The sequence below is a fragment of the Glandiceps talaboti genome, chromosome 18, assembly GCF_964340395.1.
Source record: "Glandiceps talaboti chromosome 18, keGlaTala1.1, whole genome shotgun sequence".
In the NCBI taxonomy this organism is placed as follows: Eukaryota; Metazoa; Hemichordata; class Enteropneusta; family Spengelidae; genus Glandiceps; species Glandiceps talaboti.
In genome coordinates, this window is record NC_135566.1 from 14,942,026 (window position 1) to 15,230,000 (window position 287,975).

The 287,975-nt window shown below is 35.1% G+C and overlaps 6 protein-coding genes across 7 annotated transcripts in view; 1 reads left to right on the forward strand and 5 right to left on the reverse strand.

Moving 5' to 3' along the window:
• Positions 1-9,260: 9,260 nt before the first annotated feature.
• LOC144449015 (protein-tyrosine sulfotransferase 1-like) lies at positions 9,261-86,779 on the reverse strand. Of its 2 annotated transcripts, none has more exons than XM_078139414.1 (3): positions 86,642-86,779; positions 66,048-67,056; positions 9,261-10,737 (listed from the first exon to the last, which is right to left on the reverse strand). In XM_078139414.1, the coding sequence occupies exons 2-3, from the start codon at positions 66,917-66,919 to the stop codon at positions 10,353-10,355; spliced, it is 1,257 nt and encodes a 418-aa protein (XP_077995540.1). In that variant the 5' UTR covers positions 66,920-67,056; positions 86,642-86,779; the 3' UTR covers positions 9,261-10,352. The 2 variants fall into 2 exon arrangements, with proteins under 2 accessions (XP_077995540.1, XP_077995541.1); XM_078139415.1 differs by lacking the exon at positions 86,642-86,779 and adding an exon at positions 83,252-83,312.
• A 3,226-nt stretch (positions 86,780-90,005) lies between these two features.
• LOC144449149 (protein-tyrosine sulfotransferase 1-like) lies at positions 90,006-105,205 on the reverse strand. The gene is made up of 4 exons (XM_078139615.1): positions 105,130-105,205; positions 92,654-92,704; positions 91,157-92,130; positions 90,006-90,434 (listed from the first exon to the last, which is right to left on the reverse strand). Exons 3-4 carry the CDS (start codon positions 92,059-92,061, stop codon positions 90,107-90,109), a joined length of 1,233 nt encoding a protein of 410 aa, XP_077995741.1. The 5' UTR covers positions 92,062-92,130; positions 92,654-92,704; positions 105,130-105,205; the 3' UTR covers positions 90,006-90,106.
• Positions 105,206-108,867: 3,662 nt separating this feature from the next.
• On the forward strand, positions 108,868-131,222 carry LOC144449730 (conditioned medium factor receptor 1-like). Its single transcript, XM_078140308.1, has 9 exons — positions 108,868-109,032; positions 109,908-110,132; positions 120,602-120,738; positions 121,866-122,137; positions 124,660-124,839; positions 126,972-127,061; positions 127,746-127,890; positions 128,321-128,397; positions 131,071-131,222. The coding sequence occupies exons 1-9, from the start codon at positions 108,868-108,870 to the stop codon at positions 131,220-131,222; spliced, it is 1,443 nt and encodes a 480-aa protein (XP_077996434.1).
• Positions 131,223-134,707: 3,485 nt separating this feature from the next.
• Positions 134,708-219,905, reverse strand: LOC144448820 (tetratricopeptide repeat protein 28-like). The gene is made up of 15 exons (XM_078139124.1): positions 219,769-219,905; positions 198,388-198,702; positions 152,610-152,904; positions 151,509-151,634; positions 150,604-150,762; positions 146,484-149,300; positions 143,840-144,412; positions 143,097-143,338; positions 142,043-142,245; positions 141,335-141,866; positions 140,772-141,003; positions 140,241-140,317; positions 139,391-139,499; positions 138,542-138,649; positions 134,708-137,602 (listed from the first exon to the last, which is right to left on the reverse strand). The coding sequence occupies exons 1-15, from the start codon at positions 219,799-219,801 to the stop codon at positions 135,420-135,422; spliced, it is 8,004 nt and encodes a 2,667-aa protein (XP_077995250.1). The 5' UTR covers positions 219,802-219,905; the 3' UTR covers positions 134,708-135,419.
• A 2,193-nt stretch (positions 219,906-222,098) lies between these two features.
• LOC144449732 (protein-lysine N-methyltransferase SMYD4-like) lies at positions 222,099-240,495 on the reverse strand. Its single transcript, XM_078140309.1, has 20 exons — positions 240,320-240,495; positions 239,709-239,787; positions 239,296-239,399; positions 238,781-238,931; positions 237,569-237,591; positions 237,433-237,523; positions 236,892-237,015; positions 235,743-235,799; positions 235,342-235,396; positions 234,072-234,210; positions 233,506-233,633; positions 233,187-233,292; positions 232,317-232,529; positions 230,649-231,115; positions 227,435-227,508; positions 226,340-226,587; positions 225,674-225,740; positions 223,892-224,019; positions 222,692-222,801; positions 222,099-222,240 (listed from the first exon to the last, which is right to left on the reverse strand). The coding sequence occupies exons 1-20, from the start codon at positions 240,493-240,495 to the stop codon at positions 222,099-222,101; spliced, it is 2,682 nt and encodes an 893-aa protein (XP_077996435.1).
• An 8,042-nt stretch (positions 240,496-248,537) lies between these two features.
• LOC144449733 (atrial natriuretic peptide receptor 2-like) overlaps positions 248,538-287,975 on the reverse strand; it is a 42,168-nt gene continuing 2,730 nt past the window's right edge. Inside the window, exons 2-21 of the mRNA XM_078140310.1 lie at positions 272,843-272,949; positions 268,265-268,455; positions 266,937-267,047; positions 265,678-265,813; positions 264,726-264,853; positions 264,148-264,256; positions 263,552-263,594; positions 261,693-261,777; positions 260,537-260,728; positions 260,080-260,184; positions 259,272-259,343; positions 258,626-258,791; positions 257,956-258,105; positions 256,584-256,770; positions 255,871-256,011; positions 255,615-255,738; positions 255,345-255,413; positions 254,331-254,604; positions 249,785-249,876; positions 248,538-248,615 (exon numbers count right to left, since the gene is read on the reverse strand). Coding sequence (XP_077996436.1) covers positions 248,538-248,615; positions 249,785-249,876; positions 254,331-254,604; positions 255,345-255,413; positions 255,615-255,738; positions 255,871-256,011; positions 256,584-256,770; positions 257,956-258,105; positions 258,626-258,791; positions 259,272-259,343; positions 260,080-260,184; positions 260,537-260,728; positions 261,693-261,777; positions 263,552-263,594; positions 264,148-264,256; positions 264,726-264,853; positions 265,678-265,813; positions 266,937-267,047; positions 268,265-268,455; positions 272,843-272,949 — 2,560 coding nt within the window. The remainder of the gene's footprint in view (positions 248,616-249,784; positions 249,877-254,330; positions 254,605-255,344; positions 255,414-255,614; positions 255,739-255,870; positions 256,012-256,583; positions 256,771-257,955; positions 258,106-258,625; positions 258,792-259,271; positions 259,344-260,079; positions 260,185-260,536; positions 260,729-261,692; positions 261,778-263,551; positions 263,595-264,147; positions 264,257-264,725; positions 264,854-265,677; positions 265,814-266,936; positions 267,048-268,264; positions 268,456-272,842; positions 272,950-287,975) is intronic.

Sequence of the window (287,975 nt, forward strand, 5' to 3'; positions counted from 1 at the left end):
TATTTGGACGTTGTTGGTCGGAGTGAAACTGTCTCCCTTCGTAATTACACAGGGGAAACAGTAGTACTAGTACGCTATCGAAAAGACTGAAGTATTCAAGTTAGTTCTTGAAGTCTTTGCTACAGCGTATAGACTGCCTTAGGTTCGATTCGTTCTCGCACAGTGTCTTATTATATTGTCCATTGTGTGTACGACATTATCGTTTGTTTTATAGTGTTTAACTATTCGTAGTATTCTGAGCTTCTAGGGGGAGACCTACTACGATCCCCCATGAGAAGTGGACATAGCTCCATCTCAAGTATAATTCCTCCTATTTTTTACTGTCAAGATCATTTAGGTGCTATTAAACTATACATTTTTGTTAGAAATTTCAACCCTATGTATTTTGCTAATTACATGTTGGGTGTTGTATTGTAAAGCTTGGAAATTATTGCCCAAACGGGTCTGAATAGCCTAAACAATGGCTTTTAAGTGTTAGAAAACCTCCAGAGCTTGGGGGGGGGGGGGATACCGCTTGGACCCCATGAGGTGTACACATCCCCATTTCAAGCTTCCCCTTACCATGCTATTAAACTCCTTTTTGAGTATATTTAGTGTAACTATTATATAAATTTAGTATGATGTTATCTTATAAAGTATTTAGTCAAGCAGTCCACTATGAGTCACAGTCAAATGCCTGTCTTGTAAATATGATTTAGAATTAAGTGAGGGGGGGGGGGTCGGGTCAGCCTGTTTTTGGTTTTACAGAGAGGGGGGTGTCAGTGAATTTTCATCAGCTTGATGGAAAAAATCCACCGGAAAAACTGACTGGTCCCTAAGTGTAATTATCAAATGTCCAAATGATTGCTCATTCCAACTTTTTCTTCTTAGCAATTAAGTGTATTCAAATGAATTACATTTATGTTCATCTCAAATCAATTAATATTCTATTTTTTATCTGAATACTTGTAGTTATTAGAGAATCCAGTTTATTTTGTTTCTTGATATTTTTTGTAATCATCTAACACATTTATAGTATTGTGATTTACGTTTTATTTATTGTAAGCAAATTAGTATTGTGATTTGTTTTCTTTATTTAGACTGAATTACATCATATTGATTGGATAGTTGTCTTCTAGACCATTGATTATATGAACTTTATGCTAATGAATTTTATACAATGAACTTTATGCTAATGAACTTTATGCTAATGAATTTTATACAATGAACTTTATGCTAATGAACTTTATGCTAATGAATTTTATACAATGAACTTTATGCTAATGAACTTTATGCTAATTAACTTTATGCCAATGAACTTTAGCCAGTGAACTTTATGCTAATGCTGCCAATCCCAGACCCCAATTTAGACCCATTTTGACCAAAAACCAATACCCCATTTTAGACCAAAATACATAATCACCGATATGAAAATGTCAACCAGTGAAGTAGTGGGGGGAAATTCGGAACCAGTCGAGAATTTATTATGTGGTTCCTTCCAGGACTCTATTTTAGACGAAACAAAATTTAAAATTGTGTCAAGTGGACCCCATTTTAGACCGAAGGATGAATAACCCTACCCCAAAGGGCAGCACATATACCCAATAGGTGGGAGTACCATAATAATGCGCACACGTTCCAAATAGTAGAGTAAATAAGTACAGAAGTAGAGAGATAAGTCAGTTTTCTTGAAATCTATAAAATCTTACTGAAAGAAAGTACAATATGTACCTTAAATATTGGTTTATCAGTCAAAATAGAGTTTTATATAATAATAACAACGAATCACTCTATTCTACTCTTTTTTAACAAATTTTTTTATTGTTCCTGGATTTGCACTCTAAAAATGATGCAAACATAGAATGATAAAAAGCTAATTAACAAAAGTTCAAGGCTCAAAATCAAAAAGTAATGCTAGAATTATTGCAGCCAAGCCTGTTTTATCAGTAGAGTTTAGCAGAACGAAATGATGGTAGTTTGCATATATGGTTAATTTTTAAATTTGTATGTTTGTCAACAGAAACAACTCTTTTGTATTAAAGTCGTAAACTTTCTTTGCCACTGAGTCGCTAGTCCATTGATAATTATCAAATTGATAGTTTCGATCTCCAACTGTGATACATGTTAATATTGACAGAGTTTGCCAACCATGTTCAAAGCACAGACGGACAAAAAATGTTTAGGTTGGCAGCTAATTTGCATATTGATTAACAAACATTTTGCATAATGATATGTATCAATTTGCATTTGCATGTAATGGGAGGGGTTCATGGCAGTCATTACAGCTTTCTAACGGCTATCAAGCTATCTTTGAACAATTATTTTAAGCCACGTTGTCATTGAACAAAGATTGAGTTTTACCTTGCCTACCTTTCTTTGATGATTTATAGTGGAATAAACGGACTGAAAAGTAGGACAATGTTCATTTAAATAGTTGAAATAATTGAAAGAGATAAAGGACGATGTTGCTTGTTTTCCTTTTTAAAAAAGGGAATGAAAAAGTAGGAAAACTAAATAACTCAAGAAAAAAACTAAAGGGAGCCTACAGTAGTTATAAGGGGGGAGGGTTGGGGAATTAAGGGGGTCACATTTTACAAATTGGTTCAGTTTAGAAGGGGTGGGTCACATTTTACTTTGACTGATATTGTCAAATTTTTGTTTGTTTGTTGTTGTTTTTTGGGGGGAGGGGATTTGGCATCCCACTGCTGCTGCCATATCGGTTAGGGTTAGGGATAGTGTTAGGTTAAGGTTAGTGTTAGGTTAGGTACCGTAATATTAGACCATGTCAATCAAATCGCTGCTGACAACCATGTAGTGAATTAATTGTCAGTTGTGATGTCAGGAGAGAATTAAGTCACAGTGGGTCCCACAGGAGTAAAATGGCACAGTTGGGCAAGATATAAGGGATAATGTTAACATTGTGGAGATCCTTGGTCTTCACAATAACGGGAGCGTGTCCATCTGGTGTTTGGGAGTTAATTTTCTGGTCTTCAGCTCAGCCAATGAGGTATTGATTACTGTAGTGTTGATTTTACACAAATTCAATGACACAAAGTCACCGTGATAGTAGTTGCGAAATAACCAATACCTATAAAAATTTCAACATGGTGGCAGCGGTGGGATTAAGTCTTGTAAACCATTGATTCTGGGACTAGTGTCCTTTTCCATGTCGCACAGCATTTAAACCAATATGCTTTTGAAATATTTTGACAAGGGGAGGATCATGTTTTAGAGAAAGGAAATTGAGAGAGGGTCAATTTTTAGCACAATGGAATCAGGGAGGGTCATATTTTACAAAACTAACAATCCAGGCCTGATTTCCCTGATCTATTTATTTTGTTTGTTTGTTTGTTTGTTTGTTTGCATAAACACAACTAACTGAGCCTGAGCCCCCTGTGGTTTATCATTTAATAATATTATTTTACTGTTGGAAATCACACACTTTCTCTACAAAAGTTGACAAGGAACAGCAAAAATCAATAGCTTGTCGCTTGACAAAGTCCAGAATATTAAAATTATTGAAAGTAAATCAACGATTTCAAATATTGGAATGGATGTTGGATAAAGAGTAAACGTAACATTGACATTGCAATAAATTGGATATACAAGTCTTGCTCCATTAGTAAGAATTTCAGAACTTGAAGAATGTAAACATTTTAGAATTTTATGTGTATATTTAATTTATTTGACAGAAAATAACGATGGAGTATCTCACAGAAAAACTACCAGCCATCAAGATTTACTGTTCTGAAGACAGTACCTTCAAAGAGATCTCAGAATCCTTCCAATTTGAGAATGACTTTTATGGACAATCACTATTGGAACATGAAATATGCTATAGTAAGTAACTGCATTGTTGGATAATTTCAGAACTTACAAAGCCGCCGTAACAATGCTACCACAACATCAGGTCTTATCTTCCATATTCTTATGACTAGCCTGTTCACTGCACTGTTGACAGACATTGTTAGCTGTCGTACCTCCAAGCCCTCGTATATATCAACAGGGCGGTACAACAACTAATGATGTGATGCATCTCAAAAGCCCAGTGAACAGGCAGCATTATTAATGTGCCACTAACAAGTCCAAATTTAAACGAATCTTCAAAGAATGATTTTTGTTTTGTTGAAATCATACATCTATTGAAAGATTGGTAAATGTATTGAGTGGCTGAGTATTGTACACACAGTATATTTTACTCTTTTCAGGGTCTGATATTTTCCTAACCGGTCTTAATTCCATGTGGTCAAAGTTTGTGAAGTCACAGAGAGATGTAGACAAACTGAAGACGGTTGACATTCAGTCATTATCAACGTTGAACTAGAAGAGACCCAAAGATGGAATGAAAACCAGATATGTATACTCGGGTTAGCGCCCTCACATGGGCAAGTGCCCAGTGCTTTTGTTTAGACAATGTCTATTTTTATAATAGTATAAGGCTCGACTGTCTTGTTAGTGATGGAACAAATGTTGTATTGTTCCCATGATAGAAAGTATTGGCAGGTATTCTACTGTTGCCATACTCGTGGAAAACCTATTGTTACCATGGCAACACTGGTTTTTACAGTGATACCATTTCCTTCTGTTGAATTTATTGTTTACACCATGGCCATTTTAAATGATGAACTTTATGTATTAATACATACATCATATACATACATCACATCACATTGTGCCACGTAACACAACACCACACCACACCACACCACATTGCATTGCATTACATCAAATCACATAACACCACACCACATTGCATTACACCATGGCCATTTTAAAAGATGAACTTTGTGTGACATCAAAGCACATCACCCAACGCCACATCACACCACACCACATCACATCACATCACATCATGGTCTTTCTCATAATTACACATATCCTTGTAATATGGCATACAAGATATATTCGAGTAAAAGATAGAACAATATCAATACAATCTTTTAAAACCGATTGTCAAATAAAATGACAAGTGGGACATCATGGATAATATTTGTCTTTATTTTTCCAAAAATACGCATAAAATGAATTCCAATGTTCTTTTTTAGTGTATTTTTCCAAACAATGCTTCTATACAGGCTTCATAAATAACCAAGGAATGGCATCTGTATATATAGCAGACTCTGCACACAAGAAAAGATGGCTTCATGAAAAATGCTGAAGTTTTTATGCCTGCTCTCAATCGTCAATGATTTTACCCTGAACAAATCACTTCCTGATCCTCCATGCAATAAGAGGTATGTTCATTACATACACAGATGAAATGTACAAATAGTGAAATGTACAATTTTCAGATAAAAGAACAAATTTGTACACAGTAAAATGTGTATATAACAACTGCTTTAACATCACAAATTAATGGTGTTCATTTTTCTCGGGAAATGTGAACACTCAAATTCTTCAAAATTTGTTGATATCGGGGGTTGTAATTTGTATATATATAATATTTGACAGGTCGGTGTAGAACAAGGGAATGAACTCAAATATAAGGTAAATTCTCTATGTAATATGTGTGTATAGGTTGCGTTTGATTGATACTGGTATAAATGGATATTTTTTGTTGTTGTACAAGGTAAACAGACGATTTCAAACATTGTGTAGTAAAAACTTAAAAGTATGAAGGGTTTTTTTTAGCCATGAGAAATGTTTTTATGATTTTTTAGTTTTTATGTTTCAAATATTATGCATCAGAAAAAATCTAAAAGAATTTTTTTTTTGCTTAGAGTTTTTACAATTTTTGGTTGTTTCAAACACTGAATCAGAAACTAAAAGGCATTTTTTTTTCATCAACAGATAATTTTTAAAAATGGTTTTGAGTATTATGATGTTTAATAATATTGATTGCATGCTTTAAGTTGGTTTCAGAATCAATGTCTAAAATCTGATGTAGTGTACACATTATGATTTCTTTTTGGCTGTTACGTTTACTGTCGTTTGTTCTTTTGTGAGCACCCGTTACATACATCTGACACAATACCATAGGTTTTCCCTAGCCACATGAGAGTGATGGGTGAATTCACTCAACCAATGAAAACGCGTAATGCGCTGAAACATACGGATACAGTACTTCCGAGCACTCTATTCGAAAAGAGCATGAGCACAGACAATGACATTATTGTTATTGTTTGGTCATTCTCTTTCTTTCAATTTCAAACGTTGAGGGCTATATTGTAAGATGGATTCTGGTTGGCTAATTGTAACTACGAGAGTGAGTTGGGGAAAAACCTCAAAGAAGAACACACGACAGTAAACGTAAGAGCCAAAAAGAAATGGCGTCATGTACACTACATCAGATTTTAATAAGATTGGTCTCAGAATCAGATTAGGAGACAATAAGAGACTGGTCTCAGATTCAGCCTCATATAGTCGCGTATCGGAAAAATCATGATGACACCCAACAAAAAGCCGTCTAACAAGAAAAAAATACCTTTGAAAAATACAGGAAACAGTCCTGCTTAAAATGTTACTTCTACAGACTTTTAATAATATGATTAAAATCTTTCTACATGGCCAGGTTACTGATACATCATTGGAACTAGTGCCTACCAACAAACACATCAGTTGAACTTTGACCTACTACAAATGTCTTGGTGACAAGCTTTAATAGATTTATTTCAGGTAATTTTTTTCCCAAATAAAAATTGTGCAATCTAAGAGTTTCCCTCTCCCCCTGTCAAGTGGGTGGGAAGCGGGACCATTTCCTGTAGTCTCAATGGTATTTATTTCTTGTTTGACTGATTTTGTTGGATGTTTCATATCTGAAACTATGAAGTTGAATCTGAAGCTGAATCTGAATCTGAGACCAACTTCATACATGTCCTTTGATCATTGAAGATACCTTTTATCGTTTGATGACCTTGACTTCTACCTATTCTGCAAATCACAACTCAAAGTAAAAGTCCACTTCCTGTATGCGTTTTCAATTTATATATATACATGTATATATATATATCTGTCATAAACAAGTCAATGAAATATAAATCTGTCAATGAAATGTTTACTGTTTTTTTTGACATCACATATATATATATATATATATATATATATATATATATATATATATATATATATATGTGATGTCAAAAAAAAACAGTAAACATTTCATTGACAGAATTATTCAAAACTCTAAAGGTTTTTAGTTAAACACAACAAAAACTGCACTTTTTTTCTGTAATATACAGTAATAGTACAGATAGTTATTTACATGCTTAAAATGATTACGTATTTTGTCAGCAGTGGTGTATGTTCTCATCCAGCAATTTAACCATATAGGAATTCTTCACTGCAAATTGCACCCATTTAAAAGAAAAACACAAATTTTATTTATTTTGCACCATTTCCAAAGAATACACATGAAATTGTAGCGGATTTCGTCTTTCTAAAAATTCTACTCTGGGCAGCTTTAATTTGGTAACAAATGCATACTGTACAAGGAAAAGTAATTTTTTTTGGCATTTTATAGACAACAGTACTGTTAAAGGTGCTGTAAAAAAGAAAAACACGCACACTAGACTGTTTCCACATGATGACATGGAAAAATAAATAAATACAAAGAAGAAAAGTACAGAATGAAAATTCATGAATTGTATTCACTGAATAAAATCTTATAAATTTATCTAAAACATCCACAAAAGCTATAAAGAAGGCAAGATATTCCTCTGTGCTAAATTGGTGGTTGTGTACATTAACTTTTGAATGTGAACTGTGAGCTTGAAGATATTATATGAACAGTGCCCTCTGGTGATGGTATAAGTACTATGTGCATTGACTCACCACAGTAATTAAGTACATTTTTACCAAATCTGCACATGAAATTACTGTTCTTCAGTACTTACCTCAACTTTATGATAACAGAAATAATCTCTTAGAATGAATACAAGATTGTTTCTATATATTGTGATCAGACGCCATCAATTAAATTCCACTTGTCCGTCCGTGTGCAGGTAGGTTTTTTTTTGTACAGTTAGAAAAAAACCCACCATTTTGTTTTGCTCAAATTTCCATGGAAGGGCATAACACGGTATTCGGAGAGACCTTACAAATATCTTCAGAATATCTACATATAGGCCCTACTTCTAAATAGTTGTTTAAGGCAATCAAACTTTGATTTTGACATTAATTAATATATGTCGCCAGATATAGGTGAGCAAAGGAGAAAATGAACCAATAGAAAAGTGAATATTACAGGATGTTTTTTCCCCCATGTCTAGTCTGCCTGGTAGGTTTTGAGGAAATTCAAGGACGGCAAACAAAGTATTTAATTGATGGTTTCTTGTGAATGATTCCTAAAACAGCTGCTATTATTACTGTAAATTTTGTACATGTATTAATTTGATGTAGCAAGAATACTTTTATGCAAACTCTCAAAATTTCCATCGTTGTCAGGAGGCACATGTGGAAAAATTTCTTTAGCAAATCTTCACTTGTCTTTTTTTTTCTCACCTAGATGTAGCTTAAACTGTCAAGTAGAGAGTGTACTATGATAGAGACCCATGACGTGCAAGTATGGCGTATGGGTATTTGAGTGCTTGCAGTGTTCTCTGCGGCAGTACTGTCATGAGCTCAGCGACTGAAAGTGCAGCAGAAAACACTGCAAGCACTCGTGCAAATACCGCTGAGTACCCACACGGGCACTCACGCAACAAGGCTTTGTTATCATTACATTTACGTTCACACAAAATGACAAATTTCTGTAAAAAAAATGACTGATCATACACTTTTGTGTAGAATGAACGATCGTGTCTTCATTTGCATGCAATAATGTTTTCAGTATTGCACTGTAGTGCAAATACCACTAGTGTGTGCACACACTGGTACATATGTAATATTATGTTTTAAAATAAAACTGAATGTCAAATTTTCTGAAAGTCTGCCAGCTACTGTGGTTCATGGAGAAACTTTAAAAAAAAAAAGTATGTATTTATTATGCTTAAAGTGGCCATATGGATGAGAATTTGGTATTTATTTTGGAATTTTATTTGATAAAACAGCTTCACTATGTTTTTCTACTTGAAAAAATAATGTGAAATAACATATACTAAGTCTATGTTCATAACTCAATAAACTGCAAAACATTAAACAATGTATAAAATGTTTGTTATTGTACGTACAATAACAAACTTTTTACACTTTTTCCATCTTTTTGCAATATATTGAGTTATGAACATGAACTTGGTATATGCTCTTTCGCATTATTTTTTCAAGTAGAAAAACATAGTGAATTTGTTTTATCGAATAAAAATCCAAAATAAATACCAAATTCTCATCCATATGGCCACTTTAAAGCGGCACTAGCTACAAGTGGAATAATTTTTGAAACTACTTTAATGACTTATTTCTTCAACATTGTACACCATGAGGTGTATTGAATCATATATAGATAAACTTGTGTGCGTAGTTGTACACATAATATGGAATAAATCCTATCAAATGATTTTTTAGGGTCACACCCTAAAAACAGCGCCCCCAACGTGATCATGATTTCAACCTGTTACTGTATTACTATGAGATAAAACTGACCCCTAAATCAACATGTACAATGTCTAATTATTGGTACTTTAACTATTTTCAGTGAGTATATTGTTGGTTGTTTGATTAATCCTCCAGTTGCAGCCAGTGCATGCTAGCAAACCACAGTTACAATTTTTCAGAAAACAAAACAAAATTTCGTCCTGGAATTCACTGAAATCAATTTGGGATTAATACATGAAGGGTCACTTGTATCCATGGAGATTTGATATTCTCCAAAAATCTAAAATGAAGAGTACTTTTCAAAAATAAAAGATTTTCAATGCTTACAATTGTGTTTTCAACAAAAACTAGTTGTCTGTAGACAAGACAAAAACTGCAGCTCTTATTTGGTTATTTAGAAGAAATATTTAAAAACTTGAATGTAGACGGATAAAAGGTATGTGTATGCACCAAAATATAATTACATCTTTCAACCCTCCCACTCCCTTTAATGATGCTGAACCAGTCAACATAAACTTCACATGTTCTATTACAAATATTGGAGGGGTGGGGGGTGGTGTGGGCGTACAGTGTTAACATGGGTTATGGGTGTGCTCTTGGGTGCTGGTTTTTTGGTACTTTGGAAGTGGGTTTATTGGGGAGTGGGTTTCTAGGGCACTGTAAAGGGTATTAGATTTGTGGGTTACTCCGGATACTGGCTTTATAGGATACTTGGTTACTTGGGTTGTTAGATATTTGGGGTATTTGTTCATGAGATGGCCCTGTAAAAAAAATGTTCAGTAATACTACTATTAATACTATAATACTACTCTACTATTACTAATAGTAGAGTGAAGTTTATGTTGTCTAGATTCACTTAATGGGAGAAAAACCGAACATTTTTCTTTGTAGGGAACAAATTTCTATCAATACTTGGGTAGGATATCTCTTCTAAATCTTGGTGGTAGCCTGGGATCTTTTTCATCTGGAACACGAATTTTATGATCCTGCATTTTTTTGGGGAAACCTGGATCTTCTATGTAATCCTTAATGTAGGTTTCTTGAGCAACTTTGTCCACTTTGCCAACAAAAAATCCCTGGTTTGCTTTGGCACGGTTTGTGTTGTCTATAACAAACTGATCTGGAGTACCATATTTGGGCGGGTTAGCTCTGGGATCATAGCCCAGACGTGACAGCATCGGGGCAATGTATGCCATGTCGTCGACCACGTCTTGCGGTATATGCCCAACCCAGTTTGTAAGAGCATCAAGATTGACTGGTTTTACTACTTGATCTGTAGATCTCTCAACTCTGTAAGGCAAGAAAAGAAAAGATAGGTTTGAGAAAATATACCAAGATGTACATATTATACCATACAGGAGCTGCGTTAAACAAAAAATACGGAATATACTAGTATACTCTGGTCGGTCAGTGTCACAACAATGCATGTCTATGTCACTGATTCTGCTGTGTTCGAAATGAGCTAAAACGTTCAAATTATCATTACTTTTCCTGATTTTTCTTTGATAATACTGGCGCTGGTATAATTATGTTACACTCCAATAATTTTTCTTCATTCAGCAGGAAAATACTTGTGACCTAAGGGTTGTCACTACCCGTCCATCTATCAACTTGTAGTGACAAAGGCCCCTTAGGTCACTCATATTTTCCTTGGCTGGAGGAAGAAAAAATATTGGGCAATAACGCGATAAGGTCTAATTGTTGTAGAATTCAGGAATATGTCTATATTTCTAGAATCAATAGTTGTCAATTTTTTGTTTTAATTCTAGAAACGATTTACTGAGAAACTGCAGAAATAGTATAATACCATGACAACAATTTGATGGTTACATATTGAAGTATTAGTCTAGCGATTATTTTCTGACTTAATCTGCACGAGTGTACATGTAGTAGGGCGATATGTTGATTGCATAGGATTACTCTATTCATTTATAATCCCACGAGCTGCAGGCAAGAGTATTAAGTAGTCCGGGGAATCATACTAGTAAATCTCTTTCCATAAAGTGTTTATCACATGTTGGAATAATCCCTTTTACAAGTTGTTCCCTTAATAATCTACCTTCTAACATCAAATGCTGTTTTAAGTTACTACTAGAATATAACGAGAAATATTAACAAACTGTAATAAAAGTCAAGAAAACTATCCTGAGGGAGGGAGTACAGTAATTAGAATGTCAACACAAGAGCGAAGTTTAAAAATATGAAATACAAAATTTAAGGAATTTATCAAAAATTCATGTTTTTTGTTTTTTATGTGTTGAATTTGAAATTTGCGATCATCAATTCAAGTCACTGAACAAAATCAGCAAAACAGTACGTGAGTAGACTGGAACAATACAGACTGATGAAAGATACATGATACACATGATATAAACATACGAGAGTAAAGTATGAATCATGGCAACTTGCCAAGTTATCTTCTGCGTTTGTAAGACTTTATGTGTGACGACAAGAATGTGGGAGTTGGATCAATACAGAGAAGATACATCTAAATTTGAATGGAAATGAAGGAATTATTGTCTAAGAACAGATGTCATAGGAAATTAGACTACCAAGTTTTGAAAACCAATTTCCTGTCGTCTTGTCATGTATTTGTCAAGCGTTGTATGGACTGTATAGAAGTTATTGCTGGAGGTTGTGTGTGGCAATGTTACAGAAATTAATTATAAACTTATCAATAGCCTCAGATGAGTTGAAATATTTATAGGAAGGAAGTATTCATATCCTCTGGTGTAGTGCAAGTACGATGTTAATGTAGATGGCAATGTAAGGTAATATACAACTGGCGACATCAGACTGTGGCTGGACAGCACCAGTTACAAACAGGGAAAGCAAACAACTGAATTGGATTAATAACACTTCGCTCAGCGTGTTGGAAGAATAGAGACTTGTATTACACACCATGGTTTGACAAAAACAGTTTCATGGCCGCTTTATGTATACATGAAATGCCAGGAGAACTGGAAATTTGTTTGTGAACATGCACTACTATGAAAAGTGGCCATACAACTGTTCTTATCTGTTAGGGGTGTGTGGCCAGTGCTGGAAACCCCAGGTCCCATTTTAAGACCCACTTTGACCAAAAACCAATAATCCCCCATTTTAGACCATTACAGGTTTTTAAAAGACAAAAGTTTAGACCTAAATACATTTTCCTTAGGAGGCAACATTTTGGGGCAATTAATAGCAATTATGGTTTGAGCAATGGACCACATTTTAGACCAAGTAACCCTGTCAACATTATCAGACTACATAACATGTATACAAAAAGTCAACTAATACATACAAGTGTAATCATTGATACAACTGTGGTTTCTGTGTTTATATATAGACTTCACATTTATCTGTGTGTACAAGAAAATACTATACTTTAAATAGGTTGTCGGTGCTATGCAGTAACAAGAATGTCATACTTGCATTTTTGTTGTTTTGTATCTTATCTGACTGTGATAGCTTGGCAGTTTTATCAACTCCAATAACAGATTTTTTATGTAAAATGCCAATACTTGAAACACATCAACATTATTCAGAGTTTTGCACACACTTTTCCCATAGTCAACATAAAACGACCTAATTCTCACAAAAAGGAAAACTTTGTCACAAAGCTCCTGCGAGTTTAATTAGTTATGCTGCCCTCTAGAGGTGGTCATGCAACAATGATTTCATTCCATCTGGCAGTGAATGCATGTAGCTGGAAAACGTATGCTCTATTAAAGTAAGCAACTCAGGTTTTTTGTTACCACACACAAATATCAAAGGTGTTGTTGACAGTTTCAACTTAACAAAAGCACAAAGGTGGAATAGAATAAACAAAAATAGGATGTACTCCTACAGCTAGAAAGAAATAAAGATCAATATTGATAAAATATAACAATTATTCCTTTGAGATCAGAAGAAATGGTGCGGTGGGTATTTTACTCTTGTCAATATTAGAACAATAACATGTACCTACATGAAATAACCTGCTGAAACAGGATTTGTAAATGTTAGATTTTATTTACAGAAAAAATTGTTGTTTTTTATGCATGGCATTACACATATTAGCCATTAGTAGGAATACAATTATATATTGTACTAACCAATTACATTCAGTTTAATATTATTAACATTCAAAAGGCAACTACACCTTCCATTTATATATTAATCATAAAGCTAATGATGCAAAATTGTATCATATGCCTTCAATTTATCAAATTATAGTTTTTTAACAATATAGATACATTGTTGATATAATGGACCTGACATGTTGAGACATATCTACGGAAATAGCTTCGTCAAGACTCCATGGCAACAGAACAATTGCAGACGTCTGATCAGTGTGACGTGAGACACGTACTGATGATTAATAATTTATAAACTGTGTCAGTATCTGTAATTTACCTGTCTTTAAAAAACGGGGCAAATGTGTGACTTTTCCTCTGGGATGGTGTATAAATCATGATTACTAGTAATAGTGTGCAAAGCCTTCTTAATATTCTCACTGAAAGTGTAGAGTTAGAATGGTTTAATGCTGGCGTGGATGCGGTTATGTTCTGGTGATGTCCTAAAAAATGTTTACGATTAGGACATCTCCCAGTGTTTTTTTGCTCAGTTTTGTGAATCTTGGTATTAAACAGAGGAGGGAAATCTAGCAATAGTTGTATAGATTTCCAAAATAAAGACCTATGTCAGTTTAGGATTACAATTTGGGCAACAGAACCAGTTGTCTGACAGAACTATAAAAACGTTGGTCCAGAACATGAGAATGATTCTATTGGATCTTTATATGGTTTCAAAGCTAACACCTGATGCAAAAACCTGGTACTGAACCATGGGCCTTTATGACAGTTACCTTGTACCAGGATTTTGGTGGAAAACCTAGGTATGTGAAATAACCTTAAGAACGCATATAACGTATTTCCCTACCTACCACCTGCAATTAGCAAAACACAGGTACAGAACCCAAATATACTTTAGGGCATAGAAAGATATTAGCTATTACTAACTACCATCGACGAAAACACAGCCAGCAGAAGGGCACATTAAACAATCTAGTGGACTTTTTTTGTCTTTTTTTCTTTATAAATACTTAAAAGATACACCTAAATGATCAACTACAAATCAAGCACACAAAATTAAACAAATTCCCGAAATCATATAATGCTAAATTGTCGTCAACAATTTTTTCACATACTTTTATAACAACATCCAAACATAATGTCACTCTCTCTCTGTGGACATATCACTGAAACCTTTATTGCAATGTCTGACCAGTTTTGATAAGACCTCAGCTGAGTTCATAACCTCAATAATGAAACTGATCAGCAGAAAATTGAAGATGACTGCTTCATCACGATAGTAGAGTCTCTATAATACCACTTGGGATTTATCCAATCTCACGGGAACCATTCACTGTATCTATTAATAAAATACAGTAATGGATTCTCTCGAAATGAACATTTTATATTTTCGATTTTGACAGTGATCTGTGGGGGTACTTTTTTTCTTTACTACACCCAAGTACAGTGTAATTATATTTAGTAACTATAAATAGCCGTCTTTATACCTCCATGGAAATCTAAATGATCGCGTTATTAAGTAAAAGGAGCTATGATTACGTCATTGATGGAGCCAATCATGTTGTACTTCAATACATGTACATGTGACATGATTTGTGGACATCCAGCAATTAAACTTTGTGATCTTGGAGATTCTCAACTGAGTTGGAGTAATTATTATTTGGGTTAATGAAGCAATTGTTATGCATTTGGGGTTAAAATGTACTGTTATCTAGAGTTCAAATTCAAGGTAACGTTATCATGCATTTGGGGTTCAATAAAATATAATTGGTTTCTGGCAATGAAGATTTTGGGTCCATATCATTGTAATGGTGGGTATTTATGGCAATACATGAGGAAGGGGGAAGGGGGGGGGGGAAGCAGTTGTAAAGTGGATTCCTGCCTGATAATTGCATACTAGACCCAAGATAGCTTGGAATCTGCAAATTGCTAGTTTAAGCCTTACTTCTGTCATTTGTTTCTGAATGGCAAGATTTGAACCACTATTTGTGCTCCTGCCAACCGAGCTGTATAAATATGTACCTGGTAGGACAGAGGCTGCTATGTGAAGGATTGAGACAGCAGGAATTGTATTAAAAGTTGAGGAGTGTAGAGAGTCATTATAGGCATATCGAGATCTGTGTCTGGGATAAAAAATTGTGTTTTAAGCAGCGTTGATTACAAAAAAATTACATAATTTATTATCATTAATACGCTATTTGGGATCCCAACATTGGTCACTATGAGGGCCATAGCAATCATCTTTTTGTAGTTCTGAAAAAATGTTTTATCTTGACGTCATATCATGACAAGTGACAAGCTGTCACTTTGGACTGTATCTCTATCAACACTTAACCCCTAGGTCATATCTCACTTATTCAATTATCAAATCAGCATTCTCACAATACAGCTGAGGATATGTAATTACAGTTGTAGGTCAAAAGTCAAAGGTCAGGGAAGACACGTTATCTAGTCACTATGGGATGTTAGTTTTTATAAACCTTTCAATTTATATCAATGAACCCAGTCACTCAAACTCTGATACTATAATTATATACTTCAATATTAATTTAAATATCCCACCCAGCTGTATATATAACTGGAGCACCTGGTAGGTATATGAATACTTTAATCATATGCACTTATTGAGGCTGTAATGGATTGTACTTTTGCCAGGGAGTAGAGGTAGTATAAAGAACGTTTATGTATATTTAGTTTCATTTGATATATATGAACATCAGTTATTATTATCAGAGGGAGAGAGAGAGAGAGAGAGAGAGAGAGAGAGAGAGAGAGAGAGAGAGAGAGAGAGAGAGAGAGAGAGAGAGAGAGAGAGAGAGAGAGAGAGAGAGAGAGAGAGAGAGAGAGAGAGAGAGAGAGAGAGAGAGAGAGAGAGAGAGAGAGAGAGAGAGAGAGAGAGAGAGAGAGAGAGAGAGAGAGAGAGAGAGAGAGAGAGAGAGAGAGAGAGAGAGAGAGAGAGAGAGAGAGAGAGAGAGAGAGAGAGAGAGAGAGAGAGAGAGAGAGAGAGAGAGAGAGAGAGAGAGAGAGAGAAATTGAGTCAAGTTAGAGATAGACATCACATAGACAAAGATGACATGAACAGATAAAACATGAGATAGACAAGAACAAACAAACAGACAGACAGACAGACAGACAGACAGAGACAAAAAGCTGAGGGAAATTTGTCAGGATCTCATTATCAAGATTACAATAAATAATATTAGTTGAAATAACGTGTGGATTGCTACAATACAGCATTAACGACAACTGTTACACTATGAATGACTTAATAGTTTAAAGAGATACATAGGAAGAGTGAATCACAAGTTGTACATACAAGTATTCACACAGTTCATTCCTGTCTTATTTTACAGTGACACACACCATGTACAGACATCCATATCAAGGCTAGAGATATCAATCAGTGAAAACATGATATAGTTTACAATGACTCGAATGAGCAATTGCATGAAGCTGAACTGCTACTTTCAAGTTTATGTGTGCACTATATAATTATATTATTTAAAAAAATATCTATTATATGAACGGGAAAATATGGTGTGACCTGATATGGTAGTATGTTGTATTTTAAACAGGGGAGCTTCTACCATTAGTTGTATAGGAGAACAAATTATTAATATTTTGTAAAAAAAAAATATCTCAAGAATCAGTGGTCTCCGAATGATTCTAATTTGGTGAGATCATGAAATGAACAAATGTCAATGTCTTCAGCCAAGGTATATGTACATATGAATTCATTCAGCATGCAATTACACATGTAGCTGTTGCAGAGATAATATTGAAATGCAAAGATGACACAATAGCTTGATAAACACCCTCCCCGGGCAAGCTGTAAGCTTCCTGTGTTGAAAACCTAAATTGCATGGCTCACGCTTCAAAGTTTGTTGACCTCTAGAGAAACAAATGTACTAATATCATGAAATGAACAAACATCAACGTCTTCAGCCTAGGTATATGAATTCAAAGCAGTGCAAATACGTGCATCTGTTTCAGAGAAAACATTGAAATTAAGAATATGACATACAACTGACTAGCTTCAAGCTATTGAAAGTCAATCTTTTATAGCGCAAAGTTGTTAACGTCTTAAAAACGTAACCACTCAATGTTTCAGATTGGAAAACATATAAAAAAGATGTACATTTGTATACGGTATGTGGTCTTCATGACTTGAAGCAAAAAAGAAAAGAACCTCTCATTCCATTTCAAAGACATACATTATCTCAATAAATAAGTGATGTGTAGAATCATGGTACACTAAAATGATAGCGATGATAGCGATGATAGCATTGCATGACATTTAATTTTCTCTGTTTTTCTATTTGCAGTACAATCTTCACATCTCATCACTAAAATGAGTTTTTAGTGCTTTAGGCTGGATGAATAAAGATGTAGGTATATTAGTTTGCAGATGATTTTCCATCTACAAAATGACTTTGATAAGAGCTTTTTTTTGACATCAATGATAAAATCACCATGGACACCTGAGTAAAATTCAGTAAAATGACTCCAAATAAGGGCTATTGGGGGTGGGTTCAACCAATTCATGTAAAACTAGTTTTTAAGTATTCACTCTATTATAATTTACTTTCTGAGAGTAATGTTCTGATTTCATATGAAATAATGACATAGCCATGTCAAAATTGACGACGAACCCTTGCTGGAAACGTCAGCTGTCTTTAATAACTATTACATCAAGGACTGTTTTTACAACTTACTACTTCAACATTTTCTGATTTCATAGTTCAATAGTTCTTTTTTCATCCATGTATCATTGAGTTCTTGGTGGAAAGTTTTGTTGCTACGTTTCAAGACAGTTATACCATTTATAATGCATCAATTTTGCACTGTGTCTATTTTTGTGTTAATCTTCGTTTTTTCTGACAGTATTACAGTGGCACAAGTCGAGTTTATAAGCTTTACTACTCTAGTGAAAATACTTAAATAAAAAACACATTCCAGTATAATATTAATGTCAATGCATGTCTTCTATGACATTACAATTTTTGTTCTAACATTGTTAGAACTGTTGATTGAACAGTAGAGAGTTCCTGTACATTTGTATCTTAATATTAGGTTTGAGTTCAGTCAATTGCAAGTGGTGTTAAGTACATTGTGTATACATCAGTATGTAGAATACTGAGTGTACCTTTTAATATGCTGAAAAACTTGATTGCATAGTAAGAGAGTTCCTATATATTTTTTGATATGTACCATAAATTACATCATCTGATCATTTAAAATCGTTCTAATATGTTAATTTCTGCAGTATTCTCCTCCGACTCTTGTTTACGCTTGAAGATGATTTTAATGTATAGGAATTTAATGTATTTTTGAAATGTCAATATTTTCAATTCTTTTCATGGTTTTTAATGTCTATTTTGTTGTACTATGTATGTTTTTTTTTTTATGTATATGGGAGTGTATCCTGCCAATAAAGTTTAATAATAATAATAATAATAATAATAATAATAATAATAAGTTATATTTTAATACTAGCTTTGAGTTCAGCCAATTGCAAGTGGTGGTTAAGTGTGCTTCAGTGACTACAATACTTTTTAAATATGCAGCAAAAACTACACCCAAATAGGTATAAACTCAGCTTGTGCCCCTTTATGTTACATTAAAAACTTTATGCTTTGGATCGGATACATGTATATACTGAGTATCATTATAATATATATTACGGTTATTTTATATTTACTTATATCTTAAATATATTTATAATCTTTTAATATGTACAAACCATTAAAAATCATCTGGTGTTTATTATTTTACATTAAAATATTATTGTCACCAATAATACTGCAAAGTTTATTAAAGGGACACAAAATGTACTGGTGGATGAAAAATTAATGATAAATATTTTAGTATCACATTTTGTTTGTGCCAGTTCAATCTACCAGTTAATGTACAATAATACTGCAAAGTTTATTAAAGGGACACAAAATGTACTGGTGGATGAAAAATTAATGATAAATATTTTAGTATCACATTTTGTTTGTGCCAGTTCAATCTACCAGTTAATGTACTTTCACATGTTATTTTAATAATTGATGAACACCAAAGTGGATAGTTTTTTTTCCAATTTTATAAATTTTATAAACATTTTGTTTGACTGGTATTTGATATTGTTGTGCCCAATCCAATGTAGCCTTGACAATATAAGAACTTGAAAATTTAAGTAGAGATGAATTTACTAGTCAGAAAGTTATCACTTATCAAATCAAATAAATCTAATTTAAGCGTTTTTTAGTGGTCTAGAACTATATGTGTAGATTTGTTTTCAACAATCTCTATCTCCACCATATAGTTAAATGGCTTTCGCTAGCACAGCATTCCATTCTTACTACCAAAAGCAGTAGTTTAATCATTAATGCTATTGGTGCATTGATATAAACGTGATGACCTTATCACATAATTTACTTTACTGGAGGTTGAATTTGTAGTAAAATGAAGGAAGTAACCAATTGCAACTGCCTGTCTGTGTGTGATGGATTACTACTGACATGCACTGTTCAGCCTTTCCCCAGCAGGTGATTTAGCTAGATTTTCATTTTCATTTTCATTTTCATTTGACTATACATGGAGAGCAAGAGAAAGAGAGAGAGAGAGATCGCAGAAAATGAGTCCACACGTATAGTTCTAGCCTAACAGTTCACATGACAAACTGTCTGCCAAAATGTACTTCAATACAGAATAACAATTCCATTAGTATTAAACTATTGCTGTCGGCGGTAAGAACAGAATGCTGTGCTGAGAAAGCTATTTGACTATATGGTGGCAATGTAGAGCTCTTGGAAAACGAGTCCATACATATAGTTCGAGACTAACAGCTCACACGACAAACAGTCTGCCAAAATGTACATACAGAATAACAATGCTGAGGACCTGTCATCTCTCAGTTTCCTCAAATGAACGACCTTGATCACACCATTTCATTTCTCATAACATCTCATGGCACACTAGTATATGAATGAACAAATAAATTGCTTTGATTTCCTGGCTGAAGCAAAATTGTAATGCTTTTTATTGATTATACAGCGATGCATTGACGCAAAATACCATCTCGAAGGTGCTAATGTCTTGAAAATCACTACGTTAACTGAGAAATTAGTATCTGGAAAGTTGTTAAATGTGTAATGGTTATTTCAATATGTGAAAACTACAGTGGAAGTTACATCATTTTGTATTTATACTAAGTATCACACCTTGAGTGTTTGACAAATTTATGACTGCTCAGGTGAAAATTTGGAACAAAGAAAGTGTTGACATAATTTTTGGAATCTGAATAAACATTGATATGCAAGTACATGTGTATGTTTTGGTGAAATTTTCATAAATTCAAAAGATTGGCAGCCTCTGTATCCCGTGGGGATTTTGACATTGTCTCCTAACTAGCATTTCCCTAATGCTGTCTTTATGTTACATCTTTATGTTACATGTAATGAAGCTACAGAAAGGCCACATTTCTTATTATTGGGTATTTTTACTTTTAATACCCACTGCAAAAATGCTGATGTCAATAGACTCACCACATGATTAGAATCAACTTGGAGATAGATGGACATTTAAATGGGACATTATGAATATTAACGAACCTTTCTCAGTAGACAGGAGTAGCCAATCACCAAGGGACATATTTCATGATTGATATAAAAGTATCTGTGATGGGTTGAATGTCACTCAGTGAGAAATTGTAGTCTAATTTTAGGTTTGAATAAACGGCCATTATGGGAAACGATAGTTGTGATGGGAAATGATCGTCAAAATCACCAAACGACTAGATACTCATGATACTAGGCTTAGGATTCTCAAGTTATCTTTATAGTGTGTCTGACAAGAACTGGGTACCAAAACGGGTTTTATTAATTCAAAACTTACGATGTTTCAATCCTACATGTACACATAGGGTCTGCATCAGGAAAATTGGATGTAGCAGAAAAACAGCTTTGGGTGACTACACTGCCAAATAAAATACAAGTGTGTGTCCAAAATGAGTATTATATAGTTATAATAGCTATAATACTCACTTTGGACACACACACGTCTTAATTACAGAGTATTTCTATACAATTACTTGAAATGAAATCTCAGAAAAACAGTAACTACGATTACATGTAACTCCCTTCAAAATGAAGGTTTCTAGATATTCACCAGACAAATACTGAATTTATTCTATGGTTCAAAGACAAAGAAATATTTCCTGATCAATGGCCATAAACAATTTCAAACAATACAGCCTCTATTTATAACATCATCAAAACAAATATATATATATCACTGCCACTCAGAATTTGTCAATTTTAAACTATGGTTCAAGACACTGAGTGGACATCTCCTGATATATAGCCATCAACAATTTCTAACAACACAGCCTTTATTGATGATATTAACCACAAGTTTCATTCACTCACTTTACTGCATTTTCCAAAAGGAACAACTTAATAAAGAGCTCATGTCAACTGTCTGAGTTCTTGAGAGTTCTCGAGAGTACCTCGATTGTAATACTACCTAATACGATTACACATAGTTCATAAAATTCAAATCTACATCAATTCTACTCAGCCTCTAGAAAGCCTAATGATGTGACAAATTACAATTTGTAATATAATACCTAAAGACTACAGCTATATTGCGACTTGAAGTTCATTCTATAATTGCAGCTTAAATCCTGGAGTCCTCTATATTAAGTTTTTCCCCGAGACATTTTTATTCACTTGAGAGTCAAATTGGAAGCTACATCTACAATCTATTGTAATGCATGAGTTTGCAAGTGCATGTTGCTATTAAAAGTCTTTAAAATTTAAAAATAAAACGAGACTTTTGACTGTGCTGACTTGTGTGAACATCTCATGTTTGAAGCCTTGCGTAGTTTAGAAACTAAGCTTGGCAGGCTTGACTTTCTACGACCTCTCTCTTTCTCGGCGGAGAAAGATCACAGAAAATCAAGCCTACCATGTATAGTTTCTATACTGTGCATAGACATTTTGATACATATATACCACCAAGCTGTTGGAATTTTTTACTGCAGTGTAAGATATTATATCTTGTTGTTCAGCTCTATGAGGCTGCGCAACCAATGTAAGACCTAATAAAACAATTTGTGTGGTTCTGATTATGCTTAATTTTAGAATAGATGGAGTAAGTAGATTTTTTATCTTATTTTATTATATACTTTTTTTTTCATGTGAGTGTCTAGTTCGGGTTTTCCATTGTTTTCCAAATTGTCTCTGTGTTATTTATTTCTTCCGATTAGATGTACAGTTATTACAGACTGGAAGAACAGTTTTATATTGTCTTTTTAAGTTGGTCAGTTTCCGCATCCACTATTTTTCGTGAGACTTCACAATTTTTGCGATTTTATCATGTATTTCTTGAATATGTAAAATAAAAGTTTAGGGTCGGCAGTGAAAGGCTAAGTGGGGTCGGGTAACTGGAACCAAACAATTATTTTTTATAGGCCCAAGATGGCATCTTTTTGTTCTGCCCTATGATGAAGGCTGCACAACCAGATGCCTCTTGTTGTTCAGCACTATCGCTAGCTGTGCAAACACTGAAGTGACAACTGATATCATGGCACAAAAATATAGACTACAGTTTGACTAACAAATTGGCTTTCTCAATTAGCATCTAGGGAATAGTCAGCTAGAATTGAAGAGCCCATGAAACATATTGACTCGGGACTATCAAAAAAAAAGAAAAGTAATTGACATTTTTCTGTACTACACTTGTAATTTGCTCACATTAGCTTTTAATCAAAAAATTCTTTTCAAAGTAATTATTTGTAGTTTTACTATGGTGTAGGTCAAGAATACACTTTGTCAGTGACCTTGAATGCTAACAAAAACATGAATTGGGTGATACTAGCAATACTCTGCTGAAGCATGCACCTGTCTATTAGTCATTGATAATACAATGAACATTGCCTTTAATAAAGTCTACATGTACATAGTCATGACTTCTTAATTGATTGTCAACAAATGGTAAATTAGTGAGACTAAGTATGGATTTGGTTATGCATGGTTTGAGCAACAGGTTGGTAATGTTGAATTATTTATGTCTACATTTCACCAAAGATATATGATTGTTATCAACAAGAGTGGCATGATACAATTAATGAGTCCCCAAGACTCAGGTTTTACGTGACATTTAAGTCTCAACTAGAACCTGAATTATATTTACAAAGTATCCATATATCCAGGTATAAAATAGCATTAGCTAAATTTTGTTGCTCAAATCATACTTTAGTTATTGAGACTGGAAGACATGTTGGTAACGCTACATCGGACAAAACAAGTATTTTTGTGAAAATGAAGGTCTCAACATTCTTGAAGATGAACTGCATGATTTGTTATTTTGGAACTAAGAAGACTAGAAGTAGTAAGAGGCTTAGTCTGTCCTTGCTTACGGCATCTTAAAATTCACAAATAGCAGTAGGATGACAGGTATTTCCTGGACTTTATGTCTCCCTTTATCTACACTCAAGTTGTAAATTTCAAGAGAGGATATAAGAATGTGTTAAACTTAAGGTCATGTGAAACATGAGAATTGACTCACGTGGACAGGAGAAAATAGCTAATACTGAGTATTTCAATATAATGGTTCCAAATTGTAAGGTAGAAATAGATGTCACTTCATATTTCCTTACCTTGACGCCTACAATAGACAATGTACTCAATATTTCTAATCCAGAACACTAATTACATGTAGTCTCATGTATGGTATCATGATTCACTAGTGCTCACAAAAGAACAAATACCAGTAAACGTAACAGCCAAAAAGAAATCGTGAGATGTACACTGCATCGGATTTTAATCAGATTGATTTCTGCTATACTGCAAGAGAATGTGTGGTTGTATGAAAATTATCACCCCTCGTGCTAACATATCACCCTAGAATGGGATTGCTTTCTAAAATATCAACCTGTGAAACCTTTGTTTAAAACAGTACGAAGCATGTATCATTGTATGTTGAGATAAAAACAAAGCATCCATAATCCTACATTTGAGGTTGCCCTGAAGTAAAATAATGAAGTTGAGGTTGCCCTGAAGTAAAATAATGCCGAGTGGCTTAACCTTTAGTAGAGACATGCCATTTTTATAATTATGATGTACTTTAAGTTACAAGCTGACATTTGGTATTTCATTTGGCATACACTTCAATACACACGCGTACAATTTATTTCATCTGTATAATACCATTTTCAGGGCTAGCTTTTATCCTGACATATCTTCCCTGGAGGAGATTTGGAAAATCTGTTATGTCTCATGGAACCAATTTCAATAAACAATTGAATGACGTGTTTTCCATTCTGTTTTTGTTCTTGGTTAAAATGTTTCATTTTTTCAAGTTGAGAAGCGATTTCTTGACATAACACCATCTGAAAAGACACATACATGTACATGTATCCTGGGGCATGTACATATGACTACATGTACACTGTCACAGTACACACACCATGGCTATTATTCTTTAACACATCTTTTTTTTTTAAGTTTAAGGGTTGTTGAGGAAATATTTTTTTTCATGTCTTCTGAGCAGCATCAAAAAGACTAATTTCTATGTTGAAAGGGCAAACCCATAACTTTCATGAGCTAATTTAGATGAACAACATGGTGAAATGATGCTTTCTTTCTCTGTTGTTGTTCTCAGTTATAATCTTTCTGTGCTTGAAGCAGCTTCTCTGTCAAAGTGGCAAGGGCAGTTAATAAGTTCATCGTAAACCTTGATATGCACAAGAAATAGTTACTGGACCATACACATCAGTTATCCATCACATGGATCCCGCTCAGATCCTTGAGGGAGTATTGCATGAGATTAGCAACATTATACACAGGATGTCTTGAATAGATTTCAAAATTGGCAACGCACAATTGTAGATTCATGCATCTCACGACATGCAATAACTGGCACAATATCCTAAATCACAAGAGAGTCACAGCCAGGAAGGTACAATGTATATTAAACTTGCCTTGTAATTTGTATAACATCAGGAAGTAGCAAACTAACCATTTATTTTTAGATTCCTATAATTACAAAAAGATGTCAAATTTGCTTCATTGTTGACTTGAGGTGTACAATCTATTTCTATGTTAGCTGATAGGTCAAAAACGTTTCAATTCAACTGCTATACATGTACACGATACAATTGACAGCCTGGAAATAGCTGTACGACTACTAATTTGACATTTCGGAATGTGTCGATGTAAAAACGTTTTATAGGTAAAATGACTATACTTCGAATTCTGAGGTCTAATTTCGATTATTCATTTCATCCAAACCATCAAATCCCACGTAAGAAGAAGACATAAAATTTTTTATGTGCTATTCATTTATTACTATATTTCTTCTTGGAATATTACTTTTTTATGTCATTGTCAGAGATTTTCCCATTTAAACGTGAAGGCAGCAAAGTTCATTCCTCAAGATGAAAATCTAATTTGCCTCACTCTGCGAACTTCAAACTGTAAGATTACAATATAGAATACAATCAAACACAGCTCTTTTTTCATTTCAGATGTCTATTCACTGGTAATATTACCAGACCAGGTATTACAATTAATTAGAAATGTTTCCTTTTTACTATATTTGGCCTTTTCCACTTATAATCTGACAGATTCTGAGTGAATTGTGAGAGATTACTATTATAGTATTCTTCTGCTCAAATAAAACACGGTTTATACATTAAATTCTTGTTACCAGTTAATTTGAAAAGAAGCATCATGTTGGGGAGCCCCCAGACTAAGAAAATGAAGATTAATATTTTTTTGAAAAGTTTACCTCTATTTTATTCTTGTAATATTAGTATAAAGGAATGAAGAACTAGTGCATGTTAAAGGGCACAATGTGAGTTTATACATGTTTAGGCATAGTTTTTACTGCATAATAAAAGGTACTCACATTATTGTACTTACTGAAGCACACTTAACCACCACTTGCAATTCACTGAACTCAAACCTGGTATTAAGATATAACTCATAAATGATCCAATGTCAATGACATAATTTATGATACATATAAAAAAAATGTCCAGGAAATCCCTACTAGGCAGTCAACTGTTCTAACAATGTCAGAAGACAATCGTAATGTTACTTGCATCAACATTAACATTATACTAGCATGTGGTTTTATGTATTTTCACTTCAGTAAAAATGCATATAAACTCAGTTTGTGCCATATTAATTATTTGAATGCTATTTGCCTTTGTGGAAATTTCTTGTGAAGGAATGCAGTTATAATGCAAACAATTTTTTGAATAATAACTATCAATTAGGCTATTAAAATAATCCTCTTCTAGTTGAATGTTGTTGCTTCAGTTCTTCGATACTTGGTAATATTTAATAAACTTAATCATGCTCATATCATATTTCATAAATGACAATCTAAGGACAACAGCTGTATTTAACTGTAATTTGATATCTGCATACAAAATCTCTCTCCATATGTCACATTGTTAATAACAATATCTATGTGCTAAGTTGTGGATCTAAATATTGACATCATGCCAGTACGTGTTTGGAGAAGCATTATGAATGAGATAAAAATTACTTCATCTCAACTCATATATATCAGTGTTTTTGCTGAGGTTGGGGAACCCCGCTACCAGAAAGCGGGAAAGGGATAAAAGTTTTAAAGTTACAGTCGACTATGATAATTTTGTTTGAAGTAAAATTACTAGGGAACTCTGGTAGATTTTACCTGCTTTACAACCCTTAACAAAAATGTTCTATGTATATATTGTATATATTAAAGTATTCCTTACTCAATACAGGAATTAGGAATATTGCTACTAATATTCCAATCAGCATAATTTTCTCCAGAGAGACGCTTTTATTAATATTGTACATCTTTATTTATGTATTCTAATCTATATTTTCAAAATTTGAAAAATTGATCATTAACTCATTTGATAATTAACTACAATGTATGTATTACATCATTCTGAATTTCTATTCATATGTTTAACATTGATATTTCTGAGGCAGCAACCTATACTTAGGATAGGTACGAATTTACAGTATCTGAAAAACCATTGTCTGTTTGCTGAATATATTGTCACCACAGGATTTTTTTTTAAATGAATAATTCGTTATTAACCTAGTTTATGCACCGCAGTAAAAATAATGCTCAGTAATAAGAATACTGATTTCTAATTTACACAAACTTATAATATTTTTGAAGCAGTCGATTGAATTCTCCCGAAAACTGATCAATATGCATATCAATACCTTCAAAAATCCTAATTGTGTATAGGCCCTGAAATCATCGACTTTGACATATGCATGTACACGTAACTACATACTCCATAATGGTGATATTTTGTTGCGTGCTGGAAGGCATACATATATCATTACCTTTATTATCAGTCTGTCGAATCCCCTGCAATCTAAATCAAATGAAACCACATCGCCAACGGAGACAGCTGTCAAACAAAGCTAGAGATTAGGTATCCAATGCATGTGGGACTTGAATAAAAGTTCATCTGAGTCAATTCAACCCCAAATGACATTGTACTTCATTTCGTATTAAAAGATCATCAAATCACTTGATATTATAAGATTATAATTCAGAAATATTTGCTCTGAAGGCATGTAAAATGAATTTTTTTTTGGAAACCAGCAGAAACTCTGCATAAATGTTGGCTGTTTTAGATTGGATTGTTTATCCTTTTCTACATTAGCTACTGATGAATACTTCTATTAGGTTTCAATCTTACAGGACAGGTACATTTTGTACACTTTCTGGTCATTTCATATTCATAATCATATTGTTTAGGATAGGAAGTTACTTTTGACTTATTTCACAAATAATGTGGTCCCTAGAGTCTCCACGACACATGTTTCCATGACAATGTTTTATGTCACAAAATGTCCTCAGGGTAGTCATTTTGGTACTAAGTATAGGAAACCAAGTCAGGATATTACCCTGGCTGATAGTATTGGTTAAGTGCATAAGTTTCAAAGAGTTGCCTATGTATCTGGTTTAGTACGGTTTTCTCAAAAAAGCTCACATTTTGTATATGTATGGTCAGTGTTCAGTACCTATTAATACATTAACCCTTCCAAAAACACAAGGACTCATATAATCACTTTCGTCAATTGCTTAAGTTTAAACCAACATTTTCACACAAATTAGCACAATAGGATAACTTCTCAGATTAAAGTTGCAATGTTGAAGTACGTTTTACATTTTGGCGATAGTATTTGGCTTTGAATTAGTTTTAGACATAAAAGACTTTGTATGACTAATAATGGCTGGTTATAGCTGGTTCTCAAGATCTGATTCCAGCAACTTATCTTTCATTGAGGACATACTGCTGTCTAGCTGCAATAATTGTAGCGTTTGCTGTGATTTTGAGGGCTTTTTTCGTCAGTTTGTGTGCCTTTTTACTTTCCGATGTTTCACCCGAATCAAACACTACAATTCCTGTAACACAAACGCAAATAGACGAGTTCATGTTGAAAACGTGAGCGAGATGTCAGTGTACTGCACGTTTCAAAATGCTGCATGCGTTGCTACATTTGCAGATTTTGACGGAATTGGGGTACCTCTGAACACTTCTTGGGTCTTGAAGGCTCTGTAATTAATGTTGGCGTTAGGAAATGTCAGAATTTTTGCCAGGTAAGGCGTAATTTAGCAGAAAAATCCGCCCAACTTTGCGATTCAGATCTGAATCGCTTCCAATTATTTGTGTTTGGCGTTATAACTTATAGGAATTGTAGCGTTTGATTCGGGTTAAACATCAGAACGTAAAAGGCACAGAAACAGATGAAAAAACCCTCAAAATCACAGCAAACGCTACATTTATTGCAGCTAACTGCTGTCCTACTCCAATGGTTTGTCTTGTCTATTGTCTTCATATATGACATACATGTAATCTAAACTCCAGTATATGTATGTACAAAATGTAATCTAGATTATTCTAAACAGAATTAAATGCAACTAACATCAAGTTTTCTAACCAAGAGGGAACAAGTTTCCTAGAAGGACTTACAGCAAACAATGCCTGCTGTAAATCTGACTCCTTAAGTCATTATACAGGGCTGAATTTAATACCCCAACAAAAGTAAGCTTTATGCAAGACTCTTTCATCCAAGCCATCTGGTGAAACATTCACATACCATCTGTATATATATAGCCTAAGTGGCAACCTATTGAACACAGCATCTCAGCACCATATTTAGCATAGAATGTGGCAGCACAACACACAATTGTTAGCAGAAATAACAACTACTACCATCCTGACTGGTCGTTGAATAAAGATGTAAGCATATGCAGGTTTCATATTACATTGGGTCTCTTTCATGCAACACGCAATTCATTGATTGAAGGGATCTGTATTCCCCCATAAGGCTTCTTCTAACCTGTTGCTATGCAGTAAACTTGTCTACTTTCATGCTGAAAATTCATCGTGGCAAAGTCAGCTTTTGTTTTATTTGTTTTGTTTTTCTAAACCATCTGTGATTTTCATATAATATAAGTTTTCAAGTGAAATCAGCTATAAACAGAAATCAGCAAAATGTTGCACTTAAAGATTAAAAGTGGAAAAAATACATACTTAAAAGTTTTAAAAGAAGAAACTTGACTTTGAAGGAGGTACACAAACATCAAACTATTACATTCTTGCACCTTCCCTCTCAACTATCGGTTCAAATGTATGAGAGACAAAAACTTCCTTCGTTAGGACAAGCATACAATGCACATTCGTTTCTTAGACCTACTCGATGAGTATTTCAGCCACTTGGCGCCACATACATGTAGTCTTGTTAAATCTACAAAAACCTCAGGGGAACACTATAGATAGTATTTTGAACATTTCACCAATCCTGAAGTACATTTGTACTTTAAAAGCAACACAACCTGCTCATTAAAATGACACCAAAGGCATTTTGTGTTTTTTTAGCATTAAAATGTTTGACTACAGATGAAAAACAAGCATACATGTACATGATCAAAGCGGGGTGTTTTGCTTTAACTGCATTTATTGTTCAATCATCTTAGTTGGTAGATATTGAAATTATGAAGAATTCACAATTAGTAATAATATGCGAGTGAAATCAGCTTTGTACTTTAATACAAAAGAAAACAACTATTCAAATAAAAGAGTCTGGACTAATTAAATATTGACATTTAAAATGATTGATTACTTAATTTACTAGACTGCTGTCGACAGTCGTGTCGTTTTTGGCACTCGCTGTTGCTAATTAGTATGCGGTTATAGTATTGCTCCGGATCAGAGCGAGGCAACGACTTTAGTTTTAGATAAAACATAGCAAAAAAGGCATGAGTGACTGTCGACAGTCTATTAACTTACTTTCTTTCAACCTAACCTACCGGATAACTTGATTCTCTGTAGGAAAGAACTAAAACCTGAAGTTGAATTAACTCTAATCCTGCCACAGTCACTATCTGTCTATATGTTATAAGTCTTTCTTTTACATGCACTTCACCTGGATGGGGATAATTTGCCACCTTATAGAAATTCCCATGAGTTATCGGGTATAATATGTCAGTTATATGATGCAAGATACAACCTAAAAATTGCATGGCTTTACGTTTAAGCAAATTGTGTTGGATACATTGCAATGATAACACTGTCATTGGACTTAAGGAATATTTCATACACTATTAACAAATACACAATATTTGGTAGAATTATGATATTAAAAGTGTGAATACATTTGCTCTGCAACATTTATAAGAATGGGCTCAGTCAGCTTCATTTTCAAAAGTATTGCCAATTTATGGACGGAAAAGTTCACATTTTTATTTCAATATTAAATGTGGAAAACAAAGTGTTTTTCTGATAACATGACCTCAGATAACAGAATAGGTAGGTTGGGATTTTATTTTTAAATTATTTTATCTTTTAATTTTATTTTTGAAAAATATTGCTTCAACCCAAAGCCAAAAGATATGTTGGTCAGGTCACCCCTTCTGTGATAGTTTAATGAAAATGTACAGACATCACTGGGGAAAGAAGACGTACATGAAGGTTGAGAAGACAGAATTTCTCATCTCTTTGTTTGAAATGTTTTTTTTTAACATGTTTACGGTTGGCGGCTTAAACTAGGATCAGTCGGGTTATAGGAAACATACAATTATTTTTATTTGGCCTAAAGCGTGTCACAACTAGCACTCGTTGAGTACTTTTCAAATGACATTCAAAATTCCTAAGGCCTTCTTAATGCATGAAAAGTTAAACAGAGCATGAAAAGTGATATGCTACCTCAAGGGTTTTTGCTACGGTTGCGGAACCCTGGTAACAGAAAGGAGGAAATCTGATAATACTGGTACAGTTTCCCCATATATTATACCATAAATTTGGTGGGAACACCAGTAAGATGGGGAACTCAGGTAGATTTTACCTTCTTACTGACGTCAAGAAAAACAAGGTAGATTTTACCTTCTCACTGACGTCAAGAAAAACAAGGTAGGGAATCCTGGTTACCTGGTAGCTTTTACCTCAGTACTTTAATACTGTCCTTAACAAAAACATTGGCAGGGTACCCTGGAAAAATGACTGGGGAACTCGGGTAGATTTTACCTTCTTACTGCCCTTAACAAAAACATTGGCAGGGTACCTTGGAAAAATGACTGGGGAACTCAGGTAGATATAGATTTTAACTAACCCTACTCTAATACTGTACATGTACCGCCCTTAACAAAAACACTGCTACCTGTACCTAGACATTACTAATACATTATCTAGTATGCATAACTTTTTGCACTGAAAAATTTGCCTGTCTTTAAAAGGGTACTATCTTGATATAATTGACTTTCTTTAAACCTAACCTACTGTGAGTTAAACTATTCAATAGGAAAGAGCTAGAGGCATGGTTCAATTAATTTGCTTATAAAAATTTCCATTAGTCATTACGTTTTATTTGATTAGCTCTAAAAAGGTCACATTTAACCAGCTTTGCTTTCAATAATTTGCTTTTCTTGTCGTTTCGGAAGTAAATATAGTCTCTGTGGCAGTCACTTTAGAATTAGAGGTTGGGAATACAGAAATCCAGACAAAAAGTCTAGCGAAACAACTCTCAGAAGAAATTATATAATACTGAACAAAGAGTAGATGTAATTTGGTTTGGACTTTAATATCAGACATTTAAATTTCACTAGTTAATTTAATATCTGTACAATTTGATAAATTTCTACTTAAGGTTTCAACATGCAATGAAACCTCCATTCTCCCAAAATATAGTACCATGCCTGAGCCAAGTTACTGTCTTTGAACAGAAAATCTGGAATATATACTCTGGTCGTTCTTGTACATCACAACACGTGTCTATATCACTGGTTTTGTAGACACGAGTCAAAACATTTCAAATCGTGATTAATTTTCCTGGTTTTTCCATAGCAACAACATTTGTGAACCTAAAACAAACAGACTTAGATATGTTGTGTGTGCTTGTTGGACATGGAATATGCCTCCAACAATAAAGGATTGGTTGGGTATGGGGGATCATATCACGATGAAAATGGAGTCTGAGTTATGGCTTTGGACATGGAAAATTCACAAACAAAATGGCTGCCAGGCAGCCATATTGGATCGTATCACGACGAAAATGGATATGCACATGTATGTCATAGAACACTGTCCTAATACCAACTTTGAATAAGATCTGTTCAAGCATGTCTGAGTTATGGCTTTGGACATGAAAATTCACAAACAAAATGGCTACCAGGCAGCCATATTGGATCGTATCACAAAGAAAATGGATATGCACATGTATGTCATAGAACACTGTCCTAATACCAACTTTGAATGAGATCTGTTCAAGCATGTCTGAGTTATGGCTTTGGACATGGAAAATTCACAAACAAAATGGCTGCCAGGCAGCCATATTGGATCGTATCACGACGAAAATGGATATGCACATGTATGTCATAGAACACTGTCCTAATACCAACTTTGAATAAGATCTGTTCAAGCATGTCTGAGTTATGGCTTTGGACATGAAAATTCACAAACAAAATGGCTACCAGGCAGCCATATTGGATCGTATCACAAAGAAAATGGATATGCACATGTATGTCATAGAACACTGTCCTAATACCAACTTTGAATGAGATCTGTTCAAGCATGTCTGAGTTATGGCTTTGGACATGAAAATTTACAAACAAAATGGCTGCTAGGCGGCCATATTGGATCGTATCATGACAACAATGAATATACACATGTATGTCATAGAACACTGTCCTAATGCCAACTTTGAATGAGATCTGTTAAAGCATGTCTGAGTTATGGCTTTAGACAGGGAAAATTCGCAAACAAAATGGTTGCTAGGTGGCCATATTGGATCGTATCATAAAACAAATTGACGTGCATATGTATGCCATAGCATGTTGCCCCTGTACCAAGTTTGAAAAAAATCGGTCCAGGCATCTCCAAGAAACGGCTGCGGACAGACGGACGGACGGACGCACGGATGGATGGACGGACGGACGGACGCAAGCACGGACAGACGGAACCCAATCCATAAGTCCCCGTTCCGGACTTCGTCTGCGGGGACTAATAAAGTAGTTCCTTGAATATAATGTACATCAAACATTGATGATTTATGGAACCACTCATTCACAAGTTGGAAGTTGTGGTCACCATAATGAACCATACTGGCAACACATGAATGTGTCAAAATCTACCCCAAAAGGTCTTTCCTGGTAAATTGGTTACAAGGTTTCTGGAATCAAAATAACACTTGTCGATGTCGAATCCCGTTGAATACATCCATGACTTCCACTCACAAGTTTCTTTAATATGTCATTTCCATGTACACCTGGTGCATGAACTCTCTACAATGGTATTATTTTATCTGTGTAGATGAGAAATTATTTCATCTAGGCAGGTGAATAGTAACAAATAAATTAAAAACTTTGAATCTCACCAAAATGCTTGAATAAATTGTCGCTCAGTGTCCTCAAGTCTTTTGCAAGAAAGGGAAGTAATGATGTTTATATATTCCATACACATGCTTGACTTCAGAATATTGTCCCAAACAAGTGGTAAAGTGATGTTTTGTATTAATCAATCAATCAATCAATCAATCAATCAATCTCTGAATATATGCCGTACCAATTTCCACTAAGATGTAGAGTTCAGAGGTGCAGTAGTCAGTGAGAATGCTCTGGAGAATAGATATATCTTGAAGGTGTTAGTTGTTGGTTTTCTGTCATATTTCTAACAGCAATGTATTCCTTTGAGTGCAGCAGTGTGCCCTCTAAGCCAATTTTACATGCCACTGACGTACACAATGTCTAGTGATGCACCAAGATTTGGTGTTTCCTTATCTCTTACTATGTGGTGACTCACAAGAAATCTTTATAGCTTTCATCATTTTGACTCACAACAACAGAATTTAGCTATCATTGAGGGGCACACATGGAGTGCAGCATATGAGAATGCACATCCAACATATGACACTAGTTTTTTTTTTTTAATACATTAACACAATGATTTATTTCTACTTCTGTCATATGAATTTACAATTAAACTGTCATGAAGTAACTCATACCGACTACATGATCCATTTAAGTCAATAAGGGTTGAAATTATCTAATTTTGAACACTATAAAACATTTAAAACTGAAACATGAATACAAAGATCGATCAGATCTGTTGTACAGATATCTTACGTTACTACATTCATACTGTGATTGCCTTACCCTCGAATGTCAAATGCCATAATCATATGATACATTAAAAAGCTTTTAAAAACCTGTCACCAACAAATAATCTATACTCCTGGACTGATACTTCCGGTAACACTTTTACAATAACAGTGTTTCTTAATCAATGTAACCTATCTGTTGATACTGAATAAACTTTGTTTGACCTTGTCAAGTCTGGAGATTAATTCCTATCTCATCTGTAAATTTGTAGACAGAATGGTTATGATATTGCACACTTTGAAATGTAAATTGCTATCGACTTTCAATACACCCGACTGCAGCCATCAAAGATAATTTGCTATTTTAATGTAAGAAGTTACAACTTAGAGTAAATTACAGTATGTGAATAAATTTCAAGTATTTTGATATTTTTTTACACAATTTTAATAATTACACTATCTTGACATCTTTTTGTTTGAATATATTCTGGGCTTATTTTTATATATTCTGTGGTGAAAATGCAAGAATCACGTTTACACTGAAGGAAATATGAGTCCAAGTGACCACTGATAAAACCCTAAGTACATAATAATCCTGCAGGAATGTCTATTATCAAACCTATGTAATTCATTATTCAGTGCTTATTTTCTTCAAAATGTATGTCAAAACTTCACAGGAAACACACATCAATATATGGTAGGTATTTCTTCTGTTACAAATTAAGTGTTTTCGTGAGATCATAGACCCTTGTGTCTATGGTGAGACGGAGGATGGATTCAATAGTCATTACTTCAATATATTTTCAGATTTGTTCCTTATATAAACAGCAATGAGAATTTACTAAGTCTTCATATAATTGTAAGTCTACACAAGATATTATAATAATTCATAAAAAAAACTTATTGAACATTCACCATACAAAATTCACTATATATCCTGATTCGTACAAGATATGATACATTCATACAAGATTACTTCCTGGTATATATATGTAAACTTCCTTACTCTCGGTAGGACATAAGAAGTTGTCTCACAGGAGATGAGAGTACACAAGGTCACTACAACTTACAATGTATGAATTTGTTTGTTATTATAATCTTGGATATATACTGAAGGCACTAAATGTGATAATGACCTTAATAGACTGGTGCCATTATTCCTGTACATATTCAAAGACTAATCAGGTGAACTCATATCAATTTTTTTTTTTTTATATATGATTATTATGATTGTTAGTATGATTGATAACCAATACTGGTTGGAGTTGTGTTTTATCTATAGTTGTATCACTGGGGAGAACAGTGCTCCATGCAATATTAACAGTAGCAGAGTAGCAGAGCATTGCAGACTTAAACCAAAAAACTAAGGTCGTGTGTGTGTGTGTGTGTGTGTGTGTGTGTGTGTGTGTGTGTGTGTGTGTGTGTGTGTGTTATCTGTCTTTTCCTAATTGCTTGCCGGAATCATGTAAAAAAAACCTTCAGATATAATAATAACTAGAAATTATATAAATTTGTCATTTGTTGCAATCCTGTCAATAAGGCTACTTGTAAGGTTTAACATCTATAAAGTTACAGTGTAATCTCTGTAATTACTGACTTGTTGCCATGGTTACTGCAATCACTCATCATTTTAGGTTCATGTATTATTACAGTAGGGCGCATGCCTTAAAGGAAAATGCCTTTCCAGGAAATGAAGACATTTTCATAAACTATGGGTTCTGGAGAATCATTCCTTTACAGGGTATCTTTGCTATGGGCAGTGTGCCCGCCAAGCCAATTTGACACACTCCTGCTGCACATAATTTCTAGTGACGCACCAAAATATGGTGTTCCCCTATCTCTTACTATGTGGTGAGTCACAAGAAATCCCAGTTTTTCTCATTTTGACTCAATGTTTCAACTAAATTTGGCTATCATTAGAGGGCACACTGGCTATGGGCTATTGCATTATGGGAGTCAGCAGAAATAATGCCTTCAAGTTGCACACTGAATATTCATGAGACATGTTTTACACTAAAGGGTATAGGAATTTGGTCTCATAGCAAGGATACCCTATAAAGGCACAAGATCAACTTGATGTTTCTCTGAAATTGCAAGTAATTGTACATTTGTAGGTGATGTAAAATCAAGAATTTCAAATGACTCTCCAGAACCCATAGTTTATGACAATTCTCTCTATTTCCAAAATACATGAGGCAGCTGGGAAAGCAACGCATTCATCAATTCGTTGTTTACAAGGAATTGCTGTGTGCATATACATAATTACAGGACCTTGTGACATTGTCAGGTGTGTTGCAAGGACCTAACATATTGAATTTTCTTCAACTCTTTGCAAGTTGCTTCTCCCATTGTTTGATGAATTGCCCTTTGTCACCAACCCATGGCGTCACAGCAGTAACCTTTGACATGTGCTCATGTGTAAATATTCTATTTCAGCTGGTATTTTCTTTCATACTTATCACCAGTATATACGTTTTATGAATTTTTGAACACCATTTTATTCGTAACTTTGATACAAATATTAAAATCAATATTGTTTTTACAAGTTTTCATTCATTTTTATTGGCATACATGTAGCAATTTTATAACTTTTTTCTTCTTCTAAGTTACTGCTACAAGAAGACTTGATATTGTAACTTTTATATGTCTAGGCATGTGCAACAAGTTGATCTAGTGACTTGCCAAGCAATTAATTGCTCTCTGAACACATTCAGTCATAGTTGCTTGCCTTGTTGTCAGTGACAAATTGCTCAGACACTGAATTGCATCGTCTGACTTGGCTTTAAAGTAGACAATTAAACTTGCATGAAAAATACATACCTACATGCTTTGAAGGAAAGCAAACTTAACAGAAATTTCTCTAAATGATGCGGATGAAGAACTTGAATGTTAATACAACTGGCCAGATTTATATTCTATGCAGGTAAACACGAGGCAAGATATATGGCAGATGTTGAATGTTGTATGTAGAATTATTGTGATTTACTGTCTGTCTGTCGGCGTATACTCTCTTGTGTTTTCGTATGATTTTCACACTTTGTTTGTACTATCAGGCAAGTGACTAAAAGTAATGAATAAATCACATTATATCATTATACATGTATAAGTAATAATAATCTTTCATATGGGTTTTTGCGGACCAAGGTTTGTATGGCGGAAGGGCCTGAATTTAGGAGTAAGCCGTACTACTGAGGTCTGCAAAACTCATATTCAGGCCATAAAAGTTTTATCACCTCCATATATAACCCATGTTGTGGTATGGAAACACAATTTGAAGCAAATAATCATATAAATTGACATTGAAATATTAAGAAATTAACAAAGCCAAATCAGTGAGTGAATGGATATCAACGAGTGCGCCACTTGCCATATTTGGACAAAGTGTGCTGGGGCGTGATATGGAAAATTATTGTCCAGGTTCGGGTACAAAACAACTTTTTGGTACTTCCACTTTGCAGAAAGCTGTGACAATCAAATACGAAATCTTGTTTGTAATATTTCTATCAATTAATGCAAAAAACGAATTGTTAGTAAACACATAAAAGGAAATTCCTTGCCATAGTAGTATACTTTTTCTGGCTTTTGAAAGTAAATTTAAATCATGTAATGTTCAGTATTCCATCCACATTTGTCTCGCAAACCTGGACTTGATGTAAAAGAAAGGACTGACATGATGATACTGAATACAGGCAGCTGCTGTACATATTATGTGTATTGATTACAACATATTTATTTCAATTATATCCGAGTCACTATCCAAAATATACAAGTAAATGTAGGTATGATAGTATGACACTCAATATCTTTGGTATGCTTACACCAATTAGACAACATTATTTCCAGAATTCTGTCTCGTAACAGGCATTTCATTTGTGAAAATGTACACGGTTTAATCTGTAAGGTACACCCTCACACTGCACATCGGCCAACCCCTAACCCCTGTGAGAGGAGGCTGATGAGGGTGAAACGTCACGACGTATCTTACAGTCTAGTACAAGGTATACTCATCTCCTTTTTTTGAAATATTGTCAATGACTGATGATGTTCTGTGCTAACAATGAAGTGTGTAAGATCACCCATGACTTAGCTAAATTTAAGACTTGCGTATATTCCGAATTCCTAGGCTGAACAAAGAAATATATTGTGGAATACCATCTAATTATAATACTTATTATTCAATTATTAAAATTATATTATATGATGTACATAATTGTATGTGTTTTCATAGAATAGTAACCTGTGTGTGATTTATATACATGACATGTACACTGATCATACTCTATGAGTTAATAGAAAAATTGTGTATTTATGTATGTACATGTACACTGTATGTGTTGAATCATTCATGATCAACATACAAAAATTATACATTTTAAGGTATTTCTATTCCTTCACCTGTCACAATATTAGGGCAAATTGCAGATGATATACTGTCCATAGTAAAATATACAACATTGTAAGGAACAGCCTGAGTCTCAAGAGAAATCATGTGTTGTAAATAAAAATGTCAGTAACGTACTAAACAAGTTAGAACTCTTTCTAATCTTTCCATAATCAATCTGTGAAAAGACATAACACGAGGTTTATGTCAGCGATAGAATAGTGTTCCAAATAATCACCTTTTAGTATTAAGGATAAATAAACCCGGAAATAGATTTTTGCACCTTGCATCATAAATGACATATGTACAAATGTAGGCAACAAAACTGATTTAGGGGCAGACACAGAAGGTTGTTCAACAGCAGGGAAAAAAATACAAATTGATCATTTTAATCGACCCCTCCCCCCTATCCCAAGATGACAGTTTAAAGGTACATTGTAGTTATACTACCGTAACAGTACGTACACAACAAAACTGATTTTATTGGGGCAGTCACAGTCTGTGTAACCTCAGAGAAATGAAATTTGTTCATTTTAATAGGCCCCCCCCCATCCAATATGACAACTAAAAGTATAAATACAAATGTAGTATGACACTAGATTGAAGTTGTCATCCATGTCTGACGTTCATAAATTGTTGTCATTCGGTAATTATACTTAAGGTTTTTTTGCAGTCTTCATTTTATTATGATTAGTATTTGCTGTCAGAATAAGATTTTTGTGGTATAAATCGTCATTTTTACAATGTAGAATTTAAATATCTTTTTACAAGGTCTGAATTTTTTTACTCCTCCTGATTTGCATTTCATTTATAGCTGCTTTCTTATTGAATTGTGGGATTTCTCACCATCCAAAGAAGTTGACAGTTCCACAGCAACATGATATAGCGAGTGCAACATGGCCCTGTCACGTAGTCCCAAACCTGACTGGATCGCTGTAGCAGTGTGTGTGTGATTGTGTGTATATGTCTGCATTACAGAAAAATCGCTGGGAGCAATTCCTAGCACAAAAAAAATTAAAAGAAAAAAAAATCCAACTATATTAAAATTCTGCCTTCTTCCCCTCCTCCCAGCAAAATTTGCTATAATACCCACTTTAATTAACTAGACAGAGATATGTATAGTCCCACAGAGATAAAGAAATAAGAGGTACAATACTAATGATCCTTCTAGGCGTCTCTACTCATACCCTGTTAATTAGAATGCATGGTTCACCTTCATGGTGACTACTCAGCTTAATTGTTTTGAGTAAATTTGTCCATGATTGATTATATTGTAGTGTACTTGATAATATTACTTGGCCTTTGGGCAGACTCTATATTGTACTTTATGGAGACATTTCCAAACTGCTGTAACAATATTAGATTTGGGCGACAATTTACAGGTATATGTAAGTATTGAAATACCTTCATCAGCTTGACAGGGTCAATTGCTACAGGTGCTCATTTAGATCATAAGTCCATCATCACTCAAGGGCAAGTACATTTCCTTTAGATCACTCCGAAGGGCAAGTACATTTCATTTAGATCACTCCGAAGGGCAAGTACATTTCGTTTTAGACTATTCAAGGCAGGTACATTGAAATTAACATGTACACTTTTACAATTGCATGTAAAATTTCACCCTAATGTAATATTTTGATAACAATCATCAATTAGTATACAGGAAACTGAGCCCATGAGGGACAGCCCTCATCGGACTTCCTGGGGAACGAGCTGTATAATAAATATATTTAGTACACAATCAATCTGATTAAAATCTGGTGTATTGTACACTTCACGATTTCTTTTTGGCTGTTACGTTTACTGTCATTTGTTCTTCTGTGAGTGCTTGTTACATACATCTCACACAACACCATAGGCATTCCAGGACCCAATCTCGGACTTACGAGTAGCCAATCAGAATCTGTCTTACAATATATACACACAGATTGAAAGAAACAGAACCACCAAACAATAACGATGACATCGTTATCTGCCCTCTGTGCTTGTGCTCTTTTTGAACAGAGCGCTCTGAAGAACTGTACCCATATGTCAATATGTTTTGGCATATTACACATTCTTATTTGTTGAGTGACGAATTCACTCAGCGTGTGCTTTATTTGGTAAAGGAACACCTATGGTGTTGTGTCAGATGTATGTAACGAGTGCTCACAAAAGAACAAACAACAGTAAACAGCCAAAAAGAAATCAAGAAGTGTACAATACATCGAATTTTAATCAGATTGGTACACAACGTAAAGTTATGTACAAATGTAGGCAAGCTGAAGAAAACTCAGTCGGAGTTTCTCTTGTACCGGGATGATTAATTTTACCACCACTTATGTGCTCATGTACAACCATCACAATTAGTACTCACCAAGATCAGGATATTCACATATGACATACATGTATGTGTATTCATTTACAGAGTTTACTGCGATTTTGATACTAAATTCAACGTAAATGTGTATAGTATACATATTATTGTCTGTATAGTATACATGTATAACATGATACATCAACAGACGAGTATGGATGTCTTGCCTCAAAATCTATGATAAGAATTATACATGTAACATGTGCACGACAGCATATGATAGAAACCTATCTGATGTTCAGGTACGTGTTATGAGTGCCGGGAAGGGATGGGGGTATTGATCACTTGAGGACTAGTTGTAGGGAGATTAACAATTAACAGTAGGATATTCCATCCACTTCTGAGTACTACCAGCATGTACAGGTAACAGTAAAAAGAAACACAATATACATAATAAATACATTACTTTAAAGACATACGGCCAAGCTTTCACGATTGCATTTTAGGGCCTCAATAGAAACTGGGCTGACCCTTTACCACCATGCATTGTCTGTGACACTTATTCAAGTTATTGAATTTTGCACACAGTAAAAATATTTTATAATAAAATTGTTACAATTATATTCTAGTCCGAATTATAATGCATGTAATATAGAAAACTGAGATGAATTTATCCAAACACACAATGTACATTAAACCATACACAAGCCAAGTTGAACAAAAAATATGGAATATATACACTGGTTGCTCTATGTCACAACAACATGCGTCTATGTAACGAAAACGTGTGTCTACATCACTGGTTCTGCTGTGTTCGAAATATGATGAGTCAAAACGTTCAAAATTGCCAGTACTTTCTCTGATTTTTCTTTGATATTACTGGTGCTTCATTCAGCAGGAAAATACTTGTCTCGCGACTCATAGTGACAAAGGCCCCTTAGGTCACTCGTATTTTCTTTGGATGAACGAAGAAAAATATTGGGGAATAACATCTAGTTAATACTGAGCATGACTTTCAAGCACTTGCTGGAACATTTTTAGCCTTAATATTGAGGACTGGACAAGTTAACAGAACTTTGTGAAGACTAACTTTATCTAGAATTATTACCTGCGATGTAGCTAATTTTAATAGCAAGAGTTAAAGTTATAAAAGTAGGTACATTAATAACCTGCAAGAGAGACCTGTGAATCTACCTATCGATGGATATATACTGGTTATTAAAAACAAAAGAATTTTTCCACTAAAATTCCTAGGAAAGTAACTGGCAAGAAATTGCAGCGTAGTCTGTTATTTTTGCCATCGACCTAAATTTTATCTAAATCCCTTCACGTGCAAATTGTTTTGAATCATTGAGAAAAGCTTACTAGGACTTATAAAGTGAGATATAATAACCACTGACAGTTTTCTATAAAAGGGTAACAGTTGTGTGCACATATGCTAGTGGTATACCGAAAACAACATACCTACATCCCAAATGATATGCAAATGAAGGCATGATCGTTCATTGTACACAAAAGCGTGCAATCGCACAGTATAATTTTTATGAAAATTTACTGTTTCTTATAACTAAACCTCATTCGGTGTGAGTTCTAGTGTGGGTACTCAGAGGTATTTGCACTTGTGCTCGCAGTATTTTCTGCTATGCTTGAGAAAGTACAGGTGCGGAGAACAAAGTTGCAAGCACTCGTGCAAGCACCCCAAGTACGCCACACTTGCACTCACGCGGAATGGGATTCTGTTTTATGATTGATGATTCCAGTAGTAAAATACAAATAAATGTCTGCAGAAATGTTATAATAAATGTAACTTTTTATTGATCTGATATCCTTGGATGATATCAATGACAACAATCAGTTGCGATAAGTATCTTTCTACGGCATCCTGTCACTGTCTACTTCAGTTCCTGTAGTATGTGCACACTGTACATAATATTCATGAGCATTACACATTCAAAATGGTAATTCATAAATTTGACATGCTTGTTTCATTAAAAATTTATTGTCAAAAATTTATGACAGGATTTTAAATAGTTAAGTATGTACAGCAGCATCAATCACAGAGATAAAATCGATTTAGATACTAATATTATTTCTAGTAATGTTCCAGCGGCAATAATTGTACGGGTACTGTCCTCATTTTGAGGTTGTTGTTTTCTTCATTTTTTTTTTTAATTCCGTTGTTTAACTGCACAATAAATGTTACAATTCCTGCTGGGGAAACTCAAATAGATGAGATCACGATGACAACGGGAGTGAGATGTTAACGTACTACCCATTTCAAAATACTGCAGTATGTGTGTTGTACTTTTACTAATTTTGACGGGATTGGGGTACCTCTGAACATTTCTTGGGTCGTGAAGGCTCTGTAATTAATGTTGGAGTTAGAAAATGTCTGATTTTTTGGTAGGTAAGACGCAATTTAGCAGAAAAATCCACCCAACTTTGCGACTCAGATCTGCTTCATATCCATCTATTTCATTGCGTTAACATTTAATTATCGCGTTCATTTCCAGTTAAACATTGGAATGAAAAGCACAAAAAACATAAAAAAATCAACCAAAAAACCAAAATGAACGGTACAATCACATGTACTGTAGCTAGTAATGTTCATGACAATTGTAAAAAGATGTGTAACTTTCATTCAACTCACACAGTTTTTGAACGTATACCCTCTTGTTAACAGTATAGAAACATAAAGGAAATCAGAATGTTTCTGGAAAAGTCTTTATCCCTCTGCCAGTTGCATTAACTTTGATTTTAAATCATTTCTAAATGTCAGGAAATGTCAAGATTTTATTAAGTACAGGATGGGGTGTATTAAATGTATCTAGTGTATAATTATAGACCAACGTTGGAGGGTCTATGGTATATTAAATGTACCACACAAAAATTGATGGATCTATAAACTCCAAAGGTCACATATGGACAACACTAAAACAAATTGTACAGAAAATACTGTTAAATCTAAGACAATAAATTACAGGTAGCCATGGCTATGGCAAACCATACTACTTACAAAATTCACTGTAAAAATCTCCTTGTCTTGTGCCAAGCGCATACCCAGAACTATATCAGTAGCTACCACTGTAACATGTACAACACACAAATCATAGATGAAGTTGAAGGCTGCTCACATTCATGAAATGTTGTGTTCCACACATGGTTTACAATCCTGATAAAACGTTCAAGCTTGAAAGCAAGGACAGAGTTCAAGTTTCCTTCATGCAGGAACCCAACAGCATACTACAGCCAAATTATGAGTACATCACAGACAAGATTATGCATCGTCCAGATGTAAATATGTATATATGTAAATTGAACAGGCATGTTCACCATCATTAAGCCATCTGGTTTTAATTAATATGCTAATTCACTAGTAACTGATTTAAATACATTTGAGTAAATACTCGGCCATCTGGTTATCTAATAATCTAATTCCCTACTTACTACTTTCCATACAAAAGTAAACAACATGACCAGGGTCAACCTCAAGTTTAAAGTCAATGACAAGGTCATTACACTTCACTTTAATAACATCTCACCACTTTGTGACGCTATAAGAATCGTTTTAGAGGTCATAGCAGGTCAGACTATTAATCTTTGTTACAGCTATATTATCTTAATTTCACCTCCAGCTCAAAATTTCACTTGTGATTTCTTTTTCAAAAAAAATAATCTACTTTGCTATTGATTATTCTGTCTAGTGTTAGCGTTACATTTTCATTTGTATTGACTTTAATGTAAGAGTGCACATGTATGGAAAGTCAATTTCTAATTTAGGCCCCCCAAAAATTAATGTTTATTTAGTTCCGGTTAAACCCGACCCAACCTAGTTTTTCAGTGCTGAGCCTAAACTTTGTTTTAGGTATTAATTTCGAAAAAAATATTGAAATGGCAACAATTTTAGCAAAGTCATGAGAGATTTGATGACGTTATTGTCTTGTGAACAAAACAACATGGCAGAATACAGTGTAGCACACTGATAATGTTTTCTGCGTTATCATACGTAAAGTGCGAACACAGTATATTGCCATTAATATATTAAATATTATTATTAAAAAATTACCGCACTGTGTGTTTTAACCTAATTTTTTTTCGGATCTTTCTCATTCATTAAGAGATATTGTTATAGGCTTTTTCACATGGTTGGTGTACCCTCCCCCCACACTAGATGCAACTGGGGTATAATTTTTTTTCAAGCAAATAACCAAAGAATATATTCACTAAAAATTATTAAAATAGCAATAATTAGACATTGTACATGTCAATTAGAGGTCTATTTTATCTAGAAGTAGTAGAGTCATAAGTTGAAATCAGGATTCGTTGGGAGTGCTGAATTTTGGGTGTCGACCCGGAAATCAGTTTGATTAGTTATTTTTCACCATACTAATGTGTACAGCTACACAAATAATTATGTTTACCCACAGGTGATTCAATACTGTTCTGGGTGTACGATATTACAATTAAGTAATTATACATGTATTAAAACAGTTTCAAAAAATGTCTAAAAGAATCATAATGTTACATCTTTCTGTATACTAGTATTGTTATCGTTTATAACACGATTGACTTAAAAAGAAACATATAAATATTCTACACGAATATAGCAGTACTTTAAGAGTAATTCAACATTCCTAATTATTTCAATTAATAGAAAAATTGTTAAGAATAATGAATTTGCTATACAGACATAAAAGTGTCAACGTGGCTGAAATCTCCCCTGCATTCATAACACAAATTGCATCATTCATTCTTTTTGATGTGTTCGAGCACGTTGCCGGATTTAAAAAAAAAGAAGCTATTCAATCATTTTCCTTTCAAATTCAATATTGTACTTAAGTATTTTTTCCTGTTCAGCACATTACCATTATAATTTAACTTCTTTTATTCCATACCTTCATCAATCATTTCATATAGCAAATATTTTTAGTACCTTGTTGAATTCTTGTTTTATGAGTGTAATTGTGTTTTCTCTTAATACAAATCGAGTGATTTATTGAACCTACTGAAAGTGTAAATTTACAAAAAACAGTATGACTGCTTTTTTGTCAATTATTCTTGTGGAGACATGTTATGACTGGAAAGAATAAATCAAACATAATTTTTGTACACGTCGCTGTTTGATAATTGCTTGGAAACTCATTATTCACTCACAACTTACATGTAATATAAACATAGTTTTGTAAATTTAATCGTTTTTTTTTATATTTGACTCTCGAGGACTTGTTGGTTCCTGTCGTGACAAAATTCATAATTGAATTTTAAGCTAATTATACAAATTCATATTTTTTCCTTATAATAATGTTTACAAAACTTATATTTGAAATAAATCAAAACATATTCTATATAATTATTTATATCAATATATTAAATAAATTTCAGATTAATTTCGGAAATTTTGAAGGCTTTCGGAAAACGTCAAACCAAAGCAAGCATTAAACACAGAATGTATATGTTCTAATATTACTTAATTTTTGTATCGATCTTTATTTTGTTAAAATTGGTCAACGTTTAAAAATTCAACATTGGCCAAAATAATGGCCATTAGTTTTGCAATGTTGAATTTTAAACGTTGATCCGAATTTCAACAAAATAAAGAAGATTTAGTAATATTTAGGACATAATACATTCTGTGTGTTTTATGCTTGCTTTGCTTTGAAATGTGAAAAAACAGACCGAAAGCCATCAGAATTTCTGAAATTAATCTGGAAGGTGTATACTATGTGAATTACAAAGGTTATAACACACAAGCAGTTCAAAGTTGTTAGCATTAATACTAGTATGTGTTTATAAAACTTCAATTCTCTATAAAACACATAATTCTATGATTCTACCTGCTCAGCAATGAATACAATTATCGTCGGAAAAATATAATAAGGGTAACACAAACATACTGGCAACTGTTGAGGGTTTATTGAAATACACTTCCACAATTTATCCTGCAAAAAAGCTTACAGTTATATACCTTCGATACAATCTGAGACTAACTATGGATCAAAGATTTGTACCTTTCAAATGTCAATTCCTGCTGAAATCTACAGCGGGATCATACATGTACAATTTCACAGAATTGCATTCGTATCCTGGATCTGATTCCGAATCAAGTCTTTGGCAAAGTAAACTGATATTGTTGACTTGAAGTCAATTCCTGAACTTAATCTGGTCAGAATCGTATACTATTTCCCTGAATCCGATTCACAACCTCAATCTGATACTAATCTTAGCATGTATGAATGTATTTTGAATCTAAATCTGCTCCAATTCTTATATGAACCTGGACTGTAGCAGCTTATTACATATATATACTGACGTCAATCTGATTCTGAGCTGACCACTGTGTAGTTATTCCCCTCTATCCTACTCACAACCCACGTTAAAATCCGATCCTGATCTTTAGCAAGTTGCTAGCAGTGTACTATTTCACAAAATCATATTCATAATTCGGAACATCATCCTAATCTTAGCAGTGCCAAATCCCATTGACAAATTCAATCTGATTCTGAGCTCTAATAGTAGTTTACTATTTCCTAGACTCCCACCCAAAACCTAAATTTGATCCTGATCTTAGTAAAGCTGTTATTATAATGGTGTGTAAGCACCTGCAGGATAGACACTTCTGTCTAAGACTCACCATGTACAAGATACCTATCATTTCTTAGTAATCAGAATAAAAGTATTGACTTTTCAACGTAAATCTCTTCTGCCAAAATTCTGTCCGAAAATTCTCAATATTTTACAAATTTTCCTTTCACTTTACCTTTCTTTTGGACTTGAAACCTAAATCCTCATTTTTTATCACTTTATATCAAAATTTTAGTTTAAAATAGACTACATTCATGTAAATTTTCTGGACAAAAATTCTAAATATTTTATAAATTTTCCTTTCACTTTACCTTTCTTTTGGACTTGAAACCTAGTAATCCTCATTTTTTATCACTTTATATCAAAATTTTAGTTTAAAATAGACTACATTCATGTTAGTTTTCTGGACAAAAATTCTAAATATTTTATAAATTTCTGTTTCGTTTTAACTTTATTTTTGACTTGAAACCTAGTAATCCTCATTTTTTATCACTCTATATCAAAATTTTAGTTTAAAAAAGACTACATTCATGTTAATTTCAGTTCTGGACAAAAATTCTAAACATTTTATAAATTTCTGTTTCGTTTTAACTTTATTTTGGACTTGAAATCTAGTAATCCTCATTTTTTATCACTCTATATCAAAATTTTAGCTTGTAAGAGTTTGCATTCACGTAAATTTTTCATTTAGATTGTAAATGGAATCTTTGTCTTTTCTTGGCATCACACAAATCACCATTTTAGTTTCAGTTTTCACAATTGATATGTATCCGAAAAACCCTCTCAGAGAATGTTCACTGATGAATCATACCATACACAAATTGTCCATAAAAATAAATACTATGCTTAAATGAACTATTTTGAAATCCTTAAAAATGAACTATTTTGAAATCCTTACAAATGAACTATTTTGAAATCCTTACAAATAAACTATGATGAAAACCTATACTTTACATCTTGCCATTTTTTTTCCTGCAAACACAGTGTGATGTCTGTAAGTTTTACTTAGATTACACACTAATTGCTGTTATTCTGATCTGACCTTTATTTCTCTTTCCAAACTAAACATCAAAATGGTATATAAAGGTCATTGGATGTTGGAAAATATTGTTGTTCCATTAAAAATGTATCAGTTCACTGCAATTGAATATGTAAAGCGCAATTAAATTGTAAAGCGCTTTGAGTACAAAGTAGGAAAGCGCTATGTAAAAACTAACATGATTATGATTATTAATATTCATTCACGACTTTCCTTTCAAAAGAACCTCACACAGGGAATTTTCCTTTTGATGTTGAAAATTCTGATGAAACACCATTCAGCCATTCAATTTCAAAACACTGCTTATTTTCACACTTCACACAATGGTGCATGTACATATAGGTTTACTTTTACTATTTGCCACGTGAAAATATACAAGATGTAACTTGGATTATAAGGATATTGGGTTCTCTGTTCTGTGCTGTTATTATTGACACAGTATACAGAATTAAATGTAAAGAAATGATACGGATGATTAAGTGGTCAGGTTTTTGTTTGTTTAAATTTGATTGTAAGATGAAGATCCACATGGTAACCTAGCAACCGTTGCTCTCACAGCACAATTAAAGGATGGATGAAGAAACATATATCCTGTGCAAACCTTGAATGATGTATAAGAACACAATGTATTTTCACAGAGGAAATACAGTTGAAACTTGTCTAGTTCCTATACGGTATCATTATGATGATTACACATCCACTCACAGTTTATAGAGACCATGTTGACATCCAGACTATAGTTGAAACTTAGTGTTCTGTATTACTATAATTTTATTTATAGTTTTCAATTTAGATAAAGTTGCGTCCCTGCAGACTTCATTCATTGGATAACAAGCCACAGTATAGACTCAATTCATTTGGTGGAAGTGCATGTTTGCATGCCGCACCACACCTCTGGTATACTTATAGACACTGGAATTACGTCAAAAGCTCACTCCTAATGCCTTCAGGAAACATATCTATTCAGCAGAGCTTTCAACACACAACTGTATAACACATCTGAACTTTACTTTAGTATATAAGACACTGGTGCTTTATAAATGACTTGACTAACTGAATGATTGAGCTTACTGTTCTTCTAGCTGCTGAAACTTCACTGAAATTTTAAAACGACTCCAAAAAAACTATGTAACAAGATATCCCCATTATTTTTTTTAAATATTTGAAAGAATGATAACGCTATTTGAAATTCATTAGAATAATATCGTTCATGTCAAAATAAATAATAAATTGAATTTCATTGACATGTTGGTTATTTTAATGATGACACATTTCCAGGAAAAAAAAATCATCCTCAGAGTTAAAGATAACAGGTTTGCAACTCTAGTCTGAAATCAACGATCATTACAAGACATTTCAGTATATTTCAGTATTATACCTCATAAAGCAGGCAGCTGGATAGCCAATAATCCTGGCAAATGGGGGAATTTGTATTTTCAATTCCACATCTAATAACAAATCCAAAACCCCCATTCGCAAGGATTCCCAGCTAGCAGTTGGATGACAGGGTGGATTCCAGGAACAATATGGTGTATCATATTTTTATGTTACAACTATAAATGGTAGCAAAATATTATGTTTGTTTTAAAATTATTTGACAGCAGTTGACAAATTATTTCATGTTTTATAATAAAACTGTTAATAATTCCCTAAATTTTGTGTCACCTGTATATAATTGGATTGTTATGAGAGGCAACCACTATTCATTTGATATCACAGAAGTGTCTTGACATGACCATAGTTTCATTGGATACCTGATATATATGCATAGCTACAACTTATACTTCACCTAATAATTCAATTTTGATAATTGGCATTGCAGGCAAACTATGACAATCAATTACGTTAATGTCATGAAATTAATAATAACACATCAGTTTTATTTAATGATTTTGATGATTGAAATTTTCTCCTTGACACAGTTTGTTATATTAAAACTGGTATTATATTATAGCATTACCAATTCCAGTGAATTTTGTGACGTCATCGCCGTACATTATTACTGATAATGTACTCCGTTATTGGGCATCGCGGCCCCGGAACGAGCATAACAATACAAGCTTATTTGTTCTGTTTCTTCATACGACTAGGTATCTTTTCGAAATGTATGTTGTTACTTATGATTGTCATTTCCACTGTGTAAAAATACAACGCATTCATGAAACAAATTTGTGTTCACAGCAGTTCATTGAAGTGTATATGTATGTGTACGTGTACGTACGTGTGTCGCTATGATTAGTATTCAGCTTCCGGGCCGAACATGGCAGACGATGTTCAGCGCTGTGTATATTATACGTTGTTTTGCGTTTCTCGGTCTACAAATTCACTGGAATTGGCAAAACTATAAAATAATAACAATAATGTATGCCCTCCCAGTCCATAATGGACTCAAGCAAACTTTGCACTTTGTCGCCTCGCCCATTATGTCGTTCAAAGTTTGCTTTCGTCCATTATGGGCTGGGAGGGCGTACATTATTGTTTAAATAATGGCACTACTTATCAGATATAATGTCAATTACTGTATTCTGAGAGAGAGAGAGAGAGAGAGAGAGAGAGAGAGAGAGAGAGAGAGAGAGAGAGAGAGAGAGAGAGAGAGAGAGAGAGAGAGAGAGAGAGAGAGAGAGAGAGAGAGAGAGAGAGAGAGAGAGAGAGAGAGAGAGAGAGAGAGAGAGAGAGAGAGAGAGAGAGAGAGAGAGAGAGAGAGAGGGGGGGGGAGGGAGAGAGGGAGGGAGAGAGAGAGAGAGAGAAAGAGATAGAGAGAGAGAGAGAGAGAGAAAGAGAGAGAGAGAGAGAGAGAGAGAGAGAGAGGGGGGGGGGGGGAAGGAGGGAGGGAGGAAGAGAGGGAGGGAGGGGGAGGAAGGGGAGAGAGAGAGAGAGAGAGAGAGAGAGAGAGAGAGAGAGAGAGATAGAGAGAGAGAGAGAGAGAGAGAGAGAAAGAGAGAGAGAGAGAGAGAGAGGCAAAAGTAGGCTTCATCAAAATGTAATCATGTTTTAATGTACATTATCGTTGAAACCAACAGCCTCTTTTACGACACCGTCTAAGACATACCATCAAGATATTTGATATTTCACAGTGTCGTCAAGGAAATATCAGCTCTGGTTTGAGAGAATGATACACATAGGCATCTTAGGCCAAAAAAAGAGAAAAGAATTGTTTCTGGTCAGAATAGTTTGTCTAAAATGGTGCGACGACGTGATTTAAAAAAAAAAATTCTCAACAAACCTGCCACTCAGTCTACTATTTATGGCAGTTACTGTTCTTTTTATTTAGTACTTTAGAGCAAGTGTGTATGTAGGGCAGATGTCATTTACTTGTTCATGACTGACTCTGCAGTTATCTTCATTGAAGTAGGGAGGGTTATTTTTGTGTTTCCCTCTGATCTGCAAACTGCACATGTAATTACGTGATGCACGCGCTGACCAGAAACAGTTCTTTTTTTGGCCTTACTTCTTGCATTGCTTGCACTCTTCGCTCCTACATGTACCTCGGTATTACAGTTTGGACTTCAGCACTGTAAGTGTTATGTTGTGTTATGTTATGTTATGTTATGTTATGTTATGTTATGTTATGTTGTTATGTTATGTTATGCTATGCTATGCTATGCTATGCTATGTTATGTTATGTTATGTTATGTTATGTTATGTTATGTGCTCTAGACAATTCTCAGTATCTGTAATGGTGTTTTATCCCTCATGATAAATGATTGGAAAGTTAAAATACATGTAAGTGTTAGTACACATGTATGATATCTAGAAATGTTATATATATTTGCCATGACTGGTTATTGTCAGCTCATTTCTCTACTACCAGCTGCATAAATTAAAGCATGTGTCACTTCCATCATAGCAATTTCAAACGATAGGTCGCTGAGCTTTGTAACTTTGAAGTGCAAATGACACTTGATGTCAGGTGTTCCAAATCATTGAAAAGAACGACTCAGACTTAATAGCTAGTTTGAGTACAGTTGTACAGTTGCCTGGCAACCATTTTGAATACAAAGAGGACTTACATCACTCTATTACATGATTAAAATATGGTGGCATTTTTTTTTTTAATGACTGTAGGGAGCAATTTAGTTTTACTCTCGGCTAGATATTCAATATTGGGCTCAAAATGTCATGGCTAGTATAATTGAAGTCGAACATTTAATTTACAATCGAAAGAGGAGATGTTCTATTCAGTAACTGGGTTCAATAGAAAAATGAAAATTATGATAAATATTGCTCAAATGTATAACCAAAAGTTTAAACTTTCTGTAAGAAAACATGCAGGCAAGAGATTACAGAGTCATAACAAACATAGCGCCGATGGCATTGTAGCACAACTGTATAGTTTGTGTGTTATGTATTAAAAAATGTTTATCTACTTGCCAACCATCCATGTTGTCATTTTTGAAATATACATCACTATTTCACTGTTGCTATGGGCATGGGCTAGTTGCAAGGTATATATGTGTTTACTTGCCAAATGTTTATCCATTTGCCTATCCAGCCCTGTGTTTATCTTTGCAATATACACCATCATTTGACTGTAACTATGGGCATGTTCTTGTTGCTAGGTATGTATATGTCCATTTTTGGAATGTTTATTCATTGCCTATTAATCCCGCTTGTTATATATATCTTTGCAATACACTCCATCAATTGGCTGTTGCTATGGATGTGGCTTTATTGCTGGGTATATTTGCATACATTTTTTGAATGTTTATTCACTTGTCTATGAATCCCTGTTGTTATTTGAAATATACACCATCATATGATTTGCCTGTTGCTATGGGCATGGTCTTGTTGCTAGGCATATTCGCATATAGTTTTTTTGTTGTTGAAAGTTTGTTCACTTGCCTACCCATCCCCATTTTATACCTTTGCAGTATACACCATCTTTTAGCTGCTGGTATGGGCATGGTCTTGTTGCTAGGCATATTTGCATACATTTTTTGAATGTTTATCCCCTTACCTATCTATCTTTGTTGTAGATTTGGAATTAAGGATTTTGGACCAAAAAGACACATTTTTATACCTACATGTAATTTGCATATTACTCATGGGTTCATCATGTCATGAACAATCTTCATGTATACATTCCTAAGAACATTAAACCAATCTACCCAGTACTTTTTGACTTAAATTTTTTTGGATAAAAAAATGACATTTTTTTTACCCAAAATGCACATCTCTGATGTGATCATTTTCATTGAACAATTCTCCATCTCCATCAAATACCTTGAAGCAATCAAGCTGACAGTTTTTGACTTTAATTTTAAGTCATTTACACACACACACGCATGCACGCACGCATGCACGCGCACGCACGCACGCACGCACGCACGCACGCACGCACACACACACACACACACACACACACACACACACACACACACACACACACACACATGCATACTTATATAGACATTTTGTGATGCCTACAGCACTACTGAACTACCTCAGTGTTCAGTTGTGCTAAAAAGTATTTCTTTTTCTTTGGGAATACTAGAGTCAGGGTGATTAAGTACATTTTGTAAATACCATTATTGATTTCCATATCACGTACATGTACCATAATTACATGTACAATGTAGGTGGGAAGCCAGAGTAAAAAATACCTCTAGGGAACTCACGACCAGGTAGATTTTTATCTACTTACACACGTACGAATACACTGTCAATATGCCGACATACACAGATATGCTTCATTGTTAGGTACAGATGTAAAATTTTCTTTAGATACAGGTCTGAAGAATCTTTTTTACCCTTTTGCCAAAATTAACTAAAATGTCACAGTTGTAATACATTTTTTTTATACCTGTATGTTAATTGTAAATGTAGCATAGAATGTGGAATAGCATACTGTCAGAATTACTTGATGAAGGTAAAACTATAATAAATGACATCATTAAATCAATCAATCAATCAATCAATCAATCCATTACACTCTACATACACTAGCAGAAGTGTGATATGTTATAAAAGAAGATATACAACAGAATTATAAATTTGTGTATTAAACAGTACACAGCAAAAACAATAAAATATCCAGATCATACAAGGATTGTATTATTAGATATATTTTTTGTACACAAAAGTATCACTATCAGAATGACTTGAAATGTAATAACAGATGACAATAAGATGCAGTTATACTGCTTGTCTAGGTAAATGTGACTGTTCAAAAGGTCAGCAGGAAACAGAGAGTCACATCTCTAGTAGCATTAGTAGCATTGAGCCAGTGACATCACGCAATCCAATATAGTTGCAGACTTCTTGATTTGCAATGACGCTGACAAACCTGTCTGTCTGTCTGTCTGCCTGCTGATCACAGATGGAATGATCAACCAATCACATTAACTATTCAGCTGGGTGATTCATTGGTTTACAGGTCGACAAATATATACCTCTGAAGATTCAATTCTCAATTGTAGCTGATAACTTTTGTCGGAAATTTGTAACTCAAATATTGCTAGTAGTCTGATGGTTGTACAGTATATGTAATGTGTCTTCATTCTAATGAGACACTGACTGGGACACTTCGAATGCATGTACATGTAATGTCAATTTTGATTCCTATCAAGGTATACAAAACACTTGGGAAAAGAACATTACATTGCATCTCAGTATATCTCCTGCCATCAGACAGATCTTATTTTTGCCGCATCTAGCTTTCGTGCTTTGCCAACACAAAACAGCTTGGAACTTGAGACCGGGCAGGATCACTCTTCAGTAATTTGGCTATATTTACTAATTATTATGGGATGTTTCATGTTCAAGAGCCCTAATTTTTTTCTAAGTCATCGATTCTGATTGGACATTATTTTCACTGGCTTCACTGTTGACCAATCATGGGGTGTATCTTTTATTGTACAAAACATGTTACTCTGACTGTGTAACTGGAATAACTGATACCTGCACATAAACAGTTTTTATAAAAACATTTTCATTGTCATTTTTTTGTGTAAAAGAGAGACGACAGTAAAAAATAATAACAATTATTTTCTGCATGAATATGTTCTTTGTACTGAGTAGACAAATTTCTAAAACTAGATTTGAATTAAACTTCACGGTCTCCTCTAAAAAAAATCGGACAACTGATACTTGAGCAAAATTTGTGTAATTCTGTCATTTGTTTCCTGGTCAACCCAATTTTAGCCTTAAATTTTGGTACAATAAAAGATACATGATGATCGGTCAAAAATGAAGTTTAGTGAAAATAATATCCAATCAGAATTGATGACTTAGATTGGTCCCTTGAGCATCAAATATCCCATAATATTCAGTGAATGTAGCCAAAATATCAAAAAAATAACATGTATCACTGAAATCAGCCCAAATTTTCATTTATATTACAGAAATGATTTCATTTGCAACAAACGTGAGTCTTTTTTTTGCTACAATAGTAGTGAAAGATAAGATTTGAACCGCTGTACTCGAAAAGTTATGGGTCAACAACTTTGCACCCTTCAGCTACAACAAGTCACTTTCACAACAAATGAATAACTTAATAAATGATTCAATAAATAATTGACACTGGCACCAACATGATTGCTACTTGAGGCAATTCTATGAAATATTCATGTTTGTAATCCACTATTAAACTCATATCACTGCTGGACACAATCTTCACTTTATATCACCTTTGCTATCAGTTTCCCACTTCGTTTCATCATTTCAAAATAACTTACATGTACCTTTGTTCGTTTTACGATATATATTTTTCAGAATGCCACGTACTCGATGCATGGGTGGGGTGAGGTTTTTACCTGTGGTAATTATTAAAGCCTTTGTAGGAGTGTGAAACGATGTGACAAACCCCAGACACAATTTTTTATTTCAATCAAAAAGTTATAACTGATTTTAGACAACATATTCTTTGGTAGAACCCAGCTGGAACACAGACTACAATGTACATGCACAGTAAATTATACTATTGGGATGCACAGTCAATTATATACCATTGAGATGCCTATATGAACCCCTACCTGATAGGTCTGTCGAGTAAGTGAATTTTTCCTATAAATACATGTACCTGTACATTTGGCAGAAACAATTATAATAATCCCACCCCATCCATGCATTGAGTACATGGCATTCTGAAAAGTTATTTTGAAATGATAAATTGGGTGACTGATAGCAAAGGTGATGTAAAATGAAAATCGTGTCCAGCAGTGATATGAATTTATAGTGGATTACAAACACAAATCCCTACCTATCGGGTAGGGGTTTTTAAAGCAAATCCAAACATAGATTTATTTAGTCCTGTTTCCGCCTTTCGGTGTGTGCTTCAGGCTGCATGTTTTTAATAATTTTTCCTGTTTTGTTGTTTTTATTTCTGTGTTTGCCTTTTTTTGTCATGTCACTTCTTTCTGTTATTGTTACCCCTTGTTTTTCCTTATTTGTTTCTAAAGGTGCCTGTAAATGGGCTTTATGCCCGTTGGTTTACCTGAATAAATAAATAAATAAATAAATAAATAAAAAAAGGAAAACTATTTTCACATTTGGCACTTTCCACTGATGAGCAAAACATTAAAACAGCTAACATTTGCTGTAAAATATGAAAAACACAGGCAATCAAAGGTAAAGTTGTTGTGTTCTTAAGTGGTACTGAAAAGTCTTGCATGACACAACCAGCATCCTTACTGCCATGGTGGGTATAATACACAAACATATCATTTCAGAGGTTCTATTTCTATCTCTATATTATAACAGAGAATTTTGAATAATTAATCTGGAGAGACAAATTTTAAAAAATTGACAAGATTTATCTAGCTTGAAAACTGCTTTCTCTTCTGGCTATTCTTAAATACATGCATCAAAATTAAAAGATTACCCCTGTCAAAGATAAAACTTACTAAATTATCTCTACTTCTCCCCTCATACATATATATTTTGTATGTGGTCCTCTATAATTCAAAACAACTCAAAAAAAGATTTGCTTGCAGCTGTCGTCAACTTTGTTTTTCTCAGCTATTTTTGTTCAGCTTCAGTATTTGCGTATCTGTGTATTTGATAATCCGGTTTTTTTTGGTTGTTAATACAGCATGTTACAGATGCAGATGTCGAGACGGTTTGAAAAAACATCTTACAAACTACATAGTGCTTAAAATAATAGCTAATGCCAGATATTGTAAACAACTTGGGTACACATTTACTGCAAATGAAATATAAATGATACAATGGCATATGTTATTAGGTGTAAAAAAAAATGAGACATTGATAAATTTTAATCTGCGTATATTGATTAATATTTCAGAGTGTCGTGGCCGCCCTTTAAATTAATCAAAATGTAAGAAGAATATTAACCAGCTTTGTATGTATTAATCAGGTAACCATGGTAAATGTGAAGTTTTGAATGTTTGTACAATATACTCTCTTTAGACTTCTCCATATTGACACTATCTGTGGATACTGTTGCATATTTTCTGATAATATAAGTTGTCAAAGTTGTACGTGATATTTGTACGCTGACAAATTATATGTTATTCCCCAGTGTCTTTTCTTTGTTCAGCCAAGGAAAATATGAGTGACCTAAGGGGCCTTTGCCACTATGAGTCGCTAGGCGAATAGTGATAACCCTTGGGTCGTGAGTATTTTCTGGCTGAATGAAGAAAAATATTGGAGAATAACATAATTATACCAGCGCCAGTAATATCAAAGAAAAATCGGGGAAAGTAATGACAATTTTGAATGTTTTGACTCATATTTTGAACACAGCAGAACCATGATGCAATGGCCCACATTACCCTATAAAGGCACAAGATCAACTTAATGTTTCTCTGAAATCCCATTGCAAGTAATTGTAGGTGATGTAAAATCATGAGATGACTCCCCAGAATCCATAGTTTATGAAAATGTCTATTTCCTGGAGTGGTGTTCCCCTTTAAATTTTGTCTTTAAACCACCTTCATGGTCAAGAGCACATTAATTTGTCATTTTAAAGTGGTACTAGTAGTCTGTATTACTGAGGACCCATTTTTAATGATCAAAATTTAGTGTATCATGATAATAAATAATGATTATGATATACATTATAATCAAAATCAAACTCAGAAATTAATATACAGTCGCCATTTGTGCAGTGCTCTAGGGTTATGGGAGTAGGAGTAGAGGAAACTGGAGTATCAAGAGAGAAAAACTGCATTGTTTGGTAGGAACAAACTGTCAGATATCCAACTGCAATAAGGATATGATATTGGAAGTAATAACTTTTACTAGATCACCTCATGACACTTTACTTAACTTTCCCACCAAAGTACGGAAACAACACAACATTACCAGATTGCCTAAAGTCCTTTACCAGGGAATTTCAAACGTTATACTTTGTATAGATAAATTTAAAAGGCTGTGCACACATTCTTTTCCACAGCGATTATACACAGGTCAGCCATGTTATAATCTTACTAAGAGACTGAACACAAGGAGGACTAAAAGCTATTTGAAAAGCAATCCTTTGTAATACTTGGAAATCAATCTACCAATTCATGTGATGTGTACGTGCATGAATGAGTGTTCACTGAGTTCCAGCAAACTGAAGAGCTTTGCATGAGTAAGTTGGTCAGTTCGTTTATATGTATGCAGTATATATGATACATTTCCAGTCTAGTTAAAGTCGTCTGAATAAAAACATTATAGATACGATAAACTATGCACGCAAAAGGTGGATCTATTTATTGCTATGTTTCTTCATGACCCAACCGACCTTATTTCTTGAATCTGATCAAAGATGACAAAAGTATATAATCTTGTCTATGGCTTGATTATTAACATGTACAACTTCAGTGGTAAAATGGCCACACCACAAGTATGTACTCTGATGAAAATGACCATTTATCACTGAAATCCAGCCCTTCAGTACAATCAAATGGTTCACATCATTCTGATTTCTAAAGTCATCCTAGTCTGTTCACTGTGCTGTCGAGATACATCGTTAGCCGGTCGTTCCTCTCAGCTCTCGTATTCACTTGAATGATATGTGGGCTAGGAGGTATCTTGATAGTGGAGTAAACAGGCTAAAGGCATCCAGACTGTTGATAGTATCATTATGAATTGAAAAAGTCAACCATAATGTATAAATACTTCTTTTTTTAAATTATCTTTTTCAACCGATTCACCAACCAATCATTTAAAAGGTTAGTCTAGTTCCTATTCATACATGTATGTGTTATGATTACTACGATCATCTCCACACACGTATAGTCAAAGTTGTTATTCTAGCACAGAAATCTGTGCTTACTCCTGACAACGTTGATGTAACCATGATGATGTTTATATCACATCCCTTAGGTTCAGACTGGAGGGTACAGTTCTATAGTAAATATCACTGCGATTAGCAATTGTCTCAAGGAAGTAACCAATTACAACTGCCTGTCAGTTTGTGATGGATTACTACTGACCTGCACTATTTACCTTTGGTCCAGCAGGCAGTTTACCTAGATTAACAGTTTTTTGGGCATTAAACTTTGACTATACAATGTACATGACTGGAGATGACCATAGTAATGGTAATGCATACGTATAGGAACTAGACTATTAAAAGATATGATGATGAGAAATATAAAAGAAGAAGGATCCTCCATTGATACTCTTTCAACCTACATTTTGTACTCCGGGGATTACACATTCACCTTTCAAATGACATTCGGCTCATCATGATGAGTAATTCAATCGAAATTCTGCTCCCTAACATGAACCTTGAACGTATACACTAGTATACTAGTCATGACTATTACCATCTCAAATTTCATTTAATATTAGAACTCAGTTTTTGTATAGAACTCAGTTTTTGTATTAATATTAGAACTCAGTTTTTGTATACCCTTTCGTATAGTTTTACATTCCAGTTTCAGTTTTAGATATTTTTTATTTTTTATTCCATCGTATTTTTTTTCATTTTTACTTTTACTACCCTTAGGTCTCTTGAGTGAGATTGAGATTGAGTGTAATTTTTAATAAAGAATAATATATATATTTTTTCAGAATCTAGAGTTTTGCTGTTTTGCTCTTTCACAACCTTCGAAATCAACTTGTCCAATTTTTCTTAGATGAATATACATGTACAGTTGAATCTTGGATCATTTGAATAAAATCCACTATCACTCTCACACCTGAGATTTCTTATCTATCACAGTTTTCAGAAATTTCCTGTATTCAACATTATAAATACTGGTGGTAAAGAATTAATAGCACAACTGTGTAATCTTGATACCAGACAGTGAATATGATGTCATAATACACAACTTGCCGGTATTTAGATATTATTCCTTACTATTTTTCTTCATTCAACTGGAAAATGCAAGTAACCTAAGGGGCCTGGTCACTATGAGTCAACACATGAATTATGACAAACAAACTTTTAGGTCACAAATATTTTCCAGTTGAATAAAGAAAAATATAAGGGAATTAATATATAATTATACCACCTCAAGCATAAATTTATTAAATATTGGGAGAAATAAATAGTGAACATTTCTATCCATATTTCGAGGACCTCAGAATCTGTGATGTACACAGGTTGTTGTAACATAGGACAACCAATCCATATTTTCTGTTTAAAGGCAATAACTTTGCTTCAGCATGGTCTAACATATTTTATTCATATTTCGCATGATTTTTCCACCATAGTTTTTCTATTTCTCATGTCAACTCTGATTTTTTTTCTTGAGAAAGAGTTATGTTAATAGTCAGTGAGACATTATACAAATCTCGGTCCGTGAGACATTATACAAATCTCGGACTACGAAACTAAACTAATCAGTGACATACTAAACTATTCTTGTCAAGTTCTGTATGACGATCATCTCTAAAGACAGTCTGTATATAACTGTTCAGATGTCGTGAAGACATACAAAAGTAGCCTGACGCCTTGAGATGTCTATCTGTGTTGCAAATCTAAGCTAATTAACTTTTTCTCGTCCATCAATGATTGACAATAGTTAGTGAATGCATCCACTATGCACTTCAATCACAGATAGTATACTATTGAGATGTCTTTTGGTTATTTCTATCCATAGTAAGTATTCATGTACATGATATGACTGTATTATGTACCTATACACAAATACTAGTCATTATCCGGCCCTATCTTATAATTTCCATGTTCTTCTGAAGTAAGATGAGGTTTCATTGATAGCTCAAAAAGGATCATGTATCATTGATAGCTCAGAAAGGCATCCACTTCGAGACACTTCAGCTTTTCCTATGTCATTTTATATGCTACAATGACTGTTTTATCTTCACTTCAATCACATGATTGGACCTTGAAATTATCGTATCTTTGAAAATGATTTTATGAAAAGACTTAAATTCAACCACTCTATATGTAAAGCCACAGCACATCAATAAAGAACAGCTTAGACTCGAGTAGCATTTGTCTGAAGAAATATTCAAAAGTCACTGTCAGCAGTATCCTACCTGTACAAACAAACAAACCCTACTTGACGTATTTGATAGAACAAGACATTCATAGCAACAGTCACTTCAGAGAATCCAGACAATTGGGGATTTTGAATTTTATTTTCCCCTCTCGCCTACAATGATGCACCGTTTATGAGGGGAAAACAAAATTCAAAATCCCCAATCGCCAGGATTCTCAGCTACTCTCCAGAGAAGTAATTCCAACAAAAATCACTATATGAAATTTAAAAAAAAAAAGGATATATGTTACCATACTATCGCCCTGACTGAGCCACTGACACTGGTTCATTATATAAACCACCTAATAGTTCAGATCATTAAGTCTATTTGACACACTTAAAGTGGTTGCTAAGTTCACACATTTTCAAGATCATCGTGTGAAATTTCTAAATAAAATCTGGGATACAATTTGGTACATCCATCCTGACAGCTACACATAGGGATCATCAGATCACCATCTACAGTCATAGGTGACATCATTATACACTGTGTAGACTATTTCAATATTTGACACGTTTGGGGTTCAACAATAGTCCATGATAGCAATATCTATTTCAAGAGTCTCTCTAGTGATATCACGCTATTAGTGGACATAAAGTGGTGGCTTTAAAGCTGTTTGACTTGATATAAGTGACAGAGTTCTAACAACGTGCGGAGTCTACTTCCCCTTCTATATAAAGTAACAATAATGATTATAGTAATAGGTTAACGTTTTTTTTATATAGCGCTTTCCCACTCTGTGCTCAAAGCGCTTTAAAATAAATACCCCTGGCACGGATCATCTGTGTATGTTTAAAATGACTTGGGAAGTTAATCAGGCTGATAGAGTTGTTTGAAAGTGCTGGTTTGTTGCTGGGAAATACTACATACTGCCCCCATCATGTAAATCTTTGACTAACTTACATCTGCAGATAACAGGACAGTTTTTGCCTTGTCAACATTCTTCCAAAGATCAGACTAAAATTAATACCATATATACTAAATTATATCAAACTGTATGTTGGATTTCGATTTTCACTTTTATTTTCTGTTCAAGAGGACTCTGAGTCAAATGTCTTGAAAAAAATTATATGTTTTGTTTTTCTCTGACAAAAACAAACTTTAAACTCTTTTATCTGTAACAAGTGATTATAGTGTACACACCTGTGAAATATTTCAGTCAGGAACAAACTGACAGTGTTTACTAGTTTACTGGACAGGTTCATTTGGTTTCCAGCATTAAGCTACATTTGTAGTCAATATATTTTTGTGGCAATATTCCCAGACTGTTAATTGTGACAGGGTACTTATACTATGGCTAGAAGTGTTTATAGTGTCATATACATGCTTGTACTACTTATGATGTCATTTGTGAGTGCATTAGCTTTGGAATACACAATTATAGCATGTCAATGAACAATGCAAGGTACATGTACGTATCAATGACTAAATGTAAAGACAGTTTCATCAACTATACGACAACCTAGGGCTTCTGAGTAGTAAAAGCAATAAAGTATGTACACTTTGTAGGACTTCGGTACACTTTGTAGGACTTCGGTACTCTTTGTAGGGCTTCGGTACATTGCAAGTTGTAGGGCCCCAGTCCCCAACTCTCTATTTATAACCCTTGCCAATCCAGTGTAAATACATGTAGAGACAGCATACTATTACATTTGCTTTTAAATACTAAGTTATCAGCCCAGAATCATGGTGTCTCTCAATGTAATCAATCTGTGTTTAATACCAATAGACCTGTTGCCGGTTCCAAGATGCATTGTGCGTTTCTCCATACAATGCCATGTATTGTGTACGCGCTGAGGGATTTGCACTCGCTACTCAGGGGCATGGTTGTCACCTGACTGTACCCTGGGTTTATCAGTAAAATCACTGTCTGTCATTGATGCCATTATGTCCTTGTTCTATAAAATCACTCGTAATCAAAGAGGTTAACGTGTCTTTCCATCATTTCCTGATGAAAATGTTATTTCAAACGTAACAAAGACAAAACAAGACTAAATGTAACAACTATAAAGCGACATCCTCTAGCGCAATGCATCTTGGAACTGGAAAATCGACTATACAAAGCACTTGTCAAGTTTGTCAGAAAATGACTCGAGAATATTAATGTAACCATAAATGTCACAAAATGTCTTGGTCACACTTAGAGCTATAGATAATGGCAGTTGTGGCACTCTCATTACTCTCATCAGTTTGCTGTACGTTAGCTGACAACATTGTTTATAATTACAAATTGACTACAGTTGGAAAGGCCACCTACTAGTCTTATAACTAAACTAGTGTTATTTTACACTTGATGTGGATGTTATAAATAAATGATACTGTCAAGCTGGGGGAAAATGCTTTAGTTGGGTGTTAAGAGTGGTAATTAAATAGCTATTAAATTATTTTGAAGATGCACAGATGTTACACTATTTCGCATCTTACTTTCATCAGAAATTTTGTTTGCAACTGACTTTTAAATTGACACAGACAGTATAACACCTTTTCGTAGTAGTAGTCAAACATGTCGCAAAGTTGTCATTAATTCATGCAAGAATAGCGATAATCAACTGGGGTTATATTTTAGGTGGAAAACACAGTCTGTGAAAAAAAAGAATTTGGGAGTAAATATATGAAATACCCAACACAATGTCATTGAATTTCTAATTTCAAACTAGTAAATTGTTTGAAAGTTTCATAGTCTTTTCTTCTCACATCTTTGAAGACTTTTGAGGACGTATCTTGTTTTAGAGTTTCTATTAAAGTCGTTTATGAGAGATTATTATTTACAGCCATGTATTGTGCTTGTACTACGATCCACTTAAAGAGTGGTAATTTGTTTTCATCATACAGAGGAAGGAATACACCAAACGATTGAATACAAATACTATTAATATAGAGTTCACACCAGGGACCGAAAGGATATAAGATGTATGATAAGGACAGCTGAGTATGTACCGGAATACAGACCATGGAAGGATGGTTTTGTGGCCATGGATAGCTTTATGGAAATAGAGACCATGGATGGCTGATTATATAAAATGGAAAGACAAGACATTTCTCTGAGATGAACTGAAAATCATACTATACAGTATAGTCATCAAAATATGACAAAAGAAGGGAAATAGAACCAGGTGGATGTAATCATTGTAAATACATAATGTAGAGGTAGGAAATTCACAGCCATTACTTCCAACACAAAATACATGTATTGCTGTTAACATATAGGATATATTTTATGACTTACTTTGAAAGTGATATTCCACCTGGTTTTCCGATGGCTTCTTCATGATGTAAAACACTTTCATCCCATTTAAGGTCCAGGAACTGCAAGATTTTTTTCATTTCTTTTTCTGGGTGAAGTACAAGTTGTTCATAGTGCACAGGGAGGCAGTATGTCTGTCCAACTTGCATGCACTGTGCATACATATTCTCAATGGCTAGGTTCCATTTCTGAAGGCAGTCCCTGTAGTTGGTGATATCAAACCCTGAGATTGTCACCTTCCGAGATATGATTGAATGTACAGTGGCACGTCCGTCCCGCACCATTAAAATGTACTTGGCATTTGGGAAGAGCTCTCTTAGATACGTCATAGATTTGAGTGTAAATGGGTCTTTGTTACATAGCCTTGGCGCTGGCTCACCATGTTTGGCTATCACCTCAAGTATAAAAGCAGCTAAAGCATCATTAATTACTTGGTCCGTGAGCCCCGCTTCCATTAAACGATTCCATTCTTTTTGAGATCGCTTCCACGACTGTCGCATACCAAGTAGCCGTGGTACAAGTCTCGTCTCTTCCCCACATCGAACTTCGTCATGCGCGTCTAACATTGCACGCATTAAAGTCGTACCACTTCGGGGTACACCTCCGATGAATATAAGTGGCATATCTTTGTGATAATAATAAGTTTCGTCATCTTTTTTCGCTGTCACGCCTTCATTTTTTGGCACCATCTTCCCCTTGTAGTCTGCAATCTTGTATGGGTTTCCGCACGGCCAGCCTCCATTATGTAGATACATTACAAATAACAAAATGCCCACAATTATGATTAAAAATCGTAGGTTGCTGTGTCTGCCTATTTTACGATGTACCATGGTGGCAATATTTAAAGTTAACATCAAGTACAGTCAAAATTAGGACTAGGTTTCCGATTTAATTGATTCTTGACAAATGGTATTCTTTCAGCCTCGTTGGATAAAATATGACCACGATCACACTACCCTGTACCAGCCCTGCACAAGGATTCGCATACACTCTGTAAACAGAAACAAATAGGTAGTTAATATTAACGCGTGCAGAGAAACTAAAAATCAAATACGTCAAATACGAGGAGCCAATCAGAAGGCTTATGATAATTTATCATTTTAAAAGTAGAAAATGCATCATAGAAACTCTGAGAGATATACATGTATAATTGAGGAGATGCTATGATAATTTTTACTGTGCACAAACCATGTTGGACAAAAAATATGGAATATATACTCTTGTCGTTCTACATCATGACAATGCATGTCTACATCACTGGTTCTGCTGTGTTTGAAATACGAGTCAAAACGTTCATAATTGCCATTATTTTCCCCGATTTTTCTTTGATATTACTGCAGTGGTATAACTATTTTATTCTCCAATATTTTTCTTCATTTAGCCAGGAAAATACTCATGATGTATTTTCCTTGGCTGAATGAAGAAAAATATTGGGAATAACATATTAACACACAATGTTACATATATATATAACCAACTGAATATGTCTCCTTCTTTGTGATCAGGTTTTAAAAACAGCAGTCTAAAACTCCATTGAACAACCACATCAAGAGTAAATACATACAACAATAGATGCCATAAAATTCTAACTAACTTACATATACAAGTATAACAAACAGTGTGATATTCAAGATTCTCTCAAAACTGAACTAAATATACACAGCGTCATCATCAAATCTGACAATAAACTTGTTCACAAATCTGCTAGTTTTTTTTCTTACAATGAACATACTACAAAAAAAAACTTCATTTACAATCTGTATATCAACTTACATGATTCAAACAATCTTCAAGAGAAAAGTATGCATGAGTGGTGATAGAAAAACTGACGTGTCCAAACAGAAAAACACTTGATTATATACTGAACTCCCAGGGTTTTGTTTTTTTTTCAATAAAGTAACATTTGGTATCCATATGCCTCCAGTAAATATACAATATACATTTTAACTATTTTTTTTAATGGTGTACTACACATTCAGTATTCCAGAATGAAAAGGCTCACCATCTGTACCGTACATGTACATGTATATATGTGTGCTACATGCAACATCTATCAGCCATTTTTGCCACGCATACATGCATCAGCTTTGACCAGAATCAATATCTACATTTTCATCCAATTTTTAGCGAACTGAACTGAGGTTCAACAGTGCTGTAGGCTTGATATTACTAGTAAAAATGTATGCAAATATGCTGGCAACAATACCATGCCCATAGTGATAGTCAAATGATGTATTTTGCATAGATTACAACAGGGATGGATATTCATATGGATATTAACATGGATATTAACATTTTTTTTTTGGACAATAAATAAACTCTACAATTGTGCTACAATGTCATTGGCACTATTTTAAAAATACTAACAGATATTTGACCATTCTGATTCAATAAATGAAGACATCTAATATTTATTTCATTTTTGTTTGTTTGTTGAGTTCGGTCTAGTCAACATGCAAAAAACGCTAATTCAAAGTTGTTTTCTTGATGACTGTGTAACCAATCCATGTCTGTTGACTCATGTCACAATTAATACAAAAACAACTCTCACTGTGATACGATGAACAAAGATTCATCTACATTTATCAATAGACATATTGCCTGTTCCAAGAATTAACTTTTTTTGTGTGGTGCCAGTGGACTACCAATTGGTAGTCCAGGATAGTGGCCAATATTCCCATATTCTTCAACTGCAAACAGAGTTCCTCTATTAAAAATATGTGTAAAAATACTTTCATGTCCGTAAATCTTTCACCCTTTAAATCATTGCATAATCATTGGTAGCCTGAGTGGGCTACCAGCTGCAAATTATGGTAGCCTTGTGACAAGACTTGGTAGTCTGTGGACACAGGACTACTGTTAATATTGAGCCCTGTTGCGTGTCTCTCCATACAATGCCATGTATTGTGTACGCAGTGAGGGGTAATTTGCACACACTACTCAGGGGGATTGTTGTCACCTGACTGTACCCTGGGTTCACCTGTAAAATCCTTCTTTGTCATTGATGGTGTTTAGTCTTTGTTCTATAAAGTCACTCACAAATACATCAATATGTCTTTCAATCATTTCCTGATGAAAATGTTATTTCAAACGTAATAAAGACAAAACAAGACTAAATGTAACAACATACGTGGCAAAGTCCTCTTGTGCAATGCATATTGGAACCGGAAAATCAACTATTGCAGATATCAACTTGTCAACCAAGTGTTAAATACAAAATGACAAAACTGCAGATCATGTACATAGACATGATTATTTCACAAGAATGTTCTATACATCTCTAAAACAAATACCATTCTTACAAGTATCACTTCAATATTTGTGATTTCATAATTATTGCATTAATTCTTATACATCACTTTCCATCACTGTGTTCAAAGTACGTTTGAGATGACTATCCCGGGCACAGACCCATAATGGCACAACAACTCTTTATACAATGTACTACTTCAATTACACTGTGAAGCATACAGTTGGCTTGACTTGTGCATAATTGGGGTTAAAATCATTCCCAAGGACTTTAAGTTAACCATTTTGACAGAAATGGCAGTGGCAATTCTCAAACCTACAGCCTGGGGTTCCCAAAACCAGCCAATCAAATATATGTGTATTTGATAATTCACAACAAAAGTTGAAAAACAAGCCCATGGAACATATGCAAAAAATAAAATATACGCCTTGTTCTTTCTTCCATTATGTCTCAAACAGTCTCAAATGATTTGAGAAACTGGATAAGGTTGGGCTTTACGAAGACACGGATATTATTAAGGATTATTGTTTCAAGTATGTCAACTGAAGATATCAAGGTATAAACAGAGTATTTACAACTCTAAAAATCCCTTCTCTGATTTGCTTGAGAATCTGTTACATTGTATATATAAAGACTATTAGAGACTCGAGTATCTATCTACAAGACATGCTATCTGTAAGACTGACAGATTCCAAAAGTATGTATACACCATACATGCTGTCATTAGCTGATTGGCTGAGATTCAGGTAAGGTTCACTTTCATTAAATTGTGTTATTCTTGTTGCTAAGCGTTATATTTATAGTTCAAAGTTTAGAAAACAAAAAACAGATTTGATGGCATAAAAAAATACTTGCAAAATATTCAGATTGTAGAGTCTAATATTGCAGTTAGAAAAAGTCAATTAAATGCACATATTAAGAAATTGGAACAGTTTTTGAAATGGATAACTTAAGAAAAGTTTCTGAATACAAAATGTAAATATTTCGTGAAAAGAGTTGTATTTTTGTAATATGTATATTTTGTAAAAGCTCAATAAAAATGCTATTAAATACAACATTTTTTTTTTGAAATGTCTTTGACGCTGACAGGTTTTCTTGGTTAAAGTTAAGATATTCTCACGATGGTTTTACAACTTATAGGCACTGACACAAATTACGAGGGGGGGGGGTTCACTATCTTTCATACAAGTGTTTGGGGTAGCTATTTTTGTGTGGAATGATAATTTTGAGCACAGACATTTCAGCTACAGAGGAGGGGGCTAGGGTCAGTAATCTTTGTGCAAGGCCTGGGGTAGGAGGGGTTGGGGGGTTGGGTGTCGATCTTTTTCATGCACTGAAATACATGCCCCCACCTGTAATTTGTGTCCAGTTCCTTATCTTAGATGTGTTGACCATGGAGTTTGACTGAACATATGAAATGACAGTCTTCATGTACATCACTCAATACATTTGACAATAGAAGTTTATAGTCATTTACATGTATATTAATTTTTTCATATCTATATTAAATTCTGCGTGTCCCAGGTGAGTGGTCATGTTTTCTGTTAGAATAGTTAATCATTGAAGTATAAATGCACCGTTATATTTCATTACCATTTATGCAAACATATAATTATAAAAATGCACAATAATTCAATACACCATCCATTTGTTCTTAGACACTTTGACAAGTGCATTCTGTTGCATCTACTGTTAGTCATTGAGAATTTTATTGGAATGACAATTTCCCCATTGTGGTCCATGTAGTTTGTACATAATTATGTACAAGTAGATGTACAGGTCCCTTTCTCCCACCATAGTTTGAGTTTTGAAGTGAAGTGTGTGTGTGTAGGTGTGTGTATATGTATGTATGTATGTATGTATGTATGTATGTATGTATGTATGTATGTATGTATGTATGTACATGCATACGTACAAATGGACATGTATGTATGTGTTTGTGTGTTTGTGTGTGTGTGTGTGTGTGTGTGTGTGTGTGTGTGTGTGTGTGCACTGTGCATGAATATCCATGCTTTTGATGGAAAATAAAAAATAGTGATAATAGCAATTGGATATGACCATCTAGGTAACACTATCGGTACATATACATGTACATTCAGTGGTCAGGAACTAATATCTGTAATTTGTTATATACATTTGTACACTGTACTATGTAAATCATTCTGTGTAGAGGTAGTTTTTAGGGTATTAAATGTAATCACACTGCCAGTTTTCTGAAAGAAATTACCAAAATATCGACATTATTGTATATGATTAAATGCATTGCTGGCCACCTAATCCATTCATTGCTAAGACTACTCGTGGTATTCTTGCATGGTCTATTAGGTATGGCAAGTTGATGAAAAGTGTTGTCAACTCTTGGTTTCTAAGAAGTCCATAGAAATGTACTGGTAATTGTATTAGCTATAGGGTTTGCAGAGTTCATTTCCTATCCTTAGAACTACTGACATTCCCATGTTGATTTGAAGGCATACCGGTACATACATACATGTACTACCCAGTGTGTCCTCTAAGCCAATTTGATGTGCCACTGACACACAAAATTTCTAGTGACACACCAAAATTTGGTGTTCCCCTATCTCCTACTATGTGGTGACTCATAAGAAATCCCTTTTTTTTTCTTTTTGACTCACAACAACAAATTTGGCTATCATTAGAGGACACTCTGCATGTACCATAATATGCAATGTATAATGTAAACAGAGAAGCAAGCAAGCTGATACACTTTACCATTTGCCTGAGACAATAAGTCACGCATGCATAAACAAATTGTGATTCACACCACTGAAGAAGCCCTGTACTGAGAAAGTTAACTATAGAATACTGGTTTTTTGAAAAAAGGACACAAAATAACATTTGCTTGTACTCCTTGCTACAACAAGTACTTCTGAATCATAAAAATATCTATGGACTATGGCCAAGTATCAAATTACTATAGCATAAGTTTTCATAATGGTAGAACTTAGCCATGCATAGCTAAACACAACCAGGTACAGTGTACTGCCTTTCGATATGCGTGAGTAACCACAACTGACAAATTTCACGGCAGGTGTGTATACCCTTATACATGTACCTACAGTATAATGCCCTTAGTACTATCACACTGATGCAACGATATCAAATTCCCATATCTTTTTTTCTCTATGGTATTATTTCCATTGGAATAAAACAAGTTTTCAACATTCAAAATATTTAAGATTAACACATATACATGTATTGTCATCTTTCTATCATTCTGCTAATAAATTATTAATTTTTTCATCTATTTTTATTTAATAGTTTATTATATTTCATCACTACATGAGACATTTATTCGTTTCTTTTTATATTTGGAAAACTGTAAATAGTTTTTATCAGTTTGTCTTCCTTTGTTTTATATTACATAATTCATTAATTCATGGGTTTATCAGTTTTTTTAGAGAAACAAAAATATTGTTGTGTTTCTGACAATTTGACTAATTAAAGTCATGTTTGGTTTGTTTGATTATATCGCTCTTTAATCAGTACGTTGTAATTCAAAACCATCGTGAAAATATTGAAAATAAATAATTCATACTAAAATAAGTGTGTTTTTGTGTTGCTACATCGATTGTGAAGCACCTCATATTACAAGAACAAGTCTCTGAATGTGATGGATATTAGGAGACAATTAAGTAACAACTGAATACAAGGCAGTATGCTTGACTGGGTCTCACGAAGGGTGGCTTCGTTACGACTTCCTTCAGATGCAATCCTAGAGTCAAATTATGATAATTTATATGGCTGGATTATACTTGACATTTTAAAGAAACAGCTGCTAAGAAATATACTTGCACTGATGCACACATAATGTACAAACCTTATCCGATTGGCACTGGGATGCTCTTGTATGGAGTACACACAAATGTAAACTGAACTGAAAACTGCTTTCTAGCATTTGGCTAGCTCTGTGGTACGGGAGCGATCATTATTTTAATATGGGGGGGGGGGAGATTTGGAGGAATCATAAGGATGTTGAAAATCTGAGTTACTTCCCACCCCAGTGTAGAGCATAAACTTTGACTACTCCCCATCTAGCATGTACATTTTGATTTTGAGTACATGTAATCCCCCCAACCCCCGTGTTGCTCCCCTAGACACCGAGCACGAGTATTTTAAGTAAACCCCATCCCAAAGTCTTGCAGCCACTAGATTTTTCAAGTAAACAATCCCCTAGTCTTGCTGCTAGACCCCCAGGCTATTCATCTCACTGTGAATGCAACTGAGGGTCACTAGTGAGGGCGATCGCCCTCAAGCTTGATTGCACCTTTCAGGAAAAAAACCTGAGGTCTAGCAGCTAGACTACAATGTAACAATCCCCTCCCCTGCCATAAATAATGACAGTTCCCTTAAACACCACAATGACACACTAACACTTCCATTGTATTAATTATGTATGTGAACATTGCTAGGACCAGAATACAACAATATAATCTTGATTATATTATATCATATGGCTTAATCAGCAAGCGTGGTAAAATGCACAAAAATAACTTACACAGAAATTATGTGAATGCAATTCTTTAGCAGACTGCTGATGACTGTTTACATCCATATGGAATTTTCCACAAAGAAATTTATCATCTGACATCAAAACATGTAAAATAATTTTACATTTTGTCATAAAAATTTGAATGATTTAAAGAAAACAGCACATTTCTTTCATTAGTATGATGAGAACAACGAATGAGATGATGCAATTCATCTTTTAATCACATTTGGAATAAATTAACAATAAATAATAAATTATTTATAAAAACTTGTTATGAAGAAATGTCCTCGCTCTTAAAAAAAAAAAAAAATTGAAAATAGCGATCATTTCTGGAATAACCCTTCAAAAGTCCACACACTTCTGATATTGTGTTGGATAGATATTCATATTTATATTATACATGTATTTGTAAATATCCCACGAAAAAATCCTTTTATCTTAATACTCCTTTTTTAATATATTGCCATATTAGAGGCTGATCAAGATATAACATCAGACTCGTGCTTGGTTATTAGCAAATTACGAAGGGATACCTTGATATACTGATCATCAACAGAATATTGTCAGAAATAATGCACGACGGCGACAATCAAGGTTTTCGCTTTAAGATAGACATACTAAAACTTTTATTATGACAATGTTGGTATAAATGATTAAATGTACCCGTATGTTAGTTTAATTGTAGTCACATGTACTGAGGGTGGCAGTTCTGATGAATTTCCATGATCTTGTGATGTACATTTTGGAGACTTCCAGTGTTTACAACGGTGATTATACCGGCGCAACAGTGGTACCGTTATCACCCACTTGTGTAATCTACCACATCCACCAACAATAGTTCTAGTTTGTGTCTACCTTTACTAGTAACCTGAAACCTCTCTTGCCGCTGTAGTAATTGGTTCAACCCTTACACCATCAATTTATCAATTTGTGACAAGAACAAGGTGTTAACACAAGGTGCATGCATACAGTAGGCCTAAACAATAGCCTGTACATGTATTTAACACTGAATATTAGTGTTTTTTATTTGATTATGCAACCCATTCATGTGTTATTTTCACCAATGTATGTATATTAAACATACACCTTACAGCTAGACACTGGAGGTACCACAGTGCTGGACATGAAAAATAGCTCTAACTAAGGTAATGATCGTAAATAAATAAAAACATGAAATTAAACTTGTCCACTCTACACGTCTGTCTCATAGAGCATACAAAAATGTACATTCTGACTCAAAATTCTTTGTGTTCATTGGTGTTAATATTTTTAGCAACCAATCCTTTTTTAATTATACCCATGTGTACAATTTATCACCTTATAGTATTATAAATTTAGCAAATACATTGAATTCTATCTCTGACAGCTTTTATACAAATGGTCTATACAATTTGCAATAATTACTCATTTACTGTTGATACAATGATAGCTAGATAGTTACACTGTTATCTGTCCTTTTATTGATAGTCATTTTTAGGATGGTACATTGGTACCCATCTGTGTAATCATATCTTGTATGTTTTTATCATAAATGAGCTATATTTAATACAAAGGCAGTGTATACATTTACCAGCACTTTCACTTTTACATTAATTGGAAATTAAACAAAAGATGACATGAAAACATAGCCACATACACATAAAAATAGAATATCTCACAGCCTGGCTATAACACACACACACACACACACACACACACACACACACACACACACACACACACACACACACACACACACACACACACACAATGTTGTGTCTGTCATCTCACAGCTATTGAAAACAAAACCATTTGCTCTTTTTCTGAAGTTTCCTGGACTATATACATTTTGTAGTTGTATTTTGGCATGTGAAAAATTTGGCAGAATGGCAGCTTAGGATTTGACAGGTGTATTTAATAGGCCTTTCCAAATTTTGCCATGGTGGTGCTCTACTTCCTGTCTGTGTGTACCTGGGGGTATACATGGTATGGGTTATTCGATTAATCACAGAGCACTTTCCTCGATATCTGAACAATACGAAAACATCCCTGACTTACACTTCTACAGAATACCAAGGGACAAAGTTCTTAAGAAATGGTACTATGAGGTGATGATACCCCAAATTTGAGCGAGGGTGTTGTATTCTCAATTTCCTGTTTGCAATCTGGAATGGCCTATTTGGTGGACAGTGCAAGGGGAAAGTAGACACTACTTGTAAATAACTCATCCAGTCGGTCTGATGTACATCAGTGCAACTGTTGTTGATACTTTTCATAACAGCTGAATATCGAAATATGACAGCTAGAAAACTATATGTTACCAGGGAAAAAGAAAAGGGTTTTGTCCATATTCTGCTAAAATAAACCTAGCGCTGAAAACATACGACTACAGTACAGTATCTAGTTGTCTGTTTACTTGCAGGCAAACAGACAAAGAAAAAATATACAATGTAATGTGAGTATATAATGCTACATACGTACTAGTACTGGTGACATGACTATTGAATGAATCATAGACTACTGGTTCAGAATTAACAAGCTGCCAGTGTAAACCTTAACACTATGATCCAGTTAAATAGTAATTATAGATGGAAATCTGCTGTGGGCATAAAGCCTCCGCTGGGTTGGGTGTGAATTTTTCATTTTGAAAACCCCAAACTCGGCTTCTCCTGAGATTATTTTGACACAATTTTGTCAATTCAATTGTTGATGTTACCCAATATTATTGAGGTAACGAACAACTGCCAGTGAGCATTAGTTCCATAGCAACCAAAAACACCATAATATTTTACCATAAATTTCATAGTTTTGGGACCAATTGCAATAAATATATTCATTTTCATAGCCAGAAATTTATTGCTGACAGTCAGTTGTTTTAACTGGCTTGCAGCTATTTTCTACATCACTGCCACAGAAAATGTTTTATGAAAGACTTGACTATTCAAAGGCTTTAATGGATTGTATGCTCCTCAGGAAACATATGAAGTTGACAAAGTACCATATATACATAAAGGGATGTTGTGCCGTTTTAGGTCCATGAAAGAGGTAATATTCGTAAAGTACTTTGAGCACAATACAATGTGGGTGAGCACTATATATAAAACCCTATGTCATTATTTTCAATACTGTAATATGAATACTTGTACTATATTTGCTCCAAAAATTCTATATTTGCTCAAAAACTTGGTTGATTTTTCAAATAAACCCTAAGTCGCTTTTTGGTAACATCAAACTTGAGAGTATTTTTTTTTCAGGGTACCTGTACCTTTATGCTTGTGTACCTTTTTATGAGTATTTTCCTAATATCGGGATATTTTTTTTTTAAGTTTTCAAATAGAGTATTTTTGCTGTCTTTTATTTTTATTTTGTTTTTTTTTTTCAATCAGTTGTACAGCGCATTGTGATTATTTTATAAGAAATAAAAGATTGATTAAAGATTACTACAAAGGTCAAAATAACAATATCTAAACTAGAACGACAACATCTTCTCACCTAATTGATTCAATTTCAATCAATAAAATCTATCATCTGTTTCATAATCTGCTTTCAATGACGATATTCAAGGTTTTCCCCCTTACAGTTACAGAAAGTATTTTTTTCTCTAGAAAAAGTAACAAACAAGGCCTGTTGAATATATATATATATGATGAATCTACACAGCTTGTAATTTTTTTTGTATATAAAATGCACATGTGAACAATAGCCCACCAGAACATCAGTGATCCTCCAGTTGTCCAATCATTATGGCAAGTGTTTCATGTTTTATGGAATACTTTATTCCTCATCTGAGACATACATGTATATAGTCCTGATGACGCTAATGATACAATAGCCCTGATGACATTAATGTGACAATTGCCCTGACGATGCTAATGAGATGTTGACACAAAATTTGAAATTTGCTTCAATGAATTTCTTAACTCTGAGTAAAATATTTCATTAATAACTATGAACTCAGAGTCTCTATTCATTCTTGAATATTGTTTCCATTCTAAATACATCTGAACTAATGATGTATAGTTAATTTTTTAAAACAGTTCAACATTGTCTGCAGATATAATGCCATACTATTAATCAGTGTGCCCTCTAAGCCAATTTGACGTGTCACTGACGCACACACAATTGCAATGCTAGTGACGCACCAAAATTTGGTGTTCTCCTATCTCTTACTATGTGGTGACTCACAAGAAATGCCACGTTTTTATCATTTTGACTCGCAACAACAACATTTGGCTATCATTAGAGGACACACTGCTATAAATACTTACAAAGGATAGTGAAATTACATATTTAATGGTACAAAGGTACGTACCAGTATTTTTTGCTCACTTTTTAAAATGTCACATTGTCAGTAGGAATAGGATTACGTTATTGTCAGTCATGAGTGATGAACATAATTTGAAACTGTTAATATTTGAATGCATGCATTAGGGTGGTCACTTCTATCTTTATGTTTCTCCTGACATGACCAAATCTAAATTCAATAAAACAATTTTTTTTTAATCACGCCCTCTATGGCAAGATAAAAGATTATATCATTGACTCTAAGATGGCAACGCAAAAAGCACATATTTAAGCAAAGAAAAAAAAGTTTATTTATTGTTGTAATTTGGGTCCTCTCATAAAATAAATAGTTTAGAGTTACATTCTGATGTTTGTAATAAATTGTCATCTCTAACTTCTAAGGCATCAAGACTATTTTAAAATGTGTTGAATTAAAAACTTCATCAAAATGTATTTACTTTATTTTTTGGTTGTTAGGCTGATTAACATAAAATTAAAAAAAGGGTTGAGCTTATAATAAACAGTTACTATATACTGTCACACTACCACATGTATCTGTATTACATAGTAAATATAATATTTGGGTATGGCAATACCAAAATTGATATTACAGATATGGAACAAGAACAACAGTTCAATATAGGATAAAAAATGCAATTCTTTTAGTTAGGCCAGAGGACCCCCCCCCCCCCCCCCCCCCTTCAAACTAAATTGGCCAAAATTGACAATGTCTCAGACAGTACAATCAATTTCAAATAAGTATGTACAATGTATACAGTATGTAGTACATGTGTATGTAGTGCTATGAATACAAAGCCTGTATGAAGTGCGAGAAAATAGTTCCTTTGTTGACACTTTACTGTATTTTAGTGACATGCATTTACTATGGTGAAAATTCTTCCATATCTCAATTTGATAACATTTTTTTTAGATTTAGGGGTATAAATTACAACTAGATTCATTAAAAAGCAAAATTGTTTTTGTAGGATGACAACTATGATGGCTCACCCCTCCCCCACCCCCACCCCCCACATTAACTGGAGACAGTGCTGTCATCTATGGAGCATCACACTCAGGCAATGCATCTTGATTTATAGGAAAACGATACCATGATCTAATTTGCTTTCCTAATCAATTAGTTTAATTTCATTTCTGAAGAAATATAACCCAATTGGTCTCAAGCTGGGTAAAATCATTCATGTGTTACAAGTGCTTTGCACTGACTAATTAAAACACAACTATGGTTATGGTGGCATACATAAAAAAAAATTTGGATGGCCTCAATCAAGTACCGGTATAGTGACTTCATTAAAACAAGTAAATGGTTAGTAAATGGTTCACAGGCATAATTTGGATGAATACATTTATATGCACTATACATAACAGAACCAAGTTGAACATTTTCAAACAAAAAATATGAAACTGTAATCATGATAATGGGCATCTATAGTTCTGTGGTCCTTAAATTACGAAACAAAAGGTTCAAAATCACAATTATTTCCTCTCGAGTTTTAAAAATAAATTGTGTTTATCTTATACCCCAATATTTTTCTTCATACAGCTGGAAAATACTTGGTTTTCTTACGACTCATTTTTAAAACTCGTAGTGACAAGGCACCTTAGGTTACTTGTATTTTCCTTGGCTGAACGACAAAAAATATTTGGGAATAATGTCTAAGTATGCATCTTGAATGATCACTATACGAGGGCAACACAAATAGCTCTGTTTCTTAAAGGGACTGATGATTGTCCCAAAACAAAGTGTTGGGTTACTCCTAGGCCAACGGAAACTCACAAACAGCCACCATGATGTGTTTTATAACATAACAGATACACCTACTTCAAAATTACTTAGGAAAGTGCATGGTTCCTTAGGGATTCAATGTGATGACATGAAGGCTGTCCTCACAGCACCACGGTAATCTGCTGGCAAACGTTACTCATTCATTTACATATTTTTGTCTTTTTTCTAATGCACGGATGACAAATTTGTCTTGAGAAATTTGATTATTTCTGTGGATTTCATTCACACTTTACATCAAGCAGGCAATTCCCATTTCAATAACAACTGCTATGAAAAACATTTGAAGTTTATAAAATGTCATCATTTTTTTTATGCTAGCTAAAGTATCATTTTGAAGAAAATGACATAGGTGTCCAACCACATTAGATGATCAATATCATGTGACCATACATCTACCAATCATGTTGCAAGTAATGGCTGAGATGTGTTACAATGCCACAACACTTGGATAGTTGAACCTTTGGACTGGGACAATACTTTCTCCAATCCTTGGATTGCCAAAACTATTCAACATCCTTAGGCAGGTCGGAGATTTTGACCTGTCCTTGGCCAGCCAGGAGAGTTTAAACGCTATGAATGTCAACACTTTGGAGTGGTTTATGAAGACTCAGAATAGCTTGGGTCACATATACACTCATTTATACATTCATGATATCTTAAAACTTAGTACACACATAATAAATTTGTTCAAATTTGAAGGATGGAAACAAACTTACCATAATAAATAAATTTGGCATACATTTGTATATACACAAAAATCGTTATTTATCACATACACCATTTAAAGTTGCCCCATAAGGATGAGGAGTTGGTATTTATTTTGGATTTTTTACTTTATAAAACATTTTTATCATGGCTTCCTACTTGAAAAAGCAATGTGAAAGAACACTGACCAACCAAGTCTGTGTTTGTAACTCAATACATTGCAAAAAGCTTATAAAATAAGTAAAAAGTTTGTTATATAATATGCTATTGCAATTTATTGAGTTACAAACAAGCACTTGACATATGTTGTTTCACATTAATTTTTCAAGCAGAAAGCCATGATAAAATTGTTTTATAGATTGAAATCTAAAAATAAATTTCAAATCCTCATCCATATTATGGCCACTTTAAAACATTCGCATGCAAGAAATACCTTCTTCCTGGTAATAACTCCTAAAATCCATAATAAGATTCCCCAGCTGACAACGCTACATGTACTACAAGTCACAAGTGACTACTAAAGAATCATTACATGTATGATTAAAGTCGATGGGATTTCTAGTCTCGGTTACCCAGACACTCCATTGGGGGAGGTCTTGTAGGCAGAGCCCCCTGCGGCAAGAGTCTGGGTAACCGAGACTATGGGATTTCAAGTGACAGAAAATCAATGCTGGGTTGATAAGTATTTGTGTAGGGATAAACCTGGGTCATAGACAGTTCTACTTCACATCATGATCACTTATACTCATACTAGATTTGGATATGAGAACTTTTGTTATTACGGTGGGAGTGCCATGGCCTCTCAGTCTCTCTCTCTCTCTCTCTCTTTCTCTTCAGCCTATAGATCCATGTAACTTACACTTAATTGTATGCAAATTAAGGAAGGGCACATCATTCAGGCCATTTGATGTCAATTTTGGCCGCTAAACATGAAAGAGGATACATGATAAAAAATAGGCAAGTGTGACCTCTGCGTTATACTATCTGAACTTCACATATACAACGTTCTTGTAATATCATCAGATATCAATGCACTCTTATGTTTTCAACTATATTACTGTAACTAAATCCTCTCTGATAAGGAAAGTTTTACGAACAAGTCCATTACTAACAATTTTGACTATCTATGCATACTTTCATAGTAAAATGAAAATATAAAAGTAATGTAATTTTGAATGTTTTGACTCATAATTTCGAACACAGCAGAACCAGTGACATAGACGTGTGTTGTCGTGACACAGAACGAACAGGGTATAGATTCCCTAATTTCAGCTTATGCATGGTATAATGTAAATTTTTTAAATAGCTTTGAAAAAAAAGTTGTAGCTTTTTAAAACCATACATAAACTGCCCAGCTTTACTTTTGCTACATCTGTGATCTACACACTAAAACACGAAAGCTTAAATTTATCATATGATTTACTCCATATCACTTAGACTGTGCAGATATTGTTTCATGACTCTCGTAATGTACCACACATTTATTAAGATAACAAACACTGTAAATATGGAATGGCCGTTAACCTTCTGCTTGTTTAGACAATTTTAGAATATTTGTGACAGTCTCTCAATGTTTCATTGAGAGACTGGTCCCTGCAGTATGAACTATAACTGCATATGTTATAACTTATATACAGGGTATGACTTGTATGGGATGATAGTCTTGAAAGTTTATATATCTGTCTGTCTGTCTGTCTCCATCTATCTATTCATTTCTATCTCTCTACATCTATCTCTCAATCCGGCTGATCTTCCGTCAGTCTGTCCATCCATCCATCAGCCTGTACTGTCTACAAAGAATCTCTCAATCAATCAATCAATCAATCAATCAATCTATCTATCTAATTATCTATCTCTCTATCTATCTATCTATCTATCTATCTATCCATCCATCCATCCATCCATCCATCCATCCATCCATCCATCCAGCCATCTACATGTATCTATATATCTATCTATCTATTTATCTATCTATCTGTGAGTCTGTGTACTTCTAGATTGATTTTAGTATACTATCAAATAGAGTTGCTTCTAAGTCCTAGTACATTTATAACATACCCATTGGCAGGCAATAACTTTATAAACCATGACAAAACAACTGCTTGGCCCCTTGAGATCTGAATACATGGCTCTGTCAGAAACATCAAATGTTTGAACGTTTTATAGAGTTACTAAATGTTATTACGTTCATAACGAATAGTTGGGAAATGGAAGAAAAACAACAGAAGAATGATTCGAACACACGCAGTTTCATTTTGATATCTTTCAAATACCAGTCTAAAAATATTCTATATACATGTATATCACATCTGCCATAAATCAATTTAATTTTTTTTTTAAATTGATATCCCCTACATCTATTTAAACGACATGTAGTTAGCACTGAATACATTTCTCCATTATTTGAGTATTTTCACCAGTTTGGAAATTTGTGGGCACACAGAAAAAAAAAAATGTTTTCAAAAACATTTCTATACATACATGAAATGACACGTACACGTACGTCCTACACTTATCCCATCTGGAGCAAATAATTTAGACAATACATTTGTATATACTTGCCAGGCTTTAAGAACTGCTTGATGGTGATTATAAACCTTTACATGAAGAATGAAAAAAAACAAAATATGGTAACTATGGAAAAAAAAACCTACCGGTACTATGATAACCTCGAGCAGCTCAGGTTGGAAGTTCTCTACAAATGATCAAAATGTACATGTACTTACACGTATAATGATCGCTCATAAGCTTTTCTTTTTGACCAGGAAGCAAATCAACAAAACTTGACCAATAAGAGTATGTGTTACATTTACATACAGGTTTTTAAAAAAATTTAAACCAATAAGCATAACTGTTACAAATTCATAATAATATGCATATATCTTTGATAAGCCAATCAGAATAACTGTCTGATGATTGATTCACATGACACATAAAATGTAAGTCATATTATTAATCATTTCTCTAGCCTTCTGGATGAATGTCATCTGCATTTTGTGGTCATCAATAATTCTCTTTTTTCTTCTAAATTCTGAAATATTTGATAAAATATTTAATTCCTAATGGTATTCGTGTATTACTTTTAAGTAACAAATTTTCATTCACAGGACAGGTGTGCATATATTCAGACGACACAAAAGATTTCTTTCTCAAAAGACATTCTCAATAATTCATACAAAGTATAGAAAAGAATATTCCCTTTTCAGTTACAACTCATTTTTTTGGCTTAATTAATAAAAATAAGCATTTAAAATTTATGATGTTACTTAAATGTAAAAATTGTTTCTTATATCATAAAAGACTGGTTGCCAAGGAAACAGTCATCTGCATCATTCAAACATTCCTCATCACCACTATATTAAGTGACGTCGACGTTTAATTACTTCCTAAACTGAGTTCGTGTTGTTGGAAAAAAATGTCAATGTCTTCATAGTGTGGACATAAATTAGTGAGTAAATACTAAGGAAATGTCAGTTTGCTTTCATGGCTGTCAGCACGTTTGAGCATGAACTTTTTTCAACAATGTTCAATGGAGTGACATTTACAACGTTAAATGGTGTGACATTTACAATGTTGAATGGAGTGACATTTACAATGTTCAATGGCGTGACAAACATGTGTTGTGCAATACTTCATTTTAGACCTTCAAAAAAAAAATTGTTTGGTTCCGGTTACTCGACCCCCACCTAGTTTTTCACTGCTGACCCTAAACTTTTTTAAATATTCAAGAAAAAAATAATAAAATTGCAAAAATTGTGAAGTCTTGCAAGAAATAGTGGATAAGTAAACTGACATCAACTTTAAAAAGACAATATAAAACTGTTCTTCCAATCTGTAATGGCTGTACATCTGATGAGAAGAAACCAATAACACAGAGACCATATATGGAAAACAACGGAAAACATAACTACCTGAACTAGACATTCACATATGAAAAAAAATGTATATATAAAAAATAAAATAAAAAATCTACCTACACCACCTATTCTAAAATTGAACGTAATCGGAACCACATGATTTTTTTTTTTTTAGACATTATCGCTATTTACGGTTCATTTTCACACAAGGTTCACTGAAGGAACTCTAAGATACTGTTACAGCAAACATACATGCCATAAATATTACGTTAATTGTTCTCATAAAAAGCTGACGTCTAGACATGATCATTGATAGTAGTGGACACAAATGCCACTCATTTTGAACAGACTCATGAGCAGTTCTCAGTGCTTTTCTCAAAATGACACTTATACCATACTTATATATATGAGGGACCTTATCACCTCAATGGCTGTAGTCTTAGGCTAAAGAAAAATAAAATGGTGTGGTTCCGACAACACCAAATTTCAAAACACAGGGGGACGTGGGTAGGTAGCGAATATTTTTTTTTCTTTTTGATCTGGTTCAGATTGTTACTATGTATGTAGAGGTTAACAGAGATTCTCATCGATGTGTACATGCTCACATTTTCAGAAGACATTGTGTGCTTCACTGTATTCTGTTGTTCAATATTCTTTTTCAAATTACCTTTAAAGAAAAAAAAACTTTTTGGGTCGGCAGTGAAAAACTATATTGGGTTGGGTTATCAGAACCAAACATTTTTTTTTGAAAAAAAGTTGTTTAGTTCAGGTTACCCGACCCCACCTATTTCTTTCATGCCGACCCTAAACTTTTTTTTACGTATTCGAGAAAAATAATAATAAAATCGCAAAAATCACGAAGTCTCACAAGTAATAGTGGGAAACTGACAGCAACTTAAAATGACAATATAAAACTATTCTTCCAATCTGTAATGGCTGTACATCTGATAGAAAGAAATAAACAGCACAGAGACCATTTGGAAAACAATGGAAAACCTGAACTACACACTCACACATGAAAAAAAATATACAATAAAATAAAATTTACCTACCCCACCTATTTTAAAATTGAATGTAATCGAAACCACACAATTTTTTTTTACGCCATACTACAATCTAACCATCAATGATGACATGTATTCTAATATATCAGATGCAATTTGTCTTGTCTTTCTGTTATGAGAACCTTTAAAACTAGAAATAAAGGTGTCAAATTATGTAATTTGCATTTTAATTTGTATTAATCTTGCTATCAGTATGCTAATAGTCTTGAACACAATATGGGTTGTCACTCATTTTCATTTTGGAGACTACATGTATATTGTACTATCCCAGTTTCATTTTGTTTGTACATGTGTGATACTACAATATTTACTGCATTAACTACATGCCTTTCAAAGCACGATATAGCATGCAAAAATTGACACTAAATCCATGGTGTAGACGGGGGGGGGGGGGGGGGTTAAAAGTGAGTTTAAGCAGAAATCAATATTTAAAATCAATATTAATATTTGTACAAACTGTTTGGGATTTTCACTAATAGACATTTCCTGAGTTGTTGATTTTTTGTTTTGACACATAAACAAATGGGTCTTCCCTTTATGGGTCAACATGATGACTGCCTGGCACTGATGTTTATTTTTACTATTTTTTTTCAAAATCATGCAAATTAATTGGGTAATATGGGAAACACTTTCTCAAAAACACATGTTCAAATTCACATATTCGTAGTTTTCAGAACACTGCAAATTTTCTGTGTCTATCGTCAGTCTCTGGGTCACTTCCTTGTAAGTTGTACACATATTTCTTACAAGTGCATATACTGGTACGAATGCCAATTTGACATAACTGTTCGACTTGAATAATGTGCCTGCTAAGACTGCTTGCTGTGCACGAAAGCGGAAGCGGTTCCTGTCAAATCATACATCCTGCAAATAGGCTACATTTTCTGATTCACAGGACGAATGTTAACCGTTTAAAGCAATTGAACAAGGCGTTATAAAAACCCATGTTTACGTTCAATACACTACTATATTACTGTAGCTCACAGTCGTACAACGTTTATTCGCATTGTAACGTAAACGAATTGGTGAGTTGAGCACAGTGAACTCTGTCTTCGCAGCGACTTGCCACACAAATGGTTGGCAATTTAGTAAAAGTTATACACGTACACACTGAAATACTTACATCTATCCAGCATGTTGGATTTCTTTCACTTTGAACGTCATAAACGTGTGAAATTCATTTAAATGTTGCCTTCTGCTTTCTTGATCTCATGTGTAGATCAGCGATTGTACATCATCGATCGTTCGTCTGATGGCTCTGTGACCTCTGACCTTATCTTTTGATTTTGGAAGTGCGCATGTGTTGTCGTAGGTGGCAGTACTTCCAAGTACTTCAACCAAGCCCGGCTTGACGCGTAATCTTGCTTTTGTATGTATGTATGTATGTATGTATGTATGTATGTATGTATGTATGTATGTATGTATGTATGTATGTATGTATGTATGTATGTATGTATGTATGTATGTATGTATGTATGTATGTATGTATGTATGTATGTATGTATGTATGTATGTATGTATGTATGTATGTATGTATGTATGTATGTATGTATGTATGTATGTATGTATGTATGTATGTGAATGTTTGTTTGTTTGTTCGTTTGTTTATTTGTTTGCAAAATGATATTAAACTTCCGTAAACAGTAAGACATCTCGTGTGATGACCAGAGCATCTTCGATCATACTTTTACACCGACATTTTTCTAATAATCGTCATCATGTATGCATGTTCGACTCCTTGGATCATGGATGTTACATTCATTCGTACACAACTTCAGATGAATGTTTTCCAGTTCTGTGAAATCATTGATATTAAACAAGAGTAATAACGCTACATATTGTTGGGGGCGCTGTTTAAGGAAAAAGCTGGGGGGGGGCGTTTACGTTTACTTGGTGTACTGTAATATAGCCTTGTAGGCATTCAATTTCAGTTGATAAAACAAAATTCAAATATCCTATCTTCACTGATCTTGTTAAGTTACGTTGTGGTGTACAGTATGAAATTGGCGGCAAAATTAATGACGTTTGTTCAAAATCAAGACGTTGTTGCAAATTAACACGAGGGTCATTCCCATGATTTGCCTTGGTGTTTTGAATACTGTTTTGAATTTTTACTCAATTAATACAAACCTTTCATAAGCACAATCTATTTTGATCACGTTTTGACAATTATGTGATTACTAATGAGTGGAGAGTGGTGCATACTAAAATATGCTTAATTTAGCATACATTTTAATTTGGCCAATTTTTGTCACATTTATCACGATCCGGGGACTGGGGAGTACTTCATTATAATGGGGTCGTGGTTCATTTTCTGTACGTACGTACGTGTACGTGTACGTGTCTGTGTGTCTGTGATATGATAAATAATTACGTCTGTGTGAATGGGAATACATCTAAGGGAAGATAAAAACAAACGGAGAGATACAGACAAATACTCGTATATTTTATTCAATGAATTTCTCTCTTTTTCACGAAAGATATGGTACAATTTTTTGAGAATTATTCGATAAGAATAATGCCATGATATTGTTCTGAGCCAAACATGTAAATTTTTATACAAATATTATAATGAACATAATTTATTTGACTCGGCTACGAAGGGTCATAGTGTCATGTAAACGTTGAAAAGCAAAATTCAATATGTAATGTAATGTCTATTTTAGTGTATATACATGGATTCAATGATCCAACAACTCACTCAAGACTCAAGGTATTCATATTAGAGAAATGCTATAGGCTTCTGGCAAGGTTTAACTGTCTAATTTGAAATGTACTCGTCAAAGAACCAACATCAACATAAAATGGACCATTACAGATACACAGTTAAAAGATTAGGCATGTATTTAACTTAAATCCTTCTCAAACCTTGAGATAGACTGTAAGATACGTCGTGACGTTCCGCACTCACCGGGTTGGCCGATGTGTGAGGGCGCCCTGTCACGGCGAACCTTACAGCCTAACCCTGCGGATCCAGGAATGAATTTAACTTAATTTGTCAATAAGACAGTAAAAATTACAAAGACTATAAATGTAATCCGTCCAATTGTATATACTTAATCCAATTTTTTGTTAATTTTGAATTCTTTTGGCACACGCTTTATCAATTCTCAATGTATAAATAAATAAATAAATAAATAAATAAATAAATAAATAAATAAATAAATAAATAAATAAAGACATTATCGTCTGCTTACACAAATGAGACGAAACACTGTAACCTCTGTTTAAGAGAAACTATGTATAATCAAATACAATGCTGATATCGATAAAAGCATGCTACTGAACAAAAAAATCTGAATTAGTCTCCAAATGTCGCCATGAAAATAAATATTCCCTTACCAACGATAGAAGTAAACCCCCGGAAAGATCTAGGAATAGTTTAGTCCGATCATCTTGTTACTCATTGTACACACAAATATTTACGTGTACATATCGACCTTGACAATTTCAATTTTATCAGTCGCCTGATGATCGCTGAGGAAGCGTGAAACTCCGACTAACGACTTATAACATCCCTATTCTTTTGAATTAAGTCTCTCTCTCTCTCTCTCTCTCTCTCTCTCTCTCTCTCTCTCTCTCTCTCTCTCTCTCTCTCTCTCTCTCTCTCTCTCTCTCTCTCTCTCTCTCTCTCTCTCTCTCTCTCTCTCTCTCTCTCTCTCTCTCTCTCTCTCTCTCTCTCCACACACACATTAAAATACACACATATATACTAGTATATATGTGTGTACATATGTATATGTGCGTGGAATTTGATATTATTTACCTGTTAGCTGAATCAATCAATCATTCAATCAATCAATCAATCAATCAATCAATCAATCAATCAATCAATCAATCAATCAATCAATCAATCAATCAATCAATCAATCAATCAATCAATCAATCAATCAATCAATCAATCAATAAATCATAAATCATAAATCAATCAATAAATCAATCAATAAATAAATCAATAATCAATAAATCAATAAATCAATCAATAAATCAGTCAATACATAAAAAAATAATTAAATAAATAAATAAATAATTAATTAATAGAAACTTTGATTTTTAAAACCAAACATTCTCTTGTACAACAGTTTAACTTTTCTTATATGTATTGTATGGTTTCAAAGGAAACATTTAACTTGATATGGTATTTAATATTACTAAAGGCATTGTACTTCCTGTACATGCATCTAAAGTGTAAACACGGGTTCATAATGGAACACAATTTTACTTACAATCTAAATCAATTTCTGACTGTATACTGCCGAATAAAATAATGTAATAATCACATTAAATTTCGAATATATAAATAGATAGATATAGACTAAAATATTCATCATCGTGGGCGCTCCACTCATACAGTCACTTACACAACTGGAGCGCCCCCAACGACAAATCTTTCAATCTAATCGATATAGAGATATAAATAACTAAGTAAATGAACACATAAAAAAATCACAAATTATTTAACATTATATCTTCATTTACAACGGCTTAATGTTTATCATATTTGATAAAGTTGATATGGTACATGTATATGACATTACTGTTTAAAAAACATTGCATTTCGCGTATCTGGACGTTTATTCCTTCGTTTTCAAGTTCGTATTAGAATTCGACGGGGATGGAATTGCTTGGCCAATCTCAACGCCTCCTCGTTCTTTCGTACCCTTTCTTGGGCATCTTTGGGGATAGCACTGTCTGGAAATAGTTTATTGTCCTTGATAAGTATCGTATAATTTTTGACCATGTCGTCAGGCTGGCCGTACTCAGGAGGGTTCGCCATCGGGTCATATCCCAACTTCGCTAACATTGGTGCGACCTCTGTCATGTCGGCCAACGTATCCTCGGGAATATGCCCCACCCAAGTCGACAGCGCGCCTATATTTACAGGTTTCACTACTTGGTCTGTTGAAAACTCGAGTCTGTTGAAAATGAGAGCAAAAATGATGATTTAATTTATATATGTATTACAAATCACACCGTCTAATTATCACATCACCTCATCATGTTTTCAAGCAACACAATTTTCGTGTAACCTAGTACCTGTTTCTCAAAGTCATTACGTGTAATAATTTCATAGATATTGTACAACTTTGACGTATTGTATGTCATTTCTAAAAGTTTATTTTTAGTTTGTGAAGACACTCGTTCACTGTTTTCCTTCATTGCTGTAAAGTTGAACAAACGAAACAAACACCTGACAACTGCCCGAAGAAAACATTACAATATCTTCACTCTCGTGAATCTTGTCATTATCATGTTATTACCATTACATGTATTATCTCTATATCACTTACCATTCCCATTACTACTGTTTAGTCATGTCTTACAAAAATCTACAAAATGTAAAGATATAACACCATACTCGTGCCATATCACATCTTCTACCACTACATATTATCAGCACTATGATCGTCTATGTATGTATGTATGTATGTATGTATGTATGTATGTATGTATGTATGTATGTATGTATGTATGTATGTATGTATGTATGTATGTATGTATGTATGTATGTATGTATGTGTGTGTGTGTGTGTGTGTGTGTGTGTGTGTGTGTGTGTGTGTGTGTGTGTGTGTGTGTGTGTGTGTGTGTGTGTGTTTATGAGCGTGTGTAGATATTTATTATACATATTGTACTTACTTAGACAATGATATACCACCTGGTATCCCAACAGTCTCATGATGATAAAGTACATTATCATTCCAGGGAACTTTTAAAAATCTGAGAGCTTTTTTCATCCAAGTACGTGGATGTAGCACCAATTGTTCGTAATAAACTGGTAAACATCTTGAATCTCCTAACTGTAAACACTGGGCGTACATTTGCTCTGTGTAGCGGTTCCAAGTTTGCAGTGCGCCCCTGTATGAAGTCAAATCGAACCCTGTCACGGTCACTTTCCTCGTAATAATTGAATGCACAACGGCTCGTCCATCTCGTACTAATAAAACGAAACACGCATTCGGGAATATCTTCGCCAGTTCCGTCATCGTCAGCAAGACCAGTGGATCCTTGTTGCCTAGCAACGCTGCCTTTTCGCCGTGTCTCACAGTTACTTCCATGATGTACGCCCCCAACGCCGACTGAATAATATCTTCTGATACTCCGGCCTCCTTCAGTCTACTAGCTTCTTTGCCTGATGATAATATATGTCTATGCATTTGCAATATCATCGGAATTATTCGCGTCTCTTCTCCGATTCTGATATCAGGATGTGCATCTAACATTGCTCGCATTAGCGTTGTCCCACTTCTCGGGACACCCCCGATGAAAACAATCGGTCTTGTCCTGTCGTACTCGGGGAAATGACTGAAATCGCGAACTTCCCAATTCTCAGGAATTTCCTCGGTTTGATTCTTGATGATTTCTTGGAAAACCTTTCTCGCGAGTCGTCGTGAATCTTCGATTAGCTTTCGTCGATTTTCAAACCTGCTTGTGACTTCAGTGTCGTTGAAGTTCAACAACAAGCCGACGTTGATAACGAAGAGAACGAATACAAGTAGTCCTACCATCGATAGAAAGCTGATGACGCGTGCACGTCTCCCCATTATGATTAAATTGGTATCTCCAAGTCATTTAAGACGCCATAATATTCCCCATCTGTGTAATGACATGCCCTGCCAGGAAAATGATACAGCAAATTAATATACACAATATATTATACATAGTATTTTTAGCCCAGAGACAACTTACAATCTCAAGAAGCTCTAGCTCCGAAACCACTGGGTGTGTAAAGCTTCCATTCTTGCAAGCCATATATATATTTCTGCTGCATCAACTCTTGGCGGTGCCGTAAAAGAGGCTGTGTTTTGCGACGATGAAAGTAACTTAATATTTTATCATCCCTATCGTAATCTTTCTCTCTAGGTCTGTCTCATTCGGCATCTGTCTGTCTGTCTGTCTGTCTGTCTGTCTGTCTGTCTGCCTGCCCCTCTCTCTCCCCCTCCCTCCCTCGCTCCCTCTCTCTCTCTCTCTCTCTCTCTCTCTCTCTCTCTCTCTCTCTCTCTCTCTCTCTCTCTCTCTCTCTCTCTCTCTCTCTCTCTCTCTCTCTCTTTTTCTGCATGTACATTATGTACATTAATTCTTTAATTTTTTTTGTAAGTGTTCCCTTCACCGTTTAGTTCAAATGATAAAACCTACCCCTCTCATGTTCTCCTGATCTTTTACCAATTGAAATATTTATATCGCCACCTGGAAACGAAAATATACAGAACACCCAACATTAGTAAAAGATCTATCCGGGAGATCGATTAAACCTGTAATACAACGGCGAAAGAAAAAACTATGACAAATTTGGAAGTAGAAGAAATACAAAAAGATAAGGTTGTATTTTTCCATGTACCGTGCTCCAAGTTTATAAATTACACACACGTGTAGAGCCTGGAGTATGATATTATCGCTTCGTTATGATGCATAGCTTCGGTAAATTTCCCATAACATACATTCACATCCCTGATTATTCCCATGGGAACCATTCCGCGGTAGTACAGTGAATAAGCAATTTATTTTTCGGATGAGAGAATCCCTATCTCAGCCGTACCTGAGACATTTCGACCCCGTTTTTCTTTCTCATTTTCTGTTGGGTCAGAGAAGTCACATCTTAAACAGAGCGGAAAACATAGTCGAAGCATGGAAGTATCACCAACGTCGGTGATACTTCCATGGTCGAGATCGAAGTGAATTGAACATGTGTCACACACTGAAGTAGACGGCAAAATACTAGTATAGTCAATGGCAGCGTTCCACACGTTCCGGTATTAAACTTACCTGGATAAGTACAACCATAGGGGCGTGTAGTATTGCTTAGATTATTGTTTTCCTTGTCTCCAGACTAAATATAAGCAATAATTCGTGCCCCTGTGCGTACGACGACTAGTCCGTCTGTATTGTGCATGTGGTAAAACGCGTGGAGCGCTGCCAATGTCTAATTTTACAGCCTATATACAACAAGTACCATCTACTGTACATCGGCTATCTGACTCTTTTTATACACAGTCCCAGAAACCATACAAAACATGAAGCCATGAACGCCACGAGGCCAGCTTTGTCATTTGATCTGCGTAGATTTAACGACTCCAAATGTTTGTCACCCAAACGAGTTTACATGGAAACGGAATACTCGCACTAATAGGTAGGTTTCTATGGAAACAGATCTAGATGCTCTTTTCGTGAACCACTGAATTTTTTGAAAGGACTACGTTGCTTAATTTCCTTATTGACTCCTAGTGAGGAGTCACATCACTCTAGTGTATTAGTGTGCAAAGATTTATAGACCCATATACCAAATAGTCCCTGTCGCTAGATAGACATTGTTGCTTATTATTAGGAATAGACTTGCCATCAGACTTATTTATAGAATTATAGACTGTACATGAGAGAGAGAGAGAGAGAGAGAGAGAGAGAGAGAGAGAGAGAGAGAGAGAGAGAGAGAGAGAGAGAGAGAGAGAGAGAGAGAGAGAGAGAGAGAGAGAGAGAGAGAGAGAGAGAGAGAGAGAGAGAGAGAAGAGCAGTCTTGACCCTCTGATTTAAACCGTACGATATTTACTTGGTCGCTCCCATTCTTTGTTTTTGATGAAATACATCGTATATATTTTCCTGATATTCCTCTTAAAAATCTTGATTTCCTTTTGTACCTGACTGTGATGAATCTAGACAACACGTCAAAAAGTTAAATAATTTACGGTACAACACGAATATTTAGAGTAAGAAGGCTGATCACAACGCCGAAAGCTGTTAGTGGAGACCCCTCCAGTTTAAACTCGCAGTACACATGAATATTTCAACGCGTTTCCTTCCGAGTCGATATTCTTATACTCTTAAGATGCACGTTTGAGTTTATCACGTTCTTCAAACTTAATATTTTTTTAAGCATCCAGGAAGGTCTAGATCAATCTGATTAAAATCCGATATGCTGAAAGCCGCTAAATGCTTTATTTACCCCCATTCCCATAGTTTTGTGTGTGTCGTTTGTTTTTGTTCCGAGTGATCGCCGCCTTCCCACGGCGTAAATAAAGCATTCAACCGCTTTCCCCACATCGGATTTTAATCAGATTGGGTCTAGATATGATATTCGGATGACAGAGACAGAGGTATACAGAGAGATGCAGACATGGAGAGGGAGGGAGACTGGGACAGGGAGAGAAAAAGAACGCGATGTTTCACTTTTAGCCAACTAGCAAATCAACCAACAAGCTAAATGATCGACCAACCAACCAACCAACCAACCAACCAACCGAATCACACATATATACACAGAGCTAAACGTAAAAATGGTTCTCCGAGAGCTGCACATACTGGCGAACTGTCTGCTTCAAGGGGAGATCTAGACACCGTTCTGTAACACGAATTATAAATGAACTGTAGCTAAATAGTACCAACGATAGGCTTGCAAGTTGTTGTTATATCATACGTTATTCCACTCCACGACACTCTACTTTGATATCTTACGTCGAGATTCATTTTCTAATTAATTAATTAATTAATTAATTAATTTCATAAAATTGGTAAAACAATACAGATTATTATCAAAATGGAGGATATTCCAATGTAGACTACTGAAGGCGTTTGTGAATTCAGATATGGTACACACATGTACAGGTTTAGAAAAAGCGTTTTTCTGCTGGCTGTCTGAGTTAACGTTACCCATCTAACTTGCTGTGAATTCATCATACAAGGATCATTGAGATTTCATGTTCTGATGTCATACAGTATTTGTCGTTAGCTTGTCACTTCTCTCGCTCAGTAGACGCCACATCGTTCTATTGATCAATCTCGCCAATCCGAGAAACACCACACCACACCCTGATGAAAGTTCTTATACGGAATTATAAATTTTTCAATGGTAAATCGTGTATTTTATTTCATTTCATGTGTCTCATGTTTCCCTCCTTAACTGCCAGGTGCTGGTGCATCGGAGACACGAGTATTAATCGACAATGTATGGGTGTTATGTTTTCAGAGGGAGATGCATGGAAAGTAAAACGTGTGTCCAATATGTGTCATCGTTTCAGGGCGAGTTGGAAATTAAAACTAAGCTTGTCGCCAATACATCAAAGAACAGTCGATGACGTGGAAAGTCTGCTAAATCCCAGGCATTTACAGAAATTGGCAGAGCAAGATATTTGATAATCTTATCTGGGTTTATTGCTGACGTCAGACTTTACTAATACGGACCAAATACAAAAATCCCATGAGTCCTTTTCACCGTCATCCTTTAACATTGAAAAGACGGGTTCCCTTAACAGCTGGGTGCTTAGGATTACACCTTATACACATGTACGTGCGAGACTTTAAAATCTGCCATTTGGTTCGTTAAACACGTGTATTATAGAATGCAACAACCTGACGTGGTCTAAAACTATCCGTGACAAGTTGCATCCATCCTTTTGATATACTAGTAAGAACGGGATGTCTTTTAGATTTATGACATGTCATAGTAGTTGAATGGACGGTTATAATTTGTCACGGATTTAAACTTTGAAATAACTCAACACGACTCTTTATTAAGTTAGTTAATGACCAAATTCGGATTAGGCATAGATGTGAAAAACAAAAATGTTGGCCCTAGACAAAACGATAACCCTATCTTGGCTACACTCACAACATAACACTAATGTGAGAACCTGGGATTGAATTCCTGGTCTTTAAGACATTTTTCATGTAAACTCTAAAGGATATTGATTCCCAGTTCGAATATCACAGAACAATTTCAAACCCGTGTGTATATATGAGCTCAAAATATGAGCTCAAATATCTATCCTAATATAGAGGTAAGTGAAGCCCTTGTTTGTAACTTTTTACATGTGTACTATTGGGGTCTTAGGGGCCTCCCATCCCAGCTAGAAGCTCTAGAGTTCGCTTTTTTTTACTCTTAAAGGCAATGTTTAGGCCACTTTCAGGCAACAATTTCAAGACAACAACACCATGTAACTATTCTTTATACATAGGTTTGAATGACTGTTCTTTTATAAAACGTTCATGACATCATTACAGTATGAGGTCAGGGCATCTGATGGACGATGTCACTGGTAGGGGGAGTTGGAGTTCTTAATCAAAGAGTCTTTCAAAATCAATTGTTCTTCCATCGCAATCCAAAACACAATGACCCCGTCATTCAAAAATTTGAAATCAGGATGACCCCTTCCAATTTCAAATCCAGGGTGACCCCCCCCCCCCCCCCCCGCAATCCACCCCCCCCTTTCGGGCCGAAGAAAATGACCTGTGCCTAAGGAAGAAATAGCCTGACTTGTATGTATGTATGTATGTATGTATGTATGTATGTATGTATGTATGTATGTATGTATGTATGTATGTGTGTATGTATGCGTGCGTGCGTGCGTGTGTGTGTGTGTGTATGTATGTATGTGTGTGTGTGTGTGTGTGTGTGTGTGTGTGTGTGTGTGTGTGTGTATGTATGTATGTATGTATGTATGTATGTATGTATGTATGTATAGATGGGTTCATTGACTCATAAAGCTACATAATTCTGACAATAGGTCATACCTGATAGTATAAAGACACGTTAAAACCAGACTTAATGTATCATACTCTAGCGCTGGTGACAGTCTGGAAGTCAGAAGGACTGCAAATCTCCTTGGAATTTCAAGATATTATCACCACGGACAAATGTGGTACATTAACTCTGCCGTTTGTCTGTATAAAGACTCTTTACGGTAACCAAATTATATGGAATTTGAAGCTTGTATTCTCAAATCATTAATTAATATGCAAATGACTGATTACAATTAAAAACTACACCAGTAAACTATATCAATGCATGTAACCAAATTGTATGAAATTTGAAGTATGTATTCTTAAAATATACCCAAATTACTGAAAGTCATTAATTTTGCAAATGATACATTACAACTAACAGTTTCACCAACAAACATTGTAGAACATGTGCACATTTTTATGGTTGAGTTATGTATACGATATTGAATTTGAAGCATGTATTCTTAAGATACAGCCTAATTACTGAAAATCAAACATTATGCACATTTTACATTACAATTAAAAATTACATTATCAAACTTTACAGGATACATGCACTTTCTTATCATCAATGTATGTACCAAATTATATGAAATTTGAAGCTTGCATTCATAAGATATAGCCTAATTACCGAATATCATTAAGTATGCAAATACCTCATCCATGGAATGCTTACCAAAACCTTATCAGCTCTAGCCATTACCCTAAAGAATATGTGCACCGAATTTCATATGAATTCAGACCCTTTTTGAGAAAACGATGACAGACAAAGAGACAGACAGACAGACAGACAGACAGACAGACAGACAGACAAACAAACCATCCCTAAAATATAACCTCCCTAACGGAAGATAAAAATAAAAACCTTTCATAGATAGTATATGATTTTAGTACACTCCTAAAGAAAACATTCCTCAAGGAAAAGTCCATTCAAATTGTAATGGGGTGCATGGATGGGAAAATAATAACCCTATATGAAAGTATTGTTTCGAGTCATGATACTGAAATCTTTTTTTGCAATTCGTTGAGCTTTGCATATTTTACAAGAACGCACAGTTCACTACACAACGAGAACAAGGAGATGCGTGACGTCATAACATTACAAAAATCCATTAATATAAACAGACGTGAAAAACCCGGAGCCGTTGGCTTACTTCTCGCCACCCCACAAGGCATTGTATAAGAGGAAACAACGCCTGGGTCTTTCAGGCTAAATATTTCGATTCATTTCATTTGCTATACTGAGAGACTTTCTGTATATTTGACGTGTATATAATTTTGCCACCAACATGACCTCCATCACTATTCACAAGAGATGCATTTTTGTTGTTATAACTCGTATCCCTTTATATGTTCATGAACGTTTGGTACATGGACTTCGATTAGTTCCTCGGGAACTATTTTTCATGACCCTCACCAGAATTCTGTTTTGTACTGCTTTCAAAGAATGTATATTTTGTTTCCATTTTGTGGTGGAATAAATTTCAATTCAATTTAATTCAATAATATGAAAAAAAATGCATCTATGCTTGACAAACTGAATCTTTCAGTAAATAAATAATAAAAACGACACAACTTACTAGGTAAAAATACATGATGGGATACTGCACGACAGTAGTTCATTTGCAAGTCATTACAAATCGTACTTTAATACGTCACTTTTTGTGAACCGTTGAGGGGTATATATGAAAATATATCGACTAGTAAAGTTTATCCCCTAGTCACACAAGCAAATTTAAAGAGAGCGAATATTAAAAGAAAATAATGTCAGGGTTTAGATCAGTATAACATTTTTATATGAATAATTTAAACAGAAGGATTGTACACAATTCGTACGATATTGCATTTTTAAAATTGTTTAATTTAGATAAAAGGAATTTTGGATTGTCAGAGTGCCAAGTGTTTATATAATATTCATATATGAATTTATCAGTAAGATTTCACAGTAACTTGATAGTAGTATGTATGCAGGGAATCAACCATGGCATGAATATCATATTTACGCAATTACTTGATATCCACTGGCGATATGGAAAAAAGATATTTCAGTGGGAGTAAAAATTGTAATAATTATAAATTCAGATTGTCAAACTTGAAAATCAATAATGATGGGATCGCATGTTATTATGATTCAATCATGATCAGAACTAAACCTTTGAGATGATGCAATGACATACTGTTCGTAGACAACACTAGCAATACCCTTTTATGCCAATGTATATTTTTTTCATATGATAACATGCTACATTTGAGGTATATGGCTTCATTGGAAATAGCCTTGATTAAGAAAAAATACTCTGACAACTCGGAAGTTTATGACTGAGCGCCAGAAATGAATCGCCAACATTCGAGAAGGTATAAATAAGGATTTAAAAAATCCTACTTCGTTTTAAATGTCAAAATACAAGCGAATTCACAACATACACATTGATACTGATACACAATGGTCCAATGTCAAGATAACGTAAAGTCATCCTGATGGACATCAGTACAAGTTTGCACGGAGTCATCATGGCTCCGAAATGTAATATCCTTAACTCAACTTTCACAGTCTTCGTCATTTAGCCACAGGGAAAACACAATAGTGGGCATAAATGATTCACACATCGGACTTAGTGTTCTTTAGTTCTAGACTTCTCTTGAATTCCCATATTTTAAATTGAATATATATCTCAACGCAGAACATTTTAAGGAGATACGAAGTGTCATACTCAAAATCACCCATTAAAATACTTTCCATTTTCACGATAAGTTTACTTTCGTGTGAAAAGGTATCCATATTTGTCAAAGTTAAAAATATCACACCAAACAATATCATATGCGATGACAGCCGAAAGTGATACCACCGGTATCAAGTAAACCTGAATCTTACAGAGGAATAAATACAGTGCAAAATGTCTGTATTATACAGGTGAAATCCAAGTCACGTGCCTATTAAACCTAAGTCGCTGAGTTGTCACGATTTAGGAGATTGCAGTTATTACGGACTAAGGTACACCTGATAATTTTCCTGGGTGGTCTATTCAATGTATTGTGTTCTTCAATTACCTACGAGCTTATAATTAATCTGATTAAAACTAGTAAAAAATACAATCTATCTGAGTCATATGTTGTTTTCCTGTTCAAACCCTACATGTACATCTCCGTCTTCCAGTTCAAATCCTTCACTTACGTTTACATTTTCCTGTTCAAACTCTACGTTCAAACTCTACATCCTATCGCCTACACTGCTCCTTCAATTTGGAACAGTCTTCCCCACAGTCTTCGACACACTCACTCTAAGTCCTCCTTCCACTATGCCCTTAAAACTCCCCTATTTCAGTCTTAAATCTCACTCACTTGCACACTTCTCTCTGCATCCTTCCTATATGTTTTCAATTGTTTTTCTGTATCCTCTCGTTTTTGTTAATAGTTCTGTGTCTGTGCCTAGAGCTCTCCGGAGGACAGCATTATGAATTCTTTGTTATTATCATCATTATTTTTATTATTATTATTATTTTTATTATTATTACATTTACACCTTCCATGTACAAACGCTACATTTACGTTTATGTATTCCTGCCCAAACCCCACATTTACGTTTATGCCTTCCTGTCCAAACCCTACATTTACGTTTATGCCTTCCTGTTCAAACCTACATTTACGTTTACGTCTTCCTGTCAAAACTCTATAGTTATGTTATTTTGTTCTGTCAAAACACTGCATTTATATTTACTTCATCCAGTCCAAGCACTTCATTTATGTTAATTACTTAGTAACATTTGATGCATAGGTGATAAGGTGAGTGTACTATTGTAAGTTAATAAGTAAGTGGCAAGAGTCTAATTATGTTAGTAAGTAAAGTAGTTATTGAATTTATACTGTCAATGGATTGATTTGTAGTAAGGGTGTTAGCTTTTGTATTAAAATTAGCAGTATAAGAATATGATGCGCATGTTCAATTATAGATATAGCACATAGCTCATGGCAAACATTGTGTTCAAAACTAAAGCCATAATTTTATGTAATCAATAACTCCCTCATATTGTTGGTTTATGATATTGGCAACTTTTTTGTTGGCGCCAAAATGGCTTGATAGTTTGGGGGTTATGTTAGGCAATAGTAAAAGTTGGAATACAGAGAGACTATATCAGTCGTTTTAAAGAAATAAAGGCGAAGTATTTCGTAAAGCACTGAATCTCTCGAGGGGAAAATGTTCTCGAATGATATTCATATTACACCCACGAAGTATCGATATAATAAGTTTATACTGTAAAAGTATTATTTACAGATAATTACATTTTGGGTTTACATGTAGTATTCATTTCCTTGCTTTCAGGATGAAAACTTTACATCATACAGTTTAAAATGTCATTTCTCTATAGATACGTCAACGTTTATAGCTACATGAATTGGTATTCCAAGTATGGGACCGATGGTCTACGCTGAAAGGTTATGGATAGCGACTCCAGTTGTACATTATGTATACCATTATGTATGTAATTGGATGTGGGATGATTTTTCAATTATTTTCATTCACATTAATCCATCCTATTCATATCTCGAATATCAGCTAAATGCATTTCTTTCTATTATAGTATTTACCAGGTATTGAAGATGCTTATCACAAGCAAACAATCGCGTGTAATTGCTGAGAGTACACACGTACGTGGTGGCCCTGCTTACTGTTCAACAAGTGTCTTCGTATATCCTTCAATTGCACTTTTTTGTAGTATTAAAGTTTCAAACTTTGTACCAAAATCAAGTTCCAAACTCTGTACCAAAATCACTTACATTTAACAATTCGCTAATCTCGCATTTCTTCGTATAATTTAATATCGTCGGCTGTCCGTACTTTAGCACATCCCGTTATACACATTTCTCTCTATCAAAAATGATATACACGGTCAGAATAATAGCTAGAGTATTAAAAATGACCAACATCACTGGGAAACTAATACTTTACAGCCATCAACTCGAAGAAAGGTGAAACGGGGTCTGTCTCTCTCTCTCTCTGTCTAATAGAAATATATCCTTTGAGATGTCAGAATGGCTGTTGGTATTGTGCACCATTACACAGACAACGATTTATCAACAACCACTATTGCTTTAAAACATCAAACGTGATGTTCCTTAAAATTAGTAAAAGAAGTAAGTACGCATCACACAATTCATAACTTATATCTGCTTCATAAGAAATCCTCAGAATCGACAACATATTTTTACAAAGTCGTCCAGGTGTCCACGAGACATAACATGAATGATTACTCATTGCTTGGCTAGAGTTGAAGGAAACTGTGTCGTCAAATGAATGATTTGATATATAAAGTCTCCATTTTTGCTCGCACTGGATAAATCTATATTAACCTCTGACAAAATAAGAATTCTCTAAATTGCTCTATATATCACATAGTGTGGATAGGATTGGATTTAGTTTGTCTCTACCATTAGTATTATAAAATCGTTAATCTTTGTTACTTCTATTACAGCAAAGAGCACATCAAACGTCACATGATTAGAAAACCTTCGCCACTTCTATTACGTTCTGAGGTATGTATGTATGTATGTATGTATGTATGTATGTATGTAGAAAGAAATGCATAAGGAACTTGTGAGACAGTCCGAATAAGTAGATGTAAAATCCAACGTTTCGAATAAAAATTCTTTGTCAAGGTATTATATGTATGTATGTATGTATGTATGTATGTATGTATGTATGTGTGTATGTATGTGTGTGTGTGTGTGTGTGTGTGTGTGCACGCACGCACGCACGCACGCACGTATGTATGTATGTATGTATGTATGTATGTATGTACGTACGTACGTACGTACGTACGTACGTATGTATGTATATATGCACGTATTTATGTATGTGTATGCTGTGTGTATGTACCACTGGCGTACACATCTTTTAAACAGATATATAGGACATATATTTAAATGATTTAAAGCCGACCCCATATATATGTCTGCTAGTGCTTAAAGACTTATTGCTGTGTGTCTGAAGAATTAAGCTATCGTGTGCAGGTATTAGTTTTATGTTACAGACCTAAACGCGTCGATGCTGAAAACATTTCACACCTGTTAAAAAATTAAATGTACTAAACGTGGGCATTTATGTCATATACACATTTCTTGTTATAAATGGGGATTTCTTAGTGAGAGTATTAATTGACAAAATGTACAAAATATTGATATTTTGACACTAGTGGGATTTGATTTCTCGTGTTATGAAATATTGACGTCTCTACATTCCATGCGCCCTAGATTTTTATTCTGTTTACGGACAAATGATTATGTTTTAGCTTTTAAACACGTCATATCCGTACACAAATATTCACTTCCAAAAAGGAATATCTCGGACAAAATGCATGAATAAAAAACTCGACATCTCATCTGAATCAATACAAATTCAATTCCGGAGCACGATATTGAGATAATATTCCGGTGGTTATTATATGGTTGTGGTCGTATCACAAATTTGAAATTTGATTTGATGTAAAGAGATAAATACACCAACATCAACATAATCCATGTTAACGTGTTTATCTCTTTAGTGGACACTATATCCTCTACTCGACTTTTTACACACAGCTGTTGGTTTATGCTATAAAGCCATGCAGCAACCACAACGTAATTTGACGGCAATACATCACAAAGCGCGAACGGTAAAAATAAATTCCTTTACAGTAAATGTCAGATACTACATGACACAGTTGGTGCTCGTCGTCAGTAATCAGTCAACACCTCGTTACATATAATGTGATAATATGCTGTCATCGTCCTTGAATTCTCTGTGAGCATATGACATTACAAAATTGAAAGCTTGTATATAGCTATATATAACAGGTCATTTATGAACAACGTTTACCGTCGTAACACATAACGGCAATTATGGCGTAAAATGATGAATGCGATCCTCAAGTGAACCGCCATTTGTGTAATCATGCCGTCGCTTATATTTCTAAAGGTCAATATGACTTCGAAATTCGTAATTACACATAAGAAATTGGCTGAATTTACAATGGCCGTAATATTGAAGATAGAAAATGGTGAAAACGCTCATGTGTTTAATTTGAAAAGCTAATTAATGTTGTAATTTGTATAATGAAAAAAATACACATAACACGATATGTAGGCCTCCTCCTGATTTTTGTATTATCTACACGACTTTTATGCTTTTACACAGGCTGTCCTTATGAGATATGTGTTAGCAAACATTAAGACATTATCTGAATTTTAAATAAATTGAAATGGCCAACTTAGAACACAAATGTTGACACACTTTGATATAAAGTAATATTTCAATTCTTCCTAAAGCTAAATACTGTATGTACTACATTGGTTTGAAGGCGATGAAAGAATGGAATTACATACATTTGAATTTCAAAGTTGTGGCGTGTTTGATACAATATCTATCTATCTATCTATCTATCTATCTATCTATCTATCTATCTATCTATCTATCTATCTATCTATCTATCTATCTATCTATCTATATAATATATATACACACACTCCACACTCATTTTAGGAGATTGATGAAAGCGAATGTTATCAACACATCCTTTTGAAGATGAATTCAACAACTGAGGATAACAGTACGTTTTTAAAGCTAAAATTGATAACAAAGCAAGGTAAGTGACAGTAATTCGTCCTCCAATGTGATAATTAGAGATGTGTCTATATATTTTGATTGCACACGGATTGTTACTACGCGACTAATGCACGCTCACTCTATTTGCCAACTTCTCATCGCACAGTTAATTTGGAAAGATGGCGGGCACAGCGATTCTACAGTTTCATTTTAAACATTCACTTGATAAACTCGAAAGAGAAGAGAAACGACATAAATAGTTTGAGCGTGGTAAGAATCTTAATTTGTCCGTTACGACCGCACGGCACAGTAGCCAGCTAAAAAGGAGTCTTGTTGACAGCGACGTGCAGAGGTTCTATTAGTATTGTTTGCATCGTTTGATATGACTGGATGCCTTTGGGGTATTATACATTCTGAACGGTTGGTACCATTACTGTAAAAGGTCTGGACAGTGATGTAGTACAATAACAATTTGAATTTTCAATAAGTTACGTTTCCTGCATAAGTCTCAGATAATGTTATAGTCAAGAGAAATACCAACACTTACCGTTGACGCAGGCGTTATTCAAAACCGCTGTTTGATGGGCTGAATGAGAAATGACGGTAGTAGCTAGCTAGAAGTGTCACCGAACGCATTCTGTGATGGAACGGCACGTCTTGTGTAATGTGGGTTATAAAGTCTAATAGGTGAGTGTGCAAACAGATTAGCATAAACAGTGACTGCCACAGATATATATTACGGGGTGTTTAGTTCAATGAAATCGAAAGTAAGCATCAGAAAATCCGATGTTGGATTGACTGACTGCCTCCCTATTTGTTGGCAATGAAAAGGAAGGTCGCAGTTCGTACATAGATGCGTGGATGTATCAACTCTGACGTAGACATCAACATTGAATCGCAGACCGGTATATAAATCTCTAGAACGTGCTTGCTTTCTACATTTGTCGCTATCTTCCAATTTGAATAAAATCGACTTACTACGTACTAGACACGACTTAAGGATTTGTGCGATTCAAATCCCGGAGATTAGCTGAGTTCGATTTATGGATATGACGATACCGGATATATTTGTCTACAATTTATAGTACTTGTGAATAGGCAATTAACATGATTATTAGCACGAGTTTAAACAGCGCCACACAGTCCTACAAATTACACACCGTCAGAACACGTCAGGGGATAACGCTTTCCAAATGTATTATATTGTTCGTACATCCACCGGCTAAAGTTGCCTACACAATATCGACATCATCAACCAATCAACAGAATAGATAACTGGGAAAACAGATAATCATCCAATTGAATGAATGAATGAATGAATGAATGAATGAATGAATAGTTAACTGAGTGACTGCATAAGTGAATGAATGAATGAATGAATGAATGAATGAATGAGAGCCTTAGTGAACCAGAGTGAAATGCGTAAATGAATGAACGATCGAATGAATGAGTGAGTGAGTGAGTGAGTGAGTGAGTGAGTGAGTGAGTGAGTGTGTGTGTGTGTGTGTGTGTGTGTGTGTGTGTGTGAACTTGTGACTTTTAAAAAAATTGCGATGATGGACGTCCTTGAAGCTTAGCACTAACACGTTGGCATACCGGTATGTAGATTTACATAACACATTTCTATCCAATCATATAGTTTTAAGTTATATGACGTGTATGCTTTTTTATTTGAATAACAAAGTGAATGTATTTTACATATTTTGGGAGACGCCTACATTATGTGTTACAAACAAACAAACAAACAAACAAAATGGAAACCCCAAGGATAATCTGGCATCTGAGTAAAATAAATTCATTTGAAACTGAAAAGATAGACGACGCATTAACATTTGACGAATGAAGGCACTATGAATAATCCAAGAAAGGCTGACTAGTCGAATAAATAAAATAGTAACGGATGGCTTGTCGATTCAATAAATCAACAAGAATAAGGGTGAATGATAACATATTAAAATGAATTAAGGAATGGATTAATCAACAAATCGTTATATTAATAGAATAATCTACCTATCAATAAATCGCTATATTAATAGAATAATCTACCTATCAATAAATCGATATATTAATAGAATAATCTACCTATCAATAAATCGCTATATTAATAGAATAATCTACCCATCGACAAATCGCTATATTAATATATTATTCTACCTATCAATAAATCACTATATTAAAAAAATTGAATAATCTACCCATCAACAAATCGCTATATTAATATATTAATCTACCTATTAATACATGACTTCAAATAGTATATAACTTCAACAATCAACAAATTATCTTTTTATCTGAATTTCTGAGATGAGTATGTGTTATTGTGTATCAATCCAAGTATCCATGCCTCCTCATTCATTCCTCCATCCATATACCTCATCCCTCCCTCCCTCCTTCCCTCCCTCATCCGTCCGTCCACTCACCATTCAGCTATCAAATTGTATCACGTCAAATACAGTCTAGATCTCTCACCATCTATGTATCATGATGGTGAATACACACTGTGCACCACTATATTGCATATCAATAGTACTATATTAGTGGTTAGAAGGGTATTACTGTAATATGTTGAAGATCAAATTTGGATATACCGCACGTTTCATGTTAGTGTTATCACCTTCTCTTGTTGATACGAGCACGCAGAAACCAATAAGAAACTGCATATTTTACACTTTAAGATAGCAAGATTGCTACATTTTGTCTAAATAATATAAACCATTTAAACATACTTCTGATCGATGTAGACACGCGGTGCCTATGCAGACACGCGGGTGCCAATGTTTTGATGCCAGTATGGGGTTCATTTAGATACAATGTCGCAAAAAAACTATATACATTCAATCTTGCTACCTTTAAGTGTAGCATATGCAGTTTCGTATTAGTTTCTGCATGCTTGTATCATACAAAGCCAGAGAACGCTAACATGAAATGAGCAGTAAAAATAACACTCGTTGTCGTGGGATGATCCTTCGAGAACCGTTGCCATTCAAAATAGATCTTAAATCTAACTATACACGTAGAGCGTAAACTAATTGTACAATTATGGAATGGTGTTTTCAATCTCATTTCCTGACAGAACGGAACAAACGTCACCCATAATGTCGACGGAAATGGCAAATGTGCAATTAATGTGCAGAGTGGGTGGTTTGGTTTTGTGACGTGTGTTTGATCTATTGTCTCTCTCAGTTACACCCATACTATTTTTTTTCATTAACATGTTATTAAAACGGGATTCTGTAAGTCGATTGTGTCAGGAAGAAATTGTTATTTCCTGTGAGATTATCCCACAAGTCTAAAGAAGTACAAATATAAATATTTGGGAAATAATTTGCGAAATATGTATGTTCATAGAAAATATTGTTTTCAAGCTATATTTAACCTGTGTCTGTAATCTACCCATCAACGTAATAAATTACTTCATACATAATGAAAGGTAAGAATGCTAAAATTGAGCCATTCACACTTGAAAAGTATAACATTAACAAAATAGGTGTCAATCACACAAGTATTGAGGAATCGGTTTTGTTTGTGATATATTCAATGCAGTGAAACAAAATGTTAAATTAATATCACGTAAGGGGTGACATGATTAAAAGATCGATGTCAGGTAAACTGGACAAAAAAGAAACGAAATTGCTTCAATTTTCGCCTCAGGCAAACATTGATATTTCTGTCGACTTCTTTCACATTGAAAATGGTGTCGCATTACCTCAGACGAAACTGTAAAACATTACTTGGACATAAAAAAAAGACCCACTCCAAAAAACCTACAGGGCTTTCTTAAAACCAATATCGTTTTTGTTTGATGGAAATATTATTTTTGGTCAACTCTCACCCCATCCCAAATTATTAAAACGATCAATCAATTTCTCTTTGGCTTGTGTTGGTTGATTTGGTAGTTGGCTAAAATTGAAACATATCTCTCTCTCTCTCTCTCTCTCTCTCTCTCTCTCTCTCCCTCCCTCTCTCCCTCCCTCCCCCCCCCCTCTCTCTCTCTCTCTCTCTCTCTCTCTCTCTCTCTCTCTCTCTCTCTCTCTCTCTCTCTCTCTCTCTCTCTCTCTCTCTCTCTCTCTCTCTCTCTCGTGTATAATATGCACATGTGTGACCTTGCATAGTTACAATTTGACAGCATTCGTACGCATTTACGTTTTCTATGCTGCCATTGTGTAACATTGTCAATTCATAGTGTTCATCTGGTTGGTTGGCTGGCCTGGGTTCGAACGAACACTACTGGATCAAAGGTCTTTTGAGTTCAAAGGTCGTGAGGTTCTGCATCATCTATATGACAATGGCAGGGTTAGTGTCTGGATTGGCAGGATCAGTGATTAGTCACCCTTTCATAGCAATCGCAGCGCTAGCTGTCATATTGCTAGCCATCAGAAAGGTTTTGAGAACATTGCTGAAACCAAAAGTAGTAAACTTTCCACGGAAATTCCCCGCTGATGCAAACAAGGTAAGCTGCAGGGGAGGGGTTAAGTTTATACTAGGCGAGGTGTCAGTCCCGGTGTATCAGTATACTGTGTATTACTGATGTGTAAACACCTGATTTCAGGATAAAGGTCGCGAGCTGGAGGCTGGAGGTAACTCGTAAATGCATAGTGTTTATAATACAAATCTGTCAAGGATATTTAAATTTGTTTGTTTGTTTGCTTTATTTACACAGTTAAAATAAAGAATGTAATATTAAATCACCAACAACACCAAAATCCTGCCCTTGGATATTAACAAGCCTGTGTCAAGAACCTGGCTCGAGAGCTTCTATCACAAGTAGAAAATAAAAACTAACTAACTAACTAACTAACTAACTAACTAACTAACTAACTAACTAACTAACTGACTAACTAACTGACTAACTAACTAACTAACTAACTAACTGATTCATTGAGGAACTAATTGACTGACCAACCAACCAACCAACCAACCAACCAACCAACCAACCAACCACCCAACTGACTGACTAACTGACTAACTGACTGACTGACTGACTAACTAACTAACTAACTAACTAACTAACTAACTAACTAACTAACTAACTAACTAACTAACTAACTAACAAAAACTAACTAACTAACTAGCCAGTTACCTAGCTAGGCAGCCATCTAGATAGATAGATAGCTAACTATCTAACTAACTAACTAACTAACTAAGTAACTAACTAACTGACTGACTGACTGACTGACTGACTAAGTAACTAAGTAACTAACTAACTGACTGACTAGCTACCTACCTACCTAGGTGGCTGGTTGGCTGGCTAAATAACTTGAATAACTAATGAAAACAAAATAATTCATATAATATTCTAAAATATATGTGTATTATAAATCTCAGAATGCACAGAGGAACTTCTACCATGTAGGTATTGTTGGGGCAGGTCCAGCTGGTGCAACAACTGCCTACTACCTTGCCAAGGCGGGATGGAATTGTCTTCTACTGGAAAAGAAGACATTTCCACGTGATAAGTATTGTGGTGATGCAGTATGTAAGACAGCCATTGAGATTCTAATTGACATGGGAATTTACCAAGACCTGATCAGAGAAAAAAAGGCTCATGTGGTAGGTATAGAGTTGAAATGATATGTAAAATATAACATTATGTTTCTCAGTGCTATGATAACCAATGCTTTTGGTAAGGTTTGGCAACCCCAGGAACACTCGTGTAAAATGTGCATAGATTTCCATAGCTTGTACCAAAATCTTGGTGGGGAAACCCACTAACAGGAGAAATCTGGTAAAAATTTGCCTAGATTTCCACACCATGCAGCATAATTTTCTGTGGGAAACCCAGCAAATTTTAAACACTTGGGTAGGGTTTACACTTAATACATTATTCTGCCCTTTACATTGGATGACGATCACATGAAGCAAATCATTTCTTACAAGTCGGAAATGCTTCAAGTACGCTGACTAACACCTGTAAGTTAGACGTGGATTTACATACATACATGCTCAGCTAGCAATGCCATGGCAATTACTGCTGTGTCACATGTTTACATGAACTTGAAGGTTGTTGGTTTCACATATGAATGTCTCTTAATTAATCTGTAGGTATTAAAAGCACTCACTCATGAAATTGATGGCAAATTGATGTCAATTACTTAGTTGTAAATTAGTTTCTGTTCATTCCACTTTAATTACATTTAACATCAAAATGAACATGTTCATACCGTCAACATCACTAATTAGATCACTTCTCTGTTTTGTTCTTTCGGGAGATGTTCAGTTGTTAAAGTGCTATTGGATATTATACACTTGTTATGAGGACAGTAGTAGATGTCTATTCCCTCGAGGGCTGCTATGCATAATTTAATTCCCGAAGCTAAAAAGAAGATTGCTCTAGAAAGTGGAAAAACTCATGTGAAAAAGTCATGTGCTTTTAGGCACTATGTTGTATTAAAATTTCTAACTAGATGGATTATTTCATACAGCATTATATGCATATTTTTGAATATTCTATCAGATCAGGATTGAAGGTTAACAGAGTATGCACCTTGGTAATAAAATCCTCACCTTTTGCTCTAATTTTGTTAAATAACCCCTAAAAACCCAACTGCTGTTAAAATCAAGAAAAAGAATCAGGGGGTCACCATACAAATTTTTGACTCGGAGGTCAAAATAATATAAAAAACAAAAACATTTGAAACATTTTAGAATCCAATATGGCTGCCAAATACTGTTAACTATGGGAAAATAAAAGATTATCAATATCATTGTAAATAAGACACTGAACATGAATAACTTTTTATCATTATTTATTTCAAAAGGGTAAGACGAAGCTTTTATGGCAAAGTTTGAAGAAATTTGATTTAAGAAATTTTAGGAATTTTTAGAGAAATTCGTCCCGATATATACTTAATCAGCCGATATATTTATTGCTATCAGTTTATGTATGTCAATGATGACATAGTTACTTGACATTTGCTGCTTCACTTTCTCGATGTGATACACTTGCATTCTCACAAACTGAAGCTGTTATTTCTTCCTCGACACTGTGAAATAACAAACAACCTCTTGACGGTTCCATAAAAGAGGGTGTGGTTAATGGCAATGTATGCTAGCTTAATTTCTTCTTGTAGATTATGAGAATGAAAAAAGATCATTTATGGCTAGTAATATCAACACGTGTCTGAGGTTGACTTTTGACGTGAAATGAGTCATTTATCAGCTGAATTTATCAAATTCATACAAATATTAAATGTCAATCACCTTCTTTCAATGTAGAGCCAGTTTGATTAAGTAGAAATTAAAACATTGTTGCTAAGTTGCCTAACTACCATGGCAACCTGACGAGCTTAATTGCAGGTGACATCATTGAAATGGTTAAAATGATAGTTGAAAAACAGGAAACACAGCTGGGTTTCTCAGCAGACAAATTCTTAATTCAAACATGAACAGTTATCAATAAGTTGTCCTGCCTTGTCTCTGTGGATAATTGTCAGTTATGGAAATTACCCCCCAAAACACCAATATTCTCTGTCTCAATCACTGCAATTTTAAAAACATTTACATATACTCTATTACAGAGATTAAGCAAAGTCGACACTAATGGGATAAATCACACAAGCCATTGCTTTCAATGCCATGAAAACTTGCAGAAATGATTTGTTTTGCTTCCATGTCAGCTGTTGACAGGCTATAGTTTCCCATTAAGCTAGATAGACCCTGCCTCAGGTACCAATTTCCCTGAAAATAAAAGTCACGAAATCTGTTCAACCTTTGCTGTATACAAGCTTGTAACTGATGAGTTTTATAATACTAGTATTCGGTGGCCATATTGGATTCTAAAATGACTTTATAATTTGATATGATTTTAACTTTAAATTGTATGGTGATTTTGGATTGATTTATTGAAAAATAGTCTGATATCACCATGGTCTACAGAAGAGCTACATTTGAAATGCCAAATATTGGTGATTCAGAAGCAAATGAAACACATAGTATGTTGTGGATATAAGCCCCTGCATAGTCAGTATGCCTATTGTTAATGCTTTGGTACTTAAATGCTTCATGTTACACCACTGGAGGGTCTATGGTTACACTGAGTTCCTTGTGTACTTTGCATTATAATGTTTGGGAGAGGGTCACATTTTACGATCGGTAGTTTTGTGACCAAATTGAAGATTCAATGATTGTCAATTTGTTTTGTGTGTTTTGAGATAGATTGCATATGACTATAAGAGAAAGGTAACTAGCCAGTCTTTTACTGTTTGTCACTTTATATGTACAAATATTGCTTTCTTATACAGTCAAAATCATTTAATTTGTATGTATACATATAATGGAAATATTGATTAACATTCAGTATATGTAATTGTCGTGGGGAGGGTCATGTTTTAGAAAATGGGACTAAGGGGAGGGTCACTTTTTACAAATGGAGAATGGGGGGAGGGGTTCGTCATGTTTTTCTCATGTGTGATTTCCTCTGGCCCCCCTGTAAATACTGAAGGCTCCCTAAGTTTACTTTTTATTTCTTTATTTTTTTTTATTTGTATGAATTAATGGACCATTAGAAATAAACAAAAGCGATTCACACTGAACTTGATCCTCAAATTTATCACAATATAGGTAAGTTCTAAAAATCAAAGTCCGGGAAGTGCTGTTTATAATCACATTTGTTATAATTATTGGTGACGTGGAGTTACAATAAACCATTCTGTTGTTCGTTGTGACTGACATGTGTTCGTGTCAATCATGATCGAGTTGTATTCCACTTTAATAATACAGTGCCCAATATGTAGATTTTAGTAGATTTTACCTGTTTAATATCGCCCCTAACAAAAACATTGATTACCAGTGCAGTGGCATGGATCTAAAGTGGCTCAACGACACTTTGTACTTCCTCAGTTCAGTGGTAACTTGTTGTATTATATCATCGACTGAGACAGTTTGAAAGCTTAATGCTAAAAACTTTGAACTTCTTGTGTGTTATAACGTATGTACACCATCTGTAATCTAAGGTTTCTTGCTTGTAGGAATTAGTAGCATTTCTTTTGCGTTTGTGAAACAACAGAGTAACCACTCTGGTTGCAAATAACAAGGGAATATTGGATATTATGAATTTATTAGGTGCAACTTAATACATGTATTGTATAGGGGATTTCCTTTCTGTGAAGTCACGAAACAGCTTAAAGCTAATATCATTTTATGAAGTTGATAAATGTCATATTTTTCACATTTTATAGCCCTTGTTCAGTATTTTGATATTCATTTTATTCTTTCAGTCATTTCATAATTGATTAAGAGAAACCTGGATAATCCCTGGTATTAATGATTTATTCAAGACCTTGGCTCGGGTTAAATTTGACACGTTGAAAAAAAAATTTAATTGTGAATTTTGAATTTAAAGGCCTACTTTATTAAAAATCAAACAACAGTTTTTTGGCAGAGCTGTTGAAAAAGCTGGTCCAGAACAAATTAGTCCTTATATAGTCTTGTTCCTGACAACCGTATTCCGATTTTACACTATGTTACCAATCACACATTACAATGTTGTTACTCACATAGAATTCTGTGCTCCCCCTACAGCGTTCATATAAACATGATGACGTCTTCATGTCCCCAGGGGATTTCAGTTTCAGCCGACTCTACTGGAGCTGGAGTTCGGTTTTTACGGTTCACAGCTGTACAAAATGAATATTAATGAGCAACGACGACAGCATGTCAGTTTGTGATGGATAATATTACTGACATGCGCCATCTGTGCTTTGCCCAGCATGGGGTTGAGTAACGACATTGACTAGATGTAATGTGTGAAGATAACGTAGTGTAAAATTGGAGTTCAGTCGTCAGGAACTAGACTAACTTTTTAGGAACATTTTCTGAATTTAAAGATAGACGCCAAATTTGAAATATTGACGTTCATTTTATTGTTTACTGGGTGTTTGTTAAGATTAGCTCGATGATGGTCAAGGTTCACAAAAAAAAGTTATGACAGCTGTTAACAAACTAGATATTTGACACTAATACTATGTTCAGACTACAAGTGTGAGTCTCACTCTGAGGCACTTGTTACATACATCTGACACAATACCATAGGTTTTCCCAAATCCAATCGCGTACTTGATATGAGTAGCCAACCAGAGTCCGTCTTTCAATATAACACTAATGGTTTGAAATTGAAAGAAAGAGAACCACCAAACAACAACAATATCATTGTCTGCGCTCTTTTCAAACGCTCTGAAGTAGTATAGTATACGGCAGTGTAAAGTACTGTACCCGTATGTTTCAGCACATTATGCATTCTCATTCATTCATTGAGTGAATTCACTCAGCACTCGTGTGGAAAACCTATGGTATTGTGTCAGATGTATGTAACAATGCTCACAAAAGAACTAACGACAGTAAACATAACAGCCAAAAAGAATTAGCAAACAAGCACTCAGCCATGTACAAGCTAGTAGAGTACAAATAGTTGATCAATCAATCAATCAATCAATCAATCAATCAATTACATGCCTCCTTTCCCCTGTGAGCAGACATGAATATTTATTAGATGCACACTAAATATTCATGACTGCTAATACCTTATAGTATCGTTTAGATTAGATTCCGCATACAGACATGTACTAGTCATCCGGGGAAAAAGATAAAATTAGACCATTTTGTATTAGATTATCTTCAATATAAATTTTTATGACTTCGTTAATTGCTGGTCTTAATCATTTCCAAGGATAGATAATCTTGGTTTAGTTCCCGGTTTTAATATAATTCCATTGTTTGACACCCTTTAAGATACTAAAATTAGAATTATTTCCTTTCCTAATATCTGGTGTATTATTAAATATGTTCACAGCAATTTCGTAAAAATGTCACTAGATGCCATATTGTAAATGTCAATGTATTTCAAGGTGGTTGCCATGGTAATTTGCAATATTCGCTGGTTCTATTTCATATATTATTTCATATATATTGGTTTGGCTATATTCATGTTCCATATAGATAAAGGACTGATTCTATTACTGTACAGGCTTGAATATCAAATAAATCTCATGTCTACACCAACATTTTTAGATGTTTGCTGTTGTCATGCAATAATATGCAATGATGTGATATTAAATGCAGTAATACGTGATAATGTAATATTAAAATGGCCATATGGATGAGGTATATGGGTATTTTTTTTTATTTTTAATTTATAAAACAATTTTATCATGGTTACTACTTGAAAAATTGACGTGAAACAACATAGACCAAGTCTGTGTTTGTAACTCAATAAATTGCAAAAGATTAATAAAACATGTAAAAAGTTTGTTATTGTATGTACAATAGCAAACATTTTAATTTTTTTTAGCTTTTTACAGTGTATTGAGTTACAAGCAATTCAATATAATTGTAATTATAAATATAAAACACCAGCAGTGTATAGTATGTAGAAATAATCTTTGTAAGAAAAGGTTGATTATCTAACTTCTTGCATAGAATGATCATGTTCAATTGACTATTTTCTATGTACACAATACTGCCATAGGTGTCTAAAATCGGTGATCCCAAACTGAATCATTTATGAATGCTAGGAAAACACTGATGAGTTCAGCTGCTATGGATTCAAGAAAGGCGTAATGGAATCATATAGTTCCCCTGGCACTGTTTTACAACATATGCTATGGTGATATCATCTTAGTCTTGCTTAACAGTGTCGAATGCTAATCAAATATTCATGTCTGATATATGAAGTAATATCTTGACTTGGAGTCATCAGGATGATAATAAGAGATCTTCTTTTATTGGGTGTAGGATTACATAGTCTTAACACTTGCAGCTAAATATCGACCAGTGAAAGATGTCTTTTGTATTGACTTACTCAGGAAATTATATTTTTAGTGCCTCTGTCTATTTCTAACACCAAAATTATAATTTCAGCTCTATTCAAATTCATCTGACACATTTGTTGACATAGGTGTAATTTTTATGGTCGTAATTAATTTTTTTTAGAATTGAAAACTGAACAAAAATTTGATATTGTGAACAATTTTTTATTTCTTTGAGATAGTACCTTAAGCTTGGTGTAGCACGTACGTCAAATTATGGAGAAACGTGAATGATATTCTGAAAAAATGTGCACAGCTGATACAGAATGGGTGTGATGTACTGTAAATTTAGATTTTTTTCCACTATAAAATTTACAGTCTTCTGTCAATTCTAATTTCTACTAATTACCAGATTGGTACGTTTTGTTCATGTACAAGAAAGCGCATAATTCAGTACTTATTGTTGCGTTTTTAAAAAATTTTCTAGTGAAATAAGTGAAAGTAAGTCTTAAGTGAAAATCTCCACATTTACAGTTTATCTACAATATTATCATTCCTTGAATGTTATTGTCAAGTCAGTATGAAATTATTTTAGTTCAGTTGTAATAGGATTCATGAGTGAAAGTTAAGACTACATCACCTGCGAGTAATGTCATAACGATTTCATCTCAATTCACAAGTTTCATCAAACTGTTCATTTCTGTCAAGTGTCCAGCATCACTGCAACGCTGGTACTAGAATTATGTAATTTAATGTTATTTGAAGGAAGAATCAATATCATTTTGACATGCCATTAGAACTCAGCCATTATTAATAATTCATTACTAAAAAAGTCGTGCAGGAATATTGTCGTGATTAATATATAAAGCATCTTAAGAAATACAAGAAATTATTATCAGATGAGAGTGATATTAAATATTTGATAAAAAAGTTTCTGTAAATATATCATGAAATTTGTATGCATCATGACAGTTTGGTATCATTAACCATAAAATATGTAGTGTAAAAAATTATGTACAATTTCATATATCATATGTATGGACGGATATTTGTCAATGTGTACTTGTAGAATACAATAGTACTCAAACTGAATTTGAGGTAGCAGCTCAGACCTATCATACATACATACACATATGTATATACACTGAGTCAGACACCGACATAAATACATACACATACAACACACATACATGAACATGCATGCATGCATACATACATACATACATACATACACATGCAACACACATACACAGACATGAACATGCATACATACATACATACATACATACATACATATACATACATACATCCATACATACATACACAGACATGAACATGCATACATACATACACACACATACATACATACATACATACATACATACATACATACATACATACATAAATACATACAGATGTACATACATACATACATACATACACACATCCAACACACATACATGAACATGCATACATACATACATACATACATACACACACATACAACACACATACAACACACATACAGACATGAACATACATACATACATACATACATACATACATGCATACATACATACATACATACAAACATACATACATACATACATGCATACAACATACATACATACATACATACATACATGCATACACATATACACATATACACATACATACATACATACATACATACATACATACATGTACATACATACATACATACATACATGCATACATACAACATACATACATACATACATACATACATACATACATACATACATACATGCATACATATACACACATATACACATACATACATACATACATACATACATACATACATACATACATACATATACACACATATACACATACATACATACATACATACATACATACATGCATACATACATACATACATACTTACATATACACATACATACATACATACATACATACATACATACATACATACATACATATAGGAATGATAAATCTTGTAAGGACACTAAATGTGTTATCCATCATATTACAAGCAAATCTTGATATTAACATTAATTGGCCTTCCACTTGAAAACCCAGACAGTTAAGCTTTACTAGCTACAAAGATTAATAACTGTCCACAGTAATACAGAGCTGAGTAGACAGTCATGGGAAAACAATATTAATTGCTAACTGAGTAGTGTGTACAGCATAAATCCATGCCCATAAATCATTCAATGACATGTCCCTTAGCAAACACTGTGAGTAGAATCATTGATTTTATCTGAACATATATGGCAGGTTGCTTAGTTTATTGTAGTCTTGGTTACCCAGACTCTTGCCACTGGGGGCTCTGCCTATGAGACCTCCCCCCGAGTCTGGGGAAACAAGATTCCAACTCACCCACGCAGGAAGTAGGTACTTTTGCGACAAGTTATAACTTAATTCTCTAGCGAGTGATACATCTAAATTACAACAAATAGGCATTGTAAACCCATTTTTTTATGACTTGGAAGAAATGTGCGGTGAAACTCCTGGTGCGGGGGTAGTTGAAACATGGTTTCCCAAGACTCTCATCTGGGTGGTCTCATAGGAGAGCCCCCAACGGTGAGAGTCTGGGTAACCGAGACTAGTATTTTAAATTCTGAACACATTTCTTCTAAGAAATCTGGAGGATATTCTACTTGTCCAGACAGATTAGCTTATTATTGCCAATTCTCTGATGACATCTTATTTGGAGTATAAGTCTGTTGAGGATATGCAGTATTTAAAAATTGATTGAACTAACATAATTTATTTCGTTGATATAATATTTTCTGAATTATTGACAGAAAATGAGATAAAGTTATATCCTTTGAATATTGAGTGCAGTCATTCATTGAGATTATGAATGTCTGCCAAAGGTCAAAGTTCAAACTGAGGACTACAAAAATGTCTAGTGTAAATTTATATATATATATATATAGTACTTACATTATCTTTAATGAAGTGGGCGATTATTAAACGTTTTTTGTCAGTTTTGTTAAAGGTGCACTAGCTGTTATTGGAGTATTATTTTTTTTTGATCAGACATGAACAAAATATTTAGTCTAGTATTCACTGAAAATTGTTACAATACCAATAATTAGCCACTGTATATGTTAATTAGAGATCACTTTTATCCAGAAGTAGTACAGTAACAGGTTGAAATCATAATCACGTTGGGGGCGCTGTTTTTAGGATGTGGACCCAAAATTGATTTGATTGGATTTATTGTACTATATTATCTGTATATATACAGTTTACACAAATACATTTAGCTACATGTGATTCAATACTGTTCAAGGTGTGCAATATTTATTACGAGGAAGCCATTATTCAAATTTGTGTACCTAAACATTTGAACTGTTGAACTTTGTGATTATGATAATGATTTACAGTAATAATAATAATAATAACAGTAATATAACAATTCTAGTGAGGAGGATCATGGATATTGTCAACTGGGAGCTAATCAAGTCTTTGGTCCTGTCCAGACAGTAGTTAAGTCACTCATTATGGCATAATGAATTTTAGATTTGTGATTATCATCTGAATTACATTGTGGTTTTCTTATTTTACATACAGCCCTACTTTTATGCGTAATGTTACACTCAGTATATGTGAGTTAGATGCCTGTGGCAGTTTGTTTGAAAAAGATTGGATCCAAATATAGGGTTTGTAAACAAGACACGACTTCTACTGGCAAGATTTTTATTTCAATGTTTCCAGGCTTTACAGTGGATACTCAATGGATTCCTCAGGATACTAAATATATTTTAAAAATTCAAATTAATTACTGAATTCTCATCCACATGGCCACTCTAAATTATTCAGGCCAAAAAAAAATTGATAGGTTTCAGTTACCTGACCCAACCTATAGTTTTTCACTGCTGACCCTTAACTTTTTAAAAAAACATTTGGGAAATAAATAATGAAATCGCAAAAATTCTGAAGTCTCGCAAGAAATAGTGCATGCGGAAACTGACATCAACTTAATAAGACAATATAAAACTGCTCCTTCCAATCTACAATGGCTGTACATCTGATGAGAAGAAACCAATAACACAGAGACCATATGGAAAACAATGGAAAACATAACTACCTGAACTAGACACTCACACATGAACAAATAAACAAAATAAAACAAAAAATCTCCCTACCCCACCTATTTTAAACTTGAGCATAATCAGGACCATATAATTTTTTTAGGCCTCTTCTGAAATACCTGCATATTCATGTATATATATATATCTACTTTTATATGTTTTGTAGGCTGACAGTGGTGGTTTATGTAGTCCAGGTGGTTTAAGTTATGTTGGGAGAAGTAAAGAAATGCTGGGAGAAATACCAGCAGCTATTGCTTGTAAGAGAATCCACCTGGATAATGCCATTGCTATGGCAGCTAAAAGGTAAGTGTTGTGATTCGTGGTGGAGGGGGGGGGGGTTGGGGTTGGGGGGGGGGGCTATGTGTTTTGATTTTTACAAACTTAAAGACTGGAATTCAAACATTGGGGTTTGAATACGGATATTATGTAAATAATAGTGTAACATATATAGATACAATTTAGAACAAAAGTGTCCAACAGAAAGGTGAAGGTTACTATATGTATGTAGAAGGAGGACAAAGCTTTCTTTTGCTCCTTTCATGAAGATAGCAATTACTTTAAGTACACTGCAGTTTATAGTCGATGTACACTGATCCAGGGAAACTATCAGGAACAGCTGTAGTAAAAACTACTCCTGATAAATGGTTGTTCTATAGGGGGTTGTATTTACGTTCACCTTATCTGTCCTAGATTCTGTGTTTGTTGGACACTACTCGATCACTGTCCTAGGTTCTGTATTTGTTGGACACTGCATGAGTTTCATCGTATATTTTGCATTTGTCAGACACTGAGTTGTTTTCACAAGCATAAACAATCACCAATTCTTAAATCAAGTTAATCTCACTCACCCTTAAAAACCAAATAAATAATAATAGTAATAATGATATATTTTTTATTGCCATTATGCATTTAAAAAAATACCCTAGGAAAATGTTGTGATGTCACTTATAACAAACAAAGTTACAATTTACACTAGAAAAACATTAAAACTGGTGACATACGCCAAGAGTAAAACTGTAAAGACCATTAAAACTATACAATAGTTAAAAGATGACGATATATAGGTAGCTTAGACTATGATGAAGACTTCTACGAAGACTTAAATTGTATAATTTTGCTTTTACAAGATTTTTAAATAATTTCTTCTGAATCTTAGCCACTATGATGTATATTATTGAACTTTATTGAGATTAGTAATTAGATATGATCTCTTGTAATCTGGCATGTATTAGTATCAAATGGTAAAATGAAAGATTACAGATGACTGTGATATCTGTTCATGAAATTTATCTTGAAATTCAGACATTAGAAATCAAAATGTAGGAAATCATGTTTTGAGAGAACGATCGACTTTTGTCGAGTAATATTTATTAATATTAAAATTTGTAAATATTTATTTTGTACTTCATTCACATCTTCTCTATAAACAGAGCTGGAGCTGATCTACAGGAAAACTGTGGTGTTTCAAAAGTAGAATTTGACAAAAATGAAGGTCTGTGGACTGTACACCTAGAAGATTCAGATCGTACTTTTAAATGTCGTGTCCTTGTATGTGCTGATGGTGCACCTTCGAAATTGGGTTTGAGTTTGGGAATAGTGAAGACACCCCCTGGTGGTACTTGTAGTAGGTCATATGTTGAACCAGGCACTCACAAATTTAAAGCAGATGGCGTGGTGTTCTATAACAAAGGATTACTTCCAGGTAAGATTGGATGACAGCCTCAGATTGTTAGACTGTAGGAAACGTCGTGACGTTCAGCTTTCACTGGTGAAATCGGTGTTGACCGATCTGTGAGGGGCTCTAGGACAAACGCTGATTGCATAAATACTAAATATTACTATAATATTCAAAACTGGAGGTTGTAGGCTATCCCCCTCAAAAAGTCAAGCACATGACGATTCTCGAAATCAGCAACAATTTGTGTAGAACTCTGGAATCTGATTGCATAAATACTAAGTGATAAAACCGTATTTTTAGTTTTAAGTACACTGCCTGAACTCACGTCTTTCAAATGCACTATAGTAGAAATGCTAAGTAACCCTAAAAACATGCCTTTCTTGGTTGAATTGTGAGCCATAGTCCTACCGTAGGCATTTGTTTGGGGGCATCTGTCCTACTGGGGCATCTGTCCTATGGGGGCGTTTGTCCTGTTACCATGTGAGGGCATCCTGTCACGGCATACCCACTTACAGACTATGAGATTGTCTATATTGCTTGTGAAAATAGCACTGATGCATTAATATTTGATATAAAGTATGTAAATATATTATTCCTGTCCAAGACTAATTTACAGATGGATAACTTAGAGGTATAACACCATCACTTTGTTCGAATTTGTCTCAAAATATTGAGTGAAAGAAAATGGAGGTATATGAAATTGCTGCTCTCTTGCCTGAAACAAAAAGCTAAGTTTGATTCAAGTTCTATTCGTATACAAAATACCTACCACGATTCATAAAGTGTATTTTAAACAATTCGCAGTTTCTGAGGAAATGACATGAAAAATATCATTTTGGCCAAAGATACTGCTAAAAAAGTCAATAAAAAACTGACAACTGAAATTTTTGTCATGAGCTATTAATTTGAATGGACACCACACTCTATATATGTATATCAATGCAGTTCAACACAAAATAATGGAAGTCGCGACATCTATATTGTCGAAAACCATATGGCCTATTTTCAGCAACAGTAGAGTGTGCCCAATCTGTGAGAGTGGAAAAATGATGATGATTCGTGAGAGTATCAGACATACATCGATGAGGACTGCTGGCAATAACATATATTGTCTACTTTATTAATAAATAACAGAATAAATCGTCGTCTGATAATAAAATTGAGGTCAGTATGAGGTCAGGTAGTTCACTGACATGAACGCTTTCTGTTACTACAAATCATGAACAGAAAAATATTTACAGAGTCTCGGTGATTTGATTTTGAGATTTATATGTAGTCTGAATTCACACAAAATTAACAAATGCCGACAGTTTCATCTATAATGCAAATTTGTTGCAAAATTACAGAAATTCTGGAAGCACACTGCGGACTTTTGTTGATCACAGATTTATATAGAACTTATACTCAAGAACTTTGAGAACATAAACACAAGAAAAATTTGAGAACATTTTAACTCCAACCTGTTCCCCATCAAATTATCAAATTTTTTTGAGTGTTCCATTTTTTTCAACATTTTTTGATTATGTCAGTATCATGTGAGAAGTATATTTTCATGAAATTTTGCATATTGATGTAGAAAGTTACATATTGATGATGTGTTTTGCATATCCATTATGTTATTTGCATATTCAGTATGTTATTTGCATATTCATAAATGTAGAATAACATAAAATTGTTATCATTTATGCATGTTTTTAGCCTTGTAAAGCATGCTGGCTGAAATGTATATGCAGTGTCACACATTTTTTTTAGAGAAATTTGATTGCTATCGTGTTCACCATTATTGCAGACTTATTTTCTTCATAAAAGTAGTCAAAAGCAAGATATTCTGATAAAAGGAATCGGATATGATCAGTTCTTGCCTTAAAGTGCATAGAAAGATTACAGTGTTGGCCATCGTCAATTTTTTAAGAGCAAAATCTGGTTTATGACGGCACAGTGCAAGAATTATGCGATTACGAAAATCCTGAATAAAAAAGGTATAATATATCTCGGGGCTATGAATTTTTATGACAGTGTGAAAAGATGTATTAAATGTCAGAGGTTGTAAATAGTATGAAGATTGTAAAAAACTTCAAATAAAATCGCCATTAATTCTTAAAGTTCATCCTGGAAATAGCTAATTCGTTCAGAAAGTATATTATTCTTTTCTCTTTTTATTTGAAAGTGGCGACTTTCAGGGAGCTGATAGGGATGCTCAGCTAGGATTTTTTGCAATCTGCAACATGTTGGCTTTGTTCGGTATTGGCTCAAAATTATATTGTATTGTATTGTATTGTATTGTATTGCTTTAATTTCACCAATGTATAAATATTAAACATACACTGTGCAGACACTAGAAGTACCGTAGTACAAATAGCTCTAACAGAGATAAGGCGAAAAAAATAATTGTGTGTTTCTGATAACATGGCCTCAGAAAATAGCGTAGGTAGGTCGGGATTTTATTTTATTCTATTTTATCTTTTTAATGTGCCGGAGGGCAAGGGGCGTGCTTCCCCAAAACTGTTTTAAATGATTAAATTTCGATTTGATTTTCAATTTTGTAGGATATGCAGCGTTATTTCGTCACCCTGGTGACGAGCTAAATTATTGCGTTTACATTATTCCCGGAAATCCACGAGTAACCAACGAGGATCTGCCTTATTGGCACGAATACCTGAAAACTGACGATCCCAATATTAGTCGAGCACTGGGAAAGAACTTTAAGGTTGAAAGAATGAAAGCTGGTAAGAGATACACATAGATAGATCCTTTTTATGTTATCACTGAGTTGATGGCAGCAAGGTTGAGATTTTAGTAGTTTGGGTCAATATTTATTTAACATATTCAAAGATAAATCTGAGAAGGGAGATAACGCAGCAAATGAAAATCACAAAGCATGCTGACCACACAAAGTTGAAAACAGAAAATGTAATAATCAAAGATGGTTACAACCCTGTCAAAATAATTATCTGAAATTCTTCAAAAGTGACCATCTCTTTTCATATTTAGCGTGTCTGTTATTTGTAATGTTTGGGTCAACTTAAATAAATTCGTAACTTTTCGATTTGTAATTAAACTAATTTTGAGTTTTTAATCGAAAAATGACATCCAGGAAGTTTAACAGCGTGACAAAGAGATTCCTCCTGTGTCTAAGCAGTATTGAAATAAATCATTAATGAAATATGTTTTGGTTCAGTTAATTGAAATCTGCATGATTGCGATCGTGAAATATTTAATTATTGCATTCAAATTGAATTTGAGCAAAACCAAAAAGTGATTCACAAGTCTCCTGTACTGTATATGATTTTGAACTGAAGTATCTGAAGTTTGAGAATCTGTTATGCTAGTTTATTGAGTCGGTGAATTTCTGATCCCGATTTTGTAGTCTGTGTTTTTCTACAATAATGTCAAGGGATCACTAAAAAATACAAAACATGTACTCCCAGTTGCCGCGTAGAGATTCTAATATAGTTCATGGCATAATCACCTCTAAGGGGTTTACAATCAAATGATGAGGCTAACACTGTTGCCTAGCAACAGTGAGAGATGTTGGATTATTCCCTAAAAGGTCTCCTCTTCAGAGTACTTCCATGTAGTGCAGTAATCTTATGCCATGGAGGAAATCTCAGTGGACATTCCTTCCTGAAATGAAAGTAGGTTTTATAGTCTAAGATAACAATGACATAGTCAAAACTTGGTTTATACGCGTTTAAAAATAGAAAGATCTCAAGTTTGATAGATGGAGGCTAAGGTTTGTACATTTCACACCACTGAAAGGTATCACTTTTACTTGTCTGTTTCATCCAGCATCAATCTGATTAAAATCTGATGTGGTGAAAGTGGCTAAATGTGTTTATTTACCTCAGTCTATATCTTTGGGAAAATTGTTGTTTATTGCTGAAATTTAGGCTTTTTATGAAAGAAATGGTTCAAATGTTTCAAAACAAAACTGAAGATTTATCTGTTCACCAAAGCCTATGGTGTACTTAAGCCATTCAGTGCTACTGAACAGAACATTGCTCTGGAAATCGGCACTATAGAAATTTGATTGATTGAATTAATTAATTTGAGAATTTATTTTGAGTTCCCAGTGATTCTTATTGTCACTTTAAAAGATACAAATTATTGAATGCAGGAATATGTACAATACATTGAATTTTATCGGGTAATTGTAACCAAAGATCTCTTCAAAAATAATTGCTACAAGATAGAATTACTAAATTCCTATGTTCATATTACTACTCTGGCAATCAAGGTTTCGGTGTACTAAGCTAGACACAAACTAAAACTATTGTTGTGATATGTTGGTTTAAGCAATTGCATGGACATTGGTTTATTTACAGTACTCAGGGTAGGGTGGCATTTCTGATTACTTTTTGTGTACATTTTGGGGACTGTCAATGTTTTTACTGTATACATCCACACAACATATGCATTGATCTCTATCATCCTATTACAGAATTGAGCAAGTAACTAAGGAAGTGGGGTTTCTCATCTTTCTTATCACTGAATAATGTTTGTTGGCAATATTTACAAATGTGATAAAGCACTATTACATAACACATCAGGCAAAGCTTTGAAGCTCAATATCTAAATGTGAAGCCCCTAATGTCATATCAGTTGTTATCAGTTTTACTGACCCATTATCAGTGACATTGTAAATAGCTTTAGAGATGCAAACAATTTTTTTATGACACCCGACTTGGTTGGCTCACCAAGTCGGGAAAGTCGCACTTGAACCACTAATGCAAAAATCCGTCATGCACTTCCGTGATCTACCACATGCATCGAACAACAATACTTTAAGTTTGTGTCTATCTTAGTAAATCGAAACCTTGATTGACAGAGTAGTATCTCATGTCACTTTATTTGACAGCTAGTTTGAGATTTGGTGGTGAACCCATCTCTTACAGTGATCACCTGTTATTGGTGGGTGATGCTGCTGGAATGATAGACCCTATGACAGGTATTGTACAATAACATCCCATTTATTATTCTTGAGTTTCTATTCCAAAATATATTTCTAACTCTCAAAAATGCTTAAACGAGAAACACTACTCCAGGAAATAGAGACATTTTCATATAAACTATGGAGAGAGTCATTTCATGATTTTACATCACATACAATTACTTGTGATTTCAGATGAACATCAAATTGATCTTGTGCTTTGCTGTGTGGCGTTGCATCATGGGAGTCATCAGTAGAAATAATGTATTCATGGTTGAAACATTCATGACTCCTGAGTGCTTATTCACTTCAGTGTACTCTTTGCAGTGTCCGACGACAAAGAGAACCTATAAAGGCACAAGATCAACTTGATGTTTCTCTGAAATCGCAAGTAATTGTAGGTGATGTAAAATCATGAAATGACTCTCCAGAACCTTTAGTTTATGAAAATGCATTTATTGGACTAATGTTCCTCTTTAACAGTTTGACCAAATGTAGGAATATATGATTACCATATCTCCAGATTTCCACAAATATTACAGCAGAGACTGATGGCACCACTTCCTGAATGGCATAATTTGATTTTGTGAGACATCAAAAGTATCATTAGAGTAATTTTTCTATAGGAAGATATTACACAGCAAAGATGTGTTTAATAAACAAAATGATGGCTTCTGTGTTTGTGTATGTTGATATGTGTAGGTGAAGGTATCCACCATGCCATGGATGGGGGGCGCATTGCTGCCAAATTTCTTATGGAAGCATTGTCTCATGGTAACTATGACAACCAAGTGATGGAGATATATCATGATAGATGGATGGAAGAGTTTGGATCAGACTTTGCCTGGTAAGTGAGTTTCTTAAATCTAATTATCAACAGAGCAGGGTTTTATTGCTTGAATTTGTGATGTACTGCTGTTACTTCAACCTAAAATGTTGTTTCCTTTCTCAGCTAAAGAAGACTGAGTGATATAGCCAAAATATACTTAGTAAATTATTTATGCTTCGAGTTCAGAACTAATACAAAATATGATTGTTTCAATTATTGAAAACAATTTTTTTCTAGTATACTATCATCAGTCTTTGGCATAAATCTCAATTCAGAGAATACTACTTTCAAAGTGACAGAATAATGCCTTCAGAATACTAGTATTCAAATTTGAAGCTATTCCTCAATGGTCTTGTATCGCTACCTACTTAGACATGGGCAGTGTTGTACTGCCCTCTATAGAGTATACACAATATAATTTATCTTTTGTTTTTCTTTACATTTCCAGGTCCTGCCAGATAACACAAATATTGTACCGTTTTCCAATTCTCCTTGATGCTGCCACAGCAGCAGTTGCCAGAAAGGGTAAATTTTGTGCTAATATTCTCTTCGTCATTTTTGAATTTCAATATTATTTTTAACGAACGGCAACAATATCCATGTGTATTGGCTTACTGTATTAAGCTTAATGTAGCCACACAAATGTGTAATGTTGCTTTTTGCTTCCTGACTGATTTTTCTTCAAATTAAATTAGTTTGCCTTTTGTAGAAAACCTCTTTTCTTTGCACTTTATGAAGATGCCTGTTAACCATGATTTGCTGTCAATCTTAGCACCTTCTACTCTTTTCTGAGAATTTCACAACTGCCATCTTGGCAACAATTTTTTTTTTTAAATTTTGATGACTGGCTCATATTGTGACTCTCCTAGATGGCAGTATCTATTTTGCGCAAATAGGTATAATTCTAATATACTTCAAATATATTTAAACTATACTTTTATCATACTTATTTGGTGCAAATAAGTTTACTTTTACTATACTTGAAGTATACTTTACATATAGTGTATTTTGATAATGAATAACATGTACATGTTAAAGAATTTGACAGGCTGTCTTATGATATAAACAAGACATCTCTAAACATGTGCAATGTAGTTTATATATTCGTGTATATATCACTAATAACTATGACAACAGCTGTAACCTCTGAGACATACTGCTAGGTGTATGTTTTAATGCTGGATCATACATACGTAGTAAGACAATAAGGCCAACACAAATAAAGATCATTTAGTGTCCTTTTGATTCTCTTCAGACTGTATAGGAGGTACAATTTACCCCCCTTCAATTTTAAATATACTCTCCTCAGTTCAGAAGGTACAATTTATTCCCCTCAGTTCAGAAGGTACATTTTACTCCCCTCAGTTCAGGAGGTACAATATACTCCCCTCAGTTCAGGAGGTATAATATAGTCCCTCAGTTCAGGAGGTACAATAAATATACTCTCCTCAGTTCAGGAGGTACAATAAATATACTCTCCTCAGTTCAGGAGGTACAATTTATTCCCCTCAGTTCAGGACATACAATTTACTTCCCTCAGTTCACTTCTTAACAAGTTATTTTTAGAATGTAAAATGACTAATCTTCCTTGGAATGATTTTTAGCTTGGGAAAGTATAGGCAAAATTACATATAGACTTATCATCAAGCAAAAAAATATTCACTCATAAAAGATTACAATGGTGGCTATAAAAATAAAAAGGACAAACGGAATGGAGAGAAAGTACAAGTGTGATGGATAACACTTACAATTTAGTTTAACAGCCACATGTCACGACTTCCAACTTTCCCGCCAATATTTGAACAATTTTTTTCATAATTTTTTTCACTGCAGTTTAATACTTTTAGGCCAAAGTCACAAAAATTTGCTTTATTAAATCATTCTAATGAAAATTTGGGTTGAAATTTTATTATATTTACAAAATTTCATCAATATTAAGCTTCTATTTATGGCGACAATATTACGATAACAAATTTGAACAATTTCTTCATTAATATTTGCCACCTTTGAATTTATTTTTAGACAAACATTACAGAAATTTGCTTCATTAGAATCATGCTAGTGAAAATTTGGGTAAAAAAGTTTTCTAAAATTTCATCAAAATTTAGCTTCTACTTTTGTGTTCACATCTTTCTGGCAGTCAAATCACATGACAGTTGAAGACCTTGGAGAATACCCAAGGGTTTCGTACTTGCAGTCTGTTGACTTGAGTCTATTGATACAGCAAAGAACACAAACTTAATTTGCTCTCCATTTAACTCTCATGTTAGCTTGTGGGCTGAGTAAATGAAATGTACAAACTAACCCCAAGTCAATGAAATTATAGAACAACAAGTTGTATAAATAGAACAGATTTAATTACACGGTTGGTGAAATTGACATTTTCAGTGAATACATGGCTTAGACAAAAGTGTGAGTGAACAAACACCACAAGGGTCATTAATAATGGATGCACGGCTGTTCTATTTAGATTGTTGTGTGTTCATTGTGTGTCAAGGTGTCAGGTTGGATAAATAAAAACCTGTATTTGACTTTAATGACATTTCAACTCCGACGCCTCAATTGTTTTAGTCATGTCTCTGGTGTTTTTTTGAAGATCATTGAATAAATCATGCCACAGCTCACTCACACAGAGATAGACCCAAGAAATTTTGACAGCCTAGCTCTCATTTTCTGAAAACAACAGAAGTTTTGAAGAGATGAGAAAATCTAATGATACGCACACAAGATTATTTTAGAGTAAAAACCTGACTGACTAGTTTTTGTTTTTCTAATTTGAAATTATTGTTACTATTATTATTTGAATTCTTAAAGAAATGCACTACACTTTATGTCTCGGTGCATTGTACAACAAACGAAAAAAAAATGAAAATGATATAACTGGGCCAGGTACGAAAACACAGAAAAAAACCCCACCAATAAAATAACGTTTCAGAACAAATAACATAAAAAAATTGGTGGTCATAATTTCATTCAAATCCAAAGGATATAATTTCAGAAGACAGCTTTTCAACAAAATGCAAAAAAAAATAAAAAAATAAAAATTAAAAAAATCAGGTTCCGGTAGAAAAACAAATTACTCACAAAGAGAATCACACAATTAAAATGGGGAGTCAAATCTGTCCCTGCATTGTTATCTTTCCATTTTGTAATTTTTTGATTTATACAGAAAGAAATATGTCATTTTTCTTACCACAGGTGACAAATTCTTGACTCGCTGGGCAGATATCATGACAGGAAGAGTTCCCAAGATTCATCTGTTAAAACCTGAATTTGTCATAGTGATAACCTTTGAACTCATGAAGTTGATTGGGCAGAGACTGGTTGGCACCAAACCCAAGACAGAATAACCTTTCTCAATTTTTTTCTCTGAGTTTTTTTTTTTTTTTTTTTTAGAATAATGCAATAAATGCAAAGTGTCTTTTCAATGCAAGTCTTTCCAATTGTTAGTAGAAATTCAAAGATGAGTAAAACTTACCTATTAGTGTGTCTCAACTGATGACAAACTCTCATTTCAATGTCTGCAGCCAACATGATTAATGGCGGCCATCTTGCCGTCAGGTGATCGATCCATCAATTTTCATCATCTGCAACCAAATTATGTTTTCCCCACTGTCCTTTTTTGAAGAATCTTGCATAATGTTATATAATGTAAGTATTCTCTCAAGAAAAGGTCTCAGAAACCACTTACACCTTCCGTATTTGTCAATTACTGAGCAAGAAGGGAGAATCTGTCTGACGACTGCTTGATACTATTCTCTGGAGGTTTTTGTGTCCTTGAACAATTCAGGAAATACACTGCATTATTATTCATGTACAACAATTTTCAATTACACCTGGTCTAAATCAAACTCCCCTTTGATTGGCTGCCAAACAACTACCACATTCCACTGACCAATGGACATCCAGTATTTACAATGAATATTCATAGATTGTGAATATCACCTGTTATGAAATGATGTACTTTTGTTACAAACAAGACTACTGTCTTTCAGGGAAAATCATTTATTTGTTCACTGATTTTTGAAGTCTCTGAGTGCAATTTCTTCAAAGATACCAGACAATTAGTATGTCTGTTGTTAATAGAAAAACATCTGCTTTTTCGCAAATTATTTTTAGAATGAGAGAAATAAAAACTATTTCAATATATTCTTGTCATTTATTTTTACTACATAACCATTATGAGATAAAGTGTGAGACTTAATAATTCTGAAAGTGTAAATTTAATCACTACAATAAAAATATTAAAATAATTAATATTATTGCTTTGTGTTTATTTTCATGATATTGAATAGTACAAAAGCAAGTATATGGGATGAAAAAAATTCGTCAACCTATTTTGGCGGGAAAGTGCTAGGCAAACGTTCAAATTTTTGGCTGGAAAGTGGTGGGCAAAGGTTCAAATTTTTGGTGGGAAAGTGGTGGGTAAAGGTTAAAAATTTTTGGCGGGAAAGTAGTAAGAAGGTTCTAACAACTGTCACTTTGCATCCCATCATCAGTCAACTACATTGAAAGTGACACTGGTAGGATACAAATTTCTGGATATAAATGTTAAGAATATGAATCAGAATTTTCAAATATTTCAAATATGACTTGTTATGGGGTTGATATAAAGTATGTCTGTCTGTGTGTGTGTGTGTGTGTGTGTGTGTGCATCAGTGTGTCTGTGTGTGTGTGTCATTGGGTTGGTAGTATATGAAGAAATGCTGGTTGAAGTAACATTGTGTACATTACAGTTGACAATGTCCATCAAAATAATGGTCAACAATTACATCATTCATAACATGTAAGAACCTGGGATTGAAACATAGGCCTTTAGGTGGAACACTGCAACTTCATAGTTAGGTAATAATATTGGCACTTGTATCATTTCTACAACTAGATCATTCACAACGGGACTAATGTAAGAACCTGGGATTGAAACATGGGCCTTTAAGTGGAACACTACAACTTCATAGTTAGGTAATAATATTGGCACTTGTATCATTTCTACAACTAGATCATTCACAACGGGACTGATAATATAATACTAACATAAGAACCTGGGATAGAAACATAGGCCTTTAATATTTGGATTATTTTCAAGAGAAACAGTTAAATGCTAAATGCTGATACATATTGTAAAAACATCACAATATCTGAACCTCTGGCTCCTACATCAACACAAAATGACAGGAAAACCAACTTCATGTAAATTATTTGCATTTTTTATTAATTTAAACTTTCAAGCTTGGAATAACACTTGTTACAATGTCAGCATCAGTATTTTCATAATAATAATAATAATAATAATAATAACAATAATAGTAAAATTCTTCCAAAAAAAAAATTTGATACATTGTTCCCATGGTAACATCTACCTGTAGGGAAAAACCACAGGTTTGAAAAATATACCATTATACCAAATATATACAAATTTTTGGGTAATAATGTAAAAAATACTGTTAGTGTTGGAAGGTTTGAGGCCACTTTATGGGTTGCTTTTCACGTTTGAAAAACAGGCAAAAAGCACGGTTAAAATATTACAATATTTACAGGAAATATATTCCATTACACACACACATTCATGCTAAGAAAAGAAAGTTTTGATGATGTTGAAAAATACAAATTTTTGTGAATTATTACTTTATTTTTAGCATTTATGGCAAACTATAATAAATATTAGAAGTATGTATACTCTGTATTTTTTTTTTTTTTTAAAAATCAAATAATGTAGTGATTGTATTTCTGAATTTTTTGAAATTTTGTAATTGTGAGTAGTTGATAAAAAAATTCATTTTGTTAAAGCCCATTGAACGTATTGAAGGTTGTGTTTTTCACACTTTCTGATCGACAGGTCAAAGGTCAACTTTTGTGAATGGTGGCAACAAACAACTTGGGAGTTGCCAACAGCTTGGGAGATTTTGCAACAATGTTCCATTAAGTACTATGCAATTAAAATGTGATTTGAATGTAGCTTAAATTTCATTACTATTCTGTGTGTGAAATCTAAATAAGACAGCCCATACACAATAACCATATATACCAGTCAGAGGGTTGGGGGATGTCTTGATATTGGAGAGCGCCCTCAGTGGTGAAAGAAACCTGTTTCTGTATTTGCATATTTCCTTTTTATATGGCACAAAACAGATGCATTGTCAATAAATATAACTTTCTAAAAACAGTCTGACTGGCTATATACAGCATAATAGTTTATAAAACAAAACAAAAATGAATAATTGTAGTGGTGAATCTAAATTTGCAATAAATACCACAACATAATACTGTTGTATGTAATAATAATCCTTACAGTTGCATTTGAGCAACTTTTTCTCGTATTTTTCAGAACTTGTCTACTTTACACTGCTTGAAACAGGTTCATATAAGAGAATGGCATTGAAAATTATTGCAGACACTTTAACCACGTAATGTTAGCATTTTTGCTAAAGTTTGAGCGACTGAGAAGGCAGACATAAATTGATAAAGAGCATTGCATAGTTTTCTGAATGGTGTACTATCATTATTATCATTCTGGTGGGAACCCCCATAAAATGACTGGAAAACTTGGACAGATTTTGCCCATCATTTTACAATAACTTGTTAAATACATAGATGCAGGGATTTGCCATTATAATACTATATGTATATTAGAATGAACTGGGTTGTATTTTTGACAAAGGCTAGAAACTTTAATATGGCAAAAGTGACTTGAAATTCAACAAATATTTTAATGAATTTGTGAAGTAGACAGTCTTTTAATGATGTTACCGAGTTTTGTGAGAATAGCAAATGTATCTACAACAACATATATACTAAAGGTACAAAATTTTTTGAGATTAAGCATGAAAAACCCCCAAACAGTTTAGAATGTCTGCAATAATCTGCCTTTCTGATAACCTTTACTGCTTTGACTGTCAATCATGTTGGGTTAAAGGTTATATATCCAAATATGGGCAAAAGGGGCCTGAACAAGACTTATGATTGGCTATACTTTTCATTACCATGACAACAAATGAAAAAAAAGCTGTAACAAAACCAAAATTCACCACAAAGTATTAATTATTGAGATTAGGGGGTTTGCTTTGCTGGCCTTCATGGCATTAATAATACATTTTGTATCTATAAAATTTAAAATATATACAAAAATATTGTCAAATTTATTCAAAATTTGACTGTCGGTGATCAGAATATAATTCTCTGTGGCATAAACAGTATGCAGGTTACTAAGGCATTTTTTTTCTATATGTTACAGAGGAACAGATCATTCACCATATAAAATGTATTTTGGTTTTCACATAATTTTGGATATACTGTATATTTGATTACATCGTCAAGTCAACCTCAATTTCTTGAAGTAAACAAATAAGGCAACTTGTAAATTGGAAGTCGAATTTCTTCCGTAAAAAAAGTTGACAAATCAATAGTGTATTCTTGGTATGGGCAGGGTATTATTATTGTCTGTAAATGTCGTAGCACCCCTCTGGACATAACATAGATCAGTCTGTCTATTGAAATATGGACTTTGACATGATTTTTCAGGGGTGTGAAGCTTTACTAAATTACAGTGATCAACAACTGGATGACTGTAACTTAATATCTTTTGGCATTACTTTTTTACCAGGATATGATGGTTTCACTGGACCATTTATTTGACCATTTTCTTTTCTATGATGGTCTTTTGTGTAATGTAGTCCCCCATTCATATGGGTAAAGTTCAACGTCCTTTTAAAATCCCCAGTTTTCATGGCAGTGTCAGTATTTTTCATGTAATCATCATGTCCTGATGGTTCTTCAGAAAATTCCAAATCGCTAGCATCCATGACGAGTGCGGCGTCCTCTAAGAGGTCGGCTCTTAGACTGATGGGTTGTCTGCTTCGTGGTGTATGCATGGATCCAGTGCTGCTCTGGGAAGAGAATGAGTTTTCCCGGCTACGACTGGAATGATATGGATCTTTCCTCATGGGGGGTCCTCTTGCTGACGGAACATGTATAACACTCGGAATGGAGGAAGTTGAGGAATACAAACTACTGGTTGTGCTAGCAGAGCTTCCTGGTCTCGCTAGATGTCCGTAGGTATGATCCGGACTGATGTCAGTTTTAACTTTAGTTGGCGAATCTTGTCTCTGTCCTGGTTTGTACTCCGGTGGGGCGACGTACCCTCTAGGACTTGGCTCTCTCTGTTTTGGTGGCACATTCTCCATAGGTTTGCTATGAGTCCTTACTGGCAAGTTGGCCGTTGGACTTACTTTGCTAACACCAGCAGCTTGTTGGAATGACAACGGTTTAGTAGCATTTTCCTTAACAGTCGCCATGGTTGGCTTTTCACTTGCTGAGACACTTTTCTTATCATGTGTACTAGAACCACCAGAAACAGCAGTGTCGGTATGACGACGCACTTCAAGTCTCGATGGCATAACATTTGCTTGTTGAAGTGTGGTTTTACTGCTATCTTTGTCTCTGAGAGAAGCTTGGTATAGAGATTTCGGTGGCTTTGCCTTCACAGGTGGTGGGATCTTCTTAGATGCACTACTACTGACACTGCTGTTAGACGGTGATGGTGGTTGGTATTTCGGAGGAGGAGTTTCAGGAGGAGTTAGACCGCTATGTGAACTGCTGCCACTCCTTCTGGAAGACCTGTTTTCCCGTACAGTACTAGCTGTATCTGTGTCAGACAGTTCCTGATTTGTACGACTTGTGAGTTCCTCACTTACAAGTCTTTGAGTTCTCTTGGTACTTTTCTCTTTAGATTCATTACTCTGTATGTTCCTCTTTGGAGCTATTTCAGGTTTCTTTGACAATACTGGTGGTGGATGATTCACTTGAGGGCTGGCACTTGTCTCCTCATCTTCAGTTTCTTCAATCTCCTCAATTTCTGGCTCTTCGTCGATTCGATGGTTTCCACTTGGGGAGACCTGTCTCTGCATCATCTCAACAGCCTGCATATGTGCTCTAGTGTCACAGAGAACTTTGAGAGCGATTGCTTCAGGACCTTGAGGAGTTGTATTCACAGGTGATTGTTTGGTGCTCGGTTTGACAAAAGCACTAGGTCGAGTGCCATCAAGTCCTCCAAGTTTAACTGCAGCAGCTACAGATTGTTGTTTTGTTGCCGGGGCAACCTTAGGATAATCATCCACCAAGTTCTTCTTCTTTGCCTCTTTAGTTTTTGATTTGCCGCCATACACTCTCCGGCTGCTGGCAAAGATGTCCTCTTCCTCATTCCCTTCCTCCTCATTCTGGAATGTTGGATTTATAGTTCCTGTCACAGGTTTCCGGGGCGATGCCTTATCGATCAAGTTTTCCTGAGATCCGTGTTTTCTTGATTTTTCCTTCTCTGTAAGTCTTTCACCTTCATCCTGACTGGAATTCCTTTTCCGATCAAATATTGATGTTATTCTGGGAGTAAACTGGAGATCGCTGTCCATGGAATGTCCACTAACGTTCTGTCTGCCATGAACGGCACAATATGATCCGTAGTCATCCCGGGACATCCTGTAGGGCGTGGAATGAGCTGTTGGCATATATGGCGACATTTCCGCAAATGCACCAGATATTCTCCGTGATTTTGGCAAGTCGCTATCCTTCCTGTTAGATCCGGGTGAAGAACCTTTCAGTGAATGGCTGGATATGATGGACATTCCAGATGTAGCGGACAAGGAAATTCCAGACAGGGATGCTCCTGACTGGGAAGATGTCAGACTTTCTAGGGATGAGGATGGTTCTAATGGCAGTGTCTTCAAAGCTTCTGATGGCTCTGTTGGGAGACAGAAAACAGAAAAAAATCAGAATTGAACGAAAAAAAAAGAAAGATGCACAGTAAAAAATAACTAAGTTAACATCAGACCAATCGATTTCACAGAGATATCATGTTAACGATGCGTTGTAGACGATGTTCTCCTATTTGATGATGAAGACAAATGTGTGTACACACTTGCCAAGTGTACCTTGTTCCCTTTGTTTTGGTCAATAAACTGATGAGTTTAGTACTGTCTAGTCATGTCATTATTAAACACATGTTTTATCTTCCTGTTTGTATTTCTGTATAAAATCTCTATCTGGAGTCCCACATTTCTGCTCACTGTCTCTTAAACAGTGAGACTGTAAACAGCCATGTGCATATTATTACCAGATTTTAATACACCTCTCTCTTACATGTGTTCTACAACAATTTGGTAAAAAAAAAAGCTACTATGTTAACACTTGAAGTGATAAATCCTCTCTGTCTTTTATTTTGTTTATTTAAAATGAAAGTCAGAAAATTTGGAAGTCAGTTACAACTGCTGACATCAGACCGTGGATGAATGGCACCTGTTATAAACAGGGACAGTAAACAAATGAATTGGATTAATAACACTTGGCACAGCATATTGGAAGTACAGAGGATTGTATCACATTCCATCATCCTCTTTACATAATAGTTCACATTCACAAACAAATGTCCAGTTTCATAAAACTGTTCTTATCAAACCATGGTGTGTAATACAAGTCTCTGCTGTTCCAACATACTGAGCCAAGTGTCCAATTCACTTTACCTGTTTGTAACAGGTTCATATTTGTCCATGGACTGATGTCTGTATTTGTATTCCACAGTGATCAGTCTGTGTAGAGTAACTGGGACAAGATTTGATGATCTAGGTTTTTCTTTTAGTTAATTTGATTACCCTGTGATACTATCAGGCTGAGCATAACTTACCAAATACTGCTAGCAGGGATTGCAATGCAAAGTAGAGGATTCTTTTACTGGCTTGTTTACCACTGTGTAACAAAACTTCATCTTTACCCACATCTATCACATCAAAACCTAGAAAAAGTGGAACATAGAATTACACAGCTGTCAATATTGTGTGAGTGAGTGAGTGAGTGAGTGAGTGAGTGAGTGTGTGAGTGAGTGAGTGAGTGAGTGAGGGAGTGTATGTGTGCATGTACATGCATGCATGCATGCATGTTTGTTTGTGTATGTGACTACGTTTGTGTGTGTGAGCATGTATGCAGCATGCATGCATGTGTGTGTGTGTGTGTGTGTGTGTGTGTGTGTGTGTGTGTGTGTGTGTGTGTGTGTGTGTGTGTGTGTGTGTGTTGCCAATGTATTGATGTTGTAATATCACATTTCAAACAAACAGTTTACATAAATACTTCAATCCATATTCATATCAGATCAGACAATACCCAGTACATTATTACAAATGATGTTTACTTGTATTTGTAATGATTGTATCCGTTGGCCAAAACAAAACTACTGAAACAATACTGTCCTATTAACATGCATATGTTTTCCTTAAGACATCATTTTGGCATTCTGAGTATGACTATGCCCGTCTCAGTAAAGTGTCATTATTCAACTTCCACCCAATCTGAACCCCATATAGAAACCCTTCTGTATATACTATAATACGATTTGGGTTCAATATACTTTCTACAGACTTTGACCTATAGGTGATGAACTTCTTCAAAATCAACGTTAGCAATCCTAGGAACACCTAGGTTTGCTAAAATCTGTATTTTGGTCACAAGGATTGTTACAAGTTTATTATTGTATTCTTACCTAGAGCTGCAAGGAATTCATGACATCCTGGTGTTCTCCATTGTCTAACATTCAGTGGTACTTGGAGAGCTGAATCTTTCTCTTTATACTTTGCTATGGCTTGTTTCAGCTGAAAAACAAACACGAAGACATGATTATTTTTGTATAATCTAGTGATAATATAAAAGACGTATCTCATAGTACTTCGTCTTGCCATGAGTGATAGAAAGATATCCTTTGATGAACTATTTCCTACAATTTCAAAAAAACTGTCTTCGGTGTTTAACTTTTACATTCAGAAGTATCATCTTGTCTTACATTTATCTACTATGACTATTTGTTACTTCAATCTATAAAAATAATCTTCCAGATAATTTCTACAATGAGACTTGAGTTTATAAAATCAACAGATGTGGTTGTTCATCTCAGCCAAGTAATTTGATTTTTTTCAGTGTACAGAAAATCAATTCATTACATTTCTTATCATCTTTCAGATTCTTTTAAAAGTGGTTAACTGTGTTTGAGTACACAGAACAATATGTTAAGCAATCGTCTGAAATAAAATACTCTGTACTCCCAAAATTTTCAGACGGGGATGTGCAGCCCCATGCATAATTCAAAAAACAGACCCATCGTTAGAGATTTCCAGTCACAATCATCTGGTCTGATACCTTTATTCTGATGCTGTGAAGGTATTTCTAAAGCATGAAAACGTTTAAAATGTTGTGGTCCCATGATTATTTAAATGAAAAGTCAACCACATTTATGGATTTTTTCGTGAAAATGTGACCTATTTCTGTATACCTTTTTATAGGGGTACACCCCCCCCTCCCTCACACCCCCTATCTCAATATGCCACACAAAGTCTTACCAGTTTGATGATTCCTAGTGCTGTGTCCGGTGCATTCAGTAGTCTTGATAAACCTAGTAACATCTCTGGTGATAGGCCTGGAAAAAACAGAAATAAAGACAGAGTAAATATTTCATATCATTTCATTTCATATTATTCTGTGTGGACGAGTGTGTATGTGTGTAAATAAGAAGTTTAAGTATCTAATATGTTAGTGGCTTAATTCTATTTCAGATCATTCTGTCCATCTTGGCAGTAGTGTGTGTATATGTCTGTGTCTCACTGCATGTGAATGTATGCGTGCATGTGAATTCATGTGTTTACATGTTTTAAATGTGTGTCAGTGTGTACCATCAAATCAGACTTTATTTTTTCAATCTCGAATAGCTTTGCCTTTGTAATTTTGAAGTAGTAATGTTTGAGACTGGGGGAAAAAAAACTTTCTTGCCAAGATAAAAATAGCCAATGATCCTTGGTCTTCAGAATTTTTCAACATGCGTGGTAAAACAAAAGCATTATGTGTTTAGAGTATGAGGGCGCTATATAACTCACCAAGCAAAGCCTGCAGGCTTGCACTAGCCTGCATCAGTCTTTCTCCAGGATCCGATTGAGGGAAGAACACCGATGCTTTGATGTCATTACTGGCTGCTTCGAAGCGAAATCCTACAGACAGAAGAAGTTCCCGCCAGCCCTTAACAGGACCAACTTTCTTCATAATGCTCTCCTGAGTGGTGTACATAGGGTTCCTCTGTCCACGATGGATTCGCTGAAGTGACTTCTCAACCTGTGTGGTAAATGAAACTCTGACTGTCAGACTTTGTGTTGGGGTGCAGGTGTAATCTCACATTGATCATTGATTCATATTTTCACTTTTTATGATGATTATTATGTATTGCATGATAAAAATGATAATATCAGATTCTGGTACATTTTGTGAAATTTTGGTTATATATAATTATGTCCCTCTTTCTGGTTTCTGATGTAATGTTCCTCATAAGATTATGAACAAGAAACTCATATGAGTAATCACGTAGTAGAAAGGTTGTTGAAATACCGATAGTAGATTGAGTAGAAAATGGGATAATTATTACCGATGTGTTGAAAATACAACTCACCAGATGTAACAGAACTCTCATTGCTTCCCTACATTTTGTTGGTGTTGACATGATTTCACTGAGTGCATTTCCAAGCATCATGGTCTTGTTACTAAGTTTGACATCACCACCAATCAACATCAAACCGGCCCAGTTAGCTGGATGACAGTATTGCTTCACAGAGTGTATATTATGCATGGCGTCCGTCATAGCGTAACTCGTCTGGGCACCATGTAGAAGGTTCCCGTACAAGTCTCTCATGAACACCTTAGATACGATTTCCTTGACGGGCCAAAGTGGAACGAGAACACTTTGCGCCCCCGCTGTCAGGAAGGCTCTGACTAGACCGATCAGACCGTCAGATGTGATGTGACCGAGTCGAAGGTCTTGGTTGTGTGCACTGAGAACAACTAGTTTGGCAGACAGCTTTAGATTGAGGATATCAGCAGCTGTGAGAAGGAACTCATTCAATGCTGGCATGTCAGCATTACTCTCTAGATCACTTTCATCACTGTCATTGAAATCCATACGTTCAGCCAGACCGTGGGAATCACTGAAAAAAACAACAATACAAGAACTAGTGAGCAGTTGCAAGTACAAACAGAACTCTAAAATGAGCCTGTAGCTGTATTGGTGAATTCACAGCTTTTCTCTCTCAACAACTTTATCATTATTCTGATTTTTGTCTTCCATGTGATGTGAGTAAAAAAGTGAATACATTACACTTACCCTGTGAGATGTAGTGCGGCTCCCCCTTTACCAGGAATAGACATTTCACCCGGTGATAATATAATAGCGGACAGCTTCCATGAGATGTGAGTTGCAAAGTGAATACATTCAGCGTTACTCATTGTTTTCAGTACTGTTTCCTTTGTTGCTGAACTTCCCAGTAGTGGTTTGATACCAAAGATATCACCAACAATCCTGGCCTCCTGTATACACAAAACAAATACTCACACATTATATATCATTATTACATAATTATTCAACCATTCCATTTCAAATCTGGGTTTGTGGAAACTGAACCAATATATCATCGTGACGTAATTCACAACATATCTGAATGCACTATGATTCAACATGAAATTATCACCAAAATGAAACGTGCTGTAACATTAAAGTTGTATGTACCTCAGATATACCTCAAACTTGTACAGTTACTTTGTTCATTAAAACTCCTATCCATTCTCAGGTAAAGTCAAGAACTACATTCATGTTAAAATGATATCACATCAAGTTCTTCTAGAATCCAATATAGTTTGTGAAATAAAATCTACTAAGGGATGATTGCATGATGTCACACAAACTCAATAAACAAACTTCATTCATTTAGGGGAGGGGGGTTTGGCATTAACGCAATTGTTGGACTTCATATTTGCACGTCTAACCAAATTTTGAAATCTTTCATGCCTTCAATGATAACAGGTTCTGTATTTACTACTGAGATGTTGATAAGTTGATTAAAATTTACATCTAATGTGATATACAGTGCTGGGTTTCCAGTAGTATTTTACTGTGTTTACCATCATGATTTTACATTGCATCAATCATAGTGGTATGACTGCTACAATTTTCATCATGGTTTTAACATCATAATGTAAATGTGTTGATGTCAGACTTGTGAATGTTTGTTTAAGGGGAGGGGGAGGGGGTTTCTCCTAGACAAATGAAGTTCGTTTTAATATTGAGCTTGTGCGACATTGTGCGACTGTCCCTTAGAATGATGATGTCATTTGCAGGCAATCTAACCATAAAGCAATCCAATCAAATAGCTAGCACTAACCTGATCAGCATTGACAAGACTACCCCATCCCCATCTATCCTGTGCAGCGGGTGGTAGTTTGGGACTACCGACAATCAGTGCTGGTAGTGAACTAGTACTGTTAGATGAATGATGGCTAGAAGCTCTGATTCCAGCATTTAGAGTTCTCATTGATGGCACAACTCTCAGTTTAAATCTCTCATATAGACATTCCTGACTGGTGGAACTCTTCAGGACTGCAAACGGTACCAAGTACAAGTCACCTAGGAGATGGTAAGGAAATGGTTACGATATCATTCCACATATGCTGTCTTTTATTATATCATACACATATTATATGTATGTATGTATGTATGTATGTATGTATGTATGTATGTATGTATGTATGTATGTATGTATGTATGTATGTCTGTCTGTCTGTCTGTCTGTACGTACGTACGTACGTACGTACGTACATACGTACGTACGTAGGTAGGTAGGTAGGTAGGTACGTAGGTAGGTAGGTAGGTAGGTATGTATGTAGGTAGGTCTGTCTGTCTGTGTGTGACTGTCTGTGTGTGTGCATGCATGTGTGCATGTATGTAGGTAGGTCTGTCTGTGTGTGACTGTGTGTGTGACTGTGTGTGTGTGTGTGTGTGTGTGTGTGTGTGTGTGTGTGTGTGTGTGTGTGTGTGTGTGTGTGTGTGTGTGTGTGTGTGTGTGTGTGTGCATGTATGTATGCATGTATAAGAATGAATGAGTGACCTGTTTATTTGAAAACATACCTTGTAAGACTAAGACCAGCTCTCTTGGTGGTGTGGTTGGACCGTTAGCTTTAGGTAACACATCTTCCATGGGTTGGATTAATAACTCGTACAACGTCTTCAGTGGTGGTTTACCATTCCCTGATCTGCGTCGTGCCATCCCAAGTTTACCACCTAAACTCATCCCACCAAAGACACTTCCATTTAGACTCATACCACTCATTTGACTAAACAGACTGTTCAGGCTATGTGTACTGCTGTTTAACGTGTGATTACGCTGCAAACCTCGTACAAAATCACCGTCGCTCTCCGAACTGATCTTACGTCCGATCTCTTCTAAGTGTTGTTGGAGTAGATCGTCTGCCTCACTTTCTGTTTCACTTGTCACTTCACATCTGCCAGACAAAGATGGCTGCATATCTACTCCGAGACTTTCCCTTGCATATTGTATGTACTGGTCCAGTTGTGTCGATGTCGTGGAGTTCATGATTGTATTTATGGATGTGTTACTCTCCGAGGAAGATCGACTGTCGGTGGCACCTTCACCATCTAGTTCTAAATCACTGAGATGACATTCATGAAACTTGACAATGCCTGCAAGGAAGTACAAAATGAAATGTATTTTAGAAGTCATGTAGGCAAGTACATGCACAGTGTTTTTGCTAAGGATGGTAACTAGGTAAAATCTACTGAGATTCCCATGTCATTTTACCAGGGTTCCCAAACAAAATTGCCACAGATAGACTCTTTGGGGAAACATTGCCATTTTTACCCCTTCTCCCTTTCTGTTACCACCGTTCCCCAACCTTAGCAAAAACACTGAATGCATTTTAGTATGACACAGAAGTACATGAAAATACTTGAAAATTAAATTTTTCCAAAGGAACACATGGCATAGTCTGAAAGGTCTGGACATTGGTCCGGTAATGTAACCACTTGTGAAACAGCGCATTACATATGCCTGGATCTTTCAGGCTACATATGGCAATCCTACAAAATAAGAGATAACATCCCGAAATCAGTCTTTCTATTTTCCCGTTCAATACTAAGATTTTATACAAGATTCAATGTCAATAACAGTGGTACTTCAAATCAAACTTTAAAAAAAAATGCCAGCTGAGGTGGAAAATTAGTCAATAATTCTGTCTGGTTTTATACTCAATTACTGCTAATAAAAGCAATAATAGAAATGTCAGAAGCTTCGTTGGTTGGTATTTCACTGGACAAAGCATTTTTTGATGGAAAAAGGTGGGACTGAGAAAGGATGAGGCAGGGTTTTATTTGGTGAGGTTGAGTACCTTTGACTGTACTTTTGAAGTGTGTTTGTACTTTACTCTGTACTTTTAAGTAGTTTCTCATTTAATAATCGAACATATGCCTGTATAACTGCTTAATGGTATTGGGATTGGTGTGAAGGTAGACACGAAAAAAGAAGAACGAAATATGAAATTGAGAAGGAAAAAAAAAAGCCACAGGTGCATAGCTATTCAATAGTACTTATGTATAATTGAAACCTAATAGTTTTGTAGGCTTTCCTTTGTACCAGTCATGTTTTTCTCTCACTTCTTTCACGGCCTTCCAAATGAACACACAGAACTGAACACTTGTTGATGAGTACACCATAGTGAAAGAACACACACATACACACAGCAAAGAGGTAGAAATGTCAATACAATAACAACAAGTAGTACTCCATTAATTGTGTTAACACAATACTTATAGTTTGTGTTGATTTTAGAGCAGTACATTGTTCTCGTCTTCGTTATGTGCTCGAAATATTTTAGCCGTCTAAGACCACAAAACACTTATTTCATAAACTTATGCTTCACATCAAACACAGAAAAAGCTCAAGAATTCGATGAACCAACATTACAGTACTATAAATGTCATGTTCCGCAACCTGTCAGTTTGTTGGCCGACAACGAGCTGATACAAATGATATGTGTCACTTGACAATTAATTGCTACCCTGCGACTACTGTGCTGTCAGCCACTCAGAACACAATGCAATGTTTTCCCACATTCGAAAGAACTCAATGAAAAGTTTTCCCACCTCCTTGTAGTTATAAAAAAGAAAAAGCTAAAATACACTGTTAGTGTAACTCCCATGTTTAGTTGGGGAAAGCAAAATATTTGGAAACGCTGTCAACACATTGTGTGTTAAATTGTGTTATGGCCATTATAAGGTTACAATGTACTACTATTGTTTTTATCTAGGCCTGCAGAAAAACAAATTTCACTTATCTCATGGGTGGCAAAAACTACACAACACAATTTCTCCCCACAGATTCTATCGTTCCTATGTTTCAGGTATTATGGCTATTTGCTATTTTCTTAAAAGGTAAAGGTCAAATGCAAAATGTACTCATAATACACATTTATCTTTTATTCATAATATTATTATTTTTTTATTCTATATTAATAATATTCTGTAATCAATATAAATAAACTATGAATTATTGATTCAATTTAGAAATTTGGACACTTTGCTTGTATGAGGTATGAATTTAACACTGTAGTCAACTTTTGCGGAAAATCTTCCCATTGAGGTATGCAATACATGTATGCACAACTGTGTGACTTTTTTTTCCTTGGTTCAGAAAACGTTTTATGAACTAGCTATTGTACTAAATATTGTCTTGCAGCATAACGTAAAATTTACTTACCTTCTTTAGGAGTTATTAGCCACATGTAGAGATGTCCTGCAGCGATAGAATAATACAATATGGCCGCCGATTGTTTCTTGACGGCTTCTATGATCTGGTCCGTTGTCATCAACATACTGTCCATTGCCTCCACTAGATTATCACGCTGTTCAGTTTGTCTTTCAAGTAATAGATCAACAAATGCTCTAGTCCTGCCTCTTTCGGCTACAGCTAAGGCCTCATGTTCCCGGCCCAACTCTACGAGAACTCGTTGTAATGCCTGATATGACGCAGTTTGAAGGTCAAACAACGACAGCCGATAATCACTACTGAATTGTAACTCCCGACGAATGTTTTCAAATAATTCAGCTGCTTTGTACAACTGGTGTTGCGAATCCTCCAGGTTACTATTTGCCCAGAGCGCGAGTCCGAGCCGATGTCTGATTTTCGCTTCGTCCTCCTTCCGACCTAACTGATCAGCGATTTGTAAACCCTGTTGTAAATATGTAACGGCTTGAGAATAGTTTCCCAATGCATGGTGGATTCTACCAAGACTACTGAATGCTAACGTCTTGGCTACTCTGTCATTCATTTGTGCTGCGATACTTAAATGCTGTTCTTGGTACATGATTGCCGGCTCGTAATTTCCAAGAGATTCGTGAGTCACACCTAGGTTTCCGTACGCCCGTCCCTGGCATGAAGCATTATTCATATCCTCTGCAATAGTCAAGTCCATCTGATGATATTGCAAAGCCTTTTCATATTCACCCATTTGTTGATACACACCGCCGAGTCCACACGCACCATCAGCCTCGGCACTCTTGTCACGCAATTCCTGTGCAATTTTCAGCTGATGTTCCAGACATGATATTGCTTGTTCAAAATTACCCAGTAAACTGTGTAAACATCCAAGCTCACCGTACGCTGAGCCTTTGGCAGATACATTGTCAAGTTCATGGGCAACAACAAGACGTTTCTCAAAGCACACTAACGCTTGTTGTAGATTTCCCATAGATCGGTGGGCATTGCCTAGACCACGATAAGCACGATCCTGATCATTTGCATTATTGATTTTCTGAGCAATAACTAAATACTGCTCATAGTTCTTCACAGCCTCGTCAAAGTCACCAAGTGCTTCATAGCACTCTCCCAAATTGCCAAATGCACGCCCTCTATCGGCAACGGCAGTTGCACTTGTCACCTGTTCAAGAGTTGCCAACTGTTTTTCGAAGAAACCGAGGGCATCTTCAAAGTTTCCCATGTTCATTCGAGTAATACCCAGATTACCAAATGCTTGTGACTCAATCAGAGTATCTTTAAGTTCCCTACCTTTCTCAAGTTGTTGTTCATAACACTTATACGCTTCCTGGAATTTTCCTTGTGCCGTGTGCACAGCTCCTTGATGTCCAAGAGCTTTACATACGCCTTTCAAATCTCCTAATTCCTGGAATATATTCAACTCCTGTGTATGATACGTCAGTGCTTTGTTCAATTTCCCTATTTTCCGATGGGCAGCTCCAAGCATTCTGTAAGCATTTCCTTCCAGGTTCTTGTTTTTCACATTTTTAGCAAGAACCAACTGTTGGTCATAGAACTTTATAGCACCTTCTGTGTCCTTTCTAGCCATACAGATGTCTCCCAAATTTCCCATGGCACGGAATTTTCCTGGATTGTTTTTCAACTGATGGGCAATCGTGAGGAAGAATTTTTGGCAATCGTACGCCTGATTGTAATTGCCTAGAGTCTTGTGTGCAAGTCCAAGATTACAGTAAGCTCTCCCCATTGATATCTTATCTTGCATTTTCTTAGCAAGAGCCAAGTCTTGTTCATAGAAATGAACAGCTTCTTGGAAATGTCCCAGTGAATAGTGTGCATATCCAAGACAGTGATACGCTTTCCCTTCTCCCTCAACATCACACATACTTTTAGAGAGGGAGAGGAATTGTTGATACAATGGCACAGCTTGAGAGAAGTCCCCCTGTCCACTATAATAATTGCCGAGATTACTTAAGGCACGTGCTTCACTAGCTTTGTCTTTCAACTCTCTTGCAATATTGAGATGGCAGTGGTAATGTTCAAGAGCTCTGTCCTGATAGCGCAATGATTGATATGCGACCGCAAGGTTACCATGGGTAGAAGCCTCCGACCCACGGTCGTTTACCTCCTTTGATATCGCTAGTTCCTGTTTATGGTACTGAACAGCTTGCTCAAACTGTTGGAGTCCACTGAAGGCATTTCCTATGTTACCATATGCCCGACCCTGACCTGTACGATCACCAAGTTCATGAGCAATGGCCAGATGAGCTTTGTGTAATTTCAGAGCCATATCATATTGTCCTTGCTGCTGGTAAATAATTCCTAGATTTGAACATGCACGTCCTTCCATATTTTTGTCCTTGGTGTCTAATCCGATTTGCAGCTGCTGTTCATGGCAGAGTTTCGCACGATCTAAGTCATTCATACAACGGGCGGCATGTCCGAGCCCGGCATAAGCACGGGCTTCTATTGTCCTATCTTGAAGCATTTTCGCTATAATCAGAACCTGATTGTGGTAGTACATAGCTTGTTCGTAGTCTCTTTTGAAATGATAAGCACTTCCCAGGTTGCTGTACGCTCGTGCCTCCTCATTTTTATTGCCCAACTCTTTGGCAACGTTTAAATGTTGTTTGTGACATTCTAAGGCATTATCAAAGTCTCCCATAGAGAGATATACAGCACCAACATTTCCAATTTCTCGTGCTTCAAAAAGTTTGTCATTGAGTTGTCTAGTAAGGACTACACATTGTTTATGACTTGCTAGTGCATTTGGGTAGTCCCCTATTGCTGTGTACACATGTCCTGAAAGAGAAAAAAAAAAGGTGAAAATAATTCGAAAGTTTTAAAGTTGATCGACTCTACAAACAGCACAACACAAGAACTAACACATATTTACCTACTAGAGTCAGAAAATTGTCCATTTCAAGGGGATACATTTGAGTTGCTGTTTCCGAAATCATTTTCATTTGTCCGTTTGACACCTTTTTCCGTATCTGTGCATATCTTGGTGTCGAATGTACTCTTATTTACAGGTTGTGGTATGTTTGGTGGCCACATACTAACATTTCGACAATTGGTAACTATTTAAAATTCTGTAAGGGCCCTAAGTTATTGTTTGTATTACATGAAGGTATGCAGTGACCTAGATTCATCTTATTACAGGGCATCGGATCAAATTTCACAGACAGACAGCGAAAAACTTACAAAAACTCCTAATCTGTTTACTGAGTAATATCTGAATTATACAAATATTGGAAAAGCTAACACATTATAGCATAATTATTTACTTTTTAACTGTCTATATTTGCTTTTTCTCCGTTTCTGAGTTCATATCATGCTGAAATGTGTAAGTTACTAGCCCTAAGGGTGTCTCATAGTATCTTTCAAAGTGAAGCACTAACCAATACATCATTCTCTAGTTTGAAAACAGTGACTAAGCACAAACCTTTCAACGACATCATTATCAAAAGCTAAAAATAGGTATACTGGAATGCATATAACACAATTTTTTCCTGTTTTTTCAAACGTTTAATTTATCATATTTTGCATTTCCAAATGCAATATTGATAATAATAATAATAACGTTGGGTTTTTATATAGCGCTTTCCCACTCTGTGTTCAAAGCACTTTACAATTATTACCCCTGGCATGTATAAATCTATAGCTGTACAACGACCCTTTATACTTCATCAACTCCCTGGGGAGCATACAATTCATTGCAGCCTTAAGTATATAGGATTTAAGCATTCACATTGCAACCTCTATCCTACCAGGTCCCCAATTATACAGCTGGGTTGACTGAGGCACAGTTGTGGTTCAAATCTTGCCCAAGGACTTTAGCCATTCAGAAACACACGGCAGCGATGGGGCTAGAACCTGTGACCTGCAGATTCCAAGCCGGCATCTCTAAACATTCGCCCACCATGACTCCACTCCAACTCCATTTCTACACATATCCTCCAACTTTCTCAGTATGAACATTCACTAATTTCACAGGCAAAGCAGCTATTTTTCAAACATTGTTACAGGAACAATCATCCTTACAAAATATTAAAAGTGTAAGTACTTTCATGGTCAAGTGATTAAAAACAAAAGAATCTCTTACCAAGACCACTGAGGGCTTTAGCAGCTACTTTTCTGTCTTTCTGTTTCATAGCAAGGACCAGCTGAAACCTGTTGTGTGTCAGGGCTTCTTTGTAACCACCCTTTGAAAAGTAAGCTGACCCTAAGTTGCCATGGGCACGGCATTCACCATCATTGTCACCTGTAGAATGGAAGCAATATACATATCAATACATATCAATTTTTTCATAATAACATTTACAAGCAAACCTACACAATAACAAGTTGAAGATTTTCATCAAGTTTTACAAAATATACTTTTACCTTCCAAAATTCATTAAAAATAAATTTACCATGGCATCTTAACACAATGTTCACTTGTAAGCTTGGTTTAGTTCTAAATATGCATATAACACTTACTCTTGGGGCAAGGTTGCTATGTGTTCACGGTTTTTAAATTTTTTTTTTGAAAGTCTTTCTTTCATGACATTTGACATACTACACACAGACGTTATATCTGATTGATCTGTCTTGTCACATTGTGTAATGAAATATACTGCCATCTAAATAATCACACATTTTTCACATCTTTCTAAAGTTATTTTCAGATATCTGTTATTCTATATGATGGAGAAATTGTGCACATCATGTACCGGTAGTATTTTTGCTAAGGATGGGACAACTTCGTAACAAAAAAAAAAGAGGGGGGGGGGGGGGGGGGGTATTAGTAAAGCTGACATAGTTGTCAATACAGAGTACCATAGATTTATTAGGGAACCCCAGTAAAATGACTGACGAACTCAGGTATTAAGGTACCCTTAAAAACACTCATAGGGAACTCATAGGTAGAACTAGAACTTAGGTATTCCCATCCTTAGCAAAAACCCTGTAATATCTTCATGAAGTGATAGTTAAACACAAAAACTTCAGTTGATTAGGAATACTTACCTAGGGACTTGGCGACGGCTAGATCTTGCTGCATGTATGAAATTGCCTTGTCTGTATTGCCTAGACCCCAGTGAGCACTGCTGAGAGCTGAGAACACCGATCCTCTGAGTTTGAGACTGCAGGTACCTAGTAAGACCAACAGAACATAAGAATTTCGGTCAAACATTTGTCAATCAAAGTGTGGATTAAACAGTCATCCATACATTTTCAGAACTTATCTCTGGTATTTTAGGGTGAATCAAAATACATTGCTAAAATAAATATTTCCCTACCCTTTCAGTTGTAATAAATCAGGTTTTTGTATCAGACCTATGACTCTCGTAAAAATATCTTAAGTCATACCACTACCAGTAACTAGCAGTAACCTTAATAGGTAAACTAGTCATAATCAAAATTAGACTAAACTCCAGGTATTATGTTTGTAATACCATGATAAATACAAACCTACCACATCGCATGAATATAACATCGTCAAAAATTCTCCGCAAATGTTGCATTAGTTTTCGTAACTGCATAGGTAGACATTTTGTCACATCGAAAGATTGACGGACGTGTTGGATGGTGTTGACTGTTTTGTAGCCAATCAGCTCTCTTGAAATAGTCACATGACATCAATAGTTTCTACACTGTTGGGTTTCCTAAGATTTCTATTTAGTATTCATGTGGTATATACCCACAGGTGACGGAAAAGTCAGTGCTATAAATGTAAAGGTCACAAGGTCACTGATTGTTGCCATAGTAACACCTAGATGCACAGAGTAGTTGGTGTTGAAAGCTGTACATAGATTCTAGTACTGTCGATGTACTCATTTATTTTGAGAATTTTGATGCTCGAAAACTTTAATGGAAAGACAATTTTTCACACTTTTATTTTGGCATCTAAAAATTGTTGACTACAGGACTGTAGTTGTTATGGTTACTTCACTACTGTGAATTGATAAACAGTTATAGAAATAAATAAATCTGCCTGGATTTGCACATAATTTAAAAGTGATTCATTTTCATATTCACCGTTGACACTGACAATTAGTGATGTACAGCAAACTTATACAGCCTCTGTGTAGTAAAGACTGTGTTATTCGTATGTTGAGACACACTTACCAATTTTGAGAGCTGATTCTAAAACCACCAATGAAGAGGAGTGGTACCCTGCAGCTAGGAGTTCTTGTCCTATCACAGAAATAACAACAAATGGACTTTTCTCTAATTTCATTTTTTCTAACTGTCTGTATGTCGGTTCTAAGGTTGCCTTCAGAGGGGACTTCATTGCAGCGTCCACTAGACCCCCTAATAGCTGTAAACTCTTGAAATCTTGGGCCAGTCCTGAGGAGAAGGCAGCTAGGGCATCGGCATGGCGACCCAGGTATTGTAAAGCAACACCTTGGCGATAATAGGCCTGTAAACAAAATTAGATAAATATTGTTAGAATTAATAGTTTTGAATCACAGGTATTGTAGTAATAAGTAGTGATGAATTTTCAGTACAAAATAATATTTATCATTTCAAATCCAATCACAAAATTCACTCGGTCAGAATCATATTCCCTTATTTATTTATTTTCTATGAGATAAAATTACGTTGGATTGTAATAATAAGCACATGTAAGGATGAGTTTTTAGTAAACGTAATATTTATAATACCATGCACAAGCCAAGCTGAACAAAAAATATAGAATTTATACCCCGGTCATTCTGTTACGACAACGCATGTCTACTTCACCGATTCTGCTGTGTTCAAACTAAGCGTCAAAACATTCATTATTTTCCCAAATTTTTCATTGATATCACTGGTGCTGGTATAATTTTGTTTTTCTGATGGAAAATACTCATGACCTAAGGGTTGTCACTACTTGTCAAGCGACTTGTAGTGACACACACCCCTTTAATACATGTAGGTCACTCATATTTTCCTTGCTTGAACTAAAATAACGTTCTAATTACTTCAATTTCAAAGACACAAATTCTCTTGATCAGAATCCTTCACTCTATTTTTTTCACGACAAAGAAGCCTGCTACTGCATAATTTAGCTTGCAGCAGATAATCATTTACTAGATTCTGTATCAAAGTGAAAGATTAAAACCCAAGAGATAACACACACTAGTTGTATTAGAATCTCATCAAATGTCTTAGCATTTCTTTAGCTATGATTCAGAACTTGATCATGTGATTTCTGTCATTAAAATTTCATGAGAAATGGATTTTCCAAATGCATACGATACTTGAGAGCAAAATAGTCCATATTATCATTAAATATATAATTCTATGCATAATGTAGGCCACATTTCCACGGTAACATAAAACCTTTGAAATATACATGTACATGTGAAATGTACATGCGAGTATATTAATAATTTGTATATATGATTTTTACATTTTTTTCCTTAGATTTTGTAGTTCTTTCTGGGTAATATTTCCATGGCAACACATAACCACAGAAATGTAAAAGTGATTATGAAATGCTCAAATTTTTATATATCATTTGTTCATTTCCCTTAGATTATGTATTTTCCTTAGATTTTGTAGTTCTTGCTGGGTCATATTTCCATGGCAACACATAACCACAGAAATGTACATGTGATTATGAAATGTACAATTTTTTATATATCATGTGTTCATTTCCCTTAGATTACTAGTATGTATGTTCTTTACTTTCAAAATCTGTTTAGTCTAAGAATGGGCGGGGCTTGTTCTTTTAAGTTTTACTGTATCTATGTCAATGTACATATGCCTGTATCTGATGACAGATCTACATACATACTTGTTTGACACTATGTACAATTATTAAGATTAACAGGTCATATAAGTCACAGTAAACTGTTGCCAAACTCTGTGTATAAAGGTAGACAAGTAACAGACTTTTTTATAACAAGTAAATCCTTCATATATATACAAGCTAGCAAACATAGACTCTAGAACGGTGTGAAGTATGAAGTAGGTACCACAAATCACCAGACTGAATGACTGATAAAAATAGCACTAAATGACTATGGAGTGGCTATCATTTATATACAAGTTATATACAAGTACAGATTAGATAGGACTTAGTATTGTTATCCATGTTGTGATTACAATTTAATCCAGTCACAAATCTCAGTTAAATCCCTGGTATTTTGATACTTGTATTCTTGGCATGTAGTATGGATAGTGGAAAATGTCATAAAACGACGATTTGTTCATTGGCATTGGGATAAACCTTACCAACTTCCATATTTTGATTTTGATTATAACATATCGGAGGGAATTTATGGTTAGCATTTATATGATAAGGGCGACATCAATACTTCAATGTAGGATAAAAAACTATGAGAACTAAAATAGTTCAAAACTCCCCCTTCCCCAAAGTAAAAGAATTTTTTTTTTTTTACATTTTTATCTTACACTGAACTATTGATCTCACCCCGAATAAGTCACATGATTTGATGACAACATCCAGGCAGCATCACACGTGTTAACTACTGCATGTAGCCTCTCATATAGGGTAACTTCTTACTTTATTTTTGATGCAACAGATAAGGTTTAACTAATTTGTGGTATAGTCTACCTGGGTGCGTAATAAATATGGAGGTACAGTATGCACACACAGCAAAATCTCTCATATACTGTTTATACATATTACTTGTCCCTCTATTGGAAATTAAGGCAGGTTAAAGGAACAAAACCACAAATTACAAAGTATGATACCATACTAGCAGGCTTTACTACTAACAAATTTTGTACATACAGTAGCGTCCTAAATAAAGCATTCACTTTTCTTTTCTGAGACTAAGATAATGTATAGCTACATTGTTGGTACTGGACTTTCTCACAGCCTCGGGAGTGTCCCTAGCAGAAAGCGTCGGTTACATGTCCTTTTTAATATACTGAGAATCTTTACACAAAGTTCCTAATACAACTGAGGTAGTTAGGAAGGAGTAACTAGCATAGACAGGCTAGGATTACTGCAACAAACACTTTTTTTTCAAACTTTAGTCTGAACATAATAACCCCACACTATTAAACTCAATGCCATGTTTTACAAAAAAATATATTCTTTTCGCCATTGGAAACAGCTTTGTTGTATACATTTTTGTAAATCCATTCAGTCCAAGTCGCCTTGATACACAAGATTTAGGAAGTACACATACAATGTATATGAAATCGGCAGTTTCAAAGGTACATGTACTTAGGTGATCTTTTACCACAGGACAAAATGTCTGGATCCGTATCCTTGGTTCATTTTTGTATATGAATGGTACTTGTTCTTGTAATCCCATGTTCTTGACAGAGATTAGGGACAATTATCCCGGGTTTACCTTAAAAGTGTTTAGGTTCACATTATAGTTAACAACAACAATTATAAATTACATGTACTATCAGAAACCACATTACAGTAGTATAGGTGACATGTACTTTCAGCAACCACATTACTGTTACAGTAGTATAGTTGACTCGGAATGTAGAAAAAACACACCAAATGACAACACTACCAAAATACTTTCTTTGACGTAGTTACTCTCCAAACTTCACCTTGTTACTCTTTCAATAATGAAGGTTGAAACATACATCATTTGAAATGTACATTTTACAAATGGTTTATTTTGAAGACACTGGGGTAATATCAAGTATAAACGGTCCACATTATTCTTTATGATATATTTATTTTTTAATCTACAATGAGGCTCAAAACATGCATCTTTTGAAGTGGTTTATTTTGAAGACAGGGGTAATATCAAGTATAAACTGTCCACATTGTTTATGGCATGTTTGTTTAAATGAGAGTGAAAAAATATATCTTTTGAAATGGTTTGTTTAGAAGGCAAAGGACAATAACACATGTCAATTGTCGCCATTCTCTCTCATTTTAATGTTTGTTTTTTCTTCACAAATGAAGGTTGAAATAGCCATATTGTGAAATGACTATAGACAAATGCATTATGGGAAATGGGTTGTTTTGACCACATGTAGGCCAATATCAAATATAAACTGCAGGTCAATATCAAGTATAAACTGCAGGTCAATATCAAGTATAAACTGTAGACCAATATCAAGTATAAACTGCAGGTCAATATCAAGTATAAACTGCAGGTCAATATCAAGTATAAACTGTAGACCAATATCAAGTATAAACTGCAGGTCAATATCAAATATAAACTGCAGGCCAATATCAAGTATAAACTGTAGACCAATATCAAATATAAACTGCAGGTCAATATCAAGTATAAACTGCAGGCCAATATCAAGTATAAACTGTAGACCAATATCAAGTATAAACTGCAGGTCAATATCAAGTATAAACTACAGGTCAATATCAAGTATAAACTGCAGGTCAATATCAAGTGTAAACTGTAGGTCAATATCAAGTATAAACTGCAGGTCAATATCAAGTATAAACTACAGGTCAATATCAAGTATAAACTGCAGGTCAATATCAAGTATAAACTGCAGGTCAATATCAAATATAAACTGCAGGTCAATATCAAGTATACTGCAGGTCAATATCAAATATAAACTGCAGGTCAATATCAAGTATAAACTGCAGGTCAATATCAAATATAAACTGCAGGTCAATATCAAGTATAAACTGCAGGTCAATATCAAGTATAACCCCAGTGCACTGCCCGCCATTGTTACTGATATGTTTGTTACATTGTTACACTGTATTTCTTCCACAAATGAGTGTTGAAACAAGACATTGTGTATGGTGGGAAACAGTTACTTTTGAGGATACCGGCCAATATCATAATCAAGTAGCCATTGTTGTTCATGAAATGAAACATTTGTTATTTCTTCTGACAAATGAGGGTCGGAACAGACATTGTGAAATGTACATTGTGTATGGGAAATAGTTTTGAAGATACCGGCCAAAATCAAGTATAAACTGTCCGCCATTCTTTAATATTGTTATGTTTTCTGACAAATGAAGGAAACAGACATTGTGTATTCCAGGAAAATTTATTTTGAAGATGCTGGCCAATATCAAGTATAAACTGTGTGCCATTGTTGTTTATATGTGTGTTATTTCTTCTGACAAATGAGGGTCGGAACAGACATTGTGAAATGTACATTGTATGGGAAATAGTTAGGCCAACAACAAGTACAAAACAACCTCTTGCAGAATCTGTGTCATGTTTTCCTTCCAATAATAATAATAATAATAATAATAATGATCAAAAACATACAACTTTCAATTTAAAACCACATGTTGCCGAAATGAAAACAACCCTTCATCCTTTTGATTGTCATATTTGTACATGTTCTGTATGCAAAGCAAACACCAGTAGGTACAGAAATCAACAGTATAAACTCTGTAACTACTTACAGGTTGATTTTGTGATTACTGAAATAGTACATACGTATGTACTATTCATACTATGCATACTACCTAGTACCTTGCTATTAGTATCAAATGTACCTTGCACTACACCCTGGAGCTCAAAATAAAGATACATGTAGAAACACAAGACTCTTTTTATCACCATAAATAAATTACTCAAAATATTAAGGCTAGGAACACATACTTGAAACAGACTAATAAATTAGTAAATTATTAAATGTAGGAAATAAACATTTCAGACAGAAGGCTTTGTATAATAAATGAATTGAACCAGATGGACAGCTAATTATGTATAATTATAACAAGAAATAAAAGAGATTACACATATTACGTTTTGTGTTGGAATCTCGACTGATTATTTGTGGAAAATTTAATTATTTCCTCAAGAGAGAAATGACCAGGTAACACTTCTATCATAGAGACTCCATTATATTGGAGGCTTGGGAAAGGGGGGGGGGGGGAGAGAGGAAGAAGAGCAATGACCAGGTACTTCTATCATATTTCATAACCATTTCACACTTCATTTGTCAAATTCTTTTTCACAAGGTGTGACTTTTTATAGTTTACCTCTTACAGCATTTTAATAAACACATAATCTTAAAATTATCTTTTTCTTTCTTTCTTTTTTTTTTTTTAAAAAAAGAAGAAGAAAAAGCATGTTTGAAAGATTAAAACCTTGCATTAATTTCAATATTCAGTTGTCTCTATAGGTTTCAAGTAGATTTCATGAGGACGTAGTCTGAGAGGACAACGTCCTCTAGGGTCATAGGTCATGTTGAAGAAAGCTGAGGTCAGAAACGATACCTTGAGACAAGTTGAGTTGAGGTTTGAATACCTGAGTTTAGAGATGTTGTCAGGCATGTCATATTACAAAGTGTCAGCAAAATAAAAAAAGAATATTAATAAAATTTTCCTTTCTGATTCAGTACATCAGTTTTTTTTAAATAATTTTTTTTAAAAGAGCTTCACAACATATTTTGAATTCTTCTACTGAAGTGAATATCTTCAACGGATCTTTTCGTTTTGGAAACTCCTTTTCTTGTATTGAAATGTACAATGGTTGTGAGTCTTAATGGATTTCTTGTTGTTTCTATCTTAACCCTTATCAAGTCAAGTCCATGTAAATGACAGTGGCCTTGACAGTGATTAGACAAGGTCCATTTCAACATCTGCAAAGTAATGAAATGTACTAATATTTTATGTTGTTTTTGTGTCTCCTTGGTCCTACCAACATGGTAAAGTATAGCGGCATTATATAATACTTTGAAAAATAAGAGGTCAGATATTAGGAATTCATACTTCTATATGGCTTTCAAACAATCTCAAATCAGGAATTATTCATAACTTATAACTTCATGCCACCACAAAATGCTAAAATCTAGCTGCAACCATTTCCTGTCGACTAAGCTTCACCATCTTCTAAAATTACCAACAACAACAGTAGTAGCTATCCGATGACAGGTAAAGACAAAAGCGTATAGGCTGACTTTATTCAATGCATGCCTGCAAGTCTTCACAAGGTATGGACAAATGACAAACAATGCATGATTCGCATACCAGTATTTCATTCAGACAACCCTTTAGGGCTGGCCTAACCTTCAGATCTTGCACTGGGCCATGTATCTCCGGTTCTCAGCTTTCAGTTTGGCATGGTTGGCACACTTTTGAGGGGCTTTAGAAACGTGCACTAATACTCGTAACCTGGTTTAGTTGATCGTGAAGAATGTACACTGTTCAAATATTGTGAAATTAAACCTATTTAAAGGAAAAAGTTGAATGTCTCATACAGACTTTTTTTCCACTTTCACTAATTTTCTTTATGCTACTGAAACAAACAAGTACACACAATATCAAAGTCACTCCAAACTTGCCAATATTTCCAAGACTCCTTTGCAAGACATCCAAACTTTGAATCCAAAAAGGAAGGCTTGTGACCATACATGTATGCTATTACTAAGCTTCTTCTCTCTCCTTTTTATGGGGGGGGGGGGGGGGGGGGGAATGCAAAATTCACCAATATTGAGTATCAAACATTTTACACGGCTTCCTCTAAAATCTTTATCAAAAATGGACAAAAAAGAGCAAAATATTTTCGTCTCCTAGGAGGGATTCCAGGAGGCAAACTAAGAATTTGAAACCATGAATTCAATATTTGAGCGTGGACCAACATGGAATTATAAATTATTACCTTTAGTAATGTGATTGACTCTTATGAAAAATCTGCTGTTCTCCAAAAACAGAATTATTCCTTCATTTCCTTTACCTTTCTGGTTTTAAGTTGCAGTTTATTGTACTATATGTATTTAGATATTTGAGCCCTTAACTACTACAACAAACAGGTCCCAATCATACCTTGTGTAAAACAATAGTTTACTTACTTTTAATACATGAACACACTACATTTGAACAAACGGTAAACAAGTTGCAAGTTATCAACTGATGTTGGTAACATAATTTCTGGAGTGCTACAAGTTTGACATGCTATATACATGTTATGTTATGACATATGTACATCATGTGTACATCTGTAAATTACACAACATCGAAGTATAAACCCTAGTGTAGAGACTGTAATGATGTCATCGGTCTGGGCTTATCAGAAAACAGAATGTCGAAAACATTATAAAGAACACCGCCTTACAATACATTGTACATCAACAATTTGACAAAGGTTCTATCTCTCCATCGGTCACAGTGTAACTATTATTGTTTTTACTTTGTGATATCATTGTAACCTTTGTTGATTACGATATTATGCCAAATCAATGATCATAAATTTTTACATTCATGTCAATTATTTCTTAAATGGGGTAACTGAGAGTAATAAAAATAACAAAGTGAATTTATAATGCGCCTGTCCTCCGAAGAGCGCCAAGCACAGACACAGAACTACTAACAAAATGAGAGGATACAGAGAAACCATTTGAAAACATGGAAGGATGTAGAGAGAAGTGTGTAAGTGAGGGAGAGTTAAGATTGAAATTGGCAAGTTTTAAGGGCAGAGTGGAAGGAAGACTTAGAGTGAGAGTGATGAAGACTGTGGGGAAGATTATTCCAAATTGAAGGAGCAGTGTAAGAAAAGGAATGCTAGCCGAGCTTCTTATTGACAAGTGGTGTCTTTAGGATGTGGGTGTCAGAAGAAGACCGAAGTTGTCTATGGGGAGCATAAAGGTGAAGAAGATGAGAAACTGAGAGCTATTTTGCCAACCATGTTGAGACATGACACAAGATTACCAAAGTTGCCTTCGGGCTGTGGACATGTATGTGTTATCTCCTGAGACCTGTCTTTAGAGGCTTATAGAAATGACAAGACCTTGCATACCTGTCTTTGAGATTCACCAATGTACACAACAATACAGCGATTAGTTTCCTTTGCTAAGTCACGTTTCAAACTTCCTACAATGAAGCTGATGTTGCTTTCAATTCAAAATAAAGCTATCAATACTACAAATCTGATATCACCGGTAAAAGAGCTGTTCTCAATTCCAAAAGAAATCTGTCTAATTAGTATACATGTTGGTATGCTGATAAACATATTTTATATAAATGAAAAAACTTTTTTAAAAAGATTAATTTTTAAATCATTAATGGGAATGTTTATAATTTGGTAAAATATCTTTTTAGTTGTCAAGGCTGGGATTTCCATTTCAAATTACAATCAAAACATACACATAGCTGTAACTAAGACATTTTTTAAATCTGAATTTGTTCGATACATGTATAATGAATAAGTTGTAATATCATACACCCTGCACAGTATTGAAACACCTATGGGTAAACAAAAATGTGTAGCTGTAAACTTAGTAATATATCCAATTAAATTGATTTTTGGGTCCGCACCCAAAATTCAGTGCCCCAATGAATCAGGATTTCAACTTATTACTATACTACTTACTGAAATAGACCTGCACACAGTCAAATTATTAGTAGTGAAACAATTTTGAGTACATATATTCTTGGTTGTCAGATCGAAAACAGAATATGGTAATCACAGCTAGCTAGTATATGTACTGCTTTTAACATCCCACCCTGCCCAGCCAAATTTTACTTTGATGAAAATCCAAATATAAATATAGTATGGTATGCGAGTACCTTTTCTGTCCATAGATGAAGAAACTGTAGTCTAATCTACATGTGTATTATGGTGATAATTCACAGACAACTTTCATATATACATGTATATTAAATTTTGTTGTATAATATCTCAGTAATCGTGTACGATCGATGTCTTTCTTTGAGGAATGCCTACGTGCAATACATACATGTGTATGTGTATATATATGCCATGGGGTAAGATTTACGATATAAGTAATTCACCTGTACCACCTTCCTTTTGTCTAGCTCGACCAAGTATGACAAACTGCCATTTAAAGTGTTACACTGTTAGTTTCTAGGACATTCCTGTCTACCTTACTGCTTTGTCTATACTCTCCAACAGATACATAATGACACAATATGATATGCTGGAATGTAGAATATTTGTAAAAATAATTTCACATACTGCACCCCTCCCCCTTTACTCAAAGAACATTCAACCCCCAACCCTCCTGCACCCCTCCTCCACTCATCAAACATACCCCTCTCCCTTTACTTTATCTCCCTCCTCTTTATTCAACATCCTCAACCCCCTTCCCCTGACAAACATCTACATTTCCTGTTCTTAGAAATGATGTGTTTGCTTGAAATTATACTAAGTACTTAATGAACAAAACATGCACACGTGAAATTAAACCATAAATCATACAAATCAACAGATTTTGTGATAATACTAGAAATCAACAGAATCATGGAAATATTAGAAATCAACAGATTTTGTGATAATATTCGAAATCAACAGAATCATGGAAACATTAGAAATCAACAGATTTTGTGATAATATTAGAAATCAACAGACTCTTGGAACAAAATGTAAGAAACATGAAAAGGCTTTTTAGGAATTCCATGGCTATGTGTCTATACAGTCTAATGTCAAAGGGTTAATCTTTGTTATGTAAACTTACAATGTGTCCCCTCCCAAAATAAATCTACTATAACAATGGAACCAGTCTTGAAACTTCTTATTCATTGGGAATACTTTGCAGATGACAGACATTTAGTTATCAGTGTTTTTAGGGTGGCAAGCAAGTAAAATCTACCTGAGTTCCCCGTTCATTTCACTGGGGTTCTCCACCAACATTATGGTATAATGTATTGGAAACTATGTCAGTTTTACCTTATTCCCCCATTCTATTACCGGGTTCCCCAACCTAAAGCAAAAACATGGATTGTTATCTTAGCAAATCTTGTTGGTTAGTCTTTACTAAGGATTTATGTTGAACCAGTTATCCTAGATCCAAGTAACAATGGCATTATAATACCTTGTTGTCAAACAATGACAAACTTGGGGACTAAATTCTACAGATAGCGTCAGTGGTTGTAGACACTGTTATGATACTTAGAAAGGATAAGTACTGGGTCTTAATAGCATGGAAGGTCTATGGTCTTGGATTATCAACTCTCTTTCTGGGTTGTGGTGGTGGTGGTGGTGGTGGTATAGGGGAAGGGGTAGGGTAGGAAATACACTGACTACAAGAGAAACAAACATTTTCTTAGTCCTGGTCGGTACATGTACCAGTATACAATGTTTTGTTGGAGGCAATATATCAGTTGGTAAAAACATACCTGTACTTAGGTTCACCATGCTTTTTTTTTCAACCAGGTATGCTAAGCCTATGTATGAATAAGATGGTTCAAAGTATGGGAGCTATAAATACCTAGTAATACCAGAATTGGATCTCCCTGTCTGTTACAAATGTTCTTATAAACCTTAGCAAAAGTATTGTGCACACAGTAAAATTCCCTGTGGAAATGAAATGTAACAAAGTAATGATCATGGGTGTACTTCAAGTTCACCATGTCAACAACATACATGTAACTTTGAACTTTCAATCACACTTTTTATATGATTATAAACAGACACAGCTAATCAACATGCAATCTACAAATTGAAATCTCTGCAGAGTATGATCTACATGTAACTCCCCTTTCAAAAGTCGTGCGTGTTCCACACTTTGCTTGCCATTAAAGACATGATGAAGACATTGTTAAAGGATTACAAAGAAACTGACAGCTAGTTACAATACACACTGTGCACCGGTATGTGTGTTAGTTAGCCCTATACTGGGACACACAATTCACTATCACTGACTGTTTTCATGCATATAGCTGTCTTCTATGTGCACTATTAACTCAATAAGAAATATGATAAATTTCAATTTAAAAAATCCATTCAATAACATGAAAAGTATGATATTAACTAATTAAGAATGGAAATCTGGATCCAAAAGATGTATCAGTGAATAAAGTTTGACAGAAATTGGAATATTATGATTTAGAAGTCTTAGAAAAATCATACCTGCTTACAAGTATTTTGCTTAATACAATCCAAATATTGTGTTTCAAGATTTTCTCTCCATTCAGTGTTTTTTATGATCATTTTAACAATAACCTTGAAAATAAATTGGCCAATTTCACATACTTATCAATAAGTTGGTGAATTTCAAGTATGCGTTGGTCAATTTCACATATGTATATTAAAATAAGTGAGTTAATTTCATGTACTGTAAAGCCACTACTGTACCCTCGGGGGAAAATTAAAACCTATTTTCCTGTTTCATTGATGCTGTATTCATAGAATTATGTTAGCGTGTCATTTAAAAGTACTGTATGCTTGGCAGCATTATACAAATACAAAAATCAATAACACGTCATAAAAAAAAACAACATCAAGGGTAGAATGACAAATCTATTACCTTTTCTCTTGGCTGCCATTTCATCATAATGTTTTACAATGCCTGCGATGAAATCTCCACTTTCACACATTTAAGACGACTGCATATGACATCACAAGAAATCATTACCACTGCGTTAAACGGTGCAGCAGAGTATACAGACAATCAAGTCGATACATTGTAACCCGGGTGGCGCTTTTGTTCACCTTGTAAACATTAATAGTGCTGAAAATGCCAGACCACTTGCTTAAGTTTAGCAAATATTTTCCATCGGGTATCACCTTTCAGATTTAAGCAGTCCAATTTTAAATGAAAATGTCACCTTTTCAAAATGGTTCCATACTCATGCAGATGCAGTGTTTATCTTCCTGCTTATAATTTGACAACGCGAACCAACATGATGAAATACAACTGGACAACACAACGCGATGAAATCTACTTTCCGATTCACCTTTGTGATGGCGAAAACTACAACAACGCACATCCAACAGCTGTGGCTTCATTGAACACAGAATTCACATTTTGGATGTCAGAATGATTGCTTTCGCAGCGGTGGTAACTTAATATATATCAGCTGTATACAGCCACACTCCTCAGGTATGAGCTTAACAATACCTCTGTACACCTTGAGTGATCAGCTTATGCAACGGCCATCAGTACACAAAAAAACCACAGTATCCATATCTCACACATCCAGTAATTATCTCCAAATTGCGGCTGTCATCTCCAAGGTCAAGTCTACTCAACGCTGAACTTCACACTTCTGAAATCCCAACAGAGAGTAACCTACGACAAAAAGTTGACTGCCTATCCAACACTGCTGCTACACTTTCCAACACGACGGTATAGTCCATTGAAGGCTAGACTCTCTACTTATTCAGTTATTTTCACTGTGTGTACACAGACTGACAGTTGTTTTTGTACATTGTGACAACCACTGCTTACAGCTAGCTAGCTCCACACCAATGCCATTATTGGCTGTATTAACATACACAAGGCGGAGCAGAATAAGAAAACTTTGTCTGATTTTTACTACGCTCTCATTCTCTGGCACATACCATTACTCCATAGGGAGGTGAAGGGTAAATAAACCCACAAAAAACTGTGGCATATTATATTAGCAGTAGCCTGTGGCTTAGAAACCTCACAATAACACGTATGGTTCTTTCAAACTGAAAAAAAAATGTACAATTTTTTCTAATTTTGCTATTTAATCTTTTAATTTTAATTTACCAGATTTTGGGCTGAACTTTTTGAACTTTCAATAGAGTTTGACTTACTAAATAATTTTAATAAATCTGAAAGCAAACACATTTTTGCACTCTGCATTGATATTAATGTTGTAGAAGAGTTGGTCAAAGAATCCAAAATAGATGTCTACATATAATGAGCCACTGTTTTAATCTCCATCTTAGATGATACAAGATTTCTTTGCTAGGGCTATTCCAGGTAAAAGTTACCACCATTCCTTACAACATTAAGTTAGAATTTGTGGTCAAAGCATCAGTTGAATATATACAAACAGGCAAATGTATTCCATTTTCTGCGTTTCATTTTCTTCGTTACTTGAATACTAAAAATTTCAGCAAAGGTTTGCAGTAAACACCAATTGTATACGATAAGTTTCAAATGACTTCAGACTTCTGCTTTCTGCGCAATAGGCGTGATTTACTTTATAAAAGCTCCCGTGGCAAAACAATGAATCTAATGTCTGTTTCAATTGAGATAAACACATTGTGTAGAACTAAACCCTAATGTACATTTCCAATGAGATGAATGCATTGTGTGTTCTTAGATCTACAAGTCCAATGAAATGAACGTATTGTGTGATCTTTTGATGCAACGATAAAAACCCAACATGTTGTGGTACTGTCAACTGTTACATGCACAAAATAAAGAAACAAAAAAGGCAAAACTGTGACAAACACGTCATTGAAATTGGCGACAAACAAGTGATCAGAACTATTGAAATGAACCCTACAGTTGGTCTTGTTGTAACTACAATGCCTTTGTGGTGTTATTTCAGTACTACATGTACTTGTATGGAGCTCAATGAAAGAACACCACAATAGCCAGTGCATGGACCTGGTTTACATTGCAGTCAAAATGAACGATTAACTATGAGAAAAAACACAATTCATTTCATATCATAAAAACTTAACTTTGACAGGTTTGACTTGTATTCACTCACATTTACATGACCTATTCGTGGAATTTCAACTAAATAAACTTTAATGTTGTCAAAACTTAAAATGGGGGACAATATTTACATTCCTCGATAATCTCAAAAGAGGAGGACATAACTTGGGAGGGGCAGTAATTATAGACTTATGAGTCATCTAGTTTGAGATTGACTCAATATCAAATATCAAGAAGACAAAACTTTCGGTGAAAGAACATCCCATGGTAAATACAAACTCTGTGACTTTTTTAAGCCTAAGCACAAGCAGAATGACAAATTCCAAGATATAAAATCTGTTAGAATGAAACCTCAACTTTCATACCAAGAGCAAATCATTTGTGGCTAAAATAGTTTCATTTTGATTTCAGTATCTGATACATATTCAGTAAAATCATATACAATACTTTCATTGCATGTCAGTCAACATTACAAAAAACCCTCTCCCAGGTCTCATCTCACAAAATTTCTAAATAAATAATGTCATAAGACATAAATATCGCCGAAACCCTTGCAACCTCTGAAAAATTGACACAAACATGAGCGAGATAAGTACTGCATGTATGATCTTTTCGATTATAGATACATGCTTCCAGCTTTCCATGCATTTATTCAGGAATGATTGGAAATTTTCCCAAGGATAACCTGTGTATATAATGCCGTCACAATGACTCACAACAGATGAAGTGATTGTCAGCTAATCCCTATTCTAGACTCCAGGCTGACTTTTTTAAGTACTGATTGATTGAGTGATATTCACAGCAAAAAAAAAATACAGAAAAGGTAGCAGACATATTTCTTTACTGTTGAGATTTACATAAAAGCAGGCAAACATACAATGGGCTTTGTCTTCTACTTGTCAATGAAGTGTCAATGGCCATTGAAATCACAGCTATGATATGATAGTATTATCTAACAGTACTAGCAGAAAAAAAACAAAAGACAAGTTATTACATGCACAGCTTGGAACTGAGCCTACATATTTTCCTTTTATTAGCAATATTGACACTCGGTGGGTTACTGTAAATGAAATGATATTGTTTGAAGTGTGACGGAAACAACTGTTTCATTTGAATTTGAAAGGAAAGTGAGAGATTCCAATGAACGCTTTCCACTTCACAGACTACTGTATTGTATTTCACTGCTTTATTCTTGTTTGTGGCATTTCTTAAATCTTATCTTTTTAGATTTTTTGAGAAGAAAAACCTTCAGAATGGTCAAAGTGTCGTAAATACCTAAAGCAGCTACTAGATCAATCCTATAATTGGAATAACAATAATAGTACTAAAGTCTTGAAAATTTTACAAGTGCCATTATATCCTAAAAGTTCATCGGCATTGAACACTACAAACGCAATAAAACCTACTACTAGTACTAGTGAAAACACACAATAAAAAAATAAAAGTGTCACAAAGGTCACCGACAATAAAAGAGTCCGATGTAATAAAACTCACTAATGATAAACAAGAATCTCTGATAAAAAATCACCATAAAGAGTCACCTGTAATAAATATCAAATACAATAAAAACAGTATTCAATAGATTTAATTTCAGAAATAATGATGAAATATGGTTTGTTCGGATTATTATTGAGCAAAACATATGTCCACCCCCACACATACACACAACTTGGCAACACAGGAAATATCAAATATTTGGTTTCAATTATTTCAATATTTGTTCCATTTTTAATAAAACAAGGAAGTGATTCTGAGTTTTCCTACCTTGTAAAATTTATATTTTGACTGATAGTATATGTTTAATTTTTATTAACATGACCTGATTCTGACCTATGTATCAGTGATGCTCATAATAATTATAACCAATATATATTATTCACAATCATTTCCTGTTCATAACCTGGTCAGTTTATCACATGTATTATAATTCTAGTTACACTGGCACACAACAGATAAATATGTGTTCTCCTTTTTTGAGGATATTTGATTTCCCCACTTTATGAGTACACCATTATTATGACATACGATCTGTAAAACATCACTCCTCCCCCTACCCCTCCCAGACAGCTACGTATACTTCATTTGAGAGGTTCTGCTCCGTTCATCACTCCTCCCCCTAACCCTCCCAGACAGCTAGGTATACCGGTACTTCATTTGGGAGGTTCTGTTCCGTTCATCAATCCTCCCCCTACCCCTCCCAGACAGCTAGGTATACTTCATTTGGGAGGTTCTGTTCCATTCATCAATCCTCCCCCTACCCCTACCCCTACCCCTCCCAGACAGCTAGATATACTTCATTTGGGAGGTTCTGTTCCATTCATCCCTCCATAAATATATTTGCATATAATGACATACTTGTAAGTTGTATATAGTTTATTTGTGGGCTTTCACCTACTACCATCCAACACCATGACTACCCTCTATTCTCCTACTGATGTTATAACCCATATTTTCTTTGAGGACCCCCCCCCCCCCCCCCCCCCCCCTCCCACCTGGATTACCACCCTCCAGCATGGCATATTTACATAAATTGAAGGATTCCATCCCTGCTATATTTGCATTCCTCCACTGAATATTATCTACAATTTATTTGCAGGACAACTCCCTACCCCTTTTTGTCACCAAGAGAGCTGATACATGTAATGTTCGAGATCATAGTAGTCAACTACATTTGTATCTCATATAGCTTTGAGGAACACCTCCCTCCCCCCTCCCCCACCGTACCCCACCACAATTTGTGGGTACTGAGGTACACAACAGTGGTGAGATAGATAGGTTATGACCAAGACATCTGATACACACTGATAAATACTGGAAGACACAGCAGAGTCAACAATCGCATACAACTTTGAGGAACAACACCCCTCCCTCCGTTCGACCCCCACCCCACCCCAATTTGTGGATACTGAGGTACACAACAGTGGTGAGATAAGGATCATGTTTAAAACATACAGTTATAGATAGGTTATCACCAAGACATCTGATACATACTGGAAGACACTGAAGAGTCAACAATCTCATACAACTTCTAATATGTAATTCAAATACCAGGTCAAACCCTTTAGGCTATGTCAACGATGAAATGTTAACAGAAAAATCATCCAAGCTTACAAGTGACCTTTTCCTTTGATAAACTTTTGCAACGATTCTCACATTGCATTCATGGAGACACATTCAAAACTCAAACACGGTGTTGTGTTTTGACAACCAAAGGAACTTGCCATCTGTATGACAAGTCACCCATATCACCTGAAGTGAACTCTGGGTATTCAGTCTGTCAAATACATATACGGTATTTCAATTTCCCTGACCTACCCTAGACTGTCTACAGTCGTTCGTGCCTTTTTGCTACTTTTTATCTAAAACTAAAGTCGCTGCCTCGCTCCGATCTGAAGCAATACTATAACCACGTACTGATCAGTGAGTGCGAGTCGTTTGTGCCTTCAGCAATGGCAGTTCCTATCAGTATGCATTATCCAGTGCTATGGAGCGAGGCAACGACTTTGATTTAGATGAAATGTAGCGAAAAAAGGCACGAACGACTGTCGACAGTCTAGACCTACCCCTTTGTTATTTTACTTCTGAAATGATGGAGGAGGGGGGGGGGGGTAACAAACACAAAAATAAACCTCCCTTCTTCAGTGGAGACAACTGTAGAGCCAATCATGAACAAGCAAATGACATCTGCCCCACTTATACACGTGACTTGCTCTAAAGTACTAAATAAAAAGAACAGTAACTCATAAATAGCACTAGTAGATTGAGTGACATGTTTGTTGAGAATTTAAAATTTCCCAACCAGAAACAATTATTCTTTTTTTTCTTTTGACCTAAATACTGCAAAATCAGAAATTGAATACTGCTTTACATGTGTATTTGTTTTGATACAATATACTGCTAATGTACTGCATCAATCTGTACAAAGTCTTAACATACCCATCTCACGCATCCTTACATTTCCAATCCATCCATCCATCAATGCCAATCCTGTGAGTTTACAAGTCCATGTTTGTTTATTTTAATTCCCATTTTTTGCTTTCACTTGTGTAGTCTACTACTAGACCATAACAAAGGTCAGAGTGTTTGCAAAGGTCAGAGTTCACAGTCTCTGCATTGATGAACGATGGGTCATTCAGATACCATTTTTTGCTCTCAATTTTTTTTGGGTACGGTAGAGTTGTACTCAACCATTTCTTTCATGAAACTGCACAAACAGAGTTATCACATGATACTTCCAATCTGACCTAATGACCTTCAGGATAAATAAACATTTAAAAAAATATATATTTATTACTCCTTCAGTTATGATTTAGTATATACAAACACTTCCTTGTAAAAATATTTATGATGTCCAGTCCTACATCTAGTTCAGTGTACAACTGTTCTAGACTGTTATTAGCATACACACAGTAGAAAACACATACAGTGATTTCCATACAATGTACATAGTAAAATCACACCCCCCAGGAATATACCACTAAGTCATTCATGTTTTATAATTATATTCAGCATTGAAATGTAGATTTCACATCATGTGATATATAATTCATGCCCACAATCTACCTTCTAAGTACACTGAGTTCATTTTCATATCCTGCAGTTTTTCTTTTTTTAAACTTTCTTTTCAATAGTTCTTCAGTGAAACACATCAACGTACATGTTGTTTGGGATATGTTTTTTTCACTAAAAACCCACTAATGTTATATGAGCGATCATAGCAACTCTGGCTATCTCTTAATAGTTATGATTTATTTCTACCTTTCATTATTACCTACATCATGCTAACATATTGTACATGTACCACAAAACAGCTCACACGAAAATTTAGGAAATCCAAGACTACAGGCTGATTCATCTTAGGATAATGACCTTTGACCTCAGCCAAGGTATGACTTATTTCTTGAACTATTCTGCAGATGTCTGTTGACCTCTGATTATTTATTTCCTTTTTTCTGGGGGGGGGGGGGGGGAGGAGGATGACTGACAGCACATCTAGTCAGTAAAACTTTCTTGTTATATTCTTAAAACATTCTTCTTTGTTTCTTCAAAATACAAGAAGCATGAATCACATTCTACGAAAAATCTTGAAATGTTTCCAATGAAGTAGTGACATAATTTATACAAACGTTTGTACATCTTCTCAAGACACACTGGCATGATTAACGATCTTCCTTCACTAATGAACTTCATCACAGTTTATAATCATCACATACTTGTTACTTTATCTGGTATCTCACCATCACACCTGCTGTTTTCTCAATCAAGAAAGACTGTTTTCTTGATCAAGACAGACTTCCTGTTAATTGTGTGGTGTATCATTAGTAAAACAACAGATACTAAATAGTGATATACTGTTAAGTGATGAGTAGGTGTGAATTATGTCTACAAGGATCCACAAAACATGGAACAGTTAAATTAATAGGTACCTTACTTGTAAATTAGTAGACCCACATGGATCTACAAAACATGTATCACCATAATCCATAGATCATACAAAGAGAAAACGCTAAGTCCAGTAACTATATGTGTGGTCGTTCTCTACAATCTCTTTCTCCATGTCTAGTCAAATGGACAAAGTCTATCAAAAATCTAGCTAAATCTCCTGCTGGGGAAAGGGTGAACAGCGCATGTCAGTAGTAATCCACCATACACTGAGAGGCAGTTGTAAATATAATTACTTACTGCATTCAGTGTACTACAAACTCAAACTCTAGTTTGAAAGTGAGGATGCGATAACGTCATCATGTTTATATAAACGCTCCAATAGTATTCAACTATTGCTGTCGGTAGTATGAACAGCCAGTGGACTATATAGTGGAGAGAAAGTTCGTAGAAAATGACCACATGTACAATTACTAGACCAGCAAACGATCATCTTTTCCATCATCAAGGCATTCTTTGTACAAAGAAACCTTAGAAATGATGTAATATCAGAAAATTTTTATTTTCCTAAAGCCTTGAAGTACTACAAATGATACATGTACATACAAATTTATAGAATTACTAGCAATGCTTTTACTAAGTTTGGGGAATCCTGGTAACGGAAGGGGAGAAACATGGTAAAACTTACACATTAATCTTAGAGATTGAACCCTGGGAAAACACCTGGGGAACTCAGGTAGATTTGCTTTTAATACTTACATGTACTAACTGAACAAAAACACTGACTTGGCCTGGTTGATATTTTTTAACAATGTGATTGCACTGAAAAATGAAACGAACCATGGCCTTTGCTGCAGCATATACAAGTACCTGCAGCTGAACAGCCTTTTCTTTTTGTTTGAGTTACAAACACAGGTAGAGTTAAACACCAGACATGCATATTGGACCGGTGTTTTTCAATTTTGCCAGACATCTTCTTGAATAGCTTTTGTAAGACTACAAACTCTCTGATGTCGCTTTGTTAATTCTGGACTCTAAATGCTACGAGCCATCAGCCTGCCTACAATTACACGTTTTGTAATCTATTCATCCAAACAACCATTTGAGAGGCACTGTTATTATGTCAACTACAAGAATCTCAAAACGCATCAAATCTTCCATTTCAAAGCTTTAGCATTCTTTTTTCCGACTACATACAGACAGAGAATGTCATGTATACTCATGTTAAACACAGTATCTGTTCAGTTTGCAAATTTGAACCCTATAATCCCCAATCAAGCTCAAAATCGTGAACACTTTTCTTTCCACTGAATTACACCTAACATATTTCTGTGGCAGCCCTCTGGCCATCTTTACAACACAGCTGCTGTATAGGAAACGCCTTTACAACACCATCAAAGACCTTTCTCTGAACGTGTCCACCGCAGTGTAATCTACGCCTGTAGGGCTGATGGTCAGTCCGATTAAGTTCATTCAGTATGGTAGTTTGGACGAGAATCTAATGAAATGGGATTTAATCTCACCAATGTCAGCATGTGTTTATTCTGACTAATAAGAATGAATGGCTTTACATCCCCACCAAAGTCAACTCCCTCGGATTCTTGTTTCTTACACAGTTAGATTTGATCCCCGTGAGTTAATGATATAACCCCACGGCTGTTGATACACCCCTTGATACAATCTTGCAGTTTCTGCAGACAACAACTCTGATCTTCAACAACTTCTAACAAAGCATTTCCTCTCCCAAGAAGCAGATAAGAAAGAAGCAGTTGGTTTCATGTAGGTGTAGGTGTCTTACACCTGCTACACACACATAATCTAACTATTTCTTACTAATTTTAGGGAGTTTTGTACACAAATGTGGAAGTCCTCAGAATGCTACAACTTCAAGGAATCTGTGACATGTTAAAACAGAGGCAAGAAAGAATATATGCTATTAAAAAAAGTGACATTTAATTAGATTAACGCAAATTTCTACCTGTGGTGATACTGGTGTATCATGGTTTCTGTTGGTCATCCTTTTGCCAAGTATGCTGCTTTGGGTGTATTCATACAAATTTGAGATACAATGGTTTCTGATGACTAATACATAGTTGCTTCACAGCTTCACAACTTCACAACTTATGTACATTTAGTCTCGCCATATTTCCCATGGCAATTCATTTTCACGAACAGATGAACCATGAACTGGCTGGCATTCAGGACATTACTTTTAATTTCTCCAGCTGATTTTGCGATATGATACTTTTTGGCAGATCTACTTCATGGACTGGTATTTTTCATTCTTGCAATGTTGAATCATGATACAAGGTTCTTTCTACAGGAATGGTATCTCTTACTCTTGTCCAGTCGAACTCAAGACATAGTGATTTCTATTGGTTCTAACTCACAGCATGAAAGTTTCACAAACTGTACCAGTAAATTAATCTTGTGATACAGCACTGTCTGATGGCTCGAACTTACGAAAGTTACAGCACCAAGTTTCCCACTCTGGATGAGTCTATTAAAGTCGTCCTATAGTACTTTAACTTCTGATAGCTCCAACTTACGACACCAAATTTCTCACAATGGACAAGTCTATCAAAAAAATTTGATATAACACTTTCTGACGCTCACTCCTGGCATCAAAGTTTCCCACACTGGATGAGTCTATCAAACTCATGATACAGCACTGGCTGATGGCTCTACCTTACGGCACCAAATTTCTCACTCTGGATAAGTCTATCAAACTCGTCATACAGCAGTGTGTGACAATGCCAACTTTACAGCACCAAGTTTTTCACGCTGGACGAGTCGAGTCTATCAAACTTTTGATATAGCACTTTCTGACGGCTACGAAAACACAACATGGATGTTTCAAACTCTGGACAAGGCTAGCCAAAGTCAGAGTTGTTTCTGATGACCTGATTTCGTCTTCAATATGGTGAAATACCATCATCTCTGTGACTATCTCACACTAACACACCTACTTCATTTTGACCTGCATGCGTCCATATTCACTAAGGGTAACTTTTTGTTCCTTTTTCTCAATATCTGTTTTCTTTACATCAGACCACGAGTTGACTTTTGAAATGTCACTCAAAAAGCACAGTACAATAAAAGACTATTCTATATTTTCAAATGATGGCGACAACCCTGAGTCTGTGAAAGGATTGCCTTTATTTACAGCAGACAGAAGATAGAAGTAAGCGAAGACTTCTTGCTTGATGTTCAGTGTGTTGGATAATTGGCCAACTCTTTACATGTCAGGGGTAGGGCCGTAGTCGTCTAACACTAACGGTACCAATTAGTGAGTATTGTTGTTGCATAACACAATTCACGACTGCGTTGAAAGGTTTCAATCGTTGCACATAGTTCAAGTAGAGCCGACATAGCCATTAAACCAGTCACAACTAAAAGACTAATGACAAATTGCACATTTTCCCCCTGGGACTTGCATTTGTACACCCTTGATAAAAGAACAGTAGCCATCCAGTAAAATGTACCAACTAGATACATTTAATGACCCTTTTTTTTCAGTAAACTCTGGAAACTAGAATCTGGAATCTGTTTATACATGTACATAGCACAGTTGTGAAAATAGCACAGTTTGTGAAATTATATCATTAATACAAAAACTGTAGTTGTCATGAATTTCAGAATCTTGATGGTGAACTAGAGGAGATTGGGAATTTGAGAACATTTTTTTCTTGTGATAAAAGGGGATAACAGGTATCAATTAAAATTACTCTATTGTCAATTTTTCTCATTAATGTAGCCACATGGATGAGGATTAGGGTATTTATTTTGGCTTTTCAATGTACAAAACAATTTTATCATGGCTTCATACTTGAAAAATCAATGTGAAACAACATTGACAAAGTCACTCAATAGCTTGTAAAAAGCTAAAAACCGTGTAAAACGTTTGTTATTGTATGTACAATAACAAATATTTTACACATATATTTATCTTTTGCAATTTGCTGAGTTACAAACAAGGACTTCATATATGTTGTTTCACATTGATTTTTCAAATAGGAAGCCATGACAAAATTATTTTATAAATTGAAAATCCAAAATAAATATTAAATCCTCATCCGTATGACCACTTTAATCCACAATGTACTCTCTCATAGTATAAATGGAATAGTATGATTCATACTACTCAAATTATACTGTACTGAGAGTACATTTCATGTCTGACAGTTACATGTACCATGAATTCAGGAATTTTTGACAACACACGCCTTTGGAATACCAATATTGCACATTGTATTACACAGGGTTTTTGTATCTCTCATGACAAGAGTTGATAATGTGACCATTTGACATTTGCGGAACTCTGACCTTTGTTAATCTTTCCGCACTCACCCTTGTTGTAAATAATTCAGAATTCCTTTCCTCAAATCTGTAAATTTTCCATTAATTAAGCTATTTAGACATAATTATATGTATTATAACTGACTGAAATTTTACACCTGCTATTTTCTCAAATGAATCAAAGTTAATCACCCAGGGAATCCATACTGATATATTGCAAAACATTCGCCAAAGAGTTTGGTTTTTAATTCAACCCGGATACTTTTGGAAAAACAAACTTTTGCCATTTTACAGTTTTCACCCAGTTAGCAGACTTTTTTATAAATTACTGAGCCTAATACATTGTGTGTATGTAAAAAACATTTGGTCACTAATTAATTTTCCACTTTGGTTTCCAGCAAATTAAATCGACCATTAGTCTTCAGTGGAAATTTGCATGTTCACATTACTTTTTCTGGGTCTCATTTCTGACCACACTGCCTCATTCTAAATTTCATTTACATTTCTGTTTGGTTCTTTTCCAATGCTAATAATAGCATCAGTAATAGAGTTGACAGAAAACAGTACATTATGGCATAAGTCTGTTTAAACGCTACTTAGTAAACTGGCAAACAAATCAATACCTATCTATTGTTTTAGGAAGTTGCTGCATACCAAGGCCAAAACATTAACCCTCGCAAATCAATAAACCTAGGTCTGAAGTATGATCAGAATTTAACGTTCAAACTAAAACAGAAGTGTTGTCTTTTCTTTGTCGTTATTTTACAAATATTCGTTTCCATTGGGTCAATGACTCTGCCACTGTTTATTCACAGGTAGGCTGATAGAGGGCGATATTGCATGTCTACTGTAGAAAGTACTGCAAGTAGTGTGAACTTGGGGATGTCACTACTTAGATTACACTAGTTGTTGCTGGTTTTCAAATTAGTTTTGAAGCAAACCTACTTATATAAATAACAAGAGAGGTTACATGTCCTATTGTAACACAGTAAAGCCAAAGAATCAGTTTCTGACTCGGCTAGCTAGCTAGCTTAATGCTAAACATTGGACTGGCAATAACATTAGCATGTGTTAGCAACTGGAAGGGTTACTGATACACCTTTATCAACCTAGTGTTAACATATAACACCAGGCTAACCTTATGGCTGACACTGGGTTAGACAATTGAAAAGGAATTCTTGAGGTATAATTTATCACGTATCCACACCCATATACATTGTAAATCATATGATAAATAGGAAAGCTGTATATTTTGAGATACATCATGTATGATGATACTGTTTCAGTCAATTTTGAGTTGAACAGATGACGTACAAAGTTCAGGAACTATAACTACAGACAGTACTTTAAGAGTACTTTTTCCCAATCTGTCATCAGTGTGTACAAATGTACCACTGTGTCAGTTTGTACACACCTAGGAACTTATCGTATAATTTTGTATAGCAAGTACTCATAACATAGACACTTGTTTGACACATCAGTACATACAAGGTGTGTACTAGTTTTTTGTTCAACTCCTGAAGGCTTCAATTCACATTTTGTTCTGTAGGTACATTGTACTTTACTGTACTGACAACGTATTCAACATTCAGTGAACTGGACATACTGCATATAGATACACCATCAGTCATCTACACAATGTTGTCAAACATATTAGTTTGAAAAGAGTGATGAAGGTTACTGTAGGTATTCCTCCTCCCCATTTTGACCACAGGGTGTACACATGTATATACAATTGTATGCATATAGGTTTGACACCATTTCAGTGCACACACACAGACAATACCCTTGTTATCAGTATGTGAATACTTACTAGGTAAAATCTACCTGCATTTTTCTACACTTCCCTACCAAAATATCATGAATGACAGGTACATGTACACTATCTTTTTTACTATGTGATATCTCTTTCTCTTTCACCAGGATTTTCAAAACTTAGCATCAACACTGCAATAATACTATATACATGTATTCCACAAGTTTTGAATGTCAGTTCAAGTCCTCTTTTTAAATCATCATCCAATAATTTCTGTATGTTACAACATGTATCGGGGTATAGCCTGATCACTACACTATTGCGTTACACTGTACATCATTAGCTGTCATATCTCCTAGCCCTCGTATTAACACAGTAATCAGGACAAGCGTTGGATACGAGTGCTAGGAGGTACGACAGCTATCACAACAGCACAGTGAACAGGCTATATTAACCGGTACGGTTATTTCTCTTCCAACTACAAAACGTACATGCATGTATGTGTACATTAAAAGTTCAAGTTTCAGAAGTGCTTCTTCACTTTGCTTGAAAGAAAGAGAATGTACGAATCATAAAACTATGTACCTTCATAAGCTATACAGATGTATAACTCAAGGCATACCCAGTCATATAGATTCTATCATTTGTCATATTTATCAAAATCATATTTTCATATTTCATTTACTAAGAACCAAGGTTATAAATCATGTCAATCAAACAAGATATCTATAAAGTAGATTTATTGTTGAGTAGATTTCTTTCTCGTTTTGCAAAATGTCTCTATATTTGCAGAAGGTGTGCTAGGTAACAATACAGTGTATCACTGTCTTGCGAGTCGATTCTTTCTTTATATCTCAGATGTCTGTGTGACATGTAAACTCCAGAAAGAAGCCGATGAACCCACGTAGTCCTCACATCAATTTTGTTTCAAGTGACAGAGCAAGAGAAGACTCACATCATGTATCCTACACATTTCTTATGTTTACCCTTATTTCTGTAGATGTGAACGGTAGCGTTTTGAAAGTCAAGTGACTAAACTGTTGGGTGTGAAGGACTTGTGTAAGTTAACAGTACAGTGACTTTCGACATTGAATGTCAAGTATTTCCAGCTGAATACATTACACTCAAGTTTAACTTTTTCCAGCTGTATACATACTAGAAATTTATTAACCATGACCTCCATATATGGAAGCAGTCAAAATACAATATTTCAGTACTCATTATAAAATGTTGATGTATAATGCAAATATAGTAATTTTCACCAAATACTTCTTTTCACTAATTTTGCTGGAAAACAAAAAAAAAACGTTAAAAATGTAGTAACTGAAATGCCTCTGTGCACATAAACAGTGCATAGGGCTTAGTAATGTGTAAAACTTTAGTCTTTGGGAACTAGTTGAAGATTGGAAAATCGCAAAAGTTTCTAGTGGTGAAAAAATATGTAGGTTTACGGTATGTGTATGGGGCTGGAGATGTACGCAGACAAGACATGGAATAAACCAGTCATAATTTGTTACTAGTTGACAACCCAAATGGCAATAAAACTTGGCCTACCTTGTACGTATCAACTGATTAACCCACCATACACTTACCAAATGTTTGCTAACCCACCTAGTTAATGTTTGCCAACCTTGCAGAAGTTTGCCAAATGCATGTGCTCACCATGAACTTGCAAAATCTTTTGGCCCACCTTGTACTTCTGTAACATTTGACTGACCTTGCACTTGTAAAAAGTTTGGCCCACTTTACATTTGCTAAATGTTTGTCTCAGTTAGCTAATGTTTTGCTATCCTTGCACTTGTCAAATATCTGGCCATTTTGTACTTGTCTAATATTTAGTCACTTGCCAAATGTTTGGTGAACCCAGCTAATGTTTTTGCCAACCTTGCACTAGTCTTGTCAAATATCTGGCCCACCTTTCACTTATCAAATATCTGGCCAACCGTACAACATCGTTGCGTGGGGTTGTAACTGGATCTAATAGTTGGTGTGATCATGAATACATATGTACTTGTTTTCTGTTTACCAGAAACTACTATTGTCTTTGTAGACTATGGTCTATTTACCCACTACATTGTACTACCTGTGCTAGATAAATTTGGCAACACCTTTCACGCATTCCTCATTTATGCATGCTCTGTAGGAGGAACATCATATTCTCACTGATGTGTAAAGGTCATAACATGGTCATCTTGAGTGAGTGATGTATACACAGTGCTGAAAGATGCACGTATCATCACTTCATTTACTTTTCCTTTCAATCTTCCTTCTAATTAATGAATCTCTATTATGAAATTTCAAAAAAGTCCCAACAAATTTTTGGTCTGTTTTTTGTGGCATTACTGTTGATGGAGAGAGAGAGTGCAAGGATTTTCAATATTTAAAAACCATGCAAAATCATTCCTAATAATACGGGTGCTTGTTTTCAAACTACATTGCTGGTGGTCTTAGTTTGAATTCTACTGGGACTGGCTGGTCTTTGCACAACAACTCAACACTGTTTACTATTCACAACAAGTACCAGGTATACATACACTTCAGCTCTGAATGGATGAATGCGATTCAGACTCTGCCAATAGAGGGCAGTATAACAGTTTGACTGTCAAGATCATGGCTTGCAAGTTTTACCACTGGTGGGGCAAAGGTTTTACCCTTCAGTACTTCCTATAATTTTTTACATCTCAGCTGAAAACAGGGTTAATATAGCATAGCAGTGTCCTCTCAAAAATTTCATTTTTGTAGTAATATTATCTACTGTTTGTCGAAGGAAAAGATTTGACATTTTTTGTGTAGGTTTAATTTTCTCTGAGTATTGTACAATAACATTGAGAAATTATGTTAAAACATTAATCAATTTTGACCAGCATTTCTTTTCCTCTAATTTCAATTTTTTCAGGTATTTAAAAAAGAAATACGGAAGTGAGATTTGTAAGCTGCACCAGTTTGCTTTTCAAAATATTACACAATATAACATTTACTGCACTGCATGTTGACTTCAGGAAATTAAGTGTTTTCCTACGGGCTTGATTTAGTTGAAATGGAGTTTTCGAAAAATACATATAATGAACCGGAAATAACTTTTACCTATTGTATAATTCTACAAGTACTATGTATATTATTTTAGTCATGGAACGACATGGAACGTATGCACCACTGACATGCTTCACCTAAACTAAAAATAAAATGTGATACCTGAAAAAATAGTTTCTTTTTCCAGGTGGCAAGTTTTTCACAATAAAGAGCACAAATGTAAGGAAGCATTCCCGTTCTGAGTGATTGGTTGGTTATTTTAGTGGAATACCAGCGTTGATTGATTATAGAGATGGGTATGTGTTACTGATATACCCCCTGTTACACATATAGATGGTCATTTCTTTCATTGGGATGCCGTGTGGACACAGTCACGGCCACTTGAACACAACCTCCACTGTACTTGGGACAGATTTTAGGTCAAATTAGAACAACAAGGGTCATTGATATACATGCTTACGATGATTGCCCAGGAACTTCTCTAGCTCTTTAATCCTGTATTCGAGATATTCCCACGAAATAAATCACTGCCCAGCCCTAGTCTATACATTGCACATGTACCTTCCAACTTCTGAATGATAGGAAACATCTCTAGCTCTTGAATTTTAAACATTCTCAAAAAACACCACTGCTTGTCCAAAGTCTACATGTATGCAGCCCTACATGTACCGCCTCACCTTTGAATTATGGGAAACCTACCTAGCTATTATTCTTGATATTTTAAACATTACCAACAAACATCACTGCTCAGCCCACTTCGATGTGGCCTACATATATCTTCCCACCTTTGACTGTAAAAGTGGCTGAATGTTTTCTATACAAGCATTTAGAACAAGTATAGGTAAACTCCACCTAGGTTTCCCGCCATTTCTTCTTGTGGCTAATCATACATTATGACTACAAATTGACAAGAAATAGTAAATTTAGAATTTTCCCCCTTCTTGTATTTAACTAGGATTCTCAAAGCATTTTTGTTACAAGTAGTACATAATCTACCCAAGTTCCACATACATTTTTTTATGTACTCCAACCTTAAGTTACGACCATAAAATTGACGAGAAACATAGCAAATTTTACAATATTTCTCCTATTTTTGTTACAAGTGTTCTCAAAGTATTCTTCTTACAGGTAGTAGGTAATCTACCTAAGTTCCAAACACATTTTTTGTACTCCAACTTTAAATTACAACCATAAAATTGACAGGAAACATAGTAAATTTGACTTTATTTCGACTTCTCTGTTGCTACAGTTCTTATGCCATGGTAAACACACCTTATCCTCGCTAAGTAACAATGAAGGACCTAGCAATGGATAGTTTGTAATATAAATTATTCTCTAATTACTTGTTCCTTAGCTAGCCATCTGGCTGTACATGGTTCTACACATATGGTCATGTATTAAAATCATATTACCGACCAGATTTCTGTTTGTACATTTTCTAAATTTGATGTGAACTGTAAGAAAATGTTTTTCCTACTATGTACAGTATTGCTGTCTGATTTTCTTCACTCCCTATCTCCCTTAATATGCATATATATTTCAGGACACATTACTACCACATAACACTCAGTTTGATAGTCGTCTAGATTAAACTATGGGAAAACCAACCCTTGCACTATAATTACAAGGAAAAAACCCATTGATAATTCACTTTATGGAGACTGTAGTACACAGCATCATGTACCTTATTTGAGATGCAACACAGAGCTGACTGTAGAGGCCAGGGATGACTGACGTCAGAATGAATCTATGAATCTGTCGACTGTTTTTGAGTAAAGACTTTTGATTATAAATCACACCTTTCATACAGTACGCCAAATTTGAATACCAAGGACTAAAGAAAATCACTTTATCTTGAACAATATTTTTAACTAGCACTACCAAAAAGAAGCAGAAAACACTTACGTGACAAAGGTAACCTTTTGATTATAGTTGGCCAGTTCATTGTTTACACAATGTAAAACCAGCCTGTATTTACTTGGCCTTCCTGTATATTTCTACGTTTATTCTATTTAGCATTAGACTATGAGCACAGCTAGAAAGTTGAAATAGTACAAATAGTTGTTTTTTTTAAAAACAAAAAACGTCTTCTTTACCATCAACCCACAGAAAGATTAAACACCCTACCTCAATTGTTTCTTTTAATTAAAACACAAAACAAACACTTTGTTTTTTTAAATCATGAAAATCCTCATATACATGTTACCTTTTTACTTGATGTGGCTATGAGCACAGCTAGCTACAAAGCCAAAATAATACTATCAATTTGAAAAGTAAACTTGAAAAAAAATTTCTTCAAATCTATTATGCTACAGTTGAAATTTTCTCTTAATGATCAAAAACAGAAAGATAAACATGCTCTACCTCTATTCACTGTTATCTGTTTTCTTTTAAACACATATAGCAAACACTTTGTTGTTTTTTAAGTTATGACAATCCTTGTATATACATGTTACCTTTTTACTTGGTTTGGCCACCGATGAAACAACCGGAGTGTACATTCTACTGGATATTGATAACTCAGAACTGCTTCTCCCACAAGAGCAAACATTTGGAAAAAGACACTGTGTTCTCTTGGCTGGTTTTTTTCTGGAGCTTTTTTTCTTATTCTTGATGTTTTCCTGTTGCTGTGATTTTGGCCAAATAGAACCATTATGAACCTTGGCTGAGGAGACTTTCACATTACTGTTATGGATTGTGGTTGACATTATTTCAGAATTGTAGGTATTCCTCAATCGATGCAAATCTCATGTTATTTTACAGATTTCTGGAGACACTATTTCACAAACATTGACAGTCTTTGGTGGCACCAGTTTTCACATTGCTTGTACATGGATTTCGCTGATATCATTTCAGTCCTAGAAAGTGTGCGGTCTTCGAAAATCCTTGCACTAGTCAGCATACAGTTTTTCATCATTGATAAAAGTTCACAGTCTACGCGGTTTTCAAGCCAACAATACAAAATATGAAGAAAAGTCATCCGTGTTCCAACAAAAAGCAACTAGGCATTGAAATCTCCACAACAATGATCAAACTGACCTCTGTTTGTGACAGAGCACCCAAATGCAAACTAACTTTCACCAGTAATGATCTTGGCAAACAGTTGTGTTCTTGAGTACAGGATACGCAGGGCTTTATGCGGAATGTATGGCTTGTCATGTACATGTAGTCACCTCACAGGTACCTATTACTACAGTAAACACACAACTGACCAATCATAGCAAGAACTGCATCATAAACATAATACACCCAGTGGTGTGTGAGACAAAAAAAAATCATGTCCATAACAAATAGGTTTAAGAAATCACAAAGTCAACACTGTGGTCTAATTCCACTCTTCTTGCTAATGTTAAGTGCTTCGGTTTCGAATAAAATTGACACATGGTGTACCTATGCCAAAGTTGATTGGTCAGTCCATCCAGGCAACTGTGCAGGCCATGTTGATATGGTGCCAGAAGTGTATCTTCGGAACTCTTACAAGGTGGTCACTGCATGACATCATTGGGGTGTCGCCAACAAGTATACACATCAAGTATCTATCACTTGTATCTGTTTTTATCAGCTGCTGTGACTGGAATTCAAGTCTGACTACTTTATCTTGGTTTCTGTTCCTGTTTATAACTCCTTTAGATTGATCACAGCATCTACTTGGTGTATTTAAAGTCGATTTTACATACAATGTTGTTAATCCCGACACATGAGCTGTAAGTAAGTCTTCCTAGTACTAGTAGTAGTATTCAATACTTGACCAAAGACACTTGACATGGCCCTTCCAGACTTTAGAATTCTCTGTGATACGCTGACTCTCCTCTTGGCCAGCGCTAGGTAACTGATAAACACTATTTACAGTCCACTTATGAGAACCAAAACTAAAACGTTTCCAATCACAACCATGAATATACTACAAATTGATGATTCCGCTGGGTGTCCTAAGCACTGCACTTTAATTTCTAAACAGCGTGTTTGCTAAGATTAACAGAGGAGGAAAATCTGATGAAACTTGCATAGATTTGTAGATCTTCATATCTTGTTATATGTATATAGTTTTGGTAGGGAAATTCGGTAAAATAACTTTGGAATGCTGGTAGATATTAACTCCACAGGCCGCAATGAAAGCCCTGTTGTCCCATAAGGAATTCAGCATTTCCACATGTATATGTATGTATAACTTCAAACTTTTGAACTGACCAAGCGGTGATACACCTTGCCTGACTGACATACATCATACATGTATGTATGTATGTAGGTCTATTCTATATCTGTTTGTCGTAGAAAAGCTATTTTCCATCAGACTGCCAGGTGTGGGCAATTTTTATCTCATTTGTGTACCGTTATAGGCACTTATCTATGCAAGCTTGACTTTGATCAAATTAAACCTATTCATACACACACACAAACAAACCCCTGCCAATACTTCAAACTGCTAAAAAATTCAGAACTCATGAAAAATTCATATACAGAATCTGTGACTAACAGTCACACTCTCTGGCTTGATTTCAACTAATCTGACAAGGACATCTTGGAAGAAAAACATAATAATCGGCCATCAGACACGTTTCAGTATAATTTGGGATCATATCAAGGACTCTTGTACTTTTCTTTTATGACATGTTTTTTTTTAGTTTTAATTCATTTCATAGTACTTGTTGTTCATCACGCCCAAAGGTAAACATGGAATCATCACTTTTTTGGCAAAATTGCACGAAGACTTAAACTTCGCTCAATAGTAAAGTACAATATTTGTATCCTTGACAAATGACAGTCTCTCTCATCAGAATAATAGACATGACATTTCCAAAAATCTTGTTCATGCTCTCAACTGGACAGAGTACATTTTGTACTTTAGCTACTGAATTCGTGGAGAGGTTTTTTATGCGTATGTCAGTGGGAAAAATTCAATTCAGTTTTGTTCTCCTTTCTAGTCTTTTTTTTATCTGATGTTGACACTGCATGTCTAAGAAGTCTTGTCCTCTGTATTCCATGTCAACTTTGCTGTTTACACGAACAAGCTAGCTTGGCTATTTCTCCTACTTCAAGAGAAGTCACAATAGATATCCGTCTACACACCTGCGATCTGTCTGCAAATTTATTCAGGTAGCGGACTCTATCATTGATTCAACTGAATTCCCTCACACAAAAACGACTTTGTTCACATCTCAAAACAGAGGTAAGATTGCGCACAACATTTTGGCACCTGTTCTATGTAACAGGCATTTTTTCACTCTCTTGTAGAATTGTTACAAGTTTCAATGAGAATTTTTGTTCTTTGTCTTTCTTGTTCACAAAACAGTAATTTGTGGACTACTTCCATTAGTTGCACATCATTGGTCAAGGAATTTAAAAGCCCCCAAATCTTATTTTACTTGGTACAGACAGGTAAGATTACATCGGATGAACACTGCTGTCATTGCCATGTTCTTTTAGACACCCTATCAAGTCATACATGTTTTTTTTTTGTATACATGTATGTATTCGTTCAGACATCCTACATCAAATCTTGTTCTTTAAGACACCCAATGTCCGGTGACAAACAGACTTAGTAATCAATATGACATATGACAAAGCACTGTCAGGCAGCTGAATATTTTCATCAAACTCCTACAACATCACATACCATCTCCATCCCTCCACAGCCACCCATTCTATCTCCCCTTTCCTGTCAAGTACCTGAATACCCCACCTCATCTAAATTCACCCAGGCATCTGAACAATACCCCCCTCCTTATCTTGACCACATTCATCCCACTCTACACCCTGTCAAGTGTCATTACACATGTACATCATCATGTACCCCCACCTTGACAAATTTACCCCATTCTAACCCTTTGCTGCCAGGCTCCTTATATTGACCAAATTCATCCCATTCTACACCCTGTCAAGTATCATATACCCCCATCTTGACCAACTTTACCCCCATTCTACCCCTTTCCTGCCAAGTGTCAGGCACCCCCTCCCTTCACCTTAACCAACTTTACCCCCATTCTGACCCTTCTATGTCAACTATCCAAACAGTCCCCATCCACCAAGATTCTTGTTCATATGCACCCCTTGTAAACCACTGTCTACAATAAAGGTAACACACTATAGTAGACAACTTCTGCCCTACTGTAATACTTTGATGTGACAGATTTCACAGCATTCGCACTAATCCATATAATCCACAATGTAGAACATTCAAAATATTGACATACTGTAAAACTGATATTCAGACTGACTTTACAATGCTACAGGTGGCTTGTAAGATGGAATGTGATGCTACTTACCAACCACATTCTACAATGTACCATCTATATTTGTACCTATAGTCTAGATGCTATTAATCTAGAAGCTATCTGTGGCTTTGCAGATCTCTGGTGAGAAGAGATTTGAAGACATGATAGACTCCAGAATAAGATGCATGGATTTGAATCTCACAATCTCTCATACAACATTCCAAGCCAGTTTCCTATATGTCTCTCCTATTGTATCAAAACTTACTAAAAATAAAACTGATAGTGCACTTGGAAAACATGAGCAGAATAATGACAAATTCTAAAATTTTGAGTTTAACAATGTGACAGGAGTGTATATTGTATATTACCACACAGGTATTCATCAGGTCGATAGCCAACAATTATCTTGCCTACATCTTTTGACAAAGAATTGTTATTTGAAACTTAGGATTATACTAATTGATAAGACCAAGACTATATTACCTAGTTACTTTTTCACTGCTGTGTATCACCACAAGTAAATTGGTATACATGTATATAAGACATGTATATGTTCAATGACGTTTATCCTCAAAAATGTAAGATTTCCAAATACTTTGATAATTGGGGTGGTTTTTAAGGACACATTCTAGCCATTTCATTTTAGTGGTGGGTGGCCAGGTTGGTTGATGGTAAATGCAGACATAAATCTAGTCCAAAAGATCTGTTTCCATTCATAAGGACTAGGGGTCTGGCTCCAATACACAGCCTTAGTTCTCATTAACATGGCATGCTAACGGCAGAAGTGGTCAATTTTGTTTTATGACAGAACGTCAAGGTGTTACATGTAGTTGAAAGCTTGGCGGTCTTTGTATTAAAATGAGAGCATATTTATTTCTTAAGTGCATTTTTAGATGGGTTACTTTCTATTTCATCAAAATTTCATATGACATCAATATAAAATGAGGTGAAATCTTTTGTTAGAAAATGTATATTTTGTTTGTTGCTATGACAGCATACACTTTAGTATCATTGTGTCTAAAGGGACGCAACTTCAGTATGCTAGAATGATTTTTCTACGTAGGTAAAATAATCGCCATTGAAACTTTGAGTACAGAGAGGCAAAATCTGGTTAAATTTGAATTTGTAAAACGTAATATGTGAAATCGTGGTGGTGGTGGGAGGAAGGGGGGTCTTGCAGAATATACTGTTATTTTGTTTGCAAACACATAAAAATATATTTTACAATGAAAATAAATTTATCAATTTTATCAAAAGTTTCTAAAATGTGAAATGTTTTTTTTTTAAATTTTTTATTTCTGCTATGAACGTGCATGTGAACCACATAGCTTTTTCTAATAATAATACATGTATGACTGTACCAGGCATTATATATCTATGCTTTGTTGAACTCCGAGAGAATCTATGTCACATGACATGCTGTCTCTTTTTACCCTGTAACCACGGTTTCTAAGCCCAATTGTGAAAAATTTGGAGATATTTATTTTGGATTTGACATTTTAGGATGAGAAATTTACACAGGCCCTACTCTAAAGAATAGAAGATGATAAATACATGTAGCTCATGACAGATTTGTTTCTGGCTGAGAAAAACAAATTTACTTTCCAGCCCAATTGTACATAAATCTTGCCCTTCACACATCATATAGATTTTCTTAATTTGAGTCCAAACACTTGAAAAATACACAACAAAGTGAAACCTTGCACTGGGCTTGAAAAATTTTGACTTTTGACAATGGTAAGTTGCGAAAACGGTAGACAGAAGTCTGAACAACGATATACTTAACCTACATGTGTATGTTGATCCACAACAATGGAAGAAAAGATGAAATAACAAAAGAAATTTATTTTGGTTCTGCACTACAGGTACTTGTACTGTCAATAATAGTTTCAAAGCAAAAAAAATTATTTTGGTGTCTATGATAAATGTTGAAGTGGTGGAAAGTTGTAGTCATTGTGCAGTATTTGGAAGAAAAAATATGTCACTTTTCATTTCCAGTTTGGTTGCCCGACGTTGTCATTTTTCGACATAGTAGAAAAGCACCGGTAAAGTTACTTCAACTTTATCGCAAACATATGTACAAGTATCAAACCATGATGGCTGAGTCATGGTACACGTACACGATATCTCCTTTTCAAAGTATTTCGAAAAGTATAATGATTTTTTTTTCTTCTCTTTTTTTTTTAAACTACCTACTTACTAGGTTCTGGGTCATTATTATCAAGTAGCCTAACTACTTCTGTGCTGGTAGAATACTTGGATCTTATGTCGCTTTATCCATAGCCATAACAAAACAATAGCTCACGCCTAGGTAGTCAAATAGTAATAGTTGCCCATGTCTGTATCCCCGACACACTGTCGTCATTGGTAAAACCAACCTGCAATCAACATGTCAAGCTGACAGACGGGAAAACTGATACTTGACAATTTATCTTTATTTCGGACAAGTATAATTACAGACCTTTTATACAAATGTGGATGCTTAAATCTGTCCCTGAAATTTCTCCGATGGCACTGCCCGAATGACTTCCTTAAAACACTATTTCACTTTTAAGCTTTTACTACCGTGTACTTTGAACTTGAACGGTGACAAGTTAAGCTCTGTAACTTTACTCAACAAGATCAGTACACAAGATTTTTGAGAGGGCTTCCAATATTTTCGAGGGTTTTTTCGATTTGAGTTGAGAAGGCCAACTTTTGATTGATCTAATTTCAATGACTGGTTAAAGTAAAGACAAGACTTTGCAAGAATAAACAGAACCAGTAAAGTTTCTAAAGCAAATGAGCTAAAATGTGCACTTGAATTTATTTTTCACTTCAGACAGCTACAGGAAAACAAGCCCTAACCAATTCTGCTATCAATGTTGCCCTCAACTGCAATCTGAAGAAATACTTTTGTTTTGATTTTTCTGCACACCCACTAATGCTCTTGCATTGAACATGTCTTGGCAAAGCAGTTTTTCTATGAAATGAAATGAAATGAAATGAAATGAAAATTCTGTTCAATAGTTTAGATGGCACTACTATAATGGTAATATTACTTCATTTTTACAAATGTAGTTGTAATTATAGCCTTATCTTTGCAAGAGTTACACCCTAAAAATCAAAATTTTGTAATAGCGTGTCAAAATGGACACATGGATTTGGACACGTAGGGATCCCATTTTCAGCTTCTAAATGTCAAAAGAGTGAACAAATTCCCAATCAGCTGGTCTCCACATGTCAAATTTGTCCTTCTTATTGCAGAGTGATTACAGTACTGTTGATTGAACACTCCGCAAAACAATGATAGTAACTACGGTGTCTAGCATAGCAACCCGAAACTCAGTCAGTTACCATAATCATTTCTCCATCAATAACAATTGTACCCGAATAATTCTACACATCTTACTCGTACCCAGCTTGTCTTAAAATTTATTGAGCTGTTGTTTTGGTCAAGACCTCAATTCTTTCTGGCTCACTCCTTCAGGTTGATAGCATGTTGTAGGATTATTAGCAAGGTACTAGCTCCTTTCAATGGAATTCCGTTTGTGTTGAAGTGTTGAGTACCGCAGAAAGAGTGCGAATATGGTAGATTATGCTGCTATCCACATGTGGTTTGCCTGTGTTTGTTGTAGTGCAAAGTCACAAAGCTAAAAAACTTGGGGGTTTACTACCTCTCTCATCAGCTGAAACCCCTCATAATAATCAACACTTTACAGCTCCTAAATCTGTACAGGTGTGACTTGTTCAACAATATTTCACTATCCTTATTTCAAAAACCTGACATCGTTATCTACTCTTATTATCACATCTTGTCACTTTTCCAACTTATGTGTGATTTGTTGATATAATATTCCACGTAGACAATAGTTCTTTACAGCTCAGATAATCTTCATAATAGTGGTTAAACTTGACAACAGATGCAATAAAATTCAAGAACTGTTGAAATAACCTCCTGGATATCCGCCTAAAGTAGGCTTGACATTCAAAATTATCGGTTGGCGACATCATTTTGCCGTTACCAGTAATCATCCACGTGAGGGTTAAGACACAAAACAACACCTTGTCTCACGTGCTGTTTGCTAAATCCACCTGTAATCAACAAACTAGCTTAAATCAAATTCTTGTAATTCCTGAGTAAAGAAGACACAGCTGTTCCTGTGTATGGTTTCTACGATACCTTCCTTCACTCCCCCACTTATGGCAGTAAGAGGGGCTCAAACTATAGTCGTTAGATTCATAACGATAACACTGTCAACATCTGGGTCACAGGGGTCTTGCTATAGCTCTACTGTTTTATAGCATCTGATCTGTTACAAAGGAGAATTTGAACGCTTCCATATAAATCACACCACAATATCAGAGAATCAAATTAAATGCAGTTTTTGAGAATCAGATTGACATTAAATCATGTCAAAGATCTCTTGAAAAAAAAACACCAGCGTAATGTTGAATAATGGGTCAATCTGTTGGCCAAAACTGAAGTATATGTACATGTATGCAGTCAAAATTTCAGGTAATAATTTTCAACTTTTGTGTTTGGATCGAACCTTAAATTAATGTAATACATGTATTTGGGATTACCAACACAGACACAGAGGAATTTCCATTTGATGCACATGTAAAGACCATTGTTTCATTCAAAATTGCACAGCACTCCAATTGAATGGGTAAATGTAAATACACTTTTTGAGATCACAACTCAATTTCTAAACAACATCTTTCTAATTGCCGACATCTCCAAAGAAAAGAAACTGTTTCCTCCAAATTTCTATCCTGTCTTGGAAGTCTACAACCATAAAAAGTCTATGAAACACGAAAACATTAATAAAACATTGTGAATTTTGTCTATCTAGGTTTAAAAAAATAACAATTTATTTTTGAGCTCCTCAGATATTCCCCCTCAAAGTGACCTATTTCATTGCATACATATTTATTCTTTAGTTTGCTTGGTTAGCACTGTACGGTTCAAATGTACTGGATGAATTCACTACACCATGTACACACGTATAAATATTTAGTCTCAATACATATGTTGATGGAGATTAATTGATAAATAAAAGTCTTCCAACAATTTACAACTTCTCCCTCGATAACTGATCATATAATACATCTTTGTGATCAGGAAGAAAAGTAATTTTCTATGTTAAAAAAATTCTGCCTTTTGGAAAATAATACTGACTTTTGGCACATATTTCAGGATTAGGTGCATGCCTTTTGTTTGTGTGCATACTGATGCATGGATCACTACTTAATTTTAAACTTTTGTCATACAATTGAACGGTTCATTAACTTTTGAAAATCTAAATTGCTGCTAAACTTCGGAAAATCTGACATACTGGTTAAAACTTTGGCAAATCTGAAAACCATCTGGTTCTGATTAGATAAATGTTTATATAAAGTTATACCTTTTACGACACCATGACACTCTTTATATATGAATCACAAGTTTATGGCTAGGCTGCATATTTTATTCATGATTTTATCAGGAAAATTAAAACGAGATATGAATCACTGAATCTCCTTGAATGATAACAAAAGCCAATAGTAATGGTATGCCTTGTTAGGCATCGCCAATTAAATTATTTTAGTGCATGCAGTGTGGGGTAGGTTTGTCAGTATATTTAGAAAAACAAACATTTCATTTTGTTAAAAATTTCCACACAAGGCCGTATTTTATACTATTTTACATGAAAAGACTGTTCAAATATTTTCAGAATGACTACACATATTTCTAAATAGTTGTTAAGACAATCAAACTTTGAATTTTGACATTTATATTTCACCAGTCAAGTAGATTTAGGTACAAAGAGAAAATAAATCAACAGAAAGTGAATTTTACATGACATGCTAGCATTGTGTTTTTTTTTCTGCGTTTGTTTTTTCACTGTCTGTCTGGTAGGTTTTGGGGAAATTCAAGGATGGCAAACAAAGTCTTTAATGGATGGAGCCTTATAATATAATTCCAGTACATCTGTGCATAATCTGTCTCTGGCTAGTTATGTTTCACAAACAAAGTATGAACGGATTATACAGCAGAGATATGTTAAATTCAAACTTGTTATTCGGTGCTTTTGATGCTAAGGAGGCAAAAGCCCATCAAAATCAGCTGTGTTACCTAGCTATCATCAACTTCTGTCTATGCCATGTTACATGTACTTAGGGACGATCGCACAATGTCGCACAAGCTCAACAAACAAACGTTCGTTTAGGTCAAACCCCCTTCCCCTAAACGAACGATCACAAGTGCGACATCAAATGCTTATATACGATGTAAACTTTGATGAAAACTGTAGCGGTCACACCACTATGATGGATGTCATGTGAAAACATGATTGTTAACACATTATAATACTACCAGAAATCCAGCACCATATCTAACATTAGAATAAATTGTTATCAACTTTTCAGTAGTAAATAGTGTACAAAAGCTATTATCACTGAAGGACTGACGCTTTGTCAAAATTTGGTTAGAAATGTGAAAATAAAGTTCAGCAACAACATTGATGCCAGACTCCCTCCCCCTAAATGAATGAAGTTTGCTTTACTGAGCTTGTTTGACAATTTGCAATCATCCTTTACCATACTATAGTTATACTTTATTTTATTTTTTTCTTGATTAACAACTTTCAGGCTTTAGTCTCCTAATAGTATGAATACTTCTGTTACAATAGATAATTACATAAAGTTGTAAATATATATGACGGTTTTATAGTCTCTGGCTTTTCCGGTCCAATCAGTATTAAGTATGAGAATTGGTGTTGATTTCATGTTTGGTGTGACTTGACATGATGATTCATCCAGAAACAAGGCTCTACTCAACATTTTTTGTAATTTCATAGTTTGTATGGATAAGAAAAATAAACTTTAAAATATTTTATTTCCCACCCATTTTATTTCATTCTAGTAATTCACAAGTTAAATACTAAATAAATGGCTTTTTTACTTATATCTACCAAGAGTTGGAAAATCTACCATGGTAAAGTTCATATCTATATCATATATGTACATTCCTACATAACTATATGGAGGGGGGTTCCAATAATGTGGGTAGATCCCAACTTTCAGTTTCTTTGGGGGAAATACAGAATCCAAACTGCGGTACAACAATTACATAATCTACTATACTTAAATATTCAGGCCAAAATGGTTGCTTTCATATTTCCTTACAGGTCAGTTATGAATGGCCTATGATATTATAGTCGAGGCATGCAGGACTACATAGTTGTGGATGTGCATGTGTTTTATGTCAGCCCATCCCCCAGTATGCTAGTCCAAACATTGACATAGTCCTGTTGGTTCACAAGTGGCATCTCCTACTGTGCATCAAGTGATAGCTGTGTAAGTGATAGGCCTTCCTGCCCTTAAATGTTATGATCAGATAGGTCCATAAAACTGGCCTCATCAGTACAAACATCCAGACATTCTACACTTGACATACCATGTCACTGATTATGTAGACAATTGGACGACTTCTCAATTAGGTGGCTGTTTTTAGACTGTATGGGGTAGTCTTGAGATGTACAGTAATAGACACATCACATAAAATTGTCCTCAGACCCTGTCAGTAAGTGTAATCCCATGGAAGTATTTTGCCTAGATTTTTAGACAGTGTAATTTTAGCGGTACTCTGGAAAATTCCGGCACAATACACACATTGGGATAATTCCTTGTCAGAAGCTTGGAATGACGGTGTAATAGGAGATGCCATTTATGAGCCATGGATATTTTACCTAGATTTTAGAAATCAAAAGTTAGGGAACACTGGAAAATGTTGACACAAATTCACATATACATGTATTGTATTCGACGTTAACTCTTGGAGGCAATACCTTGTCAGTAGCATGGAATACAGTGTACCCTCTAATGATAGCCAAATTTTGTTGTTGTGGGTCAGTATGATAAAAACTGGGATTTCTTGTGAGTCACCACATAGTAAGAGATAGGGGAACACCAAATTTTGGTGTGTCACTAGATATTGTGTGTGTCAGTGGCTCGTCAAATTGACTTAGAGGACACACTGCTGGAATATTATCAAGAACGTAACTTGTGCAGTATGAAATTAAATGACCAATAATTATGATATTATCATAAAAATTCATGCTTATAAAATTTTCATTATTTTCACACAAACATTCTACACACAGTGATATAAATATACATGTATTTTTTTTTTTTTACAAAAACAGCATTATAACCAAATGGTAGATTTATGGTTGGAGAACATATTTTCATGTTTCTAAGAATCAATAGGACAATACAAATGTAGTTACTTTGGAATGGTAAACTGGAAATGAATGCATGATAGATTTCTTGTTTTTTTTTCAATTTGTTAGAGTTTTGTAACTTGTAATACTGTAAAAGGAGGAGTGCTGGTAATTTATACATACATCCTGCACTTCAAAATAACATTTGATGGGAAACTGGGTACAAAGGGTGGGAACTTGGGCAAAGTTCATAAACTTACAACCCTGAGCAAACTAAAAGGTGTCTGTCACACTGTGGGAAAAGTGGGAAAAATATCCTGGTAGTGGTACTATATTTCTCTCACAATCTAGTATTTTTTACTTTATCATCTAACAGACAAAAACAACACCTAGGCCATCAACCAACTATACAAACAAACATGTACTGCTATCCTGCAAATGTTCTGAACAAAATGATACATGAACAGTTAGTACAAAGACATCATCATTCCCAACTCATATGAAATCCAATCCATCCACACAGCTTCCGATAGATCACTCCCAATCGGATAGCTATCAAAGTTACTAGTAACACATGGCCTAGAGCACGTTGACCCCATTTGACCCCCAACAGTATGGTGCCTTCAGAGAGAAGGTATTACACACACATTTCCTGTCACAGTCTAGACAATAGAAATGTCCTTTAATTATTTTGATATCAGATTCCTTACACAAATTTTTTAAAATATTTTTTCATGCTTTTTAAATTTGCTTGCAAATCAGATGTGATAAACTCAAATTGCTATGAAATGTTGATGTTACATGTGTTCTGTGATTTATTGTACAAATGTACATATATATCCACAACAAAACTATCTGGTCATTTAAAATAAGGATGTGAAACTCATAATCTAGTAAGTTGCATATTATCTTTCCTGTAAATAATACATTGGAAGCTACATCACTTCCGATATCATATTTTGGCCTGGAAGTGTTTTCCATTTGACATCTGTAAAAGTTTTGTATTTTCCCCTTAATTATTGGACAAAAATATCACCAAGTGTCCAAAATAATTCTCCAGGAACCTAAAAATCCACCCCACACACATTTTTTCTCTTTATACTAATGTATAGAGAACACATTTTGGATCAATATAAGATTTCTAAAACATTTTAGGGTTACAGGAATGTTTTCCTTTTAACATGAATATCAAGTTTTGTCAGTTACACTGTGTATTGCAATGTTTGTATATGTGAATTTGTCTATATATTTGTATTTTGTGTGGATGAATAAATTATTTACATAATTCGCCACCATCTAAGTACGCTAATTCTGCATGTTTAGGGTCTTTTTGGTGTGTGTGATTCTTAGATCTTTCTATGCGTACATTACCGTTTGTCTGAACTTGCAGTGTATCATTCTATTTAATTAAGTACATGGGTATTTGTTGAGGACTTGCACCCACATATATCTTACCTACGTCTTTTTGTGAAAGAACATTATTTGAAACATCAAGGATTACACTTATGGATGAGGACTGTTACTTTCACACTCCTCTATAATTATGTTTGTGTACCGAGTATATGTGTGACCTGTAACTTTACAAGTGCTTTTTTCACAGGTGACACTATGTTGTACATGTACATCCACCTTTTATAAAACAGTCTCAACTTGAAACGTTGATGACCTTACTACTGTTATGATCAATAATTGTTGTATCTGTATAGCTGTACATTGTGTATATTATTGCCATTATTTCAGTGACAAATCATTGATGACTTTACAATGCAGACTTCATGTACATGTGTATTTTGAACAACAATAGGCTTAGTTTCATGAAAAAAAAAGTTAAAATTCATAAAAAATTCTAAATTCAAAAGACTGAATAATACAGGTCCTTGGTTTCACTGTTACTACCTAGGTAATTTGCTATCTGTTGTTTGTTTTCATTCTGTGCAAATCTCTAGATCACCTTTTAAATACAGTATAACTGCATCGTAACTATTGTTCTCGGATTTTCATTATCAGGATATTTTGACAGGTGAGCAGACAGTGTTCATTTATTTTAGACCGAGAATGATTGTTGAAAAAATGAAGACAAACTTGATAAATGTGTGTGAATGTCTACAATCACCTTTAGAGTCAGTGGGGTGGAAGAAAGATCAAGATTCTTTATATATACAGTTGTACTAAGGCCTTGTGGTGAAACAATGGCATGTAAATTCAAGGGTATGTACCATCGTTTTCAAAACCAGAAAGGTGTGTTAGATTTTACGCACGACATTCAAACTATGATCATGTTGTAAATGTCATTAGTACAAAATGTATCTGATGCTCAAACGACAGTCTGGAGAAATGAGATTTCAACTTGCCCATGCAGGAAATAGCCTCTGAAGCAGTGCATCATGAGGAGTACTCCATGTTCAACATTGCAGGCTGAACTATTTGGGTACCTTCGCTACAGATTATCACTTCTCAAGCAACTGATATATATTAATGACAACAAACAGGCCTCATAAGCCCATTTTTTATGCTTGGAAGAAATGTACTGTGTGACTTCCTTCGAGGGGTCATTGGAACGTTTCCCCAGACTTTTGTTTGGGGTGGTCTCGTAGGCAGAGCCCCTAGCGGAGAGAGCCTAGGTAACCGAGATGATGTATTTGAACATACATAATTCGGATATAATAGATCCTTGTTATACCAACTATTTTGCTCTCAGCGTTATCTATCAGTCCAGTAGTCAGAGACAAGAACCAAAATCCCTAACCCTAATCAAATTTGTATTTTGCTTAACACGGTTGCAGTCCTACCTTCGTCCATTTTGGATTCAACTCTTTTGCTTTGACTGCATCCTGCAGGGCCTTCTCGTATTGCTGCATCTTGACGTACGCCGCAGACCGATTGCTGTACAGAACATGATTGGTTGGATCCAACGATATTGCTTCTGAGTATAATCGTATGGCTCTCTGGAAATCTCCATTCTGGCATGCTTCGTTACTCTGTTTAACTTTGTCTAAAAACAATGCTTTTTTCTCTTCATTACTGATAGAAGTGTTTCCCTCAGTTGTAGTGCTGGAGTGCCGACTACCAGTCTCGCTACTGGTATCTTGGCTTTCTCTCATACCCTACGAAAAAAAAAAGAACAATAACCTTAACAATAACAGTTTTGTATAGTCAAAATAAAATGTAAAAATTGTTGATACATGTAAATCACCAGTGCGACTCACCACTGAGCAGTATCCTACATGTAGTGTTAACACAGAAGGAAACTGCAATAGATTACACAGTGGTAAGAATCATATATGATGTGACAACCGTTACTCTAGACATCACCCCATGAATATTATTGGTAAAAGTACAGTTTGCAAAATAAATAAGACGATCCTTGAGACTATTGTTTGGTATTACAATTCTATTTTATTATCTGTAATACAACATCTATAATTATACCTCAACACTATATTGTCTACAGATTAGTGGTATTCAGGGTCACAGATATTTCAACTGTTACTCCTGTGGTGGGCTCCTTTCTTTCTTTTTTTCTTTCAGATTTACATACAAAAAAAATCACCCATGCAACACATCAATAAATTTTAATGTTTATCCCTCTTCATTATCTTACATATTTTACATTCTCCCTACACCTAGTTGACAGACAGAATGTTTACATGTTTGTTCTTGTCATAAACAAATGTACATGTAGTGGTATATATCACATCACCGTTTACAGACAAAACATAGTACATTGTACTGTACAAAAATCAAAGCACAAAAATATGTACATGTATGTTTGTCATAAACATACACATGTAGACATGATAATAATCATGTTTGGCAGTTGTCGTTCTATTCCATAACATTCAGATATAATCAGGTGTTTACCTATTATGTCTTGCCTTTGAATACCTTGAAAAAGAACTTTTATTTGAAACGTCGAATTACAGCTATTTATTCTGACTCTCACAAGTTCCATATGCATTTCTTGTTAATAATCACATATACACTGCGCAAAGATATGTTCTTTTGTCATAAACATTACAAAAATGGCAAATACATGTACACTGAGTAAAAATACATGTACACTATACCGGTACACTTGGGATGGTCTACATTAGCTTATGGACTTGTTGACTTTTCAAATTTAGATATCTACCATAAATGAGTTGAAAAACCAATGATGAGTCTGGATTCTCAAGGCTATTTGTAATATGGTTTTTGGCTAACAAAGTGTTGTTGTGTTAGTATGTAATTATTAAAATAAATATCAATTGAAAGACAATTTCCGTGAAAGTTTACATCAAGACATGTATATGTAGATTGATGATGTGAAACGATCTCATAAAAGACATATAAAATTCCTACCCACATAATTGCATTAGCAAACAGAAGCGATTTTTGACCTCCCAAGACATTTGTTCATTTGTCATGGTCTATGATTTGACTCCCTAGCTCTACGTAAAATAGCAGATCATCACATCACATCACAATGAATTCACTTCACATGTAAATTTTTTATAGAAGTTCATCAAAAAAGAACGCCAACTGACACTTCTTGTAATCAACATTGATACATGTAGCTACAATTGCCTTGCCAAGTCTTTTAAATTTAATTGTGTTTTTTTGTTACCAACAGAAACATAGAGAGAGTTCTGGAGCACTCAATAGAAGAAAGAATGTGGTTGGTGCAACTGTCAATGTTTGACATGTAAACTTGTAGATTTCCTCAATGTATGTGTTAGAAGGGTACATCAAAACCACAACTAAACAGCGAACATTTTTTATTAGACAGTAAAAGGGAAAGCGTGAACAATGACTGTCTATAATGTCGTAGTAAAATGTTAAGTGCCATGATGAGTAAAAGATGTCAAAAAACAAACAAACATGATGGCTACATTATTGTACACACACACACACAAATGTAGGTTTAGACGTATAGTGAATGAAACATTTGTCAATTTCAAACGAGTGTAATGTGTTTTGGATGCTGTTTTGAGTAGTATACTGAGGCTAACTTGGTATGATTGAATTACTGCAGGAAAGGTTCTTAAAATGCAGCGCCATCTTCAATTCTTCGGGGTGAGTTATTAGCAACCTTTCGATTAATAAAACTGATTGACTTCGAGGTCATAATCAATGCATGACAGAGAGTTGTCCATGCATACCGAAAAGTGTCAAAACCAACAATGACAGCCCAGTCTTTCTAAAGAACGGTACCACATTTGTAACAGTAGCAGGACGTGCTTCTTTGTAAACATTGACAAAGTACGCAACTCAGATTCAACTGACCAACCGGTCAAATAATACAAAACTGCAGCTCACCTTTATCATGTTCACCACAGCAAAATCTTAATGTATACAATACTAGGAATGATTGGTTTCAGTATAAATATTCATGATTACTGGATATCTATGAAACTACCTATGACGTTTACAATACAAAGCATGTGGCTCGTGTGATATTCTAATTTGCGTAACTCTAGAGTCGCGACATTAGTCTACGCTTTGTCCAGCGTCAGCGTCAATTTCCCCTTTTCATGTCTCCTTTCCAAACTCTCATTATTTCAGCGATGCTATATAATCTCTGACTCAAAGACAATTTTTTCCACCAATTGAACACAATTTGATTCTAAGAGTACCGTTGGGTAATCACTTGCAAAGTTAGCATTAGGAGCAATTTTGTCAACAATACTAATCCCTGTGTGGTGTACAATTTAAATTGAACTGTCACTTCAAGTCACAAAAGCTCAATTTTATCAAGTGGCAACATTGAAACCAATACATAAAAGACCAAGGCCATGTTCTACATCACATCTGCCAGGTGTGTGTGTGTGTGTGTGTCTGTCTGTCCGTCCAGTAGCACTGCTAGAGTAAGCTCTAAAGACCAAGAAGTGCTTACGGTCAAAATGGCGAAAGAAAAAAACGTCTTTCAATATTACTGCTTATTTTTGTTTGCTTAAGTCAGTGTTTTTGCAAAGGGATGGGTATGGGAACCCTGGCAATGGAAATGAGGAAATCTGGTACAACTACTGACTGCTTACATGTAGTTTTCGATATATTATACTGCAATAATGGTTGGAAACCCCAGTAAAATGACATGGAACTCAGGTAGATTTTACCTACATGTACTTATCTCACTGCAAATACTTCATGAAACATAGCACAGAAAATTGTTGTAACAAAGTAGTTAATAATTCATAATAAATGTAACAATGATATATGATTGACAGAATGAGATGTAAACAAATGAATGAATCCAATCATATCAACACCATTGTATATACAAACCTGAGAAGTACAATGACAAAAATATATCAAATGTAAATAAATAAATAAAAAAATATTTAGAATTTTAAAATCTCTAATCTTTAGTATAACTATTTTTCAATGGTGCCACAAAACTGCTTTGGAGTTTATTATAGATTCATCATCCATTTCTAAATATTGATAAAATATTTCATATACACATAATACATGTATATTGACATCAGGACTACGTATATATATATATGTATATGTATTACAATACCAATACTAGTGTCAAATGTACTACTGTCGACATACATAAGGTGCAAGATCAATACGTTCAATTTAGGATAAAAACTAAATTCTTTTAGTTTGGCCTCAGACCCCCATCCTCCTTTTAACTAAATTGGCCATAATTGAAAATGTTTAAGACAGCACATTCAATTTCAACTCAGTATGTTGTACTGTAGAATGTATAGTGGTATGAATATAAAGCAGTACAATGTATGTAGTAAGGAAAAAAATAGTTTTTTTTGTTGACACTTTACCTTATTTTAGTGCCATGCACTTTATTATACTATTAATTATAGTGCAAATTTTTCTATTTTCTCAATTTGATGACTTGTATTTAGGGGTATAAAGCATCCATTACAAGTAAAATTGTTTTTCGTAGGATGACAACTGAAATGGTCCCCCCAAAAAAAACTCTCCACCCCAAAGTAAAAGTATTTAGTTTTTTATCCTACATTGAACTATTGATCTCACCCCCTAATAGTATCAGCTTTCTAATCCTACAGTGAACAACACATCTGCCTGTACAAACACTTTTTATGCTGGTAAATAACACTTCACAAACTGTGACATCTCTCAATAACCAAAGAGTCAGGTCAAAGGTAAGACAGGTCAAAGGTGAGTCATAGAAATCCCCCAATAAGATTAATAAATGTGTATTGGGTGTTCACCTTATTATAAAGGGTAAAGAATATAGCTGGCCTTAACTCTAGCCAACATGACTTCTTGGCTTTTCAACCCATTTATTCTATACGGCTAATTCTACACCAATTGTTTATATGACAACAATTGTTAGTATGTGCTGGCGCCAGACTGCTGTCCTTTCTAGCACTAAACCACGCTTAGTTGCACTTTATTACAGAACTGACAAACCTAAAATTAACCACAGCAACGAACAATGCTCTAAAAGTATAGTAGTAATGGCAAAAAATGTCAGTCTTTTTTTAACAAAGTTTTTTTGGCATTTTAAATTCCGACCATTCAAGTTAAGTGTACATGTGTACCGGCACCCAATTTCAAAACATAATACCTGTCAGTTGAGACATGATTTTCCACATCATATAAAACCAAATGTAGCGTACACAAGTTGAAATTCAAAGGCCACTCTCTCTTTTTTTTCATTCAAAGACTGGGTCTTTACTAAAATCTTACACTAACTTAGTACAATCAAGATGCAAACAATCAAAAACCGACTAACAATCAGCGGATTCTCATGGGACGACAAACCATAGAATGGACGCATTTTGTACCCGCATTCGTCTGTAGTGAAGTCTTAAACCAGGTTTTGATCTTGAAGATTTGTGGATTTGAGAGAGGGTATTTGACACTGAGTTCTTTGTGTTCATGTAAAATTTCATGCATAACTATGCCTCAATAGAAAGTTATCAATGCATCAGCACAATCCTGGGATGGTATGTGAGTCTTTAACAGTCCCAGAAATGTGGCTAAGTGCATACAGGCAATTATGCATACGTATACCTGTACATGTATACGATAGTACAAATGTACATATATCTGAAACTAGCGAGAACTTAAAGTTAACTTTGACACGTGGTAGGTTTAGCCAAGTGAACAGTTTCATAATTTCATCTACTTGAACAACTTTTTTTAGTGATTTTCACTGGTCCAACAGACTACCATCTTTCTTATAACTATACAATGTACATGTATACTTAAAGTATAGTAGTCTAGATACAATGTTTAGTAGTCTATGTACCCTAGCTGTGCTACTGCTAATTTGGTAGTCTAGATACAATGTTTAGTAATCTACATTTGTATGTGCCCTGGAGTACTGATAACTTGGTAGGCTTGACACAATGTTTAGTAGTCTATGTGCCCTGTACCATTGCTAATTTGGTCGTCTATATACAATATTTAGTAGGCTATGTGTCCTGGGCTACTGCTAATTTGGTAGTCTAGATACAATGTTTAGTAGTCTATGTGCCCTGGACTACTGCTAATTTTGTAGTCTAGATACAATGTTTAGTAGTCTATGTGCCCTGTACCATTGCTAATTTGGTAGTCTATATACACTGTTTAGTAGTCTATGTGCCCTGGACTACTGCTAATTTCGTAGTCTAGATACAATATTTAGTAGTCTATGCGTCCTGGACTACTGCTAATTTGGTAGTCTAGATACTATGTTTAGTAGTCTATGTGCCCTGGACTACTGCTAATTTTGTAGTCTAGATACAATGTTTAGCAGTCTATGTGCCCTGGACTACTGCTAATTTGGTAGTCTATACATGTACAATGTTTAGTAGTTTATGTGCCCTGGACTACTGCTAGTTTGGTAGTCTATATACAATGTTTAGTAGTTTACATGACCTGTACTACCGCTAATTTGGTAGTCTAGATATGTTTACTAGTAGCTACATGTATATGACCTAGACTACTGATTATTTGGTAGTAGTCTACATGTATGTCACCTTATGGCCTTAGTCTAGTTCCTGAGGACTGTTCTGATTTACACTACGTTATCTTCACACACATGAAGATATATACAGTGTAAATCAGAACATGGTCATCAGAAACTAGACTAATGTACATGTACCTGTGCTACTGCTAATTTTGGAGTAAGGGAAAGTGTTTAACTTAACTTTGATTTTTTAAAATAAAAATAAATGAAGTGCTTCCATATTTCATAAAGCTTTTTGAAACTTCTAAATATAAAATATGGAAAGTATCTTATACTGGTCTTAACCTAGCTACACATAATCACTAACAAAACTTGTTATTGTATAGAATGATGTGGTTTGTTAGTCATGTACATGTACACTGCAATAATATTTACATGTAACATTTTCACAGCATTCTACTACCAGGGTACCTAGAATTACCTATGTATGTGATGCTATGGGAAAGATTATGCTCATTGCCATGCTAAACACTTCTGTATCATATTAGCTTGATACATAAAGTCATTTTTAATTAAAATATGATCGGAATGGGATTAGTGTACAAACAAAGTATAAGATATATACATACATGTCACAATTTTGATTGAGCTTTATCTACAAATGTAACATACATTGTCCATGGACAGGTAGTTGATGTTAAAATACCTTTTATAAAACAGAACAGATTTACATGTAAATCCATCAAACTTTAATTAAAGGTAGAACCCTTGGAACTAATGTCCTTGTCAGGGTTCTTGAAATCTCTCAAAACTTTGGCCATATGAATGTTAGGCAAAAAAAAAAAAAGTTTTTGGTCAGCACGTGAATCACTTAAATACCCTCATGTCGGTCTTTTTTTGTGTGTGTGTTTATCCAGCCCATGCAGTCTGCAGATCCGGGGAAAACACAAAAAATAACCCTCCCTACTTCAGTGAAGACAACTGCAGACCCAATCGTGAACAAGCAAATGACATCTGCTCCACATACACACTTGCTCTAAAGTACTGAATAAAAAGAACAGTAACTGCCATAAATAGTAAATTGAGTGACAGGTTTGTTGAGAATCAAAAAATAATAAAAGTAAAAATAAAACATCACTTGCACCACTTTAGACAGAATGTCGTGACAAGAAACAATTTTTTTTTTTTTTTTTTTTTTGGCCTTAGCTTGTTCCTGGTCTTCTGAAATACATGTAATAAAAGAAATTTTGGATTCACAATCTTGTTTTCAAATAACTTGAGAACTCTTCATTTTCTAATGACAGTGTCATCACAGTATTCAGCAGCCATAGTGGATTCTAAAATGCCTTAATTTTGATACCATGGGATCTCTATTTCAATATTTGTAGGATGATCCCCGATTCTTTTTCTTTGTTGTAACTCAGACTGGGTTGGTGTTTTCTTGAGCAAAGTAAAGTGAAAGTCTAAGATTTTCATACAGTAGTTTTTTAATGTAACAGCAAAAGTCTAAGATTTTTATTTTTGAGGCTACTATATTAAAATGCTATCTATCACTCATTCTGATTTCGCTAACATTTTTTTGCGAGACTCAAAGATATCTTAGGTTGAATTTAATTAATTCTTTTGAAAACTTTTTTTTTTTACGATGGTGTAAAATGTCTGAGAGTGATTGTAAATGACTTGGTCACTGTCCAACTTTGGTGAAAGGCACGTGATCAGTGTGTCATACAACATGTATGTGTACATGTATGTCCTGAATTCGTGGACAGCGCTAATTGGGGTGTCATTTCTCATTTAATCAGATTTTCATGTTAAGTAAACACTGAACAATTCAAATCAGAATCAAATCATCTTTTGTTCATAATCAACACTTTCTCTTGACTTTTACATCCAATAATCTAATCCAGGTAATCCTACACAGCAATAAAGATATGGGATTAGTTTGAAGATGTTTTATATCGTGTATCTAGCACTAAGGTTTGCAAAATAAAGATGTTACACTGTCGAGTGTCCTTCGAGGGTAAATGTAGCGTACCAGACTTTTGTCAGAATTCATTGTAGCCTTACAACATGGCGCTCCCTGAAATGAGCCACTGTTAATAAAGTCTTTGAAAACACTGACATCGAAACACGAGTGAAAATAATTCCAAGACTTCCAGAAGTACAGACAATTGGGCTTACAGTCGCTAATGTTATAATCAGTTTGTTACAGTATAACACGTTCTGTTATGACGCCTAGAAATGTGAGATTTGGTTGTTCAAATTTCTGTCTGGCCTTTGCTTTACACAGGTGACAAAATTCTTCACTTTGTTGCACAAACTACATTGAGAGTGTCATTCGATACGGTTTATTTTGCCTTTGCATTTCAATGGACAATTGGCCAATAGCTGGCTAAATACGCTGTTGACGATGGTACATAATATGACTGCCTGAGGCCAAATACCTCAGACAGCCTCGCAGCGTACAATCCTTTTAAGTACTACTGGATAGGGCTAAAAGATGGTCTTACCAAAGACACTCCCAAATTTGAACCTGGTGTTTCACAAATACGTGTGTGCACCACATGGAAAATTGACACTTTTAAATACCGATGTAATTTAAGCCGTCTGCCTTTCTTACTGTATGCTAATTAGACAATCGATGTCTTATTATTGGGAGTTTAAGATTAGGCCACTCTTTTGTACTCCGAGACAAAAGATAAAACGGTTAAATTTGACCATCTTGGCCCATATGTCATCAGGGACTGAACTATCAACACTTCTCTACGAACAACAACTGTATATTGAATGAGAAAAGAAAATTAACAAAGTTCGGTTAGACTGTTACTCAGTGTTTTTGTTAAGGGTGGTAAACAGGTAAAAATATACCTGAGTTCCCCTGATATTTTACCACGGTCCCCCACCAAAATTACGGTACACTATATTTGAAACTATGCCAGTTTTACTATGTTCCCACTTTCTGTTACTGGAGTTTCGCAACCTAAAGCAATAACACTGGTTTAATGCAAACTGGGGCATTTCATGATGTTGATATTGTAAATGTGTACTGAGTCTTTGCCACCAAGATGGCTCTCACATTTTTAGCTGTGGACATAACAAAAGATTATAGTAAAGTATTGACATTGGACTGGTTCAAAGTTTGGCAAACACTCACAAAATAAGCTCACAACACTATATTTCTCATCAGATTCTCAGATAACACCAACATACATCTGCACAAATCAGGACGAATACCGCTAATTTTTTCTACCTGGATCTACCTACCCCTGTTGTATGCTTCAACAATCAGAAATACAAAGAACACGTTACTATAGCCAACTGACAGAAGACACTCCACCATTATGCAACTAGTGCACTGGCAGAATTTCGAACACAGCCAGCGAACAATACACACAACAGCAACTATTTGCTTCATTTGGAAATGGTGTTTACATTGGTGTCTAATAGCAATTTCACAACTAACCGAACACTGACTAACAAATCATTTTTAAAGTAAACGTTTCAATCACTGACACACAAATTGTACTTATAACAGTAGCAACGAAAACGTTAGCCAAAAGCATGCAAGGAAATTATGCCTAGTTTTGTGTTTTACCCCCTCATGTATATTTATTCCATTTTGATGAGAGTCTCCAAAGTGTTTTTCACACCTCTTTCCCAGCTTTCTTTCACAAATTTATTTCTTTGGAAACACATTGGCAGTATTGTGAAGTGTTGATGATGGCTCCCATGGGTAAACTCCCATGTTGTTAGAAAGATCTACAGCAAACTGCCCAATACATTGGCCCATCGACAATGTAATACATTCAGTTATCAGTAATACTACAGAAGTATTTGTATATTGTCTAGTCTATAGGTAAATACTGTGGTTAATATCTAAATACACATTATCTCTACCACAAGATAGCCATAGTATGTTGTGTCTACAAGTGTAACTGATAATCACTTTTATAGTTTTGATTATAATTTGGACAGCAATTCTTTATAGATTTGCAATGCCAAGCTTGTATAACACAGCCATATGGATAAAAATCACTGCTGAGGTGAATCTCCGATATTTAAAGAAAAAAAATCAAAACAGGTGGTTGCTCCTATTGAGAATACATTATCTTTGTTATATACATAGGACCTGGAACCAACCATCATTACACTACACATGAAACCATGGTTATACCCTGCAAAGGTTACAACCTTTCACCTCCCCTCATTAACGGATCATACATATTTACTGCTGTTTTCGTCCTTTGGTATCCTCATAAAAGACATGATTTTGACATTCTTGCTTTCTGTAGATGTTAGTATATAATTTACACATGTGTAAAATGATACTGCACTTTCATGTGCATAATTGATAAGGAACACTAGCACACATGGAATATATGCATATAGTATTAGCGCAATAATCAATATCCAGGTATATTCTGTCAATTCTAGACCTGACCCACTTTACCACTGTATTGACTACCAGTACAGTTTCTGCAACTACAACATGTACTGTGACTGGGTGGATATGCCTGCAGAATTCTTCCTGAATCAATTTTCCAACAGCTGACTAGATATCATATCAAACGTAACAGACCAACATTAATTAACAGTCACAAAATTATATTATCAGTTATTATAAAACAAGCCTTCTAATAATATTGTTGAATTTTAACATTTTACACAAACAAAATATATGATTCAGTGTAACTGAGAAAATATTTTAAATTAATTTTTGAGAATAAACTTCAGTTCAAGTAACAAGAGATCTGTTGTCCATTTTGTGGAAATCACTGCAAGGTGCAACATGCATGTACAAATGTAACTACATGTATAGTTACAAGTACCAAAGGTGGAAGTTGGTATTTATTTATTTATTTATTTATTTATTTTTTTAGCACAAACATGTATTTATGCCACGACCTGGGTATCTGTGTGTATGTGTGTGTGTGTGTGTGTGTGTGTGTGTGTGTGTGTGTGTGTGTGTGTGTGTGTGTGTGTGTGTATGGATACTACTGTGTATAATTCATCATAACACACATTTCCTCGAAACTAGGAAAAAAATTAAAAAAAGAAAATCCAACACTATACATGTAGTTTTGTAAGGGAAGAATAAATTTTTTATAGAGTCACATTTTTGAGTGTGTAGCCTGGTGGCCAATCTCTCTTTGTACATATAAATGAGAGGATTTGAGAACTAAGGTTACAAGTGCCTGGCAGCTTGAGTGTACATGTACTTCTATGACTACAAGCAATTTGACACCTACTTGATACATTTGAAACTGTTATTTGAAATCTTCTGACCATGTACCTGAGTGATGTTCTGATAGCAGGTATACCAGAGGTACTGATATCCACTTCTACCTTACAGTTACTACTACCACTGTTATACCAGAAAACCTGGCTGTAGATTTATACACTAAACTGTATGTATAGTCTAGACTACGATGCCCTTGTCCTCTCCACTATAGTTCTTCCCATAGACAAAACTGAGGAATGTGCATCAGTTTGATGGGGAAGATTTTTTAGAGCAAAGAATTCTGAAAACATTGCTCGAAGATTGTCTGTAATAATGATCAAATGAAAAATTCAAAAAACTGCACTCAAAGTCATTTGTATGCATGTACATGTACTGTTTTATCTTGAAAGACACTTGATTTGAACAGTGTCAGTCACTTTTGGTGCTGGCCATGCATCAATCAAATTAGAGTAAATACATAAAGCAGTTGGGCTTGATTTGTTATTTTTTCATTCAATCTTTATGTATTACAGACAGTCATAATCTCTGAAACAGGTTTTTTGTTGTTTTAATATTGCTCCAAAAACTGTTGGGTCAAATTCCTGCACAGTCCCCAATTTTGTCTATGGGAAGAACCATAGCATAGATCCTGAAGAATATAAATCCCTGTAGAACTATAGTAAAGCCTGTACTGGAATCATCAATCAACAAGAATTACTGGTATGGAGAATCAAGCGTACATGACAAATGAAAATCACGTCACCACAGTACTTTGCTGTAGTGAAAAGAAGTGTTCGCAAATAATAGCAAGAGTTTAAACTCTTTGCACATCTACTTTCAAGAATCTTTCAATAGTTCCTGACAGCCCCAAGCAAAACTTGCATTTCTGTCTGCCACCTTACGACAGGTAAAACTGCTCCTACCTTAGTACCTACCTACATCTGATTTTTAATTTAACCATTTACAAATTCCTTTTCTTCCCCTGAACTGAAGAATTATAGTCGGATGTGTGCTATTATCGGCTTTTTTTTGTACTAAGTCTTTTCAATGGTATAGGGTAAATACCTAGTATTCTAATGTCTGTCAGTGTCTGTATGTATGGAAACTATTCAACCAACTTGTTTGTATGGTTAAACACCTCCAAACAAAATCCCACAACAAAGACAATTATTCCATCAAAAATGTCCAGAATTTGGTCAATTCAGATGTTATTTTTGGACTATCCTTGTACTGACTCATAAGAATAAACAATTAAATAACAAACCGTGAAAAAATAAACTAAAACTTGTCAATTTTGTGAAAAAAGTGTCACTTTTTTGAAGGTTGACTTTTGTTAGTGTTTGCCAACAAAATGGAATGTATGGCACGTTAATAAGGTGATTTAAAATGACCAAGATAGGGAGTCTGAAAAGATGACTTTGATCAATGATGGGAGGGATGATTTCTGTGAATTATAACACATAAATCATGTCATCAGTTCTAGCACTATTCAGAGTATCACTTTACTAATGTTGTATTGACAAAAGTATCTACAAATTACAAACAGATCGATACAATCTGAACATACCACCCCCTTAGGATAAGTGAAACTGTTACATCTGTACACACACAAGACTAAAGACTTTGGGGTATTTACACAAACTATCTCATAAAGCAAGATTGCTATCAAAATGTTTTTGGATGGAAAATTGAAATAAATACATATAATTATCAATAATACTGTTATTGATAATCCAAAAATTCTGTCGTTAAGTTGGTATAATTTGACAGTATGAAGTTCTAAAACTGAATCTCAACAAACTCAAACTGATTTAGCAAATACAGGCAGAATACCTTCAGTAAATCCTCAATGTTTATTTTTTCAAGAGTGCAATCTAACTACAAATTGTCAACAACAACAACAACAACAACAACAACAACAACATAAACATAGACATACAACACTGCTTATTGTATCAACACGATTTTGTAGCAACATATCACCTTCATCTTACCTGATATCAAATCTATAAATCAAATTTATAAATGACTCTATACATACATGTAGCTGTAAAAATGGAATGATGCCAATACAGGAACAAACATCCATTTTGATTATTAATGGCTATTATTATCAAAACAACTTGCTAACACCAAAAAACAAAATTTGAGAAGGATTGAATATTTTTTCAACATGTCTTAAGTTATTTTTCAACTACAAATAAAGTTATATGTGTGTTGTCACAACTCATACTGTTGTATGTACCAAAAATACCACAAAAATCTGTTCCTGAACACTGGTAAAAAACCGTTGGTTATTTGTACAACATCAAGATTTTGTTCCACCTGTACCTGTTGACAACAACACCAAGCCTACTTGGACCTACTTCCTAACCGCTATAAAACAAAATACACAACTCCAGTCTGAAAGGTGTTAAATTGTAAGATAACCCTTTCAAGGTGGGTCACAGCAATAAATCATTTAGTTGAATTTCTTAAACAAATATATTCAGTTGACCCATGCAAATATTACCATTATTACAAGGCTGTGGTATAATTTAGAACACTACATGAAAATCGCGCATACAGTTCACTGTGGGATATAGGGATGTGTATATACCGTAAGAGGTGGGCATATTTGTGAAATGACGTTTCTCACGTACATGTACCTGAACATACTGTGTACTTCTAAGTTATCACTAAACAATCAGTGGTAGCTGTGTTACTTGTCACAGAGTGTAAATATAGGGTAAATATAACCTGTGTCACCTACCCTGTAAAATACTTGGACCGATTCAAGGGTCACTGTATCTAGGAACCTTTATGACATACTTGGCAAAGTGGAAACAAAATGTCCAAAATTACCTAGTAATACTATCAAAATCATATGAATACTACCTTTCAACCAAATATCTACTGATATGTTTTTGAATTATTCATTTGGCATAAACAAATGTTAACACAAAAACATAAAACAAAAAAGTACACATTTAGAGGAAGGATACAAACATTTGTGAAACTTTTTTTCAACATGGTCCGGTGAAAATCGATAAAATATTCTACATACGTCTAAAGGAAACATTACTAACTTCATCTTTAATTTTCTGTTTGACTTTTGCTTGTTAAATCATTTAAAAATATTTTCGGGTCTCATTTTTCATTTTCTGCTTTTGGGAAGGAAGGTTGGACAAACATAAGTTGTGACAGGGGCCACTGCAAAATATTCAACCATTTTACAGTATCCGGTTACAAACAAAATTTAGGTCACATATTCAAATTTCTTTTCTTCTGCAAATGTTAAACATTATCATAAAAGAAATCAATATTACAACAGAGAAACAAATAGAATATTATATGTTTGAGTCATGGAATGTGGATTTTTGTGAGAGAAAAAGGATCTTTGGCTCATAGGCGATAGTACTATTAAAATAAGGCGTGATGTGTGACTAGGGAACAAATAATAGTGCTTAGTAGTACCTGCCAACGCCTTCAATCTCTCATTACTATCTATAAAAACTTCAGCACTAAACAACTTGACAGAAAAATATTTCATTTCCATCATTTTTCAGAATTTAAATTTTTAAATTTTTATTACCATCAGGATTTCAGAATTTAAAAATCTGACTCGTCTCAATTTATTTCTATGAAAAAACTAACAGAGCCAGTGTCATTGAAAGTCAAACACACCCATTGCATCAACAAACACTAGTGGAGCCCCAAACAATGGCGGACCCATGTTATACTGTACAAGGTGTTAAGGTGACATACACAGCTCATAAATCTATGTATCTTTTATACACAGGTAGAGCTTGATAGTCTACTAATCAATATGCGCTACAGTGTTCCTACATCATTGTACAAAGGTGAATTTTGACACACTGATTGTGGACCAGTTAAAACATGCCAATGTCCTACAAGGGGGTAGTCAGTGCTTGCTATTGAAATAAGTGTTGTTTTTTTTATATTGTGTGTGTTGTATATGCATGGTTATCTTACACAGCAAAGAATGGCATGGAAGCCAAGCATTAGACCATCTCAATAATACTTAATAAATTGTAGATCCATGCTTCGACATAGTCTGAAAGACCATGCCATGGAAAAACTGGTTACTATAAACTTGTTTTAATATGTACAAACATGAAATTAAAAAAAAAAGTAGACTGGATTTATGCTTCAAATTTTGTTTCACATTTGTTTGACCTTTTTTTTTCGACAGAAAGAAAACGGTCAAACGAATATCAAAGCTTAGATAGGAAGCTGTGAAATGTATGTACAATATGTAGTATACAAACATACACATACATTGAAGTGTTTGGGAAATACCACTGATAGAGAGATGTCACCCTGGGTTCCAAAATAGTTGAATGAAATAAAACACAACACGACAACAATTTTACCAGATATTCTATTTGCCTTTAAATTTTAAACTAGTTTAAAATCAAGCAAGTGCTAGTGACTGCAAGGGTTAATGCTTGCATGAGGGTGAATGCTAACATCGGAGCCTTTCCCAGTGTTAACATCAGGCAGATACTTACGCTAGTAAATTCCAAACGGTGTCTTTTTTATGTGCACTGTAGCTAAATTACTGTGTAATGCCATGTACATGTTGTTAGCAACAGTTTTATTTTCATAAAAAAAATTAATAATAATACATGCTGTACATGAATTCATCTACTTCCTTGCATATGACTTTGTTTACATCTGATATACAAATGTAGTTAGTTATACACTGACTGAATCATGTTTTGGCAATATTTACTTATATGGGAATGAGGCAGACAATGTTACATTGTACTTTATCCACTCTTACATATTTGTAAGGGACCTGCATAGATTCAATTCAACCAATACAGAGAAGAAAAGAAGGCAGTACACAAAATGGCACTCAGTCAAAGTAGTTTATGTGCTGGTATGTTCCCTTTTATCAAGCTCACAAGTGTGAAGTGTTCTCCAATTCATGGCTTGAATCAAATCTTACATAACACAACATGTACAAGTAGTGGCTGGTATCTCTAAAGAACAGACCTAGGCAAAGGTATGCTATCTCAAATCAAATGTGTACAAGTGACCTCCATGGATGGAGGGATGGATGGACCAATTCCAAGTTTTAATCCTATAGACCTATGAGCAAACTTGTCAAAAAAGTTATATAATTAAGGAGAAGTTGATAGCTTTTCAAGGCAAAGATGTGCATCAATTTGGCACTACAGCCAAGTATATCATGTAACATGCTAATCAAGCTATTTTACAAAATGCAATGGTACCATTCCCTCATGAATTTTCATAGGTGTCTCCAGTTACGCAAAATTAAATTAAATTTAGTTTCTCTTTTAAATAATGTACCTGCAAGAGTAAAGGGATTTGCGTTAGCATTACAATGTTGTAAATGTTGTTATCTGGGAGAATTTCAATTTTAGCACTTTTAAAAGCTATAAACTAGGTAAGGTCATTATGATGGAAAAGCAGAACAGAGCTACATGTATATGTATATGTACACAACACTAGGATGAGATTGGAGCAGTCAATTTTGATTGATGTGTACATTCAGGCTTGAATTTAACTTTTAGGCTTAATAGTCAAATTTATAGAAGTGCAGACCACTATTTTTACTATTTAGTGGTCTGAGATACAAGTGAACTGTTTCAGAGACAATTTTCCATTGATTTAACAGACTGCAACATTATAAATTTGTTTTTGCTTAAAGGACCGTAAGTATATATAATCTACCGGGTTCCTATGTCAATGTACCTGGGTTCCCAAACAAAATTACCATGGACAATATGGGAGGAGGGGGGGGGGGGGGGGGGGGGCACACTGCCATTTTAACCCCTTTCTCCTTTTCTGTTACCAGGGTTCCCTAACCTTAGAAAAAATAACATAGTAGTCAAGATACAATGCTTGGTAGTCTATATGCCCTTGGCTACTGCTAAATTCAAGCCCTGTATATATACATTTTTATCTAAGAAACTTTGTTATATATAATACAAAATAGAGTATAGTATATGGGCATAATTTTGCTGTAATAATACAGTATTTTATGAGGAAGACTAATTTATGCAATTGAATACAGTAGTTAGAAAAAAAATTGAAAATTAAAACTGCTGCACCGACAACGGTACTTGAAAACTAGGATTTGTACCCAAGCACTTTGGTGCAGAACACAGTTTTAATCCATTTGTAACTTCAGGAGTTGTTTCATTTGTAACTTCAGTAATTGTTTCTACACTGGGTTAATTCTAAAAGTGAGATGAGGGTTTTTTATCTGAGCTTTGTAAATAATTTGTAGGCTCTTTTCAAAATAACAGAATTAGGTGCTTAACAAGGAATGCTAAATATGTCTGTGTGTCTGATAACCAATCTGAAAACAGGATTTCAACCTGATTACTGTAATCGCTACTTTTTTGTGTTGAAATGTCTCCATGATCTCACTCTTGATACACCATGATCTCACTCTTGATACACAGTAAGCCAAAGTTGTAATTAAAATAACACAGATAAATGACCAAGATTAGTTTGGATCAAACACACCCTTTGATTCTCTGTATGGGGTTGTGTTTGAAATCTTAGCATACATACACACAAACAAGTTGGACGATAAATGACACCACATACACTTGAAGCAGACACTCCACAACACAAAACAAGGTTACCTACTAAGAGACCAACTTTCATTCTTTGCTATCACCTTATAATTGGCTGTTAATAACAGTTCAGAAACATTCAGACCCAATTAATGGCAAAACAATAGCACAGTAAACAAGCTATGCACAGGTTATATAACCTACCCCCATGGGGAATTGTTTGCTTTTGTGTATGGCTTCAATTGTCATGATTCTGTTGAGGTATCAGTTGATATGGTGCTGTCAGGTGACAGCTATGGCATGACACTATTATGAAAGGCATCAGTTGATATGGTGCCATCAAATGGCACCCATGGAATGACACTACTGAACTTGGCATTACTGTACATTTTGTGGCTTCTATCCAAAGATAGGCATCAGTTGATACAGTGCTGTCAGATGACACCTATAGCATGACAATACTAAACCTGGCATTACAAAATGATATTGTATGGCTTCTATCCTACGATAGGCATCATCAGTTGATATACAACTAGTAATAATCTAGATGTAAAATTAATTTTGATTTTGGAATCTTTTCTGAATTTATTAGTCTATTAATACAGCCTTGTAGATGGAGCCGCCATCTCTTAATATTATTAGAAGGAAGTTTTGTGCCTGTGAAATGCTAATACCAATAAAGTGGATCTCACCTTTACCTTTCAAGAATTACTGAAACATGACAGTACAATAAAACTACTGACATAAACTGAACTGTTACTGCTACAATGAACTATTCTTTTAACTTCGTATGTTTTCCAGAATCTTTGGAATTTTTTTACAATGTTACTGTGAATTTTTGTGTGAATATCGAGGGTGATCGAGTGAACAGATTTAGCAACATGGTGAAGACCTCTGCTAAGTCAACAAAGGTATTTCTTGGGTGCCTTCCTTTTAATAGTTGTTTGTAAAAGGACTAAAAGCACTGTCACCCAGAATACAAGATTAATACATAAACGATAACAGATTTGAATGGGAACAGTGGTTTAACACGTAAAATAGTTCATAGCATCGTACAAAGAGAGTGCTTCTAAAGTCCTACAAAGGCAAACCATAGCCTTTTCATCTGGTAGCTGTGGCAAGGTGTGATCTAACAATAATTAGCTGAATGGCTGGGTTCTTGCTCCTTTTACTTTGGATTACCAGTAGAGGTAAAAGGAAACTCAGCATGGCTTCCCTTGCTCTACAAGCCACCTTATGTTTCCGCCTGCGGGCTGTCCAGGTGATGTTTCACTTACTGTGTCACTAACTTCATTGCTGGTCAATACAAATATAATATATATATATATACTTACATAATGTGCCAGCCAAAACCTAAGTCAACACACAGACCCTGCCTAATCAAACTGATCTAGCCATCTGATGACAGCAGATTTATGGCTGAAGACATCCTAATATCTGGTATTAAGTATATTATGCTCTGCTAATATTTCATTGAGCAGTGCACTGTTCTCTCCAGAAAGATGCCTTCGTTGTTATATATATGTATATATACTATATATATTATATATGCATTGTGTTATAAATATATATTACGTACATACATACATACATACATACATACATACATACATACATACATACATACATACATACATACATACATACATACATACATACATACATACATACATACACATGTACTTCAGTCATCTGTGGCTACTTAAAATTTGGAGTCAAATTCTACCCTGTTGCTAGTAGGACATTAGGTCCAGGAAAACAGTAGTGGTGCTAAAATCTTTTTCTCTTTCAGTATCATTTTTCTTGTTTTTACAAAAAGTAAATTTTCAGAACAATATTTGATTTTACAATTTTTGGACAGAAATTTTATCTACCAATTCTAAATTCAAAATGGCAACTTTTGTAAACAATCTCACACTAAGAGGAAAATGCAAATTTCTGGTTAACCGAAAACTTCAGAAAAAAAAACATTGAACAATTGCCATGATATCTCAAAGCTTCTTATTTGACTCTAGTTTTGGGTTCACTCACAAAAGTATTGTACATACATGGTATTTGTCAAACTGGCTACTGGAATTCCCTACTTGGCATACTTGGATCCAAGATACATGGTGTTATTTTTGGACAAATTGTATTACTTGGACTACAGCTTTCTTATCAAGCTCTAAATTACCATGTTATAAACAGCATAATGGAACCATTTACAAACTTTCTGTTCAGCTCCTTTACACACATGAGGAAATTTTTGACATTCTATCTTCTGATCACTAGACATGTCAAGGTTAAAACGTCCAATGTAACATCTATTTGGACTTCCGTATATCGAGTTTAGTACACTTAATACTTGACAAATTCTCTTAAAAATGTACAATTTTTTTTTCCATAGACAGTCAAGTTCACGGACATTTCTAGGTTGGGACCCCCTCTTCAGGTAAATTTTTCATGTTATCGAAACTTTACTGTAAACGTATAACCGTTCATACTAGTAATGTAGTGTTGGTAAATAGAAAATATAACGATTTTGTCCGCTAATCCGCAATTTTTTCGATTCCACAAACATCTGCCTTCTTCTATGTCCTACGCATAAGCTACATACTAATAGTGTGTCGTCAACATTGTGTAGCTGTCACAGTATTTACCTATTGGTTACATCTTTTAAATTCTGAAAGTGTGTCAAATTTAACCAAAATAGTCGCGTTCAGAAATCTCACACACTTACATATAACGTTATGCCAAATTTGTGCACTCCGACCAACCGCATCTATAGTATTTCACGTCACAGACACTTGACAATACAAATTCATTTTCAAAGTCACGGTTTTCGGACGCTCTGTGTAATGTGTGATATCATTTGGGGCATCGTTCATCAGAGGAGACGTATTGTTTATACTGGGTGTCATTATCTGTAATTTTCAGTCCTAACCAACCCAAACATACCCATTCTTCTCAAGCCAATGACTTTGTAAGCTCTATTCAGAACGTTTGTGGGATAATGCCCTACACTACATCAAACGATAAGCATATCAATAATACCATAGTTCAGTTTGTTGACAGTATTATCATTGACTTTGAGTTAAGATGTAAAGTTGTATTCTTAAAACCCGTGCCTTATAATTCTTTTCCAGAATCACGCGGATATTGACGTATAAAGTAAACCTACAGACGTTTAACTTTAAAAAGGAGTAACGTTACATTTCGTCACGTCGCTTGTGTTGTACGATACTTAACCTGTCTGTCACTGTGTCAGTGCATTTTTTTTTACAAAGAAAAGTTTTTCGGCTATGGTGGTGAACATTCAGTTTTCACCACAACAGACTCAAATATATCTGAGTTTTGAGATATTAACATCCGTTCATTTCATCACCGATCGGTGAATGTGGAGGCAAAAAACCAGACACAGTTTGCACACACTGTATAGTAAACATACAACATGATATGACACCATACTTCGAAAGTGTGAACACGATAGGGACATTTACCATGATTACACCCGAATGGAAGGAAACGGTTTTCTTACCCTCTCTCGGTCCCTGTCTCCCGATCTATCCATATTGATTCTCCTAAATGATATCCATGGATAACTGGATATAATCCGTGAGGGAATTCCACATTAATAAGTTTAAAATTCAAGCTTGAAAACTACGAAACGGTAAATCCGTATGCGAACGCGGCGCCATTTTGTTTTCAGGTAGGAGTCGAGAGAGGGGGATAGCTCATCCGACCGTCTTCCCACCGGGAAATTGATAATTTAATTTAATTACACAAATGAATACGTAATTGTTCAAAAAACTCAAACTATATCAAATTTAGAAGCATAAGTGAATTATTCTACTCAAAATAAAAAGCATGCGATTTTATGGCTTACTATTTCGCTGTAGCTTTTCAGGCTTGATTTAGGGTGAGCAGTGAAAGATAGAACAGCCTGCTAGGCGAAGCCTTGGTGGAATGCAAGGGGGCGTGGTTTTAGTTTTGGTCTATTGTGATAATTGTTTTGATTGATGTCAAAGGATTACAAATTCAGCAATGACCAGTATAGTACTTTGCATTGTTTGCCGACGGTATTGCACATGAAGCACTCCTGATCGAAATGCTCTTGGTGTGGATTTTTTACACAAAGAGGGCGCTAGTACCTGGACCTGGTGAACAGAATCCTATATAAACAAATGCTAGCTGGCGATAAATCCTCCTTTTTAAAAAAAACAACAAACAAAAACAAAACAAAACTAAAAAATGTTCCATAAAAACATTTGATAAGTGTTGGTACAATATCTATCAAAAGCTAGCAGTGAAACTGTCACATCGTGATGTTGAAAATGGGATAGGTGACATTCCAAAATGTTTGATCAAGTTGCGAGGATGGCTAGAAAATTTATATTTACAAAGGCCTCCAACACATCTTTATGATGTTCTACAAAAGACAATTGATATGAAGTTCATGGACAATCATGAATCCATAACATAAATCCATAACTGTCTTCAACATACTCTGAGGGATACTTCTCATATGATGTTGCCATATGGCTGGCAAATGGGGTAAAATATTTTGGATATTTGATTCATAAAACAACTTTACTATGTTTTCCAACTTGAAAAAAAACAACCCAATGTGAAACATTGTCCACATCCACACAGCAATAAATAGTCTGAGACATATGCCACGTTGGGGGCGCCCGCACACAATGACCTGAGTTAAACAGAGCATTGTCACTGAAGGTGTTACGACATAACTTTAATCTTATCTTAGTCTAATTATTAAATTGTAAAAATCTAAATTATGTATAAAAAGTTTGTTACTGTGTTAACAATAACACACATTTTACTCTTTTTTTTGCAATTTGTTGAGCTGCAAACAAGGACTTGGTATATAAAGTTTTGCACCATTTTCACCAAGTAGACAATGTAGTAGAGTTAGTTTTATTAATTAAACATCCAAAATAAACAGTCTATTGTCATCCATATGGCCACTTTAACAATAATTCATATGGTACTGTTTGATTTTACAAAACTCTATCATTCACAGTCTTAAGGTTACGCCATGACGGGGCGCCCTCACACATTGGTCAACCCCTCTCATGTCGGGAGAGGAGAGCAGTGAGGGCACCCTGTCATGGCATATCTTACAGTCTATCATTCATACCATGTTTCATTTTTGAGAAAATACACACATACTCCAAAGATCTTTATTCTCCAAAATTATGTTTTATTTTTCAAAAGAGCTGAAAATCTTTTCTAAAATCTTGTCCCTAGTTTATACATTGACTGTGTGTGAGTACATACATTTGATTCTATAAAACACTGATAAACTTCTCAATACCAAGAAGTGTCTCTCAGGATGAAACTTCCAAATATATTGAACAATTTACTAATTGACCTTGAAGATGAAGGTCAATGTCAAAGTATCCATCTTGAAAGCCAACCTCTATAAATATTGGTGCAGACAATTGAATTGTGTCTTTATACCTGTGCCAGGTTTGGTTGAAATCAGTTGGCGCATGCCAGAGATATGAGGGTGAACACACAGACAGACAGACAGACGCACAGACTGAACCCAATATAATAGCCAAACCCAAGTTTCTTTTGAGTTTTACATTGGCCTTGGCAAAAGAATTGTTTGCAAACTGGCATATGGGCAGAATTGTCATATGTCATAATCTTGATATAACAAAATGCTTATGTGGTAAACTTTTCATATGGGTAAGATTTCAAATAAAACAAGCTTTATTCACTTTGTAATTAACATATTTACGTTACTTTTGAAAATAATCTCAATCTGTTAGACTCATTCTTCTTTCTACATTTGGAAAACTATTAATTTACTCATCATGTACTAAATTCAGATTTCACAGATTAGTTTGATTGTTGTGTGCTCCATTTTAGGACAGCTTGCATTTCTAGAAGTTCCACACAGCTGGGATGATTTGGTCCATAATGTATGGTGAAAATATCTAGAGCCCTGTTAGTTATTGTCAACGCTTCTTCCTCTTCATGGCTATAAAAAAGACAGTATATATTCTCTGTTAGCTCACAACTTGATTATATAGAATGCTCCTTAAACCCTTCAAAATACACATTATAGTACACAAAAATGGAAACTCTGATTGATACTAATATTGTGCATTCATGGAGATGGTTTATCATGACAGTTAGTAGTACTGAAAAATGTCAGTCGAGATTATCAAACCCATCAACCTGAACATGTTACAGGAAAAGTGTTATTTGTAAATAGTGAGAATCCTTGATACAAGAACTATATCATACTATTCTACCAACCTGATGAAAGTATTTAAGGATGTGTCTAGTTTCAATTTGATCAGACACACAAATTCTAATTTTGAGTCAAAACATGTTTTATATCCAATTTCATTTCATTACTTTATCCCCTCCAGGTCGAATGCATAGACCTGTAACCATGACAACCATACTGTATGAAATCTACTCACCTGTTGAACAAAATCTGAGCTAATTTAGTGAGTTCATTGGCCAACTCAATGCTGTCTTTACCATATGTAATTTCCACTGTCTCGATACTCAACTTGAGGTATTTGATGGCCTTCTTGTTATTACCTGTATGCAATGAACATAGTCAGAAATTATATCATATCTGCAATGACTATCAAGTATGAACTGTAAATATCAAGAACAAGAAATGAACTAGTCTGTAAGGTACGCTGTGATGGGGCGCCCTCATACATCAGAGGCCGGTGAGGGCAGAATGACATGACATATCTTACAGTCTAGAAATGAACATACTGGTACAGCATACAAATACATACGTACAGAATAGTTATGTGTCTGACAAAAGTATGTTTTGAATCATTACCCAAAATAAATGAATGAACATGAAATAATACATGCTCAAAACTTTGCATCTAATGCAAGAAGTTTGACTAATTAACATTAACTTATGTTAATTATATTCACTAACATTTTTATTTATTCAGATTTAATGATAATGACTTAACTATTCATCTGCCTTGCATCTTGGAACAAAAGTAAGGCTGGGTTTGTCTAAACAGTATTTCTCATATTATGCCACGAAGTCATTTTTACCAAACCTGCAGCATGTGACCTCTCTAAGATCATGGGTTCTCAAAATTGTCAAATCTGGCATACAAAAGAACTGTTGTAGTCAGGGGTGAAGCATCATGGGTAAATTCACTGACAGGAGCTTAACAGTTGGTGTCAACATTGTTAGGTAAGGTTTCAAAAGGTATGAAGCTCTGTACATTGTTTACTTACCCATGATTCCTCAACCCCTTCATATAAAACAGCTTTTCTGAGCAAGAGTTGACAATATTTCTAGTTTCGATTTCAAAGAGGTGGCATAAAGTATGGTCAGTAGAAATGGGTTTTCATGGGTTTGTCAGCATATATATTGACAAAGATGAGTTAGAATAAATTAGTTTATTTCTGTAAATCAAATAAGATCAGCAGCATAGATATACAAATAAAGGCTGGTACAAATTGTTGAATTACTTGTATAACCCATAAAGTCAAAGACTTGGAAACAGCCCCACTTTCGCGCTCTTTTAGAAATACCAGTTTAAATCAGAAATTACAGACATGCACAAGAGTTTAATGAATATAGCACAAGTCTGCATATCAACTGATACAGAAATTAACAGTGTACAAAAAAAAACAATTTCGTTCTCACCCAGTGTCACATAACATCTAGCCAAACAGTCCTGAGTCTCTGCTAACTGTTGGTGGTGTCTGTACAAGATAGTTTGTTGTACCTCGTAACATTCATGAAGTATGGCCAGGCTATCTGCAATCAAACAGATAGAAGACATTGAATTTCATATATACAGGTTCTTACTTCAGTAACAATCATGCACCTATATCCCTAACATCTTTTCCACAAATCATTTGTAAAAATTTCATCCAGACATTATAATATTGTCAAATCAGTGAAATAGGTGGATTTCATATCAGTCCATCTACTGACATTCAGTGAGGTCAGAGGTCAGAGGTCAGAGGTCAGAAGTCTGAGTATGTGCAGCAATGACTCATGTTGTTACCTATCTTTATCAGTAGCGGTATGACATTCATTGAGGTCAGAGGTCAGAGTACTTGCAGTATCAGTCTGTCATGTTGTTATCCAGTGGGATAAGTGTTATGTCTGGTATAAGGTATAACTGAACCATTGTACTATGCAATATTAACAACAGCACTTGAATCTGCACTAACTGTAACTGGGTTATTAGTTTCTGAATCAGACAACCAAAAATATATTCAATGAAAATTGTTCAAATACCAATAATGAGACATTGTATATGTCAATTAGAGGTCTATTTTATCTATAAGTAGTATTACCTCGGTAGTAATAAGTTAAAAATGTGATTCATTGGGCTGCTGATTTTTGGTGCGGACCCGAAAATCAGTTTGATTGGATATGTAGTAGCATATTATGTGTACAGCTACACAAATGTTTACTCACAGATGATTCAATATTGTTCATGGTGTACGATATGTACAAGTTAATCACTGTATCTAACAAAACAGTTTTAAAAACATTTCACTGAGTTGCAGCTAGTGCAGCTTTAACAGTGTTATGCTAATGTCTGACTACCCAAGTACTACAGAGTGGGGGATATATGGTAGGATATACACTGTTCCACTACACAACACATACAGTGTTGTCAATAAGTTTCTGATTCTGAGTTAGAAACATTGATACAATATAGAAGAATTCAGGCACATTTTACCTCTGTACAACCCACGCTCTCAGTTAAAAAATGTGGACTTTTAATCACAGAAATCCTGTCAATATTTTGTTTTAATGTGTTGCATAAACTTTTCTAATAAGGAAAAACAAGTGGCATATAAGTTCAAGTAAGCCAGTCAAATTGGTGACCACCTTAGTTCCTGAGGCGCAGTGTGCCAAGATACATTTTACAGAACAGTGCCCTCTATAGTCCAATTTGTGTACATGTTCCAATCATATTCAGGATATTTGATATGAATGTTTTATTCACTCAAATGTAAATTCATAATGTAACTCGTCTGAATCAGGAAACTGATGTAATTTAACACTTCAATGAAGCTATAAAGGTGTATACTTGTTGGGATTGTTATTGTTGGTACTCCGATGTTGCTGGGCAGGTTTTTATCAATTTTTATGGTATTAATGTTTGGTTCTTTGTGAAAGTCACACACACACACACACACACACACACACACACACACACACACACTACAGAATTCTCAGTACCTGCAATAGTATTTTACCTCATGCTAGAGGGTCAAAATAGAACAAGAAGGTTGACTTATTCTCACATGCTCCTATAAGTAATGCATGCAAATTAGTGCAGAGAGTGGAAGTTATGGTGTTGACCAGGAAATTGAATGTTCATTCTTTTTTTTAATGATGCACCTAGGCAGTAATATTCTATTTCAGGTACCAAGAATAGAGGATTCACCTTGAACTTGATCCAGTTCCAATAATTCGACGGCCTGAAGGAACAGTTTCCTGGATTGGTCTGCCAGCTGTGAAGTTTAGGGAAGGAAGCTATTATTTTACTATACTTCTCCACATTAGAAACTAAAAGTTATAAATTCATGTAATTTTCTAACACCATTAAATCTTACTGTTGGTATGATACATATGATAACTCTCAATTTGACAAAATATAGTTTTCATGGCATTGTTGAAGGTTAAGGTCAACTCATGGGGATAAATATGATAATATAGGTATAGACCACTGGCATAGACCTTGTACTTTGGATGCCTATGTGGACTCTATACCAGGTGGAGGTGTAAATCATAACGATACCGTATAGGTACTAGACTGTAGACACTGAGTCTCCAGGTATCATAAATAGTGCCTGAGTTATTGTGCAAATAATATATTCCAATGACAAATATGGTCATATTTGAGAAATGAACTGATTAGCATATCATTATGGCTATATAGTTTATCACCTTTGTGCAGGGTTTGAATGAAAATGTCATGGGCATGTAAGAGACACTGTGGTAATGTACTGATAAAAAGAAAATTGAAAATGAATGGATGGACTAATGGGAACAATTGCCCAGTTTCCTCCCATAGTGCTAAGAGGCTCAATAAACAAATGGAGAAATTTACCTTGTAAGCTTGTACAAGATTTTTTTGACGCTTACAATTAGGATTAACACAGTGTCCATGTGTTTCTGCAGACCTGTCTGGAACTACAGCACTGCCACACTTGTTACACATGAAAGCATCTCTCTTGTTACCATAGTGATTTCCTAGTTCTGAATCAATCTCACATGCAGTGCAATGACAATCAAAGAAGTACTGCTCTCGTAGACTTCTCTGTCGTTCATCTTTAGACATATGTTTGACATGTGGACCTGAAAATACAAGTCATAGAGAGGTTAAAGGTCAGAAGTCATCATTCTGAGAATCAGGATAAGATATAGTTGTACACCTCTTAGAATGTATTTGAGGATAGTGTATGACCACAGTAAAAGTACCTCCTATCAGAGTTCATTTGATGTGTATTCTCTAAGAAAATTCTTTGATAGTATTGCATGTAAACAATAGAACACATCACCAATTAGAGCAGAGATGTTGGAGAGAGAATTCTCCAAAATGTCTATGATTAGAGAGATAGTAATGTACAGGGGTACTCCAACAGGATTATGGGAGAATTCTCTGTGTCTATCTCAAAAGGTAAGTTACCACCACTGGTACTCCCACAGGATTATAAGAGAATTCTCTGTGTCTATGTCAAAAGGTAAGTTACCACCACTGGTACTCCCACAGGATTATGGGAGAATTCTCTGTGTCTATCTCAAAAGGTAAGTTACCACCACTGGTACTCCCACAGGATTATAAGAGAATTCTCTGTGTCTATGTCAAAAGGTAAGTTACCACCACTGGTACTCCCACAGGATTATGGGAAATTCTCTGTGTCTAAGTTAAAAGGTATGACACCACCTATCAGATATGGTAAATTCCCCCAAAGGCCTATGGGAGAACTCTCCGTGTCTTCTGTGTCTAATTCTCTGTGTCTATGTCAAAAGGTATAACACCACCAATCAGATATGGTAAATTCTCCCAAAGGCCTATGGGAGAATAATCTGAATCCTTCTTCAGTAAATGTTCTTTCATTTCAATGATTTAAACAAATGCTAGTAAAATAAATTCCACTTTAGAATCATTTTCCATACAACTATAGCTATACTGAATGCTTACCATAACAATGTAGTATTTCTTGGCCTTTGTTTATCTTTCGTGTTGCTCTGATGGTCAGTTGGTTACCACGGTAGCTGTTGGCGACAAGTCAAATACATGTATTAGAAAGATGACAGTGTTCATTCTACGTCTTCCAACATTCTTTCCTCCTAAGTCATTGATACCAACACTTACTATATCGTACCATGTTAATCTGCTGTAATCAAATTAGGCACCATCAACTAAATTCTTTGTTTGCCACCCGCATGCAGGTAGGTTTGTCAGTAGATTTACAAAAAACAAACACATTTCGTTTTGCTCACAATTTCCACACAAGGCTGTATTTTATACTATTGTAAATGGAAAGACCATTCAAATATCTTCAGAATATCTACACATATTTCTAAATAGTTATTTAAGACAATCAAACTTTGGACTTATATATTTACATTTCACCAGTCTAGTAGATTTAGGTCCAAACAAAAAATTAATCAACAGAAAATTTACATAACATGCTATCAGTGTGTTTTTTTCAGTGTTTTTTTCTCGGTCTGCCTGGTAGGTTTTGGGGAAATTCAAGGACAGCAAACAAAGTATTTAACTGATGGAGCCTTATAATGAATTATCAAAGTTTTTGTATCGTTTCAAACTTCACTTCAGTCCTTGGAAATTCTGAGGTGAATTTCCATGTATGATAAGCATCCCAAGAAACTTTAGAACGTTGTAAGCCTGGACATGCAATCAACCCTGAAAACATCAAAGTTATGTTATGTGAGGACCATGGAGTAACAGGAACCATCAAGACCAAACAGCAACACCTGTCCCTAAAAAAGGACATGATTATGGAAATGTGGGTAGAGTACAGCGCCCTCATTGTTCACTAGACAACTTTACATACACGTATTAGATCATAGACAGTGCTATATTAGACTGTGTTCATTAACTACAGATGATGAAGGCCAAGTGACTTTGCCAAAACATACAAAGATAAAGATTTCACATCCCAACTTTGGAACTACTACAGAATAGTATATGTATATTGTATTCAACCAAATAATTAAATAAATATTAAACAGTCGGTTCTGTAATCTGCATGATACACTGTTGTACACTGTGACATGCCTCTAATCACGAGTTAACCACAGGGGACAGGAGGGATTAAAACAGGTTATTTATTATTTCCTGGATTTCTAACATAATTTCCATTAGTCTCACCAGTAGTTATTTTTTTTAAAACTGGGAGGGAAATGTGTTAATTGTTCAAATAGCCTGTAAGTTTGTTCTAGGAAAAGTTGTGAACTAATTAATGTAAAGTTGATAAGCGCTGATAAGGCAATGACAACAGTGGCTAGGAAATCAGAGGAAATGATAGTTATGATGGTGATATTTTTAAAAATCTATTTGAAATGTAGAGAAAAAACAAGAAAATACTATTAGAAATTTGGGAAATATCATGCAAAAAAAATTGTTTATCCTGTCTGACCCCTGTGGTTAAAGGGGACCACCACTCCAGCAAATAGAGACATTTTCATAAACTATGGGTTTCAGAGAGTCATTTCATGATTTTATATCACCTACAATTACTTGTGATTTCAGAGAAACATCAAGTTGATCTTATGCCTTTATAGAACCCATAGTTTCTGAAAATGTCTCTATTTCCTTGAGTGGTATATCCTTGACTCGTTAATAGTCTGTGATCTTCCTGAGTTAACGTGTTAGCTAAAACTGATTGCAATCAACCACACTCAAATATGTGATTATTTGATGTGTTTGCATTCCTGGTTATGATTAATTAGATTGTAGTCATAAAGCCAAAATCAAACTGATATGTGGAACGGCAAGTTACAGAGATTACTAGAGTCAAGCATAGACAGTGGACCCCTCCACTGTCCATGAGTCAAACAAGTGCATGATTTGCTTGTTATAACATGAATCAGGTAGAGAAACGGACATACACCAACATAGAGCCGAGCTAAAACAATAAATAAATGATCACTGACAGCTAGGCAGAAAAAATTTGATTTTATTCACCTTCCAAACTGTGTGCCATTGCCACACATCACTACAACACGTATATGTACATAAAAAACACCAACTTAGGGTGTACTCAGAATGCATTGGATTTCCCACCCATGTGGGTAAGCGCCCTCAACATAAAGAACCACATAACTTTTGTTTACTACATTTGCAAATATATCACCGAGACATCTCGACCCAGATCATATTTGATGACAATTTACAATTTAACTGAGGAGTGTACGGTTAATGAACTCTTTTACCTGCATGTTATCAACTTTCATGTTAATTTGAAATAACAGAGATGTATCTTAATAGCATAAGTTTAGAACGTTAATGATAAGATGTTCATTCTTGAAATCGCATGATGCAGGGTTGTTGAAAATAACTTTTTTTGGTCCCCTACGCATAGAGCAATGCAGATAGGCTACAATCAGCCTCACCTGTGTGTTCCCCTTTAATCGATTTTATAGAGCTGATTTGAAATTTGATTAATCTATCAATGTACCATACACAACAATCTTCAAATCACGGTTATATCTAGCCAGCCTAATTATGGTAATTGCTTGGATTTGTTCTGTTTTTACTGGGATGTAAATATCATATTCTTATTTCTGTGTAGATGATTCCAAGCCTAGAGAAGAGGCCATTTAAGACTGCAAACAGGAAATTGAGAATACAGTGCCCTCGCTCAAATTGGGGGTATCATCACTGCATAGTACCGTTTCTTAAGGGCTTTGTCTCTTGGTATTCTGTAGCAAGTGTAAATCAGGGATGTTTTTTATATTGTTCAGACATCGAGGAAAGCAGCAGTGCTCTATGATTAACTGAGTAACCTATACCATGTATACCCCATAGTACACACAGACAGGAAGCAGAGTGCCACCATGACAAATCTTGGAAAGGCCTATTGTCATTACCACATTGTAACTACCAGTATCCGACCATTAAAGGTCTACTTTTCAATCCTGGGTTAATGTCTCACCATTTCAAATGTGTATCAAGCCAACATTTTCACAAATACAGTCCCCAAAATGCAACCAATTTCAAAAGTACAGTGTCGGATTCTTTCCTGTATATTTATTATACCATTGGCCAACATCAAGAGATCAAAATCTGTAAAACTCTCTAAAAATGATAGTTTCATTGGTGCATGTTTAGATCTTGTTCTTCCAGTAGATTGTTTCTATTTGCTCAACAGAGGGCGCCCTACACTTACCTTGCAATGACATTAGGATCACAGGAATGGTTCATCAAACTGGCAGTAGGATACACAGCACTGGCCACCCTAACTTGGTTAGTAGTCTCAACATGTACTTCATGAAGCTCACTAAGTCTCTCTGGATTCTTCTCCTGTACAGTTTGCATTGCAGTGATAGCATGAACATTGCAGCGAAGTTGCAGCATATGATGCAGCAGTAAATCACCAACCTGCATCTCTTCAGCAGTCAATGGTTTATCAAAAAAATCACTTTCTTCAAGTAATTTCAAAGTCTCTAGGTTTGACAACCTGTCATCTGTTTTCTTTATATTTTCAGATCCTGCGTATGCTTTTTCATTTAACGCATTATGTTGGCCGTCACCCTCAGTTTTACATTGTTGATTTATGTCATCATCTGCTTCTGCACTCACATTGTGGTTATGCTGGAGATATTTTGTGACAAGCTTTGAGAGTAATATCGCAGTCTGAAAATAAAACACAAAATCTGAAATCAAGTTTGTGTAAGTTATAAACAGAACAAAGCCTGATCCTCCAAGTATGGAGCTGACATACTTCAAACTTCATGGATGTCTCAGTAATGGAATTTCTATACTCACAGAGTCAAAATAAAAAATTCTTGGAAGCAAATCCCAAATTTTTGCCAACGTTTCATCAGCACCATCAGAGGTGTACCACAATGGGTTATTGTCACATGTCTCTTCCAAGACATGTGACAATAGCCCATTGTAGTACATCCTTTGACAATGTGATGCTGATGAGACGTCAGTGAAAATTTACGATTTGCTTCCATGCATTATTTTGACTCTGTGAGTACAAATTCCATTACCAAGTATGAACCTAGTCTCTACGAATATTCATTCTCACTTCATGCATGTCGCTGTGGTAACCTGGTATGCATAATGTCTCTGTATGTAAAAATATGTACTGTACTTATTCATGGAGGGGCTATATATGAAGACAGAACCTTTAGTCATATATGTATGTAGTGTATGTTTCGAACAGCTACTATCTTTATTCATACTACCAATATGTCTCTAGAGGGCGTGCTACAGAATCAATGTATATGTATATCAAGATCATGACAGCTGGTTCATTGCAATTTTATGGGCAGAATTCAAGACTTTCTATGTTTCGGAGTTACAAGACTTCATTATGATACTGTTACAAACACAGCATATACTCTTTTCATTATTATAAAATATCTTTATTCGGGGTAAAACTGAATAAGCATTACAAACCACGCAAAGTGTTAAAGGGTCGGCTTTTATCCAGACAATGAAGGAGGATGTCGTTATCAATTGTATCGAATGCTGCTGATAAGTCTAAGATAGTGAGAATGGTAATTTTGCCAGAGTCCAAGGAAGTCAGAATGTCATTTACTATTTTTGGGAGAGCAGTTTCAGTACTGTGGTGTGGTTTGTAAGCAAACTGAAGAGGGTTCAAGAGACTGTGTGAAGTGAGCTGATCATTTAATTGTTGTTTCAAGTACTTTCGACAGAAATGAAAGGTTAGAGACAGGACAAAAGTTTTTAAGTTGATTTGGGTCAAGTGATGTTTTTTTTCAGGAGTGGTTTAACGAGAGCAGTTTTGAAGATAAAGGGGAATGTAACAGATGAAAGGGAATGACTGATAACTTGTAATAAACAAATCAATTTTATTGCTTACCATGGTAAAATAGAAGACATCTTCATCGGACTGTTTGTCAGAGTGTGTCATCAAATGATAAACACTTTCATAATCTCCTTGGTATACATCAGAACTGTCACAACCCTGTATCCAAGCAGGGTTTTCATCATGCCGCAATTTTTCATAATTGCAAATGATGTGGTGTCCAGCTTTTAGCACAATCCTAAGACTAATCAGGCCAAATGTGTCTACCTGCAAAGAAAATGACAAAAGTTTGACTGGAGATTTCATAAAATATGTCAATTTTACACAAACACTGATGCAGTCATTTCAGCGTACGATATTTGATGGTGAGTCTCAGATCACAGACACTACACAAAAAGGACGCATCTCTGCTGGCATTTCTTTGAAGTATCATCTGCCCTTTTACACCTTGCTAGAAATTGGATTATCAAACCTGATAGATTCTGCTTATAAGGACAGACAATTTCTTACTTGTCTGTGCAATAAGTAATGTGCAAAGGTCAAATACATGATATTAACCACAGACTACAAATTTCAAACACTTTAGGATTATTTGAAGCCTTCACCTAAACTTCATTAGATTACTTGGGGTTTCATTACAGCATAGTAACAGAAATAAACTGTAAAGATTTCACGAACATGAAAATGATGATTTTTACCCTAAATATTGTGATTTCAAGTGATTCAATTTGTTATAATTATAGAAATGATTTGTAAAAGTCAAAATAAAACTTCAAAGATAAATTTGGGCCTTGAGTATTGTAATTTCAACACTGATAATGGGAAATTGTTATGTAAAAATCTTCCATCTTTTTTTTTCAAACAGCTGCACCTTTATTTCAGTTTTACAAAAAAAAATGAACATCGAGCAAGAATATACTTTACATGTTTCAGTATTGACCATAGAGAGCACTCTAACCAGTGACAAGATTTCCAACTAACTTCTTGACAAGCATCACTGCAGTATCTGACATCACAGCATTGTGGGCACCTGGAAGGTGAAAGTCAACAAAAAAAACCAATTACATTTTTTTTGTAAATGTGTTCTTGGAAATATTTATATTAAAACATTTTTTTTAGATATATCCTCATGACATACTGACTATCAGCTGTCACACATTCTCCATTCCTTACCCTGAAAACACCTTTATAGAGAGAAAACTGAATTGAACACATCATGAGCTGTTTGGAGTTTAATACTTACGGTATAGGAGTAAGAGTGGTAGGTTTTATACATTGATAACAATGGGAATCATAATGTGTTGGTAGTAGTACGGCTACATATGGGTCTTCTTGTACTACAACATCACCAACCTGGAGTTCTTCACTTGTCTGAAATATCAAATATCATAATTATTATTACATAATGTACCTGAGATTACTAGCACCAGTTCATGTTCATACTAGTGGTATTTTCCCTGTAATACAATACTGAAAACATACCTGCATATCTGCATGCAAATGATATGCAAATGAGGACACAGTGGTTCGTTCTACACAAAAGCATGTGAGATCTTGCATAGTGTCATTTTAATGGAAATCTGCCATTTCAGATAAATATATGTAATACTAACAGAACCCCATGCCGTGTGAGTTCCAGTGTGGACACCCAGAGGTATTTGCACTTATGCTTGCAGTGTTTTCTGCTGCACTTTCACTCGCTATGCTTGTGAAAGTACTGCCTCAGAGAACACTAAAAGCATTCATGCAAAAATCATTTCAGTTGCAGTTAGAGCAGTAAACCTGAAACAAATCATACTAAGTACTTACAAATAGATGTCTACCATATTCCTCATTGTAACTCAACACCACACAGTCAATAGCATTAGCTACAATTGTTGATGATTCAAATTTGTCTGTTGTCTCTGTACCTCCTTTCTTAGGTTTTTCAGCACCTTGAACTTGCTTCCTGTAAAGTACAGCATTCACTGTTATATTCCTGATTACAACCAATGCTTTCTATCCATACCACTAAGAATTCTAAATGTGAATTTATTAGATAGAACAGTGAGCAAAGTCCAAACGTACTTGGTAGTTCTCAAAGTGGTCATATGGATGAGGATTGGGTATTTATTTTGAACTTCAAAGTCATAAAACAATTTTATCATGGTTTCCTACTTGAAAAATCGATGTGAAACAACATAGACCAAGTCTGTGTTTGTAACTCAAAACTGTGCAAAAAGCAAAAAAAATGTGTGAAAACCTTTTTCAATAATGTAGATATCTCATTCTCAGACACAGGCAATACATGCAAGGGATTTTTCAAAATATGATAAGGATGAATTTGCTAGGGAAATTGAGAGAGAATCCTGGGATGGTGTCTTGAATTGCCAGGATGTTAATGACTGACGTATAACTATTTCTGTACACGGTTTCTCTAAGTTGCTTCAAAGTATGCCCCACTGAAATCCATGCAACATTTCTCAACAACACAGCCTACAAATTAGCGATGTTTGTCCATGACATTTTGTTCTGTTCTGTAATCAAATTTTTTGTACATGGAATAAATCATTATTATTATTATTATTGTATGTACCATAACAAATATTTTACATATTTATTAATCTTTTGCAATGTATTGAGTTACAAACGCACACTTGGTCTAGGTTTTGTTTCATGTTTATTTTTTCAAGTAGGAAACCATGATAAAATTGTTTTATAAATTAAAAACTTTATTATTGTTTTAATAAAAGCAATGCAATGAAATAAAATACTGCAGGTGTCTTTGTTCAGAATTATTATTGTTTATACTTTGATAAGTTATCGATACTTAGAACATTGTATGTCTTTGCATGAAACTCATCTCATTCCTGTTTACCATGAGCAAGCAAACACATCAGTGTTTTTTTGTGGGTTGTACTCTCTCTACATTTGGGATTCATCCAGGCTTTTTTAGATTCATCATATAAATATTCAAATACAAGCAGAGATTACTTTTTATACAAAGGATTTGTTTGGTGCTTTGCTTGGTACTCCTGTTTGTATAACTACACAAACTGACTGTAAAAACAGACTAAGTATACAAAAGACACCACAGTACCTTGTATTCTGACATCTTGACATAAGTTTATCAAGTTCCTTTGTACTTGATGATGCTGTGAGGAAGAAAATAAAGATTATCTCTGTATGAGTACTTGGTTTCTAGAAAGTCTGTATAGTAAATTATACCCTAAATATAGACTACGCCCACACACACACACACACACACACACACACACACACACACACACACACACACTACATACATACATGCATACATACATACATACATACATACATACATACATACATACATACATACATACATACATACATACATACGTACGTATGTACGTACATACATACATACATACATACATACATACATACATACAATGGTTAGGGCAATGTTTACTTAATATTAATTCTTAAAAAATGAGACAAAAGATGCACAATTCTTACCTTTGGTTGGTTCTTCAGAGTCGGATAACTTACATAATTCCAAAGCTTTCTGAAAAGCTGATCACAAACAACATTGTCAATACACATGTACCACTACAACAAATTTTTCAAGAACTTTTCAGGACTTTCCAGAGACAGGTTGACACTATAGAACATTTCAAGACTTTTGGAGAGTGTATAAACCTTGCATTGTTCTCCAAAGTATAGCAAATCTAGACCTTGAACTCATGAACTAAATACAAGAGTATCTTTCAAATTGCTTATAATCCGCCGTGTGATACTTTTCTCTTCTTCATTTTTCATGTCTTTTATTCCTTTTCTAAGTATCAAACTCCCCCAGGCAGTTTGAGTAAGGTTAAGGGCTGTTTCACCCCTACTAATCCATGCCAGGGATTATAATTGTGAGTGCCTGGAGCTCTCAGAAAAGCAGGTGCATTATAAATACACATTAATATGATTATCTGGTCAAACTAAAGCTGGATATTTAGATCTTTGATAGCAATCCTAAACTCCAAGTGAAGTGCCTGTGAGCATCTTGAGAGGATGATAAAGATGACGTCTATCTTCTTTTCATTCTTATCCAATCCTCAAAATAACCACATACACAACATCATGTCACACCCCACACCTTGAAACCGGAAAACCAACTATACCATTAGTATAACCCCTTCCACCCCCACCCCTCTCACCCCATCCCCTCACCTTCATGTCTAGAAACAAAGTGTGTAGTGGTTGATTCAGATTTATATTTGGTACGTCCAATCAAAATTTGATAAGCTTATAAGAGAAATATTGACATTGTATGCTCAGGCATTTGTGTTTTAAATTGAAACATTTCTAGTTTAATCAAAATGGCTCATAGTTCACACTGGCAGAAAACAGTTCATGCATACCATTACACTAATTTGTGTCAGTGGCACATCAAATACACTTACACTTACAGTGCACACTGGTAGAAAACAGTTCATGCATACCATTATACTAATTTTATAAGCAAGAAAGTGAATAGAAAGTCGAATGGCCCGGGGATTTTGAATTTTGATTTACCCCATCTGTATCATTTGGGGGGGGGGGGGGGGGGGGGACCAAATTCAAAACCTCCATTTGCATGGATTTTATGCTAGAAAGTGAATAATAATTCATTCTGACCTTCCAGTGCACACTGAATTTCTTCTTCTTGAAGATAACACTGTCCTTTCCTTTGATATAGTTTAGATTGAAGTCTTTCTGGATACCCACAGTTCAAAGCTCTTTCAATATCCGCTCTACAAGACTTTGGGGTGTATAGAAAAAAAATTAACTAGACAAACTCACAAGGGAAAGAGCCTATGTGTTTTTGTAGGTAGGTCAGGATTTTATTTATTTATTTTTTTATTTTTTTTATTTTTGAAAAATATTGGTTTGACCGAAAACCAAACAAAATGTCAGAATACCCCTTCTGTGATAGTTTGTACAGGCAGCACTGGGGAAAGAAAACAGACAATAAAAGATAGACGATTTCCTTGAAAACAAGATGATGAACCCAAAATTTCTTGTATTATTTTAAAAGAACCTGGAATAAACTTTCATATGACAAAGTTTGAAGAGACTTGAAGAACTTTAATTTTCAGGGAAATTTGTCCCTGAGGTGCATATTCTACTTTAACGGAGCACTGGTTCAGGAGTACATGTCATAGGCTATTTCACAAACCTTATACTGTGCTAGGTGGTACAATACTGCTGATCTATTTGCATATGCAAATGATAGTTGTGATTCTGCTTTTTCATCTTTGACCTCTGACCTCAATGATGACTGTGAGTCTTCTTTTTCACTTTTGACCCCTGACCCCGACTTTGCTGTCATTATGCTCTGTTCATAAAACAAATGTATAATCATACTGTGCATACAATTTTCTCAAACAAAATTAGTAATAACACAAAAAAGGAATGAATATTGGCGACACAATACATTTGATTATGTGATGGGAAATATCATTGTTAAAGCATACACACATGCATACATACATACATACATACATACATACATACATACATACATACGCACGCACACACGCACGCACGCACGCACACACACACACACACACATACATACATACATACATACATACATACATACATACATATACATACATACATACATACATACATACATACATACATACATTTGTTTGACACAATGACTTACTCATAATATCGTACACTAGGGACAGTACTGAATCACCTGTGGGTAAACAGATTTGTGTAGCAGTAGTACACATAGTATGGCGCAATAAATCCAATCAAATTGAATTTTTGGGTCCATACCAAAAATCAGCACCCCAATGAATCACAATACAACTTATAGATAAAATAGACCTCTGATTGACATGTACAATGTCTAATTATTGGTATTTTAACAATTTCCAGTGAATATATTGTTGGATGTCTGATCGAATACATAATATCCCAGTTACAGCCAGTGTTTGTTTAATGTTTCAACAGTAAATATTCACTGGATAATGCACTTCTTTTAGTAAAATACTAGAACATCTGATTATCATGTACAGTGGGATAATTTATTATCAAAGATAAACCAGTAACTATTCTGGTATAAATACCACTCTGGTTTCCAGCCTTCCATTTACTGAGATAGACACAAACTAAATCTATTGTTCTTCAATGTGGTAGATTACACAAGTGGGTGATAGTGGTTCCTCTGTTGTGTGAATCTAATCACCCTGTGATCTAGATTGTGTAAACATTGGAAGTCCCAAAACAGTACACTGCACGTTTATGAAACTCTGTCAATAAAACTCTGCAATGCCTCCCTACTGAAACTATCACTAAACCAATGTCCATTCAATAGCTTACCACTGTTGTATGAATATGTTATGACAATAGATTGAGTTTGTGTCTATCTTGGAAAACCGAAGGCTGGATTACCAGAATAATACAATGTACATCTAATTATATACCAATAGAAGACAAAGTCTTCTGACAAAAGTGAAATGTCAAAATCATTTTTAAAAAGTCCACAGTTACAGGTTCATTTTAAATACCTTATTGTAGCATTCTAATGCTTCTTTGAACAATTTCTTCTGAAAATATTTGTTACCAGTCTGTCTCAGATCAGCAGCAGTTTTTTCATCTTTCTTGGTTCCTGCTTTTGAACTAAGATTCTTAAGGAACTCCTCCAAAACTTGTAAAGAGCTATAACATGAAAGTGTTGAATGGTTAATACATGTACACTTTATCAAATTTATACATTCTGACCCCATTCATTTCTTTGGCTTCTAAACATACATGTACTTTGTGGTGGGGGTGGTGGTGGTGGGGGTGGTTGCAGTGTCACAGCAGTGATGATGTTGGTGGCAGTGGCAGTGGTGATGGTGGTTGCAGCAGTGGCAGTGGTGATGGTGGTTGCGGCGATGGCAGTGGTGATGGTGGTGGCAGTGGTGGTGGTGATTGCGATGATGGCAGTGGTGATGGCGGTGGCAGTGGTGATGGTGGTGGCAGTGGTGATGGTGGTGGTGGCAGTGATGGTGATGGTGGTGGTGGTGGTGGTGATGGTCGCATTGGCAGTGATGGTGGCAGTGGTGGTGGTGGCGATGGTGGCAGTGACACCAGTGATGGTGGTGGCAGTGTTAGTGGTGGCAGCAATAGTGGTGCCGGATGTGGCTGTAATGAATTGAAAGTATCACCATCATGTTCACATACACTTTTTTTTTTACCTTTTTAAAGTTTTAACTATTATCATTTGGTTTTGTGAAGAAACATAGAATTAACTGAGGCCAATCAGGCAACCACCACTATCACCACAACCACTGCCACCACCATCACCACTGCCACCGTCGCAATCACCATCACCACTGCCATTGCCGCAACCACCATCACCACCGTCACCACCATCACCACTGCCACTGCTGCAACCACCATCACCACTGCCACCAACATCATCACTGCCACCACCCCCACCACCACCACCACCAATTTACCATCACCATCACTGTCATCGCCAATATAATATTCTCCTTTGTTCGTGACTTCTTCTTTATTATCACAATCACTACAATAAACATTCAAATTAAAACTAAATTCTTGCTGTCATGTGCAATCTTGTGTTGGGTTCTTCACCCCTTATTAGAGGGCTGGCCGATAGGGTGCCACACCACGACCCATGACATCTCCAATAAGTTCTAGCCGGGACTTCAAGAAATTGGGGTACTAGTATATCTTTGTACTGGTTGAATAGGCTTATACCCCTAGGCCTGTTTGCACTATCCAGTAGAACCGACCACAGTCGATTCTTACACACCAATAACCGGATCAATACGTCCGGATCCTGATGCAAGTTCAGTCTACCATAGGCCAATGTCGTCCTACTTGCAAATGGTGTACGGGACGCGATACTGATAATGTCCCTCGACACCAGAAGAGAGAGTCAATGCCAGAATCGAGTCCCGACCCACTCCGTCCGCAAACAGGAGAAAGGCCATCGAGTGAACGTATAAATATGATGACAAACCATACACCCTCCACCCACGTGAAGGGTCTACGGACAAACAGTGCATGTGCACTTAAATGCGATAATATTTTACCTTTCATCAAGACGTCCCTGACATTCAGTAATTCTTTGAACGTTGCTCTTTGCATTCTGGAAATGTTCATAGGCGGGATTCTGACGTGTAGACTTGTAAATTTGCTTCACCACGTCTTGCCAAGGACAAGGGTTGAGTTCACAACTCGGGTCGTGAAACTTGAAATCAAGCGCCATGATGTTTATAACTCCCTAACTCGATGGTAATTTTTTAGTTTAAAGCACCACTGACTTCCGCGACATTATCTACGTACCCCACGCCATGGTTGTGAAACACGTTAACCCCCTCCCGTCTAACAAACAATGACTTCGTCGAATGTAAGTTATCAAAGCGTTTATTTACATGTAGATGATCATGTGCGCACAACATCTCCACTACACCACATTATCCCCAATATCTTGCCACGCCGCGCTGTTCCCCAGAATTACTCATCCGCCCCTCCTCACACCACAACTAAGAGTTAATTCACTTCATTTCACTGATAAATTAAAAGATAAAAAATGAGTCAATGTAAAATGTGACCCTCCCCTAATTTTCATTTTCTAAAATATGATCCTCTCGAGGACCGATATGTAAAAAAGCGATCCCCTAATTCCCCACCCCCTTATGATTACTGAAGGCTCCCTAAGCATGTAACGTGAATTACATTGTAAATCTTCAATCAACCGTTAAAAGGAAACATCGCTGATGGCTATAGACGGCTACTTATAATCATTAATTTTTACAGCAATGCCCGAGAAACCGTGTTCATAAACTAACAACTAGTATTATCAAATCATATTGTCTCCAACGTTTATGGTCAAATAAATATCATCCACTATTTGTCTCTTTTCAAATGTCAAAACCCTCGATATCAAACGGCACTGCTAAGATGGCTTCAAATATTAAAAAGCAACTTTCCCTTAGTAGAACTGTGCAACCATTCTCGCAATCATTGTAATTTGACAATCTGTCCATAAGACACCACAGTATTTCTTTCATCAACATGACGTTTTAGGTGTAGCATGGCATGTGGACGTTACAATATAATCAAGACATGTCACTCAACACCGGGACTCAACACAACACAACACAACACAACACAACACAACACAACACAACACAACACAACACAACACAACACAACACAACACAACACAACACAACACAACACAACACAACACAACACAACACAACACGCAACGCAGCGCAGCGCAGCGCAGCGCAGCGCAGCGCAGCACAACACAACACAACACAGCACAACACAACACAACACAACACAACACAACACAACACAACACAACACAACGCAAAGCAACGCAACGCAACGCAACGCAACGCAACACAACACAACACAACACAACACAACACAACACAACACAACACAACACAACACAACACACCACAGCACAGCACAACGACACAGTTATAACCTGCTTACTGCTGATGAGGTTTCAGTGAAGAGGTTGCAACGAAGATGCACTGAATTCTCCTAGTCTAGTGCAGACTGATTTTATTGGATGTATATGTCGTTCGATACAATGCATAAATGCCAATATCTGTATTTGAATAAAATGCAAATAAACTTGCATATGTACGATTACATCAACTTATTTTCAAGACTCATTTGATTTGAGATCAAATGGGGTCTGAGGTATAGCATCAGGTGTACACACCCATACCAAACTAGTGAACTCGTGCCCCTCCCCACACATCAATAAAATAATTTTTTCTGAAATAAAATCATGCACCCGCAATATGACTAATTTGCAAGTGTTATAGTTATTTGTTTTGCATGTAATATACATTGCTTATCATGAGAACTATTTAGCGTACTTTGGAATAGATCTGGGCGGTTTTCTTTACCGAGTATAGTCATTGACATATACGGCCAATGTTGCAGAGTTTCTATGTCTCGTTAATCGCTGATAAATCAGTAATCCCCTGAGCTTACCTGAACTTTTAACCACAGGACATGTGCTGCAGGTATATTCAATATGTGAACGCAATTAGTAATTACTAAAGCAATTATTAGTAGTCTTTGGTGTTAAAGACGGTGCTTATTGTGCTTTGGCAGAAAAAAAATTGAACCACGGAGAACATAGCGTACGCGTGCACGTGGTAGTGAATCTTGTATATTTATCTCTCCCCCCCCCCCCATGATTTTTGTGCCATACCACACTCTCTGATATCAATAGTGTGTGTGGAGTATAATAAAGGTTGGTTGATTGATTGATTGGTTGATACATGGAACATAGGAAACCATATTATATTGCTTCAAAGACATTTCATTTATTTAATTTTTCAAGTTCTCTGGTATTTTGAGTATGATATGTATACATGAAGTTGAAAGACAAAGCGTGTAAGAAACTGTAACCATGGTAACACCGGGATGTAAGAGTATCGTGCAATGAACGCATTCATATTACTACCCCGACTTTATTCTATCATACATGAAACACTCACTACAACATAAGGATTAACAATACAAGTGTGGATGTTTCGTGCAGGAACCGGAGTTTCACACAGTTTCGTCGGCCAAAAACATTCCTCAACGTTCCCGGATGTAACTAGGCGTGCCATACAAATTACAATCAACACGTGCGTAGAACAGAGTTGGGGTTCTCCATCATTGAAACCATGAACTCCAACACAGAATCCCTTCTGAGACTTTTTCAACCAATCTCTCATTATCAACGAACTTGTTATTGATTTCAAAGAGTCCATCATTTCAAATATGTTAGATCTGCACGGGTTGTCTTCTATATATGATTGTAGATGTAACTGTTTACCAAGTTCCTTCTCTTCAGAGACATATTGTGTATGTCGGCCGTGCTTCTGACTAAAGACACGTTACTGTAGGAGATAGCTAGAACTGCAACAAACTTTCTGACGTGACCCATATTTGATGTAAATGAAAGATCGTGCGACTATGAATGCGTTTATGCGATAAAAGGACTCACTGAATAAAGTAAGCCTACGTAACTGTAGGAATAGAATGATGAGTCAACAGTCTAAAAGTACATGTGCCTGTGCTATCGGGCATCATAAGACATCAACAAAACAGCAATGCCCCGAAGTCTTCTGTGTTTGTCGACGAGCTATGAGCAAACCGTTAAACTGTGTGATACGGTAACTACTAAAGTGAATGAATCTAATATAATCTAATCGTATGTATGTATGTATGTATGTATGTATGTATGTATGTATGTATGTATGTATGTATGTATGTATGTATGTATGTATGTATGTATGTATGTATGTATGTATGTATGTATGTATGTATGTATGTATGTATGTGTGTGTGTGTGTGTGTATGTATGTATGTATGTGTGTGTGTATGTATGTATGTATGTATGTATGTATGTATGTATGTATGTACATGTATGTATGTATGTATGTATGTATGTATGTATGTATGTATGTATGTATGTATGTATGTATGTATGTATGTATGTAATATGTATGTATGTATGTATGTATGTATGTATGTATGTATGTATGTATGTATGTATGTATGTATGTATGTATGTATGTATGTACTATGTAATAGAGCAGTAAAAATATAATGCTGCTAGGACTGTAGTACAAAGAAATGCATATGGAACTTATAAGTCAGTTCGTATAAATAGATGTAAAATCCGACGTTTCAAAGAAATATTCTTTTTCAAAGGAAATATCGGCGAGATACAGAAATGTATCTGAACATATCTGAATGTAATCAAATGTCTTTTACTGCTTGTCACTTTATATGTACAAATATTGCTTTCTAATACAGCGTCAAAATCATTTAATTTGTATGTACACATATAATGGGAATATTGATTAATGTTCAGTATATGCAATTGTCATGGGGAGCGTCATGTTTTACAAAATGGGACAAGGGGGGGGTCACTTTTTACAAATGGAGAATGGGGAAGGGTCATGTTCTACTTAACAGACCATGTGATTTCCTCCTCCCGCCCTGTAAACACTGAAGGCTCCCTAATCGAGGTTTAGGTTCTTTAAGATGGACAGTCACAAAAAATATGACTCGAGGTCAAAATAATGCAAAGTGAAATAAAAAATAAGAAAAAATATATAATGTTTCCATTTTCTAAAATGTGGTCCTCCCCCTGAAGACCTATTTGGCAACAGTGACCTCCCCCGTAATCCCCCCGCCCCTTGTAAATAAAGGGCCCCTCATCACCCTATAATAAAAGATAGTGCAAACACTGGTAGTCCCCATAATATGCACTGAAAGATCATGTAACTTGTAAGTCATCAGAAACACTAACCCATTGTCAACAACATTAAACCAGTGCCAAGTCCCATAGTTTATATCAACATAGTTTGTATCTACCTTAGTAAACTGAAACCTCAAATGCCACGGTAGTATCATATCGATAGCTGTGATAGCTTAGAATAATTAAAGAGCTCCCACCTCTCCGGAGACCCGTATAAGGTCAAAGTTCAATTTATTACAAGTCCATCCCAAAGTCATTTCAGGGGAAAATTCTTGAATACCTGAACAGTTAATGATTCAGCGTGAGATATTTATATCTCAGCAGAAAATGTGTGTTGTTGACCTTTTCTGTATTCATGCATTCCTTCAGAGGATTAAGCATCCTGACACCCTCGAGCTATTTTATACTTCTTCTCATCTGACCTCTGACCTTCTTCTCATCTGACCTCTGACCCGCCACTTCCCGTAAATGAAACCGTTTCCATTACCGATAGTAGTAAAGTTGGTGCTTTAGGATCAAAAGCAATTACCTTTGTTTAGAGACAACTATGATGATCCCCGAAAGGAAATGATAACAAAAATCTGGGTCCATTAACAAGTGTCACCGGAGAGTATTAAAACCTGTTCGGTTTAAATAAAAAGTATGTCGCGGAAGTGTGCATTGTGGAGATGCCGCAGGTAGATATACTTAGTCAGTGGGCTGACATTAGCAACTCGTGGGAATCTATGACCATAACAAAATATAAACTGATTTGTTTTCCTGGCATTTTACATTTTGTAATCCATGTTTGATGACAGGCCTTGAAGGTGAGGTATAACTATAAAACCTAAATTGGAGTAGATAGTCGTAAAGGTGTCATATTCACATATGTTCTATATCGAGCATGACGGAGCTAGAAAAGGACTTGCATAGCATATTGTACGAATATATGATTGTAATGTGGATACTGACATTGAGATATGACAGTGTGGATAGACTTCATAGCATTGTGTACACACATACATACATACATACATACATACATACATACATACATACATACATACATACATACATATACACAGATTGCTATAGTTTCAGAAAACTTTATTCAAAAGTACGTACATATTCTATCAAAATAAAATGTGAAATTTTCAGATACACCAGGACTGGGTAGTTTCTGACGTAGTGATGTAAGGGTTCATACGAACACATACTTAATGCAAGTACTAGTACTGATAAATAAACATCACATTTCTGTGTTGTTTCTTTCCCCTCCCCCATTTTTGGAGGGATGACATCATGATAAGGGATGATAGCAATATCCATTGCAATTAAAAGCTCGAAATGGAAATGAAATGGACACAACGAAAATGTTTTAACTTTGTGAAATGAAATGAAGTGAAGTGAAGTGAAGTGAAGTGAAGTGAAGTGAAGTGATGTGATGTGATGTGATGTGATGTTGTGTTATGTGATGTGATTTCGAATGATTTTGTGTTATGTGCTGTGATTTGTTTTATGTTATGTTATGTTATGTTATGTTATGTTATGATATGTTATGCGATGTGATGTGATGTGTTATGTTATGTGATGTGATATCTGATGTGATGTAACGTGACATCATGATGTGATGTTATGTGATGTGACATGCTGTGATACGATACGATTTGATGTATGATGTGATATGGTGTTATGTGATTTGATGTACGATACGATTGATGTGATATGGTGCGATTTGATGTGGTGTGATGTATGATACGATTTGATATATACGATTTGATGTACATGTAATGTGATGTAAGGTGATTTTGATGTATGATATGATTTGATGTGATATGATACGATGTGATACAACACGATTTGATGTGTTATGATTTGATGTGATACGATGCAATTCGATGTGATAATTATAATGTGATATGATGTAACATAGACGTGTCTTGCCATGGTATATGGTATGGTGTGCAATTGTGTGGTATGCTATGATATAGCACGATATTTAACGTCTATACGATATATATATGATATGATACGATATGATATGATATGATATGATATGGAAGTACAAAGTGACAAATACAAACTATTATGGAATACATAATGGCATAAATATCATACAAAAACCAAAGGATTATTTTGCAGTTTGTCAAATTCTCAGAAATGATAACGTATGTGAACCAGAAAGATGTCACTCTACAATTTTCTAAAAGACACGAAAAATACAAACTTTACATTATATTTAATTCACTCTTCTGATATATCGTATAGTTAAATAGGTTACAAAATTTAAAACGCTCAATAATTCATTATGACAATAGAATTAATTTTTTTTTAGATGTCATTAATTGTACTACACAATAATTTCATATACATTGTACAGGCACATTTTAAAGATCTATCGCAATAAAATAAACATGTTTCGTAGGATATTTACAAAATAAGTATTGAATATTTGTATCAACCGCATTTACTTTAGCTTTACCATAAAATAAACAGAGGTAAAGTAAAGAAATGAGTTAGAATGAATTGTGAAAAAAAAATACGTGTGAAGAATTTTGAAGAAAAAATGCACTGAAGTCACGTCAAATTAATATGTACGTTATATACCGTGTGTCATAAGACCGAAAAAAAATGTTGGTTCCGGTTACCCGACCTCACTTAGTTTTGCACTACCGACCTTAACTTTTTTTCTCATATTCGAAAAAAAACCCCATAAAATCGCAAAAATTGTGTGAAGTCTCGCAAGAAATAGTGGATGTGGAAACTGACATCAACTTAAAAAGACAATATAGAACTGTTCTTCCAATCTATAATGGCTGTACGGCTGATGTGAAGACACCAATAACACAGAGATCATATGGAAAACAATGGAAAACATAACTACCTGAACTAGACACACTTGAAAACAAAAAAAATCTATCTGCCCCACCTATTCTAAAATTGAGCGTAATCGGAAACAAACATTTTTTTATTAGGCCTAAACTCACATATCGAGCATTTTACTTTCAACTTCGAGTAGATGCCTGTTCAGTGTTAATGAAAAAAGTGTTATGTCCATAACGTTGTTTCTGACCAATTTTATAACTTTTATTAAACTCGAGACCAATGATATGTTTAAGGTACAAGTTATAAGTTATAAGCTGAGCATCATTTGGCAATACACACGCAGTTCCAACTATTTTTGCGATGTTACAACGAATTCTGAGGAGTCAATCGGAGTTACGCTTAGGATAACTTTGCCGATCGGTGTTTCCATTGTGTAAAAGAGTGTCGACCCCCAAAACAGTATATGTGTCAGTTCTCCCACTCTCAGTACACTCAGTATGCACAACTCTCTCTGTGACCTCTGTGAAAAAAATACAAGGTGAAAGTTCATTATTGGTAACTTTATACCAGTTTCTAAACTTTTATTTTAAAGGGGTTTCTGTGCCCTACATATGTAGACATTGTCGTGGTAAGAACGGTCTTGGCTTACGCCAAGAACAAGATCTACACGTCGGCTGCCCGTTATTGATGCTTTTCATTATCGCTGTCAAGGCAGGCTAGTATTTTGTATTTCAGATAACAAACTTCGGAAGTAGGTTCTGGGTATAACTAGTTTTGGAGGGACGAAGTGACATGTCTATATATCGGATAATATGTTTATAAAAGACTGACGGTCCAATCATCAGACAGATAAACACAGCAAGTGCAGTGGGCATACTGAGAAAAATCTTTTCACAAGCCAGACTTCAGGGACCGCTCACACATATCATATAATATATTGTAGGCCTGGACGCTAGCCTGCAAATCATCCTTCATACCAGACTCTATTACGTTATGGAATCAATTACCAACATCTGCAGTTTCTTGTGTCACACTCGACAAATTTAAAAAAGAAACTGAACCAATCAAGCATAGGCAAACCCAAGCTCAGCTTCAAGCTGGTTTGAGAGCGGTTTGCACAACGCTTGGGCAACAGTGCGCAATCATCAATTGATGTCAACGTGGAAGAAGAAGAGAGAGGAAGGACAGAAAGAGAGGAGCAGTCAGTCTTACCCAGCATAGTCAGGAAGGTCTTTTGTGAAGCCATCTTTTCCCTCCAGCCAGTATGTTGTCAAACTCCCCTTCCCCTGAAAAGAAGTAATGACTACGGTTACGACCATGCTTTAATAAGTTGGCATGAAAAAGGTTTAATCACAATGAAAGAAACAGTTGAAGAAAAGGGGACATTTCCATGACACCGTAGTTCTGGAATAATTCAAACATTATGTTTGATTCTAAAATGGAAAATGAAGTTATAAGTTCAAACGTAAAAGATACATGTAAATGCAAAATGACACCTACATACATGGGTTTTCACAATAAAAGATGGTGAAGCACTTTTCTTGCAAATAATGAACATACCAGAATGATAATATAGTAATAGATCTGTACATTTGCTACAATGAAAAAAATAGAAGCTCGAAACCTGAAACAGAACGACGTACAAAATTCTTACCAACAGGGCCTACATTTTATCGTCTCGTTCACCAAAAATCTTACTCACACTACTACATTTTATCGTCTGGCGCAACAAAACTTACATTTTATCGTCTGGCGCAACAAAAAATCTTACCAACAGTGCTACATTTTATCGTCTGGCACAACAAAAATCTTACCAACAGTGCTGCATTTTATCGTCTGGCTCAAAACAAAGCTTACCAACAGTGCTACATTTTATCGTCTGGCTCAACAAATACCTTACCAACTGTACTACATTTGATCGTCCCACTAAACAAAAAATCTTACTAACATTGTTACATTTATTAATTTAATTTAAAAAGATCTTACCAAAACTACCTTATCGCGCGCCTTACTTGACAAACTCTGTTGGTAAGATTTTTGTTGACCAGACAATAAAATGCAGCACTATCAGGAAGACTTTTGTTGAATCAGACGACGTTTTGTTTCAGGTCTCCCGACTGCAGTTGTAACTATCATTAGTCATCTGTAATGTATCTATGTATACAATATGAATTCTACAAACATTTGTTTGATTGTACATATGTGAGAATGTCGAGAGAGCCCATCTCTTTCCTAGTATGCCAGTAAGATTCATCTAGTCCATCTACTACTAGTAATTTACAGTGGCAAAACATCACATATCAAATTAATTTAAAAGGAATAATTCCTTAAGCTGCACATTGTACTTACAAATGACACGGTCACCAAATGTACACTGGTATAAACCATGCAGCTTCCCAATACATTGAAAAGTTTGCTTTACATATTTTGATATTTCAAAAGAATTTACAGTTACCTTGATATTAACTGCTCCTCGGTTGGTCACTTCATACCCGCCTAATAACTGTAGCGCATTACATGTTGTTTCACTGATGTGAATTCGAAGTGCTGTAATGAGAAAAAAAAAATATTAAATTAAAAAAAAAATGAACGTTTTAATATCCAAAGTTGTTTCTCTTCTGCTTTAACCTAGCATCAATGAACATCTGACTACCTGTAACATTTGCCGTGGATTGTAAAGTTTGTAAGCAAATCCAAATGCTAATTTAAACAAACATAATATAACTCTTCTCTCTTTTTATGAGATTACATAAGACGTGGTTATACTATTGATTATGGTGTTGGTATTCTCATAAGGAAATTGAAGATGTCCAAGTTGTATAACGTTCACATCAAAAGTCTACCAACGGAGAAGAAACATTGAATTAAAAAGACAGAGAAATTAGTTTTACTGCAGCTGCAATACATTCAAAGAGTAACGTACACTACTTACTTATCGATAACAAACAATAATGATCGTGTCTTCGAAAAAACTAATAAAATTCACGTTTGCCGATTAAATGCATTGTAGAAGTTATAGTATGTTCGTCAAGAAAACCTTTGTAACTCTACTCCCTACAGAGGTTCGATCATGGACCTTTCTTGGAATGCATGTGCTAATTGGCCCAATTTAACGACGCGTGATTGGATCAAAGGAAGGACTCGATCAGTATTCACTACTAAATGCACGTAATTTGAGAGAAACATGCTATTGAATTTGACGTGGCACTTAAATGGCACTTAAAGGGAACGCTACCCCAGAAAATAATGGTATTTTCATAAATTTTGCGTTCTGGATTCATAATTTCACGAGAAATAGTGGATGCGGAAACTGAAATCAACTTAAAAAGACACTCTAAAACTGTTCGTCCAATCTGTAATGGCTGTACATCTGATAGGAAGAAATGAACAATACACATACCATATGGAAAACAAACATGAACCATACACTGGCACATGAAAAAAATAAATAAAATAAAATAAAAAATCTAGCTAACTCACCTATTCTAAAATTGAACGTAATCGGAACCACACAACTTTTTTTATTAGGCCTTAGCAGACAAATTCATTAGCTGTACAGTGTTCATGACTATTTACTATATTTTAGTATATAAATATGCATATTTGCTAAGTCCCATGATGCAACGGTGGACCAGTATGAAACAATAAAGGTTAAATAGCGTTTCAATTTGGTATTTCCTGATAACTGCACATCAACATTTAGGTGATACGAAATCAAAAAAATGACTCTCCAGAATCAGAATCCAAAGATAATGAAAATACCTCAGGCTTTATTTCCTGGCGTGGCGATTCCTTCAGAATCTTTTATTTAAGAAATTGAGACACAAAATACAATTTGGAATTGACTGTTGAGCGACACTCTGAATAGCTAAAAAAAACTCTCAGAACATGCTCAAGGATATTTCAGCAATGGCCACTTTAAAACTGAAGATTGTTCAATAACTTTTTCCTGTTTAGAAAAAAAGACATTATTCCTTGCGATTCAAAGAGGAATTCTAGATGTCTCTTTTTAAAAGCTACAATGGCCACTAACACATTTTTTTTCACTGGAAGTTGTTAAAATTACTTCTTTAGTAAAAACGTTATATCTTGAAATTTAAACGGGAGGTGTAGATGTCTCTTTATCAAAGCTATATTGGTTTTAACAGACGCATTTTTTTCACTTCAATTGTTCAATTACTTATTTTGTTTAAAAAAGGCTTTACACTTATCAAACAGTTGATAATTTTATCCACAAATTAAACAAAAATGTAAGAAGTTGAAGCCTAGAGCGAAAACTAACTTTTGATTTAGACAATATGATACTACCAAAATAGAGTAAATAGAATTAGGCGTCGTGATGGTTTATTTTACATCCTACACAAGATATTTTGGTACAAATTACATAAAACCAAAACTAGACACTGATAGCGCGCAAGCATACAAAATGATACATTTTATCTCACCGCCGTGAATACAAACTCAGACCACTAGAGAATGTTCTCTAGTGGTCTGAGATAAAAATCAAAATCATTGCCAGATGAAAAATATGGAAGATTTAAACACAAAATGTTTATTTGTGTTCAAGGTGAGACAAAATGTAACGAATCATGTGCGTGTGTGCTATCAGTGCCTATCGATTTAATGTTTGTATAATTTGCAAGCGTACCGCCTCATTGAAATTCTATAGTCTTTCTGGTTTAGCAGTATATAGTATTTCAAGACATTACAGTAATGTTTATATTATAACGTGACCATGGCAACAGACAATACGTATGCCGTTCGTGCATATTGTTATCTTCAATAATCACACGGCATATTACAATTAGATGTTATTGATATGATATGTCATATGTGTTTTATTGTCATATATATACTGATACATATATAATGAAATGTGCATTGATTTTGCGTGTAATGAAAAATTTACAAAAACAATATTCTGTAGAGGACTCCTAACACGAAATTGATGCGTCAATAGAGAACTTAAATTGATTCATTAAGAGTGCGGACTGCAGTTGGGTAAAAGCTAAACAATGTGCGATTAGAACCTGATTTGATCGAACGGTACCGCTCGCCTGAGCGCATAAGTTGGAATAAATTACGTGCTGGATGGAAATCGTCTTTTACAATTGACTGAGCTCTTTTCTTTACTTGAGCGTTGTACAACTCATTAAGAGAAGGAAGTTGGCATCCAATGATGCTACTGGCAGTGTTAACGATTCGATTGAGACGTTTCCGGTCATCAACTGTGGCATTGCCCCACCAAACGATGATTGACAGTGTCAGGATACTCTCAATCACCGCTCGGTAGAACTTAATCAACAGTCCCTGGCTGACACGGAAACTTCTCAATCGTCTTAAGAAGAACAGTCTTTTCTGTGCTTTCTTCACAATATGATCAGTATTGATTTCCCATTTCAGATCGGCTGAGAGGTAAACACCGAGAAACTTAAAATACTGCACTATTTCAATCTCTGAATTGTTGATGACTAGAGGAACAATATCAGATGGATTCCTTCGAAAGTCCACAATAATCTCTTTGGTCTTTTTGACATTCAGTTCAAGATTGTTTTCAGAGCACCATGTTATGATAGAGTTCACTTCATTACGATATGATGTTTCATCGTCTTTGATTAATCCGCCCACGGTGGTGTCATCAGCAAATTTGATGATAAAATTATTATCAGACACAGTAACGCAATCATGGGTAAATAATGAGTATAACATTGGCGACAAATTACAACCTTGAGGTGTACCAGTATTAAGAACTAGAGATTTCGAATAATTATTTCCAATTTTAACAACTTGTGATCGATCTAATAAAAAATGTAACACCCATTTACAGATACTAGCAGTAAGTCCCAGCGATATTAGTTTGTCATATAATCTAAAGGGTGAAATTGTATTGAAAGCTGAGCTGTAATCGATGAATAAAAGTCTGGAATAGTTAGGTATTTTCTGGTCAAGGAAGCTCGTTACATTGAATAATGCTAATGAAATTGCATCCTCAACTGATCTGTTCTTTCTATAAGCAAATTGGTATGGATCAAGAGACGGTGGGAGTTTAGATCTAATGTACTGACTTACTAGAGTCTCTAAACATTTCATAACTATCAATGTTAACGCAACTGGACGGTAGTCGTTTAAACATGTAACCGGTGAACGCTTTGGCACAGGAATGATGATCGCTTTCTTAAATATATTTGGGACATAACAGATCTTTAAGGACCAATTGAATATGGCGCAAATAATTTCACACAGTTCATCCCTGCATGATCGCAAATTGAAATATTTTTCTTCATTCAACAGAGGAAAATACGAGTGATCCGAGAGGCCTTGTCACTCCGAGGTGAAAATAAAACGGACAAACACCTTCGGTTACGAATGTTTTTCGGCTGCGCAAAGAAGAATATTTGAGAATAGTGTATAAATATACCTGTACAAGCATAATTTATGAAAGGTTACGAAATGCTTGTAATGGCTATATAGGTTTAGACTCATATTTGAAGTACAGTTAGAACAAACGTAGCAGTGTAATGGTGATATCTTTTGCTGACAAAAGAAAGTCCGGTAGTCGGAATCATCTAAGATGAACATATATTAGATTTCAGCGTCCACTATTCATACGAGGACATAGCCAACAATCGCTAAACTTGGATACGGCACTAATGAAAGCTATACATGAGAGAGTTGGTTCATTTTGAATGTGGACCCAATATCAGCTTTACTATGTTTCTCTACATGCGTAAAGCTTCACATACACATTTTACTCTTAGACTAGGCTATTCAATTTACTTCAGGATGTATAGTCTCTCAAAACTTCTCCAATTACAGCTATTATCCCTTTCAGCCATCATTATAAACATGCGGTTTCCATCGGTAATATACAACGCAATGCAATGCGACGTGACGCAATATCATTTGACGCAAATTGTAGATTTTGATCACACCGTCCCCTTGAAATCTTTTAACATCGAAGTGGGGGAGGGGTACAAATAAATGTTTCACCGAATATTTACCTTGTCCGTTGGATTCCATCCTAGACGCCATATTGACAGTATCACCAAAGAGACAATATCGTGGCATAGTAAGTCCAACTATCCCAGCAACACAGGCACCAGTGTGAATACCGACACGAAGTTGTAACTGTCTTTCTGGCAAGTGTCGTACTGTAAATGTGGTGACTTCACTGAGTAAATGTAACGCCATGTTGGCTATTTCACCTGCGTGGCGTTTACCATTTCGTTGAGGCAAACCAGAAACCACCATGTACGCGTCTCCTATCGTTTCAACCTAGGAAGGAAATGATTAAACATACTATTTTGGATAAACAATGTAAAAATATGTAATCTTTTTGCGAAACACCATTCTGACGTTTCCTATTCGCTGAAACCATTTGCACAGACAGTACAGCACAGTACGGTACGGTACAGTACTGTACAGTACAATACTGTACTCTATTGTTACAGTACAGTACAGTACAGTACAGTACAGTACAGTACACTACACTACACTACACTACATTACATTACAGCATACATATACTACATTACAGCATACATATATAGCATAATATTATGTTACTCACGTGAACATAGATATCATAAAACGTCCAAATTTAAACAAAATGTATATAACAATCTTGTTTTTAAGTTCTTGGAATTCAACATGAGTTCACAAAATGCCACATACAATTTTACCCGGGCCAATCACGTGCATGGATAGCCCTACGTCATTACACAGACAAGTAAGAAACTCTTACTTGTCTGTGGTCATTATATACGGTCTAATATATATATCAGAGATAGTCAATAAATAAACAAACAGTCTGTCACATGGCCAACGCCAGTTACAAACTGTAATGATTTTCTTTTGTATATATTTTTAAAAGTGTCAGCTGTAAATACAAAATGATTTATACAACTCAGTTGAGGTACTAGTACTGTTTCGGTAGGATATATTCATACTGTATAACCTTTCGAATGTTATCATTCAAAATATTTTGTCTAAAATACTGGTTAAAATGAACGTACCTTGTACACATCGAAGTTCATAATTGTACCATCAAACATGCTGTACAGATCATTCAAAAAGTCGACAACCTAAGCATAAAAACAAATACAGGTGAATGAAATCAAACAAAGAAAATATCGCCGACGTTTTTATACAATTCATAAAAAGTGGCTGAACGACACTGAGTGACCAAAATGTAAAGATTTAAAACCATGTAAGTACAAATTCAAACGTTCAAAAAGGTCAGTTTCATTTCTATATGAACTAACAAAACTTTCATTGCTGCTCACCTGCAGAGGACTACTTTCCGCACAAAGCCGAGTAAACCCGACAATATCCGAGAAGAATATCGTCACCGGATCGTATGTTTCAGGGTCAATTCTTTGTCCTAATTTTAGCTTGTCTGCAACACTCCTGAAATGAGTAATATTAGACACGGAGACATTGTGTTACTTAGCAACAAGCAGTTAATTAGTTTGGTACGTCATCACATCTAAAATTATTACATTACTGTGATAAAGTGAGAGGTAATGTAACAATGCATACTTTGGTAACATACTGTATAGCAGTCGGTCAGTTTTCTTCTTCTCTTCCATTAGCTGGTGTGTTCTCTCCTCAACTGTCTGCTCAAGATTGTTTGCGTATTTTTCCATCATGCTCAGAATGTTATCCATAATGTTCATAGTCCTAGAACGAACATCAAAGAACAATTATATATCACAGTGTTTTTCTTCGCTTGATCGGTCAAGGAAAATATGAAACCACGAGTACATCCTGGTCATAAATTATACATGCACCAAGTATGATCTATGAAAGATTGGGAAAAATAATATCAATTTAGAACGTTTTGACATTGAGCATTTACTGAATAATCAATAACGTAGGCAAGTGTTGTCGTGACGTAGGATGACCAGGGTACAAAGCTCATAGTATTTGGTCGAACGCGTTTAATTTGGCTTGCGTGAGGTATAATGGATTGTATTACCAACTAATTGACAACAAGTTATGAAGTGCAGTATTGGAGGAAGAAAAGAGATATATGAATGAGGGATAAAAGAAAACGAAAAAGGAGAATGCTAGTACCTGGAACGACAGTAGTGTAAGCAATGTATGCTCATTATGAACTTTAAACCTGGCTGATGTAAGTTGACTAAATATATTTTGGATAAGTCCACTCACCCACCCACCCACTCACTCACTCACTCACTCACTCACTCACTCACTCACTCACTCACTCACTCACTCACTCACTAACTTACTTTCGATTAGTAATATGTTTTAGTCTTCTTTTAATGTCAGAAAAAGTTGGTCTTTTAGTCAAATCCTCGTCCCAGCACTCTTCCATCAAGTAAGCAACTTTGGCTTGTTCGCTAGAGGAATCCCATTCACCAGTTATCCGAGGACGAAAAGGCTCCCTACGTTTCTGTTTAATACGGTCTATGATTTCTATAAAGAATATGACAGGAACAGTTTTATAGTTTTGTATGTATATATCGTTTGCCGTGGTTAAGTACGTCATCCTACCTGCCTGCCTCATTGTATCATAGTTACGAGTAACGTTTTTGGTCACGTGATATTTTGACTGGAAGAGACAAGGGTATAATCTGTATTTGATAAATCTAACAAGACATAAGCAGCTTATCTCGAAGCTTTGAACAAATACTTAAATTTGTAAACCGCATCTATTGGAAGTTCATATTTCATTTAAGGGAGTCCTTGTATATACATTCTGAGCCATGTAATCTTTCTAAACGTTGATAGGATTTGCAGTGAATGAAAATCGTACCTTGAATCTTACTTGCAGCAGGAGTATTTATTATAATAGCTACCAAGAACATTATAATGAAATGTTACAAAGTTCAAAACCTTCTAAATTAAGGCCAAAAAAATTGTTTCTGCTCAGCATGCGCATCACCTAAATACCCTCGCATTGGTCTTTTTTTCTGTGTTTGTCCAGCCCATGCAGTCTGCAGATCTTGGGAAACACTAAAATAACCCTCCCTACTTCAGTGAAGGCAACTGCAGAGCCAATCATGAACAACCAAATGGCATCACACACTTGCTCTAAAGTACTAAATAAAACGACAGCAACTGCCATAAATCGTAGATTGAGTGGCAGGTTGTTTGAGAATTAAAAAAAAAATTTCGCGTCGTCGCACCACTTGAGACAAACTGTCCTGACCAGAAACATTGTTTTGGCCAAAAGTGTTACCTGTCGTGAGTGCATGTGCCATCAATCAATCAATCAATCAATCAATCAATCAATCAATCAATCAATCAATCAATCAACCAATCAACCAACCAACCAACCAACCAACCAACCAACCAACCAACCAACCAACCAACCAACCAACCAACCAACCAACCAACCAACCAACCAATCAATCAAGTCATTTATAAAGTTATCCAATATCCAATACTTTGTAAAGTTCAGATACTGCAGGCCTATGCGTTTGTTGTACAGGTACAATATTTACAGCTACATGTACATGTTGAAAGTATATTATATCTCCAATATATTTCACCATCACTTCTCCTCACCTAAATAAATCAAAATCTCATATTCTAATCAAAAACATGTAAACTTGTAACATGTGTTGATGAGGGATATCCATAAAATCTATAGTTTACCTTTTGGTGTAAGTTCCTCGGTGTTAAAGCCACCATTTCGTGTCAATATTTCTCTGACGATAATCGCAAAACTGTAGACATCTCCCTTCTGAGTTCCATTTAAAGATGCACTCGATTGGCGTAATATTTCGGGAGCTGTCCATAACATACCTATCAAGGCAAGCCAAAGCGTGTACCAAGAGGTCAATTGTAACTAGGGGAACAAGAGGTCAATCGTAACTAGGGGAACCATGAGGTCAATTATAATTAGAGGAACAAAGAGGTCAATTGTAACTAGGGGAATCAAGAGGTCAATTGTAACTAAGGGAACCAAGAGGTCAGTTATAACTAGGAGATTGTCACTTAGAAGTGGGTCGTCGCTAAGACAGTTCGTTACACAGTCAAGGATATCTCTCTTTGTCGGTGGACGAACTGGCTTCATGGAAAGTGTTTAACTGGTTTAATAAACAAACCGATGAATTTTTTTGGTCAACAAAGCAACTGCAATTGCTATATAGTGTACTGCCAAGATTAAAGAATCACAAAAAACGTTACAATGTAATAACTCCCCAGGCCTGTAGAAATGAGCAAAACGATGACTTGGTAAACTAGATTTGTTCCTATGTAATATGTCATTCGTAAAATAGGTCGGTCAAAACATATAAACGTTCGATCTGATTATAGTACTCACCCCAGTAGTACGCATGGTCTCCAAGGTCATCTCTCTGACTGCCTTCCTTGAGACGGTTCAATCCATAATCTGTGATTTTCAAAACCCACCGACTGTCAACCACACAGTTTGAAGATTTCAGATGTCCATGGGAAACAAGTGTTGATTTGTGGAGGTAGTCCATGCCCTATGAAATATCGAATATAATCTTTGTTATTCATTAATTCCACAACCATGCACATACGGTTTTATTTGTTTGTTTGTCTGGCTGTGTCTTGTTTGTCTATTCACTAAGCCATCGATTCATCGATCCAGCTAGTCAGACATTCATTCATTCATTCATTCATTCATTCATTCACTCACTCACTCACTCACTCACTCACTCACTCACTCACTCACTCACTCACTCACTCACTCACTCACTCACTCACTCACTCACTCATTCATCCATCGATCCATCCACCCATCCTTCCATCCATCCATCCACCACCTATCCTTCCGGATTCATCCGTCCACCTATCCATCCATCCATCCATCCATCATTCCATCTATAGTATCCATCCATCCATCCATCCATCCATCTATCCATCCATCCATCCATCCATCCATACATACATACATACATACATACATACATACATCAACTATTACTGAACGAACAACTCACCAACGCAATGTCAGACAGCAGTGACGTCTTAAACAGCCAATCAAGTTTAATATCATCATTTTCCAAAATGTCCTACAGAGAAACCAGTGTGAAATACTGATCTAATATTTCAATTTAAGAAAGTTATTTTTAGAACACCTCAAAATCTTAACATTCTTAACGTCAAAAACTCCAATTCTAGCAGAAACCCTTTTCATAACGAAACACGTATATACAGGTTAGTCTAACGTAGTATTCGCTCTCGACATAAAAAAATCCAAAACGTTTGCTGTGCTTTTGATCAAGAAACCGTAAACCCAATCTCATTTCAAATCAAGAAAAAAATCAGAGATTATCATTCAATCTTTTCCATAGAGATTGAACAATATTAAAATTAAGCTATTTCATAATCCAAAATGGCTGCCAGATGCTGTGGTAACTCGATGGCAAAAACCCCCCAAAATATTGTTGATTTACATGAAGATAGATTGTGAAGCTCCTCCAGATTTCATTATTATTTCAAAAGGATCAGGATCATAAAGAAGAACTTCGATTATCAGAGTAATGGGTCCCCAAGGCGGATTCTACCTTAAGATGTGTTTTCTCTGTATATTTCATATTGAAATCTGTCAGATTTACTACTTTCTGATAATTTCTTTACGGTTTAGTGTATTAAATTCCGTCTGCGAAATACGATTTACATCGTTTTATATAGTTTGTCAAAATTTAATTTGTAACATTATACATATTTCAAATGTTGAAATGGCCAAAAATTTAATGACTACAAACATCGTCAATAAGCTGCTGAAAATAATGTATGACATTTTACCTGCAAACTACCTTTTGAACAATACTGCATTAGTATGCAAACATTCGGTGAGTCCGGACATACGCCAACGAAGGCGTTCACATTAGAATGGTTTAATTCTCGCATCTGTATAAAAATTATGGAGAAAATATAGGACAAGTTTACACACATAGATCACCAGGACGTTCCTTGATCACATCACGGAAATCGTTTTCTCGAATTTGTCGCAAATATCCTAAAGGTAAAACATGGTTGACATTTTAAAAAAACGAGAATGTTTGATCTGAAGCAGAATGTGCTGAAAATCAGAAATTTGTACAGGAAGATGAATAAAGCAGAACATTTGAAAGTACCCTAATTCTAGTACATCGCTCTTAGACTAATAGATAACTTAAGCTTGGAGGCGTTGGATTTCTTTTGAAGCTGGTTGTTTTTTACCGCAGCAATGAATAAAGCAACGTTATCAAAGTATACATACTGCTTTAATCTCGAGAAGATCACCCCGTGCGATTGTGACTGAAAACCCTCCTATGCGTTTTATTGCCACCAGATGGTCCCTGTAAAATCCAACGTTAGTGAATATCTGTTCTTGCTCGATGGTCTGGCTCAAACGACTTAGTCGAGATGGTGCCCGTGTGCTGTCTAAACTCTGTAGGCTTGCACCACTTGCCTATAATCAGTAGGTTGAAATATACGATTATTGACAGCGAAATACATTCAAGAGATACGATGACGTAACAGACAAACATGCAAACAACCACACGCCAATTACAACAACAACAACAACAACAACACCAACAACAACAACAAAAAAGGTACATAAATTATAACGATAAAGATACGCTTAGACAATTCACATAAAAATGCTGTAAACGGTGGGTTATCCTTCGAATTGCCAAAACACACGACTTCAATCACATTATATCCAGTTTTGGTGTTCCGGGTAAATTTCTCAACATCACAAGTGTAAGCTTCACAGAAATCTCAGGGCTTTTCGCCAAGACTTATCCGGTCGTGGGGGTTCGGGTTCAAACAAGCAGGCCAATGATAACCATGAGACTGATGTTCAATCAATACGACAATATAATTTAAATCTGAATAAATAATATCAATAATAATTGCAAGTTGATTACAAAGTCAAAAGAGAAAATGAACTGGATTCTATAGTCTAATAAATGTAAGTACTCAGATAACAATAAATAGTAGATTCAAATATTATATTCAAGTAAATGGAATTGATTCCGGTTGATATGAAATTAAACGTAGATGTGATTCACTTGCATATAATTCATTACTTAGAAGAAAGATTGCCGAAGTTGGATCAGTGAACACTTGATCATTACACTTAATATGTACAATTAACTGTTGAATAAATTGGTTGACATCAAATACTTGGGACGGCAATCATTTGACCAATTAACGGATAGATGGACAACTTTATCAAGTACCTTTGACGAAGTAAACGCCAAGTATATCATATTTTTCCATCATCATGTAAACAAACCATTTCCTAATTCCTGTCCAGAATAAAATTGACAAATGATTGATACTATTGGGGATATCGTAATTGTTAGTATCCTAACCCCCATTATTAGAATATTAATATTTAATGTAAATAATTTACAATAACTTACATATCTATTAACCTTGTCGAACATGATGTCATCATAACGAACTTTCCACAGCATGCTGGCTAATTCCTCCTCGAGTCTCCTTCGTCTTAAAAGGGAACAATAAACAATAACAATGACGACAATATTAAAGGACAACAGCAAAATCGATAGACAACAAATTAAAAGATATAATTACAGAAATACACAAAATCATGCTCGATGGAGAAATTTAAAAACTGCAAAATGTCCTTGTTGAAATATTGAAAATATTTATCATTCCTTTACAAATAAATCACATGAATGAATGACTGGATTGTGTAGCAAGTTCTGACAACTAATATCTTAGCAATTAATATCACATTATATTAATAATTTTGTAACATCTACTATGCAAAGCAATTGCTTAGGCAAAATAAAAAAAAATCCGATAACATGACATCAGAAAATAGAGTAGGGGGGGGGGGTCAAGATAAGATACCGAGTGTCGTTGGTCACAATACATCCGTGAGAGTTTACTGGGATGGAAAATCAGTAAATGAAGACAATTGTAAGTTAAGTACTAGACGAACACGTTCTGCAGACAGTACTGTTATAGTCTAAAAAATACCTGGTTTCTCTCTGGAATACGATTTAATAGATAGTAACTGGAGAGTAGGTAAGACACTAGGGCTAGGATTTAGAAGTGAGGATTAAACATTTGGGATATGATTAAGAATGGGATTAGGATTAGGGTTCTGCTTAGGAGCTCGGAGTCAGGCATTATGCCTGGTAATGAGGGTACAAGTACACGTCTACGGTAACAAGTATTACCCGAGGCCGAAAGTTGACCGAGGTAAACGACTGCTACATAACAGCAAGAGGCAAGGGGTAATGTGATATCTACCAGTCCATTTCACGTGACACGATCTGAGTCAATCACTGAAGGCTGTTCGAAAACGATGTTATAAAGGCATATAGTGACCTTTAGCATGTGAGATTTGAACACAACCGTGCTTCAAGTTGCGAATACATAGAAGCGAGGACAGGACAGAACAAGCAGAGAGAAATGGCATTATTCAACAAACATTATACTTGTCGCGTGTACTGTAGATTATTCTAGTTGTGCCAAGATGTCAAAGTTTACTTTTTCACGCAACAATCAATCAATTTACGTTGCTGAATACACCATCGCTTGTACAAGAGCCTACACACCTCGCAAGTACAGTTGTTTCCCAAAGTATTGAAATTCAAAGCATTGTCAAACAAATCTCAGGAGGGAATGAAATTGTTAAGTGTACCTTGTGTCAAAAGACTATACACTTACAATGGCATGTACATCGAAAATGAAACACGCACTCACACCATGAGGCCATGTACATACCCAGTATATTGTAAGGGTTTTTACACATGTACGGTAGGAAAGCTTTACAGAGAAAAACAAGTCTTCGTAGAACACACAGCACCACAAATGCTTTACCCCTGTGTTAGCTGATGGTGACACGATTGAGAAGAAATTAATGGTAACAAATAGATACCCAAAAATATATGTTATATGCAGGAAAGAACTGCATTTCGATAATTGGCCATGAAGATCAAAGGTCTCAAAAAATAGTATTTCACTTAAGAATACGGGGATAGACACTTGAATGAAGTCACTATGTTTGTGTTATGGAATAAATCACCATTGTTCACTACAAGTCGGGCCATCACTCAGTAAAAAGTTCTATATAGCACCACAAGTAAAGCATGCATATATTTTATGAATTCGATATTCGATAGTATCGAATTAGTCTCTTTGGGGACTAACGAGGCTCTAGTTAGGAAGATATAAAATGGAATGTGCGGGTATGATACAGTTAGGGATATGTCTTTTGATGATAGAGTTCCTACATTCTACATACCTGTACAACAGAATCAAGACTATGCTGATGCAAATGACGAGGACTGCAACGATAAGACTGATGATAATGATGAGATCCGTTTCTGAGAGAGAGAGAGAGAGAGAGAGAGAGAGAGAGAGAGAGAGAGAGAGAGAGAGAGAGAGAGAGAGAGAGAGAGAGAGAGAGAGAGAGAGAGAGAGAGAGAGAGAGAGAGAGAGAGAGAGAGAGAGAGAGAGAGAGAGATTAACGTGAAATGATATTAACTGACAATGTTACTATAATTCTATCCTTGGGAATGTTTGCAATATTACCTCTAAATAGTGCACAATCAATTTATATTTAAAAGTATTTTCCTTTAAAAACTGTTGTGCTACTATAACGCACAAAAGTCACACATCATTCAAATTTGAGACAACTTACACGCTCGCCAACACGTCATTGTGGATACACACCATTCTATTCAGATTTGGGACTACGTACACACTCGCACCTCACTGTAGACCCGCCAATGCTTTCCGGTCTTGGAGTCACTCAGTTCCAGAAATGTATAACACCCGCAGGCGATTATGAGTAATAGTCCCCGACTACTCGAAGATAGTTGAAGTGTGTACAAGTACCTGCACGAGAGGTTGGGCATAATTCTTCTAAGAAACCACATATGGGAGAATCCAAAGGCGGGGTTAATCGGTTTGCTCCCCATATAGGTTCATGTATTGTAACAATCTCCTGAAATCATAAAATGGCAACTTCAAAGCTTAGAATAATTATATCTAGTTGCTGTCCGAGACAGGAATTATATGAATGATCTACCAAACTGTGTAAAATTATTTCATACAATGGTTTCTCCTTTTCATAATTATTTGCTGACTTCTTTAGCTTTCGTTTGTTAAGAACCATGTACTTAAAGAAATACCAATTAATGCTATGGGTGTTCCTTTGAAATCGTTGCTGTAAAGGGAATAGAAAGCATACTGACATGCCACAGATTTAAGACTTTAATTTAATAATTATTAATAGTCATAATCATTCTACTAAAGGATGTCAACTCTTGTCTAAGCAGTTAAAATTAGTAAAAAGGGAAACTTTAGTCTTTCATTAAAACAGCGACACACTAAGTTTTCCCCACACAAAGTTAAACTATATTTTTTTACGTTGTGTCGTTAAGAGCTACACGGATAAAACTTCAATACAATACCCTATATCCGTTAGCATCTACTTGAACCTCCATGATCGTTTCAAAATGTCCGTTTGGTCGTAAATCTAGGATCCAGAAGTTTGGTTCACGTTCAGCATTACTGTCCATTACAACATCACCAGACATGCCTGTATTTGACAATAAGTAGGGGTATTATTACAACTACAAAATGTATGCACTCCAGTGGGTTTTATCGCGAGAGTTTTGGCATTGAACGTTTGCGGTGTTTATCGAGTACCTTTATATAATAGCATACTTGTAGGTCCACTTCGGATGAGGATTAAAATCTAAGTTGTTTGGCAATGCTAAAAGCATGGCACAGAACAAAAGAATGACACCGTGTAACTCTTATTATGATAACACTAATGCGACGACTTGTGAAGGCCCTTTAAGGAAATAAATTGATTTATCGACCTTGTTCTGTTCACGCTTGATAATAAGTATCGCATCAAGTGTTGTATATGTATACGATTGTGGGCAGGACTAGTATAGATGAAGGCTAACCACGTACTTGGCTGCTACTTCGTACAAGATTTCAAGTGATGACCAGCAAACAATGTTCTCTTTGAGATTGTTCTACTGAGTAAGAATGCGAGGATAAACAGAGTACTTGTATGTGTTTGGTGTACTCGATAGAACATGGAGAGCGTTTGGATGAGCTTATCTAGTTGGTTTAGTTGTGAGTTTAAATACTCGTCTGTTCCAAGATCTCTTCTACTGCACCACTGTCAGTTTTTATACAGCGCCGAGGAACAAAGCGAGCAGCTCGTCTCTGAACCATTTCAATGTTGAAATCACCCTATACAACGGTATGTGGGTGCAAGACAAGGCATGACTATTTTGGTATCATTATAAGACAATTCAAAGTAATGAAGGAAACCACTTTAATACATTGCATAAACAAGCATGACACGATTGTTTTCGTAAGTTGAATCTTTAGATTTTCCCCTACCTTGAAAAGTTACACCTTTCATATTTTCAAACATTAAAGACCCATTTCGTAAATCACCTCCGATTTCCAATGTTTTGTTGACGGTCAAAGCATACAGATAAACAGCATCGTAGAGATAGGGAGCGTATACACTTGCCTATATGAAAAAAAACCCAAGAAGTAACCAACTTAACATTACTATTCGTTTCTGTGTATATTTGTATATATTTTCTAAACCATTCGTACAATGGTACAATGTAAAACGATGCCAGTAGAATTCTTAAGAAATGACATTGAAGCTTAAATAATACAATCTGTTAGTAATACCTGTTTTGGAAATACAAGATACATAAAAACAAGCAATTGAACAAGCACATTTGAAATATTTTGAATTTTGTATTTAAAGCATTCAAATTTTAATATTTTGTCTGTTTTGACCAAGGGTTTCAAACGTTGCAATTCAGAATATGATGAATTGCCGTTCTGCTTCTTTACTTTCTTGAACTTCATTTAGATATTTGAATTTTTCTTTAAAACCAGAAGTATTCGTGTCACAAATAGCACATAAAGCAATGTGGAAGCCGGAACACTCTGAAGAAAATTTGTATCTCGAAACATTGTCATCTACACTGTCTGTTCAGTTCAAGTCAGACTGAGACTGACGTATACCTGTCATGCGTTTTTGTTCAGAATAGATTGCTAGTCCAATCATTCAAATGCTTTATGTCCAGAAATCTTTTTGTCTCAAATCACCACATTTCTGGCAAAAGTCTACAATTTACTCTAAAACAGAACATAGAACAACTGAACAGACAGTCTGCTTTAGAGTAAATTGATGCATAAGACCCCAAAGGCTAGCATTTTGACTAGAAGGTTGGGTGTCTTTAATTCGCAAATGCTAAGCGTTTCTATGGCGATGACTGTTACTACATATCTTTCTTAAAACATAACAAGCATTTCGTAGTTTGTAGCATTGAAAACTAATTGTATTGCAGTGCCCTTAGGACGAACATACCACCTGCTGTAAATGTACAGAATAATGTACAAGTGTAGCAATATGACTTTGAGTATGCCTAAGGAATTGAAACTGTCGACGCTATACATGACCATACTTCAAGTTGATACTATACACTTACAAAAACTACATACAAACAAGAACTTGCTAAAACTGAAGTTAAACACTCGAGTGTAAGAACGTCAGAGTAAAAGCTGGACTTCTGATCTTAGAACAGGCCACTCAAAAAGTTATGTACATGAAAAAGAATTGCATAATGATATACCTCAGTATCTGGTGGCAACGCCGTCATGTTGAATGGGTTGCCGTTGGATCTAGCGATGACTTCTTGACGAAAGTTTTCTGTCTCATTCATTGACAAACTTGAAAAACATACCTGACAGGTATACAATTATTATGAAAAAAAAAAGATTACAACTTAATACCAGATGTAAACTGAATACCTTCTGTAAAGATTGTTCCTTGTCATCAATGTATATGCCAATGGTATGAAATTTGAAGTATGTATTGTCAGGAATTAAGAGGACGTCATCAATGTATGCACCAAATCATAGTAATCTTTTTGCACAATTACTTACAACTGTTGGTTATGCAAATAGACCAAGAAACTATAAAGTACATCATCGGACATGCGCACTTTGTTTTCATCGATGCGTGTATCATATGAACTTCGAAGATTGCATTCTTAAGGTATTGTCTATTTACATTGAAGACTGTATAACTACTATATTGTCTAATTGCCAGACTGGCAGACGAACGGACTGGCGGACGGACGGACAGACAGACAGACAGACATTAGCATAATATAACTTTCCCTTACGGATAGTGAATGATAGAGACAGAAAGTTTAAGTGGTAGTGATGAATTGGAGTTATAAAGGGTGGCCATATCTCTAGAATTGGCTGTGTAGATTTGATCCCCCACTACAGAGATGAAATGTTAACATTGAAAGAAATGATGGTAGAATGCGTAAATGTATGTTATCTAAGTGCGTGTAGTATAGTGGTGAGAATATAATTTTGTAGGGCTTGATTTTTTTGTAATTTAATATAATTTAACCCCCCCCCTCCCAACACAACTGACATCATCATTTCCATTGCTATATCTATCTATGCAACCACTACCAAGTTATTTAAAAAACCGCATCACCAGGGACATTAAATAGAAAGATGCCCTTTGTTTAGAAGTTACAGGGAAGGGCCATTCCAGGAAATAAAGATATTTATATAATTTTGGGGTTCTTGAGATCCATTTTATGATTTCACACAGGTCGAACACTATATTATTCAAGAAAACTGAATATTCATGACTTCTAAGAGTTTATTTCCTTCAGATAAACATCTATTGTACATCGAATAAATATTAATGCGTTTGCGAAGACCAATGAAGCAATATTAGTGTCCTACTGAAAGAACAGCGATGAAACAAATTATTCCTTAGCAACTGAGCAAAAATGTATTATGTGATGTGAAATCATGAAATGACTCTTCAGAAAGTTTATGAAAATACCTTTACTTCCCGGAGTGGCGTTCCCCTTCAAGTAAATATTCGTACAAAGCAACAAATGCAAAAGGTCCTTGTCTTCAAACTCACCCGCAAGACGCTTCCATAGGACTCCCTGGCGTGTGCATCTTCCTCGTCGTTAGCTTTCCAAGGCTGTGTGTCATGATAGGTAGATATCAACAAAGGTATAAGAAACACATAGTCTCCATTCATCATGCCAAGACGATGACCAACAAGCAAAAATCGACGTTCGTTTTCATCTCGGGAACAAAATACCACGACTGAAACAAGAAAACATTACGTCATCATGGTTGACACCCGTATGGCGTTGATTGGCATGCACCACACGAATATTCAGCATACAACAAAAGCTTTCATTTTTTGGCATCAGTAATATGTATATGAGCGTATTGAACAAGTGAACATATCTAATTCACGTACTGAGAAGACAAACAAGCGAAGAACAAACGAATGACCTAAAGAGGGAACCTCGCACATCCTCGCACTTAGATGTGCACATCCAAGTGCTGGGAAGAATAGCATAGCCATGTTCCAGTCAGGTGTTGCACAGCCCCGTTACAGGGTGTCATTTCCACAGCTCTGCTGCATGACTGTGAAAAATATGTCAGGACATACCCAGGATAGGGTTGTGCATATAGCTGTATAAGCCCTATGCAGCCACAGTGGCTGTACCAGCTATGTGTAAACCATCCCTGCATTAACAGCTCTGACAATCACTCTAGGTGTAACATTCCTAGATTTGACAGATGTGTAACTGGTATGCCAACATCAATGTAACATGGATGTGAAAAATATCAATACAGCATAGGCTTTTACAACATCCTACAGCCATGTACCAACTATGTGAACATAGCTGTAACGTGGGTATTTCACACAACCATGTACCAGCTATGTGTGCACTGCTGTAACAGGGGTATTTCCCATATGAATGTACCAGCTGTGTGAGTAATAGTGATTGAATTGAACGAAAGAGCTGCTACAGGGTACAACATAGCTGGTACATGGATGAGCACAACTGTGGACATGGTGTGCAGAGCACTGATATGGTACATGGATGTGCAGAACGGCCTTGGCACATAGATGGTATCCACATCCATGCATGTCATGGCAAGCAACCAGTCAGAAATGCAATATGGCCACCATTAATGGCAGATACAATGTATATGGTTATCGATGCATAGAACTTAATGATATGTAAAGAACTTACTTCTCCCTAACAGTTTGATTTTAGTCAAAATTGCAATCATTTCTTCATCTGTAACGTCACGCGAGAACTTCGTGTAATCTGCTACTGTTACACCAGCATCCACCAGATTTTCGTGTACAGATTTCAGAGCATATGTACATACTGCGGAGGAGTCAGTCGACAAGATTACCTGCAAATTATGTAATCGATACCAGATGGGTCCGTGACCAAGCTTGGCCAGAACTGGTCATGGACCAGTACGAATGTAAACATTAATCTAGTGTTCACAGATGAAACTCAATTGCTGTCTGGCAGAACTCTGCCAATGTATAAAAAATAACACTTCGTACTTATCAAACTCAATTGAGCCAGAATTTTGGTTTAAGCAAATCACTCAGCATGTTCTCATGGGAAAGCGGCGATCACTCACTGAACAATCAAAACGAAAAAACGACAATAATCGAAGGAAAAAGGAAACCGAGGTAAGGCTTAATAAAAAAAAATGTGTGTTTCTGATAGCCAATTTTAGAATAGGTGGAATAGGTAGATTTTTTGATTTTTTTAATATAATAATTTTGTTTTCATATGTGAGTGTCTGATTAAGATAGTTATGTTTTCCGTTGTTTTCCAAATGGTCTCTGTGTTATTAGCTTCTTCCCATCAGATGTACATCCATTACAGATCGGAACAACAATGTTATATTGTCTTTTTAAGGTGATGTCAGCTCCGCAGCCACTATTTCTGGCGAGACTTCACAATTTTCTCGATTTTATTTTTTTTTCTCGAATATGTAAAAAAAATGTTTAAGGTTGGCAGTGAAAAAGTAGGTGGGATAGGGTAACCAGAACCACACAATATTTGTTTATTAAGCCAAAATAATGAAATCGAGCCGTTTCACCACATCATCTTTTAATCAGATTGCATGATACCATGGCAACATCGTTTATTTTAAACAGCTTCGCAGACCTCAGAGTGGATTCTAAAAAACTAAAATGAAAACTATAGGTATACTGAAACTAGCTCGCGGATTTTAATAGATATGTTTTGTTTTATTGTAATTTAAATAAGTATACTCACTGCTCTTTTCCATCCAAAATGATGAAATAGGTCCAAAACCAAAGGTCCCATTTTGCTGAATGCGCCCAAAGTGCGCCCCAGTGTTGTGTATTGGGTTTTGTCCGCGAGATCAGGACTTGTTGAAACCCATGTTATATGTGGCAAATTCCACTGCGATGTTAGTTGGGCTAGCGGGATTGTGCCTGCAGTCAGTAATCGGCAAAAAACCAGTTACAAATGATTACTATCAATATAAAAAAGTCACTATCAATGTCTTGCATGTTCAAAACTGAAATGGTGCCATGAGTTGAAAGACTGACATTTGAAAGAACCTGTAACAGTAGTTATACCTTTTGATAATCCTTAATATATTGTAATTGGTAAAATAATAATCTCTCGTTATTTTGCCAAAGGATATTTTATCGCCAATAGTAGACAAGACATCCATCAGATGTTAATGAATAAAGTTCCAGGTTTGACTATACCTGCCAGTCGCATTTATTAGTAAAATGCACTGCTGGATGCTAGATACGAAACAGAGACAGCACAGGTCATTTCACGGGCCACACTTACACACGTATCTTTTGTGATGGATAATGTCTTTTTCCCAGCGGAGGGTAATATTTTAGATTTTGTGACCAGTAAATTTGTTGAATTTCAAAGCATTTTGAATAAAAATTCTACTCACAGAGGAAAAATATTTTTGGAAATCGAATCCTAAATTCCAGCTAGCATCATGGTTTAATAGCTTTCAACAACGATTTGGTTTATATAGTATGATATGGTATGATAACCCTAAGCCTAAGCCTAAGCCCAACCCCAACCGTTGTGGCATCAGTGGGATGTAGAACCGGTGGCAGCGGTGGGATGGCAAAAATCACAAAATAATGCAACTTTAGACAACATAATGAGTCAAAGTAAAATGTGACCCCCTAATCCCATTTTCAAAAACTCCCCAAGAACCGATTTGTAGAAAGTGACCCCCCCCCCCCCCCGATTCCCAGATCAGTCTCCACCCTTTTGTAATTACTGAAAGCTACCTTAGCAGAGTCATAGTTTAACTGCCACAGGCTTCTTATTCCATTTCAAATATATTTGACAGTGACAGGACTTGATTCATTAACTCAGCTTATGACGGTGTAAACCGGTTACGTTTTGTGACACTTGCTTGTTTCGGGAATGGTATTGTACATGACCGATTTGGTGAGTAGGAGACGATCACACATGGCGACATGCGGTAAACAAATTCTGAAAGAGTGGTTTTCTGTTACATGTGGTAAAACTTGCATGCAAACAAATGTACTTGTGTATGAAGCAAAGTATTGAAATATGATTTTAGATATTTTATAGTAGCTGTGCATGCTATCTATAGGGATAGATTACACTTGAAATATGCGAGGATATGCCAGGCGTCTTAATTATGATTGGTCCCTCCGCTGAATGTCCCTGCTCATGTGATGGCATAAATCGCTCAAGCCCTCTCGGCTTATACCTCAATGGTGTAAGCGCCCGAGCGCTCAATAAAGGCCACTTACTGTGAGTAGAAATTGTATTCATGACAATGAATGAACATGTCCATGAACGACAATTCTTCGAAATGTTGTTTCGGTTGCATATGACGTGCAAGGAAACCACGTAGTTATATAGCTACACACGGTTTCAGGTTTTTATGACGCATGAGTATTTCAATCGGCAAATGTTTACTGTCAGATAAACGTGCACTGGCGGTCAACAGCTACGTCATTTATCTCGCAAATCGTGCCGAGAGTGAAAACTTCCATCTCTCTCCACAAAGATCACATTTTTCTTTGTAGGACTTATTATTCACAGTCAAGGAAGAAACTGTGCCACTATATTATATGATTATTTTACTTCGTCACGTTTTCTTGACAGGCCGCAACGTTCATGCAAGACACCGTGCTACAATCATCTACTTCAACCATACATAGGATTGTGGGGGCAGCAACATTCCTATATATAATATGCACAGTATAAAACATTTGTTGAAAAAAAAACATGAGCTAAATCGTCATTGGAATAATCATCTGCTCAGAAAATGACAGCACTTGCAAGCAGGACTTACAAGAAAACACAGAATTGTACGCTAATAAAAAGAAGCACCTGACTTTGTACCTTTCTGACAAAGTAAGATTATTCATGTCAAAAATTTCTCTCTTCAGTTTAACAAACGTCTGCAGTAGAGCAAAATGGACAAAATTGTACATGGAGATTTTAAACAAACTTTGCTCAAGCAAAGAAAATCTAGCAAATTACAATTAATGTTGGCAAGACGTATCTAGGCAGTCCATAAAATGTTATGTTGAGTAAGATGTCCGCAGAGTCAGACAACATTCTGCTTCAGGCAAACTTGTTTATATTGTAAATCTATCACGACGTTTACTCACCTGACGAGCAGGGTGGTCCAAACATCACATCAACATCATCAGTGTAATAGAGCTCAACACCGTCGTACAAACCTTCTCTGGAATTACAACCATCACGCCAAATCACACTTTGGAAGAGAATAAATAACGAACGTCAATAGTTAGTATATCTTATCAAATGATCCAGAATGTGACTCATAATCGGGATTTGGAATTAGGGGTGGTCTAGACTTAAAATTCACGATTTTCAATTAACGGTTTGGGACTTCTTCAAAAAAGTGACGATCATGTGATAATCATGCCATCGTCCCGTGAGAATCACATGCCAATCACATGACGATGAAAACAATTTGTGGCGATATATATCGGCAAGTGGTAACTCTGGTATTACGATAGGCTTGTTGTTGTGGGGGCGGGTGGGGGTGGGGGTGGGGGTCGTATAAGTTATTTAAGATTTATAGGACTGACAAATGATAAACGATAATCGATATCCAAGTCAACAATTCTACTTCAAATTATAAGTAAATATTACATGCACCAGAACCACTACAATACAATATCTCTGAAAGAAATACTATGTAATACGATACTTCACAATAGGTAAAAACAGAAATGTTCACTTCGTAAAAATCAGATTGAACAGGATATAATTGGTACGGATTTGTGCGGCAGCAGTCACGTTTTAACTTAGTACCCAGAGACATGCAACTTTCTTCAGCCCCAAGCAGTGTAACCTCTTAACACAGAAAAGAAAGTTGCGACGTTTTGATCAGCAAAGGTTACATGATGTCTTAAATACAAACCCTTTAAACTGATATAATGAATGATTTGCATTTTTATTTGTAGCAGCCATTTATGGTTATTCAAATCATTAGTAGACAAAGATCAATGGGTTTATTATTTCAGTTTTGTCTTTAGTTTAACTTTTATTATGCCGAGTTGAAATGTTGAATGAAAAATAGTGAAACAAATATTTGGAGGTTTGCTTATTGTACACAATAACCTAATTTCTGACACCTTTAAGCCCTTTGATGAAGTACCTGCGATATATTCATCTATTTTTAAAAACTCTTATAGTTCTATAGGCTTAGTTTCTTCCCTGTGGGATTTCTTCTGTTTATGGACACTGTGTTCAGATTTTCCGTCACGTCTAAATGTGTTCGGTCACTAACCCCCATCTCCGACGCTCATAACAGCACGTACTATGAGCCCTACGAATGAGCATTCTAAAAGTGAAATTTGATACGAATGAATTTCGGAATTACTTGGGTGTAGCTTTCAGTTCTACAAAAAGGAAGAGAAAGTTGCAATATCAATATCTCCGCTGTCGTTTTATTCATCATCTTGACAGGTTTCATTCTCCTAGTATAGATGGCTCATAGATTCCCTTCAAGTCAGTCTCACAGGTTACTTTAAATTATACCCGCACATCTGATACTGTAACTGCTACAGAGGTGTTTTAATAACTGCAACATGATCCATCACAAATGAGTTTTTCGATGAGGAACTGGGTAAAGTGTAAAGTCTATGGGTGTCAAATGCGTTATATTTTGCGCTCCATGTTTTAGCAAAGTGCGCTTTACTTACACATTTAACTAACACAGCATCTTTCTATTACACATGGAAACAACATATACTAACAGTAGAGATGATACTTATTTCAAGAATCACAAAACAATACACATGACGTTCTCGAATATCCGAAGTCACATAAGGGCGAACGTGAGGAGAAGAGCTTTTAGTGACCCGTTGGTCAACTGGCATCGTCATGCATTGCAACATCTTGAGTGTAGATTATTGAACGCCATTACCATATGGCTTAGAGAAGGCGAGATATTTGGGTTATTGTAAAGTGCCCCTCAGCACTGCATTAGCGTTTTCAATTATTATATAGAATTAGGCCAAATAAGCATTGATATTGCAGATATATATACAATAATTATGTCAGGGTATATTCACTAAAATGAACGTAGCTAATAAGTAAATGGTATCTAACGATAAAGGTCGACCTTACGTTCGTTTTATCAAGGGTCACTCTTTTATACCTCAAAAGAACTGCAAAATGCACTTGGCGTCGTCGTGATAAGCATTTTATGAGGTTGTGTACGGAAGCCTACAGCTACCTCGTATATATTATTTGCATGGTAGATACTAACTGCCATATGGTGCTGCTTAACTCTATAGTTGAAAAAGTTCCCTCTGTCCGTCTGTCTGTCTGTCTGTCTGTCTGTCTGTCTGTCTGACAATTGATCTCCTCCTCCATATTTAAGATGTTCCGTTTTGACTCAAAGTTCTCCGTGATACAAGCTTAGCACGTTATGGGTGTTCGGAAAATGGACAGTATCAGTCCTCTAATTAGATGGAAGTGCTAGCTGGCAACACTCGTCTACAAAACCACAAAAATGTGGGGACTTTTAAAAATAATTATTCTGAAGTTCTTTGCTTGTTCATTTTCTCCAATAACATAAGTGTTCCACGGCCAGCATCAGCACAACAACCACTCTTTTTTTCTAACTTGCTATATATTGTTGTTACTTTCATTGATAGGTTGTCAGGAATACCGTAAGACAAGATATATTCTCCTAGTAACGGTTTTTGTTGGAATTACTTTTCAGTGTACCTAATTAGCGATGTTTGTAAACTCTAGGCAGCAGCATCTTGATTCATATCAACCCTTCTATGCTTGAACTCTTGTGTTTATCGCTAGTATGAGTTATAAGAGACTTTGTTGTTATAGCAACTGTCACAATCTACGGGTCTGCAAACTCAATGAATTAAAAACAAAGGACTTTCATACAATCAGAGCTGCACGCAGTCATTAACAGAAAGATGAAGACGAAGGACACTTCTTAGTTAACACAAGACAATATTTTTGTTAAAGGCTTCATCTTTAAACTCTTTGTGGCTAGCCTGGGGGTCAGATTATTTCTTCGTGACATTAAGAAGGCCAAAGTTAATTACCAAGATACAAAATAATTATCCTAGCTATACTGTCCCTTTATCCGGACTATTGGCAACTAGAATAATAAGCCTAAAGAATGATTATGGGCGTACTAAAGCCAATTACGGCAACCCATGATACACTTACAGGTTACCAATAGTATATAGCATTTTTGATTTTTCATTGAAAATTGCCTCTGCTGTTTTTTTATTTAATCCATAACTCACGATTCTGTTTTCATCATTATTACCCCATTATTTGAGAAAAACCTAACAAACAAAATACTGACAAGCGCTACAACCTACGTCACCAAAGGCTGACTACTTTTCAAGGAAGCTTAATGACAGACAACTTCCTTGTCTGTGGCCAAATCGAATTGGGAGAACGTCATCAAATTTTAGTTATATTTTGTTATCAGCATATTTTTTTGACTGGCGAATTTGTTGTTAAATGAAACAAGAAAGGGGTTGGCAGGATAAATTCCTGCGCCTTTATTCTATTTTGCTGTCTTTCCTTAATGCAATCGTTTTATGTAAACTTGAAGACGTAGCATCATAATGTATATACTACACACTGAAGTATGTCATGAGCATGTGCGTATCGCTGACACACATCTGTGATTGAACGAACCGTAATGATCGTAATAACGTAAAAGGTTTTATCATATGCCCCATGTAATGGCACTGAAATATCATTTGAATCATAGAATCACATAAATTGGCAGCGACATATTTTTTGTTCTTGAAAAAACCCGTAAAATAGTGAAGGAATTAACAACTTGAAGCTAAATCACTGAGCGAACGGATATCGACAGGTACTCCAATTGTCAATACCGAAAATTATTTCACGGGTTAGTTGGTTAGTTGCGTGTGCTCTCTACTGAACTGCCTTGGAAGTGATACTGGGTATATGATAAGGGTCTAGAACAATAGGAAAATATTAGGAAACACGTTGAAGAAGGATGGTCTATCGTACTATGCATTCCAAAAAAAATAGTGAAGTGGCAAGTCAGGTGTAGAATTTGAAACACAAATTTCAAGTATAAATACAAATCTTTGAATCCTTAGCAATATGTCTAGCTCGGAAACTAATCAAAAAAAAGACCCACGCACTACATTAGCTCAACATTGTCACACAAGAAACGGGATATCTTGACAACACAACATATGAGACCGCATGCTTGGACATGCTCTGCTGTATCTATGGTAATTGCGACGTTAAACTTTAGGATATTAAACATCATACAATTGATAGTGAGAGTAACCGGTGTTAATAACATAACAAGGTTCATTATTTTTGTGATTCAACAAGTAGCTTTTCAAGATCATATACTTTTACAGGTTGTCAGTCATTGCTTGAAGAATAGTATGACACCTAAAATGCATTAGATTTGGAAATGGAATATATACGATACAAATCAATGAAATCTCGACATAAAGTCCATCTATAGGAACATTCAATTGGAAAGTAGGAGTATAAGACTCAGTTTATCAGCTCTCTACACTCATTGACCAAAATAAAATAATCTTGCAGTTCACTTATACGTGATATCTTTGCACAATGTAACGTAATGTATACGTATATACTGTGATTGAATTGAATTGAATTGAAATTTATTTCATCAGATAACAAAAACAAAACAAGAAATAAATAAATAAATAATACATTACACTTTCAAAAAAATTGGACAAATGGAAATATACATGTGTTATCTAATGGGGACCATGAAAATAGTTCAGCAGAACTAGTCGTGTCCATGGCCCGTACATTCAATTTTAGATTAATTCAAATTCATAAATGGACGCAACGAAGAAAATTAAGTCAAAAATAAACACAGCACGCATTCACGCACACTCATACACACACACGCACGCACATGCATACATACATACGCATACACACACACGAGAAGAAATAAAGCAAAAACCAGAAATGTTGTAAAAACGCCAAAGAGTATAAATTAAGGTTGGTGTGTAGAATTTAAAATATAATTTCTTAGTTCATTTTTGAACTGTTGCCTGGACATGTTAATTTTTAGGTGACTTGGTAAAGAGTTCCAGTGCTTTGTCGCTGCATATTTGAAATTGTGTTGGGTGATGGTCAATTTTATCGATGGTGGACGAAAGTTACCACTGGAGGCTGAACGGTTTTGATATGTATGAATGGGACGGTCAAAATACTTTTCTATGTTGTGAGGATAACGATTATTTCTAAGATCATACACGAAAATACAGGAGGAAAATTTACTAAGTTGAAATATATTTAGAACATTAAGTTGGTTAAAAAGGGGTTCAGAGTGTGCGTTGAAATCAGTGAATGTTATCAAGCGGACAAATTTCTTTTGTAGTCGGAATATTGGGTCGAGAAGAGTTTGGTAAGTATTGCCCCAAATCTCTAAACAATATGTAAAGTGTGGTAAAATAAATGAATTATATATCATGATAAGGGTCGATCTGGGAACAAAGTGACGTAAACGTGAAATAATTCCTACTTTTTTGTTAACAACTTTGATGATATTTTCTATGTGAGATTTCCAAGAAAGAGAAGGATCAATAGAAACACCGAGGTAACTTGCAGATGAAACTTGCTCTATCGTCGTACTGCCAACATAAAGATTACCTTCCAAAGTTATATTTCTCTGTGGCGTTTTAATCAACATGAAATTGGTTTTCCCTTCATTAATAGTAAGTTTGTTAGCCATGCACCATCTAATCACATGTTGGAACTCTTCATTGATAGTGTTGAGGTTAAGTTTTGGGGAATACAATGGTCGAAATAAATTTGTATCATCGGAGAAAAGTCTGAAATTGAAATAGTTGGTGGAGTTGCAAATATCATTGATATAAATGAGAAAAAGGGTCGGGCCGAGAATTGATCCCTGAGGCACGCCACACTGGATTTGCTGTGGACTTGAAGATTTCCCGCCAACAATTACGGATTGATGACGTTTATAAAGGTAGCTACGAAACCAGTTTAGCGATTCACCCCTAATCCCATAGATATGTAACTTGCGTAATAAAATTTCGTGATTTATGGTGTCAAAAGCTTTCTTGAAATCGATAAATATTCCAAAGGTTGTATTTCCATTGTCCATCGTATTAGTTAATTCTGCGACAATGTCGACAAGGGCCAATTTAGTGCTGTAGCGTTTGCGAAAACCATACTGAATATCTGATAGGATGTTGAATTTGTCTAAATAGGAAACAATTTGCTTATTAACGATAATTTCGAAAATTTTGCTGAAAACGGGTAGTACTGAAATAGGTCTGTAATTCCCAACGTTAAGAGGGGACCCCTTCTTATACAATGGTGTAACTTTTGCAAACTTAAGTGCCTCGGGGAACATTCCTTTGGTAAGTGACATATTAATAATATGCGAAAGGGGACTAGAAATGTGATTAGCTGCATGCTTGGCCAACAAGGGATGGGTGAGATCGTAACCAGACGCTTTGTTTGTGTCAAGGGACAGTAATTCTTCTGCAATATCTTCAGCAACAACTGGTCTAAAAAAGAAAGAGTTGTTGTAATTTCCTGTTACGAACTGTTCAAAATCGATACCCTGGTACAATGTAATACATGTATGTGTATATACTGTATCAAACACCCTTGCACTGTGTAATGCATGCATACATATATACTGCAATACCCTTGTACAATGTAATGTATACTGTAACATCCTTGTATAATATAATGCATGTAATACTGTGTATATACTGTGATACACTGGTACAATGTAATGCATGTAATGCTATGTGTATATACTGTAATACCCTTGCACTGTGTAATGCTAGAATACACAATGGTCGCAATCAAAGGGTCCACATACTCTTTGACCATGAATGAAACTGTCCGCATTATCATTTACTATTTCAATGACACCAACCCCTATTAAACTTGACCGAATCTCGAACAACCACAAAATGCACTTGGACTTGTACGACTACTAATAATGTTGGTTTTTATATAGCGCTTTCCCACTTTGAGCTCAAAGCACTTTACAACTGCTATAGTATTACCCCTGGCACGGATCTATAGCGACACAATTGCCCCTTACTTCCCCAACTCTCTGGGGAGTATACAGTCTATTGCAGCCTTTATAAGTACATAGGATTAAAGTATTCACATTGCAACCTCTACCAGGTCCCCAATTATACAACTGGGTTGACTGGGGCACAACCTGGTTCAAATTTTCTCCAAGGACTTTAGCCATTCAGAAACAAACGACAGCGACGTGCAACCTGCATAATTATTCAAACCCGGCCACTCTAACCATTCGCCCATCATGACGCTACTATAACTATCAGTTAAGTTAACCACCATCTGTATTGTGTAACCATCACTTTCATCATCGTGTTTGAACAAGTGTGATGTCCATTTTCATGATGTAATATACCATTGATTTTATGTAAGTACAAAATCTGATTCGGAAGTCAGTATGCTTAAAGTTTTCACATACATAATTGTAATGAAAAATAGCTATTGCAATAAATATATGAATAAAACCGTAATGATATATATATTCGAAAACGAATAAGTGGCGAATCTTATGAAATTGCATATTCAGATACTGAATTTAAGATATTTCCCGTTTATGGTAATAATCTAGTCATTTTAAACGACATTGTGTCTCCATGTTCGTTAATGAGCTAAAAATGAAAATAATAACAGTTACAAAATTGCAAAACTTATATGGATAGAAATGAAGATAAAAATATGCTAAACGACAAACACCTTCACACCTGGTAGTACTGCTTTGAAAATGGTGAACATTTCGACAACGTTTTAAAGAATCAATCGTGTAATCCAACCACATTCTAAAAGGAACCTTGCTCCACACAATTAACTGGAGCAGTGACTAAAACGACCGGCACCCACAATTTGGACTTTCTTGATTCAGTCTAAAATACTACGGAGTACAGAACCCCATTCTTAAAAAAATAAAGTGCATTTACTTGAATAGATTGTTAGCATTGTACTTTTAAAAAAAGTCTTCGCCATTTTAAAATGAAACTTCTGGTGTGAAAATTATCAGAAATATGATTTTGCCATGGAAATTGTATTTAGTAAAGATATATTGTAACAGTTACATTGACCCTTGAAAGTTTACATCTCCCGATAGTAAGCATTATAATAAACACTTTAAAAAACGCAATTTGAAAAACATCTTTGAGACATTTTTAAATGCAGGTACATTTTTTTCAGTATCCTGTGGTGTAGGGCTTGTAATTCAGCGGCCATGAAATTGCTTGTCGAGGTTTTTTTTTATTGTTCACATTTTGCCGAAAGCGGCAACGCACACATACTCATGACGATTGATAAGCTGCAAGAAATCCTTTGAATTCCGAAGTATCGTTCAACGCCATTATCATTTTCGCAATGTTGGACACCATTATCATCAGTTCTTTAGCGATGAAATTGTAAACATATTATCCTTCAAAGGAAAAATCAGTACAATATGAGAACTTGGGCTCCGTGTTACCTATATAGATAGATTTAAAAAATGATAAAAAAGCGAGATAATTCAACAAAATGACCGTTACGTATAGTGTATTTGTATGACTGTACAGGTTAACTATATCCTGTGTCCTTGGTATTCAGTTCATGTTTCACTCTACACAAATGCAACGGCGTCATATTGATCATCATTCTTTTAATTTTATTTGCCCCATGGTCAAAAAGAAATATGAAAAAATGAAATGGGTTTTCTTTTAATGATCTTCGATATTTAGCTCCAGGGAGCAAAGAAAATAGAATCTGGAATAATTAACTATATACCGTCATGGAAGGATGTATTGAACGAATCCAGTAGCATCTGGTACCTTTGTGTAGCTAAGCTATCACTATTCGTACCTGTCAGTATTGAACAGTGTTACAATTCTCAACTGTTTCGGATTCATCTCAATTGATCTAAGTAATTATGAAATGCTTATATTTTCTCCTTTTAGATAGAGCACGCTACACCACTTGGTATTACTAGCATCAGTCACCGAGTTCCATCTGATAAATGCACCCGTTTGTTGTTGTAACTTGTTTTTTTTTAATAGTATAGCTGCCTTTAACTGTTGAGAGTTGGCGAAGGCCTGAATAGTTCATTGTTTAGAACTGTTAATATATCATATACACTAACAAGAAATTAATAAACTGAAAATAAAATAAAACCCATTTTGTGAAATTATTTTGTACTTTCTGTTCTTTTTTTTGTATATCATAGTTTTACTGACGACTTTGTGCATTACATTTCACTTGATTTCAGATGTAGATAATCTAACTAAGGTGTCAATCTATTTACTACAGTGTGTCCCTAGTTTGTCCTTTTCTGTACCAATTTTACTCTCCACACGATAGGTATTTCACATATGCAGGAAGAAATTATGTTTTGTTATTTTTTCACTTCCAAATTGAAATGTAGTATATACGTCTTAACGCCAATAATAATGGTTATAGGTAATGGAGTGGATGTAATGTTCATACAGTACGTCGCTCACAGTAATTTTCTGGGTCAAAACTACAAAAACTCTGAAGTAATTATAAAATTCGTCACTATTGTGAGGTCTCTGTTCTTTTGTATTACGTGTGTTCAGCTAATTATCGTTCATGTGGAATCAAGATTTCAAAATCAGATATCACTAATATTAGGCCTAATAAAAAAATTGTGGTTTAGATTACGCACAATTTTAGAATAGGTGGGGTAGATATATTTTTTATTTTATTTTATTATACATTTTTTCTGTGTGAGCGTCTTGTTCATGTTTTCAATTGTTTTCCAAATGGTCTCTATGTTGTTGTTTTTTCTTCCTATCAGATGTACAACCATTACAGATTGGACGAACAGTTTAATTTTGTCTTTTTAAGTTGATGTCAGTTTCCGTATCCACTATTTCACAATTTTCCGATTTTTTTTCTCGAATACGTAAAAAAGCTAATGGCAGTGAAAAGCTAGGTGGGGTCGGGTAACTGGAACCAAACATTCATTTTTAAGGCCTTATGGAAAATTCACCAGTCTGTGTAGGTGTGTCAAGGAAATTGTAAATCGTATCGAATTCGTAAAACATATGATGCTATCCTAGGGTATTTTGTAAATACGATGGAGCATCCTAGGGCATATTTTAATATGATGGATTTGCCAAGTTTTATGAACACAAATCGCACGAATTGAAGTATTTCTCTCTGATGCCATATTCGAAATCTGTAAGTCGTAGATACTCATACTGGATATTAACACAAATGATATGTATACCTGGTATATCAGTAAGCACGCTCAAGTTATTAGCCTCTATTTAGCTACGAGCCTTAGTGTTGACCGAGTTTCTGATTTGAGATGGAAACTGAACTGAAATGTTTTAGTTACGAATTTGAAGTCACACAGAGACATTTAATATGTAGTCATAAGGAGACATTGATTTTGCAGTCACACAGAGACATTGTGCTCGGATAGTTATTGGAAATGTCACAATAAACATTGGACTATATCTTATTAGATTAAACATCGTAAAGTTAGTCGCGGGTATGACCTCCCCCCCCCCCCCATCACTTTTGTTTTCAAATAACAACATATAGTATACACAATGAATGTATTTTGAAAGAGGGTGTTAACGCCACTTATACTTTCAATATGAGGCTCATCATTCTTGACTTATAAATACCAAGATTCAATTAGTTTTCAGGTTAAAGTCAAATCATGATTCAATGTATATAAATGTACGCCAACTTCAAAAGAGAATGGATAGTGGTTGTGAAGCATGTAACATAAACTCACGCGATATGAGAAAGAAACTTACTGTACACACGTTATTCTTCACTTTGTGCTTTTACATCAACAACAACAAAAGCGATAACAACAACAACAACAACAACAACAACAACAACAACAACAACAACAACAACAGTAGTAGCAGTAGTAGTAGTAGTAGTAATAATAATAACAATAGCAATTTCAACATCTTAAAGTATCAGAAACACGAATGTGTCGGGTAAAAACATGTCGTTAAAATGTAAAACTATTTCTTCGGGGGATGCTGTGTGCAATTCAATACTAGAGAAATAAGAGTATGTGTGATTTCCGTACCCTGACACGAAGCAAACAGAGTCTCTTGTGAACACTGTATCACATTGCCAACCTCAAACAAAGCAAGAACTGTGTGAAGGTGAATGCACATCACGCCTAAGCTCTGAAAATCGTATTTCAATTGAAAGTGATAATAATTACTGCAAAGTCGCTTCACCGGTGTTGAGTTTAATTATCGGAAGTAATATTGTAAGTGAAAAACACACAGAGTATAATAAAGGCTGAATTTCAAACACGCATCACATATTATAGATGGTGTCTTTGAAGTCGATATAAATACATAGTTATCGTGTTACATAGGGAACTCTTTGCTATGAGTTACCTCATTAAGTAGGGCAATTTTACCAATTACTGGTTTAATGCTGATTTACCTGTGGTAGAGATATCACATATCAAGGCAATTAGAGAATGTACTGTACAGCTGCATTTGTGTACTCTTCTAATAAACCTATCAACACAGTACGTCTCTTGTATGTAGTGACATTTAAGCAGTAAGTTTACAGCTTTACTCGAGATATGATTTATATTTTCCCGGATCACCGACTTAATTAAGATGGTGGGTGGGTAATGAGGTATTGTTGTACTTTGTCTCATTGTTAAAGGTTGAAATAAAGTCCGTGAAATCATAATTCAGTGGTCGGCGTACTGTAACAGTTGTGTTTTTCACTTTAAACCGTAAAAATCACCACATTCTTCGTACATGTAAAAGAAAAAAGTTTCGTTAATATCGATAAACTTTTATATTTTATCTGTAATTCTCTCTCTCTCTCTCTCTCTCTCTCTCTCTCTCTCTCTCTCTCTCTCTCTCTCTCTCCTTATTTCAAAAGAGTAAGGACTTGTACGAGTCGTTACTCGAAGTTTCACGCTTCCTCAGCGATCATCAGACGACGGATAAAATTGGGTTTGTTAAGGTCGATGTTTATACTAGACTTAAGTTTGTGTGTGTGTATTGGGTAACACGATGGCCAGACTAAATTATTCCTTACAGAGGTTTACTTCTACAGTTGGCGTGGGAATACCTACTAATTCAGATTTTTTTGTTCAGTAACATGCTCTTTTCATACATAGTTTCTCCGTTAAACAGAGATTACAACGTTTAGTCTCATTTGTGTAAGCAGCTGCTTGGGTGATGATATCCCACTTAATTAATATAGAAGTAAACATTCATAAGGAATAGATTAGTCCGACAATCTTGTTACCCAATATATATATACACACACACACAAACATTTAAGTGTATACATATCGACTTTAACAAACCCAATTTTATCAGTCGTCTGATGATCGCTGAGGAAGCGCGAAAATCCGAGTAACGATTCGTAACAAACTTACTCCTTTGAAAGCCACGTGATCAATGAATGTAAGGAAATCACATTCCGAAATTTAATATTACATAGGAAACAGTATTATAAAAGAGTAGGCTTTTTGCACTCGTCATACTGTAAATATACCCTGCTCAGACTCCTATTCCTTCAGAAATCTGCACTGGAAGCTCAATCACATTTCATGGTTCGTCATTCACGGTGAACTCTTACAACACATTTTTTTAAATTAAATAAATTCACGATCAAGGTCAGTCAAACTGATGGAATATTGTCACGTACATCTAAGTATCAATTACGATTCAAATGAAGCAGACCTTCAGTTCGCACAAGGGTCGGCGACGGAATGGCGAATTGATCTCTCAAGAAATAATGTGCATACATTCTTTATCAGCAATTTTCTTTCAATTTTTTATACTAATGCAGCTATTCGTATCTTGTTCACGCCAACATGTAGATTACACGGAAATCTTAAACGGCCAACATACCCAGTGTGTGTATCACCCGTTTCATGTTAGTGCTCACTTCCTCTGTTTCATACAAGCGCGAAGAAACCAATAAGAAAGTGTACATACCACCCTTTAAGATAGAGAGATTTAATGAATACAGTTTCAGCGACATGTTGTCTCAAGGAAATGAACTAATAAAAGTTCGACAATACAGACATAAAAATATTGGCGCCCGCATGTCTGCTTTTATTTGAGAAAACGCATGAAGAATTTGTGATCTTGCTTTCTAGTAAGGCCTTGAATGTGCAGTTTCTTGTGTGTCAGCGTGATTGTGCCAAACAGAGCCAGTGAGCACTACAGTGAAAGGGGCAGTATAAGTTGTGAATAGCATCACATTGTAGCGAAATGTGGAGGGACAATATACATGTAATGTTTAAAATATGTACCGTATGGATAACAGATTGGACTTTGACCTCTCGTAAGGAGAGCGATAATGTGATGAATTGCGATTCTGTGTCCGTCTGTCCATCCATCCATGTGTATACGCAATAAAAAAGACTACTATGTTCGTGGAAATTTTGTACATACATTCATTAAAGATGTTGGAAGAGTTTATTAGATTTTGAACAAGATCCACCAACAAACTAGTTAAATTTAACTATGTTTCCAAAGTTGTGTGCCAAAATATGCCGAGTCATCATTTCTCTACTCCATTCAGAGTCCTCGGTCCTCAGGCTATTGTCTAAATTATTATGTCTACTCAGCACTATACTATTGTCAGCTTTACCTAATTATACTGTCCTGAGTAGAACCTTTGAACTTTTAAAGAGTGAGTTGGAAGTTAACAGTCAGCGCCATTTTATGCACTTTCTGTCAATTCTCGAGAATATAGTTATATGATAATTATGGTTTTAAACCTGACCCACCTAATCCTATGTTTTTGTTAGAAGTCTTTTCAGAATATTGATCGCTCAATTTTGCTTTGGTTGTATCTCTTTTTTCAGAATATCGAATTCCTCAATTTCTCAGGGATTCACTTTGGTTTGTTTTACTCATGAGTGGAAACACACCTACAATATTGAGTTTTATTGACATCTTTTGCTATAATGGATAAGGATATACTGAACAGCTTTTGAGATGTTAAAAAACATCATGGCTACCACTGTTTGCAATAGTCAACATGGCACGCGTATACATCTACGCTTTGCTAGTTGTTTTGTACATCTTGATGACGTACGCCGTAACTTAAATGACACTAGCAACAGCAAAGAATGATTTTATGTAACAGCCTTTTCACCTACTAATGCAAAACTCATCTAGTAACTTAGGATTAATAGAATCACTAGAGGAAGACAGTTTTACTACTTGGTCGACGTGCATGGCAACCTTACGAGAGACATTCAGTTGTATATATCGTTAATTGATAAACACTATGCCATCTTTTCCTACTTGAAAAAAAGAAGCGAAAAAACATACCAATTCCGTATTTCTAACTAGATAAATTAATATTGAACATCGTGATAATATTATAGTAGATTTTTTGCAATTAATTGAGTTACAGACACAGACTGGTCTATGCTTTTTCACATTTTTTTTCAAGTAGAAAAACACTGTAGAGTTAACGTTGATTTACAAATTACAACCCCAAATAAACACCCATTTGTCACCCGTATGACCCCTTTAAATATTCGATAATCTATTTCTGAATGATTTCAATGTTCACGGCGACTGACGGCAGGAATAAAAGTTGTCAAGTGTAACCAAACTGAATATGATTATTAATATCCCATATTCGATCCTACAACTACTCTCATTCTAAAACATACTACTTAAATACAACCCATAACACCTAAGTGGAAAACATACCACTTAAATACAACCCATAACACCTAAGTGGAAAACATACCACTTAAATACAACCCATAATACCAATGTGAAGAGATTTCATTTTGTGCGACACTCAAATCATGAACAACAAAAACACTGTTTCCATTGCTTTTATCCTATTAAAGTCGAGTATACAACCCTCCAATTCGTAGACAGTGCTGCCATAAACGCTGACTGATTACTGTTTGATGATAGTGCTACATTTGCGATCATATTTAACTCTCCATATGGTCTGGACAATGCTGTTCTGGTTTTATCAATCATACGTGTAATTGTTTTGCACTAATAAGATTGTCTACTGATTAATAGCAGTGTGAATGACCACCTATTAGGGACATAATTAATTCACATGAAACACTGTACTTTGACGCTAGATATGTTATATATGACTATGGCGAAGTTGGAGGTTTTTTTACATGAGCAAGCGAGTAATATTATGAGTTCAGTTCTTATCTCTCGATCATCATGTTTCATGATAGTTTTCACTGGT

Bases quoted from the DNA above. Each gene is read 5' to 3' on its own strand.
- LOC144449015 (XM_078139414.1), bottom strand. From the start codon at position 66,919: ATGTTAACTTTAAATATTGCCACCATGGTACATCGTAAAATAGGCAGA. The intron at 10,738-66,047 runs GTAAGTCATAAA...CTTGCCTTACAG, and splicing joins GGTGGAATATCACTTTCAAA to AGTTGAGAGATCTACAGATC.
- LOC144449149 (XM_078139615.1), bottom strand. From the start codon at position 92,061: ATGGGGAGACGTGCACGCGTCATCAGCTTTCTATCGATGGTAGGACTA. The intron at 90,435-91,156 runs GTAAGTACAATA...CATTTTCAACAG, and splicing joins GGTGGTATATCATTGTCTAA to ACTCGAGTTTTCAACAGACC.
- LOC144449730 (XM_078140308.1), top strand. From the start codon at position 108,868: ATGGCAGGGTTAGTGTCTGGATTGGCAGGATCAGTGATTAGTCACCCT. The intron at 124,840-126,971 runs GTAAGAGATACA...TTTATTTGACAG, and splicing joins GGTTGAAAGAATGAAAGCTG to CTAGTTTGAGATTTGGTGGT. The intron at 127,062-127,745 runs GTATTGTACAAT...TGATATGTGTAG, and splicing joins AATGATAGACCCTATGACAG to GTGAAGGTATCCACCATGCC.
- LOC144448820 (XM_078139124.1), bottom strand. From the start codon at position 219,801: ATGGATAGATCGGGAGACAGGGACCGAGAGAGG. The intron at 149,301-150,603 runs GTAAGAGATTCT...TTTCTCTTTCAG, and splicing joins TAAAGCCCTCAGTGGTCTTG to GACATGTGTACACAGCAATA. The intron at 137,603-138,541 runs GTAAGTTATGCT...GTCTCCCAACAG, and splicing joins ATCCCTGCTAGCAGTATTTG to AGCCATCAGAAGCTTTGAAG.
- LOC144449732 (XM_078140309.1), bottom strand. From the start codon at position 240,495: ATGGCGCTTGATTTCAAGTTTCACGACCCGAGTTGTGAACTCAACCCT. The intron at 231,116-232,316 runs GTAAGCAATAAA...TTTTATTTTCAG, and splicing joins ATGTCTTCTATTTTACCATG to ACTGCGATATTACTCTCAAA. The intron at 222,241-222,691 runs GTGAGTAGATTT...TCTTTTTTATAG, and splicing joins GCTCAGATTTTGTTCAACAG to CCATGAAGAGGAAGAAGCGT.